Source organism: Emydura macquarii, unplaced genomic scaffold (genome assembly GCF_026122565.2).
Source record: "Emydura macquarii macquarii isolate MOO-44397 ecotype Brisbane River unplaced genomic scaffold, CSIRO-AGI_Emac_v2 contig_3295, whole genome shotgun sequence".
In the NCBI taxonomy this organism is placed as follows: Eukaryota; Metazoa; Chordata; order Testudines; family Chelidae; genus Emydura; species Emydura macquarii.
This window is the reverse complement of record NW_027133432.1, coordinates 7,627,248-7,879,367: the sequence shown is the minus strand read 5'-3', so window position 1 is coordinate 7,879,367 and position 252,120 is coordinate 7,627,248. Positions and strand designations below refer to the sequence as shown.

General features: G+C 41.9%; 1 protein-coding gene across 4 annotated transcripts; it reads left to right on the top strand.

Moving 5' to 3' along the window:
- Positions 1 to 35,660: 35,660 nt before the first annotated feature.
- Positions 35,661 to 148,961, top strand: IBTK (inhibitor of Bruton tyrosine kinase). Of its 4 annotated transcripts, XM_067532646.1 has the most exons (29): positions 35,661 to 35,962; positions 49,428 to 50,100; positions 52,118 to 52,214; positions 53,911 to 54,035; positions 57,477 to 57,587; positions 59,196 to 59,366; positions 62,226 to 62,343; positions 65,308 to 65,488; positions 72,829 to 72,952; positions 77,214 to 77,391; positions 80,120 to 80,294; positions 81,542 to 82,147; positions 83,880 to 83,966; positions 85,096 to 85,178; positions 85,496 to 85,533; positions 87,214 to 87,310; positions 87,967 to 88,068; positions 89,097 to 89,214; positions 90,788 to 90,848; positions 91,736 to 91,863; positions 98,117 to 98,229; positions 98,985 to 99,133; positions 103,742 to 103,905; positions 116,179 to 116,271; positions 121,649 to 121,807; positions 134,288 to 134,440; positions 146,683 to 146,754; positions 146,874 to 147,006; positions 147,585 to 148,961. In XM_067532646.1, the coding sequence occupies exons 2-29, from the start codon at positions 49,777 to 49,779 to the stop codon at positions 147,708 to 147,710; spliced, it is 4,086 nt and encodes a 1,361-aa protein (XP_067388747.1). In that variant the 5' UTR covers positions 35,661 to 35,962; positions 49,428 to 49,776; the 3' UTR covers positions 147,711 to 148,961. The 4 variants fall into 4 exon arrangements, with proteins under 4 accessions (XP_067388747.1, XP_067388749.1, XP_067388750.1 ...); XM_067532647.1 differs by lacking the exon at positions 35,661 to 35,962 and having other exon boundaries at positions 48,019 to 50,100; XM_067532648.1 differs by lacking the exons at positions 134,288 to 134,440; positions 146,683 to 146,754; positions 146,874 to 147,006; positions 147,585 to 148,961 and adding an exon at positions 116,812 to 116,867 and having other exon boundaries at positions 121,649 to 121,770.
- The last annotated feature ends 103,159 nt before the right edge of the window (positions 148,962 to 252,120 follow it).

Sequence of the window (252,120 nt, the reverse complement as noted above, 5' to 3'; positions counted from 1 at the left end):
CACAGTTTCAGACTTTCAGGAGAACAGAGTCAAGATCAGTAGCTGCAAAAATAGGAGAGAGAGAAGAATAGCTATAGACAGAGTTTAATTAATGTTGTTAAAAACTCATAAAGTTATGTAGAACCTCTTCAAAGTATGCTTCTTTGCCATTCCTTCAGTACCAGGATCTGTTCTGTATTACTAATTTGTGCCTATGTATAGGCAAATGCTTTGTTAAGCATTCTTTTTATTTTCCATCTGGGTCTTGAGCCTTTAGGGTTCATGTTTTCAAGCTCTTCTTTACAACCAGGAGGGCTTTTATACAAAAGCTCAGATTCTTATATACTCACATGATTCCCAGAGCTGGAGCTTAAAGAAAAACAGCAAATATGAGACTCACAATAAAATCTCTGAAGCTGGCAACACTCTGGCTCCCAGCCTTGCGTACTTTGGCCAAAGGGTGTTTCATGGGGGAGGGACGCCTCTTGCAACATCATTTTGGCATGCCCAACGCTAAGTGAGAGTTCCAGGTACAGAGGGAGCTGGCGATGGCTCCTGAAACTCAAGCAGAGAGCGAGCTTGGCAGCACCACTGAGGGATCTTCTACCAGTTAGTATTATGCGCTGTATTCCAATAAATATCCAATACAAAATTCCATCTGGATACTGACTGTATAGGGGGATTTAAATAACTTTGCTCCAGATTCTGGCTGGGCACTGCCATGTTGCTCAGATACCACTACATAAGCTGACACACATGTCCGTCTCTGGGCAGTAACCTTAATTCTCTATTTGTTCATTTTTTGTCATCCTCTCCTTCCTAACATGCTCAAAATCGTGTCCAGGCTGGAAAGTTTGGGCAAAAAGTTATTTGCCTAAAATATCATATTCAATGACCAAAGACCAAGCATGCTCACCCCTACTCTCCTTCTTGTGCTGCTCGAGGCTCCCTTGATTGACTGCCCCTGCCCCCCTTGCTCAAGATGGCAGCACCATGGGAGCTCAAAAAACAAACATGCTACATGGCAGGCATTTTTATTGTAGCAGCAGACACAGAAGGAGAAATAACAATAGAAAAAAAAACCCTTTGGATCATTGTTTTGATTCATGCCCAGACCTTTTAGCTACCTTCACGTTTTCAGACATGCACTGGAAAATGAGGTAAATGGCCCAGGGTGGCTTCAGAGGCACTTCACAATGCATAGAGATTATAAGGCATTTGTGGCTATGCATGGTTAATTTCCATCAAACCCTCTTTTGTTGCAGAGCATAGCATTACCAACCCTTCAAAGCAAAATGGGTTCAGACCAATTACTGTGAAAGTCTATTTATTTTATACTGAGCTATGTGCTGAACATCAGGTATTATAAATTAGAATGAATAGCAAAGATAGTGCTCTGTTTTAACATGCACATTGCAAAGCAATGTGGCCTTCTCAGGGTCATCCATACATGTGGTGGTTACCTTCAACTCCTGCACCAATTCAGAGGGTACTATCCTGGTAAATAGCAGTGCTGCATATCTTCCCAGTTTGTCCATTGCCTTTTTGAACAGGACCCTTCTCGGTGTCTTGGAGATGTACCCTTAGGGCAACATTTGTCAATGTAAGGATGGTTTTCAAAGGTGCATATGCAATTATTAACGGGCCCCTGTCCCAACCTAGCATTGTTACAGGGGTCCTATATAAGATGGAAATGACATGACTGTCTGTGATATCTGTGATGGCGTGGACTAGGCCCTGAGGCTCCCTGCTGGAAGGAAAAAGGCAGTGGAGAGGATCCTTCAAGCTGCTTAGAGAGGCTGTATTGGACATAGCCAATCAGGAAAGAGGCTGCAGGGAGAAGCCAATCAGGGCCTAGCAGGCTCATATAAAAGGAGCTGCAGGGTGAGTGTGAGTTCAGTCTACTGGCAGAGACCAAGAGTTGATCCTGGCTGGCTGGCTGGACAGAGCAGTTGCTGGCAAGAATGGGGGGAGCCCAAGAATAGCTCCTGGCTGGCTGCTGGAACTAAACAGGTAGTTATTGGCAGGCACTGGAAGAGTGAAAAAGAAGCTTCTAGCTGGCTGCTGGGACTCAAGTAAGATGGGCTATAGGGAAGTGGTCCAGGGAAATGTAGAGTAGCAATTAGTAAAAGAATGCAATGTGAAGCTGCTGTACTTAAAGGGTCCCTGGGTTGGGATCTGGAGCATTGGGTGAGTCTGAGTCTCTCCCCCCACCACCAGCCATTGGAAGAAGTGACTATGCCCTAAGGAAAGGAGTTAGACCTGTGGTACCTCAGGGAAGCGGGCTGCACTGGGACTGAGCTGGTAGGGAACTAAGTCTGAGAAGGATGGTTCAGAAGGAAGGCTGGAGTCACTGAGGACTCAAATAGAGGCAAGGAGTCTACAAGGAAGAAGCCCTCAGGGCATCGCTCAATACCAGAGTAGGAACCTGGCAAACTAGCTGGACCTACTAGGGTACCGTGATGGGCCTGTTGGACTCGTGGAAAAACTGAGCCCAGTGAGGGCTACAGGAAGATGCACCAAATGAAGGGGTACTTCAGTAGGTTCATATTGGACTAATTAAGGGCCTGAGTCTAAGGAGGACTGCAGGTTGGTACCAATGGAGAAGGTACCATGACAAGCCTTGTTGGACTGTTAAAGACTGAGCCAGGGAGAGCTGCAGGACATTTTGGATTGTATATCCTGGAATGAGTTTGTTTGTTTTGCACATGGACAGAGTGTGACTTAGCTGGAGGGGTGAGTCCCAGAGACCTGCCTGAGCTGTGCGTGGCCGATGGGGGGCACTGTGAGCATGGGGGAAAAACTGCAGGCATGTACACATTTGACCAAGGGGTGCTTGCATAAGGAAAGTGCATCCTATTACACCATCACACAAAGGAAGTAGCTTAAGCTGGCATAAACAAAGCAGCATATACACTTTGGCTATAGTTATAGCGGGAAAACTTATACCAAAAAAACTTTCCCATGTTGACAAGGCCTGACGTTTTACCTGAGGCAAGTGTGACATATTTGCCAAACGCATGAGTGCTACATACAATGTGACATTTGGCAGGTGTGTTCAATGGGAACAGAATTGGGCCTTGAATTAGACTGAGATTCTGTAAAAATAATATTCTGATCACATGATAAAATACTATTGTGTTGCAGGCTTAACATAAAATAGACTGAAATGGATTATTAATATTTACGTAGGCCAAAGTGTTGGTGGTAGTTGTCCTTTGAAGCAACGTAGTCATGAGAGAATGTTGAAGATTGATAGCTAATGAACAATTGTTCCATTACTCTAAATCTTTCCTCATTATCTCTTCACTTATGACCTTATGTTTGTGTGCTTTTCTTCTTAGCTCAGATGATGACATGAGTGAGTTCTATACTTAGACCTCATCTTGACAGGTAAAGAGGAATTGATCATGGAAATAAAATTTAGTGGTAGCTTAGGTAAATTATTAGAATTATTAGGCAGAAGTGTTCAATAAATATTTGTTTGGTACTTGAGGTGGGGGGAAGGCTAGACAGATGATCTAGTTATATATATGATGAAACTATTGGAGTAGAAAGTGTAACTCAGAAGGATGTTGAACAAAAGCTACTAAAGTTAGATATTCTGTAAATCAGCAGGTCTGGATAACTTGCATCCAAGAGCTTTAGAAGAGTTGTCCAAGGAGCTTGCTCCATCATAACACCAGACTGGAAGGAAGCTATATTGCGCCAATACTTAAAAAGTGTAAATAGGTTGACCAGGGTAACTATAGGCCTGTCTGTCATTGATCCCAGGCAATATAATGGAGTGGCTGATACAGGACTTGATTAACAAAGAATTAAAGGAGGATGATATAATTAATGCCAATCAGCATGGGTTTATGGAGAATAGATCCTAATACTATCTGTTTTGCCATTACAAATTTGGTTGATAAAAGTGATAGTGTTAATATAATATACCTGGACTTCTGTAAGGCATTTGAATAATACTGCACAACATTTTGATTGAGAAAGTGGATCAATGCAAAATTATCCTGGCACACATTAAATGTATATAAAAACTAGATAAATGAGGGGTCTCAAAATATAAATAGGGAATCCTCATTGAATGGATGTGTTTCTAGTGGGATCCTGCAGCGATTGATTTTTGGTCCCATGTTTAATTTTTTTATCAATGACCTGAAAGAAAATATGAAATCAAATGATAAAGTTTGCAGATGACACAGCAATTGGAGTGGTAAATGATGCAGGGAATAATAGGTCAATGATACCCAGTGATCTGGATTGCTCTGTAATTTGGGCATAAGCAAATGTGTTGCAATATGGCCAAATGTAAAGTAATAAATCTAGGAAAAAAGAATGTATGCCATATTTGCATGATGGGGGAATTTATTCTGGAAAGCAGTGGCTCTGAAAAAGAATTGAGGCTCATGGTGGATAATCAGCTGAACATGAGTTTCCAGTATGATGTTGTGGCTAAAAGGGCTCATGCGATCCTTAGATGCATAAACAGTGGAACTTTGAATAGGAGTACAGATTCTGTTGGCTCTGTATTTAGCAGTGGTGTGACCGCTGCTAGAATACTGTGTCCAGTTCTGGTATCCACAATTCAGGAAGAAAGTTGAGAAATTGGAGATGGTTCAGAGAAGATGCACAAGAATGATTAAAGGATTAGAAAACCTGTCTTATAGTGATAACCTCCAGGAACCCAATCTATTTAGCTTAACAAAAAGGCTAGAGAGTGACTTGATCGGTTTATATGTTCCCCACCTACAAATATTTGATCATGTGCTCTGCAACCTAGCAGACAAAGTTATTGTTGCTTTTTTTTAATTCCAGTGACTAGTCAAATTTTGGGGCCGTGAGGATGTTCCAGTTGGAAGTAGAAATTGATCGTCTGGTATTTTCTTTGATGCAGTCTTATTTGTTTACAATGAATGTACCAAGTCTTGCTTTTTTGAACACAGCAGGGACCAAGAACAAAAGGAGCAATTTCTTAGCTTTAGCTAACAGACCCAAGGGTTGTGGTGGATTTTCCATAACTGGCAATTTTAAAATCAAGATTGGATGTTTTTCTAACTGATATGCTCTAGTTCAAACAGGAATTATTGTGGGGGGCATCCTATGGCCTGCCCTTTGCTATACAGGAGACCAGACTATGTGATCACAGTGGTTCCTTCTGACCTTTAGAGTCTAGGAATTGTTAAAGAAATTGTTATAGAATGGTTAGATTTCCTTAGAATTTAACAATTATTTGTTAGAAAACCCATCAAGAGGTCACTGTGGCTGAGGTAGCGGCAGATTGCTTGAGCTCTGAAGCAGTGCATTAAGAAGGCCAAACATCTTCCCCCTAAAACCCACCATCCATCACCAAGAAATATTGCACCCTGACTACTGAAACCCCTAAGATGCCCTCTAGTGCTGCATCTTCCTCACCAAATCTGAAGGCACTGAATAAACAGAAGAAATCCGCCTCATCGCCTTCCACAAACAAAATGGTGCCTGAGTCTGGTGGAATGCAGCTGATAGCTGTACTACAATAGGTGGCAAGAGATATTGGTTTTTATGTAAGTGCAGCAAGTTAAATAACACAGGATAAACATTCAACAGGAAATTTGAGAATGCCTCAGGCGCATTATGTAGCGTGCAAGTCAGAACATTGCCTTTTTCATTCACCTGAGTGAGAATTAATTCACATCTAGTATTACACTCTATAATTTGTATTCATTATTTTGTTCACAGAATTGTCTGTTTTGTTTAAATCTGAACACAGTGAATAGGCCCCTACTGTTATGGTTTTAATAACTTGTTGTCTATTGAAAGGTGAACCTCTTTAAAGAGGTTGCTAATGTTTTTGCCACATAATTCACTGGATTAAAACTTTCCATTTTCTTACTCTAAGGTACCATTTCTTCAGTTTCAGATATAGCTCTTTAAGCAGCTCAGACTCAAATGTGATGGAACTGATCATACAAAAGTGACATTGATAGGCAGGAGTGGATTTAAAATTGGAGCAATACTTTGACTAAATATCCATGATAAATTAGATCCTGATATTGCAACCAACTCCCTGTGGGTGCATTTCTGCGTCTGAGTTGTTTTCAATTGACATCAAGGAGGCTGCATGCAGGCCCAGGGGTTTTTCCTGGTACCGAGTTGCTGGGAGGATCCGGATATAAAGTTGCGATCAAGTCAAACTATTTGTAAATGCAGAGTAATGTGCTACCCCAGATGAGAAAGGGTAGCAGAACCTGGTTCTATATGTATTAGATTGTGATAGGACAGAGCTCTAAACATGGAGATATTGCAGTGCTTGACCAAGAAGAAAAGGAATTGATGAAAAATGTCATGCACATGGAAGGGCTAAGGATGGAATTTTCAAAAGCACTGACCTATGGCCTGCTTTTTGCTACTGCCAAAGCCATAGATTTTAATAGGAGCAGAGTTAGGTTAATGTTGAGTGCTTTTGAAAACCCCACCTCTGTAGCTCAGCGGCCACCAAATTGAAACAAATGAGAACTCCTGTTTTAGTGTGAGGGTAAGAATATTGCTTTAACGGAGTAATTGTGATAAGTGAAATTTCAACTGGAATTAGACTGAGTGCCAAATAGTTCTGCTCAGAGCCTACCTTTTAATTACTACTGCTGTTTTACAGGGAGACTTGCTGCATACATGCTTTTCCATTGTGAACATGTTTAAATCTTTTGTGGCCCTCTGCAATTCCATTTCCTGACAAAATGGCTCTTCAGCTGTTAAAGCTTCAGTGCTAATGCTTAGAGCATCTTGGAGGTTTCCAGAGCTGCTTATAAACTCAACCCAATAGCAGTTCCTAGGTAATATAACACATGCATTTACAATACTAGAGCTTACAGCAATCAACCGATTTATTGGCTCAGTTGAAGCAGCCTTTGTTTGTTCATTTCTTAAACTCAAAATGCCATATTTCTTTCAGAATCTTTTCTGTGCCTACACTTTTTTGTTTTCTTCTCCTCATATTTCCTCTCTCTATCCACCACAAAGGGAAGGGTCCAGCCAAACAAAAAAGTTAACCCAATTAACTCTTCAAAATGTATATTGACATGGTTTAAGGAAAAAACGTGAACAACTATTCAAAGGCACTTGGCCTGCTATAGTGTTCTCCAGCATTACAGACTGACTGATTTTGAGAGAGCTCTGTCTGCTTAGCTATGTTATAAGTTTGACTAGAATTTTACTAATGCACTCTAAATATATGTTGTGTGGTTTCCATCACATATGGCACTAAAAGACCATTAGAGCATGTTTTAGCTAATGTTCTATAGGGATATCAAAGCTCTTCTCTGGCAAAAATCCTCCAGAGAGGCTGCTGATGGTCCTTCTTCCTTTCTCCTCTTTTCTCTTATGCAGGCAGGATAGTCTTCATGGGTGGGGCTGGTGGCCCCACTTCCTCAATCAGAGGTACTAGACCCTTCCACCAGTGACAGATACACTGGAAGCATGGTATTGCACTAAAAATAGAACTTTTCTGAGTTTTTCAGGGAAATTTAGCATAACAGGTACCTGAAATACTGTAATTTGAGTTTATTGATATATATCTAAATATATAATATATAGAATATTGATTTATTTATATATAAAAAATCAATATTCTATCAAATTAATCACTGTTTACTACAGGGACCTAACATTCTATAGAGATAGCAAGATGACACTGTACAGATCCTTTCAGAGATGTTCTTGAGGAGAGTCCACTTTCTCTTTTAGATTTGCCTTAGTGGCAAGTTTGTGCAAGGCAATCTTAATTGAGTGGATGTAATTCTTGCATCCTATACTGATGAAAGAATGATGGCTTTGCTTATCATTTATCACAGTAAGTGCATCTAGTTTGGTTTTCCTTTCTAGCTGGCTAATAATTCCCATTTTCCTTTTTTCTTAAATTATCTTTGCATTTTGCAGGGTAAAATGTCTAGGATCAAAAACCTGATTTGTTTTCTGCTGTTTTGCATCTTGTCCAGCCACTTACAGCTGTGTGTAACATGCTGGCAAAATCACAGCGGTAGTGTTTTACACTCACTTTGCACAGGTGTAACTCACTAGACAAATAGCAGGATAGTGGCAAGTCAAATCCCTGAGAGTAACCAGGTTTCAGACCTACACCACTTGGTTAAAGTTCCATGTAGGTGCTTATGCCTTCCAAAATGTCTGTAGGAGTTAAGAACTTATTCAAGAATCTTATCAACCTTTTTATGCAAGAAGCTACTGAGTATCTGACTGGAGCGTAAATGATTGCTTCTGTCTCTACACAAACATACACTTTAACAATGGGATTAAACTTCCTGTTTAAAAGAGGGGAAAACATTTGATAAGGTTTCAGGTTATTTTTCCACTTCAAACTAAATCACCTATAAAAAGCTGAGGTTGCATGAGGGTAGAATAGGCTAAGTGGTTTGTCTGCCCAGATCAAGTACTACATAGAGGGAGATCTCACTGGTGGTACAGATCTCCCCATTAAGAAAGACTTTGGAAATAATCCTGCTTGCAGCTGGATATAAATGGCTAAAAATGAAAAGGCTGATCGTGATACTTCATCTCCTGCTAAAGCTGGATGTGGAAAGAAAAGGGCTCAGAGGAGGGCTTGCAATTGAAATGTTCTTCAAAGCCGCCCGTGAATTCTCATTGTTCTCTGCTTTTGATATAGCTAAACTACATCTGTTTATGCTGGTTTATTATGAAAGGGTAAATGAGACTATCTTTTGCCTGACGCTGTCCATCCCAGCATGTATATATCAACACAGCTGCATCCCAGCACAGGAGACTTAGGCTAGCTACCCAAGAGTGGGGAGGAGGGGGGGGACTTAGCTGCTACTACTTGAGCTGCAACAGCCACATACTACTTTTAGCATGCTAGCTCCAGCCCTGCTAGCATGACTGTCTACCTGTGCTAGGAGACTTGTTCCCAGCTGCACTGCAGAAAAATCATTAAGGGGAGATTGGGGGGGGGGGGGGGGGGGGGGGGGTGTGGCATCCTCACCATGCCATAATTAATTAGCTGCTTCCCATCTTGAGGGAGATTTAAAGGGTCAGGTGATAGTTTTAATGGACAGCTGGGCTTTATAAGAGGGTAGAGGGAGCAGCCTGAGGCATGGAGTTACAGGGAGTGATAAGCACCTGTAACAGGCCCTGAGCCAGGATCAGTGGTAATCAGCAGCTTCTGGTCTAGTGCTCTGCTAGAATAGGGGAAAGCATCAAAGTACCCCAGAAAAGGGCTGAGAAGACAGTGGGCTGAAGAGAAGCCCATAAAGGGCAGAAGAACTTGGTTTGGCTGGGGCTTGTTAGTTGGACTTCTGTTACTGGAAGGCCAAGCCATATCTCCAGAACTGACCTGCTTGTGGAAAGCCAAAGAGCCCCACCTTGGAAGAAAACCGAGGCAGGGAGTTCAGGCAGTACAATACCCAGCAGGTAAGGGATGCTGTAGGGCATCCACGCTCTGACAGAGTAATACTGAGAACCTGAAAGTTGAGCTTGTCACAGTAAGGAAGTGCATACCAATTCGGATAGTATCTATAGCACTGACCCTGAATCTTCTATGCTTTGGTGGAAAAACAATATAATATATTAGTATCTAATGTAGCTGCATTGGCGGGAACATAATAAAGGCTCCTTTGTGCAGCTGTATAGCTGAGCTGAGAAGCAAGATAACACGGAGATGTGAACTCTCTAGTAAGGGAAATCAATAGAATGTACAAATAGTTTCTCGCAGGTCAGCTCATTAAGGATGCTACTTAAGCGATATAGAACAACTGGCTTATTCACTTTAATTTTTTCAGAAACCATATCAAATTTGCTTAATTAGCATTGGCATGAAAAATGGTCTTGGACATACTTTGCTAATATGCTCTACAAAAATAGAGCTGTGAGAGTACAGAAACATCTGGCAAACATACCATATTATCTCCTTCAAACTTCAACTCCCACTGACTTCACCTGGAATTGCTGATGTTCAGCACCTCTGAAAATTGGGACTGAGTTAAACTCAATAAGGTCTCCAGATTTGGCTCTGAGTTGTCATACAGAATGTTCTCTGTCAGCCTGGGGTGTGTAGTGAGTGTGTGCCATTGCAGATGGTAGTATAACTTACTTTCCTTCTGCCCCACCTGGCCTGCAACCCGTGTGATGTGCTCACATGTTGCAACACTGCATTGCAGTGTGCCTTCAGTAATCTTTTTTCTTTTAACACATATACATGTTATCTTAACCACATCTATTGTGAAATCTGACACACAATCAGATTATTATTTACAACATATCTGGCTGTGATGGTGTGGACTAGGCCCAGAGGCCCCCTGCTGGAGGCCTCAGGGTCCTGCCACCTTTGTCCCAGGGAAGGAACAGTAGAGGAGTCCCTCCAAGCAGCCAGTCAGGACCCAGGAGGGCTATATAAAAAGGAGCTGCAGAGCAGACCAGAATCAGTTCTTTGATGGAGCCAGAGAGGAGTATAGATAGTACTTCTGGCTGGCCAAAGGAAACTGAAGCATCATGGATAGCTCAGTGCTGTCGGACTCAGGGAGTGAGAATGAGTTCCTGGCTGGTTTCTGGGCCTGAACATAGTCATGAACTAAAGGGTGGAGCACTGAAGAAGGTTGGGAGTGCAGGGAAGTGGTCCAGGGAACTGAAAGTAGATTAACTAAAGACACATGGTGGCATGTGGCTGCTATTCTTAGGGTCCCTTGGTTGGGACCCAGAGTAGTGGGTGGGGCTGGGTTTTCCCCCCCCCCCCCCCCATAGGCCACTGGGAAAGTGGCCTACAATTGGATCCTGAAGGGGACCTGAATTATTCGGTGGCCAAACTGGGGCCAGAAAGACCCAGAAAGGGAAAAGCAATTGCCTCCAGGGAGGAAGTAGGGCCCATACTGGGCTATGGTCCAATACCAGGGCTGGGACTGTTTAAAGATTGCAACACACCTGACCAGAAGGGGTGCTCATGAGACGTAGATGCCATGCTATTACACTGGTCTCTTGCTGTCATTTTAATCTGAACTTTTCTTTACCTAATCTTCCTCTGTCTTTTCCATGACAGGGGAAATAAAATCTTAATTCCCACCCTCACCCCATGTTTACATTTTGATTTTCAAAGCAACTGGAGTTCAATTAATATGGTAATTGGAGATGGAATTTTCTGACTCTACTTGTGACTTTTAAATTCTTTACTAATTGTGTCTTTCCCTGGAAAACATTCCATGGCTTTGCTTAATATCAATTTGTGGCTTGAGCAGGATGATGGCCTTCCAGATCTACTGCTAATAAAATTGGAGACCAACAGCAACAATTTGACATGTAATCAACTAAGAAGGATGGTATTTCTAGCATAATCTACTCATGTCCACATTGCTTTGAATGAACTGGGCAGATATTTGTTGACTTGGTTAAAATTTGAACCTACCCTGATTTTTTTTTTTTTTTGGTAGGAGATATTAAAAATCTCAAACAGCTCACTAGATAACTGTAGTAAAACAGTCACATCTTCCAGTTAATCTACTCAGTTCAACTCATCAAGACTTCACCTCAGCAAACATCCATGGAAAAATATGGATTTTGTAATGTTTGGAAGGTTCTCAATTGCAGGCTTCAGTGGACCAAATTATTGTGGCAAATGCCAAAGGGATGTAGCCTCCTGGGGGAGGGAGGAGCACAAAATGGAGCATGCTCCAAAACAAAGGGCCTTTCATGGAAAACACACTGATCAGCTCACTCGCTTTAAACCTCCCAGAGGTTTTCGTCCACCTCAAAGATGACCTGCATTTTAGTGTTGGATCAGTGATCCATATATAATTTGATTCTTTGTAAAGCATTTTGGGCTCCTTCTGTATTTAAGAGGCTTCAATAAAAGAAGTGTGTCACCACTACAGTGTACTGCATGTTCACTTAAAAAGAAAAAAAAAAAAGTGGAGATGTAACTGACTGTTCTGCCATAAAGCACTGAAGCCATAAAAGTTAACTGATGTATGTTTAGGAGGCGATTTTTAAGATTTCACTTTTTGCTATCATGTTTCAAGAATAACACTTCAAAAGTGACACTACCAAGGGACATTTTGCTGGTGACATTCAATCTATTGAGTAGCCTTGGAGAAACTTGGGACAAGAAAACAAGTGTCTCAACACTGTCATCTAGTGGCAAAAAGAGTATAAGTTACACTGTACAAGTAGAAAGGCTCTTGCTGGTCTCCATATATAATATTTTGCAGGATGGCATTGCCAGCTTTTAATTGCTGATCACTGATTACTCCATCGATTTAATTCTTTCTGGAAAGCTTCCCTGTGGATGCCATTTTGCGACTTGTAAATAGTGTCCACTTAGAGATTGGAAAGCACTTAACACTCTTCACAGAAGGCAGTGAGGTCAAAGGCCATTCTCACTCTTCTGGAAAAGTCTCATAGTCTTGGGCCAGCTGCTAAGAATGCTTTTTGCACTCTCAAAGTAAGGTTTTATTAACCCTGGAGGTTGATAGTTCCTATAAAGTGCAGCTGTTGAGGGAGACTCTGGTCTCCAAGAGGGAAGTGTTCTCTTAGGTAGCCTAGGCCAATGCCATGGAGAGTCTTAAAAATGAGCAGGAATATGAAGTTGACTTTGTTCTAGAGGAACCAGTATAATGAAGAGAATGAAAGGCAGTGTACTTTCATTCAGCAGTGCTAATAAGAAAACTTCTATCTAAGTAAAATTTCAACTGAAGATGGGGAGAAGGGAATGATTCAAGTTTTTTATCCATTTCCCCCCCCCCCCTTGGTTTTCCAACTAGCTCTAGTTTTGCTGAGATGGGCTACTGTGTACTGGATTAATGTTAGCTCTTAAGATCAAAGTATTCCTTCCCAAATATAGTGGGTTACAATAATTCATGTCCAACTCATCTGCCAGTATCCGTTGCAGGCCAGCTGCAGATGGAAGAACACATTTTAGAGAGCCTATCTCAGGGGTTCCCAACCTTTTTGGCTTTTTTTTTTTTTTTTTTTTTATAACCCTGAAGGGCCACCAGTCTCTGCCAGCATCTCCCCCCCTCTCTGCAGTCAGCAGGAAGGATCTTCTGTCCCCCTGGCTGCAGCAGGGAACCCTGAGCTCCACCTGGGTCCCTAGGCAGCAGCTTCCTTCTGCAGCTAGGGGGATGAGATCAGTGCTCCCCTCCCTCTGGCTCCAGCAGGGACCCCAGGGGCTAGGGACCCAGGCAGAGTGCTTTGCTGTTCTCCCTGGTATAGCCCAGGGGAGAGGAGCGCTGACCTCCACTCCCCTGGACTGCAGCAAGGAGCCTGCACTGTCTCTTTCAGCCCTGCAGCAACATGCTCCGCCTGGGTTCTCAGACAGCAGCAGCTACCTTCCACAGCCAGCAGGAGGGGAGCGTGGGCCATTTTAAAAACCCCCATGGGCCACAGGCTAGTGGTTCCCAACCTATCTATTCAAGTGCCCACCTGCAGTGAGGCATCCACTGAGTGTCTTTGAGGGCAGGTGTTTTAAGAGAGGATGATGTGGAGGTGGCTAGAGCTCCATAATATTTTCTTATTCCCATAAGCCTTTTGTTTGGGTTCATCATAAGCATGCTGCCTTCCATGCAGGTGCTGGGCTCAGCCAAGAACTAGAACGACTTCTTGATACTATTAGTGCGGAATAGACAGCTGGGTGTTGTCTACTGCTAGCATTTGAGTCCAGAATGCCTTAGATGTATAGCATATACTAGTGTGTAGGTCTGTTATAAAACTCCCTTTATTTGTTTACAACTCTGAAAAATTCACCTTCTGGGGCTGAAACATTCCATGCTTGATGTCACTCAGAAGTGACTTGTTCTGAAAATGTGAAAATGATCCATCCAGCCCCTTCTAAATTATGGGAAAACCAATAGCACAAGAATGGCAAAACAAAAACCTGCAAAGTTGACGCAGGACTTGTCCATTGAAGAGACTATCTGTTTGGGGAAAACATGGTTAAACAATATAAACCAGAAGTCTTTCAAAACTAGTAGGCATCTGCAAGAATTTTAGTGCAACTTAGTGAATCCCTGGTTCTGTTTGTTCTACCATAGTCTGTATCTCTTCTGAATATCTATTTTAGGGTATATTCCCTGCCTAGGCCTGGATGGCAGGCAGAACAGGGTAACTGTTTTTAGGCTGCTGAGATGGTTGGCTTAAAGGAGATTGTAAATGTAATCATTTTTCCCCCAAAGCACCTTTCAAATTGGCAACAGCTGAAAAATGTAGGTAAACATTGTTTAATGAGATCAATAACAAATGTAACATTTTGGTATCTCAAACATTAATGTTTTCCTTGATATGTAGTTAATAATGATTCATTTTGCTGTAGCTAGTAGTGCAGATAAATGTTACAGAAAAGTATTGCATTTTAACAAGTAATGATCCTACAAACACTGATTTATGTGAACTAAATAGAACTACTCAAATGCATGTTTATCAAGAGTATGTAGAATGAGGGGGCAGAGTCTGCATGTTTGCGTTTACTGTATTTTGAAAATAAAATTTGTCAAACAAAATTATATTGAGTAAACTTCTCCACTGACACCTTAATTTTTTTTCTGTTTCTCCACTTTTGCCCAGGATACTTCATTCTGGTAAATTAACTGGCACAAACTATAACTCATGGACATAAATTGTGAGCCGTAGTTCCTCTGTACCAAGACTTTAATAGGAACAAATCCTGCATAAGAATTAGATCATATCAAGGAGTGTTTTATCTTCATTATTTTAAGTTTGGTGGTAGTGGCCCATTATTGCAACACAACATCATAAAATGGAATTCAGATTTTAAGAGACGATTTCAGATCACTTACAGCCATTAGTCTTCTTATATTTATAAGATGTAGGTAAGAAATCTTGTTCTGGGTGCAAGCATGGCCGATTACCAGAAATACTGACACATGTCATCCTAATCAGTGGCAGATTAACCCAGGAACCTGGCCAATTTTCTTTGTGCCCAGAACCCCAATCTTAATCCATCTCTGATTCTAATGCAAATTTTTGGTGATAGACTGTCCAAAAGATCATTTGGGCACTTAACTACAAAGTAATTGGTGTTTCAACAGAGTTCAAAAAAATTCCTGGTATCAGCCTATATATCTATATACACACATGTGCACAGAAATGAAAAGCTCTACAATATCAAAACATTCCTTCAAAACTGAGACTACTATATCAAATTGGAAATCAGCTCAGTCAATACAAATTTATGCATTCTCTTAGTGGATCTAGCATAAACCAAACAATGATAATTCAACTGACTACTAGTTATTCAACCTAATTGATTTTCAACACTTTCAATGGCAAAGTAAAATGCAGTAGGTATTTTACTAGAGAAATTTGTAGAGTTCCTGACTCTTTAAGAACAGTGACTTTAAGGTGACCTTCCTTCTGTGGTGATGAATCATGGAAAACTGCATTCTGTAGTTGCAAAGTAAACCGGCAATCCATAGCTACACATGCCGGATTTTAGTCTTCATCCACCCTGAAAAATCAGACAAGTGATGAGAAAATTAGTATATGTGGATGGTTATGCAGTCAAAATTAGAACAGATATGGAGAAAAACAACTGGCTGTGAAAGCAGCTCTTGAAAATAGGACCACATCTATCTATAGCATTGCATCAAAGTTACTACAATTAAAGTGGAGAAGGGACTTCTATTAAATCTCCTGTTTTTATTAACCAGCCATATCTTTTTCAGCAGAAATATTTCAGATGGTACATGTGTGTGTGGTAGTATTCTGAGAGGTGTGGGATTTGTTTGGATGTTGGTGGGTATTTTTTGTTTTTGGGTTTTTTCTTCTTGGCTTTGCTGGCTTTGAGCTACAGGAAAGGCTAAAGGTATGGTTTTCACTTTCATGTGTTTTTTTTTTCTTTTTTCCCAACAACTTGGCAGGCCTTTTGTTCTAAAACTTTTTAGGAAAAACACTGCTAATATCACTTACTTTAAGAGGGTGTGAAGTTAGAGGCAGAGCTACAGGCTAAAATTTTACTGAACAATATTTACCACTTACTCTTTCATCCACAGGTTGCAAAACACTTTAGAAAACAATCATCCCCATTTTACAAATGGGGAAACTGAGGTACAGATCCATTAAGCAACTTGCCCAAAGTCATACAATGAGACACGCAGGGTTGAAGAAAGAACACAGCTCTCCTGAGTGGCAGTCCCATGTGGAACACACTGAGTCATCAGCTGCCGTCTTTAATGAAACAATCTACAGTAACAAGGAAAAGAATATCAGGTCAGATATTAGAGAGAAACTACAACGTTTTCTCTGAAGGATCAGGCAGCTACATCTGAGAACAGTTAATTTGGTGTAGTGCTACAGCTTAAGTGTCATGGCAGCTGTACCTGGATTGAAGACCATAAATGGCACCTCAAGATGAGTAAAAGAGTCTGCTTGCTTGCTTCTGAGAGTCTGTTCTATATAGGTTCTTATCTTACACTTACAAGGGAATCTGACCTAATGTGACTGAGACCCAAGAAGGAAGCTAGGGGAGGCCAGAAGGGGACCTGACCAGATGTGAAGTGAGGTCAATCATCGACAAAAGGGAGCACAAGAGGCGCCTGACAGTCCAGATAGTTCACTCTTCTCCATCAACCATTCTATCCTGTCTGGTTACAACGAAACTTAAAAACAGAGACTAGAACTAAAACTTTCCTGGCACCTTTGCACCCACAAACTCAGCTTATGAGCTCACCTGTTTTGATGACACTATCCTCCTCCTTACTGAGCCACTGTAGAGGTCCCTTGCATGATCTGAAGATACATGTGGGCAAGAGTGTGGAGGAGTGGGTTAGCAAGCTCAGAATACAGTCTCTGGTCTCTTGTTGATTCTGTGAAACACAATGTGGGCCTGTATTATCTCTTCCACAAAATGTGAGGGAGTGCAGGCTCCAACCCTAGGCCCGCACAGCCCCAAGCAGTGCCCAGACAGTGATCACCAGCTGATCACTCTCAGAAGCCACTAAAGAAGGAGGCACAGAAAGTTGACTGAACAATTGAGTGAACTCCTGCTCTGCCTCTATACTTCACCTTCGCTCCAGACGCTGGTTTGCCCCGACATTGTTCCATGACTCCGGTTTAATCCTGGATCCTGCTCTCTGGCTCTGAGGTCAGCACAACCCCTTGCACTGTCCCCTGGTTCCTGTTTCTGGTTTGACCCTTGTCATGGCTGTCTGACTCTAACTGCAGTCCTGACCCTCTGCATGACTCCTGATCCAATGCATGGCATGATCCTGGCCCTGGCTCTTGCTTTGTTTCCTGGATTCTGATCCTGGTTCTGACCACCAGGCATGTCCGCCTAGCCCCTATGCTATTACCTCTGGCTGGGAATTCTGGGGCAACCATTGTCCTGTAGAGTTCAAGTAATAGTGCAGCGGGGTGTCTTGGCCTCATACATCCCCCAGAAGTTGCATCAGGTTTGAGAGAGCATAGAGTTTAAAGCCTGGAGAAGTGATCTGGGCCTAAGCAAGGCCTTTAGGGTGAGGCCCATTATTGTGGTGGTCCATTCCAGCAATAGAAGCACTATTGCTTGCAATTTTATGTAGGCAATAACCTGAGAGATCTTGTATTCAGGTCTCTGCAAGAAATCCTACAGTTTTGTGTCATGGCACATCTAAAAGGTACCTAGCTGTCAATCTATTTTGACACAGTATCAATTAAAGAGTCTTTTCGCTATAATTTCCACAATATTTGCCTAATTTGGGCTCAACACGGTTCAAAATGATTGAAATATATTAAATGTATTGAAATAGTTAGTGAAAACTTCATACACTTAATACAGGGCTGAAAACACATTTGTAAGGCTCTTTGAGTGTGTATCAAGTTGTTATAAAGGCCAGAAGTCTGGTCCATATAGTGCATAATGGACACCAAACTGTCCTCACTGATCATGCAAACTGATAATTATCACATCTCTATTTTGGTAAAATTACAGGAGCAAAACATTACCTTCCCCCATTTTAACTCCATCAGCAAACTATTCAGTATAGATTAATGTATTCCATAATTTTCAAATGAATTTTTTCCTAAATATTTATAGTTCATGTGGTTTCAGGCAAACAACATTTTCCTTAGTGGCAGCAGTGTAAAAAGTACATAAAGTCTTTACATCTTAAAGAGGGGGAGGGGATAAATTTAATTTCAAACAAAACAAAGACAGGGTAGGAACACAATAAAAGGTGCTTTGTACCTAGCACCACCGTACTTTCCTTGCAACAATTAATATTTATGGGATATTGCAAGCACAGCAATTAACATTGTCAATCATGTAGATTTTCAGAAAGTAGCTTCATTGTTTTCTCCTAGACCGTTTTACTTTTCTATTGCTAGTGGTGCAAGTATTGGAAAGTTAACCCAGTACTGAGCTAGCCACTTGCACCGCATAAGAAGAGACTATAGTAAAACCTGGAGGATTTGGGTTCGACCAGTTAACACATTCATGCAGAACCAATATGGCCATGCTCAATGATGGTGACTAAGACCAGGAAATCCCTTTGTCAATCATCTAAGAGTCACAAGAAATCCACTTTTATAACTAGTTTGTATTGTTATAGGCATCTAGCCTCAATCAAGAAGGAATCCGCTCAAACATTTACATGGCAGGCAGTTTAAATACTGTGAGTGTGCTCAAGCATTGTTGGACTTGCACGGTGATAATAGTTACATTGCTCTATCACTTCAACAGCACCCATCAAAATAATTTTATGACATGCCCAGTGCTGCAGGGTTCCACCCCCAATTGCTATAGGTGTTTTATAGACAAAAAGCATTTACTATGAGCGTGCAAGAAAACGTGGTGCTTAGCAGTCAGTATTACAGGGGAAATAGTCTACCTCTTCCAGCACCAGTTCCACACCTTTGCCTAGCCCCAGGAAGACACTTCAATCATGATATTGCCTCCGTGTATGTGCATCTGGATCAATCCTTCCTGCCATCTGCATCGTATGCAAAAAATGGGAGTTATACCTCACTGTGCCCCATAAACACAGGAAGGATCAATGAGTCCAGGCAGAAACCATAGATGCAGGAATGTTAGAAAGAATTGCAATGTTGAGAGGATCAGAGCATTGTCGTTCATGTACAAGGACAAGGTTGTGTGGCAGCTAAAGTCCAGTACCATGAAATATGTTCGAGATGACATATGATTTTTTGATAAAGTCTGCAAATGAGGATGTCTACTTATGCTGAGTAGCTGCTCAGCAAAGCCTACACAATTCTCTGTGTTGCTATCACCCACCAGGTGCTCACGGAAGACTAGGAGGTGTTTCAGGTAACAGAACTTACCCAGATTTTCATCAAGCTTCTAAACAACTATGAAGTCTCGATGCTTCCAATTACAGGTAAGAGCAACATTGTATAGGTAGATATTTTTGTAATCATTTAGGCACAGTCATGATAGAGATAAATGGAAATTTAAACATCAAAGCATTTTCTAACCTTTAAGTCTGTAGTAAATCTTGAATACAGTAGTAAAATGTAAATTAAAACACAATAGCAAGACTCTTGCAATCAATGTCTCTGCAGAGAACCCTATTTTTAGAAATCATGCATGTTTTTATATTAGAGCTGACATGTTGAAATATAGTCTGAAATGTGACTTTCCCTGAACTCGCCTTTCATACCTCACCTTGCAAGACTGTTAGTGAGAAGATGCACGTTGACAACCTGTCAGCATGGACACTTATTAACAGATTACCTTAGCTGTCAGAAGCAGGAACAGATACAGGGACAACTCTGAGCGGAGAGGAGCAAATTCATTCTCAACCATAAACTGATCTATCATCCCATAGATTAACAATAAGTATACCATCTCAGGATGTGAAGTCTGCTAGCACTCTGTACTGTGCTGCACTGATCATCAAGAGCACATTGGATGACAATTCTGGAATGATTTGTTGCTGGCCGCCAACATAAATTGACTTAACTGTGGATGCTGCAAAATCTGCTGTGCTAGTTTATAATTTGATGGCCTGGATTATTGGTACATCAGAGGCATGCTGGCTTTGGCAGGCTATGTTGATATTCCAGATGATGTGGACCCTAAATTCATATCACTTTGCCAAGAAATTGTTTACCTTGCATGAAAGGGGTGAAAACAGACACCTAAATCTTTTTGCCTTGGATTGACAGACACTTGACAAGATCATCTCAAGTGGTCTCCATACTAAACAAACTGGGATATTGTGTTTCTTGGAATACAGTAATTAGCCATGACACAAATGTTACTCAGCTACTTCTTGTTAAAGTTTCTGATGAAGTTCCAGTGCGCTTTGCAAAGAAGGCTCCAACAATTCAGGTCTGGAGACTATTGATTTTTGAAGAAGAAACCCTATCCATGCATGGCCCTACCTACCATACAAATGGAATAATGCTGTAGAGCCATATCACAGAATCAACCCCAACATCAGGCAGAGTGCCACTGCCAAAAGAAATGTGTTTTCTTAAAGCACCCTTAGTTTTGTGATAGAGAGGAGTACAATCAAAACAAGAAGCTAGGTCTACATAAGCTGAGTAATGATGCACATAGCCATTTAGAGGCTGATAGGAACAGATCAAACCTGGAACCATCACTGAGAACTGAATTGGAGTTGGACTGAAAAATACATTTTTATGGAGGTTTACAATGCTGACTCATGTACACTTCCTGGCTGGGACAGGTTTTCATAGTGCTCTTTAACATGTTTGTACTCTTGAAGTCAGCTATCCGATACCTTCCATTCATTGAGACACCACCAACAGAGTTGTCTACGCTTTTCTGAAACAAAGTATTGTTATAGCTGATCATCTTGAAATTAGGCATATTGTCTTGGTCTTTTGACCAAGCAATATATGCTAAAGCAAAACAAATCTGATGGAAGGATGATGACTGCACAAAATGTTTGATAGTGCAGCTCGGTGAATTCCATGCCTGAATGTCATATCTTGGTGTCCTTGACAAAAGATTTGTGAATGCAGGATTTTGGGACATCTTGATAGGATCAGAAGTTGTTGCACAAGGATCAATCAATGCTGTTCTGAGTGGTCACCACTATCATCACAGCATGAGAGTACAGAAACTTCTGTATGAAAGAATGCCGTGCCTGGAATTCCAGACTTTCCTTAAATCATTACTACTGGACAAAGCAGATGAGTACCTATAAGTTATCAAAAAATGAAGCTAGCATTTCCTGTTGACTTCTTTTGATATTCTGTGTAGAGCTGATGAATTCACTAATGTGGTTGTGAAATATGAAGACTTTGTCCAGAAGAAGAGCAAAGAGAACCCAGCATTTGCTTTTTGCAGCTCTTACATTAAACATGGTGCAACTCTTGCTCCTTTTTGTGGGAACAACTCGTGAGTCTGACTGAGAGTTGCATCTTTCAGCTTTCCACTTCATGATACCCTGGTTCTTCTCTTAACATTGGCTGGAAATAGTGAAACTGCCCATCACACCCCCAGAACACTGCACAGAACATAGTGTTTGAAGACCGTGGACAGTCCGACGTCAAAGTGGATATGGATTCTCTTCAGCTGCATGTGACCGAACAATTTGAACAAACCTGTAATAAAGATTAAAAAAAAAAGTGGCTTAATTGGATTGACACAATCATTCAGCAGTTTATCACTGTATCTTGTCTCAAAATGAGACAGCTGCTATAATGATAGTGTGAAGTGATGGCAGGTGTGATTCCACAAGTATGCAAATAGGAAGATCTTGACAGCACAAGAATTCAGAATGATGAGACAGCCAAAATGAACATGCTGTGGACCAGTGAATGCATGATCAATCCTTTTGATGCTCCTCAAGATGGACTAGTATATTTAAGTTCAGGTGATGTTGCCACCAGTGAGATTATAAATGATTTGCGTGCTGCTTAAGAGAGAGGTGAAATTGCATCGATGGACTTCTTGAACTAGTGACTGCTTTCTGCTACTCAGGTCTTTATTTTCCTCCCATTAAAAACCAGAAACGGAAAACATTCAGTGATTCAAGTGAAATCAAAAACAAAAGTAGCTGGCAAAGATGTGATTCTTTGTAATGACCAACACTTTTCAAGACTTTGTGTAATAGCTCAAAGTAGGAAAACTGATCTCAAGGAAATCTTGAGCTACTCTTTGGGAGCAGTTTCCTACTCTCTTGCTAGGGCTGATGGTACGCTGGCAAAACCGACAAATCAGCTTTGCTCAATCTTCTTCACTCTAAAGGTGGAGACTGCCTTGCTGCACCATTTTTTAGAACATGGTCAGTAATCTTTGATAGAAAGTGCTTGGATGACAGCCAATGTGTGATGAGCCTTCAGCACACAGAGAACTTGCAGACATTTTAGTGTACATGATTATACTTGCAAGAAAGCACAAGTATACCTTGTGTGGCAGACAGCCGGCCTCCCCCTGGTGGGCCTCACGCTTCTGCCCCTTGTAGTGGGCCAGGGAGTTGCCGGCTACCCCATCTCCCCAGGGAGGGACCTTGCTGTGGCTCCCTCCTGCTGGCTGGGGCCAAGGGTTCTCCCCTTCTCTGTTCCTCTGGCTGCAGAGAAGCACCGTCTCCTAGCCCGGGGGAAGTTTCTCCTCCAGCTGCCACAAACCCTCTGACATCTTCCTCCTCCTTTGCTCCTCCCATTCCTTTAGAGAAGGCAGGGTTTAAGTACACCTGGAGTAGCCCTTCATTGGGTCCAGGTGTCTCTAATTGCCCTGCAGCAATCTCTCCTCTGCTTCTTGGGCTCACATCCTGGCTCTGGTATACCCTTTTGTGGCCATCTGGCCTGACTTTACCACACTTGTCACAGAGTAGTATCCTGATGAGAGCAACAAAAATGTGGAATAGTCACACTGAGCACCTGATGGCTCCTAAACTATACAAATCTATGGAAAGGACCAGAAAATCCCAAGTCAGGGGCAGAAGTTTCTTTCTGATGGCAACAATAAGGAAGCAGTTCAGCAGTGCTTGTACACCTTATGGAGGGATGCAGATTTGCAAGCCGTAGGCAAGGACATCACTCTCTGCACCGCCCCTGGAGAGAAGTGTCACTGCCTGGCTGTGCAGAAGGGTTTGGTGACAGTCACAGCTGTTGATGAATTAAGTCATGACCCGGAAGAATGTCACACATGGTATTTCTTAATATGAAACATGCTGCCACACACTAACAGCATGTGATAATTAGGAACCCAGAAAAACAAATGTTGCAGTCATAAATATCAGTCTTCAGTCACAAATGTCAATTGGCCAATTTGCTCTCCTTCACTTGTGTCAGGAGTCAAAGCCCACATTATTGATTTGGAGAAAGTCACTCCAACTTTAGGCCTGAAGGTATGTACCCACCCTTGTTGGACTCCTCACATTCACAGGATGTGATTCTACATGTGCCTTCTATGGCAAGGGAAAGAGAGAGACTACAGCAAAAGTCTGAGGAATGAAGAGTTCCTTGATGCTTTCACAGACTTTGGGAAAGACTTCACACTTCAAGCACAAAGAATGATGAGTCCTGAGAAATTCGTGTGCCAGCTGTACAGCCACGTGTCATCACAGGATGTCCATGATACCTGATACGAGGTGTTCTGGCTAGCATCATACTTACTGCTTGAACAGAGCATGCTGCCACCCTGTGGTGCTCCCCACCAACACAGCAAGTGTTCAAATTACCAGCTGCTATAATGAGGCACTCTCTTGTTAACAAGATGAATGCTGCTTCTCCTGTTGGCCATGGATGACATTTAGAAAAGAAGGGGTTTGCCATTGCCTAAATGACATGAAATCCAGTACCAGATAGTATGTTGCAGGCAGTGAATGTGCCTGCAAGCATGTGAAATATCAAACAGGGAGGTGTTCCTGTCTTGTTGCTGGGCTTCCCTGGACAGACTTGTGTAAGTGTCAGAAGTGCAAGAACCTACACAAAAAAGCTTTTGAACCTGTCATTCACGATGATGTATCTGACGAGAGTGACTGAGTAGGATATTATGGTTGTCAAACTGGATAATAAAAATGTGTTTTACTTAGGGAATAACCACTACATTACTGACAACAATACACACAATTCAAAATGAACGCTGGGTTTGAATAAGAAAACAAATGTTGATTTATATAAATAATTATGCCAATTCATACCAATCCAGATAAACTGTCACTTATAAATATTTGACAAATAAATGTCATATAAGGCGATTCGAGGACAAAGGTTTGTACTATCCTTTTTTCAGTGCTGTGGCTGAGGAAAATATGCTGGTTGTCAAGGTAAATGGTAATTTAGGTATTTACATAAATGTAATACACCTGATGCTTTTTTCTATTTGATGTAGTTGGGCAAACACTTCTTCTGAGGGTAAATGGTAACATGGTTCAGCCTACAGGGAAAGGCAAGTTTTGCCAAGAAAAACTAATTAAGAGGACGGAGGAAATACTGTGACCTATGCTTATGACCAAAAGCTAGACATGGTAACTTATTGTACATTATCTGTTAGAGTGGTGATTGTAGAAAATATTGATGCATAAAACATCCCAATAAACAAGAACATTTTAGTGTTAGTTCTTATTCATAAATTTATTACCCATAAATACTAAAAATTTTCACCCAGACTGGCTATTGTTTATGACTAAGTTCCTTAGTCTATTCAGTCTTGCCTTTAATATACTTCCATATACATTTCAATAATTTTCAGCCAATTTGGGCTTTTACAGAGCGAATACTAATGAAGTTATGGACAAGAACCCTTTGTCAGTATTCCCTCACTACCTTAATGGAAAGAGGCACAGGCACAAGCAATTTCTAGGACTGTGACAAGCAAAGCCAGCTGATTCATTTTCCTTGAAAGGTGTAGAGAAGCTCACCCAGAGGGCCAATGCTCTCTGAAGCAGCAGTACAGCAAGGCAATGACTTTAGGTGATCCCTAGGGCTGTGAAAGACTAATCCAGGCCACCTGATTTGTGTGAAGGGGAGATAAAAATCACCCATGGGGAAACACCTCTCCCTTCCTCCTTGCCACATGAAGTGCTTGAGTGAATCCGTGAGTCACTACTGGCTGCTATATTTTAATAGGATGTTTTAATCTCTCCTCTGTAATGTAATCTAAAATCCTCTGTGGTTTACTCTCATGTTTTATCCACTGTTTTCAAATACATATTTGGATGAATGCAGATCCTTTAGTTAAAGGATTTCTCAGTTGCTGGCACCCCCTATGCTCTTGAGTTTTCATGACCTCTCTGGAGGGCCAAGGTTCAGAATAGGAAGAAGTCTCCTCTGGCTCAGAATCTGAGGGTCAAACCATACTAGTAGAGATGGTCAGAACATTTTAATCAAAATTTAATTTCAGTAAAATATGCTGTTTTGCCAAAACACATGAATTTCCACAAAACATAGGTTGGAAAGGTGCGTTTGTGGGGAGGAATGCAGATCAGAGACCACCCAGACCTTTCCTGATGCCAGTCATGTTTTTGGGATTTCTTTTTTTAAAGATAAATCTTTTTGGGATTGAATATACACCCAAAAGACACTGGGGAATAAGTAGCTCTCCTCCCCTGGAGAGATTTTACAATCAGCTTAAAGGTTCCCCTCAGTAGGAAAAGCATCTGTCACTAAGATGTCTCTTCTTCTTCTTTTTTTTTTTTTTTTGGCCATGCTGTTCTCAGTAACTGTCTAGCCAATCTTGTGTGTACAGGTCAGCTATTTGCTGGCTTTCTGCTACCATCCTCAGCTCTTCTCTAGTGACTTGTTGAGCATTATGAATTTGGCCATAAAGGGCAGGTGTCTTGTGTCAGCAATTGTTCTTCTTTTCATATGGGATAGGGAAAAACTCTAGATTCAGCCCTAAAACCTGTCTTCCCATGTTGGTTTCCAAAAAAAAAAAAAAAAAAAAGAGGGAAAAGTTACTCCTTTGCAGTCAGAAGGTTCCTTCCCCAGTATTAGGGTCAGTCCACATTTTGGGAATGTGTATAACAGTAGTCATTGAAATCAGTGGATCCTGACTCTTGTCATGTGACAGGAATATTAACATTTTTACTCTTGTTTGTATCCCAGGAGTAAGAAAAAAGCCCCGAAATAGGAGACTATGAACCTTTTTTCCAATTATGGACTTGGCTTGGGGAAGGAGGATTGATTTGGTTGATTGACTTACCTACCCTAATGGGAAGCCATCTCTTTGGATTCCTGGATCCCTTCCCACAGTCTTTCAAGGGTATTCTCATTTCCTTCAGCTTTTTCCTCTTCCCACATCAGAAGAGGCCTTTTTCTGCAAATTGTCTGATTCCTCTAGGGACTGAGGATCACAACTTTGACTCAAGGTGAAAAGATTTTTTTGTGTGGTCTTACTCTAGATTCATTATAGCCCCAAAGAAGGAGGTATCAGACCCTCTGAGAGGGGGGGATACAAGTTCTAGCTCTATATTTTAGAGATACTTATATGGCCCCTATTGCAGTAGTATCTGAGTTTCACAATCTTTAATATATTTATTCTCACAACACCCCTGTGAGGCAGGGAAGCACTGATTCCCATTTTACAGATAGGGAACTGAGGTACAGAACTGAGATTGTGATTTGCCCATGATCACACAAGAAGTTTATGGTGAAGCAAGAAATTGAGCCTGGATCTCCAAAGTGCCAGGATAGTGCCCTAATCTCTCCTAAGGAAATCTCAGATTCAACATGGACTCTCTCTGATCCATTGTGATAATGATGGACCAAAAGATGGATCTGGCATCACTGGGTCACCTGAGGACACTTGCTTACATATCCCCGTGCTCCCTCCTACTAAATGTACATGAAATTCTTGTTGGAAAGTTGGCATTTCTAATTTAGTTCTTTTCCATTTGACTTGCTATCTCCACTAGGAGTTTTCATAAAAGTCATGTCAGTTGTAGCAGCAGTCCTCTGTCACGGGGTTTTGCCTAATTCTTTATTTGGCTTAATAGCTTGTTCAGACATGTTGGGATAAGAGGCACTGGTTTTGTTTAGCCCAGTAGCTCTCAAAGCAAATAAAAACAAAAGGAAGCACTCTAATTTCATTTTCCGGTCCCCAGCACAATAATACAATCTAGACATGAACCTGTCAGCTGCCTTTTCAGCACAGGGCACGTGACCTCTAAGAGGAAGAAAGTTTCACGTAAACTCCCTCAGACTGTGGGTGGTTGGATTAGTCTTCTTAGCATTCAGAAAGCACATCCTCTTACAATCAGAAAAAATGGTAGTGGCTACATATCTAATACCTACGGTGGATGGGAATCTTCTTTTTGTTCTTCTTGGTGGAGAAGGTTATCTCAGTAACCTTTCTCATTCTGGTTCAATTCAACTGCACAGTGGATTGGCTGAGCTGATCCAGATTCTTCCAGGGGAGTGGCCCCTAAAGGTAAAAGTCTTCGAGCAAATCCCCAAAAACTGACAATCCCTGCTGTGCTGCTGTTGACAACAAAATTCACTCGCAAGTGCTCCATTTATTTGGCAGCATGTATTCTTACTTTGCTGTGTTAGCATTTGCCACTCCATAGAACCTTCTGTTGGACTGCATTTCCTCCCCTCCTGTTAATAGGGAATCCTAAAGAACTCTGCTCGAATTGCCCCAAACATGCTAAGATGGCCATAGTACATGGACTTGGAGTAAACTTCCCCCTGCCATTGCAGCAAGACTTTCTTTAGCAGGGTGCAGAAATGTTCCCAGACCCAGACTTCCTAATTCTATTAGTAGTTCATGGTGGGAGTACTCCTGCAGTCCATGAATACCAAGAATACCATTTTTGCTTGCTTTTGGTTGGGGGTGGCTTCCTCCCCCCCACCCAGGTGATGCGGGGCTAGGGTGTGTGTTTAGGTTTTTTTCTTCAGCTAGATGGGGCAGAAACTTAGCAACCATACCCTTCTTGCAAAATGTCTTTGACACAGGTCTAGCTCCCTTAGCCAGTGCACTAAGTGTTACACTTCCAGACCATGGAGTTTTAAAATAGGAGAGTTATTAAACTTAGTATTAAGCCCCATTGCTGGTCATTCCTTTCAGAGCACATACAACTCTGCTGCTGCAACCAAAGTTATCCCCTTCAGAATTTCAATCCTTAAAGGGACATGGGCAAAGCTAAATCTAATCCCAACATTTCCTTATGAGTGCTATAAAAGCTCCCTGGTAGAAGGGACGGGGCAGGGTGGGGGAGAGAAAGGAATTTTGTGGTGATTCTTTGTGTCGCATTTCCCAAAGGTGACCTTTCTCAGCCCTCCAGTTAGTTCTCTAGTGGCACTGGGGAGTCTGAACGTGATCCTCAGGTTGTATAAATATCCCTATGAGCCTCTCTGCTTGTTAGATTTGTGGGTCCTCATCCTGTAGTAGTTTCTAGATAGCATTGATATTGCCTAGGAGAATGTGTGTGACAGTGTGAGCTCTGCACACTGTCCTGTAATCTTTCATACTTGGTGTGGGGTGACATAGTGACAGGTGTGCAGGCCCAGCTTGCCCAGGACACATCCCTTCTGAGTTTGTGCCCCAACCCTAAATCAGAAAGAGAAAAACACATCTTGGACATCAGAAGGTCCCTCATGCTATAATCAGACAAACTAGAAATCTTCAGGGAAACAAACTCTTTTCTCTTCTCTTCCAGGATTCAAGGAGAGGCTTCAGGAATCTAACCTATTGTGAGTATAGAAGGCTTACAAGTCCTGGGAGGTTCTGAGTCCTGTAGGACTTAGAGCCAGCTCTCTGAGGGAAGCAGGTAGGAGTTTAGAACATGAGCCAAGTACTACTAAATTATCTTTACCCTCTGAATTCCTGACCCAGTTGGAAACGTGAAAGAATAATCAGCTCTGTATGCTTTTTCTGGGTTTTATTACAAATTAATAAAGAAGCAAACTTAAAAATCAAACTTCCTACTAACTTTTTTTAATAAAATTTTACTGACCTAACTAAAATTAGATAATACAATGATCAAATCAAAATTACAACTATAATTAAGTCAAACCAATGAATTAACAATTATATTGAATTAAATCACCAATGGATCATATTATCAAAGTGTTACACCCATTACTCAAATCAAGTCATGAAGTTAATTTAGCATATGATCAATTCTTACAAATGCTAACTCTGGAAACTTATGGAGGCATTATTTCCTTTTTAGCCTTTAAGGTACTATCTAGACTCATACAAAGTTACCATTTACTGAGTGACATATACAGCTGGGTTTCTCCCCAATCTACCCTTGACAGAAAGTGGTTAACAACTCCTTACTTCCCCCTTTTTAGGGCGGAGTAGTTACACTAGCACACTTTTACCAATCCTAATGTGAATTTATACAGCTGTGCTCTCTCTGAAACACTCATTAACACCTTAAAAGTTTTAGAGACAATAATAATAATCAACAATGGAGGGTGTCTCCACCCAATAACAAAATAGGGAAAAGAGAAAATGTTGCTCTTCAAAAAGAAAGGCAAGACCCTGTAGCATGCATGTTCTTTGGAATCATGTGGCATCAGAGTCAGGACTACGAGATGGGGGACCAGGCAATGTTGTCTCTGATTGGTATCTCAAGCTGGCAATGGACTTCTTCTGGCCACTTGATTGGTCAGGCTGGCATAGCTTGTAGTGGTCTTGGTCTCTTCTTTCCTCAGGACCAGCCTAGGGAAAGCAGAGGCATCTGCCTTTCTTGGTGTTGTGGTGGCTTGAGAGGAACCCATGGTCCTCCACATTTATCTTAGCCTTTAAAGTTGCGATTCTAGGTTGCTCTACCCCATGGCACTATCTCAGAGGCCTTCCAAGAAAATCAGGGGATCATAGGTCTCATATCCCAATAAAGTGGTCTAATTTTGGTTGAGGGTGAGCAAGCTTGAGCCTTGGTCACTTTGGAAAGTTTGTCCCTTAAACTGGCATTTCATTGACATTTGTCATTAGACTGCAAGCATGTGTTCTCCAAAAATATAAAAAGCATATAATAAACAGGAGATGACTCCAGGGAAGCAGTCTCAGACCTTCCTTTGGGATAACAGTTGGCAGTGCAGATGCGTCCATGTTTGTTTGGGCCCTGATATGGCTATGACTTATGGCCTAATAAGGAGTGTCACTGTTTTTTGCCCATGTTCTTATCACACATCCTCAGCATTTCTTAAAATACATTTAGAGGCCTATTTGCAACCATCTATTTTCCTGTTACCAGCAAAGAATTGAGGAACCAACAGCTTGTTGCTTAACTGATTGAAGGATCTCTTTGCTCTCAGAGACAAGGTCGAGAGGTGGAGATGCTTTAGATCCTTTTAATATAAATTCCACTTAAGCTAAAAAGAATGAAAGTTTATGTACATCAGGCCTGACTCACATAGGCCTATTTCCCTCACAGCTCCACGAGAGCCATGGCTATCACTTGGATGAGAAGGTGCTAGTCGACAGTGGCTAGGTGCCAATGGACAACGGCTAAGTTGCCTGTGTGTTGACACTACAGCCTACCATACTGACCATATTATCTTATTGTCTCCTTATACTCCTCTGTTAGTCTTTTTCTATCCAGTTGTTGTCTCCCATCTTTTATTTGTGCACTCTTTGAGGTAAGGACTTTCTTTTTGTTTTGTTTGTATAGTGTTTAGCACAGTGAGGTCCTGGTGTGAGTTTCAAATTATTTCATTTGGCACTTGCTCTTTTAAAGTCCGTAAAACAAAAAGATCAGCTGGATTCATGAGCTACTTGTTTAGTTTTTGCAGAAGGCAAGGCTACAGTTGATTAACTTTGCTCTCAGCAGAGAATATTACTGCTGCCAATAAGAATTATTACTTAAGACTCCTGAGAACATTGATGATAATTAGGCTAGTTAAAGTGCATAAACAGAAATATGAAAGGAGAAATCAGACATCTACTGTAGCTGAAAGGGGGAAAAATTACTTTAATTTGTTTGAGATATAGACCAGGGCTGATTCTAGGGGAGGGTGAGCAGGATGGTCACCTTGGGCACCAGCTTCCAGGAGGTGCTGCCAGACATGTTTTTGGGGTTTGTTTTTTTTTGTTCTACTTTCACTTTTACCTCCTCCCCTTCCTAATTTTGGTCTAGCATATAGACTGAAGAACTGTACCTCAGCGCTGCTTTAAACTATTCTTGGTGGCTATGGCTCTTGTGTGCAGCTAGATTGTTATAACGCTGCAACACTCCAGCCATGTCCTCAACCTGCTACTCTGCCACAGGCCTGAGGGGTAGGGTGGCAGAAGAGGCAGTAACACCTCCTCTTTGCCATTTGGGAAATCTTCACTTGGACAGATTTATGGCCCCTTTGTACTGGTGGGGATGGGTGTAAAGGGACTACGAGTGTGAGAGTGAATTTAGCCCAATCCTAGTGAGAGAAGCTGTTCAATTACTACCTTTCCTTCACGGGCAAGAATCTGTTAGATGTGACTGCTCAGAGACAGAGCAATATAAAACCAACAGGTGGAAATGTTTGAAAAGAAGCTGAGATACAGGGGCAATTTTCACTAATAAGCAGGTACACAGTAATCCTAAATTTGCTGGCACTTGTAGTTTATGGGATAGATGGCATTTCTTTGACAGTACACAATACATAAAACAAATTGTTTGTTTTAATTCAATGGGTGTTTTTAGTTATCTAATCAAATGCTCAGCTGTCATTCCAGTTTTTAATAAAAAAGAGTAGAAAAAAAATGTAAAGAGTATAACACATCTCCTTCTCTGTCAGCTAAGTGGGTAAAGACCAAGTTTTTAGGCTTTTGTGATGTCACACAAAACCAACGTTCAACTTGATGCTTCTATTGTGTTTTAAAAAAAAAAAAAAAAAAAAAGCCAAAAAAACCCCAAGGATCATAAAGAAGCAGTAAAAATGCTTTTTTTCAGTTACTTGACTGTAGGTACTAAAATTTCCTTATGCGTGGATATACACACAATAGTGGGTGAGAGTCTGTCTGTGCCTCCAAGAGTATGTCTACACTGCTATTAAAAACCTAGGGCGACCCCAGATCAGCTGACTAAGATTCACAAGGCTCGAGCTAAGGGGTTGTTTAATTGCGGTGTAGATGTTTGGGCTTGAGCTGAGCCCCGGGAGCCCGTGAGGCACACGAGCCTGAACCTCTACACCACAATTAAACAACCCCTTAGCCTGAGTCCACATCAACTGACATGGGCCAGCCATGGGTGTCTAATTGCAGTGCAGACCTACCCAATGCAGGGCAACACATTTCTTTCAGGCGTTGGAAATGCCCCCCCAGCATATTTAGACAGCTGAAGGGGACCACTCTAAGTTGTGGCAGCCTTCCCAGGCTCCCTAATGGACCATCAGTACTGCCAGAAATCTCACACCCTGTAGGCCAGGGCTTGTGATAGGATCCTCAGGAGACTGCGTTATGGATATCTTCCACAAGGAGGCATAAAAGGGCCAAAGGGCAGATGAGGATCTCACCCAATAATTTTATAAGAATAACTCAAATGTGTTGGATCTCCAACATCTGCTTATTAATTTGCAGATACTGTGTTGTGAGCCATTATGCAGATCCTCCAGCATTTGAAGGTTTTTTTCTGTCATGGAGATCTCAGAATATTATCTTGCCAATGAAAGTCTCCTTCTAAAATGCTCCCTCTGCCTCCCTCCATTGCTTTCCAGATGTTGCTTGCTTTGTAAATCAGTATTTTGATACTTATGCTCCAGATCAGATGGAAAAGACTCAGACTCTAAAGTCTTGTCATGGTCAGCCCCATCTGTCCATGCACATCCAAATAAAACACACTTTTAAAGTTAATTAAACCTCTCTGAACTGAGTTCTCTCCCTAAATGGATGAATACTACACTGGTTTCCTCAGCCTGAAGTTTCTCTTTCTCCAGCTTTGTGGGGAGTATCCTTAAGAGTTTAAATTACAGAATTGATGCAGAAGGAAAAGATCATCAGGGGAGATACATTTTTTCCTGTGGGATAATTAAAAACCATGTCATGCATTATAAAACTCAGAGTTTTGAGAAGAAAGTTCCCCACATATGTATCAAACTGAAAAAAGCAGTTCATCTGCTCTGCACTAGCAGACTTATTACTAACCTCAAATACTCACAAATCTGTACATAGAGCGCTGTTTGGAATGCTCAGTTAAAGTGACATTAGGGTGACTTATTGGCTTTTCCTCTCCATTGTTTATAATTCTTTCTCAAAGGCTTGAAACAATCCTTTTTTCCATACCAATTATGTCCTTTTCCATCTGAAAAACAGTGATTTACACAAACAGCTTAAATTAACCTGGTTCAGCTGTTTCTGTTTTGTAACAAGTACTGATATATCACCTTATCGCATCAAAATATCTCTGAACCAAACTATATCATCCCAGTTCTGGGAACAGTATTCATTAGTTAACTCTTGCAAAGAAAGCACAAAACATTTGGGAGACCTATATACTAGAGGCAATTAAAGTAAGTCTTTAATGATCACAGTGGTAGCCTTACATTAAAAGATTCTAACAATGGTAAATGAGATTAAACTTCTGCATGTAAACACACTGCCACTAGCTTGTTTGCTGCCATGTCTAGATCCTGAGGTTCCTAAAACAGATCTCAGCAAGGTCTGAGGTACTTCTTGGTCTGGCTTTTCATCTGGTCTGCTCAGTGCATGGTCTTTGTATTCTTTCTCCTTTTTGTTATCCCTTACTACAGTGTTACATGCTATATATTGGGCTGTGGAAGGGCAGTGAGGATTTAATCCAGCTCTTCAAAGAACCGACTTGTTAAGAACCTATTACTATTGTCCCAAGTTTTGCTATATTCAACCTTAGATTCCTGGATCTTTCCACAGCACTACTTGCCTCTCCAAGTGATGACTATCTCAGCTAGTCACTTGAATTCCTCATCATACAGAGAAGAATTACTTATGACTGAGTTCAGCTGGGGTTGGATCTCCTCATCTCCCCAGATGGTCATCAGTATCCACAGGCCAGCTGCCAACACACTCACAGAAAGGCCACCTCTGAGATATGTTATTGACTGAAGCAAAAGTTGACCACTGGGAAAACAGTGAAAAATAAACCCCCCAGACTGTGCACAATTTGTATAGATAAATGACTTCTGGCAAACTTGAGTTTGTGCAATGGAGTGCAGAAAGTAGACCACACAGGTCACATTAGCAGAATCAGATAACATGTCAACCTAATTTTGGAGTGTAGACAAGGCCTTACACTTTTACTGGGGAAGATTGTGGAACATTTCTACATTATATGAATGCTAGTATAAATTTGGACTACTTTTTGGTGTATGCCTGGACTCTATGTTCCATTCCTTAAAGGGATGGAATTCTGCTGAACAGGTCAGATGGACATGGTGCTTGTTAACAGGGATTGTTGCAGAAGAGTTTGGTGTCTTGAAAACCCCTCCAGTTTGTATAAACTGTGTGTGTTTGCTGGATTATGACAAATGTTTTGATAAAATGCTCCAGTTTAAAACAGGCCCCTCGTCTGAGAATACAACTGCACATCTGGCAAGAACATTTATAGATTATGAAATTCCATGCGATGGGACCAGTGTTGTGTATCCCAGGCACATGCTGCCATCATAGTGAATGCCATGGTGCCTGTCTTATCAGTGGTTCTCAATCAAGGGCATGTCGCGCAGTACCCCTGATGGTATGCAGAGGTCTTCATCAACTCATGTAGATATTTGCCTAGTTTTACAACAGGTTACATAAAAAGCACTAGTGAAATCAGTACAGACTAAAATTTCATACAGACAATTACTTGTTTAGACTGCTCTATATACTGAAATGTTACTACAATATTTATATTCAATTTTTCATATTTACAAAGTAAAAATGAGAAAGTAAGCAATTTTTAATAGTGTGCTGTGCCACTTGTGTATTTTTATGTTTGATTTTGTAAGCAAGTAGTTTTTAAATGAGGTGAAACTTCAGATAGATAAGACAAATCCTGTAGTCTGGGTGGGCATTTCCTCCAAACATCATCACCGTGTATTGCCCCTCTCCCAAATGTAGGGGTAAGATGATCTTGGCCCCTGCTGCAGGAGCTCTCACTCCCACATCAGCCCATCCTGCCCAGCAATTAATTCTGGACCTATCACCAAATCTATTCTGCCCAGCAGTTCACCCCCCCCCCCCCAATCTGCACCTCTGCTATTCACCCCCTTCTCAGACCTGAGGTGGGCAACTGCAGGCTCCTCCCTCCCCATTCTAGACTGGGGGACATCAGCTCCAGGGCTTCTTCACACCCTTCTGCCCCTTCCCAGGCTGGATGCTGCAGGAGGGAGACTCAGAGGTACCCAGAAGAAGGTTCTCAGAGGTTGCTCAGAAGAAAGGGCTACTCTGAGTTGCTGGGCTTTTAGCTCCCGCTTCTCCCTTCCCACCCGCCAAAGACTGTGGGTTGGTGAAGGGGCGGGGGGAAGAGAGAGAGAGCTATGCCTGCAGTTGCTCAGGAGGCAGATAGGTGAGGCAGGCAGACACTCAGAGCGCTCAAATTCACTAGCGAGCTGGAGCTTCTCATCAGGAGACTTGCTCCAGCCCCAGCTAAAATCCTCTCACTCCGGGAAAAAAATCATGAGTTGGCTGGTGCACCCACAGGGGGGAAGGGCGGGCCCTACTGGGAGCGGGGTGGCACCGCCCTTAAAAGGGTCCGGCCAGTGCCCAGGACTCAGTCCGCGTGGGGAACAAAATCCCAGCAGCGGCCCATAGCAGAGCGCGTTGCCGGGCACCGCCACGCGCTCCCTCTCTGACCCCGTCCGGCGCGTGCCAGCCAGTCACTCCTGGCTCCTTCCTAGCGCCTCGAAGGCACCACCGGAGCAAAGCTGTTGGCTGCCATCCACCAATCGGCGTGCGGGATACACAGTGCGCCCGCCAATCCCGTGCGCTCTAGTTTCGGTGTGGGTGGATGGGTGGGGGCACTCGGCAGCCATTCCCTGTCCCTCCCCCGTCAACCGCCCTGAGGCTGACTGTAGCCGTGGCCGCCGCTGTGCCTGTGGCTCTCCGCACGGCGGGTCTGAGCCGAGCCGGGCCGGGCAGTCTGCTCCTCCTGAGCCGGAGTCACTGAGGATGAGTCCCCGCGCCACGCAGCGCGCGTCCCGCACCGCCCGCCCGAGCCCTTTCATCTAGCGACTGGTGAGGAGGAGCCGAGTCCTGCCGATGTGTCCGTCGGGCGGCGGGGACAGAGGACAAGAGCAGGAAAGACAGACAGATCTGAGGACGGGGAGACAGCCAGTGGGCGGAGCTGGCGGGGAGGCGGACGGGGGGAACCCGCGGGGAAAGGGACCCGAACTCGCCCAGGGGATTGCGGGAGAGTGAGAGAGAGACTGGGGGACGGAGTCACCGGCCAGGGAAGGGACAGACAGACAGACAGGCGCAAGGCGGTGGCGGGGCCCGTGCACAGCTGGGAAAGGAGAGCAGTGCTGAGGCTGGCGAACCGGGGCTGGGTATCGCAGTGCGAACCCTCCCCTGTCAGCTCCCTCGCCATAGGTCCCTGAGTGTGGAGGTTTGTGCTAGGTGTCCCGGACACATACCCCTGCCTGCCACTGAGGCTTCGACACTATGTCTGTTCCTTTCTGTTCAAGCATCTGGGCAGAGTTCCTCTGGGCCATGTCCTTTGGCTCCCTAAACACCTTTGAGGCGCAGTCCAGGGTTCTCTGCTTGGTGTCCCCTTCAGGTTCTCTACTTTTGACCCTTTGACCCCCGCCGCCCCCACCTGTTCAAAGGAAAAAACAGGTTGTCCCCTGTACTTAATTGACTACGGGGCCCAGTAGCTCCTCCCCTTAGGCTTGCGCCCATGTCCCAGAACCCAATAGGACTGACACTTTGAAAAGCCTTTAAGTGACCACAGGAGGGATCTGGGTAGATGTCTTGAAAGTTCCTTTCATTTCATGGGCTCTTTCATTATTTATTCTAGACCTCTTGGCAATGGCCTCCAGAAATGTTGACTTTAAACCTTTGTACAGAAACATTCTTGGAGCAGTACCAAAATGATGAAACTTTTTAATAGAGTTCAGTGAGCTGGCGACCTTGGTGCTCCACCAACTTTTCTTTAGTTTGGTCTCACTCCTCTTTCCACTGAGGCGATTGGCATAGCTGTCTGTCTTGATACAAATCACCCACCTTTTAAATGATAAACAATGCATTTCAGATAAAAGTTCCCTAATAACAGATATTTGGCAGTGTGTGTATGGAATTTATTTATGAAATTCACACTTTAAGTGGTAAAACCACCAAATAATTTTAAGTTCAATGAAACATTGAAAAAAGTATTGTTGGTTCACCAGAATATATTATACAGTGTGAACATCGTTAGACATGTAGAGCTAAATCAAAGAGTCAGCATATGGTCCCAGTAAATGAGGGGAGGAGAACAGTTGTGTGTGTGTGTGCGTGTGAGTGTGCATGCATGCACACGTGTGGCTGTATGTGTTTGAATACACAATATTTATTGTCTGAATAGTTTTGAGCATTTCCAAGTGTACCACATACAGCATTCCTCTTTGTATTTAAAAGGTTTCAGCATCTGTGTTTCATTAGTTCTGAGAAATGGATTCAATTTGTATAAAATGGAGTCATTTCAAGATACTTCGGTAAATTCAGTTAATTGATTGTGCTTAATTTTTATGTTTTATTTTGTTATGAATTAAGTACAGACCTTTCTCTATATAGTATTCATTAACAGTTATGGGATTAACAGCGTGACTAATGAAAATTGAACAAGTGGACTAGACCTGCTGGGGTTCTTTCCTTTCCCTCCCTTCCACAGCAGTAATGGCAGAGAAAGGAGACATTTTGTCAAATGAGTTGAATGGTGCCAAATAATAATTACAGCAGGTTATCCTGGTGTTGGCTTATGGTGTTTGGGTTATGACTTATTTATAAGTGATAGTTCTGAGTTGGGACAGCTCCACATCATGATGAAAATGTTCCAATGTAAAGTCAGGACATGCGCTGTGATTATTTTATGCCTGTTTGAGACTGTTTACTTATAAATGGGCTTTCTAATTTTTTCCCATATTCAGTGTCATCGCTTGAGGCAGTTTCAGGAGCTACATGCCTAATGTTCATGTTACTTGATATTGTTTGAACAACCACTTATACCACCCTAAAGAGACCGGCAGGACAATGTTTCTGTGTAATGAAGCAATTTTGATGGTGATCAGACTACTATAATATGGAAGACCATTTTAAAGATTATGCAAACACTTCTTAATATTAAAAATGAGCCTGACATTAAGACCTTTACTTTGGACCAGAGTATCAAGATATGTATTGTGTTCATTCTGAAATCACTTTATTTGGTCTTGAATTATTCACTGGAATAATTCTTGCTTTGCAAAGAGTTTACACTTATAGTGGAAATACTAGAAAATGTTTTGAGAACTAAAACCTAGTTAAGCTAAATTAGACTTCTAAAATGCTATTATTATTATTATTATTTTATTTTATTTATTAGTAAGACACATCAATAAAAAGTACATTTATGGGACTCTGGACTCATGAAGAATGAGATTTAGGTCTGGCACTTGGTCCCTTGTTCCCTAGATTGGTAGGGATTTGGAACATTTTAGAGGCAGCATGTTGGTTTTCAAGGAGAAGAGCAACATGCTGCTGTTCCTTTCCTTGGGGCTACGTGTTCTGCCTCTACATCACTCCCAGTGTTTGCCAAAATAAGAGAGAGAAATTAAACTATGGGATAATTAGAGACGAATGAACTTAATACATGTTTCATTAGTGTGTGGCCCAAAGTATAAGGATCTTAATGTTTAATATACTAAAAATGCTTCTGCCATCTTCCAAATTATAACAGATGTGCACTCTATCCAAATTGCTTCCACATTTTCTTCTTTCTCTAACGTTTAAATATAAATTACTTTCAGTAGTTTGCATGAAGAGGAAGAATTTGGAGGGATACTGTTAATGTACATGTAAGCTATTCACATTTTCTTTAGTCATGACAACTCTTAAGTTAGTTCTGAAAGTCATCTTGAATGTCAGACCTGAAGAAGAGCGCTCTGTAAGCTTGAAAGCTTTTCTATGTCACCAGCAGAAGTTGGTCCAATAAAAGATATTACCTGACCCACCTTGTCTCTGTAATATTCTGAGACCAACACAGCTACAATAGCACTGCAAACAGCTTCAAACCTCATGATAAATTCAAGAATTTTAGTGCATTCAGTGGAATATTGTTTGAAATGTACCGTGTGTCTCGTGAGGTGCCCTGTAGATCATAAGAGATCCTGTAGCTTGTCCCTAACATAAAACAGGGCTTGAAATATTTACATGACACTGCTACCCCAAGAACTAAGTTTTCTAGCTAATCTCACTTTTTTTTTTTTTTTTTTTTTTTACTGTATGGTGCTATTGCTGTATTATTTAAGAACTTACTAGCTAGAGTGAAAAATAATTGTGCTACAGAGCTCCCAAAACCATCTCCCTGCAATTCAAGAGAATAAAAGTTTGGTGATATTTGTAATATTGTCAATCACTTTTATGATTAATACACTATAATAAAACCCTCACACTCATGTTTTTGTTACGTCTTCCTTTCTTGTTTCACTTCACACAGTCCTTTCTTTTCTTGCATTATTTCCAGTAACTTGTTTTCTCTTCACCTGCTTACTTTTCTCCTCCTTACTCTATATTTATTGTGTTCTCTCTGTTCCCCATAACTTTCTGTCTTTCTCTTCCTAATCTCCCCTTTCTTAGTATTGTATTCTGTTTAATTTATTCCATCAGTCCCTTCTCTTCTCTCTCCTGCACATGCAGCAACATACATACCTTCACGTTCTTAGGGCTTTGGCAATTTATCAGCTACTTAACAGCTAGAGGCATAAAGACTGAGATGAAAGTTTAGGTGGATGGGTGCTAGTGCCTAGATAAGCTAGTTTTCCTTCTCCTCCCTCACCAGCTGCCTAATAGCTCAGAAGGTGCCCAGATTCTTACCAGTTGCTGTTTCTGAACTCTTCTTATTCCCTTTATGTTTGTGGGCATGTGAGAAATGTGAACCTACCTGGCTGCTGAAAGGGTGAAAAAGAGTACTTTCTCTCTGTTTTCATTCCCTGCCTAATCCACTCAGGACCATCCTATCTGCTGCTAGGCTGGATTAGGGTTCTTTGCTACTCTACCTCTTTCCCACTCCAGGCAGTTGCAATAGGGGATGTATTCTCTTCTTTCTGCTGTCTGGCTCCTTCAAGTGGGTGAGTGGTGCCTCGGTTGCTCTACCTTTCCCTGAGTCAGTTGTTGAGGCTTCCTCCCTAATGAATAACTGCAATGCCTGCCACTGCTGCAGCTCAGAGTTTTTCCAAGCAGCAGTAGGGTGAAATCAACATACCTGGAAGTTTCAGTGCTACCATGTTTCTGAATAGCAACAGTGAAAATTGACAAGACTGACTAATCACTTTTCACTCAGCTGCAGTTGGGAAAAACTCTTAAGGAGCAGAAGAGACACTGGAGCTGTCATTCTAGGCTTTGCAAAATAAGGAAATGAGGACTGTGCCAGTTTACATTCAGTTCATGTTTGGAAGACTTTACAACCATAAAAGCTTGAAACTTCATATTTTAAATGAAAACTCAAGAGTCTGGTGAAGTAAATGGCACTCACCCAGGAAGGTGTATTTGACTTTTTTTCCCTTTTATGTCCAGGCTCTGTTTTTATGTACAATTTATTAAATGATTTTAGAAGTAGTGCTATTTATTGAAGGGTTGTCATTGATGTCTTACCTTGTGCAACCACTTCTTAGACTCATGACCATTTGATCACCCTTCTTTGAAAAAGCATTGTACAAATATTGGTGGTTGTACCTCAGATATTCTGGCAGCACAGCTCTGGTCATAGTTTTTCAGTGCAAATATTGTGTTTGCCACGCTGGTAGAAGAAACAAAAACAAACAAACAAACCAGAGGTCCCCTGATAGCAGTCAGTTCTTTTCCTTGTCACTGATTCTTTACACACTGTATATTAATATAATTTAATTGTATGATCATTGCAAACAACTTTGACTCCTTTTGGGATCAAATTGCTTAAAGGCTGCTTTAAATTTAGATTTAATTGTTACCCAATCTTTAGTTTTTTCTGATCTAGAAGATCTGATCAATAGATTATAATTGACCTTTGATTAGAGCTTTTTGTGGTGAAAAATTGCCTTTAATATGTAAAGATAGTGAAGAGAGAGAAAAGGAAAAAATTATGAGTAATGATAACCAGGGCCTTGATCTTGCGAACACATACATAACTTTGCTCATTTGAGCATTCTCACTGTTATCTTCTTGAAAAATGACAGGCAAAAATGGACCAGACTTTCTACGTGGGATGCTAATAAAGAATTGAGTCAATTGTTGGCTGCAACTCCAGCAATTTTAGTCACTTTCCCTCTATCCAAAAATTTCTGATGACCTATAGAACTCTCACTCTGCAGTTCAGGAGAAAGAATTGAGATAGTTGGGAGAATGCGTACCCTTTAGGGTATCTGATATATGATGGTGCTTGTGTGTCCCCTGATGCATAAGGCTTTGAAACATTCCCACATGCTTGCCGCCATTAGGCAACTTTTGAGGGGCTCTCTTTTCTTCATCTGGGCTGCTGAGGAGTCTAGTGAGAGGACCTGCACGCCTGGAAAAAGGCAGTGATACTTAGGGCCAGGTCTATACTATTGACCTAGATCAGTATAACTGCGTCAGCTTAGAGGTGTGAAGAAATCTATACCCCTGAGTGATGTAGTTATACCAACCTAACCCCCTGGGTATACAGCGCTATGTTGACAGGAGAGCTTCTCCTGCTGACATAGCTACCGCCCCTCGAGAAGGTGGGTTAACTACACCAATGTTGGAGTAGGAGTCTCTTCACTAAAAAGCACTACAGCTGGTGCAGCTGTACCACTGTTGCGCTGTATGTGAAGACAAGCCTTAAGAGTCTTTGCTCTGGATGAGGATTTAGAAACAACCCTGCAGCAAAATAAACTATAACACGCAAACATTTTCATGATACTCTGGCTACCTGTTCTTTATAATTCCTCCTCTCTTTACTGCAAACTATTTTCTGTAGTGGAAGAGTATGTTAAAATTGGAAGATGTACTACCAAAAGAGTTAACACTGAAGTTCCTGTCCTTTTGTAACAACAAAATATTTTTAAAGGCATGGGGTTTTAGTTTTAATGAAAGAATAAAAAGCCCAGTAATTGCACGTTTGAAAAAGAAAAAAGACTAGTGTTATTACAAATGAAAATAAGGGCTAATAATGATCAAAGAGAGAATTATAGGCAAAGGTTAAAGGACAGAAAGAGAAATAGACAGTGGCTTAAGCACCATACAAAAATAGAATTACAAAACAACAGCACACACCTGTGGTACTTCCCTGCCCTCTCTTTGTCCATTTCTCATATGTTTTCCTGCTTAGATTCTTAATCTCTTACTGAGAATTTATGTGAGTAGACTCCTGCACCTGTGCAGAACCCCATTGAAGTCAAGAGTTTCACACAGGCATGAGGATCAGCTGCAATATTGGAGCTTTAATTTGTGAACCCTTCAGCTTGGGGATCTGTTATGTTTAAAAAAAAAACAATTCTATAGAATTCCTAACCTATAATATGACTGTGCTTTATTGATCTACTAATATTTGTGTTGGAGAGACAGAAGACTTAATCTACAGCCTTGTGCCTCATAAAACACCCAAGATGTGTATTGATGCACTAATAGTGCATTCAACCTTGTTTTTTAATGCTGTAATAAAGGAGGGCAGGGCTGATTTACGTGAAAATAATTCCATAGTGTCAACATTCTGCATATTAGCAGTAAATGTAATCAGAATGGAATTAGTTTAGTGTAACTTACTGCTTGTCTCTTGTTTTCTTATAGTATAGGGATAAGATTTTTATCAGAGAAGTCACAGAATCCGTGATTGCCAGAGACCTTCTTGAAATTTGCCTTTTCAGCTTCCACCCCGTGACCCCGGGCCGTGGGGTGGAAGCTGTTAGTTTCTGTGGGCTGTGGAGATCTCGGGGGGCAGCAGCTCTCAGCTGTTGGAGGGATCTCCAGCTCTGAGCCCCAGCTAGTGGCAGGGATCTTGTGGCTCTGAGCCCCCGGCAGCAGCAGTGACCCCATCCACTGCCGTCAGCCGGGGTAAGTGGCAGGGACCCCGTGGTAGAGCCAAGGTGGACAGAAGGGACCCCATGGCTCAAAGCCGTCACCGCTTCCACTGTTGTCTGCCACCAGTGGGCGGCAGGGATCTTGTGACTCAGAGCAGCAGGGGGCCCTGCTGCTGTCAGCCGGGATGGGCAGCAGGGAGTCTGCGGTTTGGAGCTGGGGCAGGTGGCAAGGGGATCCTGCAGCCCCGAGCCACCACGGGAATCCCGGAGTGCCAAGCCAGTGCAAGTGGTGGCCCCGCAGCTCCAAGCCGTGGGCAACAGGAGGACCTTGGCGTTCTGGGGTTCTGCTGCCCCTAGTGACTCTGAGCTCTAGGGTTCCTCTACTGCTAGTGGTGGCTCTGAGTTCTGGGGTTCCCACCACACGCGGCAGCTGGCGGCTGGAGTCCCCGGAGCCTTTAGCTGCCACGGGGGACCCCGCAGCTCCCAGTTGTGGCAGGGGGGACTCCAGCCTAGACCCTCCCAGCTGCTGTGCTAGCCCTCCTCCCCCCAGCTGTGCCTCCTTCTCCCTCCTGGACAGCTCCTAGCTGTTGCCCTGTTATTTTTAGTAAAAGTCAGGGACAGGTCATGTGAATTTTTGTCTATTGCCCCTGACCTGTCCCTGACTTTTACTAAAAATAACCGTGACCAAATCTTAAGGTTAAGTATTGTACATGCTTCCTAGCCATGTAGTTTTTGCTTTCCTTTTTTAATACCTGGTCTGTCTGTCCACAGTAAGTCTAACTCTGTCTCTCTGTTTATTTTTCTGCCTCTTCTGCCCCCTCTTAAAAAAAAAAAATCTCTTCCTGCTTTCCTTTTCCTATGTACTTTCTTATCTTTGGAGTATCTCCAACAAAAGTGTCTTTGCAGATGATGCTATTTAAGATGTGCTTGGTCATAGAAGAACTTTCCCTTTGTGGGCTGTAATATGAAAGCTGGCAATGACAATATAGTTTGTCAATTTTGTATTGATACCATCATATGGAATGCACTGCTGTGTACAGTCATAGCACTAATTAGAAACTTTGAAGAATTCTTTGGAGCATAGTGAAGGAGAGGGAAAATGTAGGGTTATTATAGACATGTCAAAGCTTCTTTTAATATGCACATTTTTTCCCTTTATCATTTTTTAACCAAGGTCCAACGTTAAAGCATGACAGATGAGATTTATTATAATACTTAGCTTTTCTGTAATGCATTTCATCTGCATATCTTAGAAGGCTTTATAAAGGAAAGTAAGTATTTGAGAGAGCACTTATCTCTGTATCTGTACAGGGTGTAGTTTCATATTACTCGTATATAATTTTTGGCAGCTGTAATGGTTCTCAAACTCGCACTTCCTTGGAATAAGGAGGTGGACTGGTGCCCATCGAATGAAAACTCCCTTATCAATATCTAATACTGGGTCAGTTCTCTTATGCATATCATTCTAGAAAGGGTGACTACAGAACACTCTCACATCAAAGAGAAAGATAAGGGTTGGCTTGATCACAGTCTGTAAGTACCTACATGGGGAACAAATATTTGATAATGGGTGCTCCAGTCTAGCAGACAAAGATATAACAAGATACAATGGCTGGAAGCTGGAGCTAGGCAAATTCAGACTGGAAATAAGGTCTGCATTTTTTAACAGTGAAGGTAATTAACCATTGGAACAATTTACCCAGGTCTTTGGGGGATTCTCCATTACTGGCAATTTTAAAATCAAGATTCGGTGTTTTTCTAAAATATGCTGTAGTTCAAATAGCCTGTGTTGTACAGGAAGTCAGACTAGATTATCACAAGGATCCTTGTGGGCTTGGAATCTATGAATATCCAATGCAGAATTTAATTTGTCTGCACCTGGGCTGCAGCACCTGTCTGTTGGTAGAATGTCCATATAGTGTGGCGTATAGAACCCGGTAAACAAATGTAATTTGGATTGCTTTAATTTCTTTTGATTTAGGATTTCTGATGTTACTGTTAAATAGAGCAGAGTGAATAATTAAAAGTGAATAACTTACTAAAAATGTACTCTGTTCTTGAATTTTCCACAAGCAGTTCATTTTTCTTCAAATGACTTGCTATTTGAAATTATTTAGCAAATACTTTCTGAACTAGTTTGATCTGTAGATTAGATTATTCCCAAGAAATTTGTTGTATGTTATTTTTGAGGGATTATTTAACTTTGTTTGGGCACATATCACATGAGATTGTTTGGATTAACACTGTTTGTTTAGAATGAGGTTTTTGCTGCAAGTCGCATTTGAGCTCAGAATTCATTTTCTGCAAATGTTCTTTAACAACTGTTCTCTGTGAGTATTTCTGCCAATAGCATGATGGAGGAGAAGGCAAAGGACTGGGAATCAGGATATCTGTGTTCTGTTCATGCCTCTTCCACAGTCTTCCTGTGTTGACTTGGACAAAAGGTTTAACCTGTTTTCCTGTCTGTAAAGTGGTAATGTTATTTTCCTACCTCACAAAGTGATAGGTGGCTCAGTTCATTAATGTTTTTGGGGTATGGAAAAACTGAAGTACTCAATGCTTTTTTTGCCTCTGTCTTCACAGACAAGGTCAGCTCCCAGACTACTGCACTGGGCAGCACAGAATGGGGAGAAGGTGAGAAGCCCTCAGTGGTGAAAGAACAGGTCCAGGACTATTTAGAAAAGCTGGACATACACAAGTCCATGGGGCCAGATGCAGTGCATCTGAGAGTGCTGAGGAAGTTGGCTGAAGTGATTGCAGAGCCATTGACCATTATCTTTGAAAACTCGTGGCGACTGGGGGAGGTCCTGGACATTGGAAAAAGGCAAATTAGTGCCCATCTTCAAAAAAGGGAAGGAGGAGGATCCAGGTAATTGTAGACTGGTCAGCCTCACCTCAGTCCCTGGAAAAATCATGAAGCAGGTCCTCAAGGAATCCATTTTGAGGCACTTAGAAGAGAGGAAGGTGATCAGGAATAGTCAGCGTGGATTCACCAAGGGCAAGTCATGTCCGACGAACCTGATTGCCTTCTATGATGAGATGACTGGCTCCGTCGATGTGAGGAAGCGGTGGATGTGATATATCTTGACTTTAGCAAAGCTTTTGATATGGTCTCCTATAGTATTCTTGCTAGCAAGTTAAAGAAGTATGAATTGGATGAATGGACTATAAGGTGGATAGAAAGCTGGCTAGATCATCAGGCTCAATGGGTAGTGATCAACGGCTCAATATCTAGTTGGAAGCTGGGAGTGGGTCAGTCCATGGGTCAGTCCTGGGGCCGGTTTTGTTCAACATCTTCATTAATGATCTGGAGGATGGAGTGGATTGCACCCTCAGCAAGTTTGCATGTGACACTAAGATGGGGGGGGGGGTTGGAGGATAGGGATAGGACACAGAGTGACCTAGACAAATTGGAGGATTGGGCCAAAAGAAATGGGATGAGGTTCAGCAAGGACCAAGTGTAGATTCTTACACTTAGGATGGAAGAATCCCATTCACTTGCTTCATATTGGGGACTGACTGGCTATGCAGCAGTTCTACAGAAAAGGAGCTGGGGGTTTCAATGGACAAGAAGTTGGATGAGAGTCAACAGGGTGCCCTTATTGCCAAGAAGGCTAATGGCATATTGGGCGGCATTAATAGGAACGTTGCCAGCAGATTGAGAGAAGTGATTATTCCCCTCTATTCAGCATTGGTGAGGCCACATTTGGAATATTGTTTAGTTTTGGGCCCCCCCACTACAGGAAGGATGTAGACAAATTGGAGAGAGTCCAGAGGAGGGCAACAAAAATGATTAGGGGGTTGGAGCACATGACTTATGAGGAGAGGCTGAAGGAACTAGGCTTGTTTAGTCTGCATAAGAGAAGAATGAGGGGGGACTTGATAAGGGCCTTCAACTACCTGAAAGGGGGTTCCAGGGAGGATGCAGCTAGGCTGTTCTCAGTGGTTGCAGATGACAGAACAAGGAGCAATGGTCTCATGTTGCTGTGGAGGAGGTCTAGGTTGGATATTAGGAAAAACTTTTTCACTAGGAGGGTGAAGCATTGGAATGGATTGTCTAGGGAGGTGGTGGAATCTCCATCCTTAGATGTTTTTAAGGCCCGGCTTGACAAAGCCCTGGCTGGGATGATTTAGTTGGGGTTGGTCCTACTTTGAGCAGGGGGTTGGACCAGATGACCTCCTGAGGTCCCTTTCAGCCCTAATCTTCTATGATTCTATGATGTGCAGAGCTGTGATGAGTGCTGTAGCTTATGAGGTGTCAAGACAGCTGCGTTAAATTTGTTTAATCTTCGAGTTAATATTCACGGGACTCCTTGTATTATTCATGCAGTTCTAGTGAAAACATTGTACTGGTCCTTTTGGGATATACCACTTATGTTTCTAAGGGAATTTCAAACCCTGGTTTAGATCATATGCTAAAAAGTTGTGTAACCCTTCCTCCAGTTGGGGTCAGCAGTGACAAGGGCTGGGTTCAGTATCTAGGGGTTCCTCTTCAACAGTACAACAGAGCTATTACACACCACCTCCAGGGCACCTCTTCCCTTATTGGATAAACACAGAGCCTGAGTGTAGAAAAGAAACCTTTAATAAAAAGGGGGAAAGTAGCCCGGCATTAACTAGGGAAAATGCCGCAAGCAGGATTCATAAGCATAAAATGATGAGCAACATACAAACCCCAGAGTACGATGGGCAGTGTCCTTTTGCCTCTGGTTCTTATGTCCAACAACCTTTTAACATGTCCCTCCCTTCTCCCTCCACCGCACCCCCTTCACAATTGTCCTTGGTCAGTGAAGACTCACAGTTCAGAAGTGCATCTGTGTGAGTTCATCTTCCACCCTGCGGAGGGGGAGGCTCCTTGCTCAGTCCACCAGCCGGCTGCCCTGCATATTGTTCTGCTGGCTGCCTAGGCGCTTTGCCAGCCACTCTGCATTGCTGGCTCCTCCACTCGCTGCCCTGCACCTCTAGGATGTCTTGAGGTCCCACCACTTAATACAGCTCTCAATAATTTCAGCTCTCAGTGATTTCAGCTGCTAGTAGGGGAGCCTCACTGCTAGTGCACATTGGGTAGTCTCTTTCACCAGAGATCCTGTTCCAAAGCAGGTCTAATGCTTAGATCTGGTTATCAGTGATTTCAGTTCTATTGGTCTGCGACAAAAGACTCTCAGTGGAGTCTCAATCAGCTCTGTTATTACACAATGGAGAGAGGGAGGGTCAGATGGTATTTAGAATCGTTGGGCAGAGCCCATACCACCATATACAAATACCTATCTCTGTCCTCTCTCATCTCTACTAGGTTTTGGCACACTTACCCCTGCTTAGCAAGCACAGTTCAGTTGTGGATGAACCCCTCAGTCAGGGCATGCCAAGCACAGTTCTGCTGTGCTTGATTTACGCAACGACGATAACAATCCTTTAGTAACCCTGTGCCCAATAACAAAGTGGCTTGCAAGCCAACACCTGCCAAAAGTGATTATTTGGGCAAAGGAGCTTCATCAGGCTGCTCACCTAGGTAGAGTGGGTGTGTTCATGCAGAAAAGGTTGGCTCCTGAAGTCCTCTTCCCCAGCTCATCACTAGATGTCCGGGGAAAACTCATTCAGACCCTGCTTACAATTGTAAATCCTAGATGCAGAGGGCCAAACACCACTCACTTTTGTCTGTCACCCTGTTAATCAGGGAATTGCAAGAGTAGTAGAATATAACGTTTGTGCTGGAGGAGGTTGATGTTTGAAAGTTTGTGTATTGTGTTTTTTTGTTTAGCTTGAATAGCAGTTCAAATATAGATTGAACAGCAGTTTTAATTTTCCTGAATTGTGTATGTAGGTCACTGACTATTCTAGTTGATTATCTACTTATCTGAATGTTTTTGGTTTTTAAATGCTGGTTATTCATTTAATGTGTGGTTTTATTAATTTCAAAATCCAAACAAAACAGAATACTATAGTGTCTGATAGCCTCGGCTATTTGCCATAATTAAGAATTCTTCTTAGTCTCACTGGTCAGGTGCTTGAAAATGAATTATTAGAATTCTGAGATTTTTTTCCATACCCAAATTAATTTTTTCCTCTGTGACAAGATGTTCTGGGTGTCTTTGGCTAACTCTCCGCCCCAAACCAAAGCAACAATCCTCCTCTGAACACATTTAAAGAATGACATGCATTTGTGTGTGTGTGGATGTAGATTATGACCCAGTTTACCTTTAAAGTTTTCACTGTAATCCATAAATTATTTAAATCATTTGGATAATCAAGATGGCTGTTGGGTGATGCAGTCAACTGGAGTCAGTGTGGGGCGTGATTGAGAAACCTCATTTTATAGGAATCATTTAGGTGCAGCTTTTATGATATATAGAGACATAAATGAAATTGATATAAAAATTGGGCATACCAAAATTCAATGTTTCTCATATCTACCAAAAAAACCCCAAGCCCACAAACAAGTAGTCTTGGTGTAAAGTCTATTGAATGTTGCATAATGCTTATTTGTTTCTTTCCTCTTTTTATCCCTTTCCTTGCAGGTCTCCCTTGCAATTATGGAGATTTAGAAGAATTAGACAGTGTGGAGGGGGGGCCCCCCTCCCCACTCCTTTGATTCTTGGAATTTTCTATGGACAGTAACATGATTTTTGTTGTATAAAATGGAGAAATAAGACTAAAATATAAATTTATATTTATAAATATTTATCTTTTTTGATTAAGTGCCAAACATAACTGCATAAAGATTCTCATGGCTGCTGTATAAAACTGAATTTAAGTACTTGGAGTCATAAATTTCCTGTGGCACTGTATTGTGTAGTAAAAAGGGAGTGCCTTAGCATTCATTCTGGCTGCTCCTCTTAATGAGGGAGCAATTTCAGAAAGGTGAGAATGAATTCAATCCTGCCTGACTGCACTCTGAAGTGTCATTCCCTGCAGCATGCTTTGGATATTATTTCTGTAGTTACCAGAGGAAGTGAAGGCCAGATCAAGGCCTTTCTCTCTTCTTACTGCTACAATGCAGCAACCCTAAAGGATACCTTTGGCAGGAATGTCCTCCATCTTGCTTCATCCTGTGGTAAGAAAGGTGTGCTAGATTGGCTGGCAGAGACCAAAGGAGTGGATTTACTGGCAAAAGACGAGGAGTCTGGATGGACAGCTTTGCACAGAGGCATCTTTTACGGACACATCGACTGTGTTTGGTCACTGCTGAAGGTCAGTGCCCAACTTTATATATTACACACTAATTTTTTAATGTGTTTTGGGATGTGTGATGCATGAACTTGTATCAAAAGGCATTTTCTGTATTCAAAATTTCACTCAAGACATGACTTTTAAACTGATTGCGCTAAACTAGTATAAAACATTTTGTGGACAACTGTTTAATTCAGTTTAAACTGGATTTGCATTGATTTTAGTTTAACGTGTTTCCTTATTTCTAATGACAATTAAGCCAATTTAAAGTTAAATTTGTGCAGTTTGGAATATAGACAGGACTTGAAGTGTTGATCTTGTAAGTGACCCCACATGAGCTGACCCCGGAGCCTGTAAGCAGTCCTGTTGAAATCAATGGGGCTGCATGGGTTTCCATTCACTTGGAAACTCTTGCAGTTAGAGATCTTAACAAAACGGTCTGAACTCAGATTTGGCACCAAATTTTAAATTTTTGTAAAAATAAACCTGTATCAAATATACTAATGGAAATGTTTCCATGACACTAAAACATAGTTAAACAGAAACAGAACTTAAAAAATCAGGTGTCTACAGCTCAAAAATATGTATCATTGCATTAGTAGTACTTGAATACATAGAAGTGAAATCAATTAGAAGCTGCTTGTAATGTTGGGTGTTAGCTCTGTCCAACTTATCTCTTTAGCCAATCACAGACCAAATAGAGGCCAGGGAGTTCTGCCCTTCTTACTTAGGGTACTACATGGCTGGGTCATTGCTAGTGTTATCTGTGCTCAACAGGCAGACTAAAAAAAATGGTCGTAGCTCCAACAGTTTTAATTTTAGAAGCTTTGGCCTTTATAAAACATTTATTTCACATTCCACTTTACTTTCATCTCAAGCATTCTTTCCTTGGAACTTTTCCAAGTAGTATGTTTCTCAACTCTTTCTAATGGCCTCTTGTTACCTTTTTGGAGTATCTGAGATTCATTATTGGAGAACTTTAAAACTTTTTTTAGTATAGGTGGTATCCCAAATGTAGTCATTTCATGCTGCTGCTTTTTTGTGTATGTGACTTGCTTCTCTTTGCCCCCAGATACTATATAGCAATGGCTGCACTAGAAATATATAGACTTCTTCCTTTGATATCTCCTTCGGAACTGCTTCCAGAGCTAAGAACGTTTTTGGGGAAACTAATAATTTCAGCAAATATTTGATTAATTCATTCAAAAATGAAATCTGTCTGTCTTCCAGACTATTGCAGCAGCTGCAGGAAGGAACAAAAACCTCATGGACAATCTGAAGTGCAAACTGACCTTTGAATGATTCTTTTAGTTTGGAGTCCAGATTGCTATGTATTTGAATGTGCACAGAAATCATATATAAGTTACACAGCCCCCATCCTATTAGTGAAAATGACTAGTAGTAAGTTATCCCTTAAATAAAAAATAACCAACAGTGTATGTTAGTTTTTATGTTGGTGTATCTTCAGCCATTGTTTCCTTTCCTGTTTGTTTTTCCTGATAACTCCTCCTATTATTAAACCAGCATTCATAGTGTAAATATTCTAATTTAACAGGTAAACATACAGTATTAGTAAATTATTACAGAGCAGCTCCACTTCTGTCATACCCATTTGCTACCATTGCTGAAGGTGTCCAACAGTTATAATAATATGTAGTTCTTGTATAGTCTTCTTCATCAGTACCTCTCAAAGCACAATAGGGAGACCTGTTTGCTTATTTTCAACTGTGGAAGTCAGTGCCAGCTCCTGTGTTCTTCACCGTATGCAGAACAGCAGTTATTGCTGAAGCTTTTCCAGTTGAGCCTTTTTGTAGATTTATTTTGGAATAGTAAGTACATTTCACTTGTTCCTGATGATTATTTACTGAATTTAAAATAATCCATCTTTAGAATGTCCTGGAATACAAAGGATTTATTAGCTTCTCAAACGTTAAATTACTCTGAGGTCACCTATGAATATTTATCATATTAATTTCTTTACTGGGTGTGAAATGAGGAATGATAGTAATATTCATACTAGGTGTTTTTCCTCTTTCAGCGTGGGGTTAGTTTATACATGCAAGATAAAGAAGGCTTATCTGCCTTGGACCTTGTGATGAAGGACAGACCAGCCTATGTAGTATTCAAGAAAACGGGTAGGCCATCAAATTAACACAGATTCCTATAGGATGTGTCTATTCCTATCAACATATAAATGTGTGTGCATGTGTAGACAGTGCTATCTGTTTCTAATTGTGACTGTACTAATGGTATGATACTTATAGATGTGATACAAAAGATGTGGAGGCAACAAGGTCATTTGGTAAGAGCCCAGAAACAAAACCTTGTCTATGTCTACACATACACATTGTATACCTTTTGTCAGTAGAGGGGGGCAACAGCATTTAATGCTAGCAGGTTAAGAACTAGGAGTAAACATGGCTAAATAATTTACAGGATCATGTCTTGAGAAACTGCTGTGTTCCGTATTGGTGCATCTTCACCCATTGCTGACAGTGAGTAGAACATATGCTAGTGTAGATAAGGGTGAAGAATTCAAAGTGCCTGTTGTATTAACATCAGAGTAAGCTGGGAGGGATTCTGTCTGATATCCTCGTGTTGGTTCAGCTATTTTTCAAGAAATGGCCTAGATTAAATTGTTGGGATTTAGTGACTTAAAAAGAGATAATTCTGTTGACGTTGAATTACATCACTCGTGCTTTTCACAAGAGTTAATAGATGAAATGAATTCAGTTTTATAACTTTGTATTCTGATTTTTTAATCTTCAAAACAATTTAGTGCAATTGTTAAATGATTTTAAAAAATAAACCTTACTTATATCCCTTTGAATTATTATAATTGAATTTTAAAAATCTAACCTGCTTTTTTCTATTTACACTCCCCTTGTGCTCCCCTCCCCCCATTTCAGTCAGCTTGGGCAATGAATTTCCTTTTCTAGTCAATTACATTTTTGATTGCAGTAATATTCATTGCACAAATATATTTTAGGTTTTTTGTAGAAGAAATGCACACAACCTAAATTTTGGGCTGCCATTACCTTGTGTTCTATTTATTAAACACTATTTCATCATTGCATTTTGATATTTAATTGACTTTAAAATATTAGTGATTATAGTCATGCTTTGTATCTATAGATAAAATATAAACTTATTGTTGTGTCTGGACTGATTTTACTTTCTTATCTGTTTGTCAGAAGGAAATAGGTTAAAATTCACATTCTAATATCACTGTAGTTACAGCTGAAAGCGTACTCTATTTCCACAGCTCTAAATTCAGTACTATATAACTTTAGTCAGAAAGCATCTTTTGAGTTAAGTTTTTGTTCTTGTTCTTGGCCAAGAATATATAAATCTCTCTCTCTCTCTATCTATTTAATATCTTAATATGTTAAATAATATCTATTTAAAGTTTGAATCCAAGCACAATTTATTTTTTTATACCTGGAAGACAAATCTTGCATACCAATTTATCTAGCTCGTGCAGTTTTGTATTGAAGACTCGTTATGTATGTAGTTTGTACTGACGAATGTGTGCTGTGTGAAGTTGGACAAATATTGTGAGAAATATTTATGAATGGGGGGCATAATTTACAAGACATGCAATATGATATTAAAATATTTCATGTTTAATAATCATTCTAAATTCTCAAAAGAATCTTTCTAAAAATGTAACTTTTAAGTAGAATTTCCTTTTTTCTTCAAATTTTATTTTAAACTGGAGCAACATGTATACTTTTCTAGTTCCCATTTGTCTGAAGTGGAGTTAAATTAATGCAGCTTACATACAGATGTAATAGATATTGCAGATGGAATTTGTCCTTTGAATTTTAGATCCCACAGATGTCTACACTTGGGGAAACAACATAAATTTTACCTTGGGTCATGGTGGTCAACAGGGTAAACATCATCCTGAATTGGTGGATCTGTTTCCTAGAAATGGAGTCTATATCAAACAGGTATTCTGAAAATATAACATAGACACCTTTATTTTTTTAACCTGAAAAAAACAAAGATTAATAACACACACCATCACAACTCAGATTTTTTTCCACAGAGAAATAATCTAAATATTGGAGCTGATCTTGCCTCCCTTTCTCATATAACAGTCCTATTTTAGTCATTGAGACTGCTCTGGAGAGTAAATGCTCCTGGATTATTTTCTCTTTAGTACATAGATCACCGGCTCCCAACTCTTTTTGGATGTAGAGATACCATGGTGATGATGTAAAATGTTGGATTGATTTCTGATTTGGAAGCTATAATAAATTCCTAGGTTTTGTTGCAAAACATAGTTTCCACTTAGAACAGATGATAAGGTTAAATTATTCCATGCAGGAGCATGGTACTATTATGGTTTCCAAGGCCATTTAGAGAGTGAATTGAAGATGGACAATGTATTAGTTTGATATACATTGTGCTGTGCCTTGTGTGGAGAGACTGTATTTCCTCAGTGAAGGCAGCATATTTTACAACTATCCTGTGTGCCCCAATAGCTGGTTTTGACCCGAATTTGAAATTATGACTCAAATAGGCATAATGAATAATACAAATGCTATGTTTAAATGTCAAGCCTGGTCAACTAGTTCTAGATTTAATCAGTACACTATAAATTTAAAACGACTATTACTACTACAGTATGTTTCAGATGCCTTATGAATTGAATAGTATTTCCTGTCTATATTATTTTGGCTATGAAATTACTGGCATTTAAGATATGAAACCTCATTTAAAGTGAACAACCATTGGCTAACAAACTGCTACCTTTGTAACTATGAGAAGAATTATGCTCTCTATTTAAACCTTATTTACAGGGACTTTAGAAATGAGATGTTTTAACACAGCAGGTTGAAAACTCTAAAAAATATTTAAAAAATAATTTGCATCTCCTTAATGTACTTAATAGACTCATAGATGTTAAGGTCAAATGGGACCATTATGATCATCTGGTCTGACCTCCTGCACAATGCAGGCAACAGAACCTCACCCAGCCACTCCTATAATAGACCCCTAACCTATGACTGAGTTATTGAAGTCCTCAAATCCATGGCTTAAAGACTTCAAGGTACAGAGAATCCATCAGCAAATGACCCATGCGGAAAAGGAAGGCGAAAAACCCCTTGGGCCTCTGCCAATCTGCCCTCGGGGAAAATTCCTTCCTGATCCCAAATATGGCAATCAGCTAAATCCTGAACATGTGGGTAAGACTCACAAGCCAGACACCCAGGAAAGAATTCTCTGTAGTAACTCAGAATCCACCCCATCTAACATCCCATCCCAGGCCATTGGGCATATTTACCGCTAATAGTCAAAGATCAGTTAATTGCCAAATTAAGCAGTCCCATCATACCATCTCCTCCATAAATTTATCAAACTCAGTCTTGAAGCCAGCTAGGGTTTTTTTGTTCCCACTGCTTGCCTTGGAAGGCTTTTCCAGAACTTCACTTCTCTGATGGTTAGAAACCTTTGTCTAATTTCAAGGCTAAACTTTCTGATGGCCAGTTTATATGCATTAGTTCTTGTGTCCACATTGGTGCTGAACTTAAATAATTCCTCTCCCTCCCTGGTATTTATTTCTCTGATGTATTATAGAGAGCAATCATATCTCCCCTCAGCTTTCTTTTGGTTAAGCTAAACAAGCCAAGCTCTTTGAGTTTGCTCTCATGAGGCAGGTTTTCCATTCCTCAGCCATCCTAGAAGCCCTTCTCTGCACCTGTTCCAGTTTGAAATCATCTTTGTTAAACATGAGGCACCAGAACTGCACACGGTATTCCAGATGAGGTCTCACCAGCACCTTGTATAATGGAATACTAACATCTCCCTGTCTCCACTTAATTTGCATCTAGTTAATGTCTTGTGACTATGACACAGAAATATGAGCCAGCAGTTTCTGGTCTTGGCTCTGCAATAGGCTTTCTGGATCATAGCCTGTGGCTGAATTACACTCAGTAAAGGATGAGGAGAAGCAAAAGAGCTAGCTGTAAACTGCCTTTACAACTGGAAGCTGTCCCCTGAGCCTGAGCTGTTCATTGGGTTGATTCTGGTGTAAAATAGATCAGCCATAGCCTCAAGGGGCTGTTCAGGAAAGGAACAGCCACATCTCATTTTTCTAGACAGTCCTCTTCAGCTGGAAGATGATGTGGATCTACATTTAGTCCTCTGCCACTAGAGGGATTCCCCTATATTGCAGGAATCTTCCACTGGTCAGTTAAGCTGGTTTTAAAGTGACTTTGTGCCATTATAGCTGTGCAGGACAGCTTACTGGGCCAGAGAACTGATCTCCCTGTTTGAACTTGGACAAGGCTCTGTGTATCAGTTTCCACATTTGTTACAACTTTTGCATAGTTTGCAATCACTGTCAGAGTTCTTTTCCTGCAGTCTAGCTTCTGCCCTATATACTTCAATGAACCCACTTTCGCCAAAGTCTCTAGTGACCTCTTCCTAGCTAAAGCTCAGAACTCCTCATATCCATTCAGAATGCTGCTGCATTTTCTTAGCCAGTCATGCTGACCATGTCACCCTTGTCTTTTAATTGCTTCGCTGGCTTCTCCTTTTCTATCACATCAAACAGAAACTGCTTGTATTCGTTCTCAAGGCCCTTCACAGTCAATCCCCATCTTAACTATCATCTCTCATTTGCCTTTGAGCTGTTGATGCTCACCTCTGATGAGTTCATGATGCCAGCCTCTGTTGCCCACTTGTTAAGTTTTCAAACAAGCACCTTTGTGCTTTCTCCCATGTTGCCCCATACAATTTTGAGGCATTCCCTATAAACACTTGCAAAGCTACCTCATTACCCTCCTCCAAATCCCTCCTCAAAACTCTGGTTTGATGTGATGTTTACAGAAAACTTGATAGGTTGTTGCTATGCAGAGACCATAGTGTATCATGCTGACTGATACTGTTTCATTGTTACTGCATAGTCTCCTGTCAGTCTGTCTGTACCCCCATCTGTTGTCTCATGTGTTATACTTAAATTATAAACTCTTTGGGGAAATGACTGTCTTTTTGTTCCATGTTTGTACAGCACCTAGCACAATGGGGTTCTGGTCCATGACTTGGGCTTTTACTTGCTATAGTAATACAAATAGAAATAAAATCCCTGGATGCAAAATACATTAACTGTTGTTACATCTAATAGCCTGATCAGTTATAATTGCTTATTTTCTCAAAGTATAGTATTTTCAATCTTACAATAAATGTTGTTGAATTGTAATGTTTTAAAGTATACAGCTTTATATTAACAGATACTGCAAACTTTTTGTTGCATTACAGAAAAATTCCTACTTTTAAAATAAAAACTTTCCTGATCAAATGTTTGATAGCTAAAAATATTAATTTACAAAAAGAATGCTAAAATGCTACCCCTCAAACTGTAACTAATATATATATTTTTTCAGGTGGTACTTTGTACATTTCATTCGGTGTTTCTTTCCCAAAAAGGACAGATTTACACTTGTGGACATGGTCAAGGAGGACGCTTGGGTCATGGTGATGAACAAACATGCCTGGTATTTTAAAAAAATATATAGTGTATAGTCTAGCACACAAATTCTTGTTTCAGATATGTAGTTTTAGAATGCATTAAATGTCTTCCCACATGCATCATCAAAGGTCTAATATTTTGTTCAGTTTTGGGTTATTTTTAACAATGACAATCTGTGTTCAGAAAGTATTTACAAAGGAAGAATTTATATTTAAAATGGATTTTTTTTAAACTGATCAGTACATATTTTTTTTCATTTGAGTGGTACTAGTTGCATGATGCAAATTAAATAATAAAAACTTCTAGAGTTCAGTTTGGTGCTGTGTCTCAGGGTATGTCTTCACTGACGGCAGCAAATTCACCACCATCAGATTGATCTCTCCGGATCGATTGAGCGGTCAGTGAAGATCTGCTTCATCGATCCGGAAATCAACTTGTTAAAACCACCCCCTCAAGTGGCGCAGCGCAGTGAAGACGCCGCGCACAATGGAAGTTAAGAAGTCGATGGGAGTTATGCAAGCTACGCAGAGTAGCTTGTGTAACTCCTGTCAACTGCTGCCAAATTTTAAGTAAGTATAGACCAGGCCTCAGTCTTCACAAAGACTTCTGTGCCATATACTGACCGCTAGCAGCATGTTCTTATTTTACACGAAATGACATGATTTTAAAGTTTTCTGAGACACCTGAGGGTGGAGAAAATTTGTGAGATAAATTACAAGTTCATGTGTACGTGTGTACACATGTATATATTATAAAGTTGTGTTCTGTAAAAGACATTATTGGCCAGAATTTGGAATAACCACATGAATTATGAAAGGCAAAGCCATATATGACTGGTTTAGGTCCCAAGAAGTACCAATGCCATTATTCAACCATTTCACTTATATTCTGTAAAAGCCACACATTTTACCCCCCAAAAAAAAGTTGGGATTTTTTTTATCCCTCCATTTTTAATGCCAAGCTTCCTTAATACCATGAATCCAATTTACAGACATTTTATGGAAAGCCCTGAAGGCCTTGATATTATGATGATGCATGCTATAGAGAGCCTTAAGTATGTAATTGATTTTAAACAAAAGCCTTTGGTGTGTCTTTGTGGGTCTTTTTTCCCCCCATTTGAAAATTGTCTGAAACAGCATTTCTAATTAGGGCTAGAAGCAAATGTCTTTTGGAAAGCTGGTATTCTTCTCTTTTCTGTGGGATTGAGAGAGATTGGTCCTCAAACCCATGCTGCACCATTGTAATTTTGGAGGAAATATATGTATTTAGGAGAAAGAAGGAAGCCTTTTTCTATCAGGGTAAACACCCACCACACTAAAGGTGGCTGTTGAAAGGTGCTCAGATGTTTTGGAGTTTTAGATTTAGTTCTAAATTGCAAGTGATTCTAAAGATACATGCTAAAAGTACTTTGTCACATTAATCTTCTCTCTGTGTGATAAGCCGTGTGTAATCTATCAAACAATTATTCCATAATTCCATAACTTTTAAATAAGTTTTCGTTTGTATTTTTGTTTTTGGTGTGGGTTTTTTTTGTGTGTGAATTGATGGGATGTGTGTATGGTTTTTTAAAAATTATCTCTTGATTCAGAAATGAGTGTTTTAATGTTTTCAAAACTTGGTCAATCTGTTCTAGGTTCCAAGACTTGTGGAAGGTCTAACTGGCCATCAGTGTTCCCAAGTAGCAGCAGCTAAGGATCATACTGTTGTTTTAACAGAAGATGGCTATGTTTACACCTTTGGCCTAAATACTTACCATCAGTTGGGTATTCTTCCTCCTCCTACTAACTGCAGTGTTCCCAGACAGGTAATAATAACTGCTTAGCTAGTACTTGGACCTTTTCCTCAATGAAAGTGAAATGTTAAGATAATACTGGTGTCTATATGTAAACTCTGTAGGGATAATTCAGTGGAACAGGGGGTCAAATAAAACCATCTTTTCCGAATTTTTTGTTAACACATAATCTCAATGTTAAATATTTGTGTAATGTAATCAGATGTTTGCCTATCTGTGCTGTGCTTAGATTCTAAGCTTATGGAAATATCAAATCCTGTACTTTATGACTAGGGCCCTACCAAATTCAGGGTCCATTCTAGTTAATTTCACAGTCATAGGATTTGAAAATTGGTCAATTTCTGATTTCACATGGTTTTTATCTGAAATTTCACAATGTTGTAACTGTGGGGGTCCCGACACAAAATGGCGTGGGGGGGGGGGTGGTTTGCAAACCTGTTGTGGGGGGGGAGGGTGGCAGAATTGCTCTGAAGGCAGCAGGGAGGTGAGTCTGATCTCCCCTGTACTTTTGGGAGCACCGCAGCCCAGCTGGGGTTAGCAGGTAGGGGCCCCCCCATGCTGCTGGGAGCATAGGAGAATTGCAGTCCCAGCAGTGCAGGGGGAAATCTGAAGCCTCCTCTTGCTGCAGGAACCTCTGGAGCAGCTGCCCGGCTCCAGAGCTTTGTGCAGCAGGGGGAAATACCGGAGGTGGGTCTGATCTCCTCTGTGCTGCTGGGAGCACCACAGCCTGGCTGGAACTTGCACCCTCAGCAAGTTTGCGGACGACACTAAGCTGGGGGGAGTGGTAGATACCCTGCAAGGTAGGGATAGGATACAGAGTGACCTAAACAAACTGGAGGATTGGGCCAAAAGAAATCTAATGAGGTTCAACAAAGAAAAGTGCAGAGTCCTCCACTTAGGAAGAAAGAATCCCATGCACAGCTATAGACTGGGGACCGACGAGCTGGGCAGCAGCTCTGCAGAAAAGGACCTGGGGGTAACGGTGGATAAAAAGCTGGATATGAGTCAGCAGTGTGCCCTGGTTGGCAAGAAGGCCAATGGCATATTGGGCTGCATTAGGAGGGGCATTGCTAGCAGGTCACGGGAAGTGATTATTCCCCTCTATTCGGCATTGGTGAGGCCGCATTTAGAATATTGTGTCCAGTTTTGGGCCCCCCAATACAAAAAGGATGTGGACAAGTTGGAGAGAGTCCAGCGGAGGGCAACAAAAATGATTAGGGGGCTGGAGCACAGGACTTATGAGGAGAGGCTGAGGGAACTGGGCTTGTTTAGTCTGCAAAAGAGAAGAGTGAGGGGGATTTGATAGCGGCCTTTAACTACCTGAAAGGGGGTTCTAGGGAGGATGGGGCTAGGCTGTTCTCGGTGGTGGCAGATGACAGAACAAGGAGCAACGGTCTCAAGTTGCAGGGAGGGAGGTCTAAGTTGGACATTAGGAAAAAGTTTTTTACTAGGAGGGTGGTGAAGCACTGGAATGGGTTACCTAGGGAGGTGGTGGAATCTCCATCCTTAGAGGTTTTTAAGCTGCGGCTTGACAAAGCCCTGGTTGGGATGATATAGCAGAGGTTAGTCCTGCTTTGAGCAGGGTGTTGGACTAGATGACCTCCTGAGGTCCCTTCCAACTCTAATATTCTATGATTCTATGATTCTATGATTCTATGATAAGGGCCCCTGACTGGTGCACTCCCATGGGGGAGATCAGATTTCATGGGGAAGGGCCAATTTCATGGTCCATGACATGTTTTTCACAGCCGGGAAATTGGTAGGCCCCTATTGATGACTAGGCACAGTTGCAAAAAAGGTGCTAAAGTATATTATAGTAAAATACTTTTTTTAGTTAAATGTTTTTATTTTAAATGAGTGAAAATAAAAATACGTAATTACTAAGTGGTATCCTTTTTCATGGATTATTTTAGGCTACGGGATTCTGTTTTAGTAATATTAGGTTGTGTGTGCACATTGGCTTCCTCTCCTCTTCTAGTGCACCCACTCCCTGAAAGCCCTTTTAATGTCAGAAGTTGATAGTGCTTTGGGAAGAATAGTAATAGGGATAGTAGAGTGGGAAGACGGAAAAAAGAGGAAGTTTAAAGAAAATTTTCCACAGTGACACCTACTCAGTTGTAGACAAGAAGCAAAGACTTCAGGCAGGAGAACTTGCCCAGGGTGATAGATACCTCAGAATAAGCTTTTACTCAAAGAAACTATGCATGCAAGAATGACTTCACCTACTGTTGAAGGGAAGCATCATCCCAGTGAAATGAAACTAACAGCACACAGCAGCTAGAGAGAGGAAGTGAAGAATAATAGGTCTAATTGAACTGCTTGAAGAATTTTGGGAGGCACCTAAAGTTTCTCCAGGGAATGGGATTACATCTTCAACAACCCCGAGTGGTCATGATCTTAATTTCACTTTCCATTGATGGATGAAATTTCTAGCATCAAAATGCACTTTAACAGCATGCGAGGACACTGGTACTTAAACAGAGTGAAGCTTTCCAATAGCTACTTTTTATAGCACTTGTATTTTTCTTTGGCTGTCTCACCTAAATACTGAACTTAACTCTGCTTAGTTCTGAGATCTGTTGATAGTTCAAGGTGTCATGGCTCTAGGTCTAGCAAGGTGGGGGTGAGAAGCTAATTAATGCTTGTTGGGTTTTTCTTGTTCCTCTTTGTCATTGGTGGGACGGTGTCTGTCTTAATATCTGAAATGAACTCTGTTTTTTCTAATACCAAATCTTCAATGAAACTGATACAACCATTAAGAGTTTAATTAGTATGAACGTCAGTATTGCCAAATAAGAAGTTGATTTATGCACATCAAATTTAAATGCTTGGGACTTGACATTGATGAAAATCTTTGGCTTTTATAAATAGGTTCAGGCAAAAAATCTGAAGGGTAGAATGGTGATTGGAGTGGCTGCAGGCAGATTCCATACAGTGCTATGGACTAGAGAAGCAGTATATACCATGGGACTGAATGGTGGCCAGCTAGGTAAGAATGTTGTGTTATATAAATAAAAATCATCCTTTAAAAATGTTACTCAAAGTAAAAGCTGTCATCTGTATGAGAAAAGATGCTTAATTTATGTTGGTTTATACTTGTCTGGTCATTCTCTTCCTCCAGAACACACTTTTTACTGCTGTCAATGATTATTTTAAAGCTTGAGGATCAGAGTGAGCCCGGTCAAATGTAGCTTTACTCTTCACATTTGTTTGGCCAACTCTCTCTTCCATGTATCTTGTGTGGTCCATCAAGATTTTCAGGATATAGAATTTCATTGTCTCTCTAAATTTAAACAATGTGGGTGAGGTAATATCTTTTATTGGACCAACTTCTGGTGGTGAGAGACACAAGCTTCTGAGCTACACAGAGCTGCTCTTCTTGCCTTTTTCACCAGTTGGTCCAGTAAAAAAAATTACCTCATCCATTGATCTCTGTAATATCCTGAGACCCAGCACATTACTGTAAATTACGTTGTTTAAATTTGTAATTTCTCTAGAGCAGTGCTTGTATCATGTGCAGCACGGGGCACACTGTAGGCACTTTTTTATGTTTTATATCCAATTTTCCCCTCTCTGTAACTATACCGTTGGTAATCACCTCTCTTTTTTCCCCTTTACTAATTTTTTAAAAGCCAGATACATATCTGAATCTACATTGTGGGGGTTTTTTGTTTATTTTTGCTAAGCCATTACTACAATTATCTTTTATTCTTGCTTCCAGAATAAATCTTCGTCTGATGAGTTAAGACAATAGTTAATTAAACATACCATACAGCAGAGAACTTCATTTATAGTTAAGGGACTATGTGAAATGAAATATTTTCAACATTTTTTATCATTTTAACACTTTAAAACCTCAGACTGATATCAGTGTTCAGAATGGGTTTGTCTTTCTCCAGGTTTACATCTGTGCAGATGGATACATTTTGTTAGCTAATCCTGGTACCATGTGTTTACATGCACTAATGTGCTGAGGACCATGAGGCTTAGGCACTGTTCTGGAAACTGTGCTTTCTTTATTCTTTCCTATGTAGGAGCATGGTGACCGCAGTTAAAATGTGTGCATTAGTGTTGGGGAATAAGAAACAACCTTTATTGATAAGGAAATTGTCATTAATAGGAAATACTTTAAAAATAACTCCTGTTCTGGTCTTTAAATTTAAGTTCATAATGTTACCGTGTGTTCTCATACCCTAACACAATTTCTGCTGCCTCAATAGGTGGGATATACTGTAGGATTCTTGCTTCTGCTAGACCAACATGGCTCACTCCTCTCTATCACTCCTTTTAGTACAGCATAAGCCACATTTTCAATGGGGGGAAGAGGGTGTAAGTGTGGTGGTTTAATTACAACAGTGTTGTTGATTGTTGCAGTTCAGCTTTGTGTAAATTCTCACTCTTTCAATAACTCTGTCTTCCAACCCTGCCAGTACTGTAAAAACAATAAGACTGAAACAGTTATTTTATTTTAGGGGAATATTTAACTTTTTCAGTATTATATTAAGGTCTGACTTGCACAGATTTTTATCATTTAAACAATTTTTAAGATTTTAAATACATTTAAATTATTTGAATAGTTACTAACAGTGTTTCCTTAACAGATTGTATCTGTGTCTCTCTTTATGTACAATACTACCAAAGTCTTGATTGGTTGAATTTGGAGCACCTTAAGAATTCCCCAGGAGGACTTTTGGGCTCTGAAATTTTCTTCACACAGTATGGTTTGCAAAAGCCTGGATTAGTCTAACTTCTGGGCTTACTCACAAAGTCCATTTCTTCTCTTGAACATTTGGGAAGGAGGTGCGCTAAAGGGCAATGGAGGAAATGGGGTAAAGTATTAGTGCATATGATAGCACAAAGAATATTGTGATAGGTATTACTAACATAAGGACAATCAAATTAGAAATAACGTGGAAGACCTTTTATTGCTACAAGATGTTTGAAAATACTTCTAAAGGACTTAGTGTTCTGGATAGACTTTGAAAAAGTCAATCATAAAATACAATACATTCATTTATAATCTTATATAGGCTTCCAGTGTTGAGTATCTTCATCAAGGTGACTGCCATCAATAATACAGTTAGAGATATCATGTGTAATTAGTTACTGACTAATATGCATGGTGGATCTGTGCCGGCAGTTTCTTCTGCAGCTAGCAAGGATCTCTGAGCAGTGCACAGCCGTGGTGCTCTTGGCCAGGTGACAAATACTGTGGAGGGGCTGATTTAAGGTAGCACTGACATGTTTGAGATTAATTTGCTTTAGTGAAAACAGGACAGTAGGTAAGCGGTTTGTTTCCCTCTGATGACAGTTTAAAGTATTATTCATAACTTCTAAAAATAGTTTTCTTTTTAAAAAGTAGTGGGCTTAGGTATCTGACTCGTTCCCCCTCAAAACCCCCTCGCCCCAACTAGGTACAAGAGCCTTTTTAGGCACACTGATATCTTGCTCAAATTCTGAAGCGAGTCAATTCATGCAGCAGGAGCTGGTTTGGCACCTGCCAATATCTAGTATGGATACATGGAGGTGTGTGTTGATGTGATGCGATGTCTTTGCCATAATCAAATAAAATTAAGTTTATACAATGTAATCTGTCCAGCTAAATGAACTTTCAGTTTAGTGTGGTAAGCAAGATAAATGCATTTGTTGTGTGATTGTAATAGCTAACCATATTTAATTATCTTTCTGTGGTCTGTGCTTGTGCAGACCAGAAATCCATTACCTTTTTCCAGTGCTTCATTTTTGTTATAGTGTAACTATAAATGACAGGTACCTTCTTGATTCGTTTCTGCCTAATAATTGAGAAGATGAGTTGGTACCTAGAAAAATTAAATTTTAATAGGCTTTTCAGGAGTATAGGAAAGAATAGGGAAGTGTTCTCAAAATCAAATGATAAATAATTATGGAATCTGAAATAACTAACATTTGGTTGGGGGGTTGTATTTTGTTATAGGATATTTGCTGGATCCTAATGGAGAGAAGTGCGTAACTGCTCCTCGCCAAGTCTCTGCTTTGCATCATAAGGACATCACTGTGTCCTTAGTTGCTGCAAGTGATGGTGCTACAGTATGTGTTACTGAAAGAGGCGATATTTACTTGCTCACAGACTATCAGTGCAAGAAGTTGGTTTCCAAGTATGTATTTTTTCCTCTAAAGGGAAGTACAATACTAAGTTAGTTTCACTGTATTTTTCCTTTTTTTTTTTCCCCCTCAAACTATTTTGGAAGAGATTTGGGGGAGGGCTGTTTGTGTTTCAGAAGTGACGTATACCTGGTCACCTTTAAACTTCCTACTTGTTGAGCCTGGCTTGATATAATTACTTATTTAGTGGAGGCCTTGAAGGGGGGGGCAGGGGGTGTAAATAGCCATACACTAATGGTTGAGTTAAAATACAGCTGTTAATAAGGCTTCTAGAAATTACACAGTATGTAGAATCGGATACTTTCAATGACAGAGTATTGAAACTAAAGAAATCTGTGAAGGCTGCAGATGCGGGAAGATTAGATGGGAGGAAAACATTAAGAAAAACTGTCTTTTGTTCTAGCCAAAAAGTTTAATCTTAGTTTTCTCTTCTGAATCCTCAGTCTTACTTCTCAACTTGGAGATGATGGAGAAACTTCCATACTTATATGTTAACCCTTTTAAAATCCCTTCTAATTTAGGACAAGGGGAAGAAAGTAGTCTCAACATCTGACAGGGTGGATTTATTTTAAATCAAAGTGACTTAAATTGCTGTTGTTTTTAGTTATTTTCCTAAAGAAATATTAATTCTTCTTTGAGTGCATGTTCATGTCCATTCCCAATTAGGTGTGTGTGCACCATATGTACCGGAGCTGGAAATTTTTCCCTTAGTGGTACCTATAGGGCTGGATCTAGTGCCCTCTGCAGTGATGCATGAATGTGCCCATATATAGGGCGCTACCGGCCTCCACCCCTCTCTCAATTCCTTCTTATTGCCTGTGACAATGCTGGAACATTCTCTTGCTGCTGCAAGTTTCTTCAAACCTAATGGTTTTCTTCAAATTAGTGTATATAGTTCTATAGAGTTAGTTGTTTTAAGTGTTGATTTTAGAAATAGTTGATAGATTAGTAAGTGATCCAGAGATTGGGGCCTGCCCTGATCTCTGGGTTTTCAACCCTGTGCTTCTTGCAAGAAGTCTATGCCACAGCGTGACCCGCACCAGAGCTGCCTGAAGTGCTTAGGAGATGCTCACGTGGGGTAGAAGTGAAAGATCTGCAGGAATTTCTGACCCTGAACTAAGAAGGAATGGGACATTAGACTTAAAGCTATTCTAATGGAGCTGGCTCTTAGACCTGCGGCTGGACTCTGTGCTGAGCATATTGGCCTTGCCACAAAATGCTCCCCCGGCACCACCGTCTTCTCAGCACTGGTCAAGATCTCTGGTGCCGAAAAAGAGACAAAAGAAGGTGCATGCCGAACTGTGGTGCTTGCCGGCACTGAAGACGGGTAGGATGGGTGTGGGGGTGTAAGCAAGGCCCTCGTTATGGTGCTTGTCCCCGCAGGCCATGAAGGGATCAATACCAGTCCGGACCTCAAGCCCAGTGCCCACCGCAGAGTCTGGGGAGCGGCAAGAGCCCTTGACACCTACGCCCAGTGCCCACTACGCCTGAAGCTTTTCAGGCTAATGAAGGACCTTCTGGTGATCCCCATGCCGCCAATGCCCAGGGAAGTGAGGCCCATGCACTGGGACCCGGTACCCATGTCCTTGGCACCTCTTCTAGGGGGAAGCCCCCACTAAGACAGCGATCTCCATGCCTAAGGCGTTACTCTCCAATGTGCCAGTGGTTACCTAGCCTGTGGCACCGATCCCTGGAGCTGCACCATGAGAGGTTGGGCTCCTGCCTCCAATCTCTGGATACTTGGCGCCAGTCTCCAGAGCAACGGCACCAATTTGCAGACTCTCACTGCGGGTCCCCGGAACGCCGGTCCCGCTCACCAAGTCCTTATAGGAAACCAAGAGCAAAAGTTGGCCACGGGACACCCGGCACCCAGAGTCCCGACATCATTCCCTGATACTGGAGCACTGGTGCGCACGGCATGGCACGGAAGGGCAAAAATCGGCGTTGCCACCCCCATGGTCACCCAGTGGCTCCTCAGACTTGGAGGGAGAGGAGGTGACCATACTGAGGGAACAGCCCCGAACTTGGTCACCAGTTTCCCTATTATGCCACCAGTGGGGGCATGACCTCAAAGTCAGGGGCTGGGACCGTGGCAGTTTTGGAGCCTGTGTGGGTTCCCTCTAACTGCAGCTCACCAAGCTCACTCATTTGCAGGGCCCTCAGTGCTGTGGCCTTCGGTGACCCCAGACATGGCACCAGACCTTGATGTGGAGTCTGACCAGGAAGGGGCACCCACTGGGAGCCCGGAGGAAACTACCTCAGCCAGGGAAAAGGACCCCAATTCCTCCTTCTCTTCCTCACCTGATATGGCAATGGCGAGACCCTCGATGGTTCCTCTAGATGATTTTCGAGCTCACCGGGACCTGCTCAAGTGTGTGGTGGTGAACTTAAATCTCAAGGTGGAGGAGTTGAAGGAACCCGCTGATGAGCTATTTGGCATCTTGGCCATGGCAGCTCCATCCAGGGTGGCTCTCCCAATGCATGAGGGAGTAGTCAAGTTGGCAAAGGTACTGTGGCAGACCCCAGCTTCTCTGCCTCCCACATCTAATTGGCAGAAAAGAAATATTATGTACCTGCCAAGAGATTCGAATACCAATACACTCATTCCTCCCCGGGGTTGTTTGTAGTAGCAGTTGACAACGAAAGTGATAGGCAAGGCCAGATTGGTTCTACCTCAAAGAATAAAGAGACCCAAAAGCTTGATCTGTTTGGACATAAGGTTTATTCAACAGCAAGCCTACAACTATGTATTTCGAACCAACAAATGCTGGGAAGGTACCACTTCAACATCTGACAGCCATTGGGTAAAATCTCTGACTCCCTACCACAGACCTCCAAGCAAGAATTGAGTCCATCATGGAGGAAGAGAGAACGATTGCTAGAGCCTCCCTTCAAGTAGCCTCAGATACTGCTGATTCCGCAGCAAGGACTATGGCATCAACCGTTTCAATGAGAAGGGCTTCTTGGCTCCAATCATCAGGCGTTTCAGCGGAGGTACAGCAGTTTATACAGGCAGGGCCGTCTCTAGGGGTGTGCGGGGCCCAGGGCAAATCACTGCCACCAGTTGCCCCCCTACTGCAGCTGCAGGAGCCCCACCCCACTCCAGAGCCGGGCCACCCCAAGTCCTGACAGGCCCAGCTGCCCCAAATCCTGCTCAGTAGCCTTAGCACCAGCTGGGTGGCCTGAGCTGCATGTGGCCCTGGCTGCCCCAGCTGCCAGAGGCCCCAGCTGCTCCTGCCCCGGCCATGCCTGCTGGACGGCCCCGGCCAAACCTGCCGGCGGCTCCAGAGCACCGACCGAGAGGCCCCAGCACCCAGCAGCTATAGCTGCCCTGAATCCCTCTTTGGTGGCCTCAGCCACCCTGTAGCACCAGCTGCCTCACCCCCCTCCAGCCCCACCGTCTTTGAGGGAGGCTGAGGGTGGGAAGCTGCTGCAGCACTAGTGACACAGCGGGGGGGGGGCATGCTTGACTGTTTGGGAAGACTAACCTATGGCGGGGCCCCCAAAATGTGGGGCCTGGGGCAGTCACCCCGGTTTGCCTTACCCTAGGGATAGCTCTGCATACAGGACCTCCCGTTTGACGGTACAACCCTGTTTGCTGACCAAACTGACACCAGGTTACACAGGTTGAAAGACTCGAGGGCCACACTGCAATCCCTGGGCTTGCATCATCCACCAGGAAGTACTTCAGGCCACAATAGTCGCAAAGGTTTATCGGGCCACTCCGCCGAGAGCCCTACAAAAGAAAGAATAGGGATTACAAGAGGCATCAAGGTCATTCATCAATGACTGCCTCACAGCCAGGCTTTTGCTGCCACCACCACCAAGGTGGAAAACAGAACTTTTGAAGGTGCACCTAAGGGCGACCTATCAGCCACCATCCTTGATCCAGACTTCCTCTTATTTTCATCCTGCTTTATCCCTTTCCTTCCGGCCTGGATGACCATAACATTAGATCTCAGGGTTTTGAACATGGTAGCCACTGGCTATCTCTTCAGGGACCCCACTCGTGAAGTGCAGGCCCTCTTACAGCAGGGCATGGTGGAAGAGGTCCCTTGAGAGCTGAGCGGGAGAGGCTTCTATTCCCACTGCTTTCCCGCTACTTCCTGATTCCAGAAGCAAAAGGAGGCTTGAGACCTATCCTGAACCTGCGAGGCCTCAACAGGTATCTCAAGAAGTTGAAGTTCTGTGTGGTCTTCCTAACTGCCATCATTCCTTATCTGGATCTAGCCAACTCAATTTAAAAGATGGCTACTTCCATATCTCCATCTTCCCAGGCCACAGGAGATTTCTATGATTCATGAGTGGGCAGGCAGCACTACCAATTCACGGTCCTCTCCTTTGACCTCTCAACTCCACCCTGCATATTTACCAGATGCATGACAGTGGTAGCAGCCCATGTCAGATGTCGAGGCATACAGGTCTTCCTGTACTTGGACGATTGGCTTATCGGGGTCGATGAAGAATGCAAGTACAGTGCAGCATCGAGGTGGTCAGGACCACCTGTCAAGTACTGGGCCTATTGATAATCGAGCGAAAGTCAACGCTTGTTCCAGTCCAGAGGATAGAATTCCTCGGAGCAGTCCTAGATTCCACATGGGCCAGAGCACTCCTGTCAGAAGCCAGGTTCTGGGCTTTGTCAGAGCTGATAACTCGGATGTCAACCAATACCCCCTCACTACGGTGAGGGTATGCCTCAGCCTTCTGGGTCACATGGCAGCCTGCACTTACGTAGTACAGTACACCAGGCTGCATCTCAGACCTCTCCAAATGTGGCTGGTGTCAGTGTACTTCCCATCCAGGCAGTACCTGGATACTTCTTCACAGTTCCCACCCAGATACTTATCTCTCTCAAGTGGTGGATGAATCCGCATCACACGCTGGCGGGAATCCCTTTCGTGGCCCCACTACCAACGCTATCTCTGGTTTCCCATGCCTTGAAGTTGAGGTGAGGTGCCCACCTTGGCTCCCTCAGGACCCAAGGCCTCTGGACCAGAGACAAACTGGCCTTGCATATCAATGTCAGAGAGCTCAGGGCGATTCGACTGGCCTGCGAGGTGTTCCTTCCTCAACTCTCAAACAAGGTAGTTCAGGTTCTCATGGACAGCGTCAATGTACTATATTAACAGGCAGGGGGAGGGGTGCCCGATTCCCAGCCCCATGTCAGGAGACCTTGCACTTTTGGAACTTCTGTGTGAACCACAACATTCACCAGATCATCTTACCTGAACAAGTGGAAGTGCTTCTCCTGCTGGCATCCCACCGTGATATTTTTCCTACTAACTCACCCATTCAGATAATCCTGAGCTAGCTGATCCACCTAAAGCAGGGAGGCTGACCTTTTAGTCAGTCAAGGTGTACCTAGCAGCCATATTGGCTTTTCACCCCCCCATTCAAGGGAAGTCAGTTCTCCATATGAAATTTCTTTCCACAGGTACGGGACCTAGTTCCCCAAGGGGTCTGAACCTCGTTCTCTCCAGGCTCACAGGGCTGCCCTTTGAGCTGTTGGTTTCCTGTTCCCTGACGCACCTATCCTGGAAAGTCGCATTCCTCGTGGCAATCACATCGGCTAGATAAGTCTTGGAAATTAAAGCCTTGACCTCTGAGCCCCCCCTTATACAATCTTTTATAAGGATAAAGTCCAGTTGCGACTGCACCCAGCTTTCCAGCCAAAGGTGATTTCCAACTTCCACATCAGTCAGGATATTTTCCTACTGGTCTTCTTTCCAAAGCCTCACAATTCTAATGAAAAGAGGCATCTCCACACTCTTGAAGTCGAGAGAGCTCTGGCTTTTTACATAGAGAGGACAAAGCCATTCCATCAATCTTTGTTGCAATCACTGACCAGATGAAGGGAGGGCTGGTATCATCACAGCGAATCTCAAATTAGATTACAGCCTGTATTGAGCCTGCTATGAGTTGGTGGAAGTCATGCCCCCAACGTTTATGATGGTCTACTCCACAAGGGCTCAGGTGTGGAGGACGTGCAGAGATGCTACTTGGTCTTCGGTGCATACCTTTACGTTCCATTATGACATCATGCAGCAAGCCCGGGACTATGCTGTATTTGGCACGGAGGTTTTGCAGAGGGCATGTCTGTGAACTCCTTTCCACCTCTGGGGTACTGCTGGTAAGTCACCTAATTGGGAAAGGACATGAGCAAGCACTCGAAGAAGAAAGAAGGGTTACTTACCTTGCAACTGTTGTTCTTCGAGATGTGTTGCTTGTGTCCATTCTACAACCCACCTACCTTCCCCTCAGTCGGAGTTTGATAAGAAGGAACTGAGAGGGAGGGGACACGGTAGCGTCCTATATACAAGCGCATTTGCGCACCGTTGCAGAGGGCGCTAGAGCCGGCCCTATGGGTACCACTAAGGGAAAAGTTTTCGGCACTGGTGCATCTGGTGCACATATACCTAATTGGGAATGGATGTGAGCAATACATCTTGAAGAAAAACAGCTACAAGGTAAGTAACTGTTCTTTCTCATTGGTTGATGTAACGATTAAAAACGTATATTTGCAACCACATCTAGCCTCTAAATGATAAAGTGGTACTTTTTGCTAAATAGGAGGATTCCACTATATCTATACATATTTATTTAAACAGTTATAGCTCAAAATATATTTATTCAGATTGTTAATTTTACACTTTATGTTAGACCCATTTCTTTACTAGACCTTTTTTGAACTTGGATTTTTATCCAGCTGAATTTAGATGGAAATTGGAATTCAAATAATATGCACAAAAACAATATTTTAGGAGTTTTATTTAACCTTTAATGTGCTGGGTACATAAACTTACTTTCTTATCAAAACGCATTGCATTTAAAACTGATTTAATAAATGAAAGAGGTATTAACTGTAGTTACTGAATTGATGGATTGTTTCTGGTTCCCATGGGCCAGATTTTTTTAAGGTTCTTTGATGCCTTAAAATTCACCTAAATCAATGAGAGTTAGGTGCCTAACGTGCTTAGATACCATTGGAATTTTCAGGAACACCTGTTTTCATTTTAAGGCACCTAAGAATCTTCAAAAATCTGGCCCATCAGTACTAGAAACAAAGAGAGTTAGGTGTTTAACTGGTTTAGGTGCGTTTGAAAATCCTGCATCTTAAGGTGATTGAAAACCTTTGAAAATCTGGGCAGTATTGTTCAAGTTCTTAGAATTAGTGTGTCTGATCCTCCACCACATGGTTGAAAGCCCCTGCAGGCCATGAGTTGGGAACCTCTGCTCTAAATGTAAAATCTAAATTTCTGTGACATTTCCGTGTACATGTTACTGGATTTGTAAGAGAAATATTAATGTTATCTTCACTTCTGTTTTCATTCAGGCAGTTGAACCTAAAAAAAGTTCTTGTTAATGGTGGATATTTGGAATACAAGATGGATCCTCAACATCTCAAAGAAAACGGGGGTCAAAAGACTTGCATTCTTGCCCTGGATGAAGCTGGAAGAGTAAGTTGTCTGTCTAATGTATTAATTCTTTTGAAACAAGATTGAAAGGGATGGGTAAGTTGACCACAGAACCAGTTGGGGCTTCTAGTGTATTTTAATTTTAATTTTTCTGCATAGAATTCTCTTTTTTGGAATGGGAGAAGGACAATATCTGAATTTTGAGTAAGGGTCACTTGACTGAAAAATTCATCAAAGATAAACCAAGGAATAGTTATCATCTAAGAACTCTGCCTTGGCTTGTACTTTCTTGGCAAGCTGTCTTCTCCACTCCTGCCATCTCTGTAATTTCATCACAGAACTATCTGCTTGTTCCACATCACTTTCAGTCTGTTGACAGCAATGTGAGCTAGACATTGGAAAAAGAACCTGATGGCCTTGTGCTGTTTTTGTATGATATTAAGAGAATTAATAGTTACGTAAGTGTGGGCCACTGGTTTGTAGCTCCTAATTTTTTTCCCTGTGTTCATTGTTTGCCACAAGTGTATGATGTAACACTTGATGTTTCATCAGATGTTGGTTTAAGTGGCCATATTAAGAGAGGCCAGCATCATGGTCTGAAAATGACCATCTCTCTTCTATACAGCAGCCAGTGTTCTTCTAAAATATGGTTGATACTCTCATGAGAACCACTACAACAGTGTACAACAGGATGAAACCTCTGTTTGTGGCTCTTCTGAGCCGAGTGTGACTTCAGCCCACCTTAAAACCATTACCTTAGAGATACAATGTACAGTATGTTTGACCACACTTAAAAGGTTACATTCCATACCCAATGAATGACTTAGTATTTGTTTAATTGCAGACAGTTGTATGTTCTCATTAGTGTGAAAATGCAGAAGAATTTACAAAAGCTTTCAATATTATAGCAACTGTTCCTAGAAACCCTCAAAACGGAAAGCATCCTGTTCTAAACTTGCAGCACCATCTAGTGGTGTGTGTAAAGCTTTTTGTTTAATGAAAATGCTGCAGTGGAAGAGAGATCTAAAACTGTGCTTGTATATTAAGAATAAAGAGGGCAGAACTGGTTCCTCTTTGCATTTTTCTGTCTGCACTTTTGCAACATGACTGTCTCTTTTTGCAAGATAAAACAGTTTCTGACACATGCATCTAGCCTTTCAAATTAAATGGTAATGTTTTGTCAAGACATGTTCATGTGCGCGCGCATGCATGCTATAATCCATGTGTCTCCTGAAGTTACAGTGCCTGTGGGATCACCAGTGTGGCTGCAACATCTTCATTCCTAGAGACGCTGGGCCAATATGAATTAGCATAGCTCTGTTTACTTCAGTGGTGTTATTCCAATTTAAATCAGGTAGTGTGCAATTAAAATGGATATTGGTAGGTTTGTTGATCTCAAGGTTGTCTTAGGCACAAACACTGACTGCTTGGAAAGGAGGGGACTCCCTTCTGCTTTTCAGCACTGAATCAATACTTGGTGGTCTGGCCTTGTCTCCCCTCTTCTCATGCAGGACTGAAGGGAAAGGAAATTTGCTATACAGCTTCTTCCCTCTATAACATTACCCAGGGTATAGTCTGGCCCAATGAACAGCTGAGTCCCAACCTGCGTTGCCTTTTACAGTGCTTTGCTGTGAGAGCTACCATATCTGGACTGCTTAGACAGAGCCTCCAGCTATACTCCCAGTTATAGTATATGAGTGCAATAGCCAGCCACTCTTGAATTACACTGCAGAGGAACACCAGCACATTCCCAATCCCTGACTTTCTCAAGAAATGTATGTCTTGTACTGCCCAGGTCTCTCCTGAACAATATAAGCTCATATAAAATCTGTCATTTTATTAATAGAAAATGATACTCAGAAATCCTGCTATCTCAAATGGAGTTTCCCAAACAATTCAGTAGAAACACACTGGTTTAGATAAAACAAATTTATTAACTACAGAAAGATAGATTTTAAGTGATTACTAGTAATGAGGCATAAAAGTCGGAATTGATTACAAGAACATAAAAGCAAAACACAAATAATCCCTAACTTAAGCTATGTGAATTCAAAACAAAGGGCTCTCTGACCACATGTTTCAGCAGGCTTACTGGCTGAATTTCTTTCAATCAGGATCCCTCTCCCAGTCCAGTGCTGCTTCCTTTTTCTTCCCGTGTTGTCAATGCTGTGGGTAGAAAGGGGGAGAGAACTTGAGGCCTCTAATCTCTCCTCTTATAGTTCTCTACTTTTTTCTCTACTTCAATAAGCATCTTCAGCTGAGGTTCAGGCAACAAGGTCCGTGTAGATAGGAACCCCAAGCTATTTCTTTGTCAAGATGTAGATTTTTCACTCACACTCTCTTTCCTGCTAAAGAATGGCCACTTACCAGGAGATGGTCCATTTGATTTTGTTGACACCTGGCTGAGGGGTAGGCTAGCCTTTTGTCTTTGAGGAACTGGTTTGTGACTGCTCTCCAGAGCTGGAACATGTCTTAGTAATACCATACAAAGGAATCTTATAACTTTACATAGAATTTTGTCACATATATTTTACCAGGATAGTAATGATCAGCAAATTGAATTTTTGATTGATACTTTCCAAGACATATTTTGTTTAAAAAAACAAAAACAAAAAGAACCTCCCCCCCACAAACCATCATCTTGTAAAAGGGGTGAACATAGGGGTGCAGGCTGTCACACCTTCCCTTTCCTCCATCTGCAGTTCTGTAAATCTGTCATTCCTTAAATTTTTTCCGTGGGTAACCTAATTTCATAACAAATCTCTGATTCTGCTTTGTAATTAGCCTATATAAAACAAAGCGTTTGTGGGGCCACTGGATGATCAAAGTGCTGAAGGAGCACTCAAGTAAGATAAGGTAATTGTGGAGAATTGAAATGAATTCTTTGCATTGATCTTCACTGCACAGAATGTGAGGGAGATTCCCACACCTGAGCCATTCTTTTGTGTTGACAAATCTGAGGAATTGTCTCAGCTTGAGGTGTCAGCAAAGGTAGTTTTGGAACAAATTGATAAATTTAATAGTAATAAGTCATCAGGACCAAATGATATTCACCCAAGAATTCTGAAGAAACTCAAACGTGAAATTGCAGCACTACTAACTGGAACGTAACCTATCGTTAAAATCAGTCATCTGTTACAGAGGCTGGATGTAGCTAATGAGTGCTGATTTTTAAAAAGGCTCCAGAGGCGATCCTGGCAATTACAAATCAGTACCCTAACTTCAGTACAAGGCAAAATGGTTAAAACTATAGTAAAGAACAGAATTATCAGACACATAGATGATGAACACAATATGATTGGGAAGAGTCAACTGGCTTTTGTAAAGGGAAATCATGTCTCACCAATCTACTAGAATTCTTTGAGGCAGTTTACAAGCATGTTGACAAGAGTGATCCAGTTGATATAGTGTACTTGAACTTTCAGAAAGCCTTTGACAAGGTCCCAGCAAAGAAAGCAATCATGTAGTAAGAGGGAGGTCCCCTCATGGATCAGTAACTGGTTAAAAGATAAGGAAATAAAGGGTCACTTTTCACAAAGGATAGAGATAAATAGTGCAGTTCTCCCAAGGATCTGTACTGGGACCTGTGCTGTTCAATATATTCATAAATAATTTCGAAAAGAGGATGAGCAGTGAAGTGGCAAAATTTGGCAATGATACAAAATTGCTCAAGATAGTTAAGTCCAAAACTGACTGTGAACAATTACAAGGGGATCTGACTTGGGTGGTTGGCCAACAAAATGGCAGATGAAATTCAGTGTTGATAAATGGCGAAGTAATGTACATTGGAAAACATAATCCCATCTTTACATCAAAATGTTGGGTAGTTGTTCCCACTCAAGAAAAAGATCTTGGAATCGTTATGGATAGTTCTCTGAAAACATCCACTCAGTGTGCAGTGGCAGTCAAGAAAGCTAGCAGAATGTTAGGAACAATGAGGAATAGGATAGATAATAAGACAGAAAAAAACCATAATGCCATTATATAAATCGATGGGATGCCCACCCCTTGAATACAGTGTGCTGTTCTACTCGCTGCATCTAAAAGATACATTAGAATTGGAAAATGTAATTGGAAAGTAACTTTGATATCAGAGCATCTTCCTTTACTGCTCACAGTGAAATAAACCACTCATTCCAAAGAAGCTTGCAATGTTAAAAATTATACTCTCCTCCCTGTTCTCCTAATAATTTTGAGATGACATGTGCTTCTGGTTTAATAATGCTGTAGTATACATCACTGTCTTGCTTTTTTCTGTAGATTTCTAAATTATCTAAAAAACCACAAAATATTCATGTTTTAGGTGTTTTGCTGGAAGTCATCCAACAGTCCTATGAGGCAGTGTCGATGGGTGTATGGCCGCCAAGTCTTCATGTCTGATGTCGCTTTAAACAGGAATGAAATAATGTTTGTCACACAAGATGGTGATGCCTTTACAGGAAAGTGGGTAGAAGGAGGGAAGAAAACTTCTGAAAAGAAAGGTTAGTTCATGTTTTTAAAGACTAACTTCTAGTATTTTTGAAAGTACATGGCTACATTTTACAACCTATTTCTAATTCGACAAATATCTTTATATCCTCTTCCACCCAACATTTGTAATTATTTTCAGGTTTTATATCGGGAGAGGAAATTTTCCCTTCATCTTCATTTTGCCTGATCTAGTAGTAGCATGTGATGGGCTAGCTCTTCTTCCTCCATAATTGACAGGTAGATAAAAGAAATAGGAGGGTTGTCACTGTTTCAGCTAGTTTAGTTTTTTGCTATTGTTTTTTATTTAATGCATGCCTGGGTCATGTCCACTTTAACTTGTCTTTCGCAGTTTTCAGGGACCTTTTGGTGGACAAACTGTATCCTGAATAACTCATGTTGAAAAGTGTCATAGGTGTCCAACGTTTATATTAATGTTAGTGATCCTGAAATGTACTGGATATACAGCAGTCAGAAACTAGATCCTTTGGCAGTAAAGAATTGATATAAATGAAAAGAGAGTCAGTGTGTGCTTCCTCACACTGCCCTGCTAGGGTAACAACCTTTTTTCATAGAGACTGCTTTTATAGATCAGAAGATAGTTCAGTTTCAGAAACAATTCAGTCCTTGTCATTATATTTGAATCTGCTGACTAAGGTGGTGATTGGTGGTTGGTTTTTGTAATTGGAAATACCTGTTCCATAGGATTTGATTGAAAACATCAGCTCTGTTCACATAGACCAACTAAAAGCCCATGGATGGTAACTGCTTTGTCACCACCATGCTGGGTGGGTTTGAACTTTATGGCCTGCAGAGGAATGGCCGTATTACATTTCCAGTACCTTAATGTCCAATTTATAATTTCAGTTTTAAGACTCCAATTTTGCATTTCTCCATTACAAGATCTACCCTTCCCTCCTCAAAATGCTGAGTTAACCCATCAGTTTTCTGTTTTGCTTCTCTACTTTCCAAGAAGGCCCCTCATTGTAATCCTTCCTCCTTATCTCTGTTCTCCTAGCCCTGTAAATCTGGGAAAAGGGAAATCTGTTTAGTTTGAACCCTTCACATGGCAGCATGTGGTACACTAGTAGGCTGCTGGTCTGGTCTTACAGTTCCATAATGCACTAAAATGTCTTTATTCTTGAAAGGTGTTGAACCAGAGACCTTTGTAGTCTTGGGTTCACTCTCCCTGTCCTTGTATTGGACTGGTGACTTCATAAATGTTTTCCACAGGCAGAAAGATTTTCATTTTGTTGACTGCTTGTTTTGTAATGGTGTTCTCTGCTTCCTACCTAAGACTACAATTTAAGAAGCACAGAATTGTAATATTTTTTTAAGCAGAAAGTGAAATGGAATGAAATATCTTAGTAATCGTTCCCGATGTTCATTATTCAGAATTCTCCTGCCACAAATTTATAAGGAATAAAATAATTTCTGTTTTGAAGTTTTCCAAAATTAAGATATACTATGAGAATACTAAAGGGACATGTTGTGTACTATACATTACTAATGTTGTAACTGAAGTACAATACAAAAAGCCAGAGTATGCTTCATTTAGTCCATAGCCATGCCACCTTGGGTGTCATATTGCCACATCTCACAAAATGAGGAGGTTTGGATTGGATTGGTACTCATTGGGCAGATCTCCAAGGTAAAGTCCAGGGATCAGAAACTAGGTGGCACACATCTTCTACATTGAGCCAGTTCTTCAGAATTTTATTAAGGTTGGAGAATATTGTATTGTTGGAGCGCTACCTTTGGATGACATCTAACAGCAGGGTTGGTTTTGTTTCTGTTTTTTTAGTGTGTTTTGGTTTTTGTTAGTTTGTTTTTAAATACAAGTGTTCCTGTTAAAAATAGAATCCTGGTTAAATTTCAGTTAGAGTAATTGTGTCTGCCTAAATTCCCCTGGCAGTTTCAATTGATAGAGTATTTTTTACTTCCTATCTTAGTATCTGTAGTATAGTATTGCTGCTAAATGCTTTCCATGTTCTATTCCAGAGGTTGCTGTATTTCAATTGTAGGTGGAATGATTCCCATCTGCATAGAGCTGACCAAACACTTGTAAGATTCTTATAGGTAAAATGTGCTCCATAAATGTAAACTATTAAGATTATGGCCCAGGTTTGTGAAGCTTTTTAGGCATGGCTGTGCACAGCATTGCAACACACTAGTCTGACTTTCAAAAGGGATATTTTGGCTCCTAAATTCCTTTTGAAAATGAGACCAGCTCCTAAATCAGTTGGGATTTGCAATACTGATTACACCAACACCTAAATACCTTTAAGTATTTGGGTTTATCTCCTTAGACCAGTGTTTCTCAATTAAATTTGGCCGTGGAACCCTTTTTAACTTCTGCGGGGCCATGCGATACCCTCCGCTGAAAAATCTGGGACATCTTCCCCTTTTCGGCGGCGCGCGCTGTCGGCTGTTTTCGGCGGCGCGCGCTGTCGGCTGTTTTCGGCGGCGTGGTTTCAATTTTTCGCGGAACCCTGACATTCATCTCACGGAACCCCAGGGTTCCATGGAACACCAATTGAGAAACACTGCCTTAGACTTGCTGTCCCTGATTGCAGTCAATATTATTTGGGCTAAAGTATCCAGTCTGATCTCTGTTGTAACTTTATTGATTCCAAGTCAATGGACTTACACCAGTAATTAATATTGTCCTTTATGTTTTATCAGTTAAATCTTAATTAGTTTGTCCCTTTCATGTTTTTCCAATATCTTTTTTTTTAACAGAGGTTGTATCAAGCCTACAGAATTCTTCGTACGATGTGTCTTGTCATTATGATACAAACAGTGTATATGAAAGAATTCGACTTGAGAAGCTTCCTTTTGTCCACAGAGCTGTTAGTGTTACCACAGATCCTAATGGATGTAACTTTGCTGTTTTACAGTCAGATCCTAAAACAAGGTACATTTCAGATATCTTTGGCTGTAATTTCAACTGCTGTAAGTACTGAGGAGGATATGTGTGTAAAGCATTTTCCTGTTCCATTCACTGTCTTGTTGTGACTTCCATTTTAATCCAATTTCTGTTTTACAGAGGACCATTTTTGGCTACTGCGGAGATTATAGCAAATATGGACTTCTTGGCTTAGTGCCTGCTCTTTGTAGGCAAATATGTAGAGCTTGTTTAGGCAAAAAGCCATTATTTAGGGTATGGTCTACAGTAGAAATGCTGCAGTGACACAACAGCAGCGCTGTAGTGTGGACACATACTACAGTGACAGAAAGGATTCTTCCATTGCTGTAGTAAATTCACCTCTCAGAGAGGGCAGTAACTAGGCTGATGGAGGAATTCTTCCACTGATCTAGCCCCAGCGTACACAGTACTTAGGTCAGCTTAACAATGTCTGTCTCTTAGAGATATTTTTTTTCCACACCCCTGAGCAACATAGGTAGACCTAGCAAAGTGTTAGGTGTAGACCAGCCCTTAGGTGTAGTCTGTCCAAAGGCAAAATGTTCAAGCTAAACACTTGTAATCGAGTCACCTTTAAAACCTTTCTCCTGTCATAGAAATCTTTCTTAACATGTAGGTTCCTTATTTCTCAGAGATGCCCAATAATACATGAAACTGAAAGGCAGAAGTAGATCAGTTTTTTTTTTTTAATTAAGCAAAAACTTCAATCTTTGCAGTAAAGTTGGAATAAATGAAACATAGAAAGATGCCCTGTTCCTTGCACACTTGTGTTATGTTTTAGAATATTTTGTGCATTGTTTGACATGAATTATTGTTTTGAATTTCAATATATAGCATATCAAAGGTTCTTACATATTTCTAAATTACTTTAAGCACCTCCTTGCCGGAGAAATGACATGGGTAGCATGTGCAGTGTTAACACTGCTGATAAACCAGCCATTTTTGAATGAAGTTAATATTTATAAAGAGAGAATGTGATATTTATTTGATGCTTTAAAAAAAGTCACTGGTTTTTTATATATATTGTAATAAATCAGTAAGTGCCATATTAATAATACCTAGCTCTTATATAGCACTTTTAATCAGTTTAGGAGTTTTCTTTATATTAAAGAATACAGTATGAAACTTGGAATAGTCCAAAATGTAGAATAGCCAAAAATTGAGGTCTTCATTTAAAAACAGTCTCATGATAGAATTTAAAATTCAACCCAAATAAAAAGGACTTTTTTTTTTTATAGCCTATATGAAATTCCAAGTGTGTCATCTTCAAGTTTTGTTGAGGATTTTGGCAAATTACTAGGGGAAACAGATGAAATGGACAACATCCATGATGTGACTTTTCAGATTGGCAGTAGGATGATACCTGTGCACAAGTACATCTTGGCCATGCGCTCTGATTTCTTCAGAAAGCTGTTCATTTCAGATGATAATCGACTAGAATCTCCAGATGTCTATCGTAAAGATGAAGATTCTGTAGGATGTGATCTCTTTATGATAGAGAAGGTTCATCCAGATTTGTTTACATACCTCCTGCAGTTCATATACACGGACACTTGTGATCTTTTGACTCATGGTTACAAACCAAGAATGCTGTACAAGGAAAAAACAGAAGAATATCAAGATACCCTAATTTCTAACCTGAATAAAATGAGTTTCAGTGGAGATGTTAATGGAAAGTCTGCATTTGAGGTTTACAGAAGTAATCAAGTGCACGTAGTAAACGAAACAGAGAAGAACAAGCGCAAGTCTTCTAGGAAAGACAGAGTTGTTGGTGAAGACGTCAACCTCATAAAAATGTTGCAAGTTGCTGCAAAGAAATTTGGTCTCAGCAATTTAAGTGTAAGGTGTGTTGCAATTTTTTCTTTGTCAGGATCCAGTTTAGGTTGTTGCTAACTTTTTCTTCCTTTCTGACCATATATGAGCTTGTCTAGAAAATGGAAGGGTTTTAACTGCCAAGTAATTTGGGCTGACATGACTCCCAGTTTGTTTCCATTTGCCACTTCCCCACATTTCACAAACATGTCCATAGCATAGACCCACAGTACCTCTTAAGAGGAGTTTATGAGATCATCACATTGACACTTCTCTAAGAATAAGTGTGAGCAACTGTTAAGTAAAGCAGCTGAGGGCGCTATGAAAAGAGAGAATTATGAGATTCCTCTTCAACTAAAGCAATGTTACTAACTGAGCCACTAGGACTCCTCTGGTGCAGGAAGTGCTGTACATCTGCACTAATCTCATCTTAATCCTATCCTGAGAATATTGTACAAGATATATACATTCTAAATTGTTACTTGGTTTTGAGATGGGAGACCTCCTGTGTTTGAGTTTAGATGCAAATAATATGGCTTTCTAGATTACTCCCTGCCTCATTCTGAGCTATAAGTTTTGTCTTTGTGTTATACATCTATAAGTTCTGGCCCTCATCTGTGTTTGATGCTAATTTTTGCATGGATAATGCTGCAGACTTTGCATTAAACATTGGCGCTAAAATTCAAAAGCACAAAAACGGAAAAAAGAAAACTATGGAGAAATAGAAATAATGAAATTGTTGCTGTGTGCCTTAGCAAATCTTTTTGAGGGTGGTGAAGCACTGGAATGGGTTTCTGGGGCAGGTGTTGGAATCTCCATCCTTAGAGGTTTTTAAGGTGCGGCTTGACAAAGCCCTGGCTGGGATGATTTAGTTGGGGTTGATCCTGCTTTGAGTAGGGGGATTGGACTAGATGATCTCCTGAGGTTCCTTCCAACCCTAATCTTTTATGATTCTATGAATATGAAGCAAAGAACTGGAACCCTGTTAACCGATGCCTTGTGTTTCTGATAATATTACAAGATGAAACCAGTGGAGCTAAGATTAAACATCTCTGCTATTGTACAAATTTCTGCATGGTACTGCTTTTCTATCTTGTGTCTCTCTGCTGCACCACCACACAAGGATTGAGGACAGTAAACCCTTGCAAGCCAATTTCCCCCACTCTGTATTTTTGTTCAGCTTTCTCAGCCATTCTGTGATGGGCATAAAAAGGAAGTAGTTATGACAGCTGGGTGCACATAAAATAACACCTAGGGCAGAGCTCAGTCATTTAAAAAGCAAAAATGTTCCTCAGCCTTTTAATAACACTACCATATCTGTCCATCTAATTTATAAATTATCCCATCTAGCATGTCTCGAACACTGTACATCCTCACCACTGAAGGTAGTCAATACCTCCTCAAAGTATGGCCCAGCAGCAGCAGACGCCACTCCCTATGGGTTCTCTACTCCCATGTGGATGCCTGAGCCTACTTCGCTATAGCCCACCTGTCACTTGGACCAGGATAAATAAACAGGAGTAATTAAGTAGTAGAGAGAAGCCTAGCAAAGCATTTTCATAAACCTTTCAAATCCATGCTGAAGGATCAGTCAGTTTCCTAATAGACTTCCTAGGTTTCTGTGAAGTATAGTTGTTGTATTTTCAGTTATGGTCATAATGTTATAGTAAGTGGTATTAAATTTCAAACCTATTTTTCCTTATCAGTATAATTATTATCAGTAATATGTAATAGTTGACATTTGTAGTATTTATCCCTTTGCAGATTAGATGGAGTCAGACTAGAAAATGGAAATATTAATGTTGTCAACAGGAAAAATGGAAACAAACCAAAGTTAAACCAGAAAAAATGGTAAGCTTTTAAATCTATGTCAAGTCTCTCTGTATCTGACCTTACTTTTTAGTATCTGTCATTTCATTTTGAATTAAGTAAACATTAATCATATGCAGCCAATCTTTTGTAAACTGAATTTTTGCAAACTGTTGTGTGTATGTTGCACAATTAATGACAGTTGGGGAGAGATGCTTTCTGTTTACCTGTGCACTCTCTTGTAATCAGAGATATTAGATTAGTACTCTGAACCAGATCTCGATGAATGTGTTTTGTATATTGTGCATTCACATTTTCCATGGCTTCATTTATGTTATAAAACACTAATGCAGAAAAAAGCTTGTGACTTCTCCAGTCTGATACTCTGCCTTTTGCAGGGCTACTCGCTATGTTATATACTAAAACCATGTAGATTTTGGCTTTTGCAATTAGACATGTACAAGGTTGCTTAATGAGAAGAATCTCTGAAATATTTTCCCCTAGGGGGACATTACCTGAATTTTTACTCTATTGCTATTTATATCTGAATTACTTGGTCCTGTTTTGATGGTTGCAGTAGTACTAAAGTATTTAACTTGTGTTGGAATAGGCTATACTCAAATGTTGCCTACTGAAAATTTCATACATTTTGTTCGGAAGACTCTGAATTATTTTGTGCCTAAAAGATGTGCTGTCCAAATTCCCAGTGGCTATTATTTTGTTTAAAATAATAGTTTTATACCGCAAATAGTGAAAAGTCCTAGCTTCAAAGTGTATCGTAGTGTATGTTTGTGAATAATAATTTGGTTATAGTGCTAGAGAACTGTTTATGACCATAGTCTTGTGAAGCAGTATTTGGAAGATAGGATTGGTTTTGGAGGAAAACCTCTTCACTAGTTAACTTGTCTTTTGACTGACTTGGCTTGGTTTTTAATTTTATCCTCTTAAAATTGGTGAGAGGTCTTGTTTGTTATGTTTACTTTAGCTTATTGCCATCAAAGTAAGTGTACTGTATTTCTACCTAAATATTTGTATTTCCCCTTCCTTCTTTGAGAAGCAAGAAGCCTAATCCTGTCAAAGCTGGTTTCAAGCACAAAAGAGAAATGAACTTTGTGTAGAGTTTATATTTGCCCATAACTTCAGGATTATAACTGTTCTAAATGTCTTGTAGTTCATACCTGTGTGATGTGACCATGAAATCTATAGATGGAAAGGAATTCCCTTGTCACAAATGTGTACTCTGTGCAAGACTTGGTATGTATGAGTGATGTACCCGAATATTTGGATGCAGATATTTTAATTGTATTGTTAAATTTATTAACCTTAATTTGGGATATTGCAGATTATGTTCTATATCTATTTTATGACTTTTAAACCAAACTTTATACTTTTGGATAATTTAAGCATTATACCCAGGTGTATAGAAACTCTTTCCTTAATCCGTGTATTAGATAACTTTAACATAAGCTTTAATAAAAATGTTTATATATGTAGGGATTTTTTTGTGCACGGTATCTTGCCTCTCTTTTTGTGTCTCAAAATGAGCTTTTTTTTTCCTTTCTCCTTTACAGATTATTTTCATAGCATGTTAAGCAGTTCTTGGATTGAGGTAGGTTTGCCAGTTGAAAATGTGTTCTTTGTTAGTTGTGTTTTATTAATGTATGTAAATGAAGGTTTTCCTCTCTCTCTAAAATAAGTTTTTGCCATTACCTGGAATGTAAATTAAAGTACAGTTTTTGTGTGAAAATTGTAAGAAAATGGGAATTTTTTGCAGCTTCCGAATGGTTCAAAATTAGAGTTACTGTGTTAAATACAAAAAAATTAAGCATAAATATTGAGCCATGGTAATTTTATCTAAGCAGACTTTGAGTTAGTAAGTATATTGTTATCTTAGAAATTTCTATAGCAACTAATCTGTAGCATTATAAAACCCCCTTAATGAGTTTATGGACTGCTAATATCCTTGGAGGTATATTAAACTTCCTTTCTGCAGTAGATCTTAATAAATGACATGTAGATTAACATTAGTCTTTGAGTAGTGTCACTATGGATGCTCCACTTCAGGTATGCTCAGACCCCACATGCCTTTAATGGGAGATTTTCAGTAGTACTGCCCGTTCGGCCTATACTTCCTCCTGCCCCACTTTGATGCTAAATATGGCTGCACGGGCAATCACCCTCATTTCCTTTTCAGTTGTCTCAGCCTGAGATGGATAGTGTGACTTACTTTCAAAGTCCCTTAATAAAATAAAGAAGGACAATTAGGCCATTTTTCTTCAGTTATTTTATTTACTTTGTGTTTTGGGATGTAGGGAGATTTTCTCTCGATCCCTTTCCCCTTTGGTCAGGGAATGCCTTCCCCTGCTAGATATCATTGCTCTAGGGTATGCCAGGCTTCAGGCAGTGCATCTTTTGTTGGGAGGCTATCCTGGTCAGTGACTGGCATTCCCATTGTGTCCACTGCTTGGGAGAGTCTCATATTCTGCAAAAGTGCACCGTTTGCTCAACTTTTAAGGACATGGCAAGAAAAAAATCAGCAGCTAAAACTGAGGCTTGTGATGATGGAATATTTCTTGCAGCTGGCCACAGATCCAAGCCAGCCTTCTCCACCCTGACACTGGTCACTGAGTGAATACAGTACCTTGTGTTCATCATATTCATCTGTGTCTACCTGAGGTAAATCCATGGAGGAAACCCATAGAAAACAGTTATTCTCCCCAGAAAGAGTCCAGCTCAAAAAGACTTTGGTTCCTGCAGAGACTACTGTGGATACCTTGTGTCCCACTTGGGGAATGACTAAGACTCCAGACATTCTCAGTACCAATCCTGTGTCTGGGGCTCCGGGCTCAGCAGAGAAAAAGAGCAACAAGCATGCTTTGGTACTGAGACCTTTGGTGTCGCACAAGCAGAATACTACATCTGGGAGCATTCTACCAAGAGAACCATATCCACAACTCCTGTACTATCTACATCTAAGTTGGCCACTAAGGCGGCTTTGGTACCAGAGGACGCCATGCATCTCATATCGTCTCAGTACCCCGCAAATCGTCCTCATTAGCACCGACACTTTGACCAGAATAGACTTGCGAGAGTGGCATGTTGCCTCGGTACCAACAATGGAAAGGGGTTCCTACTTGTCAAACCCATCCAGTACCACAGGAGTTCGGATTCTCAAGGCATTTACTTGTTTTGGAGGAACTGGAGTTTTCTTTGTAATTCCTTGTAATCATCTTTGATTTGAAATGGTCAGTTTTTGAGATTGTACTCTTCTTATCCCTCTTGCCTTCAGGCATCCTGTTGTGCAGCTCTGGAAATGCCAATCCATTCTGACATACTCCAGGTTATCCTAGATTACATCTATACAGATGAAGCTCCTGCAATAAAAGGTGCTGATAATTTCCAGAAACACAAATATATTGTAGAGTTGGGGGCATGAATAATTTACAAGAAGTTGTTAAAAGCAGTAAATCTCAGCTGGACCTCTTTCAAATAATTCTGCTATTTTTCTTTTTAATAAACAAGAAAAAGAACACAGGACACTCGAAGGAAGCAGAAAATTTGGATATTACACATTGTGTGAACTCTTTCTAATTAGAGACATTTGTGTGATATGGGGAAGTGGTACAGTAAGTACCACAATTAAATGTTGTTTTATTTATTAAAAAGATACTATATTGCCTCTTGAATGAAATGTATTGTTTGGCAAACCCCAAATAGTATGATATCATTTTATACTTTGGGGTTACTTGTGGTTGTACAAGCGTTGTCTTCCCTCCATCTTGGCTTTGCTGAAAATGCCATGATCTCCCACAAGCATCTCTCTGTTTTCTCCTATGCTGCTCCTCATGCACAAGAAGAACTTCTCTGCAAGATTAGCAAAGCCACTGTCACCTTGTCTTGTTTTAGATCCCACTTCACAAGCTACCTCTCCCATGATGTCTGCAAATCACAGTGGAGCAAACTGGCCTTTGTTGAAACTTTTCTGAAGCCTTTTTCTACTTAACCAGTCATCTTTCTGAGACAACTTTTCTTCATTTTCCAGACTGTCAAAATGTGGAATTTATTTGTAACGTTCTGGTGGTAGCAGACCAACTCCTAGTAACTCGATTGAAAGAAATCTGTGAAGTAGCCATTACTGAAAAACGTGAGTGTTTTACCATCTTTTTAATGACATTGCTGCATTTTTGTTTGTTTTTGTTAAACAAAAACCCAGTTGTTTAGAAGTTTTTTTTTTTGGTTTTTTTTTTTTTTTTTTAATTAAGTGTAGTGCTTTTTTGTGAGTTGCAGCATGACATTTCTTAACTCTGGCAGTGGCTGTGGAAAGGAAGAAGCGAATTGCTGTTTCATGTCATTCTCTCTTACCTGGCCATCTGTAGCCACATCCCCGTCAGTCTGCCCAACATTCTGGAGATAGAATAATTTTCTTGGCCTGCCTCTTCAATCATGTCACTTCACCTCAAGTACCTTTACCAGTTCTGGATCTCTTACCTCATCAAATTCAGAATCCTTGTCCTCACTTTTTTAAGGCGCTACACAGTTTGTTTCATGTTTCTGACTAATTCCCATCTCATGTCCTTTAACTCTTTTTTTGTTGCTCTTTTTGTGCTTTCATACTTCTCTTGATGTCTTTTATAGATGGAAATACTTCCCTCTTCTAGCATGCCAACCATCCATTCTCCTTCATTTCTCTCCACAAAATCTACCTGTTTTGCTTGGCTTTCCTTGGTGACTTCCATTCCTGTCTTGTTCTTCTCTTACTACATCTTTCTCAGCCATAGGGAAATATTGGAGCTTAAGCTTTGTTCACAATATAAATTTATTCATGCTAATTTTGTTTAAACTTTTATTTCTCCCTCCCTTTGTCTGTTTGCTCTGTTTCTGAAGCCGATCTATGTTTAGACCGTAAGCTTTTCATAGCTGGCACTATCTTTCCTATTTCTTTAAAACAGCAGTCAGATTCATGCTACAGAAGTATTTAATAGTAATAGTTTTGCCTTGGGTGGAGTTAAGCCCACTTACGCATTAGTGCTTTCTGTCTCATGAACCAGGAAAATAATTTATTTTTCTTCTTTTTAATAACCTGATCTTTTCTCCATTCATACTATATATCTTGAAATAATAAATGATTGAAGTATGTTGTCTAGTTAAGTCTGTGATGTTTCTTCTTTCCAGTTACTTTAAAGAATGCTGCTGAGCTGCTGGAGTTTTCAGCAACATACAGTGCTGAACAGTTAAAACTGTCCTGCTTTCAGTTCATAGGACTGAATATGGCAGCTTTGCTTGAAGCGAGGTAAGGATGAATGTAGGTGTTACAGTACACTTTAAACCATTAAAGTGAAATAGTGCAAAAGGGTAGAACTGTTGGAAGAATTATCAGGAAATGTTACATGAATTGTTGAGAATATAACAGAAAATCCTCAGCTGCAAGGGTATTCATTTGTGCTAAAACTACTGTGCCCTATCTTGCATATTATGTACCTGTTTCACCTGTACTGTGACACATAATAATTATTTCTGTAATCCCGAGGCAAAAAAAGCCTGATCCAAGGCCACTGAGATAAGTTAGTAGGAGTTTTTCCACTGATGTGGGCTTTGATCAGGCCTAAGAATGGAGACTTGCAAGGCAGTTCTGGAAGACTTCAAAATGATTGTAAGTAGGGCTAGGAGAAATTTTTCAGACAAATAGTTTATTCACTGAAAAACTCAGTTTTGATCAACCCCAAACTTACCACTATTTTCGCCTGGTGAGTTTTGGTTGTGAAAAAGTTTTTTTAGGATCAGCTTCAGAAAACTGTTTGTCCCTCCGTCACCCTCTGTGACTTCAGCACAGTGGTTAGGGCCTTAGGGCAACCTTCTCTGCTTGATTCAGAAGAGAAATTTAAATCCACATCTCCTACCTCCCAGGGGAGTGCCTTAATCACCAGGCTATTGAATCATTCTGATTTTGTCCCTCTATTTGGCCCAATTAATATTTGAGTGTTTATACAAAGTAGAACAGCTTCAAGAGGAGAGACTGAGAGTAACCAAGCCCAGAATAGCCAAGCACCTGGCAGGGGGAAACGTGTTCAAGTCTCTGAGCAGGAATACAAACCTGAGTTTCCTACATCCCAGGCAAGTGCCCTGAGCTTTGGGCTACATATTCTAAGGCCACACACACATGGTTTCTTGGAGCTGGAACGAAACAAACTTTTCTGATTTGAAGACAAATTGCAAATATTTCGGAACAGACTATTTTCATGATTTTTTGGTTTGTTGGATGAACCAAAAAATCAGTTATTTGCTCAGCTCTAGTCATGAGCATCATTTTGGTATTTTTTACATACATGATAGTTGTTGCTGTTTCAGTGTAAATAAATCTTCTTTAAAAGAATTGCTTTATTCACATATAACAGTTATATAATATGTTACAAGCAAGTAAATGGGATTAAAGCAAAGACCTCAATTTTTATTAACTGCAACAATAACTACTTAAGGAGTTAACCTGCACCATATCCCAGCCATACTCTTTGTGTAATAAATTGATTTTAAACAAAACAAAAGAAAAGCTTGCTTGTGAAAAGCTACTCAATGCCTTGGATTGTTAGAATGTATCAGAAAAGAGCCAGACAAGTAAGCAAAAAAGTTTTTTTTTTTTTTTTTTTTTTTTTTATTTTTAAATAAACAAGTAACTTAGTATTTGATTATATAGATATAATGAGATGTTAGTGTGCATCACCATAGGATCTAAGTCCTATCCCCACTACATATGTGTACCCTGAACCGTGATTATTTGAAACCTATTGACTAAATATCCTACAGTTTGAAACTAATGACTTAAAGTATGATAAATGAGACTAACGATGTAACTGTGTATCTTATTTTAGGACTCTGGATGTCTTAAGTGATCAGGTTTTGAAGGACCTTTCTGTGTCTTATAGAAAAATGGTAAGCTACAGCTAGTTCAGTGAAAAATAATTACTTTTAAAATGAAAATTGAATTAAGCCGATAAATGTGTGCCAAATGCTCATTGGGCAGGGAGTGGGACATTAATCCAAAAATAAATGTAATCTGTATTTTCTTAATGCTACTTTTACTTTTGAAATTTTCTGATAGTTATACGTTGATTGCTACTACCACATACATCATTCTGTGTGCCATTAACATTACCAGTCATATGGACTTAATGGTATTAATGGCATCACAAAATGTATGTTTTAAAATGGATTTAGTGAACTACAAATGTCAAGTAATTCCATACAGGGGAAGAATTTTTGGGGAAAAAAAGTAACACTTTAATTTTTAGAAGAATTGGTAGCTTCCAAGAGCATTGCAAGAGCATAATTTTGCATTCCTGTTCTAATATATGTAGGGCAGTGTAGGAAGAATTAATATTAAGTGATACAGAAGAAATGAGTGAAACTTTGCCAATAAGCAAAGGAGAGTCAGCATACAGTATAATCTAATATTCTTTAATTCTTCAGTGGTAAGAGACTATGATGCGTGCATAAATCTGTGGCATTCTTCTATCAAGTATCCTAGTCAGTGTAGATGAAGTGAGTTCTAAGTTTTCTTTAAAAGAATTCTAGAATATCTGGTGTGTGGATGTGGGAGTGTGTTTGCGTATGTGGTTTTTTTAAATTATGAATTTCCTTGGGCTTGTAGTCTGTAATGCACAATGGTGATATTACCTGGATTCTGAAAATATGTATTATAGTGGTTATAAACTGATACTTCTGCAAGGAATAGTATGCTTTCTAGTATACATCTTAAAAGGGGCAGCGATTCACTTTTAACAAAAAAAGTGATTTAACATTCACTTTTGACATTGCAGATTCCGGCTATGGTCAGAAGAGTGATTACTCCATATCAAGATGGACCCGATATCAGCTCTTTGGAGCCTGATGATGGAGAAAACTTTGTCTTTTTGAAAGAAGAAATGAATACAGAACAAACTTCTCAGTAAGTCTTGTGATTTTTCCTTTGATTGCTGAAATAGTTGGCCTCTGGAGTTCTTGGCATGTCTTATCATTCATCACTCCAACCAAGTGAACCACACAAATCAGTATATTTCTTGTAGGATGTTGATTAGCTCTTTTCACAGCTAGAAGTCAAGTTCATTGGTGGCACCCAACTAATGGATAGAGTTAAAATACAAAAATAGAAGAAATGTGGAAGAAATGCAGCTTCTAGAATCTTTTTTCAAAGTATTCTTAGATAATGAAAATATCACAAAACATCAAAATATTCTCCTTCCATCTGCCTCAGTTACAAAGGGGTGAGCAGAGGTGGCAAAAAGAGCAGTTCAGAATGCTAATTAGGCTGAGTGGAGATGAAGGTAGTTATGTAGGCAGCAGTTGAGTTATGGAGCTCCTTGAAACTGAAGATAAGCCTACCCTTTAAATAGAGTGGGGAAAATCAATGAAGTGATTTGAGGAGATGATGTCAAAATGGTGGGAAAGGAGAACTCTTGGTTGGGAATGGGCAGGGGGGCAGTGTTTTGAGTGGATTATGGTTGGAATAAAAAGGTGGGAGTCTGAGTGGCTGGAGAGGAGAGTGTTAAAGTAACTAAAGCGTAATTACATCGGTTAAACAGTAAACCGATATAATTTTAGTAGTTTAAACGGTTACCTTTTGTAGCTGATATTTACATCCCTAATGTACAGAGTGCACCTACGGTATATGTATGGGGTTTTGTGCAGCCATTACAAAGGAGGTGCATTGTTACAGTCCTATTCTAGTTTATGTAGCTTTCATGTGCTTCAGTTAACTGTAGGATTTTTGCCAGCAGCAAAAAAGGAATCAAGGGAAGAAGTGACTTGAGGCTGACTGAACAGAATGTAAATAAAAAAAACCAAACAAAAACACTTTTCAGCAGTCAGTCTCCAAGTGCTGTACGGAGGAAGTTAGCATCATAAAAGATTAAGGTTGGAAGGGACCTCAGGAGGTCATCTAGTCCAACCTCCTACTCAGTGCAGGACCAAACCCAACTAAATCATCCTAGCCAGGGCTTTGTCAAGCCAGGGCTTAAAAACCTCTAACGATGGAGATTGAACCACCTCCTCAGGTAACCCATTCCAGTGCTTTACCACCCTCCTATTGAAAAAGTTTTTTTCAAGTATTCAACTTAGACCTCCTCCACTGCAACTTGAGACCATTGTCCTTGTTCTGTCATCTGCCACCACTGAGAACAGCCTAGCTTCATGCTCTTTGGAACTCACCTTCAGGTAGTTGAAAGCCAGTATCAAATCCCCCCTCATTCTTCTCTTCTGCGGACTAAATAAGCCCAGTTCCCTCAGCCTCTCCTCACAAGTCATGTGCCCCAGCCCGTTAATCATTTTTGTTGCCCTCTGCTGGACTCTCTCCAATTTGTCCACATCCTTTCAATACTCCAGTTGTGGCCTCACCAATGCTGAATAGAGGGGAATAATCTCTTCCCTCAATCTGCTGGCAATGCTCCTGCTAATGCTACCCAATATGCCGTTAGCCTTCTTGGCAACCAGGGCACTCTGTTGACTCATCCAGTTTCTTGTCCACTGTAACTCCCACGTCCTTTTCTGCAGAATTCTTGCTTAGCCAGTTGGTCCCCAATCTGTATCAGTGCATGGTATTCTTCTATCCTAAATGCAGGACTCTGCACTTGTCCTTGTTGAACTTCATCATATTTCTTTTGACCCAATCCTCCAAATTGTCTTGGTCACTCTGTATCCTATCCCTACCTTCCACCATATCTTCCACTCCCCCAGCTTAGTGTCATCCGCAAACTGAAGGTGCAATCCACCCCATCCTCCAGATCGTTAATGAAGATGTTGAACAAAACCAGACCCAACCACTGAGGCACTCTGCTTGTTACCGGCTGTCTGTTGAGCCCAATGATGTCGACAGCTTTCTGTCCACCTTATAGTCCATTCATCCAACCCATACTTCTCTAACTTGCTGGCAAGAATACTGTGGGAGACTGTATCAAAAGCTTTGCTAAAGTCAAGGTATGTTGGGTCCACCGCTTTCCCCACATCCACAGAGCAGATCATCTCATAGAAGGCAAACAGATTGGTCAGACATGACTTTCCCTTGGTGAATCCATGTTGACTGTTCCTGATAACCTTCCTCTCCATTAAGTGCTTCATAATGGATTCTTTGGGGACCTGCTCCATGATTTTTCCAGGTACTGAGGTGAGGCTGACTGGTTTGTAGTTCTCCCTTTTTTAAAGATGGGCACTATATTTGCCTTTTTCCAATCATTTGGGATCTCTCCTGATCACCAGAAGTTGTGATTGCAGAGCCATTGGCCATTAATCTTTGACATCAGCCAACTCCCTCCGCAGATTTGGATGCATTGCATCCAGCCCCATGGACTTGTGCATGTCCAGTTTTTCTAAATAGTCCTGAACCTGTTCTTTCAGCACTTAGGGTTGCTCACCTCCTCGCCATTCTGTGCTCCTAGTGCAGTAATCTGGGAGCTTATCCTGTCTGTGAAGGGAGAGGCAAAAAAAGCATTGAGTACTTCAGCTTTTTTCCACATCATCTATCACTAGGTTGTCTCCCTCATTCAGTAAGGGGTCCACACTTTCCTTGAACTACTTCTTGTTGCTAATATACCTGTAGAAACCCTTCTTCTTAACCTTTTTTACATCTCTTGCTAGCTGCAACTCCAGTTGTGATTTCCTGATTTCACCCCTGTATGCTCAAACAGTATTTTTATATTCCTCCCTAGTCATCTGTCCAGCTTCCACTTCTTATAAGCTTCCTTTTGAGTTTAAGACCACTGAATATTTCTCTGTTAAGCCAAGTTGGTCACCTGTCATATTTGCTATTCTTTCTGCACATCGGGATGGTTTGTTCCTGTGCCCTCAATAAGGTTTCTTTAGAAGACAGCCAGCTCTCCTGGACTCCATTCTCCCTCATATTAGTCTCTAATGCGATCCTGCCCATCAGTTCCCAGGGAGTCAAAGTATGTTTTTAAAGTCCAGGGTCCATATTCCGCTTCTCTCCTTTCTTCCTTTTGTCAGGATCATTAACTTGACCATCTCATGGTCACTGCTGCCAAGATTGCCATCCCCTTCTACTTCCCCTACCAATTCTTCCCTGTTTGTGAGCAGCCTGTCAAGAGGAGCACGGCCCATAGTTGGTTCTGCCAGCACTTGCACCAGGAAGTTGTCCTTAACACTCTACAAAAACTTCCTGGATCGTCTGTGCACTGCTGTATTGCTCTCCCAGCAAATGTCAGGGTGATTGAGGTCCTATGATCTGGAAAATTCCATTAGTTCCATTAGCATCATTAATATATTTTATAAAAAATTGGGAAACTGAGGAACAGAGGAGAAGTGACTTGCTCAAGGTCACCCAATAGGTTATTAGCAGAGCTTGGAACAAAATCAGTGTCTCCTGGAAGTCTAGTGCACTATCCACTAGGCAACACTACCTCCCACTGCCTAACACCATTTACATGTTTTCCTGCAGAGTATATCTGTGAAGAAGTGTAGTAGTGACTTTTTACAATAACTGTAAGAACTGAGAATTCAACTTCCTTAGTAAACATTACTTGCAAAGCAAGCATTACTTTGGCACCGTTTGTCAGAGAATTTCAAACCACTTACAAACACGAATGAATCTAAATGCAACAACTTTAAGATAAGTATGCATATTCCCTATTTTCAATGTTTGGAAACTCAGCCATTATTAAGTGATTTTGGGAGTTGGTTAAAAATTTTCAAAAATCAAAAAAAATTTCTGCAAAAAGGGACACATTTCAATGGCAATTTTTCTTTATAGTTCAGCTCTAGTTCCTTGTATGTAAAGGAAATTTGGAATAAACTAGTTCTTGGCTCCTAGTCCTATTCTCTAATCACAAGACCATTTTTCCTCCTGTGTTGCTGTACTTTCCTCTGCAAGTGATCTTTGACCAAACCGTCTTTGACCATGTATGCATAACCTCACTTGTGTATCTTCCACCTGTCTCAAATAATGTTTTTCCAGATTCCTTCTTGTTGCTTGCATTATTCCACAGAAGCAGTGGTAATTTTAGCATACAAAATGGTGTCAAATAAAAGTTGATGAGGACTTGAACAGAGTTCTCCACAAAGTGTTGGATCTTTGGAAAGACCCACTGAGTCCTGCAGTACTCCAGAGGGTCCCATGAACCAGGCTATGGGAAACAATTTTTTTTAACTGACTGCATTATGTATATTTTTTAAAAAGCTGATTATCTAGAGCCTTGGCAAACTTGTGTTCAAATAATTCATTAAAGATTGTTGGAGTATTCTAAAGTTTTTCTCTTTGGAAAATAGTTGCAGAAGAGGTAAGCACCACTGATGCAATCATGTGCGGTATACCACATTTAACACAGAAAAGGAATGGATCAAACCTTCCAAGTTTTGATACATCAGAATTAGTATGCTTTTAAAATACTATGCACTTAAATCGGTAGTCATGTTTTTTTTATTATCTTCCACTTGAGACTCCAGAAATAGTTTAATTAAACCGTTATTGGTACCACCCAATAGATGTTTCAGGAACAGGAAAGATGGCTAAAATTATGAATATTTAATGTACTTCACAAAAGTCGACTTTAAAAATCTGTTATATACATCACTGTTGTGTAGGAGCATGGATAAAATAGTCAATCATTCTTCTTTCTATATTGCCGAAGATTAAAATTGTATAATCCAATGTAACAACAAGTATATATTACATTTGATAATTGTTGCAGTAGTGCAAAAACTGTTGTCCCTTTTTGAGAGGCTTGACTTTTTGGCTTAAAGTCTCTCAAAGTACCTAATCCTCATTAGGAGTCCTGTACAACTGTTTCATTGTGTCCTTTACTTTATTTCATTCTTTGACCTTTACACATAACAGTAATATTGTACTTTACAAGTGTAATAGAAGTTCTGTTAGGTTTTAAGTTCTAATAGGAGTATTGCAATCAGTTATGGGTTGTATAACTCTCTTGAAGCTTTAATTATTGGTACAGTAAATAAAAGCTGTATGCATTTTTTTCACTTTTCCCAGTTGCTTGACAAAAGGATAAGCAGCTTGTCTTGTGAACAGTCACATAGCTGCACTACCGGTGTAATAGCATTGTTTTGGAGTCCATATTTGTACTGTAGAGAAACAGCCTACTTACCTGTCTACTAGTCATGCTATAGTTTAACAGAGTTAAGTGTTAAGGAGACATTTCTTTAAAGTGAGACATAGATGAGTAGAAACTTAAGCTCCATTCACTTTCACTTTAATTATATTAGAAAATTTTCCCAGGCTGATCTGAAATAATCAGTTTAATTAACTGATCACAGTTAATCTCTGTTTAATAAATTATTTAGTTGTAAATGTGAAACATGTTTTGATGACAGAAGTTTATGTATCCAAAACATTTATGTTGGTTTTGTTTAATAAAAATAAATGTTGTGTGTTTGTTTAAATTTCAGTTACCATTCGAATGTAGCTTGACCCAGATCATGAGTGAAAAGTTAATTATCTAATAAATAAACAACTTCATTCACCATTGTCTAACATACTAAAAATGTACAATTAATAAGAATCTGAAAATATTGAGCTAAATAATTGCTTAAATAAATGTGTATAGTTACATTGTATCTTCCTAAGTAACAAAAAGATGTACTGAAGTGTAAAGGCTCTATTTAGTTGTAAATCAACATGTTTTAATGGCTATATCAACCAATGAGAATGTACCTTTCTTTAGAAAATAACTGAAGTACAAATGGAAAAGTTGACTAGTATCAACTATTTAAATTGTGGCTTTCCACTGATGATTTTAAATCAGTACACCCTGGATCTGAGGTTCATTCCCCGTTGCTGTGACCCACCCATGGGCATCTTTTTTACTTCAGATACTGAGAAGTGCCCTTTCTTACAGCTGTTCTTTCACCATCTCCGTTTACTTACATCCTTACATATAGGGAGTGCTAAATCCAGCACTTGCTAGTTCAAAAGTCCATATATGCTCTAATAAATGTGTAAGTGAATATGTAAATGTCAAGAGTGGGTGAGAAGAAAAGTTTAATATTGATCTTGATGCATCTGCCTTGCCAGTAGTTTAGTTTTCATGCGCATGCCACACACATTTGATGCACTGTATATAATCATAACTGCTGCTAACAACCCAGTCTATAAATAAGCTTTCATATTATTTGGGTGATTTAAAATTATTAACTTTGTTATTCCTAAAGACTCATCAAATATAATTTTTTTTGCATAGGGAAGCTCTTCTCAAAAAGGCAAAAACGAGGGCTAAAAAGAAGCCACGAAGACGATCGGACAGCTCTGGAGGATATAACCTTTCAGATATTATTCAGAGTTCACCCCCTACAGGTTAGTGATAAATGAGCTTTCCTTTCAGGCATGACAAAGTCTATCGTCAACTTTAATATGCAATACTATACTTCTGCTATCTGTTCATCCTTACAAAAATATCTTAGTTAAAACACACACTTTTTTGGTAAATATTTAATATAGATTATAGTGGTTTATTTAATTAATTATAACTTTAAAAAACAGTGTTTTCTTTTCCCTCTTTAAAGGGGTACTTCTCAGATTAAATTTAGTCTCAAACTTAGTTTTCAGGAAATAAGCCTTTTATAAAACTAAGCCTAAAGGACATTTTTCCATGTATTTTTTTTTTTTAAACTTAAGTTTTCCCCTGTAATGTTGGCAGCCCGAACATTGCTTTACAACTTGAGATCCTGAAAGAAAATGTCTGGAAACTGAGTAGTCTGTTTTTTCATTGTCCAAGCTGTGAGAAATAGAAAAAGTAAATAAATACATTCCTTTTCAAGCAAATAGATTCTGTGAATCATATTAGAGAAAGGAGCTATTTTATTCTGCACAATGAATCTTGAAAATTGGTGGTTACCTGCAATTGTGTAGGATTATCTAATGAACTACCCTTTTTAGTTTTATAATTACAGTTATTTATAGTTTTATATTTTTAGTTCTATAATCGTATATTGTTCGAAATATGATGATGCAACCTTGCAGTTCTGTGTGTTTTCTTATATAACCATTGTATAACGATACTGCTTTTCGTGATATAATTCTATGTTATATTCTTATCCAATACATTTTAGGTTTAGTAAAATTGGATAAGGCTAACTCTGTGGAGTCACTGCCAGAATTGCTGACGTCTGATTCTGAAGGTAGTTATGCAGGAGTGAGTAGTCCCAGAGACTTACAGTCCCCTGACTTCACAACAGGATTTCAAGCAGAAAAGATTGAGGTTGGATATTTTAGTTCCTAAAAAATACACTTTTTTTTGTTCTTAAACCTTGGGTTTTTATGCCTTTTAAAAAAGACAATTTTAGCTACATTCTCATCCTGAAACGGTTTAAAAGTACTTTGTTTGTTAAAATAAACAAACAAACAAATTGTCTGTAGTTTTAATTGGGAATGCTGATTTTTGTGTGTGTGTGTGGTATCAGTTTTTAAACACCAAGTTTCGTTATATCCCTTTTGATTACTGAATTTTTCAACTCTCTGATCTCTTAGGCCTTGTCTACACTAAAGAGTGTTGTTGATGCAAATTACAGTGATGATCAAAAAGAGCTGTAATTACAGTGCTTGTGCCTGTTCACGCAGCATTCGTGTCTCCGAAGAGCATTCACAGTTCGTGCTCTAGTATCGACAGTGAGAACAGTGCACTGTGGACAGCTATACCACTGTGCAACTTGCCACCTTATGCTGCTACGAATTGTGGGAAGCCGGAGAAGGTCACAATGCATCATGGGTGCCTGCTCAACATTCCATGATACAGTGATTTCCGTCCTGTCATTCCATGACTTTCTGACTGTTTCATGGAATTTTTCAATGGCTGCAGTTTCCTGTGCACCTGCCATCTCTCTCTGAAAGGATGAATCTTGCATTACTCTCCACTGTTGTTTTCAGTGTTCTGAACACATCGCGGCTGCTCATACAGTATATCATGAGCTCTCAATCAGAACAGCAATCTGAGCTGTCTGACCTTCTGTGTGGCATGCAAACAAACAATGCCCGATACTGTTTGCATTCATGACACATCTGCATATGGTGCACCACTGCTTTTGAGCCGGTGAAACAAGCACTGAGTGGTGAGATCACATTGTTATGCGGGATGACAAACTGGCTGCAGAACTTTCGAATGTGCAAAGTCACCTTCATGGAACCCTGTGCAGAGGTCGCCCTACCCTGCAGCACAAGAACACCAGAATAAGAGCTGCCCTCTTGGTGGAGAATGAGTGGTGATTGCCGTGTGGAAGCTGGCAACTCCAGACTGCTACTGGTTGGTTGTTAATCGGTTTGGAATCGGGAAGTCCACTGTTGGCACTGTGTTATTACAAGTGTGCTGGGCCATTAATCACATTCTGCTATGAAGGACTGTGAGTCTTGGAAATGTATGTGAAATAATGGATGGCTTTGCAGTGATGGGATTTCCTAACTGTGGCAGGATGATAAATGGCACACATGTCACAGTTTTGGCCCCAGAGCGTCTTATGATGGAGTACATCAATAGAAGGGGGTACTTCTCTATGGTATTGCATGCACTTGTGGGTCCTGTGTGCGTTTCACTGACACAAGTGCAGGTTGGTCAGGGAAGGTCCACAACTCCCGCATCTTCAGGAACACTGACCTGTACAGAAAGCTGCAAGCAGGGACTTTCTTTCCAGATCTAAAGATTCCAATGGAGGATGTTGAAATGCCCACAGTGATGAGAGACCCGGCCTATCCCTTACTGCCCTGGCTCAAGAAGCCTTATATAGGCAACTTGGATAGCAGAAAGGAACGCTTGAATAACTGGTTGAGCAGGTGCTAAATGACCCTTGAATGTGTGTTTGGCAGATTAAAAGCTCGCTGACGATGCCTTTATGGCAGGTTTGATCTAAATGAGGAAAATATTCCCATGGTTATAGCTGCCTGCTGTGTGCTCCATAGTGTTTGTGAAGCTAAAGGGGAAAAGTTTACCCCTAGGTGGAGCGCAGAGGTAGATTGCCTTGTGGCTGACTTTGAACAACCAGATGTCAGGGCTATTAGAGGGGCACAACGAGGGGCCATTCAAATCAGGGCGGCCTTGAGGAATCATTTGACAATGAGCAGCAATAAGGTGTCTTTGTAAACAGCACTGTGCCATGCTATGACTACTAGCCAGCTTGCACTATGTATCACTATAAGCTGTAACCACCATGTGCAAGAGACAAATAAAGATGGCTTATCCTTCACAGAATATGTCTTTATTAATAACAATTATTCACAACCCAGACACTAAGATGGGCTGGAGGGGAATAAGCAGTGAGGGGCAGTGTGAGCTAAGACAGCTGAGTGAAAGTCCAGCTATCATTCTGGAAGCTGGCTGAAGGGGTGGAGTGAACAGGGTAACGAGATGGGCTGGGAGTTTGGTAGGAATGTGTGCGTGGAGTTTAGAGAAGGCATGGAAAGCAGTTCTGGATTGACAACAAGGCAGTGGGGAGGAGTGGAGAAGGAAACATGAGTTCAGTCTGCAGTGTAATGAGTGATTTTAGCAGCTTCATTTGCTCCTCCATGTATTTGTCATGCACTCATGACTGCTATCACTCGCTCCTGGTTTTCCTTCCTCTCCTGCCTATCCATTTTTTGTGTCTCCATGCCCTTTTTTCACACCTCAGAGGACTGGAAGAGTTCTTGGAAAATATCCTCTTTGCTTTCCTGTTGTCGTTTTCTTATCAGCAGGAGGTGCTCGGCGGGTGTGGAAAGGTTTCCCCTAAAGGGCACATCTGTAGAAGCACAATAAACAATTAACAGAAGCACGATTGTCAGTGTCTTAATACCACAGATGCATTACTGTAAAATACACCTCTTTCTCTCTATTTCCTGGAAAGCGCACAGCTTGATGATCACATCCATGGACATTGTGAGTTGTGCCTGGGAGGTGGGGGCACTCAAGCTGGGGAAAAGGTTCTGGATGATTGTTTGCGGGTTGATGCAGGTAGATAGGGACAATCTCACTCCTCAGAGTAAGCAAGGATGCTAGGGTGCATCTCCTTCATGCTAGCAGCTTCAAACCGTGTCCCTATGCTGCTCACCTGTGGGCAAGTTTGGTCCCTGAAAAAGCGATTGCCCCTTGGCTGAGGAAAGTTTCCTACAACGGGGGAAGAGACAAGGCAGTTCTGCTGAGGAATCTCCAGCAGGGGTTGGCGAGTACCTCCAGGAAAGTTTCCTAGAGGTCTCTGAAGGATTCTCTTGAAATCTCTGTGGATTAACACACTTCTGCCACACTGTCTAGCTGCACAGGGGAATGGGAAGCACATGCAAACACAGCTACTCTTATGCATTTCTATCTCTTCGGCCAATTGGATAATGCAACCAACCAAAGGACAGCCGTACTTTATGTAAACAAGCAGCATCAACTCAAAAAATCACTTACCAGAGCTCCTCTCTCCTGCATCCTGCACGCCAGAGCTGGAGGGCTGGGACTGGCTTGAACCCTCTGGGGTTGAGAAGAGATCCTGACTTTTCACATCACCGAACAACCCATTTCCTTGCTCTGCATCATCCTCCAACTCGACCTCCTCGTCCATGACAACTTCATCAGGGCTGAGTCCCATGTCTGCTATCTCCGGACCCAAGGATGTATCCATGGATCTGTTGGCGGTGGACGTGGGATCGCCACTGAGGATGGCTTCCAGCGCCTTAAAGAAGTGGCAGGTTTTTGGCTCTGCACGAGAGCGATGGTTTGATTTCCTGTCCTTTTGGTACCCTGCCACCGCTCCTTGATTTTCGCATAGCACTGCAGTGTGTCCTGTTCATAGGACTTCTCCACCATTAAACGAGAAATCTGACCATAGATATCATAGTTCTTTCGGCTGGAGTGGAGCTAGGACTGAACAGCCTCCTCTCCCTAAATGCGGATCAGATCCAGAAGCTCTAATGTGCTCCAAGTGGGAGAGTGTTTGGTGCGTGGAGCCGCTATGGTCAGCAGGGAACATGTGATCTGAGCTCTCCACGCCAACCAAGCAGGAAGTGGAATTTCAAAAATTCGTGGGACTTTAAAGGGGGTGGGGTGGATGGCTGCAGGGCGGTGGAGTTCAAACTGATGGCCAGAGCAGTCAGGATGGGCATTGTGGGACATTTCCTGGAGGCCATTTACTGCAACATAACCAAGTGCAGTGTCTACACTGACGCTTTGTCAGTAAAAGTTTGTCGCAAAAAGTTCTGTGCTTCTCGTCAAGGTGGTTTTATTTTGTTGCAAAATCAGGAGAGTTGGTGCAGCAGGGGTGATTGTAGTGTGCATGCCACCACTGTTTTGGCACAAAAAGCTGACTTTGGTCGACAAAAATCTGTAGTGTAGACCAGTCCTTAGATTTACATTGTTTAAAATATCTACCTCATTTTTTATCTCAGAAGTATAAAGAAACCCCTGATTTAGCAAAATAAAGCTAATTTTCTTAGCATGAGGTATTTGGTAAAAAGATTACTAGTGAGGATAATTTTAAGAGGGTAATTTAAAGAGATGATTTATATAGAGAAATGAAGTCACAAGAATTGAGACTAATGCAGATCTGTATGCACGTTAGTCTCAGGTATCAGAAGTGTTATTTTAGACCTGTAATAAATCTCTAGGAGTAGTATTACACTAGTTTATCTAGTAACGTATTTGAACATAGTTCTGAGGTCGTGTGTTTTTTTTTTTATGGATGCTGTCAGTTAAACATAGTATAAATAATGCAAATTGAGCTGCGATTAATTAAAATATGCTTCTGATACTTCCTGTAGATCTTTCCAGGTACGCTTTAATGTTTGCCACTTATGTCACTTCTAACATCATCCTTTTCTAAATGGAGAAAACAAACTGTTTCATTATAATTATTTTATGTTTCAGATGAAAGACAAAATGTATGTTCAGGGTATAAAAGCCCCACATGATAATAAAGAAATGAAATTATGTGAGGGATCATCAGCACTGAAACAGTCTGTTCCACAGTCCATTCCCAATAATAAAAACAATTCTGCAAGCTCTCCCAGTTGGGTTGCTACCTCTTTCAGGTACAGTAAAACTGATTGTAAGTAATTAGCTGGCAAGTACTGTGCTATACATTTGGTAAAGACAGTAAACATTAGTAGTTTAATATTCTTGCTTCTTGTCAAAGTGAAAAGTTAACTATATTTAAATTGATCATATGATACCAGCAAAACTTGACATGTTGGCTAAGGCTTTCTTTTTGCAAATTGATATGCTTGCTTTCTCTTGAAGAAGAAGAATAAAGAGCCATTAGATACATCTTAAAAGGGACACTGTCTCAAAGGGCTTTTAAATTTAAAAGTAGCTTTCTTTATTAATTGGATCCTTTACTTCTCTATCTTTCAATTAAAAAATAGTATTATAGTACTATTGTCCAGTAACAGTATTTTTTACAATAGTGTTACTGCAGCAATTGGGGTTGTCACTACAGTGTGCCTTGAAGGGGATGTTTGACAAACAGTTTTGAATATAATTGTGTTTATAAGCAGTTGAAAATCAACTTTGTTCGCATCAGCCTCCTACAGCAATCAAAATAGATTCCTAACATAGTTGTTCTAGTATTTATATACATGGATCCCACTGTAGGTGTGTGCACCCTGTGTGCATGAGCTTGGATTTTTTTGGCCAGCAGTATCTGTTGGGTCTGTAATGTGGTCTCCACCCTTCAGCGAGGGCATAAGGGGCAGAGCAGCCCTAGACATCACTCGTTTCCTTCTCACCACTCATGACAGTGAGATGGTGCTTCAAGGTATCTGACTGCTTCCCTGTAGCTTTCTTATAATATGTTTAGTGGTTAGTTTCATATAACCCATTGGCAAAACTATAATTTAAAAAAAAAATAGAAAGATGGGACTTTTTGTTTTGAAGTCTCACCTTGGCACCATGATGCTGGTCTGTTGGCTTAAGTTAGGTCTCCCCTGCCTGTGAGGCTGCTAGGCCTTTAAATGATGGACATAATAAAATCCTCTTTTGTTTAAGGGAAAGTCATAAATGTTCAAATTGTAGATATTTTTCTTGCAAAGAGCCTGTGTTGCCCATCTGAAATAGTTTTTTATGGAGTGATTCTGACTGAAGTCCTGCCTCAAAAGCAGTCTGCTGTTGCTCTGAAGCCAATTTCAGTTAGTGTCCTAGCTACAAGGGATGCTATCTCAGAAGCTAAAGGTTCTTCTGGCACCAAGAGATCTCAAGCTCCAGTGGGCCCTTCACTGCAGTCTTCCTTCAAGTCAGTCAGTGACTCTTTCTGCCCAGGGTACGAAGGAGTAGACAACTTCGGCTGGTGCTCAGCACCAGTCATTGTCCGTATTACTGGCCAAGACGAGGTTTAAGAGCTAGTCTTCTGACTTGTCCAAGTCTGCTGCTGGTAAGCCTGACCAGCACTATGAATCTGCAGTGCCTTTTGATTTGCATTCCTCTGCACAGTCAGGCCTCAGTAACAGAAGTTTCTTCTTCAAGTGCTTGCTCATGTTGATTCCAAACAGGTGTATGTGTGCTGCATGCACAATCGTTGGAAGGCGTTTTCCCCCAGCGGTCCCTGTCGGGTCAGCGTAGGCGCCCCCCTGGAGTGGTGCCTTCATGGCGCTGTATATAGGGGCCTGCCAACCCGATGCCTCTCCAGTTCCTTCTTACGTCCCATGATGGTCCATTGGAGCTTCAGTCTTCTTGCTTCTGCAAGCATTCCCGGTTTGTCCTTAGCAGTTCCTGTAAATAGTTAGATAATTAGAGTTAGTCACTGTTGTTTGTAGTAATATAGTTATAGATAAGTGTTAAGTAGCAGTAAGGGGTTTCCTCGTTTCTGGGACTCCCCCCTTCAGGGCTCTGGGGTATGCCTTGGGCCCAAGGCTTCAGGTCCTGCGGATCCTGCCACAAATCTATGACGAAAGACAACCTGCATGACTTTTGCTTGAAGTGTGTGGGAGAGTCGCACCAGACAGATGGTTGCAGGATCTGTAAAAGTTTTCACCTGAGGAGCCATAAGGAGAGGAATGCGTGCCTAAAGCAGATCTTCATAGAGGCAGCTCTTCGGATGCAACCCTTGGACCGGGCACATCGGTGCTCAGTGCCCTGGCATCCATTAGAGGCTCGGTGCTGAAGAAGTCCTCAGCGCAGAGGAAGCCTTGGCACTGACACTCACCAGTGGCAAGGACTATTCGGCACCAATCCCATTCACCCGGTACTCTGTTAAAAGCACAGGCAGGATGGGGCGCTTACCTACGGTGCGGCCTATGGACAAGGATGCTGGTCCATTGCGCCCACAGGCGTGTTTGGTGCAAGGGTCCCCAGGACCATCAACGATGGCTACGTAGAGGGCGCCTGTGAGCCTGGTGAGCATGAGTTCCCTGGCGAAGGAGAGCGAGGTGGAAGAACTGGACCTCCTCTCCATGCCAGATACATTTGAGGTGGTGCAGGACCTGATTTACTCCCGTCTTGGGAGTAAAGTTGCTGGACCCAAGACCTCTGGCACTGCTAGTCATGGCACCATCTAGAGGCAAGCCACCAATGATGCTGCGCAGATCGCTTTTGCCGAGGTACTGGTATCTGACCCCTTGGCACTGATCACCAACACCCTGGCACCGATCGTCTTCTCTGTGGCACTAGCACTAATCACCCTCTCCATGGCACTGGTCACCTGCGCTGTGGTGCCGGTCATGCACACCTCAGCGCCGGTCGCTCTTGCTTCGGCACTGGTCTCCTGCACCACGGCACAACACTGCTGCTACCTCAGTGCCATCATGGTCTTCGTGGTCAGAGTCCAGATCATCTGACTCAGAGATAGACTCTGGTATCTCAAGGAGACACAGGTCAGAGAGGTAATGCTACAAGGCAGGTAGAGAGCAAGCACCCTCTGCTGGACCTTGGCCCTTGCAGTGTCAGGTGCCTCAGCAGTGGCCCTTCTGGACCCCATGGGCATATCACTAAACCCAAGGGTCCCAGCCTAGGGGCCCTTATTCATTTGCCTCAGAGAGCCATGCAGCTGGCACCCCAAAACATAGCTCCATTCTGCACAGCACTGAAGTCAGTGGGTGCAGAGAGGCAATGTTGTCAAGGGAAGTTGGTGTGGTGCATGGTGGTGAAGAGGAGGAAGATCCAAGCACTGAGGTGTAACCCAACGCCTATAGAGAGGTCCCGGATAGGGAGGACCCTATGGACCAGGACATTCCCCTGACTGAGGTGGGACCCAGGGCCTCGTCATCTTTCTCCCCTGATGAAGTGGAAGCAGGGACATCAAGCACCATGCTACCCATGGACAATGGGGCCCACCTGGAGCTCTTAAGAAAGGTGGCCCAAAACCTGGGTCTGCAGGCAGAGGAGGTTTGTGAGTCCATAGACCTGATGTTGGACCTTTTGGCTCCAGAAGGTCTCTTGAGGGTAGCTCTGCCTCTGATTAAGACATTCCAGTCCACGACAAAGACACTGGTAGACACTGGCCTCTATCCCACCTACAGCAAAAGGGATAAGGAGGAAATATTTTGCTCCCTCCAAAGGGTCTGAGTATTTTTTTACTCTCACAGGCTGGTTTACTTGTAGTGTTTGCGGCGAACGAAAAGGAAAGGCAGGGGCAGCAGGACCTGACACCAAAAGTGAAGGGACCTAAGAGACTGGACCTATTTGGGAGGAAGGTCTACTCCACTGGGGGCCTGCGGCTGAGAATCGCCAAGCAACAGGCGCTCCTCAGCAGATATACTTCAACTCATGGGACATGATGGCGAAGTTTAAAGACCACCTTCCAGCTGAATAAAAACGAAGTTTGGAGCCATGGTGGAAGAGGGAAAAGCCAGGACATCATTACAGATACATTACATCATTACAGAATCTAGATACATCAGATTCTGCAGCAAGGACTATGGCTTTGGGACTGGCCATGAGAAGAAGTTCCTGGCTGCAGGTGTCAGGCCTCCTGCCTGAGGTTCAGTCCATCATCCAGGACCTTCCCTTTGAAGGAGTGGGGCTATTTTCGGAACAAATAGACTCCAAGCTCCAAAGCCTCAAGGACTCTAGGGCGACCTTGAAATCCTTGGGGCTGCATACATCTTCCACGCAGAGGAAGCACTTTAAGCCCCAGCCGGCCACAGGTTTTATCCACAGCATCCTCGGCAGGACTTCTCCAGGAGAAGGGGCAGGAGTAATAGGCACAGGACACCCCAGCCGCCCAACCCTGGCGCAAAGGCTCAGGGAAGCAGGGCCAAAACAAAATTTTTGAAGGTGCGCCCAAGAGTGACGCTCCAGGACAGTTACTAGATCTTGTTCCCCCTTTCCACAACAGATTATCCCATTTCTACCGTGCCTGGCCCGAATAACATAAAAAAGATGCGTGTTGCACACAGGAAAGGTGGAATACTCACTCCAATTTTGTTCTGCCCCACCCCCCTTCCCAGTCTCTCTTCAGGGACTCCTCTCACGAGCAACTTCTCATAGGAGAGGTGCAGGAGCTGCTTCACACTGGAGTGGTAGAAGAGGTCCCTCAGGAGCTAAGGGGAAAAGGGTTCTACTCCGGATATTTCCTGACCCCGAAGGCAAAAAGGGGGGCTCAGACCTATTCTCGATCTGTGGAATCTCAGCAAGTTCATAAGGAAGCTGAAATTCTGCATGGTCTCCCTAGCCTCAATCATTCCCTCTCTAGATCCGGGGGACTGGTATGCCACCCTCGATCTAAAAGATGCTTACTTCCATATCTCAATAATACCCTCTCACAGGAGGTTTCTCAGGTTCATAGTAGGACACAATCACTACCAACTCACTGTCCTCCTGTTTGGCCCATCAGCGGCTCCAAGAGTCTTTACCAAATGCATGGCCATGGTTGCTGCATTCCTGAGGAGGCATGTTGTCCAGGTATACCCATATCTGAACGATTGGCTAGTCAAAGGCCACTCCAGGGAGCAGGTGGAAGCCCAAGTCATTCTAATATGGGCAATGTTCCTTAACCTGGGTCTGCAGCTAAATGTGAGCAAATCAACTCTAGTGCCCATGCAAAGAATAGAATTTATAGGGGCAGTCCTGGATTCAGTACAGGCCAGAGCTCTGCTGCCAGAATCTTGTTTCCAGACTATGGGCTCCATAATAAGGACTCTCAGCAACTTTCCTACTATGACAGCTCGAAGTTTCCTGACACTTTTAGGCCACATGGCCTCCTGCATGTACGTGATCCAGCATGTGAGGCTGTGACTCAGACCTCTCTAGTTGTGGCTGGCATCAGTCTACTGCCCCCACAGGGACAGTTTGGACAGAGTGGTCTCTCTCCTACCACAGGTTGTAGAGTACTTTTGGTGGTGGCTCGGCCCCCAGGATGTGAGCCAAGGGGTCCCATTTGCCAGGCCGCTACTGTCGTTGGTGCTGGTGATGAACGCTTCAAACTTGGGGTGGGGAGTGCGCCTCGGTGAACTGAGGACCCAAGGCCTGTGCTCCCCAGAGGAACTGTTACTTCACATAAATATCCAGAGTGCCAGGAAGCCATCAAACTCTGGGACTTCTGCATTGCCTGCTTCATACACCTGGAAGCATCCTACCTGCCCGGCATCCAGAACGAGCTGGTGGACCATCTCAGCTGCTCCTTCAACACCCATAAGTAGTCTCTCCATGCAGATGTCTTGAGGAACATTTTCCAGAGGTGAGGGTTTCCCCCAGACCTATTCGTGATGTGGTCCAACAGGAAGTGCCACCAGTTTTGCTCCTATTGGGAGCACAGCCCGGGTTCCATGACAGATACGTTCCTCCTTCCCTGGGTTCACCACCTGCACTATGTGTTCCCACCGTTCCCTCTTGTTCACAAGAAGATCAGGAGAGACAGGGCCTCAGTTATACTTATAGCCCCAGAGTGGTTGAGGCTACACTGGTACACAACGCTGCTGCAGCTATCCATAGACACCCTGATCACCCTGCCGCTGGTTCTGGACCTGATCACGCAGAACCATGGTTGGCTGTGTCATCCCAGCCTAGAGTTGCTTCATCTCATGACATGGAAGCTGCATGGTTGAACCTGAGGGAGGCAGAGTGCTTGGAGCAAGTGCAGGAGGTTCTCCTTGGTAGTAGGAAGCCATCCACCAGAGCCACGTACTTAGCTAAATGGACGAGGTTCTCGGTGTGGTCGGTACAAAAGGGCACTCTTCCAATGCAGGCTCCACTGCCTCTTATTCTGGACTACCTACTGCACCTAAAGCAGTTAAGTTTGGCGGTTGCATCTGTGAAGGTGCACTTGGTGGCTATCTCCACCTTCCATCCGGGAGAAAGGGGCTTAGAAAGACTTTACCCTCCAGTGCGCCATCCAATCCTGGCATGGAACCTTAGCCCGGTGCTCAGTAAATTGGTGGGGCCCCATTTTCGAGCCCCTAGCTTCGTGTTCTCTGTTGTACCTCTCGTGGAAGGTAGCCTTCCTCATCGCTATTACCTCAGCAAGAGAGTGTCTGAACTCAAGGTGTTGACCTGAGAGCCCCCATATACGGTATTTCATAAGGACAAGTTGCAGCTATGCCTGCACCCGGCTTTCCTGCCCAATGTGGTCTCTCAATTTCACACTAGTCAGGAGATTTTCTTGCCAGTGTTCTTCCCAAAGCTTCATGTCAGCAGCAGGGAATGTAGTCTCCACTCCCTGAATGTCAGATAGGCGCTGGCTTTTTATATAGAGCGAACCAAATCCTTTTGTAAATCGAATCAGTTTTTCATCGCTGTAGCAGACAGATTGAAAGAACTACAGATCCATTTAGCCAGTTAACTTGACTCTATTGTCTAAATATTACTTCGCCCAGTGGGATAAAATTCTGCAATTAAGTGATAAACTGGATCAGAGCTCCAGAGATGAGTTGAAGACAACTTCAGTAGAAGGTCAGTTGGTGGTGAAGAGTGTTACGGGCCTCTTTGAATGCTTCTGACTGTGCTGCAACATAGTGGTATAGTTAATATGTATAGCACATCATGGCTGTAGCTGTTCAGCATTCCAAAAGAGGTCCAGTCTACAATTGAAGGACCTACCTTTTTGAGGGCTATGATCTTTTTACATTCAAAAACTGATGAGATGCATCACTATTTAAAAGTCTTTGGAATGATGATTCAGTCTCTGGGCCTCTACACTCTGGCTCAGAGGAGGAAGCAAGGAAGACCTTAGCCTTTCCGAGATAAAGATCTTTTGTCTTATTCCTGTCATCAGAGGACTATAGACTCAGCTAAACATGAGGTTCTAGTGCTACCCTATGGCCAAAAGGACTAATGCAATTCTTCAATTCATAAACAGGAATGTTATGTAGGAGTAGGGAGTTATTTTACATCGTATTTGGCACTGGTGTGACTGCGGTAGGAATACTGTGTCCTGTTCTGGTGCCCACAATTCAAGAAGGATGTTGATAAATTGGAGAGAGTTCAGAGAAGAGCCATAAGAATGATTAATTATAGTGATAGATTCAAGGAGCTCAGTCTGTTTAGCTTTACAAAGAGAAGGTTAAAGGATAAATTGATCAGTCTGTAAGTACATGGGGAGCAAAGATTTGATGATGGGCTCTTCAATTTAGCAGATAAAGGTATAACAAGATCCAATGGCTGGAGGTTGAAGCTAGAAAAATTCAGACTGGAAATTTTTAAGTGAGGATAATTAGCCAGTTGAACAGTTTACCAAGAGCTGCTGTGGTCTCTCCGTCACTGACAACTTCTAAATCAAGATTGGATGTTTTTTCTAAAAGATAAAAGGTTAGCTCAAATGGGAATTAAGTTAGGGAATAACTATGGCCTGTGTTATGCAGGGCAAACTAGATGATCACAGTGGTCCCTTCTTGCCTTAGAATCTGTGAATACATGTTATGCAGTAAATGTGCCCTTCATCAAAGGTACAGATTTTCCTAAAATTGAAGGTAACAGGAAAAAATTATATACCCATGTAGGTACTTCAGAGCCTGCTGGTGAACACACATTCAGTTTTTGAGTGTGTGTGTGTGTGTCTGATGTGTATAACTACAAAGATGAGTCACTTTTGATGAAACTGATATATGGTGACTTCAAGATGGGAGAGTTTATTTTAATTTCAATGGAGAAGTGACATATCTAAGTCAGGGGAAAACCCTATCAGGGCCAATAAGAATTATGTTCTCTTCCATATTTTGCAGACCTTTTTTAACATTACTTAGAATCTAGATGACCCCAGTGGCTAAGGTTGACCATGTTTCTTCTAGGAGAATAATGTAATACCTCTAATATAAATAGGTTATACATATCAGTGTTCAATTCAAAAGGAAATTGTTTACCTGTAATTGTGTTCAAATTCACTTGGTGGTTGATTCCCAGGCTGTCTAATTTCCAAATTCCTGTGGTTTTCTGAAGAATTTGGTTTTTAGCATTACTGGTGTGCTTGACACACTGCCCAAAAGATAGTAAGATCCACAGAAAAGGGACGCTATCTCAAATACAGATACAGATAAAGCAAGAAGTACTGGAGATCTTGAGGAAAGTGTTAGAAAAATGTTTTCCTCTCCTCTCCTTTAATATAGTGTCGGAGTGGAGAAGAGATTTGACTGATGTGGGTTTGCAGGCCCTGTAGTAGATGTGAGCCTGTTAGAGGGATTTGAATGGGGCAAATGTGGGATCCTAGCACATTGGGATTGGAAATACATCTGGCAGCATGGAAAGAAACGAGGCACAGACATTAGAGTAGACGAAAACAATGTTAATTTCATTGCCATTTCCTTCAGAATGGAGGGTTAGCAGCGTGGTATTTTGGGTAATTAAAACTAAAGGTTTATTATAAAAAGAAAGAAACAAACTATAATAGAGTGTTAAAGGATTAAAGCAATCAGACACATATAATTGATATATCAGGTTTCTAATAGAATTGTGGAGTTTGCAGGCTTTTATAGTCCCTCTGGTGTACTGGATGGGTCTCAGTCCTTTGTTTCACTGCTTAAGTTCAGTTCAGTTGTAGATGAGTTGATCCAGAGGTAGGTGAAGACTGAAGACAGACTGAAGACAAAATGGTTGTCGTGCAGCTGCCTTTTATGTCCTTTGGCCTTTGCCGAGCTACTTGTGGAAAGTTACAGGAATAAGATGGAGTCCAGAGTCACATGAGTAAGTCCTGGTGACTCATCAGGTATATCCCTGGCTTCTCCCCCTGGGCCCATTGTACCTGTGAATTTCTTTAATGGGTCATTAAGCAGGCTAGTGCTGTATCGCCCAGACACAGCACAATTTGAAATACAGATATATCAACCATATCCATAACTTCCATTACACATATAACACATGAACATAAACATTATCATCTTACTTAGCACATTATAGCCTTTTTAACAGTACCTGATGGCATATCTTATATGAATTATTATGATTTTGACATACTGATATTAAATAATATAATAAATGCCCCCTCCCCCATTCCAGCTAGCGTGACAGCCTTTATACAATTTCAGACAGAATTATTGTCACTTATGGTTTCTAAACATACATTTATGCCAGGTGATATACAGGATGATATTGTTAGGGGTCCCAAGCTACCACATTCCAGGGCACCAGGAAGTTCCCCTATACTTCATGATTGCTGCCTCTGACCTTTGGTCTAATTCTTCAGTCCTTTTCCTTCAGTTTTTAGTCACCTGTTCCTCCAGTTTGGTCCTTGTTCACTTGAGTCTTTTTTATACATTTCCTCATTACATATTTTTAACCTTTCCCCAATCAGCATTAAGCATTTGTTTTAGGCAACCCATACAGTACACATGTGCAAGCTTCAATTTACACAATTTTTGCTGCTTATTCAATTTCTATGTCATTCTGTTTTTGTGTCACCCTGCTGCCTCTGGGTTTTCCTAGTAAAAGGGTTACATGTTTGTGTACTTTTACTTAAAATCTTCCAGCACAATATGTTGCCTTTCTTTATATTTCATCTTTATATTTCAGTATCATTCATCTTTATATTTATATTTCTTCATATTTATATTTTCAGTATCGTTATTCACTGTGTGTATTATCATACTCACACAGAGATGTAGGGACAGGGGTTAATCATAATAATTGTTTCCCAACAACATGCTCACTAGAACTGCTTACATTAGCAATTTACAAGTTGGACACACAAAATATAACCTACTTGTATAAGGATTTACATTAATGCAGAAAGCTGATATTCCCAACCATATATAAATACAAGATCAAATTTCAGATCCATGAGTCCTAGGCGAGGATTGCAGTGAGATGGGATGCTTCATGTCTCTGTCTGGTAGCACTATCTGATGGAAGCATAATGCTGAAGACAGCCTTCTTTCTCATGCAGTGGGATGGACACTATAATGTCAGGGGTAGAGAGAAACTCAGACTTTTCTCCCACCCCCAAAAGGGATCCTTCTTCCTCCTTATGACTCCTTTAGGAATGAAACCATTAGCAAAAATTGTTGTTGTCTTTGCTTATCAGTTGGGACAAATTTTTATATAAGGCCTTGTGTAAAATTCTCACGCAAAACACTGTTCAAGAGTCTCAACTGTAAACCCATTTTATCAGTACTTTAAAGGGATAAACAAACAGGGATGTTGTAATTATCCACAAACCCAGGATATTCAAAGTGAAGGTCTTACACGTCAAAGAAATACAGATATGTTAAGATAAAAGATCTGCAGTTAAGGTACCTAGCAATCTTAACTCTACCTTTATAGTAATATCATGCAGTAACCAGGCAATTGTGATTAAGGCATTTGGTGTTTGTGATCCCAGACTAGTTTAAACTGATTTTTGAAGACACATTGGTTTTTTCATTTGTTTTTCCGCCTCCCCCACATGACTACACTGTGTAGAGCATACTTAAGGTTTGTTTGGTTATCTTTAAATGTGCACTTCTTTCCTGGGTTTGTAACACTTGGCTTTGGGATAATTACAACATCCCTGTAATGTTTTTTTTGTTCTTAAGTTACTTGATACATACTTTCAACTGTAGTTGCATCTCAACATAATTTTTGTCTAGGAATTATGTTAGGTTTTAAAAATTATTAAATGTGGTACACAAACTCTAAATGAGAAACTGAAGGAGTGCGACCAAGTGATAGTACATATCTTCAAGCCACTAAAAATATCTAGCTTCAATCATTTTTAAATGTTTTACCTTTTAAGGGGAAAGTCACTGGGTCATCAAAGCAGCCTACACAAGCTATTTAAGTTGGATTTGCAGCTGCTTTGCATTGCCATAGGATCACAAAGCAGCAAATTAAAGGCCACACTGACGTGCAGTTGGTTTGCATGCTTGTATCAGATTATGCTATCTGAAGGGAGGCAAGGAGAGCTGTGTCCCAGGGTGCCCATGTTTCTCTGATTTTAAGGGCTCCCCATGTGTTCCTGCCTCATTTCCCTGGCAGTGCTGCCAAAGCACAGTGGAGCAAAGACAGCACTGCCATGGGGAACCTTTCAAGCAGTAACGCCCTAGCTTATCCCATGGCTGTGGAACTTTTAAGGAGCTGTGACAAGTGGGCCAAGTTATCCTACATATAAGAGTCCTTCATACAGGTGTCCAATTTTTCTCATACCAGTGACTCATTAAAACCACTAGCATTGTTGCATACAAATCAGCTTTAGAGAGGGATGGTGGTAACTGAATTACCTCTGTCATGGTGGCCCCAATTAAGAGATACTGAGCCTGTTTGTAGCTTATATAATTGTAGCAGTTAAATTCAACAATCATAACGTAACTAATTTCTTCAAATGTATCTTATATACAAAGTTTTAATTTAACTATAAGGAAAGTTTGAAGTGTCTGTGTTGTTCTGCTAAAATCATTTGTAGAAACGTGATAGATGCTAAATTTCTTAAATTACCTAGTTTTAAATTAATTTTATCTCCTAAATTAAAGGATTTACTTGTAAATTCTCAGAAAATTCACACTGTACTCAGAGTAAGTGCTGTAAATCGGGGCGAGATAATAAATATTTTCCATATGAACAATGAGGTTGAATCCCTTCTTTAAGTGCGAAGTGGAATTCTGCCTTAACTGTGGAGTTGTGATCAGTGCCTCCATAACACTTAAGCTACTAGACGATTATTAAACAAGTATCTAGCTTTAATATCTTATTTACAATGGCTTTTTAAAAGTAATCACACTTTACCTCTTTTGTTTCACATTGTAATGAATCTTGGAAGTATTTTTGTATATTCTGTATATATACATATATAACAAGGGTTTTTTTGTCAGAAACATTCTATTTGAGGTTTGCCATAATTGAGGAAATAGACATATGATGGTACCCGGATGTATAATTTAAGTATGACTTAGAAGATTTAAGCAAAGATTGAAAACTGTGGAATGTAAGTAAAAATGAATGCCTTGAAAGGTAACTTTTTATTTTTCATTCAGCCCTGCCAGCCCTCCTGCTGTAGATCTAAGAATGATCATGGAACTTGAAGAAAATATGCAGAAGCGTGGAACTATGCCAAAGACTAATGCAGGGTTGGTAAAAAACCAAACTCTATAAAAAAGAGAGATGTTGAAGAATAGGCCATTATGGATTTACTTAGTGGTTCAGATGGTTTAAGATTTAAAAGAAGAAAAAAATATATCCCTTTTGTGTTTGCACAGCTTTGTTTATTCATTTTGTTATGGCATTTCTGTGCATACATTTAAAATGTACATCTCTGTCTTGCTGTGGCCTGACTCAACTGGTTAGTGCAAAACCTCTTATTGGACTCTGGAGGCACGAAAGGAAAGATTAGTAAAATAACAGATTATATGTGGGATCAGTGGCCTAGCTGGCCAATCTCTCTGCTCTCTATCCATCCCCATTTAAAAATAATCTGAATTCCCATCTGGTGCTTTCCAGGTACCATTTGTTTCCCCCCACCTATTCCAGTCTCCCCCATCTGCATGTCATATTCCCAAAGAGAACCACTGGTGTGGGTGGGAGAGATGATTTCAGTGCAGACTGAAAATGTTGCAGGATGTTTTTTTGCTCACATACATGCCTGAGTGACACCTGTCTGTTGATTCTAGGGAGCATACACAAGATAGAAGGAAATAAGAAATGCATTTTGGAAACAAAACTCATGGTAAAGCCAAACTTCAGACTGGAAACACTCAACAAAAATGCACACACACAAACAAAAAAATGGCATTAGTGTTTTTTGAAGCCTCATTGCCCACATGTGGCAGTGCTCAATGATTCTGCTTTAATCAGAGAAAGAGGAACATCCTGGGCAGCCTCCACCATCTTGCTATGAGGAGCAACATGAAAGTGTAACATCTGGAGGAATTTCTTATTCCTTCTATGCCCATGCCCTTCAAGGTCAAATATTCTTTTTTTAACCCCCCCATCCCGCTCCACTCACTATAACACATTATATATAGACTTACTACTTGTCACTGATCCATTTTTTTACTCTTTCATAGAAAATGTAAGGGAGTCATGTAAATTTCTTACTTCAAATAAGTGAATGCCAGTCTGGAAAGGCACTGGACTAAACTTTGGGATTAGCAACCAAATACCAACAATTGGAAATGAAATTTATATATTACAAAATAAAGATTATTATATACTGGATATATTACAATATATACATACATTATGCATGTTTTAATTGGAATATATTTTTACTGTAGCACTAACGATACTAATACACTGCTTACCATTGTGCACTTTTTGCTGGGAGCTGTAGGATAGGTATCCACAATGCAGTGCTACTGCAGTACTTGTAAAAAGTATGTTATGTGGATGTTGGAAGTAGTACATATGAAACAGTATGGCTAGCAGTGGATGAAGTTCACTGGGCAACACTGGATTCACACCAGTGTAAGTAGAAGTTCTCTAAAGTGCCAACTAGGTCATTAGTTCTAATAGCCATCTAAATGCTAATTAATGTTGGCTAAGGGTATGTCTACTCTAGAAATGTAAGTTGACCTATATTAGGTCGACTTACAGCCACCGCATTCATGTCCACACTACCCTCTTTGGGTCAGTCATGCGCGTCCTCACCAGAAGCACTTCCACCAACCTAACGGGCAGTGTGGGGTGCTGGGAGCAGTCTGCCCCCTCTCCTCCATTCCCCGCTGGGAGCTGGGGGAAGCTGCCAGGCAGGCTTCCTCGTCAATTTAATTGACAAGGCTGCCCCATTCCCGGCAGGAGGGTGGGGATGGGGGCCGCCCAGGCTTCTCACCCTGGCTCTCAGCTGGGAATGGCATCTGAAGCTGCTTTGGCTTCCAGCCCAGAATGGGGTCCAGTCGCCAGTTCTCCAGAGGAGCAGGGGGCAGCCAACAGCCAATGTAAGGGACGCAGTGTCTATACAGACACTGTGTTGCCCTAAGTACATCAACATAAGCCTTACACCTCTTGTAGAAATGAGTTGTTATGTTGCTGTAGTAAGGCACTTACATCTGTGGGAGGAAGGCGGTAGTGTAGACACTGACATAATTAGTTTGACATAAGCTACCTTATGTTGACCTAACTGTGTAGTGTAGACCACCTCTAAGTGAATTGAGGTTGTGGTCTTAATCTAGCTGTGGATAGGTATCTGCATGACACACCAACAACTGATATAATTGGTACCATATTCAGCAAAGAGCCAAGAAATTAAGTGGGGGCTGAATTGTTTACTCACAGAAGTGGTCAGTTACAAGTTGGGAATGACGTATAGTAGCTACAGTGTGTGCTTTTGCTGCCTGTGCTCTTCCAGTTCGATGGATTTAATAGTAGTCTTCTGTCTCCACTGTAAATTAGAATGCATGGTAAAGAGGAAGAGTCAAAATCAAGCAACAGACTTCTTTCACCCTAAAAAAAACAAAAAGAAAACACCCAACATATAGATTTCTAATGTATTGAGTGGCTTCTGCATATTCCACTTTGTGCTATTGGTACTTTTTGTGTCAGTGTAAACTCTTTTGAAGAGCAGTGTCCCTTGGGATGTATCCCTCCCTCCTTTCCATCGTGGAGTTCTCTGGGAGTACAAAAAAAAGGGGAGTGGCCCAGTTGCCTTTTAGTTTCTTCTTAACTGCTGAAAGTGTTGAGAGCTTGCATTGCACTCAGGATCCTCTTTATGGTTCCCCCCTCCCACCCACCCCCTTTGTGACTATTTTTGTTTAGTTAAATTATCAGGCAGCTGTCCTTTTAAAAAAAAAAAAAAAAAAAAAAAGTGAGTGACTAACACTGGTATCTGGATCCACGCAGAGTGAGAGGGGTTTCTCAGACATCTCTGCTAATGAGGGGAGACTCCACTAGTCCAGTTGACTAAGTGGCATTAAGTCCAGAATTGATTTAAGATAGCTGTTCACCTAAGTGCCTCTTTATCTGTCTTGGAGCAGTGTCCAAGTCCCTGGTGATTTAGCTCAGGAAGGATCTAGCATACTCGGTAAGAAACAGAAGTCCTTGAATTAATCTGGTTGAACCTAATCTGGTGCTGACGATCTTGCAGTTTACTGCTTGAAGTAGTCTAGTGCTAACATTGACAGTGTTAGGTCCTCAGTTCCATCCATGTCAAAAGTCCGGTGCTGATAATCCAGCTACCTTTGAAAACTAGTGAACTAGTTGCTTTGAAGTTTTGCCCAATACCGATGGCACTAATGTCCCTGGTTTCACTGATGACTTCAGTGAACTGCTAATTGTAGTGGCTCTCTACCTAGCTCTAATGAAAATAGAATCCCCTGATGCATCTAAGTTAATGTAGTTTGGTGTCAAATATCTAGCACTGTTGGCAGTCTGCTTCATTATCGCCTGCCAACCCTGGATCATCAGATCTGAATGCTTCTCCTATTTATGTGTGATCAACTGCATATTGACAGGAATCTCTCAGTTTCCAGAGAGCAGCTTTTGTGTGTTTGGGGAGTGGGGAAAATGGATGCAACTCCTGACCCCTCTGCAATTAACGTCTTAGTTCCAGTCATATTGGGCTTCTTGGAGCTGCATCTTTGGCACTTTAGCCTCAAACCTATTCTGCTATAGTGCTATAAAGAACTCTATAGGCTTTTATCCTAATTGGACTTGGTCATCTGTACTAGGTATCTCAAAAATGTTCTCATATTGTTTTGTAAACTTATCTGAACCTGCAATCAGGTAATCACAACGGCCAATGGAAAAATTCTTAACTTATAAATTTCAGATTCTCAACTGAGGATATCCCTGCTAAGTCTTTTAATTCAGTTCGAACACCTATTGTCTCCAGTTCTACTTTAGGGTTAAACAAAACCCAGTGTCATACCCTTTCTTGCTGGCATCTGGAATTCTTCCCTCTCATTCCATTGGTTCAGGAGATCTATCTGGAGGTCACTTACAATGGATCCAAAAAATTGTCAGTCACTTTAATTGATCTTGGCTGTATCCTCTTTGGACATCTTAGGTCTGATGTTAGTAATATTAATCCTGTTTTTCACTCTCCTTACTTTTAACCCAAATCTAAGACAAAAAATATCATCTGAGCCTGACTTCTGGATTGCTGAGATGCTTTATGGGGAAGTTTATTCTGAAGTCTAGTAGATCCTGTTGAAAAACCAGGCAGACAAAAACCAACTCCAGTAAATATCAGTTTCCCCATCTCAGCGACTGAAGCGTGTGAATCTGAGATGCTCTTCTCATGCTTTTGATATATTACACTTTGAACATTTGAAGAACTGTATGAGTTGTACCAGACTGAATTGGCTGTGATTTCAGCAACTACTGTCATATGCATAGGGGAATGGTACAATCCTCTAGTTTATGGAAGGCTTACTCTGTATACTGGTAATGCTGCTTGGGATATTTTGCTTTGTTGTGGTAACACTCTGGCTGTATCAGCAGTACTGCAATGGATGGATTTATTTGAGATGTCCTTGGGCTAGTCCCTCAGGTGCATGAATCTCCTTTGCCATGAGATTGAAATCTTTCCTTCACAAAACTCTTAGGATCTCTGCTCTGATTCACACGTGCACATCATTTCTGCCATGTCCTTTGGAAAAGGGCACTCTTCAAAGCTGTAAATATGACCAGGTTGTTCAAAGCTGTAAATATGACCAGAATCAGATGGCTGATTCTTCATAAGCTGAGTTTTATATGGAAGCATATCTATACCACAGTTTCCAATTTAAAAAAAAAAATCTTCTGTAATTTAATCTTTCCAGCCCTAGTCTGTCTGTCTTCCTACAAGCATCTTTCTCATGTCTTTTATGACTCTGTAGGTGTTTGGTCACCTGTGGAAATAAAGGTATACTTTAGCACTCTCATTTATTTAAGCATTAGATGGATGCTCACTATTTTCATCACATCTTTTTGCAAAGATGCTACATGTGCATCTCTATGTGCTTTGTCAGACTTGATTCAGGAGAGAAATTTTTGGTCACTAACAATCTTGATCTGTTATTCAGAGCTGATGTTCCTTTTGCTAGTTCTGAAGACAGTGTTCTCCTGAACTCTCATCCCATCTTACATAAGATTGTACTGCTTTCTAGTCTTGCATAAATGGGACTATGCAGAGGCCACTCAAAGGAGGGAGAGAGATTACTGCCAGCAGCTGTTAACGCTTAGTGTTGCCTCTGCATATTGACACTTCCTGCCTGCCTTCCACACTTCATTGGAGTCTTGGGAAAGAATTAACTGAACTACAGAAGGAACTGAAAGACCTCTGGGTCACTCCTTGCTTTTTATACTGTAGGGATCCTCTGCAAGGGGAGGGAAGGAAGAGTATCCTCAAAGGACACTGCTCTTCAGAAGAGTATGCAACTTGACACTAGAGGCACCAGTGCTTACAGTGTGAATATGTAGAGACAACACTTGAATAATGGTGCTGGTAAATAACCTGTTTTTTGAGGTTAGTTTTTTAAATCAAGTCAATTGAGTTTTCTCTTTTCCAATTGTCATTTTAATTTATAGTAGACCTGCTTCTCATGGAATCAAGCTTTCTCAGAAGCAAAGAAAAATGATTGCCATGGCGGCTAAGGATAATGGTCCAGTTACAAACAGCCTGGAGACTACTCCAACTACAGGCACGTCTCCTACACCTATGAAAGCTACAAAACCAGGGAGTGCTTGGTAAGTCATCTTATTTAACTCAGTTTATTTGTTTCAGTGTTGATGGTTCCCCTTGGGCAGTATTTTTTTTAAGATGACATAACTTCTATTCAGTTAAAAGAAAATAGTGTTTCTACTTTTGTACAGCATTTTAGGGTTCTTAAAAATTTAAACAGGAGTTGTGGTTGGTGATGCTGAGTTTGTGGCTCAACATTCATGTACCCTAATGGCCACAACCATTATCGTCTATATTGTGAGTATGATCAACATTGTCAAAGATATGATAGGCCAAGAAGCATGGGGACATAGTACAAGCCCTGAGTCTTGGCCAAGAAGAGGTTCTTGGTGAAAGCTGTTTCATTAAAGAGTAAGAGGTGGAAATCAGATCTGAGAGGGCTAGAATGGCATTAATGTAGAATAATTTAGGACTGAGGTTGTAGATGACACATTGAATGAGTTTGCAGATGAAGAGAAGGTAATAGAAGAGAAGAGTTGAATAGAGGGGCCTGGGGAGTTGAGGCTGGGATTTTTTCACAATGGGAGAGACTACTTGGAATTTATTTTTAAGTGTCAGTCAGCACTGACATTCATGTGTGTGCATGCGTGTGTGGTTTCCTGTCACTGTATGATTAGATAAAAGAACTGGTTTATGATCTGTGCAAAGAATTAACTGAACTGAACTGAAATATAACCATTTAATTTAAATCCAGTTGGCTCCTTTAAATACGAATGTAGCAATGTTCCTCACATGATGAACAAAAATGGAGACTTTGTGTGTATTATATTTGAAAAAAAAATTGCAGTAAACTTTACAGTTTTTCCTTTCCCAGATTTGAGCTCTTTCTGTTTTTCCTTCTACTGTTCTTTCCCTATTTGTTCATCTTTCTCTTTTTCCCCCAACTCTCCTTTTATCATTCCCCCATTGACACCCCTACCTCCTTGTATTTACTAGAGTGATCCCTTCTTGGATAGTAGATGGAGAAGGATCCACTAGTATCTGTCTTTCTGCTCCTATGGATGCAGATAAGAATCATTGCAAGCAGGCAGCTGCTTGAGTAGTGCATAAAGAGAAACTGGGTTGATAACTTATAAGGTAGTGCTGGCTTCTTTCTGTTCCGTGACTTTAGCCCCTGCTTGGGAACTCTTCTGCAGCAAAGGGTAGAAGGTAGCTTCCGTAGCCTCGCTGCTCTTCTCCAGTTTCTGCTGACCTCTTGTTGTCCCTTTGTTTCATGGAAGCCAGATAGGTGGGTAGAAAAAGGGTGAGCATTTGGAGTTGAGGCTCTCTTTCCCTACATTTACTATCAGTTGCATGTGGTAAAAATCAGTTTGTACACTGTTATCCTATTTGGATTAAAGGCTTCATTAGTAATTTACAATAATATTCTTCTTCGAGTGATGTCCCTGTGGGTACTCCACTTTAGTTGTCTTCATGTCTCACATCCTCAATTGGAGATCTTTTAGCAGTACTTGTCTGGGTCACGTGCGTGCAGCTCCCATCTCGTGGTGCCATTGGCGTGTCTTCTAGCACACGCGTGCGCGCGATCCTTCCCACTCAGTTCCTTCTCAGCCATCCATGGTCCAAGGCAGAGCACCAACAGCAGTGAAGTTTTCTCGTCCTACCTAGAATAATAGTGAACAAAATTAGTTAAAGTCCATATTTTAGTTAGTTTTAATAAGTTTTTGTGCATTTGGAAAAAACAAAAGTTCAGATTTAGCCTTTCTTTTTTGTTTAGTGGTTAATAGTTAGTAGTATAGGATTAGATATATGAAATGCTGGGTTCTCCAGGCTTCAAAAGATGCATCTTGTGTAAGGATCCAATATCAGTCTCAGATGGCCACTCATAATCTGTGCACTGCCTAGGGGAAACTCATATGCCACAGAAATGCATTCTCTGCGGGAATTTGAAAGCCAGAACGAGGCAAGAGAGAGAGAGACCTGAGGCTAAAGCTTATTCTGATGGAAAAATCCCTCAGACCCTTCTCTGACCTGGGGCCAGACAAGCCTTCCACTGCGAGCTCAGAGCGTACTCTGAGAAAGAGCGGCTCATCATCTCAAGAAACAACTGTGTCAAAGAAAAGACGCTTACCCCAAAAGCTATCCCCAGCACGAAGTACAAAGAGGCAGCAGGTCCCTCAGGTACAACTCGGGCTGTACCATGCAAGGACTTGAGATGTCCAGGTGAAGAGTCAGGGAGCAAACAAAAAGACCACTCCTCTGACACAGCACCGAAAAAGGATTTGGTGCAGAAACTGTCTGACCAACAGTCAATGGTACCAGCCACGGCACCGCCACAGTCCGTGGCGCCGAGAGCGGCACCTAGGAATGATTCGGTACCGAGCAGGGACATGGCACCGAGCTCAGCACCAACAACTGCTGAAGTTGGCATCGACTGCCACCAAGGAGCCGATGTCAAACCTGGCACTGACATTGGCACTGCCCTTGAAAAGAACACACAAACAACATCACTAGACAATAACATCCGCTCTACAATCAGCCATAGGGTAATCATTGATACATTTTGCCTATGACATTTTGCCTTTTCCCCAGTGCACTCCTTCAGCACCGATGACAGTGATCTGGAGGAAGCTCAATTTTCCTCAGAACACTCCTCCCCCAGCAGACCATCAGTACAGGCACCTGGATATATGCCTCGAAAGTGCACCAGGCCATATCCATGGCATGGGCCCCCATGGTTTAGACCTCATATGCCATACCACATGCAATGGCATGATTGGGAGGCCTGGTCTGGCAATGACAATGCATACAGCAGACCTACTAGCTCTCATATGAGTAGACAGAAGCTGAATAGACCATCACTCCCCAACCATATCAACAAAGGCAGTGGAGGTTACACAACTAGCAGACACAAGTACAGAACAAGAAACATCTCTTCCAACTCATGACTCATCTTCCTCACCAGATGAGACTGTCATTCCACCCATGCCTACACCGGTGGATGACCCGAAGCAATTTAATGATCTATTCAAGAGAGTTGCACAAGAACTGGAAATTCCCCTGGAAGAGGTCACAGAATCTCACCATAATGATTAAAAATTCTACATACCACGACGTCATCAAAAATTGTACTTCCTATGAACGAGGCATTGATGGAACCAGTTAACACAATATGGCAGACTCCAGCTACCATTCCTCTTACCAATAAAAGGAATGATAAAAAATACTACATCCTGCCAAGGGGATAGAATTCCTATTTACTCATCCACCTCCAAATTCACTAGTGACAGATGTGGCAAACCAAAGAGGAAAGCAAACAAATTACAAATCAACACGGCAGGACAAGGACTGGAAAAGGCTCAGCCTGCTAGGAAGAAAGGTCTACTCATCGTCAACTCTACTCATAAGAGTATCAAACTACTCAGCCCTGCTCTCCAATTATGATCACAGCATTTATGGAAAGCTAGTCCAGTTTATGAATGATTTATCTGAGAATAAAAGAGAGCAATATAAATCTTTACTTACTGAAGGACAGCTCGTAGTGAGGACTTCGCTACAGGCTTCCCTGGACATAGCGGATATGACGGTCAGAACTACAGCCATGGCCATAGTGATGTGCGCGGCTGCTCTTCCCAGAGAGCTACAAACAAAAATAGAAGATCTCCCATTTGATAAAGCTCAATTTTCTTGGAAAAGACAGACAAGGTTTTACACTCGATGAAAGATTCCAGAGCTACTTTGAGAACATTAGGAATTTATACACCTGCAATAAAGAGAAGGCAGTATAGATTCCAATCGTATACATAGAGATATTTGTCTCACCAACAGTACAGATAATATGATTCACAGAGAGGAAAACAGAGAAGACATAGACAGACATCTTAACAGACAACTTCCGGGCCTCAATCTGCATTGCTCAATCAGCAGTTTTGAGGTTTTGGTCAAGGGTCTGAGAAACCCCAATCAACAAGCAGTGCCAGAGTCATCCATGACAAATTTTGAATTTTGCCTACGACAATTCCATGTCAGTTGGTCAAGCATTACATCAGACAAATGGGTAATAGAAATCATCAATTTGGGATACACTATCCCATTTATATCTATTCCTCCCACCCACAACCCTTCCCCATCCCTCTTTAGGGATCCAACTCACGGGCAAATACTGCACCAAGAAATAGATCATCTCATGCAAACAGAGGCAATAGAACATGTACCTTCACAACGCAGAGGGAAAGGATTTTATTCCCATTACTTCATAGTACAGAAAAAGAACGGAGGATGGAGACCCATTTTAGACCTAAGAAATCTAAACAAGTTCATGAGGTGACAAAAATTCAAGATGGTCACATTATCCACCATAATACCAGCACTGCAACAAGGGGACTGGTTCTCAGCCCTTGACCTCCAAGATGCTTGCTTTCATATTACAATCCATTCTGCTCACAGACACTTCCTAAGATTCACTGTGTCTGGCAACCATTACCAGTACAAGGTGCTGCCATTTGGCCTCTCTACAGCACCAAGGGTTTTCTCTAAAGTGCTCGCAGTAGTCACAGCACATCTAAGGAAACAGGGAATCACAATTTTCCCATATCTAGACTACTATCTAATAAAAGCATCCAGCAAAATCCTAGCAAGACAAGCCACTGTCCAAGCTATAACACTATTCCAACAACTGGGACTCAAGATAAACACCGAAAAGTCCACTTTGAACCCCACACAACAACTGGACTTCATAGGCGCAGATCTGAATGCAGTGACAGCTGGGCATCATTACCAAGACCCAGATTCAAGGCTATCACAGACCTAACATCATTAGCGAGGGTCAGTCCAACAATAACAGCCTGAGTCGTTCTGCAACTTCTGGGACATATGGCAGCCACTACATTTGTGGTCCAACATGCCAAATTGCATATGCGAGCTCTCCAGGCATGGCTCGCCTTGGTGTATAGTAAACAACCCACAAAAACAACATGATGTCCGGAATCCAGTTTTCACAATCTCAACCTCAACTATCACTTATAATTACGACAGATGCATCTCTCCCAGGCTGGGGAGCACATCTGCACATTCACACAATACAAGCAGGTGGTCAAAACCCGAAACCAGCCTGCACATAAACGTGTTAGAACTCAGAGCAGTCTGCAATGCATGTCGGCACATTCTACTGTTGTTAAGAAACAAATCAATAAGAATAATAATGGACAATATAGCATGCATGTTCCATGTTGCCAAGGGGGAGCAAGGTCCCGGTCACTATGCAGCAAAATCAATAACACTATGGAATTGGTGCATACAACACAACATCCAAATATCTGCGACATACCTACCTGGAAAACAAAATATTACCGCAAACAGCCTCAGCAGACACTTCGCTGTTCATCTGCCACTTGTGATCCTGTGCAAAGTTCTACACAACATCTTTTGCCAGTGGGATCATCCGATGATTGACCTATTCGCCACAAAACAACATCGCAAGTGTCACCTATTCTGCAAGAGCAGGACTGGGAACAGGCTCAATGGGTGATACATTTCTGCTCAATTGGAGCAAAGGGTTACTGTACACTTTCCCGCCCATATCCATGATACCCCAAACTGTCAAGATTGACAAAGCAACGGTCATAATGATAGTGTCAGCGTGGCCCAGGCAGACGAGTTTTCAGATCTACTCAATCTATCCACATACAAACCAATCACGCTTCCCCAGAAGCAAGATCTCCTTTCACAGGATGGAAGCTGGATCTCTCACCCTGAGATATCCAACCTGCATCTAACAGCGTGGTTCCTAAGTTAAGATAAGTTAGAGTGTTCGGAACAAGTCAGACAGATATTACTGAATAGTGGAAAACCAATAACTAGGAGAATTTACCTTAAAAAATGGCACAGGTTTGAATCTTGGTGCAGAGAAAGACAAATCATGTTGACAGCTGCATCTATACTGATCATTCTAGAATACATCCTAGAACTTAAAAAATCGGGATTATCAAATAGTTCACTGAGGGTCCATCTAGCAGCAATTACTATTTTCCATGACAAGATCAATCAATTTACGGTATTTACTTATCCTGTGGTAAAAACGATTTTTAGTAGGGATACAAAGAGTATTCCCTATGATACATACCCCAACAATGCCATGGGATCTAAATCTAGTATTAAGGGCCATCCCTAGAGCACCATTTGAACCATTAACGACATGTTCACTGCTACTTACGTCGATGAAAATCTCATTTTTAGTTGCCATCACATCAGCCAAGCGAATAGGGTAGATTAGTGCACTCATGGCCCACCCACCATACATGATATTCCACAAAGATAAGGTCACTCTTAGGCCCAATCCAAAATTTTTACCAAAAATGGCCTCAGAATTTCATGTTAATCAACCCATCCACTTACCTGTCTTCTATCCAAAACTGCATGCGAACCCACAAGAAGCCACATTCCACACGCTGGACATCAGCTGGCCAATAGCTTTCTACCTAGAGAGAACAAAAACTTTTAGAAAATCTGATAAGGTGTTCATTTCAGTGGCTGAACGTACAAAAGGCAAAGCCATATCTAGACAAAGTCCATGTAAGTGGATAACCAGATGTATCCACACATGTTATGAACAGAAAGAGCTACAGGCTCCCTCACGTACCAGAGTGCACTCAGAGAGTGATATCTACCTCCACAGTGTTCCTGAATAACGTCCCTATCACAGACATATGCAAAGCAGCAACATGGGCCTCGGCCCATATGTTCACAAAACATTACGCAATGGATCAGGCATCTGCTAGGGATGCTGCAATAGATCTGTCTGTACTCTCATCTGTACAAGATAATTAATACCAAAGTCCCTCCACCAGATAATGGACACTGCCATATAGTCACCTAAAGTGGAGCACCTACAGGGACATCACTTGAAGAAGAAGATATGGTTACTCACCTGGTGCAGTAACAGATGAGATGTGTGTCCCTGTGGGTGCTCCACTATCCACCCTCCTCCCCTCTACTTCAGAGTTCTAGTACGGGACTCTGCAGTAGAGAAGGAACTGAGGGGGTTAGGTTGCGCATGTGCCAGAAGACACGCCAGTGGCACCACGAGATTGGAGCTGCATGCATATGACCCAGATGAGTACTGCTAAAAAATCTCAGATTGTGGACATGAGATGTGACAATGCCTAAAGTGGAGCACCCACAGGGATACACATCTCGAAGAACATCAGTTACTGCAGCAGGTGAGTAACCATTTCATCCAGGACCAAAAAAAAAAAAAAAAGGTAAAATGAAGTTAAGGTTCAAACTACATATCTGTAATTTAAGAGTAAAAATCGTGATGGGTTAATTATCCCAAAACCAAGCATTACAAACCAGGAAATTAACAGTTCAAATTAAATTTTAAAAGAAAACCAAACATGTTAAGGTATAGAAATGCACTGTTATGGCACTGAAAAAAGCCCAACTCTTCCTGGTGGTAATGCTATGCTATGATTATGATTTAAGGCATTTTAGTGGTTGCAGACACACAATCATTTAAAACTAATTTGGGGTCACAAACACTAAAATGCCTTGGCAGAGTTGTATCTGTGTGCAGCAGAGCCAAGGCGTACTGCCATGAAAAGTCTTTCAAGCACTGATATCCAAAGTTAGCATGTGGGTGTGGAACCTCTTAAGGCAGCGGCTCCCAAACTGTGGTATGCGTACCACCAGTGGTACGCAGGCCACCTCCCAGTGGTATGCATCCACCAACTAATTAAGACCTGGTCTACACTTACCACAAAATTCGGTGGCAATCGATGGGAGATACGCAAGCTACATAGAGTAGCTTGCATATCTCCTGTCAACTTCCTAAATTCTAATGAGCATGGCGTCCCCACTATGCTGCACTGATGCGAAATACCCTCCCGTCAACACAACGTGACTCTTTTCTGTGGGGGGATTTATTAAGTGGATTTCCAGATCAATTGAGCGGGTCTCCACTTCTGCTCAATCGATCCTGAAGAATCGATCTGATGGTGGCAAATTTGCTGCCATCATTGAAGACATACCTTAAGACTGCAGAATTCTTTTAAAAATCATTTCACTCTGCCATCTCAGATGGGGTAAGTTTATAATACATTTATTAATATTTTGCAAGACTACAGCTTTTTATCTACATAGCTATGCTCTTGAAAAAAATGTATTTTAACAATGCTTAGGTTTTAAAATGGTTTTCATATATAGTCTGTTTATAAAAAATTGGTGGTGGCACTACAGGTGGTGGAGTGCAGCGTGGTAGAGTTAGGGAACCACTGTCTTAAGGAACAATGACAGGTGAGGCAGGTAATCTACCAGTGAGAATTCTTGACACAAATGGCCAGTTTCCCTCACACACTGACTCATTACAACTAATGTTCATAAAGAAGGGGGTTGTCACTGGTTGAGTTACATCTGATGTTCCAGTGGCCCTACTTAGGAGCTACCCAGTCTGTTGACTTGACACTGCTTGTAGTCTGTATCACTATAGCAATTTAATATCACAGTCATTATTTACTGTAATTGCAACCTTTTTTCAAGTATAGCCTATGCACAGTATTTTAATTATTGTCAACTATATGGAAAGTCTAAAGAATTTGTGGTGTTCCATTATTAATAATCATTCTGGACGAAGAAAAGACTTGACATGTTACTTTTCTTAACATTAATTTTAAAATCTGTCTTATCACAAAAAATTTACCATTTACTTATGTCGCCTTAAATAATTCTGGATTCAGAATTCAGTGCTGTAATTTTGGGGCAGATAAAATTTATTTTTCATACATAACAAAGTTTGAATTCTTGCTTCAAGTGCAAAGCAGAACTCAGTTTGAACTCTGGAGCTGTGACTAATGCTTCCACAAACTATGAAATTTGGAGTTTATTGAACTTTATATAATAGTTTGATGGCTATATGGGATTACCAAATTAAACATAAGAATCCTTAAACTGACTATTTAAGCATGTTGCAGTGAATACAGTACCTACTTTAGTTAGCTTTAGATAGTACATCATGTCAAGCTGACAGTTTTTTCAAAATTTATTTTCCTCAGTGCTCCAACAAAAGATTAATTAAGTTTTGTACGATGTTTGAAGGCATCTATTCACCCAGTTTTTGCCAGAAGTTGGTGGTTTTAGTGGCTGACGTATAATTTACTGGCTAATGGGAGCTGATTTTTAATCAATTCTTCAATTCTTTGTTTTATATTAAATATGCAAGCACCCAGAGATTGTTGGGCACATTTTAAATAAATAAAAAGTGAGCATAGTATATATTCAGTATTTCTCTCCAGATAATACGCTTCATTCTAAATTCTAATTAATCAGTCTTCTGGAATATTTTGTACAGTGTGATGCAGGCCCAGGTATCTAAGTGAAAAGGCCAGTGCATCTTCTACTGAAGGATAACTTAGCAGTTTTATTTCATGTGGTCACAGATGCCCGTTAATGTTCCTCTACAACATTCCTCTGGCTGTGCCTGCTAAGATGGAAAATGGCAATAAACCAAGAATTAAAGCGGAGAATCAGTGAGAAATCTATACATGTTTCAAATAATTGCCTAGCAGATGAAATTGGCAATTAACTTTGTTTAAATGGAGTTTAAACTTCCACAGGCAAACTATAGATTATTACCAGTTGCCTATGCTAGTGCTTTTTTAAAAATCGTATTAACAATTGTCGTCCACGTTGTCTAGTTTTCTATAGAAAAATAGAACAGTAAGCTTGGGTACATCACTTACCCATGTGGAATTATGGATCTGTTGATCCAAAATATGGAGTGCATCTGGCGGCAAACTGAGCTTTTCATGCATGCAGTACACTGAGCTATAGAGCTTTTGTGTTCCAGTGAAATGAGACACTTGTCTTGGAAATTCAGCAGCTTTACTGGCAAGAACATTTGCCAAAAGGGTGTGGGACCTTCTGGCACTTTCTTTGGTTGATTAAAAGACACAGTATACCTTACACCATACTTTTCTTTTATGCCAAAAGAAACCTCCAATTTCACAATTGAAGCTCACAATTCAAATCAAGTAATTTGAAGACTGGTAGAGAATAATAAACTTTATATCAGGAGCTCTTTGAAAGACTCCCCCAACAAGAAATTAAACAAAGTATTAGCTTTATTTGGGTGTGCGTGCGTGTGTGCGTGCGTGCCAACAAGAAATTAAACAAAGTATTAGCTTTATTTGGGTGTGTGTGTGTGTGTGTGTAGATAGATAGATAGATGTTTTGGTTCAGATACCTAGAGTCCATCTGGAATGGAGGCCTACAGCAATTAAAATTCAGTATTTTAGTTGCAAAAAGATACTTTGTGTATCATAATATATTTTAATACTTTGAAGTCCATATAGGTGCTCTGTCAAAAGTGCCTTCTATAACACATCAGAATGTCAATAGCTGTTCTACAGAGAAACTTAACATTTGTTTGTGTACAGCCAAAATTCCAGGAATAAGATTTTTAAAGTTTCTTCAGTTCAATTAAAACAACTTTTTTCTTTTAAAGACAGTCTGGCCCAATTCAATTAATGTGTTACAAATTAAATGTGATAGTTCATAAAGCATGATAAGGTTAGTGAAAATATTGCATTTAAGCCATTAGTTTTATGTTGCCTAAGCCATAACACTCTCTCATAAGCTTTATTTTGTTTCTACCTAAAATGATAAAAAATAATAATGCAGGTTCTCTGCTGTGCCCAGTTGCCATTGGATGTAGCTGTCGCAAGGAGGCGGCATGGAGATAGTTAGGTTCTCTAATTCTCTGGTGCGTTTTTTGCACTGGCTCCAGAAGAGGTTGCTGTAACCTCTGCCAGCTAGTAATGCACCACAAGGGACTGTCTGTCAGCTGGGTATAGCCAGCATGTTTCTGATCATTTCCTTCAAACTCTCATATGCCAAGACTGCAGTGAGAGTGGCATAGGTGTGCACTGACTCTATACGTCAGGGGAATTCCAGGCTGGAGACCTGCACCTTATTTTTCCTTCCTTTACACTGCTTGAACCACGCAGAGAAAGAAGAGTGCATCAGAGAATCTGTGAGTAACAGCTCAAAGCACTTGTACTTACTCTTAACCTCCGGATTCAGCCAAAATTCAACCAAATTCAATTTTAGTCTACATCAGGTTGATGACATAGTATTTAAACTGTTCAGTTCCTGACATGTTTGAAATTTACCTATACCAGTGTTTCTCAATTAAATTTGGCCACGGAACCCTTTTGAACTCAATAAATAATTGCGGAACCACCCCCCCCCCCCCCCCCCCCCCCCCCCAAACTCTTAACAGTATTTTTACATATGGGGCCAAAAAAAAGTCGAAATAAGCGAATTATATAACAAATTTCAAACAACTGGGTCAGCATTTCTCACTTACATTTTCCTTACACTCGATACTCTCTGCCGAAAAATCCAGCACATCATCCCTTTTTCGGCGCCACGGAGAACAGCTGCTTTCTGCGGTGGAGAACAGCTGCTTTCTGCGGCGGAGAACCCTAACAGTGTTCCCATGGAACCCCAATTGAGAAACACTGCCCTATACAGTACTTGATGTTTGCTTTTCTAGATGTTTAATGTTTCTTGTTTTGGTAATAATATAGGTTTATATTTCATCCAGCATTTGCCTTCATGTAGATAGTATTATGCATTAAAGAAAAAACCTTTAAATAAAATAAAAAATTTTGGCTCTTTTTATGCACATGCTTAACATGACTACCATGAGTAGTCCCATTAAAATGAATGACGCTACTCATGATGATGATAAAGTTAAGCATATGTTTAAGTGAATGCAAGATCAGTGCTTGGGATTCTGACAGGAGGGAATCATACAATAAAGTTGTGGTAACTCTCTCTTCTCTCCTGTAAATAGATATAATTAGTCATTCTCCTCCTTTACCCTAAGTTATCTAGAAGGTTGATTCTTTATTTTCTTCATCTGCTACTTTCCCATACTAAACATCTATTCTTTTCTCCTCAGCTAAATATTTATTTTAGGGAGAGTACCCAGCATAGCACAGACAACGTAACAGAGTAAGGATTCTACTGAAACTTGTGGAGTGTAGGGTTTGCCCATATTTGCTATTGGGGTTTTACAAAATGAAGCCTTCAATCTTCAATGGAGTCTGCCATTTATGGTCTACATCCAGTAAAACTGACACTACCAGCATATAACACTTGACATTTTAGTCTTGTTTTAACTACTGTTAATTAGCATTTGTTAACTAACAGGATATTTATTTCTGCTATAGACAAAACACAAATGTTTGTTAGCTGTGTTTAACCCTTGATTTTAGCAATTAAAAATTATTAAATATTCATGTGCAGCTATACCCTAAGTGAGTTCCTTGAGTATTTATGGCAAAAGTCCTGACAGACATGATGATATGCAAAATAATGATATTTGGTGACATAAAACTCCAGGAAATACTGTATTTAACATGTAGATCTCCAACCTGTATTTAACATGTGACTCATAAATATAGTCTTGAAAAATGTAAGTCTAAAATGTTAAGGGTTTGTTGGTTTGGTTTTTTTTGTTTGTTTGTTCCTGTTTTTTAAAGGGCATCTTCATTACATTCGGCTTTGCCAAAGTCATTCCATGATCTTGTACTGGAGGAAGAAAAATCTGTCAATGCAGGTCATTCTCCAGGCACCCGTGTCAAAAAAGTTTGTTTTAAAGGAATTGAGGATACACAAGCTCAAAAGGCTATAAGGTAAGTGATATTTCGTTTGCACCGCTTCTCTCCCCAGTCATTCCTCATGGGCTAATGCCCCCACCTGTGGAATTCAGAGGCAGCCCACTGGTGTTATTGGAGGCCTCAGAACTAGGGTCATTCTTCAGCTCTGGTCAATCAGCCAGATTTTCTGCCATCAGTTATGGAACAAGTTTGGGGTTCAGTTTCTCGTGACCATTTTGTTTTTAAAATCTTCGTTTTTATTCATTTTCATGCAGTTGCAACTTTATAGTCTTCCTTCCCTTTCCTTCCCCATGATCAGGTAAATAGTAGCGTAGTGGTTTCAACCACCAGGATCTGCCACTGCAGCTCCTCCCTGCCAGACTCTTATGCCCCCACTCAAGCTTTACATGAACTGTGCTGCAGATACCTGGCTTATGAAGCCTATGTGAAGCAGCACTTACAGGGTCTATAGAGGGTGAATTGCTCTGCCTGTTGGCAGACAGCCAACCAACCCTCACATTACCAGGGGATGGGGCTCAGAGTCAGACCAGCATGTTGGGTCCCCATTCTGCCCTGAGGAGCTGTGATTCTAATACAAAAGACTAATTCATTGCTACTGGGCTTTTGACAAGAGAGTTTAAGGATAAGGAAGAAGATATCAAGCCAGCTCCGGGAGTAAGTCCCACAACAGACCTGGGCTGAAGGGAGAAAAACCCCTGAAAGGATTAAAAAATTGTCCTCCCACCCCCAAATGCTAAAGTGCCCTCAGCTCCCTGGGGAAAGAATCAGAGCCCCAACACAGCTCCCCTTCCTCCCACTGTGCGTCAAGGAATTCTCATGATACTCAGGGGTAAGTCCTGCAAACCCCATAGAGATCCTAAAAGGCAAAAGGAAATGTGTCCTTCTCAAGGTAGTAATTAATATTGTTAATGAATAAGTGGGGGTGAAAATCATGGTTAAACCTTTCTCCTTTTGCTTTCTCACCCGACGGAGGTATTGCTGGGGCTTTTCTCCTACACAGTCTCTCTCTCAGTGCTCTGTACCATACTCACCACCCCTCTCCCACTCTGCAGCACGCCTGGGATTGCAGAGAAGACTGTTCTTCCTATATAGCCCTGCCTCAAGCTGCAGTCTAATGGCAGTTGTATCAGTCTGGCTTTCATCTTTAAGGACCCTTGCTCTGCCAGGGAAAGAGACTCAGATTTCAGGCAGCAGCAGAGTGGTAATTGTGCCTCTGATCATCTCCCAGGGAAGGGGTCTCAGACACAGGAAAGGCTCTCTCCCCTGCTTCACAAACTGGCTCCACATTAAAGCCTCAGGAGCACTTCAGGCAGTTTGTGACAAGAACAGAGGCACATGATCCAGTCCCTGTGAAGCTGCATCTTCATGGGATTATAGAGGGGCAATTAAGAAATCCCTTCACTTCCCATATTCATTATGATCCTGATTTACTGAGTAAAGCCCAGGGTGGTAGTAGGCTGCTCCTAAGGTACTTACTTGGATACTAGCCAGCCTGAGGGAGTCAGCAGGCAGGTTTTCAGGTTTCCAGGCACATCTAGCAAGCTACTTCTACATCTGGGTATGTGTACCAGTACCCCTCATCCGTTATGCGGTCCCTGTTCCAGGATGAATAGTGTACTACCTAGACAGCCAGAGGAAGAAGAACCATACATACATTAAAAAAGGAAAAAAATCAGTGACTTAAAAGAAATTGATTATTATTAATAAAATATCTTCCCTTTCAAGTATTCTTAGGTTTGTTTTTTCATTAATGCTTCCTGTGAGGGCACCATAAGATCCAAATGAGGACATCTGATTAAACAAAATGTTCAACTAAACTGTTTGAATAAAAACAAAGACTTTTCATACATTTTGGGAACCTAACATTGGTGAGCAAGTAGCTCCACCAGGAAAAGACAAGTCACACCTTCAAAAGGTGACTGCATTCCAAAAGTCCCCATGGACCATAGGCGTGAAGGGACACTGGACAGCAATTTGAAAGCCTCGGCTGTACCCTTTCAGACCATAGGTTTTCCATGTATTTAGTGGCAAACAAGTGGCTCATTTTCTAGAGGTATGATCTTTGCTTGGACTGAGATGGCTTGGGTTTTTTTCCTGGTCAAACTCTTGATGTGATTTGTGGTGATAACTTGGTGGCTACATGGAATCCGTGTTACATGCATCAATAGCTATTGCTCATTCTAAACTGTGATATCTTGTGCATGGAAACATTCAGTTGAATAGCTATTGGAGGAAATGTTAGAGAAACTAGTAAGTGACTTTGCAGAGAGGCGTCAACCCTCACTGTCAAAGTCAGCATAGAAGTCAATTAGTTATTAGCAACACCAGGGGCCATTACCCTGGCAGAGGGAAAAATCTGGAGCATAAATGTGCAAGGAAACTTAGAAAAATTTTCCTCCAAACCAAGAAAATTCTCATAATGATGAAGACAAAAAAAAGCATTTCTGTACGAGCCACAGTTCTTGTACAAAACTCTTCCTTTTAATCTACCCTCCGTACCCAGAGTCTTAAGTGCCTGGTGGTAATCACAATTCACAGGTCACACCCAACTTTCACTTTAGACTAGTGATACTCAGATTTAGGCTTGCACTGCAAGTAGCTCTTTAATGTGTCTGCTACAGCTCTTTGCAGCACATGATATTAAAACACTGTGTTTTAATTATTAACCAATCAGGATGCTTTTATTATGTTATTAACCAATTAAATTATTAACTTGCACTAAGTTATTAACCTGTCATATGGTTTAAATATAAATATATAATACTATAGTAAATGAAACAATGAATTCACACTACTGTGTCTCTTTTGGGTAATACTGATCATTAATTGGGTTCCTGAACCAGTCTGAGTATCACTGTTTTAGACCCTTGCCTACTCACTATGCAAGCAACCATACTTGCAAGATAAATTTCCAAAAATCTCAGATCATATAGCTTTAGTTAATTTTGACACCTCTATCAGTGTGTCTTTTATTTATTTATTTATTTTGAAAAAAAGCAAAACCCACAAACATGGCCATAGGGGATTGGACCAATGGTCCATCAAGTCTAGTATCCTGTCTCTGAGGATGACCAGTATCAGCTGTTTCAGTAGAAAGTGCAAGAAACCATAGGCAATTATGGTAATTGCAAAGAAAGCCTCCCCTTACTGCCCGTTAGGAATTGGCCTGTGATTGAGTTATGACTGTTGATATCCCTTCCAAAAACCAGGGAGTAACCAGACGTCAGAGCTTCTCTCTGGCAATGGAAATAATGTCCTGGTTAGAGAAGAATCTCCTACCTTTCAAGACAGTTCACATAAGAAAAGAAAAGGGAGAGCTGTGGTGTCCTCCATTGGCCCAGAAGGCGCTTTGAACTTGCTGGGTATCCAACAACCCCACATTGGAAACAGAACTCTTGAAGCAGAGACTCTTTTATTGAGATCGGGAACACCTAAAGTTAACAACTTGGGCATCAGAAGAGAAGAGTAGTTCATGATGGATTCTCCATTAACCTCTGACATGGTTTGAAATCCAGACAATACTCGGGATCCATTGATCTGGTCACATTTACCTTTCTGGTGTGAGGGGAAACAGAAAGCCCAGCATAGTGGGGTCCTGACCTTTAGATGCTATTGTAATACAAATATTCCAATAATCACAAAGTTCTAGTGATCTCAGCTGCACTAGAGTTTCTCTGGGAGGCTTGGTTGTCATCCTAAAAGGAAGCACCTTAGAAATGTGGGTATCAGCCACAGCAGCATTTTGGAAATAGGCACTTTGGATCCTCCACTTAAGTATCAGGTGCCAAGTTTAATTACAATGACAAATTAAAAAAGCCTGTGGCAGGTCTGTCCAGTCGCCATTACCTCGGCAAGGCAAGTTTTAGAATTAGTTCTTATATCCATAAAGGAACCACACTGCCTTTGTCGTGGGGAAAAGGTTATTCTTATAGCTACAGAACTTTTCTGTCCAAAGTAAGTTCCTTTTTCCACAGTTGCTGGAAAATAGTTATCCCATCATTTTGTTCTAATCCTTGGAAGGTTGTGGCATAAATAAGCATTCCTAGATCTCTAAAAGATACATCTCAAGTGTACGGAGTATGCATGCCAGTTATACTCTGTTCATCCCATTCTGCCCAAAATGCCCAGGCCTTACAGTCCCTAGGTTGCTGCAGGCAAGACATAAAAATCCTATCAGTTGGCATCCTAGGCATCTGGGAAACTATTCACAGAAGTTTCTAGAGGCACTGCGGCAAAAGAGAGCCTCATCTAAGGAAGATCTTCAAGTAAGTTTCCACTCCTCTGAAAAAGCATTCTTTGGTAGGATAGTGCTGCTGGATTGGTTCTCACATAACTCCTTAATTTATAATGCTCTTGCTTTATATGGGGGGGATTCCCATTCCTACTTGCTAGAATAATTAAACTCTGCTTATCCTTTCCTTTCCTTCTCTTCCCTACTTCTCAAATTCACTGCTCAGTGATTCCTATGAATAATGAGTTAGGAAGGAAGCTGTGCAACAGAATGAGAAGTTTCTTACCTGATCATTTTCTTTGCATTAGCAGCTTCTCTCTAAATTTAACCCACCATGGTAATCTTGTAAATGACCAGAATATAAATTGAAAATTTTCTCTAAAGGAAGACCTAGACATACATTGTCTTAAGGTTAATTTAATACATTATATCAGGTTATCTTAATGCAAATAATTGGTTGCAAGAGCATTTCTACAACTGTGGAAGAATTCTGGCGGCCTGAACTGAAGGGCGGAGCTTAGTCCTGGAGTCTCCATCAGCAACACTGGGCCAATTCTGAGTTCCACAGTTGGTGCATTCCATAGCTAAGCCATGAGTAATGAATTCAGAGAGAAGCTGCTGATAGAAAATTATCAAGTAAGAAATTTCTCAATTTCTAATCTTAAATGTATAAAAGGATTTTTGCATTTTTGGTGATTAGGTGGTTATCCTAGAATACTACATTAACATTGATCTTCCCTTTTTTAAATCACTGAATCAGTTTTTCTTTAAAAAAAAAAAAAAAAGTGCTAGCATTTATTAGTCATGAATGGAAACCAAATATTTTTTTTAATTATACTCATCAAATTTTCTCACTTGCCATGCAAACATATGAACAGCATATGTAGTATCTATATTAAAATTAAAGGGGTTCAAACACTTACTACCATGTGGACAAAGCCATCTCCTAATACAACTCCTTGTAGTCAAACCACAGATGAATTACAGTATGTATGGAGAAGGCAGGGAGGTGCTGCATTTAATAGTTCCAATTTTATTGATCATTATCCCCATTTTGAGACTGTTTTGTGGATTTTCTTGTTTGATTTCACTTATGTCTTGGAACCAGATTTCTTGGCGATTCACTGGAAATGTGATGGTTTTGTGATTATGATGATTGTGAGTTAGCAACTAGATTGAGATGACCAAAATCTCTCTCATTCCAGGCCTCTGAAGTACAGTATATGTATACAGTTATCAAGCTCAAATCCCTAGTATGAATTGTTGACTGAAAAGTTAGAGTCTTATTAATCCCCTATGTTTAGTTTCTTTAGGGCATGAGTGTTTTACAGAGATTAAATGGCCCAATAAATTTCCCATTGACGGCAATGGCAAAGTTCTCTGTCTGGGCCTAAAGTTAGTTGCTCATAATTTATTCAGGATTAAATTCCTACATCAGCCATTCAAGGAGGGTAAGGAGTAATGATTAAAGCTGATTGTCACAGATATAATTTTCATGGCACTATGCCTTTTTTTTCATAGTCTGTTCCCATTTTTTCTTAACATAAAGATGTGTCTAGTGATGATAGTGCTATGAAAGTGGTGTGACTAACTATAAAATGTTTTATCAAAATAAGATCTACTTTAGTGTCCCTTACAGTGTTTTTAATGTTATAGCTATTTTGCCATCTTTAATTGCTTTTTAAACTATTGACATCTATTTGACCTAACTTTCCTTTTTTAAACTAAATTTTAACTTTCATTTTTCAGAAGTGAATGCTACTAATCTGTGGTTAGGAAAATGATCAGATTTTAAGAGAGTGCTTTTATTTTTGTTTTAAAAGCTAATCCAGTGACACTGCAAAGATGAGATATTGCAAAGCTTAGAAATAATATAGATGTAAATGTTTTTTTAATGATTGCATAACTGCATTGTGCATCTTAACTGTGAAATTCAAGTGATCTGAGTTGACTCTGTTCTTTCTAAACAGGGATGCTATTTAATGAATCTGGAATTTTATATACAGTGGCAATATAACTGCTTTGAAGCATCACTTGATATATTAAGACTTCTGTATCTTATATCCTCAATATGGTTGTGGTATATACACAACATATAGAGGGCCAGAATTTTCAGTAAGACATGGAAACATCTTTGTGTATCCCTAATATATTATACTTGAAATGGGATTTACATGACTTTGGCCAAATAGGTATTTATCTGGTCATGTGTAGATGCAGACAAGTGGTTTGGGTATATAAATTAGATGCATTCAAATGTGTATATCTGTAACTTTAAAAATCTGATCCATAATATATTTTACCAGAGCACTATTATTCTTATGTGCTCCACAAAACCTGTATGACCCTGTTTCTTGTTTTTTAAGCATCCAGTGATGGGGGTTCAATAATCTCCCTTGGTAATCTGTTCTTCTATGTTTATATTAGAAAGTTTTTCCTAATATCTAACGTAAATCTCCCTTGCTGCAGATTAGGCCAATTTACTTCTTGTCCTACTTTCAGTGGATATGGAGGACAATTGATTGCTGTCCTCTTTATAACAACCATTTACATATTTGAAAACTCTTATCAGGTCCTCCTGCCCCAGTCTTCTTTTTTTAAGATTAAACAAGCCCAGATTTTTTAAAAACTTTTCCTCATATGTCAGGTTTTTAAAACTTCTCATCATTTTTGTTGCTCTCCTGTTGACTCTCTCCAATTTATTCATATTATTCTTAGAGTAGGCGCCTGGAACTGGACATGGTACTCAAGCTGAGGTCTCACTAGTGCTGAGTAGAATAGGGCAGTTACCTCCCGTGTTTTACATATGATATTCTTGTTAATTTGCCCCAGAATAATGATTGCCTTTTTCTCAATTGCATCACATTGTTGACTTATATTCAGTTTGTGATCCACTGCAATATCAAGATCCTTTTAAGTAGTACCACTGCCTAACCAGTGGTAAAACCCCATTTTATAGTTTGCATTTGGTTTTTCTTTCCTAAGTGTAATGCTTTGCATTTGTCTTTATTGCATTGTATCTTGTTGACTTCCAGTCAATTCTCCAATTTGTCAAGGCCATTTTAAATTCCAATTCTGTCCTATAAAGTGCTTGCAACTCCTTGGTATCATCCATAAATTTTATAAGTGTACTCTTACTCCATTATCCAAGTCATTATTGAAAATATTGAATAGTACTAGATACAGGACAGACCACTGCGGGACCCTACTAGATATGTCCCTCCATCTCCCCCATCCATTTTGACAGTGACCCATTGATAACTACTCTTTGATTACAGTGTTTCAACCAGTTTTGCACCCACCTCGTTGTAAAATTAATCTAGACCACATTAATCTAGACCACATGTCCCTAGTTTGCTTATGAGACTATCATGTGGGGGAAAAAAATCAAGATATATCATGTCTGTGGTGGTGTCCACACCCCCCTACCATCCAGTAGTTCAGGAACCCTATGATAGAAGGAAATTAGGTTGGTTTGGCATCATTTTTTCTTGACTAATCCATGTTGGGTATTCCTTATAACCCTGTTATCCTCTAGCTGCTTACAAATTGCTTGATTGTTTAGTACTTTGTTCCAGTATCTCTCCAGGTATCAAAGTAAGGCTTAGCTGGTCTGTAATTTTCTGGGTCACCTTTGTATCATATCCTCTTTGTTCCCCCTTTTCAGGAGAAGAGCAAACTTAGTACCTATCTTTAAAAAGGGGAACAAGAGGTATATGATCACATACTATTACACAAGTAATAAAATATCATAGCATTTTTTTCTACAACTATCTGTGGTGAGTCTTGAAAGTTTGGCCCCATTGTAGTCAATCCTAATTCACTGTGATGCTTGTATATAAATGACTACTTATTCTCTCTGCCTTGTGTCGTAGTACATAGCATTGAAATATGCTGCACATGAATCTAAGGTTGTAGAAAAGTATATGTTATGTATGACCATGCACAAAGGAATAGAGTTGAGATTGCGCCTACAACTTTAATATTAGCATTTACCGACCTGAGTGTTTAAATGTGCCACTGGAATTGTCTTTAAATAAAATTTTCATGGAATTTTCGTTCAATTTAAACTGCCAAGAGGGTTTAGTTCAAATATTGATGCATTGGTTAAACCTCCCCTATTTTAACTGTTGAAATGTTTTTAGCACAAAGAGGAAGGATGTAACCAAAAGTACTCAATTTATTTTGCAGGGAAGGGATTTTACCAATCTGAAATAAACACAGATAGAATATTTAATTGAAAAACTTCTTTAAATAAAAGCTTCATGAAAAGTAAAATTTCATTTAAGATGAAACCTGACAAGCAAGATTCAATATGTATTTTGTAAAATGAAGGCATTTACATGGGAGACAGTATGGTTCAATATGTAGGACGTTGAGCTGGGAGTCAGACAAGCTAGGTTCTAGTCCTGACTAAGCTGCAGAGCTACTTTGTGACCTTACTCAAGTCACTCTTAGTGTTTGTTTCCTTTTACACCCTTGACCTGTGCAGATTGTAAACTCTTTGGGATATGATTTGTCTCTTAATGTGTCTGTACAGTTCCTAGCACAGTGGAGTTTTGATCCTGGTTGGGGTCTTCAGACTCAGTTATAATACAAATTAATTTGTAGACCCTTCAAAAAGGATTTTGTAACTGAATCACTCAAAATTTAATATTATTGAATATTTTAAACCATATATTAAATATTAACAAAAGTAAAATGATCCATGAATGAGAAATAATTGGTTCAGAGGAAGGTATCCTTCAGTTATAGATCCTAGTCCCATTCCCTGGCTAGGTTAATTTTGAACAAAAGTCATTATGGTCTGATGCCTCTTGAGTTGTCCTTAGTAAATGAGTTGTTTATAGTCTCATTCAGTTGTAGTGGACAGGTAGTCACATCACCAGAATCATAACTAGTATTTTTATTACCTATTTCAGCAGAGATGACCTTTTGTAAAAAGGAGGTATTGAATGGACTTGGAGAGTGGAGCTATCCTTTTGTGTCTCAGGGTCTGGCCCACTGATGGGGCGGTGCGAGGAAGTTTGCACTACTGCTGCTCTTGCTGTTCTCCTTCTCTGAATAAACTGAGAATATCCATTTTGAGGATTATAAATCAGCATCATATAAAAATCTTAAACCGCATTTTAGACAACAGTCGAATTGGAGCTCCTTTAGAAACCTTCCCACACAAAAATCCTTCTAAATCATGTGCATTTGACACTTCCCTATAATCCTCTTTCACTATCCTCCAGTACCCCCCTTTGTTGTTTGATTCCACTTGTGAAGCAAAATTAAACATGTTAAAACATGATATGCACAATTAATCTATTATCTGCACTTATTTAATTTCAGCTTTCTTACCCTTAAGACAACCTAGATTCAAAATGCTTAAAATTTGAAATATATGACCTCTTTATGATTAGATGTTAAGGCCACAGTAGCAGTGGAATAGATTATCTTTGTGCATTAAATACCTGTATAATTATCCTCTGTTTATCTTTTAATTGATCATTAGAGTGTACTGTGACATTACAACTGCTAATTGAGATAAAATAGCCTGGCTCTGGACAGAACTCTGTTATCTAGACTGAATCATACTTGATAAGTCCAAGTTGATTTTGATTTACCACTTTATAGTGGTTTTATGAATTCTTTGGGTAGGAGGGAGAGTGCATCTGACTCTCATCCAGAGTGTAAACCTCTTACATGTTTGACAGATAAGGTTTTATTTTTTGAGAGGGCAAGGGAGGTGGAAGTTCTGTTTACATAGGTGTACAGAAGATAGTTTTAAAAGAATTGAGAATACTTGGACATCTCCCTAGCTTGGCAAAGATGATGCTGACAAAATACTTATACAAAAGCCTACTTCTGCATTGTCAATCAGGAATTTTTACTTGAAGCTTACCACATGTTCCAATGTGGTTCTCAAAACGCTAAAGATTTTACAGTTCTCAAGTACTTGAATGGCAGATACCAATGTTTCAGCTCAGAAGATTGGACAGGATTTGCTGTGGAGCCCATCAGTGTTCTACCTTAATAGAATGAAGGGACTATTGAGCAACACAAAGCTCTCCTTTTCCATTTTAAAGCTGGAAATGGTCTCTTCTACTCTTACTTCCAGTTCCTGCCTTATCAGAGAGAGAGATACCCAAAGTGAGAGAAACAAGCCTTACACACAGGAATGTAGAATGCTATAACTGAACCACTGAATCAGAAATAGCAAGCTTTTTATTAATTTTGAGTTGAAGGAATTGTCCCCAGTGGTGTCACCACAACATTTAACTGGTCATCCATTATGGGACTATAGGGTTTTAATTAATTCTGCAAAGTGCTCACTCCTTCAGCTCATGAGCCTAATTATGGTTAAGGAAGTCCATTTTTGTTGCCTCTTCATCATATGAATTGACTCACCTAAGTTCAGATGAATGTTACCGTTTACATTTCATGATCAATAAATTCTGCTGTTTAAGTGGAAAAGATCTAGATACAGTTTTTTGGATCACTAGGAAATTTGCTTATCTTGGCATGTGTTTCTATTTTGTGGGTGAAGTGATTCAGATGCTAGTGACCAATTCTGAAACCTGGTATTATGTCAAAAAGCAGGACATAGTTAATTTGGATGTAGCTTCTGATGATCGATGTCTGCTTATTATACTTCTTAAAAAAAAAAAAAAAAAAATCCCCCTCTCCCAGCAGTAGGAGTTGTGCTGCTTGTTGTCCATGAAATTGTGTTCTGTGGAGGAAGTCCCAGAAAGAGAACTTGAGAACTTGCTAATTGCTGGAATTCTATTAGGAATTTTCCTATGGATTTACCTTCATCAGACAATTTGTGACTATTTAATTACAGAATATTATGTAGAAATGAAAACAATTGGGAATTGACTGTACCAACACATTAAAACACGTAAGGTGCTGTAGAATTACTGAAAAATAAAAGTTGAACTTTATTTATTTTTTTTTTTTAAAAGCTTGCACTAATACACATCCCATGCTTTTAAACTACATGTTGGCACAGGTTCATATAATTTAGAGAGGGATCAGATTACCCATTTTAGGCCTCTTCCATTCCCCTATTAGTGCAGGATTATTGTTTCTGTCTGCTGTGATTTAAATGTGCCAAATGGTGACTTCTCTTGACAGAATATACAGAGTAACACATCTTACTGTCAGGAATTTTTTGTTGATATTAAGCATGTTTTTTTCCTTTTAGTTTCATTCCATGAATTATTTCATTTATCAGACTCCAGATCATATATTTGTGAGAGAAGGTACTTGCATATGTGTGCTGAAAATTCACCTTGTATTGATTATTCAAGGCCAGACTATACTTATGGAAGAATATACACTAGTGCTATTGCAGTTGACCTAATGCTGCAGCCACCTCATTGATGAATATTTAATGTGAATACAAGATGACAATTTTAAGACCAGCGATCGTATCATTCCTAGATTTATTGTGAATAGGTTTATATGCTGTGCTTATATTTCAACTAGATTGCTCAAATCTTTAAATATAAAACATTACATGAAAATATTAAAGTTGCAAAATCAGGTAAATTAGGAAATGCTATAATTAAGGTTGTCTGTGCTAGAAGTCCATTACAGTTCTAGTAATCAACAAGCTAACTTGGGAGCCCGTAACCTACCACTACACCACACTCAAAAACCTTCTGCCTAGAGGTCTTGGATTTAATATTGGATTTGCTACTGTATTACAATTCATTGAATGTGCAGAGAGACGTTTATCTGAATTCCTTTTCTGCTGGGGCAACCCATGTGCTTCTTACTGAAGTAGTTATTTGAATAGGAACAATATAGGAACATGTGTTAGCAACTGTGCTCACTGTGGACTATCACACTGCAGTTTACAAAGGATGCTCATTTTACTGATTTTCAGTGGCTTGAGAGTTCCCTCTCCAAGTTGTTCCCCTCCCCACAGTAGCAAGTTTAGTACAGTAGAATAAGTCTGAGGATTGCCAACAGTCCTGTTACACTCCAAGAGTATTGACTCAGCAACTTTCATGTTGCTTTTTCCTCCCAGATGCACAATCAGAGGCAGCCCAGGTCTAGAAGAAGATCGTGTTTCTGATTTACCGCAACTGGAGAGTCCTAAGTAAGTTTGATGTCTGACATTTAAAGATTTTGGAGCATGTTTTCTGTTAGTTCTTTATGCTGCTTTTGTTTCAGAATGTCAGTGGTATACCTCACTGTGTAAAATTTATTACCTTGCAGTCCATGGTTAGTGACATCCTTGACTAGCTCTACTGCGATAGCACCTATCACATTTGCAGCTATTGTAGAGGAAGAGCTCCAGCAAGAAGCAGCTCTTATCAGGAGCAGAGAGAAACCTTTGGCTTTGATCCAGGTAAAGGAAGCTGTATTTTTTTTCACTACGTCTTTCAGAGATGACATTTTAGAATCAATTATTCATATGCTGCATAGTGTCTACCAGCTGTTAAAGCATAACTTCACACTCATTTTCAGAGGACAGGGCCAGCCTGACAGTATTTGGGGCCTTCAGCTGCCAGGTATAGGTTCCATGGTCCTATATTTTCTTGGCCTGCTGTCGTGGTTTGGAGTGTGCTGCCTTCTCCCACTCTGCTACAGAAAGATATCCAGCAAGTCCGTGAGGTTTTTTTTGGAATCTGTTAGGACTGTGTGGTCCAGGAACTTCCTATTTAAGGCCTGCCCAACTAACAGGTTTTTAAAAAGACGTGGCACACACAAATTTATCTGTATGTGACTGAAACAAAGAATATTAATTGATTACTAATATGCATGATGTATAATTATTCAGGACCATTAAACTTTTTATTGGTAACTAATTTGTTTCACTATTCTACAGTGAGCAGTGTCTATCCCCCATGAGATGATCTCTTCTAGACCTGATTATAAAATGCACACTTTCCCCTTCCCCTCCACTCTTTTTCTTTCTTCCTTCAGATTGAGGAGCGTGCTATTCAGGATTTGTTAATCCACTACGAAGCTTTTGACAACCCTGATGAATTTATTGTCATTGAAAGGGCTCCACAGGGACCTATTGCAACACCTTTGTGGAACAAGCACTGAAGCTAATCCATCATAAATTAGATGAAGATATATGTACTTCAGAGTTTTTGACTTTTCTTACAGGTAGATTAGGACTGGGGGAGCAGTCTTGTACATTTAGTATCAGTATTCAAATGCCGCATATAATCTGCACGCATCTGATTCTTCTAGAGAGAGAATGCAGATTCTCATTTGTTAGTGTCCATTATTCATACCGTATATTGTATGTATGTTTTGACGACAAACTTTTTACCAAACCCTGTGTTAACATTCTATATAAAGTTGTAGATTGAAAATACATTTGCTTACATTAAGGTTTATTAGAACAATAAGGCTTTTGTTAAATTCACAGGTGGTAGAAAAAAGCAGGCACTAATTTTGTGATGATCCTAAAACTGACCATACAAAATTATGCATTTTTTGAATATGTGCATTTAATCAGGATTGAATGACAGATTAGAAATATCCCAAATGTACCTTTGCTTAAACTTCATCTAAAAATACAATCTGGCAATGCAGTTTTTCTTAACATCTGGTACATACGAATGAGTACTGATTCTCTCAGCTATTTTGGCTATTAATTTTGACTGTCACTCTTCATGATGAGCCTCTGTGCTGGATTTACATGCTCTGCCACTACCTGCTTCCAGTTCAGTTGTGTGTGATTTTACACTGTTGTGAGACTGTCATTTTGAGCAGCCCAAGCTCTGTTGTGGATTAAAAAAAAAAACACAGTTCAACGAAATGTGGTGTCACTAGTTGGATCATCCATGGTGTATTCTGGTAAATTGGTACAGTTTTAGAACCACTGTGTTAAAGTGTTGAGGAAATGCAAAACCTGTATGTTAAATATTAGGCTACAAGGATGCTTAACTGTGGATTATGAGAATGCCTAACCTGCAAAGATTTCATGGCTGGCTTTTCAGTGTTGTGTGTTCAAAAAGTTCTTTGTGCCTGGTTTCTCTGAACAGATTTATAAAAATTGTTTAATAGCCTTATGTACAATATGCTGTCTTGTTGGTTTGTGTTTGGGTAGTTAAATGTGGATTTACCGGTTGCAGTAATCTCAGTGTTTACAGATCCTGGACAAACTGGAGAGGATAAAGCTAGAGAAGGTATACCCAGATGAATGTACAAAGCAATCACTGTGTGATAAATTATCTGAGACTTGGAAAATAATGTAGCTGCATCTAATGGCTTCAGGTGAGCTACACAAAAAAAAGCAAAAATGTAAACAAATGCAATAAACATTAAAATCTTGATTCACACAAATTTGTGTACTTAATTTTTGTGTGCCATTGTATAAAAATGGACTTTTGTGCAATTAGAGTATTTCTAAAAGTATTTTCATTTTATGTGGAGCATGAAGAATGTGATAGTACAAGATTAAATTTCAAGTAAGCTCTTACAAGATTGGGATTGCTATGGAAGATCGCAATGTATTTAAATACTAATGCTGATTATTTGTCAACAAAATGCAATAGAATTGAAGTCTTTCTGTAACTGGATGCATCAATTCCTCTTGCTATTTAAGGATTTGTAAAACAGCTGTATTAAGATTTTTAAAAAAATTACTATGTACAGTAGGAAATGGGTTCAACAGCTGTTAGGCCTTTTCCAGTCATTATCTTATTCCATTCTCAAATGTAAAATGATAGTGAAATTTAAAAAAAACGAAAACAAAACCCTATTTTACTGCATTTTGGAAAAATGTTTCATAATTCCTTTCTAACAAACTGTTAAAATTATTCCAACTTTCACAGACTTTGCAATCTATGTGACACTGGTAGACTAGATGCCAGCTTATGACAAGGCCACAGGCCTTGCTGAACCTCCCAGTCTAATTATAGAACATGCCACCTGTTTGGGGTGTCTGCCCTGCTTTTGATACTCTGCCCTGAGGTAGGCACTCACGGTTGTGAGCCTCTCCAGACAGTGTGACTGTCTAATTTGTCTATCTTAAGAGAAATTAATTATATCAAATCTCTGGGGAACTTTTGGTTTCTCTTAAACTCAAAGTTCTTATGCAATGTGTCATTAGTTATACTTGATTTTGCATTCTTGTGTGTGTGTATTATGTGTATATGCTTTCATGAAATTGAAAACACATCTTTGGAACAATTGCATTTACGTGGTTTACATTTTACAGCCAAAATCTGTAGCAAAAAGCTTTGAATGAGTATCTACTTGGACAATATATAATTCTTAAATGTAAAAGTTAAATAAATAAAATTAAAAGTTAACAGATGTCTTGAAAGATTTTGAAATGTCCTTGAAGTCAGCATTTCAAAATATAGTGGGTAGGATCAAGTCATTTGTATTTGATACATTCTGGAAGCAATTTACTGTACTTACACACGCTATGAAATGTTGTGAAATTTAAAAACATAATCTAATTGAACAAAAGCTCCAAAAACACATGAAATCCTATATTTATAGGTATGTGATTAAAGAGTTGTGAATGATAGGATAGACAAGTGACTGAAGCTAAAATGCCTAATGGTCCAGACAAGTATAATGCCATTAGCCTGCAATATATTAATTCTCATGTACTCATATAGGACTTTATTCTGTTTTCCAGACTGAGGTTCATGTCATCCAATGTTTGCATTTAAATATTAAGGAAAATATTTTAAAAGCCCAGTGCTATTTTATCAAACAATTTTATATATGAATGTTTTAATATCTTGAACTTAACAATACATCAGTATCAACCCGTGAAATAAATTTGAAACTTTCAATTCAATCCTTTTTAAAAAGTATCTCCTAAAAAACACATGCATTGGTTTTCTCTTTAGGGAATCTTAAGAATTGGCACCTTCTCTTTAACACTACTTTTTTTTGGTAGTAATGAATAATATTACAGACCAAAGCAGAACTAAAACAAACAAATTGATAGGGTACATATATAAAACTTATTTAGAATGACAAACCCCAATCCATGTCAAAATGTGTTTCAACTAAATACATATACATACTTTCATTCTTCCAGAAGTAATTAAGGAAACAATTAGTTTCCCCCTGGGGTAGTTTATGTGGATTTTAACTGGTAGTTGCCAAATTTATAGCAATTACTGGTTGCTGTTAAAATTGGAGTTACTCTAAGCTGGGAGAACACAATTTGAGAATATAATTAACATATTATATACAAAAAACTTTATTAAAAGAATATTATTTAGGTTGCAATGTCAAGCACTTGAAAGTTAGGAAATATCAGATTTATAGTTGCCTATGGAACCTGAATTTGGTGCCCTTGTCCATCCAACCTGTGCACTTGGTAAGGCCAGGATCTTCTGAAAAAAACAGTTATGTGATTATGTAATTAAAGATCATGATGCACAGGAGGCTGAATGATGGTTGCACAGTCAACTGTAATTCTGGCAGCTCCTAACTTTCAGGTGCCTCAGATTGCAAGAGAAGTTGTGACTTGCAGAAGATCAAAAATCAGGTCGGTGGTAGAGCGGAGAATAGAACCCAGATTTATGGACTTCCAGTTATATGCTTAATGTACAAGACCATGCTCTCTTCTGCAAATTATTTAAAAACGCAATGAAGCAACAACCAAAAACCTCAACCCAAAGCATTCTTTGTTTTGAATAGGTGCCATGTATTCAATCAAAAACGTACTGGGGAATTTCAAAGCAAGAGTTTTAATTTTAACACTCTGTGTCAGAATCCAAGTAATTTAACTTGAAAATTAATTCCCAAAACTCTGTTATGAAAATACAAGTCCTCTGTATGTATTGTCTGTACAGTATACTAGCACTTCATTCAAATTCTTACCTAGCTGTAGCAGGAAGGAATAAGTTTAGATTAAACTGTTCCAGGCAAAGCTGCAGCAGTTTTGTCACTTGCAGTGGAACAACACTGCAAAAGATGCCTGCATTGTGGACTGTTAAGGGAGTCTCTGCATTTGTTCAAAAACAAGTATGCCCTGTTTGAGTTTGTGGTGTAAGCATAAAAATCCTAACTTTATAAAAAAAATGAAATCCAAAATCTAATTCTTATGATCAGTTCTGATAAGCTTTCATAATTACCCGACCTAGTACAGCCAGGAACTTTGCAATTGCCTTTATTAACTGCTTTAATAAAAAATAAAGGATGTTTATCAAAAATTTGTGAAATTCAAGGGTTAAATTTCCAGGTCTTAATGTCTCACTGTTTTACAGTGGAATGAACATATGGCATCTTGGTGCATAATTTCAAAACTCCTTATTTTATGGCTTCTTGGCATAAAAGTTAACCTTGGCATGGGAAGTTAACAAAAGGCTTTTGATGCAGTCTAGAAAAATATCTAGTTGCTGGGTGGGATGAGTGTTTTGAGACTGATTAGCCTGAAGTACTTTATTGATTTGTCTTGGCATTCATTATCTCAAACTTCAAAGCCACTTCCAAAATGAGGAGGAGGAGGGGCTGATATAAAAGCAATAATTTCACTTCTAATGGAGACAATATTATGTTTAAACAATTTTAATTTGTCTCTTTTTATACTGCTGCAGTAACTCCAGGCTATTGAAGTTTCCGGCACTTGATGTAATACAGAGTAAGTCACCAGGTCTAAGGCATTTCAGGAACATTGCTCATCTGTTATTCTTCAACACAGGATCAATTAGTTTAGAGAGACAGAGGAGACCAGACAAGTGATTTCAGTCAGTTAGCATACCTGTAATTGCTGTAGTCTACAAGTAACCCTCATTGTGGAACAGGCAGGGCAAAATCTTATTCTACATACCGTTACTTTAATTTTACAGGAGGGAGACTACTGAACATGTATGGTGATTTAACTTGCTATAGGAACCTCTTGATAGCAGCAATCACGATATTCTACCATTAACCGCTGTTGTACTACTTTAACTATGTAGCTGTAGTTAAAGCAGTACAACCCCTCTACTGTAGATGCACCTATACTGGGATAAAGTGCTTATATTGGGACCACATATTCCTGTAGGGGAAGGGCAATAAGCTATATTTGGGTAAACACATACATTGGTATAACTGCATCCTCGTTAGGGTTTACACCAATATAACTACTTCAGTGAAGAATTACATCCCTACACAAAATAGTTGCACCATTACAGAAACCATGTGTAGACTAGGCCTTATGGCAAGCTCAAAACACAAGGAGTGAAATCCTGACTGCGCTGAAGTCGGTGGGAAAACTCCCACCGACTTCAGGAAGGCCTGAATTTCACAAAATAATCTTATTTTGTCTCCTGATATGTGCCAACATCTTAAGAAAATCTGTTGTCAATCTTTTCCTTTTCTGGGGGTGGAGGCTTCAATAACAATGAATACTGAATAACATAGTTGTCAGTAGTTCCTTAGACTCTTATTTGGAGGTTGGGAAATAGCCCTCTAAATACAAAAGTGGGGCCCTGACTGTAAATTTTTTCAGTTCTTACTAAACAGGGTTTGTTTTTTTACCTAAATATTTTTTATGTTCATTGAATTGCTATAGGAAAATAGATGGAAGGAATTCCACTTACCCAGATAAGCTTGTTACCACAACCACTGTTCGATACTGCATCTTTCAAACAGCATCTTTTTCCAATTAACAACCTTAGTTTACAGATGTGTTAAAATTTCCTTATATGGCAATGAGTCTTGTATGTTAAGCAATCCAGTAATACTGAACTGGGACTAGATTAAAACCACCATGCTTGATTACTTAAGTTATTCCATTGTTTCTTGAATGTCTTAGGAGCAGCCACAAGGTAAATGTGGTGCATTGCCTTCACATTGTATTCGGATGTTTCTGCTGATGTTGCAACAAATAACAAGGATTTTATTTCTGTAACTCCAACGACTACAGTGGCTTTCATTTAAAAAAATTATTACCAATAGTTACAGCAAAGTAGTACTAATAGATTCTAAGGCCAGCAGAGATCATTAGGATCATCCAGTTTTACGTCCTGCATGACACAGTCGATAGCACTTCATCAAGTGCTTCTGACTCAAAACATTCTGCACTGAAGAAGTTGGTACTGCCCTATACTGCCCTTAAAGTATACTGAAAGTATAGCAAGAGTCAGAAAATCCTCTATGCTCCTCGTACCACAAGCTTCAACATACGGTACTCATCAAACATCTGCACAAATTCATCTGACACCACAGGAGTTCAGATTCTCCAGAGATTTATTTGTTTCCAAGGAACCAGTCTCCTTTGTTGAGCTCAAGGCCCTCAGTGCTGCAGCCTGACTTATCCCCGGTATCTCATTTTTCACCAGTATCCCTGCCTCACTGGTATCAATATGCAGTAGCAGATGGACAATTACTCCTCCCTTGTCTGCTTTGCTATTGGAACATGACGAGAGTTCTTCAGACCCTCAGGCCTCTGTACAGGGCTCTGCTGACTGACTGCCCACCTTTGATTATCAAGAACCTGCATAACTGAAGGATACTTTCAGGCTTTTACAACCATGGTCAGCCAAATGTCCTCCCTAGTATGAGTAGTCCTGGCTGCCTTCCCCATTCCCATGTTTCAGGACTTGATGAAAAGAGTGGCAGTGGCTCTACAAATTCGATTAGAAGAAGTTCAAGATACCCAGCATAAATTGCTAATGTACGTACACTATCGTAAGCATGGGTGGTCTTTTCTGCAAATGAGGCTCTACTTAAACCTGCCAAAATGATTTGGCAGACTCCTGCTACTCCCTTACCCTGACAGCTAAGAGGGCAGATTAAAAATATTATGCTTAGGGGGTTGGAATTTTTATTTTCTCATCATTCCCCTCATTCCTTGGTTGTTGAGGCAGTGAATGAGCATAGTAGGTAACACCATTTGGAGGCAACCCCACACAATATGGACCAGAAGTGCTTAGACTTTTTTGATTGTAGAAGTTATTCATCTGCAACCCTGAATTCTGAATGGCTAAGTCAGGTGATTCTGGCAAAATGTAACCACAACTGTTACACAAAATTTAGTTCTTTTATTGCACATTTGCCGCGGAGAACAGGAAGCAATTTCAGGATATCATTGCGGAGGGGCAGCTTTTGACGAGAACCACCTTGCTAGCTTCTTTCAACACAGCTGGGATGGCAGCTATCTCCATAGCTTCATTGCCATAGTTATGTATAGAGCCTCTTTGCACCAGTCCTCGGGATTTTCACAAAAGGTGCAAAGCACAGTAGAGGACCTAACCTTTGATGGTTTGAAATTGTTTAGTGACTCTAAGGACAGCTCCCTACATTCTGTAAAGGATTAAAGTGACTTTTCATTTATTGAGCCTTTGTATGTGTGCGAATAAAAAGATTCAATGGATCTCAGACAGCACAGAGATCATGACCATCCCAGTTCTCCACCTACTGCAGGACAGCAAAGCTATCTAAGAAAAAAAACCCAGAATGCAGATGGGAAGGTTCTTAAATGTTACTGCTACCTGAATGCAGCAGTTGCCATCTACAAAACATTCATTTTGATGCTGGGGCTGGAGGCCAGAAATACTCCAGAACCAGATCTCTTGCTGCACTCTCCTGCTTCTTCTGTTCTCCCACATTTTAGGGATTGCTCTTCCATTTACACAGTTCATGGGAGCAGATTACCTCTGACAGATGGGTTTTGGAAGTTATAATTTGAGGTACTCCATCCACTTCCATTCCATATCTCTTTCTCACAGCCCTTCCTCGACCCTTTTCAGGGACCCATCTCATTTACCTCTTCTGAAACGAGGTTTTTAGCCCTTTGGTAGGAGCCATGGTACCAGTTCCTACTCAGTGCTGGGAAGATTATTTTATTCCAAGTACTTTTTGGTTCTCAAAAACAAAGGCAGATGAAGACCAATTCTAGATTTAAGGATGATGAATATCTTTGTTAAGGCTCAGAAATTCAAGATTGTGACACTCACAGTTATCATTTTATCTCTGTGTCCGGAGGACTGTTTCGTGACCCTGGACTATCAGGGACACAAACTTTCATATCACGATACCACCTTCTCACAAGAGGTTCCTACAATTTATGGTAGGTCAGGACTCTTACCAATATTGAGTTCTCCCTTTTGGACAGTTTCCTCTCCTCCCCCAGGGTGTTAACAAAAGTTGTGCTTGTAGCTGCTGCACAGCTTTGCCAGTGGGGCGTATTCATCCCTTCTTACCTTGATGATTTGGCTTCTCCAGGGACGCTCATATACCAAAGTCAGAATTGCTCTAAACATGGTCATGTTTTTATTTAGCAGGCTCTGTCTTCAGTTCAACACTGAAAGTCCTCCCTCTGACCTGTAGAAAGGTTAGAGTTCCTAGGGTCCTCTTTGAATGCCACCACATACGCAGTTTATCTATTAGAGGATAGATTCCTCACTTTATCACATTGAATTGCACAAATTCAATTGAGAGCTCAGGTCACTGCCAGATTATGCAAGCAACTCCTCAAACTCATGACAGCATGTACTTGGGTCATGCTACATGCTCACCTACACCTGTGTTGGTCCAAGCCTTGTTCAAGACAGTTTATACACCCAGCAGAGATTGTCTAAACAAGTTGCTCTTTCTTGCACATCACTTGTTAGTCTCCCTTGACCGGTGGAAGAATCCAAGAAAACAAAGTGTTTTCAGCAGTGTCAGTCAACTACCTCCTTCCGCTATTACAATAGTTTCTGATGTGCCCATCCTTAGATGGGGAGCCCATCTGCAGGACTATACTATCCAGGACAGGTGGACCTTACACGTCAAACATTCTGGAGATCAGAGCAGTAATGTATGCCTGCCAGCACTTCCTCCCTGGGAGACAAGATCAAGCCATCCATATAATAATGAATTACAGGGCTAGTATGTACATTGGCATGGGGGAGCAAGATCTCCCACGTCCTGCAGGAGATACTGCTTGGGAGTCATCTCAAGTGGAGCACCCATAGGGACATGACTCAAGGAAGGAGAGTTTCCTTCCCTGTGTAATATAACTGGAGTTCTCCAAGATGTCTATCCCCAGGGGTGCTCCACTACCCACCCTCCTTCCCCTCTGCTTCAGTCCCTTGTCTCTGGGGTTTTGTGGTGGAGAAGGTACGAAGGGCAATCCACCTGTTGTAGCTTGATACATTCTCAGCATCAGGCATGATGATGGCTAGGGCGCATGTGTGAAGTGAATGAGCACTGCTGCCAAAAAAAATCTCCCATCAAAGGTGCCTGGTGCTCATGTACACCTCAAGTGGAACACCCTTAGGGACACACTTCTCAAAGAATTCCAGTTACTGTACCAGGAAAGGAACTCCTCCCCTCCTTTCCTAGTAACAAATGGAATATGGATTTTTCCAAACACACTCTGCCTTTTTATTTTGTTTGTATAAGATACCTTACTCATGCTGAAAAGTAATCTCTTGGAATGCTCAGTTTATTGAAGAACTGACTGGAACAGCTCCACTTCAGCTGCTCTGAAATTGAGAATACACTTCTGAGAGTAAACCAAGTAGCAACTGCATCTCTTACTCAGGAGGAAACAATCATTCTTCTTCGAGTGATTGCTCATGCCCATTCCACTATAAGTGTGTGCACGCCTCCGTGCACAGCTACCGGAACCTTTTTCCCCTTAGCAGATCCTGTAGGGCCGGCTCTGGTGCCTCCTGGAGTCCCGTGTACATGCCGCAGTATATGAGGCACTGCCGGCCCTATGCCCCCTAAGTTCCTTCTTTCCTCCTGTGGCGGTTACTGGAACTGCCTGCGCTTCCATTGCAAGACTCATGCAGAGTGCAAAAAGTCCTCAGTGCAGGGATGATGCTCGGGTCACCCCAGCTCACCGGAGTATGGTCCGTACCCCTGCTCCAGCCGCGGAATCCACAGCGAACCTGGTAGTCAAGGTGGTCGTCACCGAAGGGTCACTCTCTGTAGCAACGGTACCGCATAATAAGAGGCTTTGGGCAGCCCAAGCAGTGGTCTATCAACGGTGCCTCAGTGTCCCTTTGGGGATGCAGTACCTGGGGGAGCAACCATCAACGAAGGTGCCGGAACCCCAAGCAAATGGCCTCAAAGGCAATGGTCACTCCAATGACTGTATTGGGGCCTAAGGGGTTCCCCAGGGGGGGACGGAACCATGGTCAGTCAACTCCTCAGGGATGCACTCAGTGCCTCAAGTACAAGGACACCATGCGCCCTCGGATGACAACTTGGCCCCACGGGCAACGACTTCTGTGGGGACCACCTGTTGGCGGGAAGAGGGGCTGTGACCTGCAGTCCCCCCCTCCTTCCTGCCAAAAGAAGCATGCCTCCGAGCTATGGTTGTTCTAGGGCACCCCGGGAGCTGCTCAGGAGGTGGCCTCCACCTGGGGACTGGAGGCAAAGGTGCAAAGGGGTGTCAGACAACCATTAATATGCTACCAAGGGGCTCCACAGAGTGCTAGCCACTCTGGCCTACAGAGGGGCGCCCAACATAGTGAGGGTCTCATGGCAAAACCCCGTCCTCTGTATCCCGATGCCTAAATGAGCTGTGAAAAGTATTACACCCAGCCAAGGGGTTTGAATACTGTTCACCACCCCGCCTCAGGTGGTGGTTGCTGCCAGCCACAGGGGTAAGCGGGGCAGACGGGCTCTACTCAAGACAACAAGGGCGACTGCAAGCCAAACTTGTTTGAGAAAACTTTATTCAATATCACTACCAGCAAGTGGAAGGTGAGCCCCTTGGAGGACTCAGTGAGCCGCTTTTCTGAGACTGCCCGGCAGCAGATGCTGAGCCTGTAGGCCATGGCAGAGCAAGGTACTGCGGGAGCTAGAGCAGTGCTCCTACCACCCTCAGTTGGTGCCTATTCGGTGGGCAGAGCCATTCCCTCCACCATCAGCATGCCCAGAAGTTAGTAGCTGCAATCCCGGGCTATCCCACAAAAGTCCAGCAGCACATCAGGGTCTCTTCTGTCGACGGGTCAGCCTTCTCTTCATGCGCATGGAGGCAGAGCTGCATAGTCTCAGGAACTCCTAGACCATGCTCCGTTCCCTGGGTCGCTACGCGCCATTGATCTTCAGATGTCAGGCAGGTCTCCAGGGACAGCAGCAGCGGAGGTGTCAGCCATGGCCGTTTCATAACCTATGGGCAAGGGGACAGAGTCAGGGGGTCTACGCGATACCACCTACCCTGACTAGCTCCTTAGGCCCTCAGTAAAGGTCCTCTTGGCTACGGGACGATCGGAAAGGCCCTCCTGCTGGTGATCATAAGGGCAGCGCCCTAGCCTATACCCTCCTTTAGGCTAGGGTGAGCCATAATTTGGCCCACTGCGCCCCTGAGATAGCTCAGCGAGCTAGGGCAGGAGGTCGAGGTTGCCTCAGCCAGAAGCAGCGGGAGAGGTCCTACAGGCGATGGCAGAAGAGGTCCTCCTCCAGCTACTTCCTCACCACACCCTTCCCCCCCAAAAAAGAAGGGGGATTTGAGGACGGTGACAGACCTATGTTGTCGCACAAATACTAAACAAGGGGCTCAAGTCTCGCATGATCTCCCCAGCTCCAGTAGTGGAAACGGAGCCCCATATGCTGCCCCGGATGTCAGGGACGTACATCCTCAAAGGTTCCCCCACTTCGTAAGGGTGACTCCCTCTAATGCTTTACGGCTTACCCCGCGGTCTGTTACTTGGCTGGTATTTACTGAAGGCCAGGCAGTGGGAGCTGCGTGCTGGATGGGCTTGGTCTGCCCAGATAGGCCCAAGCTGGAGCAGGGTGAGCTGGTCAGGCGTCTCTTGTGACTGGTGAGGTCACTGCTGGTAAACGCACAAAGCTCACGTTAACTCAGGTGCAGCCCAAGGAATGCACGGGCGTGACCGGTTGCTTCCCGGACCAGACCTTCTTGCCCTAGCCCTGCTGTGGGACAGATTTCCTCAGGATGGGCCACATGCACAAACGCCCTATGACAACAGCCAAAGGTTGCCAACAGCGGATAGGGCACAGGATGACCTGCACCTATGCAGTGAGGATAGCTAGCCTGATGCATAGGCCGCTTCAGTCACGGCCCCAGGATACAGTCTGAGCAGGCAGCTCATACACCGAGGGGCTACGATCCCGTCTCCAGTCCCGTCCCCCTGCAAAAAAAACCCCCAAAAAACCTAGTAATAACCCAACAGCAGCAAGCCCTAGCCTCCTGAATCTGGTGAACGATGCCTCGGAATGTGTGAAGGGGCATTCCGTTCAAGGAACAGGCTCCTTCAGTTACCCTGATAGCGGCCACCTCGAGCAAAGAGTACAGTGCCATATCAGAGCTCACCTCGGCTTGCAAGGCGTCTGGCCAAGGAAGGACAGGCATCAGCACACCGATGAGAAGACCCACGAAATGCTTGCCGGGCTTGCGGAAGGTCCCTCCGCTTTATCGAAGCGGGGAGGTACAGGTGCTTTCAGTCAGTGTAGCAACCATGTACTACACCGTCAGGGGGCGGGAGCCCATTCTTCAGCCTTATCAAGGGAACGTATTGGTCCTTGGGACCTGGCAGTGATCACCTCCTGGGGTGAGGAACGGCGAGGTGTACCACGTCAAGGGGTCGCTCTTTCTCACCAAAAGGGGTCGCTGCGCCTACTAAGGGCATCTATGACTGTCGGGAGGGGGTTTTCCCTAAAGGGAATCAAACTGTATTGGCCTTCAGCACTAAGTGTCCAGAGTGCTGCTTCCTCCATGGTCAAGGAGTAGGGACGCTCACCAATGCCATTCGTCTGTAGTAATCAGAGACCTTTATATTTGCTCTCCCGCACTTCCCTCCTGCATATAGTCCTTCTGAAGTAGGCAGGGCTAATCAGATGCCATCCCGATAGTTCTGGCTGGCCACACCAACATAGGTTCACCATGCTGCTGGATTTCTCGATCGCCCACCTCAGGAGCCTCTGAGCCAGTGCGATTCCGGCTCCCACGATCACGGTCACCTGTGGTGCCCAGACCTGGATCCCCGACACCTCGGGGAGTGATAGATTGGTGGCCAAAAGGCGATGAGCGAGCCACTCAGAACAAGCCCAGTGTGTACTAATGGGTAGCAGGAAACCCTCCACGCAGGCCGTGTACCGGTTTAAGTGTGGAAGTGGCTGTTGCCTGCCGGGAGCAGTCCCAAGATCCTCTGCCCTGCCTCTCGCCAGGATAGGTGAGCTGGGAAATATCTGCTGTAGCTAAAGCTCCAGGGACTGACTGTGGCCTCCCTGAAGGCCCACCTAGCAGCCATATCAGCCTTCCATCAGCCACTTGAGGGGGGATTGTGGCCCTCCCGTCAGATGGCGGTTCGGCCCCTGAAGGGGGTGGGAGGCTCTATCCGTAGGTCCAAGATCCAGGGCTTCCCTGGGATCTCGACCTGGTCCTTCCCGGGCCATCGACCCTATCATGCTCGGTAGATTGGGGGGGGGGGGGGGCATTTGTTATATTGGTTAACATCAGTGTGTCAAAATCATAATAATTCATGTGAGAGATGCCATGTCAGGTACTGTTAGAAAGGTTATAATATGCTAAGACAGATGATAATACTTATGTTCATGTGTAATATGTGAAATGGAAGTTATAGATATATTTGATATATCTGTATTTCAAATTGTGCTATCTGGGTAACAACTTGGACAGGATGGATGCAGAACAATAGCCTGCCTAACGGCCCATTAACACACTCACGGATGCAAGGGGCCCAGGAAGAAACTAAAGGCATACCTGAAGCGTTACCAGGATTGGCCCATGTGACTCTGGACTCCATTATAGTTCTTGGAACATTCCACAAGACAGCATGGTCAAAGCCAGAGGGTATATAAGGCCAAGCCACAGAAACCATTTTGTCTTTGTTCCTGTTCAGCTACTGACATATACCTGCCTCTGGATCAATTCACTTTCAACTGAACTGAAGGACTAAGACCCATCCAGGTACTGGTTGTATACCAGAGGAACTGTACAAGCTTGCAACTCCACAATTCTCCCAGAAACTTGATGTATATGGACTTACAATCATCTATATGTATTTGATTTGCTTTGACCCTTTAACATTTCTCTTATGGTTTATTTCTTTCTTTTTCAATAAACCTTTAGTTTTAGTTACTAAAGGATTGGCTGGCAGCGTGGTATTTTAGGTAAGATCCAAACTTATATTGAACTGGTACTGTGGCTGACCCCTTGGGGTCAGAGGGAACCTATTTAGTAAAGAGCATAGAGTTTATATAACTGGTCTCTTTACTGGACCTAGTGCTGATTTGGAAGCCAGAGGCTGAAATGCAGTAAAAGGAGCTGTGTGTATTTGTATGCTGGCTTCTGTGGGGATTCAGAAGCGCAGTCTGTGGCCGGTTGAGAAGTCTGGCTTCAGTGCCACCCACCAGTGCTGGGAGAATCTGCTCCCTTTTTACAGCCTGCCCTGACCTTGGCATTTTCAGGAGGCTACCCTGGGCACGGGACGGGTCACAGACCTCCCCCCCTCCCAAAAACCTACGGCGTCATACCCTCTACTCTGGCCGTCCGGGAAGGTGGCCTTCCTGGGGCTGTTTACCTCGGCAAGGAAGGTCTACAGGATCAGAGCTCTGACCCCAGAGCTCTTTCCTCATACTGTAATCTATAAGATAAGGTTTAGTGAGACCTCACCGGGCCCTGTGGCCCAAGGGGTTGCCCAGTCTCATTGGTCCAATCATATATTCTCCCCAGGTTTCCCCGAACCACACGGCTCGGAGGAGAGGAGAAGGCAGCACTCGCTAGAATGCAAGTTGGTGCCTGGCTTCTGCATCAGATGTATGAGGCCGTTCCAGAGAGCGATGCAGCTTTTCCTCACAGCATCCGACCAGATGAAAAGTTCACTGATCTCCACCGGTGCATTTTCCTTGGGGATAACTTCCTGCATCATGTTTGGCTACGAACAGGTGAAGGTGCTGCTTCCGGGCACTGTCACCACAGCTCACCCAACAGGGCTCAAGCTCCATCTACAGCCTTCCTAGCAGAAGTGGTAGGGCTGGGCATCTGCAAAGCAGCTGCCAGACTAGTGGTACAGACCTTCACTTCCCACCATGCCTCTGTCCAAGGCACAGGAAGGAGTGGGCTTCAGCAGAGCTGGGCTGCAAGCAGCTCACTGCTAACTCCAGCCCACATCCAAAGTACTGCTTGTTAGTCACCTATAGTGGAATGGACATGAGCAATCACTCGAAGAAGAAAACAAGGTTACTTACCAGTAACTGATGTTCTTCGAGATGTGTTGCTTATGTCCATTCCACAACCCATCCCCCGTCCCTGCCGCCAGAGTTGGCAGAAAGAAGGGACTGAGGGGGCGTATGGCAGGCAGTGCCTCATGTGCGTGGGACTCCAGGGGGCACCAGAGCCGGCCCTACGGGATCTGCTAAGGGGAAAAAAGTTCTGGTAGCCGTGCATGGAGGTGTGCACACACCTATAGTGGAATGGACATGAGCAACACATCTCAAAGAACATCAGTTACTGGTAAGTAACCTTGTTTTTCTCTCTGCCTTGAAAAGTTCTCAAGGAAATGAGAAAGTAAGAGAAATGAAACTAAAAGTTTATTTTCTGGTTTTCAGTACTATGATTTCTCCCATCTTTTTTTCATTTCTTTGAGAATGTACTATCAAAGATTGGGAAGGGGAAAAATTGTATCGTAAAGGTAAAACATTTAAGGCTGGATCCTCAACTGGTGTAAATCAATTGACTTCACTGGAGCTACACCTGTTTACAACAGCTGAGGATCTAGTCCATTGAATCAGTTAAGGGCAAGTTATGTGATACAAAGGGGCCTGCCTTCCCTTTGTTAAAATCTCTTTTCCATCCCACTTCTTGAGGAATGCGTCCAATGCATCCTTCCGCCAGTAATAGGGCTGAAAAAAATTACTGCTTGTTCCAAAGGAAACTCCTTGCTGAGAAAAAACCTGATCTACTGTCATATGCCTTTAGCCTCAAACATAGTTTTCCTGCCTCTTCACAGCTACATCTGATTCATAGGTCTCTGTCTACCAGTGTTAGACCAGTTTAACTTGTGTTAGGATCACATAAATTCCATTGGGAACCCAAGCTACTTGCTCCTGTTTGTTTTCCTGCAGTCATGATGAATCATCAGCTGCACTATCTTCCATTATGACTCATTTTCAGGGCTATTTTTTGTCTAATTTCATACCAGTAGCTTTGATCTGGAGAGCACCATGTCACATCTGCTAAATGTCATTGATCACAATCCAGCTCTTCACAGGAGATTATGCTTGCCACACCTGATGATAGTGGTTGAAACAATAAATGGAGAAAATAGAACTTAAAAAAAAAAAAATTGAAACAGAAGTGTTTGTTTCTCTTACACAGAGCTTTGATCCTACACTGTATTTTATATAAACCTTTATTGCAAAGAAAAAAATTACTAAATCCTGCTCCTTTTCCTGTTGTGTATATTTTAAGATGTTTTCCAGACACATACTCGCCCACTCATGTGCACACACAGAGGAGATGAAATTGAGCTATAAGACAATAAACAACAAAGGATACTGATCACATCATTGGAAACCCTGTATGTGTAACTTTACTAATCAGTTTGTGTGTGTGTGTGTTCGTATTCATCTAATTTAAAAGAGTGCAATACTGTTTGCAAAATATTTACATTCTGTTTCCTTTTAGCTTCCTCTGTTTATATTTAGGTACTTTTCTGTTTCCTGGAAAACAAGAAAGCAAATAAAATGGTGTTTTTTCATACAGATGTTTTCAATAATACTTTTCAATTAGAAGTGCTTTTCATCACCTTTTACAAACATTAATAAATTAATGTGAGGTACAGTACTAATGCACTGTTAGCCTAGCTTCACAGATGGGGAAACAAAGGCCCAGAGATGGTAGCTGACTTACCCAACAAAAGACATTAAGGCGCCCCTAGATCGATTCTTTGGCATCGATTGAGTGGAAATGGAGACCTACTCAATCGATCTGGAAGTCAACTGAATAAATCCACCCCAGAAAAAGATTAATGCTGCATCGACGGGAGGGCATTTCCCGTCGGTGTAGTGTAGTGGGGATGCCGCACTGACTAAAATTTAGGAAGTCAACGGGCAGATACGCAAGCTACTCTACATAGCTTGCATATCTCCCATTGACTGCTGCCAAATTTTGCGTCAAGTGTAGATCAGTGCTAAATTAGTGGCAGATCCAGGAAGAGTGCAGAAGTCTCATCTTCTAGCCTCCTGCTCTATCCACGTGTAGCACTGCAGCTGTTTGCAAAATCAGCTGCCCCAAAACCTAATCCTTGGACTGAGAAGAATTTATTTTCTAATTTCAATGATTCTGCCACTGTAACTCGAGTAAATTAGTCTGCTACCAGAATGCTATTCAATCAGTTGCCAAGCTTTAGATGAGATCTTTGTTCATATTCTGGGGAGGAAGGAAAGCATTAATTTTGTCTTGATCCTATAGCTGAGTGGTTTTGTATTCTTATGCACCAGCAAGTGGCAGTCCCATAAACTTTTAGGTTTGTCCTAAAAGTGCTTTGAGCTCTAATTACGTGCAGTCCTAAGAGTCAGTTTACATGGTGTTAACAAAGCTTAACAAAAAGGTTAAGAGGTGACTTGATTAGTCTATAAGTACCTATCTGGGGAACAAATATTTAATAATGGACACTTCAATCTAGCAGAAAAAGAAAAAATGAAAAAAGAAAAAAACAAAACGGGGGAAAAAAAGGAAAAAATGCGATCTAATGGTGGTTGGTGGTTGAAGCTAGACAAATTCAGACTGGAAATAAGGTATACGTTTTTGACAGTGAGAGTAATTTACCATTGGAACAACTTACCAAGGGTCAAGATGGATTCTCTGTCACTGACAATTTTAAAATCAAGATTGGATGTTTTTCTAAAAGATATGATCTAGAGATTGTTGGAGAAGTTCTATGGACTGTGTTTTCTACAGGAGGTCAGACTAGATGATCACAATGGTTCCTTCTGGCCTTGGAATCTTAATTCTGAAAAATTGACTTATACATATTACATTGCATTATTATCCCTTAAATAAGAAGCCATCTCCTGGAGAGCTTTGCCTAAATGCAGGCACATTAATTGCAAGGCAGGACATGCCTTCTGGCATACATACTACCTGCTTGGAAATTGTAACGGTGGGGTGACTTTGAGTGAGACCCTTAAAGGTGAACTGCAAAGAAAGGAAAATTGAGTTTGTGTCCCTTTTAGCTTTTGTGATGTATAAAAAGATCTGAAGGGTTCTTTAATCCTTTTCTGCATTAGAAATTTAAGTGCCTGATAGAACTACCAGTGAAAATAGAACTACAAGAAAGAAGAGATTGAAAGCAGAGTAACTGACAGGGGAAAGGATTTTTAATTACTGATTTAAAGCTGAGTTTTTGTTTTGTATTTGGAGTATTTTGGGGGTGGGGAGTTGGGTGGGTGTATTGTTAATACCCATGGCTAATAAATCCTTGGAAGAAAGGAAGCTTTTGTTTAAAGATTCAGCATCCTTGCTCCTTTAATTAAGGGGTGAGAGCAAACAGTAAATAGCACTGTGACATCCAGGAAATCCTCCAGTAAAAGTAAGGAAGGCCTGACTTGAGATGTCTGGTATTTTTTAAGATAAAAAACCCAAGCTTTAATAAATAAATAAACAAACCATTCAGAAACTCTTCATATATGATCAGCAAAATAGGGTGTAAGTCCAATTTGTATGTTTAAAAAAAGTTGTGTGCAGATTACCACTAAAATAAATTATTCAGCCTCAGTCGCGCCATTTGACATACGTTGGCCTGCACAGTGCCCTGTTGGGGAGCATCAAACGTGCGCATATCGCAGTGGCTTGCCAGAAACAACAATCTTCGAGTAACAGTCTGGATGACAGTTTGAACTAGGAGCTGTTTTTCTGGACTTCTGAAAGAGGTGTTATATTAATGAACTACACGCTGTATTTTGTTCTTGTCATCTAACATTCATGCTCAGCAGTAAATTCTTCTGACTGCCCATCTGCTACTTTCCCCAAAATGAAATAACTTACCTCGAAGTGCTTTACATCCTCCCACCCCACACGCACTTTGCTTTTTGCAAAAATTTCCCACTGTCGCAGCTCCACTGGTGGTCACAATAGTAAGAGTTAGTGCAGATGACATGTTGGGGGATAATTGTGTGTTTAATGCTGTGTAATTTAGGCCTGCTTTGAACAGTGCCGGAGGATGTTAAAAATGCTGGCGGCCGTAGGAGCCTTGTCTACACTAAGGCTCCCCATGGCTGCTTCTAGTGGTGGGTTAAAGGATCTCTGATGTAGACACTGCCCTAGAGTCCAGTCTTGCCTGCTACTTATATGCAGAGGTTGTAGCTTAATGCTGTAGGAGAGTCCTCCACTGCTGCCATTGGTCAGTAAGTTTTATGCATTCTTTTAATAGTCTTCAGGACCGAGACACTAATACATTTAAACAAATAAGGTCTGAATTCACATAGCTCTGAAGTTAGATTTAACACTTGTTGAGTCAGGCTTTCTTTCATTCCCTACATAAGTGATTCATTTTATGAAAGTAATTCAAAATTTACATTTACTGTTCTTTAAGAAAATTTGACTGAAGAAGTGTCATGTGATAGATGTACTGGGTGAGATTTACAGATTCTGAAAAGCCCTTCCAAAATCAAACTAGCAAACATAGTGCACGAAGAGTAGTGGCGTTATGTACTAGCTCTCAAGTGCGCTTTTCCAGCCGTAGCACTGCTGTCTTGACAAAATGTCTGGTTTAGTGGATGTTTCAAAAAAGTAGGATGTTTAAATCCTAAAAAATTCTTACAGGGGTAGGCGAAATAAGCTGACCAGTTAATGCACGGGTGAGACTAAAAAACTAGCTATTTGTGACATAAGGATACCTGTGTATCACCTCATCTACAGGAAGCTGGCATGCTATTGGAAAGCCATCTAGTCATCCAGCTATCTCCTCAGGTGCACTGAGCACTGATCTAGCCCTCTGTCTCCATTGTCCCCGAGAACACTGGCTGATGAGAGAGTGCAGCTCTCCTCTAAGCAGGAATTCAAACATCTTGCTCTGGGTCCATGGTGGAAGTTACAGGGCTTTCACCCGTAACCGTTTTGCTCAAAGGTGGTGGTAACAACAGGGGCCAGTTTCACAATACCAATAATTCTCCTGGCTTAATCCATGCTTAAAAAACAGGGGAAATGAAACACACCCTCCCTGAGTGCCCTTAACAGGCAGTACTTCCCTGCTTGCACTCATTTCGCGATTGTACAGAACAGAGAATCTTTACTGGGGGAAAAGGAACAGCCATAAACTTGGGAAAACCCAGTGAAAGAGACTATATATGCAAATAGAGTAAAATATCCCCTCACCCTTCTAGTAACTTTGCTCGTTGCCTGTCTAACTCCTTTCCCACCTGTGAGAATGTCCCACCGGCCCTTGGCTGCACTGCCTTACCCATCCATACCCCCTCCTTTCATGTATAGTTAGGGTGACTCTTCAGGTGGCACTGGACAAATTGTGGGTAGGTAGTCTACGCAAGGTGGTACCTTTCCCTCTTACCGTTTTTCACCAGTAGAGGGAGCAGAGCTCTCCTCCCTTCCCTTTATCCTCCCCCTATTGCTTCTGATCATAGGAATTATACACTCAAGTTTTCATTCTAGGCTACCTTTGCCAATACAGGGCTTGCTCCTAAAGAAGCCAAAAGCAACACAACTATTTGACATCAAGGATACCTCTACTCCTCAGTTAAACAGCCGCAGCTGACCCGGGTCAGCTGATTTGGGCTTGTGGAGGCGGGGCTATGGGGCTGTAAAACTGCAGTGTAGGCATTTGGAGTTGGGCTAGACCCCAGGCTCTGGGACCCTCTAGGGGGGAGAGTCTGGGCTCCAGTCCGAACCCAAATGTCTACACTGCAGCTTTTATCCCTACAAACCCAAGTCAGCTGACCCGGGCCAGTCGCAGCCATGCCACGAGTCTTTTATTGCAGTATAGATGTACCCCCTTAGGAGCAGGATGCGGTCAGTATTCCCCTTCATACCAGGTGCTGACTGCTCACCTCCCTTCAGCTAGGAAGACAAGGCCAAACACAACTGAAGCTTCCTCAGTGTCACTATATTTCATAGTTGTTGCTTTTGCCATTTTGGGAAGATCCAAGAATCATTTGCTGTATTTTCTGCCACAGATATTAGCAAGCATTCAAAGCAGCAAGCACGGGGTGTGCCTGGCACAGCAGACAGCACAGCATACACTTTTACCACTGAGAGGCTTATCATGTAAGCAAAGCTGATTATCTTCTAAAGGTTGGCAGGTAATTACTTACTGGGAGCAGGAGGGCCTGATGATAGGTATTTCTTAATAAAATAACTTCACAAATACAGAACTCTGAGGTGGTTTTTTTAATTAATATTTATTCCGAGTTTGCAAACAATACTTTGATCCACAAAGGACTAAGGAATTGGCTATTGATTTTCACACCAGTCTAAATATCTCTAGCACATTTATTAAAACCCCTTTCAGATTCTAGTGCTGACATTGCCAGCCAGGAGCAATGATTAGTTTCATTCATTGGATGTCAAATTATTTTTAGCCATGGTGGCCAAGGGGAAGCTGTAGTATGGAGACTGCCATTTGCCCTTATCATTCCAGTCTTTTGAAAGTATTTGAAACACAAAACAGAGATTATAAAAGAATCCACATGTTATTAATCATATTAAGTGATGTGTAGATTTTATTTTCCTAGGGTTTTCCCAGACTCTGATTTGGTACCAGCTCACTGGTCCTTTTACCCCAAAAGCACCTGTTCTTGGAGGATCGCTAGAAGGCCTTGCTGCCTCTTTCTTGCGTTTCTGCAGCGGTAATACAGCTCTGTGCCAGTCTTTATAAGGCACAATTGAACCATAATTATTCATACATTTTAAAAACTGTCAGACTAGACAGCAAAATGCAGCTAGAACCCTTGTAAAATTCCTGAGTCTTGTACTGACTTCAACAGGCATTGGATCAGGCTTACAGGGAGAGAGAAGAAAAATCTCACATCTGCATATAATCTAATACTTTAGCTAATGCTGCCTAAAACACTGTCCTACAAAACTGAAGAAGATTGGATTGGTCAAAGACATGGATAATATACGGCTCATAGCGAATCACGTGATATCAATATGCAACTAAAAATCTGATGAAGATAGTCCATGGTTAGATTTACACTCTCAATCAAACCAAACAATCCTCAGATCATTTACACTGGCCTAGATTTCCTTTAGCACTACTCCACCAATGCCAATGGGAGCCTAAATTGGTGTATCTTATACACCGAGCAACTGGAAGAGGTGTAAACTAAAGGAACCTCAATTTATTTTAATTTACACCTTCTTCTGGCTCCTTGACATGGAAATTACCCTAATTTTGAAACCCTTAGATAGCTGTAAAGTGGGTATCAGCAGCTGAGCATAAGCAACAAGATACAGAGGGGCGGGAGGCACAATGTCCATGTGACTGAACCTCAGGGCTTGCTTCCCTTCTCCCATGCTTTGATTCAACTGATGTTTATTGAAGTTGCTACTGATTTAAACTGGTCTGAGAGAAGAATCAGGCTCTTTGACCAGGCACCCGGGGCAATCAGTCATACCTAGGAAAGGTGGGTGTAAAATGCTACCAAATCAGCATGGTAAATTCTGGGCAACAACAAATCTGGCCTGTTGTATCTAACAGTGTTTCCTTCAGACCCTTTATTCCATATACAGTTTCAGTTCCCTCTTGTGATGTGTGTGAGCATAAAAAGAGAGAGCCTGATTGTTGCACTGTTTAAGCTTTCTCCTTCCTCCCCATATGCTATTCTCTCTCATCAAGCACTTCCTAAAAATAGAATTATCCAAATTCCCATACATAATCATTCTCTAGTGCCTCCTCTTTGGAAGCTATTTACCTTTTGTCACATTGATTTGAGGTAGCAAAATTGAACATATATACCATAACCTGCATACATACGTAACATTCCATCATATCCCCCATAAAGTCTATCTTGTAATGTATATAACTTAAAACGTACTCTTTTTTTTTTTTTTTTTTAAGCTGTTTACTGGCTTGGCAGGTGAAGTATTTTCCTCTGGGCTTGGAAGGATTGTTTTTTCAGAACTTGGTAATGCACAAAGTCTGATGTATACCTTGAAAGCAATTTAATGTTGTAGTGAGTGTGAGTCTTTCCTTTTATGACGAGAATGTTTTGAGAGTCTGTTCCTATACATATCATTGTTGGCCTTTGCTCCTTCCGTGTCTTGTTGATCAAGTCTCAACCAAGTTCATAATTCAGCATCCTCTATGTCTGTGTTTTTGTCTTGTGTTTGTTTATGAATGTATTTGCAGTTTTGGGGAAATATATGTCCATACACAGCTACGTTATTTGAACAGGTATTCATCTGTTCAACCCACGTAGTTTCTGTCATGATTTGTCATGAGGACGTAATTTTATCCTCCCAGGATCACTCGCTTGTAGTTCTGGGAGGTCTTCTAAGCTTGTTGGTCACAGTAGTCTTTGATCTTTGCATGTGCCTCCTTTCTTTTGTCTGTTGCCCCTTCAACCACTGCCCTTTGTAGAAATGCTGGGGTTACAGGCACCAAGGTTCACGTGCATCTTGACGTGAAGTGTCATACCAGGCTGTTGTTCAGGCCTTTTGTGGGAGTGTTTTTCCATTTGAGAATGGCTTGACATATTTTGTATTTGCTTTTGGCAGCTTTATTTAATAGGGTCGTAGCAATTTTAACTTCCCATTTGATTGGCTGTGATATGGTGATGGTTATGTTAAATCCTTGGAAAGTACTTGTATTCAGAGAGAAATCAGCACGGAACACAGAAAGATGCGAACCCATGAAAAATCTTTATTGAAGTACACTAAAACCAGCCAGGACTGGCTGAGCTATTCCCTAATAGTCTAACTCTATTGCTACGGCAACAAGCTAAGCGCTGTTACTACGGCAACCTAGACAATAAGGCAAGACACTAAATACACAACAGTGATGATGTAATATGACTGAATTCCCATTCCCAGATAAATTGCACAAACTTATTGCAAGTGAACTTAGGTCCGTTGTCTGAAACCACACAGTTTGGGATAACATGTCTGCTGAAATGCTTCATTGTTTTATCCATGAGAGCTGCTGAGGTAGCATCTGACAGTTAGTCTGGTTCCCACAAGTCTGAATAGTAATCTACAGTAAGTGAGGAAGTTTCTGTGGTTTGCTCCAAGGTGTATTGAAAATGTTGTGTATTTTCATTGTCTATTTTTGCTGCTTGGCCTGCATTTCTCCACACATATCACAACTGCTCACCAGGTCTCTGATATCTTTGGTCATTTTTGGCCAGCTTTCAGCATCTCTTGCATTCTGGTTTCTGTTTCACAGAGGTTCCAATGTATTCTTGAGAGGCTTTCTCTTCTCAGGGATCTGGGTATTATCATCTGGCTGCCTTTATATCTGATGCTATCTTGTACACTCAGCTCACATCAATGGTTCCAGTATTCTTGAGAGGCATGTGGGGCTTCTCCCTGGGGTCTGGCTGTTCTGACAGAATGATCAACCTGGGCACTTGTAAATCTTTGCCTTGTATATTTTCTTCTTGGATTTTTTTCTAGCCCCTTCCTTGAAACTGGCACATAACTGGCTTGGTTGATGCTTTCTCTTAGGTTAAGGATCTCATTCTTGTTCAGTTGCCAGATTTTCATGCTGAAAGGCTGCTCTGGATAAGAAGTCATCTCAGTCTGTTTCTTGTAGCAAAAAAATGTTGTAACATTGCAGTTTCTGTAGCATGCGCTGAAGTTGTTTTGGAATTGCAAGCAAGGGCTTTTAAAAATGCTCTTTAGTGGTTTATGCTCACTTTCTAATCAAAGGGTTGTTCATCTTTGAACATACTGGTCAAACTTTTTACAGGCAAACACCAGTGCAAGACATTCTTTTTTCAATTTCAGCGTATCTCTTTTTCATTGATGATAGCTTTCACGTCACAGTCTCTATCAGCTGTCCCTTTTGTAGATATAGTGCCCCAATCCCTGTCTCACTGTGTGACCTACCTCTTCATTCTTATTGTAGTAATTCAGAAACGGATAGTTGATCACCTGCTTCTTGTTGCATGTGATGGCTTCATTGTGTTGAGGTAACCCTGTCCACACTGCATCTTTGTCCACTAGCAACTCAGGGATTCTTATGCAGCTGAGAGGCTTGGAAGAAATTTTGGCAGATCCCAATAGTCTTTGAACTGTTTTAATATCTTTTAGGTGTGGACATCTGCTGTATTGCTTTTACTTTTTCAGGTTCAGGGCATAGCCCAGAGATGTCAGCAACTGTTCCATATATGCAGTCAATCACAATTCATCTTGTTTTTGTTTAATTTTAGATTTTTCTTCACTGGCTCATTCTGGCAAACAGTTGAGGTTGCAGTTGTGATTCTGTCGCAGCTTTTTGCCATGCTGTCTCCATATCCGTATACCAGAATATTATCAGTTGTGCCATTACTCCTCAAGAATCCTATTAGTATGGCTTGCTGGCAGTGTTGACAGATTTGCTCCCAAATGGCATTTTCACCCATCTGTATCTACCTGCTGATGTCCAAAATGTAGTGAGGTGGCTGCTTTCCTTAGTTAGTAGCACTTGTCAATAACCATCTTTGTCATCAAGTAGTGACTCTAAGAATATTTTTGCTTTTGCCAAGCCAGGTAATTTTTCTTCAATTGTGGGCACTTGGTAGTGAGCTGTTATTAGTGCAGTGTTTAAATTGCTTGGCTCTATGCCAATGTGCAGCTTGCCTGTCTTCTCCATGGCTACCATGATACTTATCCAACTTGTGGGCTTCTGTGACTTTAGTAACGATGCCTTATTTTACCATATGCTTTATTGTTCCCATTATTTTTTAGTGCAATGGGTACTGTGCAAGGCAGCTGCTGTTTTGGCTGCATCACTTTATCTGTTTCAAGGTGAAACATGTCTGGGAGACATCCCAGCCTTTCAAAAACATCTTGGTAATCTTTTATCAGCTTTGCTGCAGGGATGCCATAATACATTATCTGCTCTTGATAGTTGTTTTTGTTTTGCTTGTGTGTCTGTTGCATGAATCTTTTTTCCCAGATTTAGTATCAGTAAGTTCTCATCCATTCACTTATTCAGCAGAAAGCAGTGGCTTCACTGTTGTTTTATCTGAAATTTCAGCATATATACTTTTCTGGGTGTATTTTGCTTACCATTTACAGCATCTTAGTAGTGGTATGATCATGCCATCATATAATTTTGATTTGGCTTTTGCTGGGTTGCAATTTCACTTTCTTCACCTGCATAATGTGGAGGGAATCATTGTAGCCCCACACGTTCACTGATATCTCTTCTTTATTAGGAATTTAATTTTTCCTTTTTGCTTGTGTGCTATGGCTTTCTCTTTGCATCTGGTGCTCACCCGAGCTTTACAAACCCTTTATTTTTGTTGTTTTGCCATGCATTGTCATAGCTGGGTATGTCTACACTGCGGACTGAACTTGATTTATTTTAAATCGACTTTCACCTGCCAAATTTTAGAAGTCGGAGGAGCATGATCACACCACGCTCATTGCATTGGGGGATTGTGTCCCCACTAGCCATGCTTGGGTCGACAATCAAAGCAGTACATCATGGCTAGCTATCCTACAGTGCAACTAGCTGCAGAGGTTTTTGGGAAGGCTGTTATCCTCCCATGCAATGTACTCCCCCCCCTCCCTTTTTGTCCCAGTCTAAACAAACAAATGATCTCCTTTTTGCGCCATTTTTTCAAACCCTTCACTCTCTTCCATACGCACACCATTGCCTGAGAGGAAAGGAGCCCGTTCAGCTCTGCACTATTATTGTAAGCATCACAAACATCTAATGACTTATTCTGCAGTATTTTCAGGGGTGAGACAGGAGCCACACTGTTTAAAATTGCAATATTACAGAGGCCGCCTTGCTACAAGCCATAGAACGAAACAATTCCCATTTGCTGCGGTGCCACTTCTGGTCCCGGGAAACAAGCAGTGACTGGTGGGTTTGCATCATTATGAAGGTGTGGGATGATGAATGTATGAATACTCACTTAAGTCCAGCTCTGACAGTGGAAAAGCAAGTGGCCATTGCTCTATGGAAGCTAGCAATGCCAGACTGCAACCGGTCAGTTGGGAATCAATTCAGAATTGGTAAATCCACTGTGGGAACAACTGTGATTCAAGTGTGCCGAGCCATTAATAGACTTCTGCTAAGAAGGGTAGTGACTTTGGGAAATGTGAAGGACATAGTGGAAAGCTGGACCACCTTGCCACAGAGTACGTAAATCGAAAGGGATACTTCTTAATGGTGTTGCAGGCCCTTGTGGATCACAGGGGACGCTTCAGAGACATCAATGTGGGGTGGTCTGAAAAGGTGCACTTTAAAAAACTTTCTTGGTCGGGTACTGTAAATGTGCGCCATCTTCCCTAAGTAACCATGAGTGATATCAGCCTGCTGAGGGTCACACAGGCGGAAAGGGAAGATTTGCTGCAAGCATCTGGCTACAGGCCTGGCCCTTATGCTGCTACGCTGTGTTCCGTGATGATGTATGCACAATTAATAACGGAGTGGTGGGGGAAAGTGTCCTATCGCAGTGGAAGAAATAAGGCTGCCCTCCCAAGAAACCTTCTGCAAAGGATTGTGGAGTACCTGCATGAAAGCTTCCTGGAGATATGCATGGAGGATTCTCAGAGGATCCCTGTGCATATAAATAATCTTTTCAGGGTGAACCCAATGCTTAAGCACACCAAGTATGGGAAAGCACAGCCCCTCCGCCACACACATCACTTTTTTCCACTGGTACAAGATTCTGGACAGGAGAGATATTCAAAGACATGCAATTTGCAGTACATACTCACCAGATGTGCCCTTCCCGGCATCCTGGTCAGTCATGGTTTCCTGTGTCTGGGTGGGTTGCTCCTGTGTTGCAAACAGCTCCTGGATTTCAAGGAGAAGGGATACCCCACTCACCTGGGGTGTGCAGTTGCCATGATCAGTTGTACAGGCAAGCTCTCTCCACGCTGATCAAACAGGAAATGGGAATTAAAAATTTCCCAGGGCTTGTGGGGAGGAGCTATGTTTATGTGGTCACAGTGCAGCAGACTGTGAATGTGTAGAGCAGTCACAACAGAGCATTATGGGATACCTCCTGGAGGCCAATAACGTCAGTTTACAGTGCGCTCTGCCTACACTGACGCTCATTTGACCCACAGAATTTGACTTCAGTGCTACGCCACTTGCGGAAGTGGTTTTATTAAGTCAAATTTTACTGAGATTTAGATCGGCGGGTCTGACATGCCAGTGGAGACACTTACTTTATGTGTTCGAAGTAAGCCACATTACATTGACCTACATTGTCAGTGTAGATCAGGCCTGAGTTATTGCTTGCTTTCCTCAATATGGTGCTATTTTTCCTTGCTTTTCTTGTCTAGAAACTTTGGCATGATAACTTTTCTGGCCATAATCACTGCACGTGACCCTATATGCAGAATATTTTCCACACCCATGTTTTTCTCCGCGGTCTTCCTTTTGCATTTTCCTCTGCTTTGTGTTTGTACCTTTGCTTTTGCACAGAAGTTGGTGTGTTTTTTTCCCTTGTATTTTCATGCTTTGCCTGTGCTACTTTGTGAATTATCTCTGTCTGCTCCACTTAGGCTCTGCATTTGGATGTGAGCTTCTTGGATGTGAGCCAGATTTGCACCCCTGTAGGTCTTGGCAAAGTTAGTGTGGGTTTTCTGAGCATTCTTATTTGAATTCCTGCACCTTTTGTTTCTATTACTACTCTATCACAAATTAGCTAATCTTTTAAGATTTGATAATCGCATGAGTCAGCCAGTTTGTACATGTTAGCAATATACTCATCTATTGTTTGTCCATTTTCTTCATTAAACTTGCTCAAAAGATGCCTTTTGTATAGGACATATTTTATGGGTTAAAAATGCTTTTGGAGTGCTTCTAGGATTTTACATGGCTCTTCCGAGTCTGCTGGTAACATAGCCAGATGCTATTGGAGCATGGATCAACGTTTGCCCATTACTGTTAATAATGAGGCTTCTCTTATTTTATTTTTCCTTTTTATCCTGTCCTGTTGCAATGTCATAGTTTTTTCATTGTGAACTAAAGAATGTCCAGTTGGTAAACACATTCCCTTTCATGTCTATCTGGTATGTTGCCATAATTATTTTGTTCTCTCTATGGGGATTATTTATTTATTTTTATTTAGCCACATTCTTCATTTTTGACTTTATGTCTCAGTTTCTGAGATTTCAGGGCCATTGAATCCAGACCTGAATCCTAGCAATGGTTCAGCCTGAAACCAGAATCCTGAGCCCTAGTCTTATTAGACCCAGATAAAAACATCTCTTGCTTAACCCATCTCTAATTCTTTAGAGACTAATTTAGAAACTGGAGCAAAGGCTTCAAGCTCAGTATATATCTACTGTTTCAAATGCCTTAATGGCCTGTAAAACTGCATTTAGACAGTCTTCTGGAAACAATTTAAAATCACAGTGATCTTTGCTAATTATATTTCCCTTCACATTGGTGTGTGCAAAGCTGCCAAAGGAAAATATCCTACTGGTAGCTCCCTTTCCTAAAGCACTTTTGTTCTAGGCCACAAATAAGTTTCCAGCAATTTGTGGTGGTGTTTTTAATTTCTCAGTAGTGTTTGTCTGTTTAGGAAATATCTTAATTTAACTTTATAGCTATTTAATTAAGATAAATCAAGGAGTACGAAGGAAGATCAAAGATAGATCAATAAACCAGAACGATCAGCCATGGAACATAGAATAATATTTCATCTACTTCTAGTAGTACAGCATCAGCACGAAATCTGAACCCTGGTCCATGACGTTTGCAGATACTGTTATTTTACACTATCCCAGCAGGTCCCCCTGCAGGAGATCATAGAATCATAGAATCATAGAATATTAGAGTTGGAAGGGACCTCAGGAGGTCATCTAGTCCAACCCCCTGCTCAAAGCAGGACTAACCTCTGCTATATCATCCCAACCAGGGCTTTGTCAAGCCGCAGCTTAAAAACCTCTAAGGATGGAGATTCCACCACCTCCCTAGGTAACCCATTCCAGTGCTTCACCACCCTCCTAGTAAAAAACTTTTTCCTAATGTCCAACCTAGACCTCCCTCCCTGCAACTTGAGACCGTTGCTCCTTGTTCTGTCATCTGCCACCACCGAGAACAGCCTAGCCCCATCCTCCCTAGAACCCCCTTTCAGGTAGTTAAAGGCCGCTATCAAATCCCCCCTCACTCTTCTCTTTTGCAGACTAAACAAACCCAGTTCCCTCAGCCTCTCCTCATAAGTCCTGTGCTCCAGCCCCCTAATCATTTTTGTTGCCCTCCGCTGGACTCTCTCCAACTTGTCCACATCCTTTTTGTATTGGGGGGCCCAAAACTGGACACAATATTCTAAATGCGGCCTCACCAATGCCGAATAGAGGGGAATAATCACTTCCCGTGACCTGCTAGCAATGCCCCTCCTAAAGCAGCCCAATATGCCATTGGCCTTCTTGCCAACCAGGGCACACTGCTGACTCATATCCAGCTTTTTATCCACCGTTACCCCCAGGTCCTTTTCTGCAGAGCTGCTACCCAGCTCGTCGGTCCCCAGTCTATAGCTGTGCATGGGATTCTTCCTTCCTAAGTGGAGGACTCTGCACTTATCTTTGTTGAACCTCATTAGATTTCTTTTGGCCCAATCCTCCAGTTTGTTTAGGTCACTCTGTATCCTATCCCTACCCTCTAGGGTATCTACCACTCCCCCCAGCTTAGTGTCGTCCGCAAACTTGCTGAGGGTGCAATCTACCCCATCCTCCAGATCATTAATAAAGATGTTGAACAAAACCGGCCCCAGGACCGACCCCTGGGGAACTCCGCTTGTGACCGGTTGCCAGCTAGACATGGAGCCATTGATCACTACTCGTTGAGCCCTATGCTCTAGCCAGTTCACTATCCATTTTATAGTCCATTCATCCAACCCATACTTCTTTAACTTGCTGATAAGAATACTGTGAGAAACCGTATCAAAAGCTTTGCTAAAGTCAAGGTATATCACATCCACCGCCTTCCCCACATCCACAGAACCAGTCACCTCATCATAGAAAGCAATCAGGTTGGTCAGGCATGACTTTCCCTTGGTGAATCCGTGTTGACTGTTCCTGATCACCTTCCTCTCTTCCAAGTGCCTTAAAATGGATTCCTTAAGGACCTGCTCCATGATCTTTCCAGGGATTGAGGTGAGGCTGACCGGTCTGTAGTTCCCCGGATCCTCTTTCCTCCCTTTTTTGAAGATGGGCACTATATTTGCTTTTTTCCAGTCGTCAGGGACCTCCCCCTGTTGCCACGAGCTTTCAAAGATAATAGCCAATGGCTCTGAAATCACCTCAGCCAACTCCCTCAGCACCCTCGGGTGCATTGCATCCGGCCCCATGGACTTGTGAATGTCCAATCCTTCTAAATAGTCTTGAACCTGTTCCTTCAGCACTGCGGGATGTTTGCCTCCTTCCCATTCTGTGCCACCCAGTACAGCAGTCTGGGAGCTGATCTTGTCTGTGAAGACAGAGGCAAAAAAGGCATTGAGTACCTCAGCTTTCTCCACATCCTCCGTCACTAGGTCGCCTCCCTCTTTCTTTAAGGGGCCTACACTTTCCCGAATCTTCCTCTTGTTGGCAACATGCCTGTAGAAACCCTTTTTGTTCCCCTTCACGTCCCTTGCTAGCTGCAACTCCAATTGTGCTTTGGCCTTCCTCATTTCATTCCTGCACGTTCGAGCAGTGTTTATATAATCCTCCCTAGTCATCTGACCAAGCTTCCACTTCTTGTAAGCTTCTTTTTTGCGTTTAAGTTCGCCAAAGACTTCTTTGTTAAGCCAAGCTGGACGCCTACCATATTTGCTATTCTTTCTGCACATCGGGATGGTTTGCTCTTGTGCCCTCAATAAGGTTTCTTTAAAATACAGCCAGCTCTCTTGGGTTCCTTTCCCCCTCATATTAGCCTCCCAGGGAATCCTGCCCGTCAGTTCCCTGAGGGAATCAAAGTCCGCTTTTCTGAAGTCCATGGTCCGTATCCTGCTGTTCCCCTTTCTTCCTTTCATCAGGATCCTGAACTCGACCATCTCATGGTCACTGCTGCCTAGGTTGCCACCCACTTCTACTTCCCCTACCAAATCTTCCCTGTTTGTGAGCAGCAGGTCAAGAGAAGCACGGCCCCTAGTTGGTTGCTCCAGCACTTGCACCAGGAAATTGTCAGCGACACTCTCCAAAAACTTCCTGGATTGTTTGTGCTCTGCTGTATTGCTCTTCCAGCAGATGTCAGGGTGATTAAAGTCTCCCATGAGAATCAGGCCCTGTGAACTGGAAACTTTCCCCAGTTGAGTAAAGAAAGCCTCATCTACCTCATCCTCCTGGTCTGGTGGTCTGTAACAGACACCCACCACGACATCACGCTTATTGTTCTTGCTTCTAAGCTTAACCCAGAGACACTCAACTGACTTATCTCCAGTTTCATACTGGAGCTCAGAGCAGTCATAGTGCTCTCTTACATACAGTGCAACTCCTCCCCCTTTCGCCCCTGCCTGTCCTTCCTGAACAGTTTATACCCATCCATGACAGCGCTCCAATCGTGAGAGTTATTCCACCAAGTCTCAGTTATTCCAATCATGTCGTAGTTTCTTGACTGTGCCAGGACTTCCAGTTCCTCTTGCTTGTTTCCCAGGCTTCTTGCATTTGTGTACAGGCACTTGAGATAAGTAGCCGACTGGCCTACTTTCACAGTATGAATCGGGAGGCCTCCCCTGCTGCCCCCTCCTCCTTCTGCTTCCTTGCGGTGTCCCTCTTCCCCACTAACCTTCGGGCTTAGGTCCCCGTCCCCCGTCAAAACTAGTTTAAAGCCCTCCTCACTAGGTTAGCCAGCCTGTCTGCGAAGATACTCTTCCCTGTCTTATACCCACACGAGTGCAGAGGGAGCCTAGGTTTTTAAGGGTCCACCTGAAAGTAGTATTTGGAGAAAGGGTTGTAAGAAGCAACAACACTGAAGCAATGATAGCCTGGATTTCCTCTCATCCCAGAATAGTCTCTTGCTATAGTGAAGGAACAGCAGTGGGAGTTCGAAATGACTGGAGCAGAGAGGACTTCACTAAATTACTGTCTTTTCCTTTTGGGCCTGTGAGACTATGGTCTAGAAGAGACTTCCTCACAAGATTACTGTGATCCTTCTGGTCTCTGTTTGGGCCAGAAATACAGCCTTGTTTGTGGTCTTTCAGCACTTCCACATCTGGCCCCAGAAGGAAGCAAGAAGCGCAGAGGTTCCAGAACACAATCCAAGATGAAACAAGCATCGACCAAACTAGTTTCCACTTCAGAAAAGCTCCTGTTTGAGCTTTCTTTGTGCTTTGGGTGAAGGCTGGGGTCAGCCCTTCCTCTGTGATCTGCCTTTCCTATCCTTGTTCATGCACCCCTTTCTGCTGCTGAGACATAATTACAATTAAGATGGGCAGCACACATCTTAGACATTTATTTTTCCCCCATCACTTGTGGTAAGCAAGAATTTAGTAGAGCTCCCTAGTGAAAACATAGATGTATTTCCAGTGCCATGTGCAACATCAGACTTTTCCTTCCCTCTGGTACGCTGAATGAACAACTCAGGAAAATGCTCCATCAAAAATATTTTTGAAGAAGGAGAACAGAGCCATGTACTAGTGGATTACTCCTAACCCAAAAGAGCTCAGGATTGCTTCAGATAAACATCATGACCTTTCTGAACCAAGGAGGCTGCATGACTTTCCTCACATGATCACCCTTCCACCTAAACTTTTGAAAAGATGGATCATTGTCATCATTTAGTCTGACCTCCTACAAATTGCCAGTGATGGAGAGTCCACCCAAGACTTGGTAAATTGTTCCAATGGCTGATTACCCTCACTGTTAAAAATTTGTGCCTTGTTTCTTGTTTCTAGTCTGATTTTGTCTAGCTTCAACTTCCAGACATTGAAACTAGTTATACCTTTGTCTACTAGACTAAAAGAGCCTTCTGTTATCACATTTTGTTCCCCATGTAGATAGTTGTAGGCTGTGATCAAACTGCCCCTTACTCTTCTCATTAATAAGCTAAATGATTGAGCTGTTTGAGTCTGTCACTATGTCACGTTTTCTAATTATTCTCATGGCTCTTTTCTGATCCCTCTCCAATTGATCAACATCCTTCTTGAATTGTGGACACCAGAATTGGACACAGCATTCCAGCAGCAATTGCAACAGTGCCAAATACAAAGGTAATATAACCTCTTTACTGATCTTTGATATTCTCCATATTTACGCCTCCAAAGATTGCATTAGCCCTTTTGGCCATAGCATGTCATTGGGAGCTCATGTTCATCTGATCACCCACCATGTCCTCATGTTTTTTCAATCAGTGCTTCCCAGGATAGAGTCCCCCATCCTGTATGTGTGGGCTACATTCTTTTTTCCTAGATTTATGACCTTTCATTTGGCCATATCAAAATACACTTTGTTTACTTGCATCCAGATGACATTTGTGGTCCTAGATCACTTGGGTTCTTTTGAAAATTCTACCATCTACCTCCCTGGAGTTAAATGTGTTTCAATAAAAGATGGCTGGATTTGATAAGTCTTGTAACCTTAACTGTGATGTGCCTCAAACAGATACCCTACTACTAAGAAGTTAGTCAGATGTTATTATCAGCAGCTTCCAATGAAGGAAACAACCACTGCCAACACTGACATTAACCTGGTGCAGGGACCTTTTCAAAGGCAGTTATTATGAACAAAGCTTCTGCATAAAAAGCTGTGATTTCTACACTGAACTTTTAATATTTGTTGTGGTAAGTTCTTAATAACAGTTAATATTCATGAATCATGTAGCTAAGCGCTCAGGCTTGCAACTTATTAAGAACACTGACAAATTTGTGAGGAGAAATTGTTTTAGAGTGATTTATAAAACCCAAGAGAGCTATCAAATCTCCACACATCAATTCTTGAAGTGAAATAATTAAAGCACTAATAGACACCAAAACATAAATCTAGTGCATCATGGCTGAATAGCAAGATTTGACTGGACTATCAATTTTCGCTGCTCTAAAATTACCTTTGCTTAAAGCATGACCAGAAATGATTTTTATCTTTTTATTTTATCAACAAGTGGTTTTTCAAATGTATCTCCAGTCTAAATGCTCTCTAAAGCATCAGGAACCTTGTACTGTTTGAATGACACTAAGATACAGATTCCATACTCTGTGTGTATGTGTGCACCTGTATATGTAAAATATATACACTTTAAAAACATATGAAGTTCTTAAACGCATTGACCAAGATTCTGAAAGTTGGGTGCCTAAAGTTTAGGAGAAGCAGGTAGCTGGCATGTCTGCAAAATATGGATTTTAGATGCCCATCTTCAGGCATTCAAGTTTCAAAATTTTAGATTCTAACAAAAAGTTGGTTCTCTCTTCGAGTGATTGCTCATATGCATTCCAATGTAGGTGTGTGCGCGCCCCGTGCACAGATTCCCGGAACATTTTCCCTAGCAAGCCCCGCATGGCCAGCTCAGGCGCCCCCTGGAGTGCCGCGCTCATGTCGCGGTATAAAGGGCGCTGCTGGCTGCGCGGGTCCCCAGTTCCTTCTTTCCGCCTGTGACGGTTACTGGAACTATCGCCTCTTGCTGTGTGCAAGTAGCTCATTCCCTAGTTGTTTGACTGTTTTCAACATTTCTTGTTATAGTAGTAGTTATAGAGTTCGTTAGTTTGTAGTTGTAGTGACAAGTTAGAACCCCGGACGGGGTCCTCTTCTGCTGGGCGTCATGCCGGGGTCCACAGGCTTTAAGAACTGTGTCTTGTGTACTAAAGCCTTTCCTATTAGTGACCCGCATGACCGCTGTCTCCGGTGCCTTGGAGAAGAACACCATCGAGACAAATGTAAGATTTGTAAATCCTTTAAGCCTCGGACCCAGAAAGAACGAGACGCGAGGCTAAAGGCGATTCTAATGGAGTCGGCGCTCCGTCCAGCTTCCGAGCCGTCCCGGTCTCCGTCGGCACCGAGTGTGTCGTCGGTGCGGAGCGCCCCCCCCACCGGCACCGCTTTCGGCACCGCCGCGGGCCTCTAGGGTGGCCAAGAAGACGGCACGGCCTTCGGCCGCACCCAAGATCTCCCTCCGGCCCGCGCAGGGTGGAGGAAGTACGGAGACGCCCCAGCCAAGCGCCGTTGAGATTACTCCGGCACCGGGGTCTCCATGCGGGCTGCCTCCCCCGACTCCTGGTAGTGGGGGAGTGCACCTGCAAGGGCCGTCGACGCCGGAGGCGTTTACTGCGGCACGAGCCCTCATGGCCTTGCCCACGCCTCCGTCCCCCCCTCGGCCGAGGGACAAGGGACCCGCGTCTCGGGGCAAACCCGCGCTGGGTGGTCCCGGTGGTTGGAGACGCTCCCAATCTAAGTCTCCTGCCAGACGGTCACGGAGGGTGGAGAGCGTCAGCTCCCCTCCGAGCTCCGACTCTAGGTCGTCGAGCGACTCGGCACCGCGGCACCGTGGGCGGTCCCGAGTCCGTCGCCGGAGCCGCAGATCCAGCTCCGATTCGAGCGGGGACCGGGATTCGGGCTCACGATCTACGGTGCGGAGCCCGTCCCGGCACCGATCGAGGTCACTGTCGGTCGTTTCGAGAGGCAGCGACTCACATCTGGCGGCACCGCCGATCCCGGCACCGACGCCTGCTTCGGCACTGTTGCCGGCCCCGGCACCGGTGCAGCCGGCACCGATGATGGCACCGTTGCAGCCGGCACCGATGATGGCACCGTTGCAACCGGCACCGGTGATGGCACCGGCACCGACCTCGGGACGGCTGGACTCCCTTCAGCGTCACCATCGTCGGCACCGCTCTCGGTCTCGAGGGGGCAAGCGGCATCGCAAGTCCTCTCGCCGCAGGGGCAGGTCGGGTGCGTCGTCGTCGTCGTCCCCGTCCTCCTCTCATCGCCGGCACCGCAGACGTCGGCACCGGTCCACGTCGTCCTCATCGGACCGCTCCACGCGTCGGCGACATAAGCGACGCACGGGGGGCTCTGGTGACACTAGGGCGGTGCGGCTCCATCAGCCTTCCCTGCAGGCCGCGGGGTGGGCCCAGGGACCTGGGCAGTGGCCGTATTGGGGACCCTGGAATGCCTCTATGCCCCAGGGCTCGGTGTCACTGCATTCTGTGGTGGCCCCCCCAGTCCCCCCGGCCCCTAAGGTTCATGAGCAGGGTTCGGAGGACTCGGACCCTGGGGAGGGACCCTCTTCCGCACCCCTACCCTTCTCTTCCTCATCGTCACCGGATGAGGCAGCAGCAAGGGATAGGAAAGGGCCCCTGTTTGACTTCAGGGCCCACCAAGACCTCCTAAAGAGGGCTGCTGAGAACTTGGGCATGGAGTTTAAGCTCATGTCTGAGGAGGAGGACTCCCTCTTTGGGCCCTCGGGCTCTCTAGGACCCTCCCGGGCGACCTTGCCAGTGCATGACAATGTCATGAAGATAGCGAGGAAGCTGTGGCAGACCCCTTCCTCCCTGCCTTCCACCTCTAAGGGGGTGGAACGGAAATATTATGTCCCCAAGGAACCCTTTGAATTTCTATACAGCCACCCTGCGCCCAGTTCTCTGGTGGTCGATGCGGCCAACCAGAGGGACCGTCAGGGGGTCAGGGTAGCACCCCTAAGGACAAGGAGGGCCGTAAACTGGACTTGTTCGGGAGGAAGATCTACTCTACTGCGGCGCTGCAGTTTAGAGTAGCGAACCACCAGGCCTTGTTTGGGAAGTATAATAAGAACCTGTGGGCCTCGATGCAGAGGTTTGCTTCCCAGCTGCCCCCTGACCAGGAGGCGGATTTTTCCACGGTTCTGCATGAAGGATCTGCGGTGGCTACCGCTGCGCTGCAGGCGGCTAGCGACGCGGCTGACACAGCCAGTAGGGCAATGGCCTCGGCGGTGGTGATGCGCCGCTGCTCGTGGCTTCAAGCCTCTGGCCTCACTCAAGAGGTTCAGCAGGCTATCCAGGACTTGCCGTTTGATGGCCTGGGTCTGTTTTCGGAAAAGACAGACGACAAGCTCCACGCTCTCAAGGACTCTCGGGCCACCCTGAAGTCTCTGGGGTTGTATACTCCTCAGGCCTCCAGGCAGCAGTCCAGACCGCAGGTCCAAGGGCAACCACCGCCCCCACCCAGGCCGGCTCCTCGACCACCCCAGCAGAGGAGGGGTCGTGAGCGCTACCGCGGTCCCAGCAGGGGAGGCCGTCAGGGGTCCTCTGCGAGGGCCAGCATGGGCCTGCAAAAGGGGGTAATCAGCCTAATAAACGTTTTTGACCCAGAGCAGGAGGGTAGTACTCTTCCTTCTCTCTGGGATCCTGGTCGGCCGTTTGGGGACAGGCTTCGCCCTTTTCTTTCAGAATGGGAAGCCATCACTACGGACCGCTGGGTCCTGGAGGTGATTGCTAAAGGGTATGCCCTCCAGCTTACAACCTCCCCTCCCAACACCCCCCAAGGCTGTCCCACTTTGGGGATCCGGCCTCGGTTCAGCTCCTGGTGCAGGAGATTGGGTCGCTCCTCACGTTGGGGGCGGTGGAGGAAGTCCCACTGGCCGAAGAGGGCAGGGGCTTTTATTCTAAGTATTTCTTAATCCCCAAGGCGAAGGGAGGCCTTAGGCCCATTCTGGACCTCCGTGGCCTAAATAGATATATTAGGCGAGTTAAGTTTCGTATGGTCTCTCTCGCCACTATCATTCCGGTCCTTGACCCAGGGGATTGGTATGCCGCCCTGGACTTGAAGGATGCATACTTTCACATCTCGATATTACCGGCCCATAGGCGGTTTTTGAGGTTTGTGGTAGCGGGACACCATTATCAGTTTCGGTCCCTACCCTTTGGGCTCTCCTCAGCACCCAGGGTTTTTACTAAGTGCATGGCTGTGGTAGTAGCCCACCTGCGCCGTAAAGGTGTTCAAATCTTCCCTTACCTGGATGACTGGTTAATCAGGGGGAGGTCGAGTGCCCATGTGAGACATAGTCTGTTCCTCACACGCGACTTGTGTGCTAGACTGGGGCTGATTGTCAATGAGCAAAAGTCCACACTCACTCCGGTTCAATGTATTGAGTTTATTGGAGCCAGGTTAGATGCAGTACAGGCCAGAGCCTTCCTGCCTCAAGCAAGATTTGAGGCGATGGCAGCCATAATATCGGATCTCCACTTGTCCCCCATGACGACAGCCAGGCACTGCCTGCAGCTGTTGGGACATATGGCGGCTTCTACATATGTAGTGAGACTGGCCCGATTGAGGCTTAGACCTCTCCAGGCGTGGTTGAATTCGGTGTATGTACCACACAGGCATTCTCTAACTAGAGTGGTCCTGGTTCCCCCACAGGTGCTGTCGTCCCTCGATTGGTGGAGGGACCCCAGGGAAGTGATGATGGGAGTCCCCTTCAGAGAGTTCACCCCATCTGTGACGCTCATCACAGACGCATCCGATCGGGGATGGGGAGCCCACATTTCTCACGATCAGGGCACCCAAGGGCTTTGGTCTCTGGAAGAGAGAGCCCTGCACATCAATGTGCGCGAGCTCAGAGCAGTCCGGTTGGCCTGCAGGGCCTTCCTCCCCTTCCTCAGGGGCAGAGTGGTCCAAGTCCTTACGGACAATACGGCAGCCATGTTCTACATGAACAGGCAGGGGGGGCACGCTCCTCGGCACTTTGCCAGGAAGCCATTCACCTCTGGAATTTCGCGGTGAGACACGGTTTTCATTTATCTGCCTCTCACCTCCCGGGGGTACGAAACAGCGAGGCGGACCGCCTCAGCAGAGTTTTTCTCCCCGCCACGAATGGTCCTTACACCAGGACATAGTGGCTTCCCTTTTCCAACGGTGGGGTTCTCCCCGTCTGGACCTGTTCGCTACAGCGGAGAACAGGAAATGCCCGAGGTTTTGCTCGCTCAGGGGTCGCGAGCCGGGCTCTCTGTCCGATGCCTTTTTGGTTCCCTGGACAGGGGAGTTAATGTATGCTTTTCCCCCTGTCCCGCTCCTGCCCCAAGTCCTCCTAAAGATCAAGAGGGACAGGGCGGACGTTATACTGATTGCTCCAGCGTGGCCGAGGCAGCATTGGTACAGTATGCTGCTCGACCTCTCCATCACCGAACCGATTCCGCTACCCAGACGGTGCGACCTGATCTCCCAGGACCATGGGAGATTGTTGCACCCCGACCTGACCTCCCTCCACCTTACCGCCTGGAGACTTTGTGGCTGACGGAGGGAGAGAGGGCCTGTTCTATGCAGGTTCAACAGGTCCTCCTGGGCAGCAGGAAGCCGTCCACGCAAGTAACATACAAAGCTAAGTGGCGGAGGTTTTCGGGGTGGGCAGAAGCGAGAGGGTTACACCCTAGCATCTCCCCTATTCAGGACATCCTGGAGTACTTACTGCAGCTTAAACTGCAGGGCCTGGCTTTGGCCTCCCTCAAGGTCCACCTGGCAGCCATCTCGGCCTTCCACCAACCCATGGAGGGCCGCTCCCTGTTTTCTCACCCTATGTCGGTGAGGTTCCTTAAGGGGGTGGAGAGGACTTTCCCTCAGGTGCGGGACCCGGTGCCACCCTGGGACCTCAACTTGGTCCTCAACGGGCTGATGGGTCACCCATTCGAGCCCTTGGCTACGTGCTCCCTTCTACTCTTGTCATGGAAGGTGGCCTTCCTAGTGGCTATCACCTCGGCCAGAAGGGTCTCCGAACTGAGGGCGTTAACCTCGGAGCCCCCCTACACGGTTTTTTATAAGGATAAGGTCCGGCTGAGGCCTCACCCGGCTTTTATGCCTAAGGTGGTGTCTCAGTTCCACTGTAACCAGGACATTTTCCTTCCTGTGTTCTTTCCCAAACCCCATGGGTCGGAGGAGGAAAGGAGGGGACATTCGCTGGACGTCAGGCGAGCCTTGGCCTTCTATCTCGAGAGGACCAAGCCTTTCCGGAAGTCGACACAGCTCTTCGTGGCTGTGGCGGATAGGATGAAGGGCTGGCCTGTCTCCACCCAGCGCATCTCCAAGTGGATTACTGCCTGCATTAAAGCATGCTATGAGCAGGCAGGAGTACCCCTCCCAGGGCCGGTGAGAGCACACTCCACTAGGGCCCAGGCCTCTTCCGCAGCCTTTCTAGAGAGGGTTCCCCTGCAGGACATCTGCAGGGCAGCGACCTGGTCGTCAGTCCATACGTTCACGTCGCATTACGCCATCGTGGAACAAGCAAGGGAAGACGCAGGGTTCGGCAGAGCCGTGCTGTCTAGAGCAGGTCACCGATAACTCCTACCCTCCTCCAAGGTACGGCTACGCAATCACCTACATTGGAATGCATATGAGCAATCACTCGAAGAGAGAAAACAAGGTTACTTACCAGTAACTGTTGTTCTTCGAGATGTGTTGCTCATATCCATTCCAAACCCACCCCCGTCCCCGCTGTCGGAGTTGGCAGAAAGAAGGGACTGGGGACCCGCGCAGCCAGCAGCGCCCTTTATACCGCGACATGAGCGCGGCACTCCAGGGGGCGCCTGAGCTGGCCATGCGGGGCTTGCTAGGGAAAAAGTTCCGGGAATCTGTGCACGGGGCGCGCACACACCTACATTGGAATGGATATGAGCAACACATCTCGAAGAACAACAGTTACTGGTAAGTAACCTTGTTTTCTCATTAATGAAAATACACGGCAGTACCACACATATATGCAATGCACACAGGAAAAAGAAACACTGGATAAAACAATTACTTTATATATGCTTTCTCTGTTTCACATGAATTATAATAGTTAAATGACCTCCTCCAGGTGGTCAGAAATTGCCAGCAAATGCTCCCACATCACATCTGTTATTGCTTTGTTAACAGATACCTTTTTAACTAAGACACTTGGCCTTGTGCTGAATAATATTCCAGAGACATATTAAGATTACAGCATGAAACATGCCCTGCAGTGTTCTAATGTTTTAATAATAATAATAATAATTAATAATATAAAACCTTATAGTATGTGGTAATAATAGTTAATAATAAAAACCATTAGTAAATTATTTGGCTTGGGATGGAATAAGCTTTCCCTAAGTAAGGTAATAAGAACTTGTTTTTTGTAAGAAAGCATGAGGTCTTGTAGAGTTTAGACTTCACAGGGCATAATAATAGTTGACTTTGTAGTGACCTTTGCATAAAACCCAGCAATAAAGGAAAAAACCTTGTTTAAACCACAGTGATCAACTCCCCATCAAATTGTATTGTGATATTTTTAGTTTAACCATATTGCTTGTGGTGATGGTTACCCAAAGCTTTTTCTAACTTTAATTGTTAACATTTATGGTTAGTACAATCAGAACTATGTTAGCCTGGTTGATCTTCTTTTGGATGTCCTTACAGACATTACAAGTGAATCCTAAGTAAAGGATTACATTTCCATGCGATGAGAAAAGTGAGAACAAAGCTAAGTAACTATGATAACACTTGCATTCAGTTACATACCCGAACTGTGTTCCATCTTGGAAATCTAAAGAAACACATTTTTTAACTATCACAGTTGCTAAGACTAGACACTATTTCAATACAGAGCCAACCAGCAGCACCCGAAGTCAGTGGCATGGGATCAGGTGGTAGGCCATAAAATATATGTTTTGGTCCAAAATTATTTGACCAGTTAGTACTTGATTTCAAAGAGGAAAGCTAGACGGGAGAGGGAATACTTACTGCACAGTGAGAAAAGGACATTTAGCAATATTGCATGAAGCTGATACTGATGAATTTCAAGAGCAAAATGAGAGAAATTAAGACAAAATACTGAAATAACATGAGAGAATACAAGTTTTGACTCAAATAACAATGCTGGCTAAAAACACCTGTAAAATAAAGCGGATTAGATTTAGAGCTAGAACCTTTTGTATAAAATGCTCTCTCTTTCTGAGGGGCAGGACATCATTCATCTCCCTGAGAAGTACTTATGACTACTTTGCCATTTTTTTCACTTTAGTCACCTTCAGCACCTTTCGTTTACCTCCAAGCCGCCACCCTTCCCACCGAAAAGGACTCAAGAAGACTTGTTTTAGAGCCCTCTGTGCTACTCTTTTTTGTAAGAAGTGTATCACAGCTTTGGAAACTGAAGTCCTCGATTTTTCATAGACTCATAGACTTTAAGGTCAGAAGGGACTGTTATGATCATCTAGGCTGACCTCCTGCACAACACAGGCCACAGAGCCTCACCCACTTACTCCTGTAATAGACCCCTAACCTATGACTGAGTTATTGAAGTCCTCAAATCATGGTTTAAAGACTTCAAGGTACAGAGAAACCACCAGCAAGTGACCCGTGCCCCATGCTACAGAGGATGGCAAAAACCCCTCAAGGCCTCTGCCAATCTGCCCTGAGGGAAAATTCCTTCCCAACCCCAAATAAACTGCACCTTCTTTAAGGAACGGGTGCAGTATATGCAGTGGCACTGCAACGTTCCCCACAATTCCTTATTAGTTGATCTGTGTGCTGACTTGGAGGAATAAATTAAAGCAGAAATTTTCATACTTCTTTATAGGGCAGATCACACCTTAATTTAAGATCCTTCTTGACCTCTGGCCTTCTGATTCACGGTGGTGCAGGTCACTACCTCTACCATTCATGATCACACAACATTCCTGGGGCAACTGCATCAGTTACTGACATGGAAAAGACCTAGCTTTATTGGGTTGGTAGTTTCTTTTAATACAATTTAGCAGCTGGAAATGAGGAGAGCCAGCATTCTGTGACCAGCCTACAGACTACGAGCAACAACTCTGTGGTGCATGCGTGGTCCACAAGTTGGCAATAACTGAAATAGAGGGTAGGTCAGCCTCTAGCCCTGAATAAAGGCTTCAGGATTTGGCTCACTGGCTGTGTTTACACTAGCCATTTCCCCCTACTACTTCCTACCTTTAATATCACTGATGCAATGGTGGGAGTGCTATTGCAGACATGCTCACTGGCAGTTTAATACTGATGTTTTCTAACCTTGCTCAGAGCTGATCTAGACAAGACAGTGGTTAAAACACAGGCAGCCATGATGCCTTGTATTCAGCTCCAAATGCTGTTACCCTTGGTAGAAGTCCATGGGTGTTAACAACAAAAAGAAAACAAACTAACGTAGACTTGGCCATTGTGAATGAAAAACAAACGATGAATAAATATCCTGCATCTGCATCTTTTCATTTTTCCTTGAACATGAAAATAACCCCAGAAATATAAATGCTGCATGATCTCTTGCAAGCTGAGTTTCTGCTCTGCCCTATCCTTCTGTCTCCTTTACTTCTCTTCTTCCCATCTCTTTCCTGTTCTATGTCTTTATTCTAATCCTCATTTCTTATCTCAGCTTTCACACCAAACTCCCTTCCCTCTCTGTTTTGTCTTTCATAAAATACTCATTTCATATTCATGTGGAGATTTAAAAAGCAGCATGAAATTTTGAAAAAAAACATTTGTTTTTCAGTTAACACACTATAGTTTTCAAATGCCTCTTCTTTTTTCACTCTGCAGCCCACCCTGCATCACCAGTCTCTGTGCAGACACATTTACAACTCTGGAGCTTATTTGGCAAAACAAAAGCATCTTTAGTAAGACTGGAGCAGGTGATTGGAATGCTTGGGATTCTAGCCATTTTTATTGCATGCGTAGGGATTTAATGGTGGTAGTTGTGGAAAACTATGTTTTGTCTTCTGCATCTCAAATGGTTGTAAAAAGGTTTTATTTCACAAAATATATGATTGGTGGAAATCTGTCCAACAGGACTTGCTGTGAGTCTGGCTGCAGAGTGCGTTGGCAAGTAGGGCTTATGTTGCATTGTGAAAATACCTTTTGTCTCACCTATTTTCCATCTGGCTGATCGGTTAGAACTTATAGACTAACAGACTGTAAGATCAGAAGGAACTATTATGATCATCTTAGTCTGACATCCTGCACAACGCAAGCCACAGAACTTCGCCCACCCACTCCTGTAATAGACCCCTAACCTAAAAATGAGTTATTGGAATCCTCAAATAATGATTTAAAGACTTCAAGGTACAGAGAATCCACCAGCAAGTGACCCGTGCCCCATGCTGCAGAGGAAGGCAAAAACAACAACAACAACCCAGGACTTATGCCAATCTGCCCTGGGGGAAAATTCCTTCCCAACCCCAAATATGGTGATCAGTTAAACCCTGAGCATGTGGGCAAGACTCACCAGCCAGAAACCCAGAAAAAATTTTCTGTAGTAACTCAGAATCCACCCCATTTAACATCCCTTCACAGGCCATTGGGCATATTTATTGCTAATAATCTAAGATCAGTCAATTGCCAAACTAGGCTGTCCCATCATACTATCCCCTCCATAAACTTATCAAGCTCAGTCTTCAAGCCAGCTAGGGTTTTTGCCCCCACTGCTCCCCTTGGAAGACTGTTCCAGAACTTCACTCCCATGATGGTTAGAAACGTTTGTCTAATTTCAAGTCTAAACTTCCTGATGGCGAGTTTATATCCATTTGTTCTTATGTTCACATTGGTGCTGAACTGAAATAACCCTCTCCCTCCCTGGTATTTATTCCTCTGATGTGTTTATAGAGAGCAATCATATCTCCCCTCAGCCTTCTTTTGGTTAGGCTAAACAAGCCAAGCTCTTTGCGTCTCCTCTCATAAGGCAGATTTTCTATTCCTCGGATCATCCTAGTAGCCTTTCTCTGCACCTGTTCCAGTTTGATTTAATTTTTCTTAAACATGGGGGACCAGAACTGCACATAGTATTCCAGATGAGGTCTCACCAGCGCCTTGTATAATGATACTAACACCTCCCTATCTCTACTGGAAATACCTCGCCTGATGTATCCTAGGACTGCATTAGCTTTTTTCACGGTCACATCACATTGGCGGCTCATAGTCATCCTGTGATCAACCAATAAACCCAGGTTCTTCTCTTCCTCTAATGTGTCCCCAGCTTATAGCAAAAGTTCTTGTTATTAGTCCCTAAGTGCATGACCTTTCACTTTCCACTATTAAATTTCATCCTATTTCTATTAGTCCAGTTTACAAGGCCATCCAGATCTTGTTGTATGATATCTCAGTCTTTCTCTGTATTAGCAATACCTCCCGACTTTGTATCATCCGCAAACTTTATTAGCATATTCCCACTTTTTGTGCCAAGGTCAGTAATAAGAATGTTAAATAAGATTGGTCCCAAGACCAATCCTTGAGTAACTCCACTAGTAACCTCCCTCCATCCTGACAGTTCACCTTTCCGTATGACTCGTTGTAGTCTCCCCCTTAATCAGTTCCTTATCCATCTTTCAATTTTCATATTAATCTCCATCTTTTCCAATTTAACTAATAATTCCCCATATGGAACCATATCAAATATCTTACTGAAATCTAGGTAAATTAAATCCACTGCATTCCCTTTGTCTAAAAATCTGTTATATTCTCAAAAAAGGAGATCAGGTTGGTCTGACACAATCTACCTTTTGTAAAACCATGTTGTATTTTGTCCCAATTACTATTAACCTCAATGTCCTGAACTACTTTCTCTTTCAACATTTTTTCCAATACCTTGTATACTACTGAGGTCAAACTAACAGGCCTATAATTACCCGGATCGCTTTTTTTCCCCCTTTCTTAAAAATAGGAACTATGTTAGCAATTCTCCAGCCATATGGTACAACCCCTGACTTTACAGATTCGTTAAAAATCCTTGCTAACAGGCTTGCAATTTCATGTGTCAATTCTTTTAATATCCTTGGATGGAGACTATCCGAGCCCCTCTGATTTAGTTCCATTAAGCAGTTTGAGCGTGAACTTGAAACTGCTTGGCTTACCATATAGTTGTGAAAGGGAGAGTCAGAATTTCTGGGTGATGAGCTTTTCCCTCTTAGTTCTTAATGACAATTTGGCTCAGTAACATCTTTTGTTTACCTTTGCGCCAGTTCTTCTGCAGCTGAGAAATGATGGCAAACAGCTTCTGCTCCAAAGCTGACATGAACGTTGCCTCAAATACATGGAATAAGAAGGGAAGGTTTTAAGAATGGCTGGGTTTGTATTTGCCAGTGTCATGCACGATGGGATGATTGCATCATCTTTACTAGATTTGGGAAGGAGTTGCAAAGTTCAGTTGACGAAATCCAACTCAAGCCAATGGGAATTTACGTGAGTAAAGATCTCAGAATACATCCCACAGAATAGAGCTAGTGAAGTTCAGAGCTGGATCCAATCTCCCACAGGGACTGAGGTGGTCAGAACTGAAATTTTGACTCAGATTTAACTCTGATTTTCAGTGCTTGAGTTGCTATTCCAGCTCTCCTAGTTACACTAGCAAGACATTATGCTACCAGTCATCTGTTTGGGCTTTTATGCAGCTGTACACTTCTGAAAACATCAAAGCAGTGAGTCATAGCCACTTAGGAAGGTAACATTCAGAAGTGGCATTTGAGTTGGTCTTAATCACTAAAGTTTATTTTGAATGCTTTATCAATACTATTTTTGACACAATGTAGAGTTATATAGGCTGATGTTCAGGCAAACTAATGAGCAATACTTTGTGTCCCCAGTACAATCTTCTATTTGAGGTTATATTAATCTCATTGAAATTACAGCACACAGTACCAACTATCAAACATTCTATGGTGCTAGCAAAGGGGTTTTGCTTCTTAAAGAGAAAAGGCACGAAGAGGACTTAATAACATGTGGATTTTATTATGTACCTGCATGAAAATATTTCTGATCTGTGTAATAAATGTGCTCATTATGTGAGCTCAAAATTTTCTCATTATGGATGCCAGCCTTGCTTTAGCATCACATATCAGAACACCTTAGGCCACATATAAACAACCATTATCTCAGTTAATTGCCCATCCAAATAGCAGCGTTTTGGGATAATCATCACTGCATTGTCTTCTTCTGTAATTTCTCTGCACTGCACATGACTCTTGGGTTACTATAAACATCTGTGTCAGACCTAGTGTTATGTGGTCCAAGAGTTAGCTTATCTCCATGTCAGGTTTTGTGCTTGGTGAAGGACCCGTTTACACATGGGACATATGCGGTCTAGCTGGGTAAAGGCTAGTGAGGATTAGATGACATGTTCCAGGCCCTTGCCCATCCCTTTTCAGTTACTGAACGGTAAGTAACCATTCTTTGTTTAATTCAGCAAGAGCAGAGGGGAAGGAGGACCAATCAAACTTGCTTATGCAGGCACAGTTGTGGGGGAGGAAGCATCTTGTCTACTTTGCAAATAAACAGGAAAACAATCGTATTTCAACCTGGGCTCCTGGCAGAGTAGAACACTGTTAGCTGTCATGATTATTAACTGAATATTAGCCATGTTGTGTGCAATCATCAAAAACATTCAGAGCCAATTCTCTCACTGATCATTCACTTGGGTTCCAATACTGAACGTGGGCCTACAGCTGTGCCTACATTAGGGGTTCTTTGCCATGGATTTTGCTGGATTGGGGCCTATGTTAAAAGTTGAATTGTAAACAGATCCTCGTAGATAGAATAATGAGCTAATATGAGATCAGTAGACAGAAAATCATAGGTGATCTAGGGCTTATATAGATATAAAGTTCATAAAGATATACATTTCAGACAACCAGGGTTTTTTGGGGTTCGGAGGAGTTTGCAGTATGTAGGAGAAGGTGGAAATACTTGTCACTGGTGCTATGTCAATGTGTTGGCAGCTAGATACGTTTTTAAAAGATGCCAGTCAAACAATACATAGGCTAGGAATCAAGACGTTCTTCAAGTGATGGTACAGGTGCATATTCCACACGAGGATGTGTATGCGCACCACGCGCCTGCATCTGGACATTTTTAGTGAGCCGTGTCTGTTGGTGCACACATGCGCAGTTCTCCTTGTGCTCTGAATCGAGGGTATTAGGGATGGTGTGGACCAGAGCCTCTCCAGTTTGTTCTGATGGCCACATTCTGTTTCCACAGCTTCTTCCTTTATCTGCTTCCATTGTAAATATATTGTAAATAGTTTTAGCATTTTATTCTTTTACTCTTTTAGTCTTAAATACTAGTGTAGTTAGTTAGTTAGATGTTTTGCCTCCATCCTGGGGAAATCCTCCCTGGGAGGCTAGGATTAGGCTCAGAGGATTAGGCTCAGAGTCCAAGAATTGTGTTTCCTGCCCCTGTTCCTTTTCAGTGAGCGAAAAACACCAAAGCTGCCTTTACTGCCTTTCACATCTCAGCTAAGTGCAACATTGGCCACTCCTTCCTTCCCAGACCTCATGAAGGTTGACAGCTAAGACATAGAAAATATCTGCTGGCGAAGGCCATGAGATCCCAGTCAGATCTGGGCTGGGGAGACCCACCGGCACCTCAGCCTCAGTCAACGGGCAGCGCCCTTCTGAGCACAAACTCAGGAGTCGAGGCTAGGACCTCCAAACCTACAGAGATGGTTTCTTAGGAGAGTAAAGAGCACTCTCACCAGCATAGAGACAACCATTATTCTTCCACAGCTGCCCCCAAAGATAATAAATCCCTCCCTGACTCCTTCAAAGTCAGGATAGGCCTCACACACAAGCCCTAAAGATTTAGGTCTGAGTAAAGTACCTCAGGAGGAGACAGTGGTGTGAAGGCGCATGGAGATATCAGTTCAGGTACTTGAGTCTGAAGTGCCAACCCAAAAGACAGTCATCCACGGCCGCTCCCTTCAATCCTTAGGGGTCCAGGATGCATGTCAAGTTACTGGAACAAAGAGCGGTCTGTCAGGCATGCGATGCTTTCCTGCCATTCATCTGATTCTGGCATATCCAGATAAGGTCAGACAAGATGACAACAGTCTTCTATATAAACAAGCAGGGGAAACAAGATCCATCTGTGTGCAGTCAGCCTCTGGAACTGGTGCATCAGACATCACATAAGCCTTTCAGTGGAATACTTAGCAGGCATGCAGAACTCCCTGGCAGACAGTCTCAGCAAACATTTTTCTGTGGACCATGAATGGAAGATTTAGTCCTGAAGAAAACCTCCACCCACTGGGAACCACCCTCTTGGGACTTCTTTGCCTCACAGATGAACAAAAATCGTTCCCTGTACTCTAGAGCAGCTGTAGGCCACTCTCAAAGGGAGACACCCTTCTGCTACCCTGAAGGGACTGCCTCAGATATTCTTCCCTCCCATCCCAGTCATTAATACCACAGGTCCTGTGGAAAATCCATCATGACAGGCATCGAGTCTTCCATATTGCACCCAACTGAACAAGACAGTTCTGGTTCACAGACCTACTGAGACTTTCAGCCCATCCACCCATCAATATCTGACAATTTTTGGACCTGTTAATGCAACACAATGGCACCTTAAGGCACCCCAACCCTGGGGCCACTGCAACTCAAGGCTGGTATTTAGATGGGCATCAGATGTAGAGCATTCGTGTTCCAGGCTGCTCAACCAAAGCAGGAAGGATTCTACCCGGAGATGCTAAGTGGAAGCTTTTCTCCTCTTGGGCACAACAATGTCAGTTATCTTGAGCTCACTGCTATTCTAGAATATCTACTTACCTCACCAAAGTATATTTGTTAGTTCCCTGTGGGTTCACGTAGCAGCAATCAGTGCTTTTCATTCCCCTATTGATAATCCCTCCACATTATCTTCACTCATACCACAATGACTAGGTTCTTGAAGGGACTTATTTGATCCTTCCCACTGTTGGTGAAGCCAACACCTCAGTGGGGCCTCAACCTTGTTGCTCAACCTGGAGCTCCTTACACTCCTTCACAAGACATTATGCTTTGGTCCTGTCTTTTACTATAGACACAGCCGTGGGGACAACGGTATTATAGACAATCACCACTTCTGCATCCTCATACCCACCTCCTATTTGACTACTACTTGTTAACCTCCCACATGTGGAATACACATAGGGACCATCACTCAAAGAAGAAAGGGAGGCTACTTACCTGTAACTGGAGATTCTTCGAGATGTGTGGTCCCTATCTGTATTCTACTACCCGCCCTTCTGCTGTGGAGTATAACTGGATTTGCAGTAGGAAAAGGAACTGGAAATGCACCAGTCCACACCACCCTTGTGCCCTCAGTTCAGAGCACGTGTCAGACTGTGAAAGAAATGAAACAACGTGATGATTTCAATCAACTCTAGTTTTCATTATGATTTTAAATGCTTATTGCCAGTTACATCTAGTGCTCCACTGCCTGCTAAGTCTGACTCCTGAGACACTAAGAAGTTGATGAGTGGTACTTCTCCTCCTGATAGTTAATTAGCTTTTGGGTCTTTGATAATTAGTTATAATTAGGAACTGAGAAATTAAATAATTGCATACTAGTCACTCAACAGCCTTATCTGACTGAACACTTTTTGCCTATTAATAGAGCCAGGAGGAATTCATGGGTGAGAGAAATAATCCCTGTTCTCATTATTTTTTGTTGGTTTCTCAGGATTCCAAGCTTAACTGTAAAAAAGAAACAAGCAACTTTTAATACTTTCCTTTGTGAAGATTAGCCTTCACATTGAGCGGCAGTGAAACGTTTCCAGTTAACCTGGATTTACAGAAAATAGTCAACCAGCAGCAGCAGAAAAAAATGAATCCTGCCTAGAATCATAGAATCATAGAATATTAGAGTTGGAAGGGACCTCAGGAGGTCATCTAGTCCAACCCCCTGCTCAAAGCAGGACTAACCTCAGCTATATCATCCCAAGCAGGGCTTTGTCAATCCTGAGCTTAAAAACCTCTAAGGATGGAGATTCCTCCACCTCCCTAGGTAACCCATTCCAGTGCTTCACCACCCTCCTAGTAAAAAACTTTTTCCTAATGTCCAACCTAGACCTCCCGCCCTGCAACTTGAGACCGTTGCTCCTTGTTCTGTCATCTGCCACCACCGAGAACAGCCTAGCTCCATCCTCCCTGGAACCCCCTTTCAGGTAGTTAAAGGCCGCTATCAAATCCCCCCTCACTCTTCTCTTTTGCAGACTAAACAAGCCCAGTTCCCTCAGCCTCTCCTCATAAGTCCTGTGCTCCAGCCCCCTAATCATTTTGGTTGCCCTCCGCTGCACTCTCTCTAACTTGTCCACATCCTTTTTGTAGTGGGGGGCCCAAAACTGGACACAATATTCTAAATGCGGCCTCACCAATGCCGAATAGACGGGAATAATCACTTCCCATGACCTGCTGGCAATGCTCCTCCTAATGAAGCCCAATATGCCATTAGCCTTCTAGACAACCAGGGCACACTGCTGACTCATATCCAGCTTTTTATCCACTGTTACCCCCAGGTCCTTTTCTGCAGAGCTGCTGCCCAGCTCGTCGGTCCCCAGTCTATAGCTGTGCATGGGATTCTTCCTTCCTAAGTGGAGGACTCTGCACTTGTCCTTGTTGAACCTCATTAGATTTCTTTTGGCCCAATCCTCCAGTTTGTTTAGGTCACTCTGTATGCTATCCCTACCCTCCAGGGTATCTACCACTCCCCCCAGCTTAGTGTCATCCGCAAACTTGCTGAGGGTGCAATCTACCCCATCCTCCAGATCATTAATAAAGATGTTGAACAAAATCAGCCCCAGGACCGACCCCTGGGGCACTCCGCTTGTGACCGGTTGCCAGCTAGACATGGAGCCATTGATCACTACTCGTTGAGCCCTATGCTCTAGCCAGTTCTCTGTCCATTTTATAGTCCATTCATCCAACCCATACTTCTTTAACTTGCTGATAAGAATACTGTGTGAGACAGTATCAAAAGCTTTGCTAAAGTCAAGGTATATCACATCCACCGCCTTCCCTACATCCACAGAGCCAGTCACCTCATCATAGAAAGCAGTCAGGTTGGTCAGGCATGACTTTCCCTTAGTGAATCCGTGTTGACTGTTCCTGATCACCTTCCTCTCCTCCAAGTGCCTTAAAATGAATTCCTTAAGGACCTGCTCCATGATTTTTCCAGGGATTGAGGTGAGGCTGACCGGTCTGTAGTTCCCTGGATCCTCTTTCCTCCCTTTTTTGAAGATGGGCACTATATTTGCTTTTTTCCAGTCCTCAGGGACCTCCCCCTGTTGCCACGAGCTTTCAAAGATAATAGCCAATGGCTCTGAAATCACCTCAGCCAACTCCCTCAGCACCCTCGGATGCATTGCATCCGGCCCCATGGACTTGTGAATGTCCAATCCTTCTAAATAGTCTTGGACCCATTCCTTCAGCACTGCGGGATGTTCGCCTCCTTCCCATTCTGTGCCACCCAGTGCAGCAGTCTGAGAGCTGATCTTGTCTGTGATCTTGCACCAGGAAATTGTCTGCAACACTCTCCAAAAACTTCCTGGATTGTTTGTGCTCTGCTGTATTGCTCTTCCAGCAGATGTCAGGGTGATTGAAGTCTCCCATGAGAATCAGGCCCTGTGAACTGGAAACTTTCCCTAGCTGAGTAAAGAAAGCCTCATCTACCTCATCCTCTTGGTCTGGTGGTCTGTAACAGACACCCACCAGGACATCACTCTTATTGTTCTTGCTTCTAAGCTTAACCCAGAGACACTCAACTGACTTATCTCCAGTTTCATACTGGAGCTCAGAGCAGTCATAGTGCTCTCTTACATACAGTGCAACTCCTCCCCCTTTCGCCCCTGCCTGTCCTTCCTGAACAGTTTATACCCATCCATGACAGCGCTCCAATCATGAGAGTTATTCCACCAAGTCTCAGTTATTCCAATCATGTCGTAGTTTCTTGACTGTGCCAGGACTTCCAGTTCTTCCTGCTTGTTTCCCAGGCTTCTTGCATTTGTGTACAGGCACTTGAGATAAGTAGCCGAGTGGCCTACTTTCACAGTATGAATCGGGAGGCCTCGCCTGCTGCACCCTCCTACTTCTGCTTCCTTGTGATGTCCCTCTTCCCCACTAACCTTCGGGCTTAGGTCCCCGTCCCCCATCGAAACTAGTTTAAAGCCCTCCTCACTAGGTTAGCCAGCCTGTCTGCGAAGATACTCTTCCCTGTCTTCGTTAGATGAATCCCGTCCCTTCCTAGTAATCCTTCTTCCTGGAACAGCATTCCATGATCGAAGAATCCTAACTTCAGTGAGGGTTAACTGTCATGCTGGAATGGGCCATTTTTAAATACTGATATTAATAAATATCATACAGAAGGTATAAACACTCAAGGCTGGAGTCAAGGCATCTTTAAACAAGATTTGGGCCACATTCTGTTCTTAGTTATACCAGTATATATCCAGTGTAATTCAATGCATGATTAAATTATGGTGGATTTGAAGTGGTGAAAATGAGTGCAAAATTTATCTCACAACGCCTGCATGGGCTTCTGGCCAGGGATTCACGTAAAGGGGATTTTCCTGACACAGCGTTTCATTGGAAGGTGATATCCCACCAAGTGCTACATGCCTGAATGGGGATTCATAGATTCCAAGGCTAGGGGGACCATTATGATCATCTAGTCTGACCTCCTGTATAACATAGGCCGCAGAACTTCCCCAGACTAATTCCTAGAGCTTTTTGTTTAGAAAAAAACATCCAGTCCTGATTTAAAAATTTTAAATGATGGAGAATCCACCATGATCCTTGGAAAATTGTTTTAATGGTTAACTACTCTCACTGTTAAAAATTGACACCTGATTTCTAATCTGATTTAGTCTAGGCCGCATGTGCACACAATCAAATGCACAGCTGGAAACCAGCCTGACTCACCTGTATCTTAGTATTGCTAAAATAGGTATTAGACTTGTAACAATGTGTTCGGTATTTTGACTTTAGGAAACGCCTATAAATTGCTGCACACATTAATCTCACTTATAATATCTGTAACCCATGCTATCAGGTATACCTGAGTGTTTGTTCTGTAACTGTAAAAATGTTTGCTCGGAAATTGTAAATCCAGTCAAGAAAGAAACATCACCTACTGAATCCAAATGGGCCATTGTAAGCTATCAAAGTACAAGGGCTTTGTTGCTTGCTCCTGGCACGCCCATGAAGAGGAGAATGTGCAGAAGTGCTCGTCCCATCAGCTTGGACTCTAGGGACATGGGAATAAAAATCCTGACTAGAAAAAAGTAGGGTTTTTTATGCTGTTTGGACTCTAAGGGGCATAACATAAGCAAGGGATCTGCAGGATTAACCTGGGTTAGCCCTAAAGGATTTATTGAGCTGGTATATTTCAGCAGTTTTATTACCTTTTGGAATCTAAGACTGCAGTTCATTTGTGTGTATTTTTATGTGTTTTAACCTTGTAAATAACCCTCTTATTTATTATTCCTCTTATTTATTGTTAATAAATGCTTAGGTAGTTTACTATAGGATTGGCTACAAGCGTTGTCTTTGGTGTGAGATCTAAAGGTGCAAATTGATGTGAGACAAGTGACTGGTCCTTTGGGACGGGGAATAACCTGAATATTTTGTGATTTTTGGTGTAAAATGGCCATCTATCATAAAGTCAATCTTGCCTGGGTGGCAAGATAGATCGGAATGCCCAAGGGAGCTGTCTGTGACTCCATGTCAAGGCTGTATAGTGCCTGAGGAGTTTACGCTTGTTGCTGGGTTAGTGAAATCTAAGTATAGAACTCACACCCAATTTGGGATTTGTGTCCTGCTTCTTAACAGTCTGCCCTGACGTTGGTACTCTCACTCATGAGCCACTCCAGGCAGCATTGCACAAACAATAGAGTCCCAATCCTGCAAATACTGCTAGTTATAGTGCTTGTCAACATAAGTGAAAACCTGGCTGTGTTAAATAGCTGGCAAAACTCCTGTTGAATTCAATGCAGTTAGGATTTTACCCAAGTATTTGCTAGTTTGAAAGCTCACTATGGCCCTGATCCAGCAAAGCACAGAGGCATGTACTTAACTTTACTCATGTGAATAGTATCATTGAAATCATTGAGACCACATATTTAAAGCTAAGTGCATTCATAAGTGCCATGAACACTCCTAATCTCTGTTTGTAACACTAGGCGTGTGTGGCTATTTTCTGTGAAACTCAGTGCAGTCTTTTGTCCTTTTCATATTTCTGCATTTCAAGAAAAACGTCAAAGTTGCTAATTAAATATCAAAACCTTTACTTGCAGGCTAAAAATATTTGTTATTCCTAGTTGTGTGAGATGGTCCAAAGAACAGCTCACTGTAGTAAGCACCAAGTCTGGGAGTTGGTGTTTTACAGAAGTGGTCCCTAAAAGGGTAACCTTGTCTGCACAAAAAAATGGTCCTAGTGTAATCAAATGGGTTTAGAAACTAAGTAAAATCAGTGCACCCGCTCGGGCAGATACTCCTAAACAGGAACATGATTTCCAATAGGGCAAGGAGGCAGTTGCTCCCCCAGCCTTGATTTGCCTCCCTGACTTTTCATATCTCTTCGCCAGCTGGCACTGCAATGTCTCCCCCAGGCCTGTGGGGGCCAGGTTGACCCAGGGCTCCTAATCATCACGTAGTCAATGCTGGCCCCCTCTTCCTACCACCTGGGCCAGAGATGAGTGTGGAGTGAGCAGGGATCCCTGCCCTAAGACGGCCATTGCTGAGACCCCAACCCCAGCACCCCACCCCACCCCACCCCACCCTACTCCATGGGACAGGCTGGCCTGCCATCTCCAGCTCTCCTCTGGGATGGAAGCCAGCTCCCTAATCCCCCATGAGTAGCTGAGGTCTCAGTGGGGAGGCAGACGATAGGGATGCTGATACAACTTTGCCTTCCCCTCCCGCCGAATTTTTCTGAAAAGACACCCCTGCTCTTACATCATCATTACAGTGGCCACACAAGAGGCTGAACCAATTGAAGAAAAGCGGTTTCTAAAGTCAGAGGAAGAGCGAGGCTCGTCCGGAGGTCAGGAGATCTGAGTTCAATTCCCTGCTCTACCACAGACTTCCCATATTACCTGGGGTGAGTTCCCTGCTCTACCACAGACTTCCCATATTACCTGGGGTGAGTCAGTTTCTCTGTTCCTCACCTGTAAAATGGGGCTAATAGCCTTTCCCTACTTTACAGGGGTGTCATAAGGACAAATCTATCAAAGGTTGTGAGGTACTCAGGTGCTGTGGTAACAGGGGCCATATAAGTCCCTAATTAGTGCAATTTTCTCATGTGGACAAAATTGGTATGTTAAAAGGAAATAAAACTTGAGAGATGTGAATAGTTAATGAGAAGGTCTTATTGGACCTGCTCTACAGTGGTTACTCATGTGCTAAGGGTCCTCAGCCTATATCTGCACTGCATCATTACAGTAGTTCTCTTCTTCCCTCTCTGAGCACTAGAAATGCCCTACCCAGTCATGTAGTAGAATAAATCCTGCCACAAACATATAGTTAGATGTATCTTCTTGATCTATGCATCATGCTAGACTAATGGAGCATTCAGAGAAGAAATCTTTCCTGTTACTCAGCTGGGCTCAACACAGGATGATATTTGTGAGGAAGGGGCAGAGGACAGGCTTACCAATGCAATAAAGCATTAATAATAATGACCTACATAGGTCTAAATTATACTAGGAAAATTGCAACAGGGAAAACTACAGAGATATCCTTAGCAAAAATGTTTTTAAAATTGTCCTTTTAATAAGGGGGAAGTTGGAGTTTCCAGTCCACTTCTGAGAATTTCAATGATGTCATTAATTTATGCCATCAGTGCCTTATTTTTGAAAGAGATGATGGGAGTAAATAAGCGAGCTCCAGCAACATCGGTTCAGTCAGATCACAGCTCCAATATGTTTGACTTCAGATAAAAAAGAATTTCAAGTATTGTTTAATCAAAGGGAAAACAAAAGCTTATCTGTAATACTCCATGTTGTCTCACCCTCCTTCTACAAAGCCAATAGGAAAGCAGGCTAAGATAGCTACAGAATAAAGCGACTTTGTGTATGTGTTGGCAAAGGCAATCCTTAATGATCCTTTGTTTTCTGTTGAAAGGGTCTGTTTCTGAAGAGAGACTTCCAGAGAGGATTCCTGGAACTTTATTATAGAGTGTTGAGCTGGAACAAACTGATCACTTGCGACTTCTAGCCCAACTCTTGGGCAAGGACATATAACTCTGCTGGACAGGCAAAAGTAACTACCCATTATCCATTACAGTTGATAAACTGTGTTTTGTTGTCTTGAAGAACTGGGTCACTTTAAATCTCTCAAAATTCTCTTGCAATAACAACATTTGTAAATTTCTCTGTAAGCACTTGCCAAGCCAAAACTGGGAAACACATACCATCTGAGGAAGCAGGCAGGTTTCTTTTGAATTTCCTTTAGAAATTATTTTCAGAAGAAATAACATGCATTTTAATGGTGTAAAAGTTTATCACTTCTTTGAGTAAGGGGATGGATTCCTTCAAATAGATTAAACAGATGGTAAAAGCAAAATGGCCATACTGGGTCAGATCAATGGTCCATCTAGCCCAGTATCCTCTCTTATGACAGTGGCCAATGCCAGCTGCTTCAGAGGGAATGAATAGAACAGGTAATCATCAAGTGATCTATCCCGTCGCCCATTCCCGGTTTCTGGCAAACAGCAATCCCTGCAATAATAGCCATTGTTGGACCTATCCTCCATGAACTTATCTAGTTCTTTTTTGAACCCCATTATAGCCTTGGCCTTCACAACATCCTCTGACAAGGAGTTCCACAGGTTGACTGTGCATTGTGTGAAGAAATACTTCCTTTTGTTCGTTTTAAACCTGCTGTTTATTCATTTCATTTGGTGACCCCTAGTTCTTGTGTTATGAGAAGGAGTAAAGAACACTTCCTTATTTACTTTCTCCACATGAGTCATGATTGTATAGACCTCTATCATATCCCCCTGAGTCATCACTTTTCCAAGCTGAAAAGTCCCAGTCTTATTAATCTCTCCTCATGTGGAAGCTTTTCCATACTCCTAGTTTGTTGCCCTTTTCCAATTCCAATATCTCTTTTGAGATGAAGTGTCCAGATCTGCACACAGTATTCAAGATGTGGCCATACCATGGATTTATAAAGAGACACTATGATATTGTCTGTCTTATTATCTATCCCTTTCCTAATGATTCCCAACATTCTGTTAGCTTTTTTGCTGCCACTGCACATTGAATGAATGTTTTCAGAGAAATATCCACAGTGACTCCAAGCTCTCTTTCTTGAGTGGCAATAGCTAATTTAGACCCCATCATTTTATATATATAGTTAGGATTATGTTTTCCAATGTGCATTACTTTGCATTTATCAACATTGAATTTCATCTGCCGTTTTGTGAGATCACCCAGTTTTTGTGAGATCCCTTTGTAACACTTTGCAGTCTGCTTTGGACTCTCTTGAGTAGTTTTGTATTATCTGCAAATTTTGTCACCTCACAGTTTTCCCTTTTTCCAGATCATTTATGAATATGTTGAACTGTACTGGTCCCAGTACAGACTGGTGAGGGACACCACTATTTACTACTCTCCATTCTGAAAACTGACCATTTATTTCTACCCTTGGTTTCCTATCTTTTAACCAGTTACTGATCCAGGATAGGACCCTCTTATCCCATGACCGCTTTCTTTGCTTAAGAACCTTTGGTGAGAAACCTTGTCAAAGACTTTTTGAAAATCTATGTACAATATGTCTACGGGATCACCCTTGTTGATATGCTTGTTGACCCCCTCAAAGAATTCTAGTAGATTAGTGAGACATGATTTCCCTTTCCAAATCCATGTTGACTCTTCCCCAACAAATCGTATTCATCTATGTGTCTGATAATTTCTGTTCTTTACTATAGTTTCAACCAATTTGCATGGTACTGAAGTTAGGCTTACCAGCCTGTAATTGCCAGTATCATCTCTGGAGCCTTTTGAAAAAATTGGTGTCACAATAGCTATCGTCCAGTCATCTGGTACAGAAGCTGGTTTAAATTATATAAATGACACAGTTAGTAGTTCTGCAATTTTACATTTGAGTTCCTTCAGGAGTCAAAATCCTTTTGGGTTTCTAATGACAGAGCTACTTATTCTTTCCAACGAAATGAAGTCAAACAGAGTACTCAGTCAGCTTTTATACAAATTGTAGAAGATGTGAGTAGTTTATAAGGGCAGCATCTCTTCAGCTTTGTTTCTTCCTCTGGAGATGTGATTCCCTTTCCATCTCACAGAAGTTAATATCAATTTTTTAAATGGTGTTAATCCCAGTGGACCATATTATGTCATGGTTCTATGCACAGAGCTCCCACTGAAACCATTGAGAGAGTGTTCTCCTTAAAAATCAATGACAGGATGTGGCCTCACAATTGCCAGCCTATTGTATAATTAATAAACTTCTGTGCCTTTCAGAACAGTGCACTTAAATTAGTTAAGCAGAGAGATGTTTACAGCACTACCTTGGAGTGGGTGTTTTCTTGACTAGCTGAAGTAGCAAAGTTAGTCTGGTCTTTTAAAATACAGTCTTTTTGAATGCTGTTCCTGCACCACAATGATTCTTTCCTGAAGTTCTCTACAATTCCCACTTGCTGCTGGGATGTCCCCAGGTAAATACTGAAGAGAAAATTATTATTTGATTTATTATTTGTATTACTTTAGGCCCCTAGGAGCTCTAGTCATGGACCAAGACCTAGGTCCTGTAGAAAAAGAATAAAAAGACAATCCCTGCCCCCAAAGAGTTTATAATGTACGTACATGGGTGGTGGGCATAATAGGCTTGTGGAGGCTAAGCTTCCACAAACAGCCACCACAAGAAGTTCCCACTCCATCTCTCCTCCCTTTCACACTCCACATCTGCTCCACCCCAGCCCCCACTCCTCATCCCACTCTCCTGAGGCTCCCCCCTGCTCACTGCTTGTTCCTCTTCGCCCCCTCCCACCCGCCACTCGCACCTCTTGGGGGAGAAGGTGAAGAGGTGCAAGCAGCGGGCAGGGGCGGAACTTGGGAGAGGAGGCCAAACAGGAGCAGGACCTGGGGTGGAGCAGGGCGGGAGCATGAGGGGGAACCTCGGGGGTGGAGCAGGGGGTGGGTCCATGGTCCAAGTGCTGATGCCCCCCACTCAGCCTCCCCAAAGGCAGGAGTCACATGCTGACCATGAGTAAGTATAAGACAAGAGACAACAGATGAATTCAGACTGATGGGGGGAGTACAAGGGAAGAATGAGACAATATTGCTGATAGGCAGTAAAATACATTTGCTCCTGGTATTCTAATTTATAACATGCTTATGTTTACTTAAGCATGTTTCTAACTTTGAGCCTATGAAATCAGTAGAACTACTAAAATACTCAAACGTTCTTAAGTACTTTTCTGAATCAGGGTCAGAGAACTCACAAATATACTTTATGAATCTTTTATCAGCATCCCTCACTTTTCTAAACATACATCCTGCCATACAACTGTGACATCTAGCATGGTCCTGTGGTTAAGGCATCAGACTGGGAGATAAGGGACCTGAGCTCAGTTGCTGCCTCTGTCATAGATGTTTTGTGTGATTTTGGGTAAGTTATCAAAACTGTGCACAATGTGGATGATAATCCTTCCCAATTTGCAGCGTAGCTTTAGTTCATTGATTCATAGATTCCAAGGCCAGATAGGACCACAGTGTGATCATCTAGTCCAACCTGTGTAACACAGGCCATAGAACTTCCCCAAAATAATTCCTAGAGCAGATCTTTTAGAAAAACATCCAATCTTGATTTAAAAATTACCAAGGATGGAGAGTCCACCACAACCCATGGCAAGTTATTCCAATGGTTAATTACTCTCACGGATAAAAAATTACGCCTTGTTTCTAGTCTGAATTTGTCTGGCTTCAACTTCAAGCCATTGGTTCACGTTATATCTTTCTCTGATAGATTAAAAAGCCCATTGTTAAATATTTTGTTCCTCATGTAGGTTCTTCTACACAGTAATCAAGTCACCCTTTATCCTTCTCTTTGTTAGGCAAAATAGACTCAGAGTGCTCAATCCTTTAATCATTCATGTGGCTCTTCTCTGAATCCTCTCCAACTTTCAACATCCTTCTTGAATTGTGGTCATCAGAACTAGACACAATATTCTAGCAGCAGTCACAGCAGTGCCAAATATAGAGGTAAAATAATTTCTCTGCTATTCGAGATTCCCTGGTTTATGCATCCAATGATTGCATTAGCATTTCTGGGCATGATAGGAGCTCATGTTCAGTCAATTATCCATCATGACCTCCAAATCTTTTTCAGAGATGCTGCTTCCCAGGATAAGTCTACCATCCTGTAAGTATGGCCTACATTCTTTGTTCCTAGGTGTATACATTTACATTTAGCCATATTATGTGTCTTAATATCAACTGATCCCAATAGCTCTGAATCAACGTCTCTCCCACTCTCCCAATTTTTGTGTCATCTGCAATCTTTATCAGTGATGATTTTATGATGTCTTCCAGGTCATTAATAAAAATGCTAAATAACGTAGGGCCAAGAACCGATCAGTGCCAGACCCCACTTGAATCACATCTGTTTGATATTGATTCCCCATTTACAATTACATTTTGAGATCTGCCAGCCAGATTTTATAACCCATTTAATGTGTGCCATGTTGATTTTATCTTTTTAGGTCTTTAATCAAAATGTTGTGTATTTATGACCATTGTATTGCTTTAAAGTCCATTAAGCTGAAAGAAATTACTAGAATTCATTATCCTAATTCCCCTCTTGAATTTCAAAAGGGGAAATGTTGCAACACTGTCTATATACTGATATATTTTTCCAATGGCTGTGACTAAATAAGCTGCACACATTATTACTAGACGCCTTTTTCAAACAGCAGCACAACCCCTAGAGAGAAATAGCAGCATTCTTTCTAGTTTGTATTGTGGCATCAGAGACATTCCACACGGAACAAAGAGGCTCAGAAGCCTTCTACCTTCGCAAGAAAAAGACACATTTCTAAAAGGAGTCAGCTTTGAGCAACCCTGCAGTTACTGAAGAGGGAAGAGCATTCTTAGCAGCAGGCTGGGATGAGACAGCCAGCATTTTGAGAAGGAATGGAGAAGACACTTCCGGCAGCATTCCGGTCAGCACCTCTCCTTCCTCTTGCCATGCTGTTGCTAATTAATCATGGTATGGGAAAAACTGAGCTCCTACAAACCCTTGGTTTGTGTCATCCCTACTCCCCGCTAGATACCTCGCTGGTTTGATCACTCAGTCCCCACTTAGAATCATAGGGCTAGAAGGGACTGCAAGGGTCATCTAGCCTAATCCCCTGCCAAGATGCAGGATTTGTTGTGTCTAAACTGTCCAAGACAGATGGCTATCCAGCCTCCTTTTGAAAACTCCAGTGAAGGAGATTCCATGACTTCCCCAGGCAGTCTGTTCCATTGTCCCACTGTTCTTACAGTTAGGAAGTTTTTCCTGATTGCTTTCTATGATGAGGTGACTGGCTCTGTGGATGTAGGGAAGGCGGTGGATGTGATATACCTTGACTTTAGCAAAGCTTTTGATACTGTCTCTCACAGTATTCTTATCGGCAAGTTAAAGAAGTATGGTTTGGATGAATGAACTATAAAATGGATAGAGAACTGGCTAGAGCATAGGGCTCAACGAGTAGTGATCAATGGCTCCATGTCTTGCTGGCAACCGGTCACAAGCGGAGTGCCCCAGGGGTCGGTTTTGTTCAACATCTTCATTAATGATCTGGAGGATGGAGTAGATTGCACCCTCAGCAAGTTTGCGGACGACACTAAGCTGGGGGGAGTGGTAGATACCCTGGAGGGTAGGGATAGCATACAGAGTGACCTAAACAAACTGGAGGATTGGGCCAAAAGAAATCTAATGAGGTTCAACAAGGACAAGTGCAGAGTCCTCCACTTAGGACGGAAGAATCCCATGCACAGCTACAGACTGGGGACTGATGAGCTGGGCAGCAGCTCTGCAGAAAAGGACCTGGGGGTAACAGTGGATAAAAAGCTGGATATGAGTCAGCCGTGTGCCCTGGTTGTCAAGAAGGCTAATAGCATATTGGGCTGCATTAAGAGGGGCATTGCCAGCAGGTCACGGGAAGTGATTATTCCCCTCTATTCAGCATTGGTGAGGCCGCATTTAGAATATTGTGTCCAGTTTTGGGCTATAGTTTGAATCCCTTGCCTCTTGTCCTGCCCTCTGTGGCAAGAGAGAACAATTTTTCTCCATCCCCTGTGTTTGTAAGACTACATATAATTTCGGAAAAAATCCAATGAACGTTTTCAGGATCATCAAGATTAGACCCATGCATATTACCAATGGTTTGTGCAGATCCATTTATGGTGACATTAAGGACAAAAAGCTCTCCTGATCATCTGAAATTGAATCAGAGACTTACTTCCAGTGCTTTATGGAAGAAGCTACTCTCTGGAGGTGGATGAGAAGCAGCTAGGCCCTGTTTTTCCTACCCAATCATGTTCTAATTTAGCAGCCTCATCTGCGGCCAAGTGCATCTCCTACAAAAGTACTATGTCTAACATTGTTTTCTTTAATAATGCGTACATTTTTTTTTAAATTTGCCTGTTGAGACGCTTTACATTCCAGGAAATAAAAATAAGAATCAGGACCATTAGGCTGTGTTAAGAATTATTTTTGAGTATGTAGACTTACAAACGCAGGTGTTGGAATGTTTGTGTCATTTGCTGTATTACATCCCATCCTACTCCCCATACCAAAGTGCAAAAGAGGGGAACCTATGGATGAAATGCTTTAGGCACTTATTTCACAAATTTTGGCTTAACTTGCCAGATGTATGCCACTTGCCAGATTTCCAAGGAATAGGGAGGAGAGTGCTCCAGAGTGGGGGAGGAAAGAGGACAAAAAAGACAAGTTGAAGCAAAAACATAAAAACACATTACATACGTATAACAACTTATTACCAAAAGCTGCAAGTATCAAATACTCAACACTAGAAACAAACCTAAATGAATTATCAGTTCTGGAGAAGGTTGGCTGGGGAGACACACCATCCAGACCAGGAGCTCCACCAATGTCCATTATTTAAACTATTATTATATCAAGGGTGGTCTAGATAATGCTTGGTCCTGCCATAAGTGCAGGGGACTAGGCAAGATGACCTCTCAAGGTCCCTTCCAATCCTATTATTATTATTATTATTACAGGTATCATTTTTCTCACATGGCAAAATAGTAACTCCACTTTAAGAAGACAGAAAGGGAGCACACACTACACAAACCTAATATTTCTTAACTTAGTATGGTAAGATAATGCCTGTGTATTTTCTTCTAATATGTAATCTTTTCTGTTTGCTAAACCAAGCACCAGTGTACCGGTAATACAGCTCGGTGCACTGAGTGAGACCTTGTGTGGTGTGGGAATTATTTGCCCAGGGCCACATCCCTCCTTTTAATTTACAATCAAACATTCACTTTCCCTTCCGCACATTGAATACACATGTAGCTAAGAGGGGAGAAATCTAACTGCTCTCACAAATTATAAATTGTGACACCAAAGAACTCAACAAACAATCCGGTTGAGCAAGTGACTCTTCTATATTAACATCATACCTCATAGAAGTGTAGAACTGGAAGGGACTTCAATAGGTCATCTAGTCCAGTCCCCTGCACTCAAAGCAGGACTAAGTAATAACTAGACCATTCCTAACAGGTGTTTTTCTAACTTGTTGTAAAAAAATTCCAGTGACAGAGATTCCACAACCTCCAGAGGCAATTTGTTCCAGGGCGTAACTACCCTGGCAGTTAGGAAATGTTCCCTCATGTCCAATCTAAATCTCTCTTGCTGCAATTTAAGCCCATGGTTTTTTGTTCTATGCTCAGAGGTTAACGAGAACAATTTTTCACCCTCCTCCTTGTAACAATCTTTTATATACTTGAAAATTGTTATCATGTCTCCCCTCAGTCTTCTCTTCTCCAGACGAAACAAATCCAGTTTTTTCAATCGTTCCTCATAGGTCATATTTTCTAGACCTGTAATCGTTTTTATTGCTCTCCTCTGGACTTTTTCCAGTTTGTCCACATATTTCCTGCAATGTGGCGCCCAGAACTGGACACAATACTTCATCTGAGAATTATTTCTCGTGACTTGCTTACAGTACTCCTGCTGAGGCATCCCAGAATGCTGCTCAATTTTCTTTTGCAAGTGTTACACTGTTGACTCCTATTTAGCTTGTGATCCACAACAATCCCCAGATCCATTGCTGCAGTACTCCTTCTTAGGCCATTGTTTCCCATTTTGTATTTGGGCCATTGTTTGGTCCTTCCTTCCATGTTCATTAACGTGACGTTTGAGCTTATAAAAGGTGTTAAGGTGGGTTGGAAGGCCTGAAAAAGTTGATTGGGGTGGGGAGGGGGGGGAATCAGGACACAGGGTATGGAACAACAAAAGGAGCGAGACTGGGGAAGTGGAGGAGTGGAATGGAGAAGAAGATATGGAGGAGAGGAAGGCAGAGATGTGGAGAAAGAGGTGGGCAGGGGCAGAGGAAGGAAATAAGTATGGTTGGGAGTGCAGAAATCATTGTCTCTTTAGCTCAGCAACCTGTAGTGGTTGTCTCTGCTCCGTTTGTCCACAGAGGACACATCTATGTTGCTCAGCTCCTCTGCAATTTTTTGTGTCATCTTACAGGGAGGAGAGACATCTCTCGTCCTTCCAGCACATAGGCTGTCAAGCTGTCAGATTGTGAGGCCCTGCCTAGCAATAAGGGGTGGCAAAGTATCCCATTTAGGGTGACCAGATGTCCTGATATTATCAGGACCATCCCTATATTAGGGGCTTTATCTTATATACAGAACTATACTCCCCTGCTCTCCCCCTCCCCCAAAAAAGTATCCCAATTTTTCACACTTGCTGTCTGGTCACCTTAATCCCACTGGCACCAAATTTTAAAAAGGGGTATGTGAGTCCTCACATTTCTACAGAGCAGCAAGTAGCTGCACTGTTCCTTGGTGATCTCTTTGGTATATATCGTGCCAAGCTATAACCCGGGCCTTGTATAAGCACAAACAAATACTTCATATTGATCTGTCCAGTTGGGGATGTTGTCAAATGTCATTCCCCAGCACAAATACAAGAGCAAAGGCACTTGGTATTGCTAATTTACCACTTAAATAAATCCTTTGCACCGTCAGTTCACTCCTATGAACTCAATTTGGGATGAGGTGTTCCCTTAACTACCCTGCCAGGGCATTTCACATTCAGCCATTTGATGAGAATTGATCTACGTTTTCCAGAAGTTAATAACATATAAGCTTGGAGCAAAAGAGAGAACCCAGATCAGAAAGTAAGTTATTCACTATAACTGGATAGGTTCCTAAGTGCAGGTAGGGCAGACACAACAATTGGGAAGCAAACTTGATATAAAACAGAACAGTTACTCAATTCACTGCAGGCCATTTAAAAAACCATTCTGCTGCTTGTGGCTTTTGGAACAGATGCACTTCCTCACCAACTTTGACATGAAACTAAGTTGGAAACTTTCTAAAATATTTGAGCCCTTGCTGCTTGGCAAATTCCTTTACTCTTCTAAAGGCTGAGTTCTGTTCAACCACAGCTTTTGCAAAAGCTTGAAAAATCATAATCTTATTTTGTGGCATCCCCCAAAATGTTTCCCCCCCCCCACAAGTTAGCTGCATTGTTGTTGTTTTACAGTAAATCTGAGAAATTTGACAATCAGTGCATGCGGTTTGGCCTGGGAGGTTGGCTTAGGGGTCAGGGACCCATGTGCTCTCTCTAAATCAAATGTAAAAGCATCCAGCAGGCTGAGCACTTCGGAAAGGAGTCAGGGAACAAATTTTGGTGGTTGCCTTTTGCTGCTCATTCAGGTACTCCTGTAATTCTCAAATTATTGCAGCGAGACCTTCCCTCGAGGGCTGCTACGTTAGACTTAAGAGGGGATAAGTCTGCGAGGCTTTGCTGCATCTGGGCAGAGAGTCCTTGGACTGGATCTTCTACTGCTGAGCCGCTCCATTCTGCTTCATTCACCCATCCTGTCAGTGCTTGCAGAGAGGAGTTAGTCGAGGTAACAGTCAGTTGTGTTGTGACCTTGATATCTACTGCTCTGCAGCTTTCTCCAGCAGGGTCATCCTGGTCTCAGTGCCCTAAGCAGCAGCCATGGGATGGCCTGCAGTCCCCTTGGTTTTTGACTATTTGTAGGGCTCCCCATAGACATATCTTTGCCTGCTGACAGTCCACAGATTTTAGGGTACCTGTTTCTTGATTGGGGGTAGGGTGGGAGGAGTTGCTGGTTGGGGCCCTGGGCTTCCGATGAAAAAGGCTATTAGTGGATGGCTCTGGAACTCAAGGGATCTGCTTTTTCAAGTTACACGGCACCTCCTGAAGTACCCCTGGCAATTATTATAGCAAGACTGGATATTTTTCTAATATATGCTCTTGTTGCAACAGGAATTAATGCATAAAAGTCCTATGGCCCATGTTATGCAGGAGGTTGGACTAGATGGTCACCAGCGTCCCTTCTGGATTTATAAGCTATGCGCTGAAGCCAGCTGTTGAAAGGGAGATGCAAAACTCCATGTACTCATAGTGAAAGACTTAACCCTTAAAGCCATAACATAGCCGCAACCAGAGGGTCCCTCTTCCAGCTCCTTTTCTAGTTGTCACTTCCAAGTCCTGGAGGCTTGACAAGGTGAGTTCATTATAAACAGGATGTGGAATGTCAGTTGAGTTTCTTTTCTTGTTCAACATAACATTGCACAGATCTGCTGACAATTCTCTTCAGCATCACCATTTTATTACTGGATTGAAACAACTTGCAAAATTCTGCTCTTCATGTAATTGTGTTCCTCCCACACAGGTGCCAGGATGCTTTGAATCAATAATAAGCCCCCTTCTGAGCATCTAATTCCTCACCAGGTTTGTGCTTCATCCTGGAGGAAGTGCAGCCTAGCATAATAGAGTCTAATAGGCTTTGAGAGACTATCTTTCAAGGAAAAGGTCAAGGAAGAACAGGTGCAGCAGGCTAGCGGCAGCCTATGATAAAAGATCAAATACAGCAGAACAGATGTGAACATCAGAATAATATGCAAGCTGCAGGTAAGGAGTAAATTGGATACAGCATTAGTATAGTCTGAAAACAACCGAAGGAGAAAAACTTTTTGTCCTAAATACATATATAGTTTTTGCCCTCTGCACTAGGATTAATATCATCATTTCTTTTCACAAAATTCTTACAGCTAATTATTATTGTCTTGTTCTCTATCAGTCATTTTCTCTTCAGGGCTAAACTAAAGAACTAGAATGAATGGTAAAATCACAGAGGTTGTTATCAAAAGGAAATTTTGGAATCACTTTCAGGAAGAGGGGGGTGGGGGTGGGGGGAAATACCAACATCCTTCTGCAATAAATGAGCTGTGTGTTGTGCTATCCTGTCAAGTTTATTGCAGAACTGTAAATCTAAAATATACATTGAAGACACTTTGTCTTCTGCTTGGAAAATGGCCACCACATTCAGTCTGAAAGCATTTATTTCAAAGCTATTTGTAAATTGTTGCCAGTATGGAATGACAGCATCTATAAAGAGTAAGGGAAATGGAAATTCCAGTCCTGGTTTGTCTTCACTGGGTTTGTCTTCATTTTTTATTTTCCTTGAAATACAAAAAGTTGAAAATTCAAAACAGAAGCCATGTCTGCAAGGTAATTTATATTATTTCTAGAACTATTCTATCTGCATTTTCCCCTCACATAACTCAAACAGCTGGTTAAGGATGCTGGCCAGTGAAGCCTGGATTTGTGAACACAAACTACTCTGTTCCTGTCTGTAAGGTACAAGCATTAATTTCTGTCCCCAAAGGGACCTTTGGCCATACAATGCATTTTGACATTTTCATTCTTTGCAACTGCATAAAAGTAGAGGAACCTTTATGTTTTTAAGGCGTGTCAACACTTATTCATATTAATAATCATCCCACATTCATATTTCCCCCTAATGACCTGAAGCCCTGTGCAAGGATTGCTTGATCCAGTGCTGGGATAGGACGTGGAAGCTGTTTAAATGTACATAACAGTACTACACAACAATTTAGAACAGGAAATAAAGAATACCAGATTCATTCCTCCCAACCCACTAATCTTACTATTCCCTTTGAGACTGATTCAAAGCCCATTGAAGTCAATGGCAAGAACTTTGTTGACGTCAATGCTCTTTGAATTAGGCCATTAGTTTTTTTGTAGTCATTTTTGGCCCTTCTGTTGAACTGTTCCCTATGGAAATGGCCTAGGCCCATTTCACTCTTCTTCTCCAAGGGCCCTCTTTTCCCACTCAAATCCATCCTAAAAATGCACTTTCCTACCATCTTCTCCCCCCCACCCAGTGACATCACCACATCCTCCCATTTGTCTGTATTTTCCATGACTATATTTGGGACATCAGGGATAACATCTTTACAAAAAATACTGTAGGCTCTTTACCAAGTAGTTGGGACCACAGCATTCCATTTTGCGCTGAAAGGTTAGGTCACCACTTTAAAAAATTCCATTAAAAAGTCAGTGGAAAGATACTTCACTTCAAAGGGAGTTGAAATGGACCATTACTCAGAAGGAAAAGTCCCTTACTGATTCACCAACACCACTTCCTGCAGCAGCATACGTTTTCCTTGGAGGTTTGTCCAAGCAGAACTTGCGGGAGCTAAGAAGATCACAGCCTGAGATGGTGGCAGATGACAATGATTGCGTGTCTGCTATAAAACATCATATTGTGGTGTTACTACTTTGTCCAGGATTCTAGTGTCACATTGGCAATATAATCTCAGCAACTCGGTTACAAATTTCTATATGGCAGACTCAGTGTAAAATACTGCATATATTTGTAGCATTATACAGAAGGTATTTTTGCAGGCTTATAAGATTACAATTCCCTCCAAAGGCTGAGAATTTCACTGAGATGGAAGAGATACTGCTCCCCGTCAAACAAATATCCAGTAACTAGTTTTCAAGTACTATGCAATCTCATCCAGACGATTCAATGGAAACAGCAATATTGTGGTAAGAACTGAGTGAGATTTTCTGGCGGTGGTGAAAATGGTCAGCAGATTTGTCGCTGTCCCAACACAGTACTGATTTCTCTTCATAATGGATTGTAGAGATTTGAGTCATACTCCTGTTTCAATCCTGGTGGTCAGGGTTGCATAGCAGGATAGATATTACTTTGGGTACCAAGCTGGAGTTTCCACCCTTTTCTATCAAAATAATTGGGCAGCGGAACAAGAAGTTAAGCAATATGGGATCAAAATGTTTTCATACTTCAACTGTGTTGACACCCACTGACTTCGTAGGGAGACTGCAGCAATCTCTCAACTATTGCAACTTTTGAAAATGGAAGGGAAAACAAAACTACGCTGGGATTGTCCACTTTTCTAAGGAAGAGCAGATAACAGGCACCCAACAAAGGCGGAAAAATGCAGTTTCAGAATGAAATAATTATTGATCTGATCCTGCAAGAAACTTGAAATCAAAGGGAGAGTCAGCATTTGGAGGGTTTGTAGGACTGGGTCCTAATGGCTGCAGACACAGCAGTGAAATGAGGACAGACACATGGATAGATCCAAGTGGCAGGCTGCAATTTTTATTACATTTAAATACAGGGGAGGGGGCTCTACATGCCTATCAACCACACCAGGCATTTATTTGGTTCCAGAGTGGTGGGTTACAGAACTCCTATCATATAACCTGGGTTATAGAATCCTATCATATATAGCCTCTCCTCAGCGCTCCCCCCTCCTCCCCCCACACGAGGGAGAGAGGATGCAGAAGAGTAATGACCTCAACCAGCAAGGCCACAAGATCTGACCTCAGGCCATTCCCCAAGTCAAATGGCTCCTTCCTGCACAACAGAGTTTCAGCTTTATTGTAGCCAAAGAGCCCTTTCTTTCACCTGTGCACTCAGAGAAGATGAAATGTTTCCTCTCCCAAGCAGGCTCGGAGGATGGCTACTCTGACTTGCCATGTCAGGCAATAAACAAAGGAGAACTAGCAGTCTGTAGCCCAAGCTACATGTCTAGGGCAGACAGTAATCACAGTCTGGGCTCTGACCCTCTAAGTGGGGCAGGGCAACAAGCAGTCTTTAGCCTAGCCTCCTGGCTAAGGCAAACAGCAAACACAGTCTAGGAGCTTGCAGCTTCTGGCTGGGGCAAGCCACAAACAAGGCACAGGTTGAGGTGAGCAGGCCACCATCTCAGGGTTGGGGTTGGTGGGACAGGGATCAGGGGACTTGGGTCCACCTACTCCACTAGGTCCCAGCACAGGGGGCTAACAGTAGCAGGGGATCCCACCACTGGAGCAGCGGGGACATTAGTCAGGCTGTGAGAGCACAACCTGACTAATGTCTGGTTCCCCTAGTCTACTTCCTGCCACAGTCCTTTAGTGTGTCTCTGTAGTCTGCAGGTCCTCAGTCTTCTTAGGCTAAGTGGTGGATGGCAGTCCCAGCAACTCTTCCCCCGCTCGGTCTCTTCTGGGGGCTGAGCGCCACATTGCTTGAGATCTGGCCCAGAATCCTGCAGCAAGCAAGACATCTGCCTTCTTCGCTAGCTGTGGCCCAACTGAGCTGAAGGGCCTGCCTCTTATACTTCCTGTCCCGCCCCTCCGCTTCTGGTGCAGAGGGTGGGGTGGGTGTGGCTCCCCACACAAGGGACAGTGGGATAGACCTCCTGTTTCAGACTTGAAGTAAAGTCACTCTGCCTCACTACACTCATTCACTTGTCACCTTAAAAGGCCAGATTCTCGGCTGGTGTCAGTCAGCTTAACTCTGACAGACCTACAGCAGGGGACACCAGCTGAAAAGCGGGGCCTATCTCGTAATAACATGCTTTCCACAAGGCTGTGTCTCACAACCAGCTAGAAAGTAAAGCTATCGCAGAATACAGCAGTCCACTTATTAAGCAACATTTCACAGAGGTTTCAGTTTATTGTCTTCATTATATTTCCCAATGGTTGTTTATTAATGCCTCAGTCTGAGACGAGACGTCATGTATTGTTTTATACTGTGTATTTTAATGTATGTAATAGGCAACTCCACCAGCTTTAAAAATCTAAATAAATACCTCTGTGAAATTACATTTTATGTCAACATAACAAAACATTAAAATTCCACAGCTTCCCTGATTTTCAAAACGGATGACAAAGCAGGACAGAGGTATGCTCTATGGAGAGCAATATGGGTATGTAATTCTACCTTCCTTCCATGCTAATACTGGTCCAGTGAGGATAGTAAAGCCTGAATGCTATCTTTTTAATAATAACTGGCAATTCACTTCAAAGTGCAACTAAGCCTTGCAGGGAGGTTAAATTACCCAGGGCCACTCAAGGAGCCAGTTGGGGAACCAAGTTTAGTTGTCAGAAGTTCCTGGCTCCCAGACTTGTGGTCCTACCACTAGAGTGCATTGTTCTCTCTTGAATTAGCAGCAGAACCTTTAGTTTTGTAAGCGTTTGTCTGCCCCTGAAGATGAAGCTCATTCTCCGTTTCAAGTCTCGCTCATCTGCTCATGATATTAAAGGAGGAAATGTCAGGAGGAACAGATGACCTCTTCAGAAGCGAATTTTCTATTTCCATATAAATATTCTTAGTAATAAAGGACAAGGGAAGAGCAAATTTGTTATACAGCATCAATAAAACTGTTGTTAAGTAGAACTTTTCTTTTTTACAAGGAATTGGCTGATCCTTAAGGCTCAGATACCAGTATGACAACCATATAACAAATTACAGTCATAATGTATAGGCTGTAATTCAGTTCTACTATCTCGTGTTTGTTTTTTTTGTTTTTTTTTAAAAGGGAGTCTAGAGACCAACAGGGCGCATGGTCCCTTTTTTATGGCATTTGGTAAACTACAATTTTAGTTAAAGCTTGAGACTTCACAAAGGCCTCGTTATTGCCTGCTGATTTATCACTGTGGTTCAGTATTCTCTCTATAAAGATAAAGCCCTTTAATCCTTTTGCATTTCTTCTCTGTTTAGATTCCCCCGGTTGATAACTTTGTGAACAAGACAAGAAATGAAGCTAAAACTAAATTTAAAAAGAAATGCTATTTTGGTCATTCTGGATTTTTGCACCTTTTATGTCCCTAAGGGTTCAGCAATTATTTTTCTTTTATGCAAATCTGGAAAAGTCTTAAATAAAACAAAATTTATGCTTCTACTCCAATCGCAATGAATTTTGTATCATCTTACGCCCATCAAATTCAGTTAGTTGAAAGACTATCTTTGGTATCAGAGTTAGATCAGCTTTTGCTGCAGCTCACATTTCTTCAGTCTAGAAAAAAAAAATGTCCATAGTCTGTGTGCATTTATAAAGAGAAAGAAAAGCAACTACAAACCAGGGTTTATTGCTTAAATGTCCTCTAGTTTGTGATTAGCATAGAATACTACATTCTGGCCTATGGAAGATCTAGTTATTCTACACCTGAATCTGTTGAGTCACTATTCCAGTCAGGAGAAAATAAGAACAGGCTAAGGTAATTTTTTACCATCATACCATTTTTCTCACCCTTTATATTTGTTAGAATAGCTCTTCCAGATGAAGGGTCCCTGCAGGGCTATCTGCTCTAGTGCCACAGATTATGAAGTGTTCATGTGTCAAGTAGCCACTATAATGCACTGAGGAACACCTACCCCTTGAAAACGTTCTTAAGTAATGGGCGCATATAGAGCTAAAGCAAGTTGCAATCTTCGACCTAAAATGAAGGTATTGGGCAGCTACTGCACTCATGTCTACACTGCCGGCTCCTTGGGGATCAATGCAGCGGGATCGATTGAGTGGGCCGTGGAGACCTGCTTTATCGATCCTGGAAGTGCTGTCCAGTGGACTCCATTAATTCACCTCCACAAAAGAAGTAAGGCTGCATCGACCAGAGGGTGTATCCTGTCGATGTAGCGCAGTGGAGACGCTGCAGTATGACAACGTAAGTCAATGAGAGATACGCAAGCTACATTATATGTATTACATATAATTCCATACATTACATGCATTACATATAATGTAGCTTGCGTATCTCCTGTCAACTGCTGGCTACAGTGTAGACCAGGACTTCAAACACTGGAATGCTAGTGATAGCAGTAGCTCTCCTTCAGTACCATTCTTCTAAACTATGCACTGTATTGGAGAGAGAACTGATTTCATGCATTGTATATATGTATAGATGGCAAGGCTCATGGCAGTGTTTCCTGAGAAAAGGAAGCTGGTTGCATTGAAGGATCCTTGGCTTAGCCAACTACTTTTGTAAAAATATTTAGGAAATGCAAAATGTCCAAAATATTTTTGCCAGAAAAGGTGATGCCCCAGAACTCCAGACGGAGGGTGTTCAGTAGATAGTTGGAGCATTTACAAGTTCCACACCTTGAAAAGCTTTGACATTTCCAGACTTGGACAGCATATGCCACTCCACTAGCGCTGTAGTTCAGCTGCAACATCTGGTGTAAATAAACAGTCCCTGTAGATTCTAAATTCCTGTGCTTTTGGAATACTTTGCAAGTTGTCCCAGACTGAGTATTTTCTCTTGTGCAACCCTAGCTTAAGTTGACTGTGGTTAATGAATAGTTGTAATATTTTTTGTTAAATCTATTCTAATATTGCAGCTCCATGAAATGACTTTTCTGTATGTTCACCTAGTCAGTTTGAGGAGGGTTTGTTTGGGTCTTTTTGGCTTTTTTTTTTAAAAAAAGGGCACGTTTTCACAGAAGCCTCCTATGGTTGCTTTTCCCATTTTCTTTTTAATGGAATACCTGAAGAACATATACAAATGTATTTAAATGGCTTCAAACATTTGGATGGCCAGATCATTTTTTATTTTAGTAAAACAGAAGATGCCAGCACAGTCACCATGGCCCCAGCTACAATGTCCCTTTCAGTTGTGTAAGAAACCAACTTGGCTACCACCAAAGTTAGTGTTCTTAAATACATTTTTTTTCTCAATAGAGTGCGGAAAAGTTATTCAGACAAGGTCCTAGCATTCAGGCGCCTTATGTTATGAATCCAGAGACCTGGATTAGATTTCATATCTCAGGGTCTTCCTTCCCTGGCTTGGGAATGCCTTAGAAGCTGAATAATGAGAGTGGCCAATATTAAAAATGAACATCAACTTCAGAAAGAATCTTCTTCCCAATTGTCAGACAGAAGGATGGTAATCAAGACATGGGGTCTCAAAGAGGGTGCATTAAAGTGGGGGCAAACGGTGAGAAGATAGTGTTAGGTCAATGGAAGAATTCTTCCATCAACTAGCTACTGCCCCTTGGGAAGGTGGATTAACTACTCTGACAGAAGAACCCCTCCCATTGCTGTAGTTTGTGTCTACAATGAAGTGCTACAGAGGCACAGCTGTAGTGTTTTAAATGTGGACATACCCTGAGAGCAGAATCTAACCCTGATCAAGCGGTGTAATCCTGCTCACACACACAGTGCAACTTACACAAATTCCCCTGGCTTGTCCAGCACAGTATCAAACTCAAATGAGCAGCACAATCAAATTTTATAAATAAACAGGATAACCATGCAGGGCCAGTTTAGCAGCAGGTGGTTGCCCTGGATACCTTCTTCCAGGAAGGGCTGCACCTCTCAGTTGTTATTTTGGGTTTGGGGGTTTTTGTTTGGTCATTTGTGTTTCTGCTGCATGGGGTTGAGGCATAGCGAGCACTGAAAATGTTTTCTGCCTATCCTGCAAAACAGCTAGGGCTGTTCTTGTAACTGTGCGTCCCTGTCAGTTTTAATGAAAACAGTTTTGTCCTGGTTTTTGTAAGCACTGGCTGACCAGCCACTTGAAATTGACAGCATGCTGAGCATGGAGACAAACCCTGATTTGTTATGCAAGAATGTTACCACCCCACGCTCCATATTAGCAATCAGTTACTACCCCAGCTGATACACGTAGAATCCCCAAGCCAATGCTCTGATGGTGTAAATGGTCAAAAGTCGGTTGAAATCAGTGGACCAACACCCATTTATGCCAGCAGAGACTTTAGTCCTGACACTGAACAGACCCAAAATCTCATGTCTTTGGTCCCCCTGTCCTGTCTCTTAACCACAAATCTACCCTTCCTTCCCTGTGGAAACTGGTTCCGCTTTCATGGATTCCAAAGCCAGAACAGTACTGTTGTGATCATCCAGTCTGACATCCTATAACAGAGACCAAAAGGAATGATTTTGGGGACGTGCTATGAACTTTGCCTTCCAAGGGAAAGGACAGGACATTTCTTTTAGCAATCTCATTACTCATTTTTGTTCCTGTACAGCTTTTAGCAAAAACCGGAAGGGAACATCATTTGCAAGTTAGTTCTTCTAAACCACACTATCCAAATTCAGTGTAGGAGTAAATGTGAGCTCTTAGTGGCTTTTAAATGATCTCATACTAAATTAAACTGTTGTCCTTGATAAATCTAAGTTGCCATCATTCAATGCCATGTAAACAATATATGGGGTAAAAATTAGAAAGAAATTAAAAGTGTAACAACATGACTGGAGACATCTGAAGCAAATTAAACCTGCATCACGTAGTAAGGAGATTAGAAGAATACCCAAGAGTAATGATTTATCCAGCTAAAGCTATATAATTATTAAATGGCATCTGAAACAAATATAGCACTGGGTACTTTGGCATGTGCTTCTGATGGTATCTACTATATGTTCATCTTATATTTTTCCATCTGGCATGTACAAAACCCATGATCTAGGAAACTGCTGCCTTTAGGCCAGATTGTTGCTACCCTGACTCAAGCTGAATCATACCTCTCACTATGAGTGAAATCGATGATGCTTCTTGTGGATTAAAACACCACTCAATGGGAGTAAGGGAACTGCAGTCTGGTCCTTTATGAGGGGGCTAAGTGGAATGGATTTTGTTTTGTTTATTTACCTGCACCCAAAAGATCACTTATGTTCATTTTTAATTTGATAATTTAGGCTTTTTCCCGGTAGTATCTGAGCATCTCACATACATGAATTAACATATCCTCATAACACCCCTGTGAAGTAGGAAAGTCCGATGCCCATTTTGGAGCAGGTGAATTGAGGCTCAGAGAGGATGTTTTGCCACACACAAAAAAACCCACACAAAACCTGTGGCAGAGCTTGAAATCAAGCTGTAATCGGATTCTCTGCCTTGTGTCTTAACCACAAGCCCATCTTTTCTTTCTAGGTAGAAAGATGTAAGATTTAAAACTTGGTGGATATTTTAAAGTTAGTTGTAGGCCCAACCTGCAAAGCGGAGATCCAGGCCTGGAGCTGGACTCAAAGTTTGGAACCAACATAGCAGGAGCCAATTTTGATCCAAATACACAAACATGACTTTGGGTTTAAGACTCTCTAATTATTTACTTTCCATAATCAGAGTTTCAGTGAGCCACTGACATATCAGAATATGTACTAGTAACAAGAATCATTTCAAGAACAAATAAGTAAATGCAGACTGGTTGTGCTTCACATCTAGCCACAGGTCATGCTGAGAATGAATTTGTTTCAGACGCTGAGAAGGTTTTGAGTTTTGTTCCAGAGAAGTGGCATCTTAAGGGCTGTGCACACTGGGCACATGCCCAGGGCGCCCTGCTGAAAGCAGGGTTGGCATTGATTTATTATTTTTTTTGTCCAGTTCCAGTTCATCCAATGCGATATTCATATGCAAAAAGGAATCAGCCCCTGTAGAAAAAAACTCATAGGGAAAAAAAACCCCAGTAATTTCTGGTAACCTCTTAGTGCTACTCCTTCTCAGATGCATAGTTAAAGAGAAGACATTCCTGCTGATAAAGAAAAATCTACTGTTTCATCTAGTACATATGGAATACAAATTACAACTGCAATGGCAAGTAAAGAAAAAGCTGATACAGGAATATCAAGCCAAGAAGCACTTTGTGGTCTTCAACAGATCCAGCTATATGGAATCCTGTTAACAATGAAATACATTATTGTGGATCCATAAAGGTCCTTCCACCTGCCAGAATCAGGCCAGGAATTTTAGTAAATCTGCCTCATTTATTGAATTGGTGATAAAACACAAAATAGGTGTTAAACGCAAGTGGCTTTCAAGTGAGAACTGTGTGATGGTGCATTTGTAAATTGTGAATGATCCTTGTGATGGAGAATATAACAACCAATCTACCGCTTTTGTGCTGGTTATTTTCTACTACTGTTTCTGCATTCGGTACAGCTGGTTTTAATTTCGTATTTCTCATCATATTTCTGAACATGAAAATGGTCCAGAGCTTTGAAACTGTATGTTAAAATACTGCAATCGACAAAGGGAAGCCAGTCATATGGACTCAAAGTTAGTGGAACAATTCAACCGTGAACAACTTTACTGGCAGAAAACATTAAAAAGAATTGTTGCAGTTGTGAAATTCTTGGATTAAGAGGCCTGGCATGCTAAGGAGCCACTCAGCTCACAGCGCAAGGGAAATTTGGGAACAACTCAATCAGTTTGATCCATTTCTTGATGAGCACATCAAGAAATGTTGAAATGTTGAGAAGGCAACTGCCTCATACCTGTCTGAATATTTTTGAAGAATGTATCATCCAGATGGGAGGGGAAGTTTTGTATGCAATTATATCTGAACTAAGAAAAGAAAAGTGTAATTCATTCAATGTGGACTCCACCCCAGACGTGTGCTATGTTGATCAGTTGACTTTTATGGTGTGATATATAAAGGCAAGAATTACTATTTATTTCCCCACTGTCAATGGTAGGGATCCCCAATTTACACTGTCCTCCAAAGTTATTAAGACAGCTCTGATGAGTCACATTAGCAACTGCTGAGGTTGGAAATAAGTATTATCTCTGTGGAATTAAGTATTGCTCAGACAAGAGTCCAGTTTCTTGTTGAATCTTTCAGTTGGTGTTCCAACATGTTCATTTCCAATGAATTTGAGAAGTGGGAGATTGATAAAACCTGCTGCTTTATCATTGTCTTGCTCACAATCCATAAGTCATTGAAACGAGAGAGAGAGAGAGAGCGCGCGCGCGCTTTGTGTGGTAGTGTAATACTATTCTGACCAACTATCAAGCTCTTATGCTCTTGATATCTGGGTTAAAGTGTTCAGCAACACATCTTGTAACTATTACCAAAAGACTGCAGGCTCCGCAACATATAATGGGTTTATAATGGAAAGACTTTGATACCAAGATTTCTTTCAAGCCCAAAAGGTCAGTGAGGATCAGCTGTACCTGGCAGACAATTGTATTTGATGTAAACAGCAGAAAGAGCATTAAATTGGTGCCAAAGGTAATGAACAATTTTACAGAGTTGGAGGCAAAAACGTTTTCTTACACCTACACATGATCAAATTAACCACTTGTAAAATTAATCTGAAAATAATGTCACAAAGGGACAGCCTGGTGAATAGTGAAGGTGTCAGAGGAAAAGAAAGGGGGAAATAATTGGGGAGGAATCAGACTTGAAAGCTTTAGAGATATCTTCTATAGTTATCCAATGAAACCCCCTAGCAGTCTTGAACTGCTATTATACTTACTAGTTCACTGTGCTTGAGCTTCTTGAATCTACTTTAGGCCAGAAGTTCACTGTGCTGGGAACAAACCTTATCACATTACCTAAAAAAAAAATATCAGTGGTGGAGGAGAAACTCTCTCTGAACTGTAGCCTGTCTGAAAGACCTGTCTCTTGGTGACATTCTGTATGAGAAGCCTCTAGAGATAATTTTGTTTCTGTGACAAGGAACTCTGGATTAATAGGAAGGCTGCTATGCACTATTCATATGAATAAACTTGCCTTGTAAGGAGCTTTGGATGCAGCTTTAGTGTTCCAGTCTGCAACAGAAAAATGCTCTATAGTCAAATAAGCACTTCAGTTAGCGTGGTGTGCGCAGGAAGAAAGGCTGTTCCAAAGATGAAGATACAACAGTGTTCTCCATGCCCCTGCTGACATCAGCAAACTTGTTGCTTGGGGGCCTTATTAGCATTTCTTCCTCAAGCTATAGTACAGGGCTGTGGTAAGAAGACACCAGGGGAGAAATCCTGGCTCCACAAAGGTCAGTGGCAAAACACCCATTGACTTCAGTTGGGCCAGGATTTGACCCAAGGTGTCCAGGCCTGTCACATACCACAAGGGCACAGAAGAAGTTGCTAATGCATACAGGTTTGAATCAGCAGATGAGTTATTTGAGTTTGCCAGAGCCCAGCTGTAACAGGGTCCACCTCACCACCTTGCTGCCTCCTGCTGGGTGTCTGGGGAAACAGCACTCAGCCAGGCAGATGCCCCCTCTCCACAGAGTCTTACACTCAGTCCAATCCATGCTCCCCCCACTTCTGAGGATTCTGCAGTCCATTCTAGCCACCTCCCGCTGTGGCCACTGCAGTCCTGCAACCAGTCATAGGGCAATCAGGAGTGTGGAAGGAGACCCAGGCCCACCCACTACTCTGGGTCCCAACCCAGAGACCCTATGTGGGTGGCAGCCTTCCAGAGCAGCCTTCCACACAACTCCTCCATCAATTTCCCTGGGCCACTTCTCCACAGCCCCAGTACTTTCTCTGGCTCTGCTCAGTCCCAGCAGCCAGCCACTACTCTGTGCAGGGTGCTGATCATCCTTCCCCTTCAAGTTCCTGGGAGGCACTGTCCTTGCTCTGCAGCTCCCTTATATCAGCCTCCTGGGCCATGATTGGCTGCCACACAACCCATTCCTATTGGTTACTCCTCGTGCAGCCTCTCCAAGGGCCTTCTTAACCCTTTCCCGCCCACCATCTCAGAATATGTGCTTCCCCTTGGCAAGACGGCTAATGAGTTATCCCATTTCTCAGAACATGTTGTGTGGAATGAAGAGGACTGAAAAGCTCATACTAAATTAGTGTAAAAGTGTGTCATGTGAAAAACAAGAATGGAAACCGATACAGATGTCCCACTGTCTTCAATTTCTGAGGAAATGTACAAACAAAAACATTTCCTAAGTTAAAACTGAGAGGAACGGGTGTAATTTTGAAAAACTACATGCAGAAAGAGAAGGATCTGAATTTCTGCAGGTTATGTTTTCAATTAGAAATGAAAGTGCTATAAAGCAATATCTCTGAGATTGTGCTGCCTTCAGTTTCTGTCTGCTGAATTTTAAGATTCCAAACAACTCTGCCTATGCAAAGAAAGAAGGCATATTGTTCTTAACTGCTGCAGGGGAGACATACACTATACTCTGTTTTGGATATGTTACTTTTGTTCTTATTTTTTATTTAATCAAACAATAAGTCACTCAGGCTGAAAGTTTATGGTTACTTTAGGGGAAAACATAACAGTTCAGGGAGTAATGCACTGAGGAGGGGACTATTTAGGGCAATATTCCCCCATGGTAGGCTAATTCTTTGCCATTTCATCAGCCTCCCAAATGTTAAATCCTTAAAGTGTGGTTTGTTAAGGTAGCTGATGTGGAGGCAAAATCATTTTAGGTATGAGAGCTGGCAGTGTGAAGATGAGCAAAGGAGCTTATCTCCAACCATATGGAATGAAACCACTTAGCTCCTAGGACTTGTCTGCTTATTTCTGAGGCTTTCTTTGATAAACATCACATATCTAGTGTACTGTACTTGCCCTGTGATCTATCTTATAATTCCTATGAAAGACACTTCCATTTGGAGAGAAAAAGAAGATATGTGCATTAAAAAAATCACACTCCAGCCCTTAGAAGTTTGTTTATTCCACTGAGAACTCTGTTGAAATAAGGATTGACTGACATCAGCTATGTTTTATCACAGTGTTTATGTGTGCCAGAACTGGAACTGCTCAGCAGCATCTGATGCCAGCAGTAATCTGAGCCATCATCTCTCATCTAGACATGGACTGAGATGAGCATCTGTTCAATGCCTTTTTTGCCTCTGTCTTCACAGACAAGATATGCTGTACTGACAGAATGAACATCCCGCAGTGCTGAAGGAACAGGTTCAAGACTGAAGGATTGGACATTCACAAGTCCATGGGGCCGGATGGTGATTTCAGAGCCATTGGCTATTATCTTTGAAAGCTCATAAAGCAAATATAGTGCCCATCTTCAAAAAAGGGAGGAAAGAGGATCCGGGGAACTACAGACCGGTCAGCCTCACCTCAATCCCTGGAAAGATCATGGAGCAGGTCCTTAAGGAATCCATTTTAAGGCACTTGGAAGAGAGGAAGGTGATCAGGAACAGTCAACACGGATTACCAAGAGATGAGGTGACTGGCTCTGTGGATGTGGGGAAGGCATGTGATATACATCTTTAGCAAAGCTTTTGATACTCAAGTTAAAGAAGTATGGGTTGGATGAATGGACTATAAAATGGATAGTGAACTGGCTAGAGCATAGGGCTCATGTCTAGCTGGCAACCGGTCACAAGCGGAGACATCTTTATTAATGATCTGGAGGATGAGTGACAGTTTATGTGTGCCAGAACTGGAACTGCTCAGCAGCATCTGATGCCAGCAGTAATCTGAGCCATCATCTCTCATCTAGACATGGACTGAGATGATTTATTCCTGCATTTTTCATCACAGATATTCCAATTTCTCTCAGCAGGTCCTACTGAAAAACCTTCCACGTCTGAGTGAAGACTCCGAGCGACTGATTCGGGTGGAGCAAAGTTCATCAAGCTCCTAGTCTTGCAAAGCAGAGTCTATGAGTCTGAAGTATGGTGAAGACTTAATGAGATCAAATAGAAACCAGACACGAGATTTCTCTAAACTGCAGCCGGGCTAACAGCCAGGATGTATCTGCCCTGGCATGGGTGTTTAGAGATAGGAGTGCCCGGGAGAGGAGATTTGAGAGGACAAGGAACCTTTTTCCTGGTATTCTCTGCACAATATCCGGACATAACAGCAGTCCCTGTACACGGGGCTATGCAGGGTCTACTGGCTCCCATCACTACTGGGGATGCAAAGGAGGCAGCAAGAGGTGTGGCTATGTCCTTGCCTCTCCTTTTCATTGGTCTTTGAAGCTGGCCAGCTGCACTTTCCCCTTGCATTGTGGGGAGTTTGGAGACTGACTGTGCCTTAAGACGCACTACTGCTCCTAGAGCTTGCTTGGGGGTGTGTGGCTATGGAATGGCCCAAGCAATTCAGGCTATTGTGTTAATGACATAATTCAGCTGTAAGCCTGCAGAACTGAAAGGGAAATCAAATGATTTTGAAAATCAGAATGGCCATTGTCACACACACGCTGAGAGACAGTGACATAGCTCTATAACTGCAATTTCAAAGGGGTCCTTGGCTTTTTCACCAGATAGATGAATGGGGATTTTTTCAACAGATAGATAGGGTCAGTTTAAGTCTATCTGCCTATGGCTCCTATATGCGTCCAATAGAGCAGAGGATATAGTCAGGGGAAAGTCTGAGAATACTTGTTCAGATTCAAAAGTGAATTCCAGTTCATCTTGATTAATAATCTGCTTGTGTTTAGCCACCCATGAACACTTGTACCCCTGATATTACTATGGGTATTTCTGAAAATGAATTTTAAACTCAAATACTGAGATTCACTGCAAGTGAATTTGAATAGTATAGTCAATTGTAAAATTCACAGTTTGCACCAGGTTGGTTCTGTCCTCTCTCAGGAAACAGAAACAATCTCACCTGACTAACGTGATGAATTAAGCCAGCGTAAGTGTGAATATTTACAATGAACTGTTCACAGGTTATTTGCACACCAAGAATTACTTGTCAGAGAAATTCACAAATCATTTTGAATAAAGTTGAGAATTTCACAATTGGTTTGTGAACACTGAAAACAGGAAATAAAGGTGAAATTTGCTGAAGAAGTTATTTATTGTGTTATTTTCTCAGCCATGTCTTGAATATGGAGAGGATACAGGATAATAGTTCAGGTGTTCGGAGGTAGGGCAAATAATTCAATGTCTTTTTTTCTAACGTGTCTTGAGGATTGTCCTCTGGTTTACTGCCTCATAAGAACCTATGTTGGAGCACTTTTCTTTCCAGCTGGAGAAAACTGAATGAGATTCCCTTGGGAGACTCTTGCAAGAACCATTGATTTCAGGCACTCTTTCCTCACAAGGGCCTCCTCTCAACTCACGTGGCCCTTTATTTTGCCCATGGACCATTAAACTTGAACCAGAAACTATGATACCTGGGTCTGTCTCAGAGCACTGTGGAGAAATACCTGCAGAGCCATTTGGGGCAGCCAAAACAATTCAGTCATGATCTCTTTGTGTTCCCATGAAACTGTTTTTACTTTCAGCACTAAGAGATGAGTTAGCAATAGTGATAACCAGGGTTAGACAGGGCCTGGCAAAAATGATTGTCCCGGATAATCTGGCAGTGAAAATCAAGCTTCAAAGTGATTTCTGCATGGAACATTTTTTTTCTCAAGGTCTTCGAATCTACCAAATATTAAAAAAAATATTGAATTGGATGTTGCTTCTCAGTGTCTGCCAATATCTAACATGCTTTTGGAACATTTGGGAACACAATCTGCCAAGAAAGCAGTGTTTAACTATAGTTTAATAATGTACTGTATTCAGCAGTAAGTTTGTGGCTTCGCAGGGCTTACCAAATGTGGGTAAAGTGGCACAGCTCCATTGAAGCCTGTAGTGTACAAGTGATCATCTGATGACATTTATGACTTTAACATATTGATATAGATCACATGGCTGTTCAGAAATCATCATCATCAATCAGGTCTGCTTCCCTTCCCAAACAACGCACTGGATAATGGGAGAGTTTCTGGGCTTTGTTCTGTGATTTAACAAAAAGTTCTGTTTCTATAAAAATATGTATGCTTCCCTTAACAATAGTCGTGACTCCCTCATTGGCAATCTCAGCAAAGACCAAATGGGTAGAGAGTCCGAATAACACTTTTGCCTATAGCTAGTGCCTCCTATTCAGTGATGTGAGACACTGTCGGGAAACTTGCTGTTCAAAAAATGGGGAAAAAAATAATGAAAAATTATGATATTTCAAGGCTCGAGTTTGATATGGAACAATTTTTTTATTTTAAATTGTACATGAAATATATTTTAAAACTTCTGAAATCTGAAATTTTGTTTCTGTTGTGTCTTACATTCTTTTTGCCCTGAGTGCAAAAGAATGAATGATGTTTAGGGTTTTGTTAGTATTATTATTTTTTAATTCAAACAACCCCCTCCCCCTGTTTTTTCCTTGTGCTACAATGTAACTTTTCAAAACTTCCTCACCATTGGGAAAATTAGGCAAAAGGAGAAAGAAAGAACCCACCCGCCTACCCACCCTGGACAATGATAATTTAATTCCATTAAGTGGCAAAAAGGAAAAAAAGGTGGAAAAATAAACAAATTGAAATTTTGAAATATTTGGTTTCAGCAAAAATGCAGATATTTTTGAAAAACAGAAGGTTTTTCTCAAAAGTTTTCAGATTAGAATGAAAGAGTTAAAATGAAAAATTTTGACCAACTTTGATATTTAGAGTTAATATTTTGTATAATCATATAGAGATTGAATACCTTACATAGCAAGGGCCTTTAGGGATATGGGCTATGGTTATCAGGTATAGTTGACTGGGAAATCATTTTCTTGTGAAAACAAGAAACAACAAACTCGAAAAATTACAAAATTTTCTTTGAAAATTCTTCAATTTTCTTTGAAATTTCTTTTCTTTTGCTGAAAAACCAAGACGTCAAACACTGAATTATTCCAGTTTAAGACCAAACACTTTAGATGGAAATGGATTTTTTTAAAACTAACATTTCTGTTTAGTTGAAAAGCCATTTTTCATTATAAAAAGATTAAAATGAAAAATTTTCTGGCCTGCTCTACATGCAGGGTTGCTGCCCACAGCATTCTCTGCATAAGTAAGGGATGATATCACAGGCTGTCCGTTTGGCCCCTTTCATTAGCACCACATTCACAACAATTTTTTTAACAGTTACTTCAAAAATGTTTAACAATCCGGACAGTACTGAGGTATTGTGGACTGTCTCTTACACCTAACTTCTTATATATGCTCATATGCTGTACCAGCACCTTTCCAAGGGCTCTTTTCCTCCGGGCCAGTGAAAAGCAGCTGAAACATGTCTGAGGAGCAGCAGAGGTGGTGGTGGTGATGGGGCAGGCAGAGGATTTTCTGCCTTCCTGCAGCTGGTCAGGAACACTAGAACAGCCTCCAGTGCCAAGGAAGAGTAGCTGTCAAGCTGCTGAAGTTGCCCAGGATCAACACAAGTCTCACAGTAGCTGAGATCCTAAGATCTGAGACCCCACCCTCATACCTCTCACACAGCCAGCAAAGAACCTGGGACCCTTGTGCTGGAACCCAACCTATCCAGTAGGAAGCATCGGCCACTCCACAACTGAGATCCTTCGTGCTTGAGCCTGAAATCCTCAATGCACCCAGACAGGGGCCAGACAGGGGCGGGAGTTGGCTGATGTGATTTCAGAGCCATTATCTATTAGCTTTGAAAACTTGTGGCAATTGGGGGAGGTCCCTGATGATTGGAAAAAGGCAAACCTAGTGCCCATCTTCAAGAAAGGAAAGAAAGAGGATCCAGGGAACTATAGACCAATCAGCCTCGCCTCAATCCTTGGAAAAATCATGGAGCAGGTCCTCAAGGAATCCATTTTAAGGCACTTGGAAGAGTGGAAGATGATCAGGAACAGTCAACATGGATTCACCAAGGGCAAGTCATGCCTGACCAACCTGATTGCCTTCTATGAAGAGGTGACTGGCTCTGTGGATGTGGGGAAAGTGGTGGACTTGATATACCTTGACTTTAGCAAAGCTTTTGATACAGTCTCCCACAGTATTTTTATCAGCAAGTTAAAGAAGTATGGGTTGGATGAATGGACTATAAAATGGATAGAAAACTGGCTGGTTCATTGGGCTCCATGGGTAATGATCAATGGCTCGAGGTCTAGCTGGCAGCCAGTCACAAGCAGAGTGCCCCAGGGGTCGATCCTGGGGCCAGTTTTGTTCAACATCTTCATTAATGATCTGGAGCATGGGGTAGATTGCACCCTCAGCAAGTTTGCAGATTACACTAAGATGGGGGGAAGTGGTAGATACCCTGGAGGGTAGGGATAGGATACAGAGTGACCTAGACAAATTTGAGGATTGGGCCAAAAGAAATCTTACGAGGTTCAACAAGGACAAATGCAGAGTCCTGCACTTAGGACGGAAGAATCCCATGCACAGCTACAGACTGGGGACTGATGAGCTGGGCAGCAGTTCTGCAGAAAAGGACCTGGGGGTTACAGTGGATAAGAAGCTGGATATAAGTCAGCAGTGTGCCCTGGATGCCGAGAAGGCTAATAGAATATTGGGCTGCATTAGTAGGAGCATTGCCAGCAGATCATGGGAAGTGATCATTCCCCTCTAGTCGGCACTGGTGAGGCTGCATTTGGAGCATTATATCCAGTTTTGGGCCCCGCACTAAAAAAACGATGTGGAGAAGTTGGAGAGAGTCCATCGGAGGGCAACAAAAATGATTAGGGGGCTGGAGCACAAGACTTATGAGGAGAGGCTGAGGTAGCTAGGCTTGTTTAGTCTGCAAAAGAAAAGAATGAGGGGGTGGGATTTGATAGCAGCCTTTAACTACCTGAAAGGGGGTTCCAGGAAGGATGCAGCTAGGCTGTTCTCAATGGTAGTAGATGACAGAACAAGGAGCAATGGTCTCAAGTTGCAGTGGGGGAGGTGTAGGTTGGACATTAGGAAAAAGTTTTTCACTAGGAGGGTGACGAAGCACTGGACTGGGTTACCTAGGGAGGTGGTGGAATCTCCATCTTTAGAGGTTTTTAAGCTGTAGCTTGACAAAGCCCAGACTGGGATGGTTTAGCTGAGGTTAGTCCTGCTTTGAGCTGGGGGTTGGACTGGATGACCTCCTGAGGTCCCTTACAACTCTAATTTTTTATGATTCTATGATTTTATGATTGCATCCAATGCTTGAACCTGGTGGTGGGACACACTCCCATCCCAATCAGGAAATGTCTAACGAGTGCCTCTGGGTTCGGCTGGTACTAAATAGGCACATCTACAGAGCCTGTTCTATGTGGAGAAAAATAGCTTAAAAGGGAGAGTTTGTTACAGGAAGAAGGTGCCGATGCCTACGCATTAGTTGATTTTTGCAACAGAACTGCTAGAAGGAAGACACCTTGTGAACTCTGCCACCTACAAGGGCCCCCAGATAAGCTGATTGCAACAGATCTGGGGGATAGCTATACTTAAGTATTATAAACAAGCCAGATCTCTCTAGACGCTTTTGAAAAACTTCGAGACCAACTGACCCTACAACTGGAAGGGTTTTTAAAGAGGAAGGCTCTCTGAAAATGCCCAATGTTCAAAAATCAGGATATTGGCTTAACGATCATAAGATTTATTTTTAAATAAATGTTGGGAGGCATTCCTTTGCTTTAGAGCTCTTAGAGTGCATCTCCAACTCGCATCTCCAAACTTTTCTCATCAACCAGCCCCATGTGCATAGTTTTCAAATGAAAGCGCGCATAATAGCTGGTGTTCTGGAGCTGAGGCTTTAAGTGGAACATCTATTAGTGGAAGAGTCGTCCAAGCTTATTATTCGATCATTGGGGCAAATAAATCCCTAATTAGGGATCACTTAGTAGAATTATTGCCTCACTAGATCTTACTTCTCCTTCATTGCCGCAATGTTTGAGTTTGAGCCATCCAGCTCACCCAGTGTGGGACTGGAAAGCTTCAGGGAGGGCATTCACTTCTGACTGGAATAATAATGCCTCGCGCTTTTCATCCAGAGATCTGGAAGCACTTGACAAAGTAGGCCAATATGAGCAGCCCCATTTTATAGATGTGGAAACTGAGAGAGAGAAAGTGACTTGTCCCTGGTTACCCAGCAGCAAACACAGGAACAGAATCCAGTCCTCCAAGTCAATGCTCTATGCAGTACACCACACTGCACAAAGGTCACGACCTAGGCCCTCTCCCGTAAAACCGGCCATGTTTTCACCATTGCAATCCCTGCAGGTGTCCACAGTGAAGGAAACCTCTTGTCTCACCCCTATTGTTACTGTACCTGGCTCCTGTAATTTGTTATCTAATTTCTAATGGGTGAAATTCACTCCTGTTCTATTCAATGTGTTGAGGACATGCCTTCACAGTGGCTCATCAATGTCTTCTGAGCATACTGGTGGGTGAAGCATGGGAGAGAACATCCACCTATTTTTTTCCCACTTTGACCACAGACAGGGAATAAGGCTGGGCTCTCTGGGAGCATCTTGTGGGTGTGCCAGGATTGAGGGAAAGCCTCAGTCTCTGTGGATCTTGTAGGGTACTGACTGTGATGTTCCTAGACCTGCAAGCCAGATGGTCTCTCCCATGCCTTTGCAAAGTGTATAGAATAAGCATTCTGGCAAGGTCTGGCTTTCTGTCATTTTTTCTTAAAGTAAAAACAAAGCAACAACTTTGAGAAAATTCTACCAAAATCCAGATTCAAAATATTATAGTTTTCTGGTTATGCCCTTAAAAGTCACTAAATATGAAGGCTGTGATCACACAGGCAAACTGACCTATGTCCCTTGTGTGGCTTTATGATACAATCTTTACACAGTTCCATTCTGCAGTCATTCTGCAGTCATATAATCTACTTTTTTCCCTACATCCTTGTAAGGTGTGTTTTGCGAGACACACAGTGAATTCAGGCAGGGCTCTTCAGAAATCCTTGTTTGAATCACTGTGTATCTGGTATAAGTAAATGGCTTTCACGGATTGCTTGTATAGCATAACCACGGTAGTGCATGGCAGCAACAGATTCCACATCTGGGTATCGGAGGTTTCAGAAAAATGTCCTGTTGTATTATCTGAGAAAAAGTATGTGCTTCTCTCATTATAGGCTACACTATAATGCAACCTTAATGGCCTCCACATTTTTGATGAAATATTACAGTATTTTGCTTACTGCTCCTGAACTCTGATTCTAAATTAATGACAGTTTGCAGGAAAGCATTATTAGACAGGACTCTCACAGAAAATCACATTTGCTACTGTAAATAAGTTAAGGAAAGTTGTGATATGTCTTTATGCAATGAAGTGCTGTTCAGAGTGTCATCAACTTTGTACAATTTAAGGGTCTGATCCTGCACCATTGACATCAGTGGGCGCTTTGCCATTGACTGGGGATGTAGGAATAATCTCTGTGGGTGTGGTGGATATCAATGAAGTCTCCCGTCGGTTTAAATGGAGTTGGATCAAACCCTAAGAGAACAATGAAATGTTCCAACTCCCTTCAACCTAGAACTGTGAGAAACTTTCACAACAAAACTTTTCTAGTGAGTTTGGACTGAATTTCAGATGCAGGAAGGGATTTATCGTCGGGTGGAAATCATGCAAGACTCAGTGGTTTTACAGACTTTTGACCTGAAACCTGGCAAAACTCAGCAATTTCAGGTTTGGTTTCAAATCTAAAACCTAAAGCAAAATGAGTGAGCAAAGATGACACGAAGCATGCTTCATATGAACTTAGCTCAGAATCACTTCAGCCTTCATGCTGGATTGGGCTGGTTTATACTTAATCCTTTTGTTTCCTGTGAAGGGGCCAAGCAAACAGTGGGTAAAATGATGACAGCAGCTCAATATTTTGCAAGCATAACCAAAGACCATATTAGTCAGGCATGGAAATAATTAAGCTGGTTTTCTATTGTCAACAGAAATGTGACCTCCAAAAGGGGCTGGCAGTGTCAATGGGAATTTGTTGTTCCTTCAAAGACTTGTTCCAAAGGTTTATTCTGAGGCATAAATGATATAGATTTGGAAAAGATATCCATGGGTATCTTGCCTGACCCACTGTATTGACCAGGATTGTCCCTTGTGCCACTCCAGACTGCGTGCTCTCTGCCCTCTCACATATTGTTTATAATGAACAGTATCTTTAAAGAAATCTTCTGGGATTTAGCACATCTCTGCATCCCCTGTTTTTAAGTATTAAGTTGTTTAAGTGACTTTCTGTTAGTGCTTGTAAAAGATCCACATTTCTTTATGGATTACTTCAAAGGAAGAAGGAAATTGGCAGAAATAATAGCAGGTTTTCTTCTTTACTTTGCTAGGGCATTATGGAATAACTCCATCAGGCAGAGAAGAGACTGATACATTTGCAGACAGGAATGTTACTGGAGAAAAGAGTTTTCTTCCATGAAAAGCACATTTCTGCAGAGACCCAGAAGAACATTATTTCCAGCCCTCTGAATAGTTACAGAAGCCTGCTTCTAAGAATCAGCAGCTAAACTATTCCAGCAACTCCTTATAAAGTAGTCAGCAGTGTGTGTGTGTGTGTGTGTGTGTGTGTGTATGTATGGACACACACATGTACAATAAAAGCAGAAAAGCTTTTGGGTTTCCATATTCTAAGTTTTATTGTCAGCATGGCATTTTCTCTCCTGCAGGAAGGAATATCTTATTCATTCTCCTGGTGCTGCTTCCTGCTATTGCCTTTCTAAAGGATAGATGTGCAAAGAAGCATATTCGTTGAGCATTCCCCAAGGGTGAGCTGTCTAACTGAAGAAGCAATTTTATTCAGCCTCTTATAAGACATGTCTGGTTTAAAAGAACACCTATGATTATTGCTGAACAAAGCAGGGAAGAGTAGGAAGAAGGAGAATAGAGAATGGCTGCTGTATTTGTATTGCATTATAAAGCTGGTGTACTTGTATTTTTTGTGTACAAACCTTTGCTGCCTGCTACAGAGTTATTAGCCTACAATTTGGGTCATGTAAATAAGAAATGAAGCATTCTACTTTTCTCATTGTCTCAGAGTAAACCACCCTTAAATCCCTGGAGAGGCAAAATGTACAATTTCAGACCGGACCTGTTACTTGATGCAGTGTGGGCTACATTTTTAAAGAGTTTGCAGCATTAAATTGGAATTTTGCACCCATAATAGCAATTTCTAATTCTACTTCCGTCTTTTAAAGTTTGATGACACCTGGCTAGAGTCATCAGCTTGTCTTTTGTCTTTGAGAAACCAGTTTGTTCCCTCTTGCTGTCCCCAAGGACCCTGTTTATTACTTTCATATAAATTGAGGTAAACGTACATTTCTTTGTTTAGGACCGACCAGTTTAAAAACACCTGCCTAGTTGGGCTATGTGAGTTTGAACATGTGCTAACGACATCATACGGAGCAATTAATAACTTTACACATAATGTTGCTACATACATTTCACCATGATAATATTGACCAGTGAGTTACAGTTTTCAAATAATACTTCATAGGGCATATTTTGTATAAAGTTTACAATAGTGTGTAAAGTGTGAATACAGGGGTGATTTGGTCACACCACCATCATCAAAACCTTTACAGATTCATGCTTAGACCAATGGGAACTGGACTGGGGTAGGAAATGTTTTTTATGTCATGTGAGAGATTTTCAAAAATTTTCCTGTCCTGAGTCAAGACAAAATTTCAGACATTTTTGTCAACCGATCGTTTGAAAATTTTTATGATTGGGTCAATCAAAACACTTTGTTATGATAACTTAAAACACATTTTGTTTCGGTTTCTCCTGTTTTTGCATTATTTTAACCCATTATTTAGTACAGACAAACTAAAATTTCAAAACAAAAAGTGGTTTTGAACCAGAACTTTTCATTTCAACAATTTAAAAAAAAAAAAAAAAAAAAATCCAAAATATTTTCAAGGGGAGAGTCATCACAACTGATCGTTTCCTGAAAACAGTTTTGGTTTTGATGAACTGGCATTTTCTGATGGAAAAAATGTTTTGTCAGAAAATTCTTGGGAAATGCATATTGCTCAGAACTTTAAAAAAATTAGTTCATATATTTTGATGCCCAAATATGTGTTTGAGACTCTAACTTTAGGCCCCTATTTTTTAAAATATCAGCTTCACTGCCCAGGATTATAAAAGCCATCTTAAGGCATTTTATCAAAGAATATACAGAGAAGTAACAAATTTAAAAATGTAACATCCAAATCTGCAATTCAGGTAAATAATACAGTTCAAAATATGCTAGACTTTTACTCCTGGGTGTCCTCTGTACTATGTTATTGTAATAACAAAATGCAGACAGTAGAATCTAGGTCTGAGCATTTGACATGGAAACCTGATTAGGAAAAGTTGGGTCTGGGGGTGCAATCCACAAAGGGATGGTAGGTGTTGCAATGCTTTGTGTCACAGAGCCTGACTTTTAAACACCTACAAAATAACAGGAACAACACTGCAATCCACCACCCCCACCACAGCGACCCTGGGGCTGGAGGAGTTCTGTACCTCCGATGATTATTGGGGGTGCCCGTGCCTCTGCTTGCCCCCCTTGTGCCTGCTCCTGTGTAAACAGTTGTTGGAGGGATTCATGGACGAAATAAATGTGAAAGATGAGAGAGAAGCTGCTTTCTAGAAAAATATTGGAGGCTATTCCAACAAACGGTCAGCCACGGTGGAAGTCGTGAAGCTGAGGATACAGGAAAGAGCCAAGAAATAAATAAACTGGACAGAAAAAGTTTAAGGAACAAGAAAGAGAGCAAATAGAAATAAAAAAAATATAGCTATTCTAGAAGAGGAAGAGAGATGCCTGAGTAAAACTAACAGCTATTGGCTGACCAAATCCTGGACAAAGATACTAACAATAGTGATAGAGAGGGTTTTGATGACATTAAAGAGGAAATAGCAACAGGGTTTAGCAAGAAACTTGGTGCCAGAGGAGAAGGAGAAAGAGGGGCTGAAGATGACACCGAAGTTTCCAATATAGGAGAAGGGGAAGACACTATGGTTGTCAATGGTGAAGGGGAAGGGAGAAAAAAAAAGAGTGATTAATAAGAAAGAAGATACATTTTGGACAGATTGGGACACATTTTATATCAATCTTTGAAGTCTGCAGTTGCAGTCAATGTTGGGTCTGAAAAATAGCAGGCAAAACTGATAGATGGTAGAACAATAGAGTGTGTGAGTGAAGCAAAGGGTCAAATGTAAAGGACAAGGTATATTTGAAAGTAAAATCCATAGAGTTAACTGAGAAGAGAAGAGAAGAGAAGAGAAGAGAAGAGTCTTTCATTAAATTTGCCATTTAAAGAGTCTGGTGAGGCCACATTTGGAATAATAGTTGCAATTTGATTCGTTTCAGTATGAAAAGGATATTGTAGAACTGGAGAAAGCAGTTTATTAGTTTGATGCCAGTGAAATTTACCAGTCAGTTACAGAGAAATGTTTTTTTTTCTCTATTTCCACTTCTTCACTTGACTATTTCTATGGTGTACAGTCTAGTGGATTGAGCACAGGCTAGGAGAGCTGAGTTCTGTTCCTCTCTGTGCTGTTGATGTCCTTTGTGGTCTTGGGTCAGAATTTTCCAAAGTAGCTTCTGATTTTGTGGACCTCAGTTTCTGGGTGCTTAATGTGACTGATTTTGGGACTAGTTTTCAAAAGTTCTGCACACCCACAGCTATAAATGAGAGATGTGAATTGTCAGCAGCATCTCTGGGGCCTGGCTGTGCCATCAGTTGTGTATGCATGCTATTCTCTTTGTCAGGATAACTGAAAATCAGGAACAGACTGGGCACCCAAAACCAGATGTCACTTTTGAAAACATAGACTCTAGTTTCCCTGTGCCTCAGCTATGTTATCTGTAAAATAAAGTAATAATGCTTAGCTGACTTTGTGAAATGCTTTGGGATCATAAATGGAAATAGCTAGTTAGTGTTAATTAGTAATAGTAGTTAGTTAGTTAGCAAAGAGCCACTGGAATGGTACAGTCACAAAGACCACAATTCTTTGAAAAGTTTAGAAAAAATATTCTTCTAAAAAGAAATATAAAATAAGAAGGGTCCTCAGTGAGCTAAACAAGATTCTCTAATTTATGTCAAACATAAGAACAATGGTGTGTGAATTTAAACAAAGGAATTTAAAGGAACCAAAGGGAAATTTCCCCGTTTGATAACTTTGAACTATTCAAGTGCTAGTGTGGACAGAGATTAGCACAACTGGTTCAAATAATTCTCTAAGCACTGTCCTGCACTGCAATGATCACTTTCCCAATGGCCCTTCTGGTTTCCTTTCTGCACTTCGCTACCCTGTCTGGAATCCACATACCTTTACCAATAGCGCTGCTGCTCAGACACATCCACTGGAGCTCACTCATTACCTCCACAGAAACCAGCTACCTTTTCTACTGGAGCTCTGCTCTTTCGAACACTCAGATGTTTTTCTTGCTTTTATTCAATCTAATTTTCCCTTTTCTTAATTTAATTTCTGCATGCTGTGGTGATTGGGGCCCACAACAACCTTTGCCATCTCTCTGAAGCCAACACCCTCTCCTCATTTAAGCTTATTTACTGTGTTTAGTTATTTTATGAGTTTCTCATTTGTGTAAAGAGCTTGGAATAAGGACAGTGGTATTAAAACTGGGTGATTGGTGTGGGGGAGAAAGATAAGGAGGCTGAACTGCAGAATAAAAGCATGACTTTGGAGTAATGGAAGGGGGCTGAAATGCAGATCCCTCACTAGCTATATAAACTGTACTCTATCCCCAACATTTTGTCTGTCACCACTGTGCCGTCTGGAGATTGTACTATTAATAAATTCACTGCTTGGATTGCTCCAGAACAGTAAATTGCATCTCTGGAATATCAGACTTAGTTTGGCTAATATTAAGGATAGCTTGCTGTAAGGCTAGTTCTGGTTCAAGCAGCAATCACTCGTGTACATGTCATGTGGCTCTTTTCTCCATGAGGTGGTCTTGAATAATTTAATTGGAGATATTCCCATACTTTCAAGTAATAAGACGTTCCTGTCAAGTTGCAACGTATCAGTCAGTTGATTCACCCACTTTCCTGTGAACTTTGGCAATGTTTGTAACTTTCTACTATCACATGCATTTTAGGCATGCAAAACCTCTTGAAACTGCAGTAGTCGGCCAGTTTTCAGGATGAGGGAAGATATAAAACACATGCTGACTTTCAGCGGTCATATGATGTGTTAGGACAGCTTGCCTCCTGGCAGCTGAGCGGCTGAGAATATGTTCTCAGATATATGAAACTAGTTTCTAAAAGGCATTGCAGGTTCACCAGGGCAGTGCAATTATGCAGACAGGTGGAATAAGCTAAAATAACATCTACTCTAATGAAAATAAAGCAAACATATCAGTAAAATGAACAGTCTGCTTTATTCTAGACACTTCTAACAAGGATTTTACTCCAAGCAATCACAGTTGTCACACAGAGCCCTCATGTGTCTTTCGGCTACATACCCGTTTAGGGCCAGGGCAGGTTCTTGGTCCAACACAATTTAATATTTTTATCAACAGTCTAAACAACGACATTAAATCATTGCTGGTAAAGTGTGCAGAAGACACAAAGATTGGTGAGGTAATAAATAACGAGGAGGGCAGGTTACTCTAACAGAGTGACCTGAATCACCTGTTAAATAATCGCAATCCTACAAATCCATTTTATTACAGCTAAATGCAAGGTATACATGTGGGAAAGACGAATGCAGGCTATACCTACACTTTGGGAGACTGTCTTGGACAGCAGTGACCTACAGGGTCTGTCATAGATAATTGCCTCAACATGAGCTTTTAGTGCAATGCTGTGGCAAAAAGGGCTAAAGCGATCGCTGGATGGATAAAAAGGGGGAATCTCAAGCAGAAGTCGGGAAGTAATCCTGCCTCTGCAGACAGCATTGGTAAGACTGCTGCTAGCGTTCAGTTCTGGTATCCACACTTAAAGAAGGATGTGGAAATCTTGGAGAGAGTTCAAAGGAGGGCCACAAAATGATGTAAGGGCTGGGGAAAACAAAACCCTTATACGCTGAGGTTTAAGGAGCTCAACTCTAAGAGGCAACTGGATCACTGTGTACAGGTATTTTACACATGGAAAAGATGATATCTGATAGAGGGAGGCCTTCTAGTCTTGCTGACAAAAGCATAATAAGATCCAGTTACTGGAAATTGAAGTTAGACACATTCAACCTTGAAATAAGACAATTTCCTAGTACTGACGGTGATTAAACATTGGAGTAGCTTATCAGAGGAGGTGGTTGACTCCATCACTTGGAATCTTTAAAATGAGACTAGATATCTTTCTCTAATATATACCTTACTCCAGCTCTGGGAGGAATTCTATGGCCTGTCTTTCTGAGTGTGTTGGAGTGGGATGGGGGTGTTTGTCAGGCTGGATGCTCATGATGATCCTTTCCGGCCTTGGAATCCGTGAATCCCCCTATCCTCCCTGGGTGGGCCCTGGAGAGAACAGGAAGCTCTGCATTGCCCTCAACATGCTTATAACACTTTCAGCTCTACACTAAAACAGTGACTATTGTCTCGACAGGTTATGGATCCCCCAGAGTCAATAATCAGTTAGTTGGATAACATAACAAAATTTTATTAAGGAATATGGGGTACACGCTATAATACTTAATACGTAGCTTAAATGATTATCATATAAAGCAGGCAGAGAAACAGGCAAAGCAGTTACTTTTTATATCTCACCACTAGGAACAGAGAAGGAGTCGTAGCATATCGTTCGGTATGGGCTGGCTTTCACGATTCGCGCTCAGAGTACAGGAACGGGAGAAGCGGGGCGGTCCAGGTGATCAGGCTGGCGAACGCTTTCTCAATTTGGGCATGGGTCGTACCCCTTTTTATACTAGAGAATGTGTTGCAAGTTTGGTAGCTCTGGATTGGGGGAGGGATATACATTAGTACGTGCCAGACTATGAAGAGGCCTGTGGCCTTGGGTGAAGCTGTTATGGCACTGGATACATAGCCCGTTATCTGTGGGCAACAAAGACACTGGGGTGCGTAGGCGGTTTTCTTATAGCAGCATAAAAACTAAATGCTGTAAACAACAGCTGACTTAATACGGTCAGGTCACAGTTTTACTGTTGGCACCGAGCCGGCGGGGGGCGAGGGGTGGGAATATGCTGGGAATTCTGCTGCAACAACTATAATCAAAATTCATGCTTCAGGACTTCTGCCAATCACCTGCAGGAGTCAGGAAGGATTCCTCCGCCCCACCCCATCCCTAGTGCACAATTGGCCAGATTTGTCCTGGGGGTTTTATTTTTTGCCTTCCTCTGAAGCATCAGGGAGTGGCCACAGCTGGAGACCGGATACCAGGTGGTGTGGACTGGTGCTCTGAGTTGGTATAGAGACTTCTTAGAGACTTGGCAGGTTGTGTTCACATACTCAATGGCAAAGTGAATGTCAGAAGGAAGCCTCTGTGTCAGTTTAAACTCAGTCTATTTATCTCAAAAGCCCTTTCTTTGTCTGTTGTTCTCTGGAGAATCCAGTGTGAACCAGTGTATGCAATCCACCTCGGGGTGGTGCCTCTCTGGAGGTGTTTACAACCTGAGTGATTCGCCTTAATCATGCCCACTGTTTTCAGTTTGTGGATGAGCTGTGGTAACCCTCTCCCCCAGAGTTGCATACAATCTCTGGCCCACAGTGATGCATAAACCATTCGTAAACTTAATACAGTACGGTCCCCAAAAGCATTGTGTGTGGTTGCAATGACTGTCACGATCTTACCTAAGTGTTTCCCTGCCACTGGCAGGACCGCAGGCACTGGTCTCTGACTGTGCTGTCTGCCTGTGGCACTAAACAGTTTAGTTTACTGAGGACTGGTTAATCTAACCCAAGTTGTATTTGGCTCAATACAGGGGTTACCGGGTGAAATGTAATGGCCTGTGAAATACTGAAGTCAGGCTAGATGGCCCTGTGGTATTTTCAGTCGTTAAACTCTTTGAAATGATGCAAGAGCTCTGGATGCATTGTGCATTAGGGATGCAAAATGCTTTCGTTTTTTTCCCAGACATGTGGTGAAACGAGTGCTGGTACAACCTTCGTGGTGAAATTGCCTCTCCTCTGCTGGGTGGTGCCATATAGGGGGATGGGACCTTTACCCTCCCCCCCCCAGTCTCCTTGTAGGGGCTAGTGCCAAAGGGGGGCAGAGGAGCTGTGATTGTAGCTGTCCCCTCGATAGGGACAAGGGATGGCTCCAATCTGGCCAATATAAATATGCTCTAGAACTACCCAGATAACTCCTTACCACAGAATCCTTAAATTGAGAGTTACCAGAGGGATATTGGCTGATTAAAGCCTATCCTTGACAATGTGCCTTTGAATAGCTCTTTCTGTTTTTCTTGACAGCATTACTTTCATTGCTTTAATGCTAAGAAGACGACTTTTTCCAATACCATTTTGCCACCTGTGCTCCAAGGCAGTTACAAATGCAAAACTGTGTGGAAGCAGGAACTGTGTAATGCCTCACTAGAGGTGAGGGTGTGCGTCAGACTTACACAATCAGTGAGGGGACAAAGGGGCCAAAAGAAGTCAAGAGTTCACTGTAGGCACCAAAAATAGGACACCCTCATTTAAAATGCTATAAAAAGTACATTATTTTGACTTACAAAGTACCAGTGACAAAAATCAAATAGTGGCATTATGACCCCTTTTCTAAGCTCTGTTTTAAGTCTGAGACCACTCCCGTCATAAACATGAACTGAGCATCGGGTTTTGAAACCATCTTCCTTGTTCCTTGGCGCCTCTTTTTAACTTCAGCCAATCAGCGTCTTTTCTTTTTCTTTCCTTTTTCACAACATGTTTCCTCTGAATAAGAGGAAACCAGGGGGCACCACAGCCAATCCACCCCATCAACCAGGATATAACACACAATCAATTCTCATTTAATAATTTCCCCCTCTCCTCAATGGGAAGCTGCAGTGCTGCATTCCTAGCACCAGATGGAGCTGTTTGAGGGTAGACAAAGCCAGCCCAGCTCACATGGCCTAAAGTAAAGAGTCCATACCCGAGTGCTTGTGACTTCTGCTGAGGTTAGAGACCCCCCTGGCCAGGCAGATAGGCATACCTCCAGCTAACAGCATACAGGGCTCGAATTTTGGTATTGTAAGGGCAGAAAGGGCAGGGGAAAGAAATAAGAAAACCCTGCAGCATGCTTCCTGCATCTGGATCTCTCTGACTCCTCCTTGGGGGCTCCATATGTAGTTTGAATAATGGAAATAAATAACATCCAACTCCATGTCCGTATTAACCCTTCAATAGCTTTCCCCAGTGGTCACTTGCTCCATGCATTCACAGACAGTGTCTGTTACATATTTTGTGCTATAGTTTTAAAAATCTTTCACAGAGATGCTTAGAAGATTGTAAAGCCAGTACTGCCCGTTAGAGTTCTCCACATGTGACCAATGTAAAAATCTCCCTTTTGCTTCAAACCACTTCTCAACAGAATTTCTTAATTACACAAAAAATCCTGTTATTAGCTCTCAGACGGGGGGCGAGGGAGGGGAGTTCTGCTCTGATGTCTGGGGCAGTGCCCTCTACCTCAAGCCCTCGTTCCCCGTCCAGTGGGAACTGGGCGTGCTGTGGAAACCACATGTCCAGCCTTTTGGGAAAGAAGCAATAATATGTGGCATTGTTATCTGGAACTGTAATTACTGGGTGTGAATGAATGGTGGAGAGAACCACATCTATCCTCCTTATTAGAAGGAAGGGCAATGAAACATGGGGCCTGATTCTCAGGTGTTGTAAATCAACATAGCGCCATTGAAGTCAGTGGAGCTACACCTATCTCCATCAGCTGAGCATCTGACCCACAGAGTCCAAAGGCAGAGATAGACACAAAGTGAGAGGATCTGCATACATTCAGGGTATGTAAGATTAAAGGCCTAGGCAAGCCAGAGACAAGAAATTATTCTAAACTGTTCATGGGCTGTTTTGCTGCTGTCCCTCCCCTTGCCTACCTAATCCTGATGTTTTTATGTACTCGGTCACTTTACCATACTCTCAGACACAAAGTTCTCGAATTAAACAATAATGTTGACTGGAGCTAGAAAGCTCTATAATATTCTCATCTGCCAATGTTTTAATTACAGGGTAGTGTTCACTAAAGAAAACTACAATTAGAAGTGGCTGAAGGGATTTTGATATGAAGGGGAGATTTTTTTTTAATTTTTTTTTTTTAAAGCAAATTACATTCTTGGGAGAAATGCAAAACCAGAATGACTGAGATGGCTTCTCCTGCGCCATAGGGTGGAGGATCCTTTGGAAACCAAAGGTCAGACACAAAGAATCATCTATTTATAAGTGGAAGAACAAAAGCATAAAAAGAGAAGATGGTTTTCTTTCTTCTTTTGCAAATCAATCAAAGTTAACTGTACAATGCCTCAGTGAAGAGTACAATGACTTCACTGAATTTTAGCTGTATAAATGCCAAAGAACAAAAGAGGTCAAGATGGAAAAATTATTCAAACAATGGTGTGAGTTGGGGAGAATGTATGACCCCCCCCCCCCCCCCCTAGCTTCCATATGGAGTATACATTCATTGGAAACTAGAGATTCCATCCTACAGTGCTTTATCTTGATCTCAGCATGGGGGTCTCAGTGTGTGGGAGCCTTAAACTACTGGTCTTGAGAGGTGCCAAGCACCTGCAGCTCCCACTGACTTCCAACACAGGGATGGGTGCTCAGCATCTGTGGCCCATTGGTACTAAATAACTGACTTGGACATAAGATTTGAGCAGACGGTATAGAATCATAGAAGATTAGGATTGGAAGGGACCTCAGGAAGTCATCCAGTCCAATCCCCTGCTCAAAGCAGGACCAACCCCAACTAAATCATCCCAGCAAGGACTTTGTCAAGCCTCAGCTTAAAAACCTCTAAAGATGGAGATTCCATCACCTCCCTAGATAACCCAGTCCAGTGCTTCACCACCCTCCTAGTGAAAAAGTTTTTCCTAATATCCAACCTAGTCCTCTCCCACTGCAACTTGAAATCATTGCTCCTCGTTCTGTCATCTACTACCATTGAGAACAACCTACCTCCATCCTCCCTGGAACCCCCTTTCAGATAGTTAAAGGCTGCTATCAATCCCCCCCTCATTCTTCTCTCCTGCAAACTAAACAAGCCTAGCTCCTCAGCCTCTCCTCATAAGTCATGTGCTCCAGCTCCCTAATCATTTGTGTTGCCTTCCTCTGGACTCTTTCCAATTTGTCCACATCCTTTCTGTAGTGAGGGGCCCAAAACTGGAAACAATACTCCAAATGTGGCCTCACCAGTGCTGAATAGAGGGGAATAATCACTTCCCTCGATCTGCTGGCAATGCTCCTATTAATGCAGCCCAATATGCCATTAGCCTTCTTGGCAATATGGACACACTGTTGGCTCGTATCCAGCTTCTTGTCCACTGTAACCCACAGGTTCTTTTCTGCTGAACTGCTGCCTAGCCAGTCGGTCCCTGACAGGTTTTAAAATAGGTATTTGTTGGCCTTTGCCCCATTAAATGTCACTGTTACTGGTTTTGTACTGGTTGTACTGAAGTTGTGAATGCCCTGCTGAAGATTATTTCAACCATTGCCTGGTAACAGAAAGAAATGTAACAAGAATTACTTCAATGTCCTGGCACTAATAAAAATAAAATAAAAATAAAAATCCAAACAAAGGAGGCTTGTAAAGCATTTTGCTTTGTGGGGGCTGCATAGCTGTTGGAGTTCGAATAATGCTTATGAACTTAAATAGGCTTTTGTTCTGATTCCTTAACATTTAAATAAGGGTTAATAGGAGGGAGCAATTATGTCTTGTTTTGTTTTTAATTTTGTTTTAGGCAATTTCAAAGATGGTTGTCAGCAGCTGCAGTGAGTGCAGTTTGCATCAAGTGTCTGCAGGTCTCACACTTCCTACCTCAATTTTCGTTTTCCATCTTGGATTGGTCTTCTCGCTATAGAGAGCGAGAGCATGAGGAGACTTGGTTCACCTCCTTGGGTGCTATGGTTCACGCTAGTGAAAACTGTTTGGTTCTGGGAACACTGCTGCTGCTTCACTTTTTTGGTTATGCTAGGTGCAAATCCACTATCCTGTTCATGGCTACACACAAAAAGGTTTCTTCGTGTCACTCATTGAGAATTCTGCCCATTTGGATTGTGCCTGTGTTTTGAACATGCTGTGTGATATAGTGTTTATACATCCAGGGCCTGATTCCAAAGGGTATGATTCAAGTTTCTTAAAACAACATATTTTTCTAGCATATTGGCTTTAATGTAATCATGCTTGCTAACACTAGGCCTACATTTGGATAAATGTAAGAGGAAAGGTGGATCTTGATTATGGAGTAAAGAGAGCTGACTGTGTTGATAGTCCAAGATAAATCTTCAGCATTCAGGGATTTACTAATTAGTAACGAAATGATGCTGATAATTAACTCCTTTGCTATAAAAATTGGTGGTTACTCAAAGCCATGCTTTGCAGTTCTGCTTTTCTGTGCTATTTAACTTAATCTTTTTTCATTACAGGAAGGTTTTGATGATGAAAGCCTACAGCTCAATGAAAGGAAATAGGGTCATTTTTAGTGAGACAGAAAACTGCTGGCTGCTTCCTGGAGATTCCAAAATGCAAGCACAGAAGCAATTGCTACTGTTAAGGTGACACAGAAAATGAAAAACTGCAGTCTTAAGGCATATTTATTTAACTCAAGAAAGTTTACACAGCTACAAAACAACTATTTAGTAGGGGAAAAACTGCACAGCTGTTTCATGTCTTAGACAGCATTGACCAAATTTCCAGAAGCACTAGCAATGCCCATACATGCCCTGGAAATGGCCATTGTATGTTTCTGTTACTGATCAGGAATAATGTATTTCACATATTAGCTGTGACAATTTGTTCACAATATCAGTCACCAGAAAAACCCAAAGTAAAGATTTTTTTTTATTTCTAATTTTGTAGTGCAGTGCAGTAGTATTTGTAGGATACTAGTTTAGGATCTAAATATTTACACTCTTCCCATCCCCTTCTTCAGACCCAATACAATAGTAAATATTTATTTGCATCAAATAAAGAGGAAACTTTTTCCTGCCGCCTGGTTATTCGGCCTTATGTGGCTCATAG

What these genes read in the sequence shown, in the direction of transcription:
- IBTK (XM_067532646.1), top strand. Translation starts at nt 49,777, where the DNA reads ATGAATTCAATCCTGCCTGACTGCACTCTGAAGTGTCATTCCCTGCAG. An exon ending in GTGATGAACAAACATGCCTG is followed by an intron (nt 57,588 to 59,195) that starts GTATTTTAAAAA and finishes AATCTGTTCTAG; the next exon opens with GTTCCAAGACTTGTGGAAGG. An exon ending in AGTAGCCATTACTGAAAAAC is followed by an intron (nt 88,069 to 89,096) that starts GTGAGTGTTTTA and finishes TCTTCTTTCCAG; the next exon opens with TTACTTTAAAGAATGCTGCT.